Genomic DNA, 216,872 nt, shown 5'->3' with positions numbered 1-216,872 from the left:
TGGCTTCCTGTGAGCTGAAACCAGAGTACATAATGATGTTGGAGATTGTAGTCTGGAGTGAAATTGACATTCTAACTTATCCTAAAGATGTTCTGTTTGGTTCAGGTCGGAACTCTGTGGAGACCAATCTATTTCATGAACATCATTGTCCAAAAACCTTTGCTTACAGATGCTTCTTTATAATAGAGTGCATTACTATGCAGCCATTGTCCCCGTATTGCTCCTCTACAGCAGTGTTCTTTCAACCTGTAGGTCGTGACCCCCTGGGAGGTCGCAAAGCCTTGCTCAGCGCGTCGCGGTCGCAGGAAAAAAAAAACCTTGTCCATTTTATGCTCCCTCAGAGCGAAGACAGTAATCACATCTGTACTCGCTGGTGTACTTGGACAACTGATTGTAGTGACTGAAAATGCGCGACTATGCTCCGTCTGACCTCTTCTCACCCTCACGCCTCTACCGCGGCAAACAATATAATTATATCTGTACCCACAGAACACTGCGACCTGTTTTCAGATTGCACTTGCTTTCTTGATCAGTATAGTATCAATATAAAGAAAATTAAATACGTTGGCTTTGAAATCACTGACATACTTCTATTATGGTTCTGGCGTTTGCCAGAATATTTTTACTTGGAAACTACAAAGTATTTAGTTTTTTCTTAAGGGGACCATAATCTAACACGGAAAAACACCCTTATACTACATAATCACCCCCTCTGGACTGCACTGTTGGCACTACACATGATGGCAGGTACTGCGCTGACATTCGCTAAACCCAAACCATTGCACTGGATTTCCACAGTGTATGGTGTGATTTATCCCGTTTCCAGCCATCCACTATTGAGTGTCGTCGCTCTTTACACCACCTCAAGTGTCGCTTAGCATCAATTACAGAAATGTGTGGCTTTTGAGGAGCTGCTCGACCATCGTAATCTATTCTTTAACTCCCTAGGAACAGTCATTGTGCACTTTGGAACTCATGAGTGGTTCCTTCCGCTGGTTTCGTGCAATTTTTTACAACTATCCTTCGCAGTGCTCCATGGTCCTGACTGTCTGCCTAGTCTTGATTTAGCTACGGTTGTTCAGTCATGTTTCCACTTCACAAACAGTCAACTCGGGCATTCTTAGAAGATTCGAGATGTCCCCGATCGATGCGTTATTCAGGTGACAGCCAGTGACTAGTCCACATTTGAAGTCACTTAGCTCTCCTGATGGACCCATTCTGTTGTTACTGCAGAAGACTCACCACCTCTTTTTATACTGGCAGGTCTGCTGCTCATGAGATCTAGTGATCAGTTCTGCATTATATAGGGGTGTCCGCCTACTTTTTATCAGATAGTGTATTGACATAAAAGTATAGGAATCCCTAGGTTCCTGAAGAGGTTTGTACAGGATGTTTATCAACTTTTCACAGAATTCTTATTGCATGGTCCTGAAGAATATGTATTAGGTGCAGTGCGCCGGAAGATTATGCCACACAGCAGAACTAAGTGAAAGTAACTAGCAATCCTTTCTGCAGGCTGAAACAGTGAGACAGATTTCTGCATGCAAAGCAGGCAGAACTAGCTTTTGGTTAATGTAGTCACGTACATCAACTTTTATTTATGAAGATGCCCAGGAACTTTACAATGTAGCCTCTTATGTGTATGGCCATTGATTATGTGGTTCATGTGAGCCATATTTAGCACCAACTCAAAAAAAAATCCACACAAGAATTGGGTTGGTGCACAAGTTTGTAGCTTTTTTCCGTAAGTTTAATAAACACATCAGATACATGTAATAGAAAATTTAGTCATCACTAGTACATTCTCCTTCGCGATTTACAACATTCTACCAGTGCTGCGGTAACTTTTCAATTCTATGACTGTAGAAATGTAGTTTTGAGGCAAAGTACTTGTGCCCTGGTTGGAGCACATTTTCACCCAGAAAAGAAATTCCTTGAAGGTCATTCAATAAAGAGTAGAAAAGATGAAAATCTTGAGGGCGCAAGATCAGGTGTACAAGGTGTGTGCGGAATGGCTTCCCAACCCAGCTCCTGAATAGTGGTTTTTGCCAGTCTAGCAATATGCGTGCGGGTGTTATTGCGGAGTAGCATCACTCCGTGTAGACTTTCTGGTTGTTGTTCTTGGATTGCATCTGAAAAATGTCGTGGTTGTTGACAATTATTGTCAGCAGTGATGGTTACACCTCGGGGAAGCAATTCATAGTATATCACACTGTCACTGTTCTACCAGATGCATAACATCATTTTTCGTAGATGCGCATCAGTCTACAGGACGTTGCTGCTTTGTTCGGGCTCAACCATTCCTTTCTTTCCCTTATTTTTGCATAAAGACACCATTTCTCCTCACCAGTAACAATATTGGATAGCAATGGTTAGTGTTGTTCATGAGCCAACTGATGAGGAGTACACAGAGATGCACATAGGGTCACCTGCAGATTTTTGCAAGTTTGGCTGAGAACATGGGGTACCCATACATCAGATTTTTGAACCTGCATTCAAATGTCGCACAATGGTGGAATGATCACAGTTCACTACAAATTTGCCAGTTCTTGAGTACACTGTCTCATTGTGGATTTATGCATTTAAATGATCATCAAACCCCGAAGGTCTTCCTGAACATGGAGAGTCATTAATGTCAAAACAATCCTCCTTAAAATGAGAAAACCGTTTTCTTGCTGTGCACTGTCCAGTGGCATTATCCCCATACATGAGGCAATGTTTCTGGCTGCCTCCCCTGCCATCACCCCTCTACTGAACTCAAACAGAAGAATATGTTGGTAATGTTCTGATCTCTCTATTTGGCACTCCATTTTCTAGTGTCCACAGCTCCACTCGCTATCTCTAAATGACAATATATAAACTCAAATAGAAAGGGTGAATTACAAATAAAAAATGACAGTTGATAAATAAACCCATAGCAACCAAAATGCCAACAAGCAAAACAAAAATGCTATGAACTTATGCATCAACCTAATAAAAGCAATCACCTCAACATCACATAGCAAAATTCAAAGTCCTGAGCCCCTGCATATGAGTAGCATTTCAGTATTCCCTAGATATTTTCCAGGCTCTAAAACACTAGGTAAATTATTTATCCTTCTCCACATTTTGGAACAAAATTAAAATTATATAGGTGCAACTGTCACCTTGATGAACAGACCTATTACCAATCGAGTCGCTCGCCCCCTTATGCTCTCTAGTCTCATTCAACATCCAAAGGATTCTTACAAAGTAAATTCACAATGGTCTCTCACACAGTAACAGTTAACACTGTTTCCATACCAAATGTTAAACACTATTGGACTGGATACACAACTTTTAGCTTTAAAATATTAGATATTGTAAATTTAACATAAGTGGGTTGATAAAAAAATCTTCTCATTAAGCAGTGACAGAAGCAAATTTACAAAATTTAAGGAAATGTGTAAGTTATTGAGCCAGTGGTTGCTCCTCTTGGCAAAAAGGTTGAAGAGCAAGGAATAGGGATGAAGGAAAAGGCTGGTGACATCTAAGTGGAGAGAGTCACGGAAAAGTTGCCCAGGGTCACCGGAGACTTACTGGACGGCAGGAGCAGGAGAGACTGAGTGTTCAGTGCCAAATGGTAAGTTGCTTGTGTGGAAAAATGATCTTGAACTGACCCTGGGTGAGGGAAGATTGTATGATGCTACCTGTGAGACTATGTATGGACAGGATGGTGGACTGCTAAGTGCTGCATCAGGAGGCTGTGCTGTGGGAAGGAGAGAAGCAGTGAAGGTAAGAGGACTGTGTAAGTGTGCTTTGGGAGGGGAAGGGGGTGAGGGAGGGACTGACAGCACGTTTAAGGCTAAAGTGGAAGCAAGGGGAAGGAGAGGAGAGAAGAAGCAGCAGAGATTGAAAACGGGGTTGTGTAGGCACATTTGGCCAATAGAAGGTATCGGGAGGCTGGAATGGGAGCAAGGAGGGACCAACAAAGGTTGTGGTCCTTAAGGATTATGAGATCGAAGGATATGTTGCAGGCAGAGTTCAGAAAAACCTAAGCAGTTCAGAAAAGCTGGTGTTAGTAACAAGACTCTAGATGGTACAGGTTGTGAAGCAAGGATTTAAAGTCAACCAAATGGTGGTAGCATGATCGGCAACTCAATGGGTCAACTCTCTCTTGGCCACAGTTTAGTGATGGCATTTTACGCAGATTGACAGTTGGCAGCCAAATGCACAGCATATGTCGCACATTGGTTGCAGGTTAGTCGGTAGACAACATGACTCTGCCTTTGACAGGTTAGGAGATGACTGATGAGACTGGAGTAGGTGGTAGTGAGAGGACGTGTGGAACAGGTCATGCATCTAAGTCTATTACAGAGGTGGGGCAATGGGTTGGGAGCAAGTACAGAGTAGAAATGGGTGAGGGTACTGTGTAGGTTGGATGGACTGCGGACTACCGTTGTGGGATGGGTGCGAAGAATATTTGTCGCTTCAGGACAAGGCGAACTGTAGTTGAAACCCTGGCAGGGAACAAGATTCAGTTGCTCCAACCCTAGCTGATGTGGAGTACTGAGGGGGAACACACCATTGTGGTCGGTCAGGGGGTATATGACCCTCGGCGTATTTAGAGGACGACAACTTCTTGTCAACAAACACAGGTGGTTAATCTGTATGAAAGAGACTTCTTGGCGGGGAATGGATGGTAGCTGTTGAAATGGAGGTATTGTTGATGTGGATGGAGATTCTGATGAAGCCATCTAGTCAATTGGAGGTAGTCATAAAGGAAGGTGGCTTGCTGGACTGAGGACTGGGTGAAGGGAGCAGAAGGTATTCGAGGTTTTCAAGAAATGTGAATAGGGTATCTAACCCTCTGCAAAACGGGAAGATATCAGTCAATCGCAAACAAGTGAGGAGTTTAGGATTCTGGGTTGTTAGAAAGATCACCTGTAGACCAGTAATTCCAAACTTTTCTGTAATGCGACCCACTAATTTTTTGGAAATATTTTTGCAATCCGGTATATACATATGTATACTCTACCACTACAGTCACTACACAGTAGTTAATGGTAATATAAAAATTATATATAGTTTGAAACTGAACTTCGTATTGTATCAAAAAATGTTTTGCTGAGTAATTTTGAAAATGGTGAAGGGAACATAATTAAAGAAAAAAAACAATATTTTCGCACATAAGAATTGTATTTTATGCAAATTCAATGGTGAACTTAATGAGATTTGTGGTATTGCTTAGTCTTGGTGTTAATGAGACTTTGTATATCTGGATTGAAGCTTGTTTGTTTTAGTTGTAAATTGTTTTCCATGCAAAGCTTGTTTCTATATTTGTTTTGTATATTTTTTTTATTTTTTAAAGTAAGCTAGAAAAAGCATATTCACATAAGTAAGTAGTTGTGAATCCCATTAGTTCCTTCATAGCTATGTTTGGAAGCACTCTATACTCTCCCTTTAATGCTGTGACGCATTGCGTCCACTACAGTGGACAGCTGTTGATGGTCGCTTCTTTGGCATTTTCTATCAGTCCTGAGGCTGCAAATGCACACAGTTCACTGCAGTGGGCACTCCCTACTAGTGTTGTGTCCTGCATGCATTTGCAGCCTCATGACTGAATGAAAACACCAGAGAATTGACCATTAAAAGTTGTCCATTGCAGTGAAATTCATGCGCCACAGGGTTAATTTGATTCAAAATGGGATTTGGCTTAATTCTTGAAATAAAGTTTTCACAGAAGAATCACATGATTGTTCTATCAGGGAGTCTTCTACAGATGCCAACAGTTTTAACTTTTTAAGATTGTCCTCTTGAAATGGATTTCTTATCCATAGCAGTTCATCAGGAATTCTTGGAAAGTAATACCTATATCAAGAAATCAATATTAAGTAACACTCTTGAATAAGCAAACAATTATCAGTGGGATTAATGTGAAATTATCAGATTCTTTTGAGTTCACTACGTGGGGACGTTCTAAAACTATCATTTTGAAGATGGAGGTGGTTGAACTTAATTGTTACTTTTCTGTACTGGGTGAAAAACAATAACATAAAATTATAAACATGTTTAATAAGGAATACTTCAAATCTAAGTGATTACTAGTAAAATTATTTCAGAATAAGTACCTGAAAGTAGAGGCCAGTGCTTCAAGATGTTCCGTCATAGCAGCTGCTACTTTCTCATTAACTTTAATTCCATATGTTTCTAAGAAATGAATGAGGATAGAGAATGCATCAAAACAACTCTCTTTCACTTTACTGGACCATCTTTAAAGTTTTTTAATGGTTGCTTTTATTTTATCTTGAACATTGAACTTGTGCACATCCTTCACTTGCAGTGATAAATTGAGTCTATTAAGAGCACTGAACATGTCCCCCAAATATGAAAGACCTACTAGCCAGTTTTCGTCATGTAACATGTCCAAGAAACTGCTCACAGATTTCACATCACTTTTGTGTCCTAATAGGAAGATTCTCAGCGCATCTCGAAGCTCGAATAATCTAGATAGCTCTTTCCCTCTTGACAACCAGTCTACTTCACAGTGCAGGAGAAGTGTGTTGTGTTCTCATCGCACAGTATGGCAAACAATCTTGAATTTTTAGGTCTAGATTTAATAAAATTCACAATTTTCACTGCATCATTAATGATTTTCTTTAGGCTTTCAGGCAGACCTTTACATACAAGGGCCTCTCAGTGCAGGCTACAGTGAGTCCACTGAACAGAAGTGGCAACTGCCTCAACTTTGGCAATCGAACTTGAGTTAAACGCCAGACATAGCACAGGCACCATCAGTCGTTAGCGAAAAACATTTTATGCACACTCGTTCATTTTCTACCATAAAGCCATCAAGACATTTTAAAATTTCTTCCCTTGTTGTTGTCATTAGCAAACATTTACAAAAGCACAGTGCCCCATCTATACTCTCATCAAACGTAAACCTAACAAAAGCTAAAATAATAGCTTCGCCGGCTGTATCTGTGCATCAAGCTCAAGTGAGAAGTAGTCACTTTGCTTGGAAACTGTGATCATGGACTGTTTTACAAACTCTGACACTTCATCAATCCTTTCCTTTACCATTGTGTTTGATAGGAGTATTTCGTCAATTAGTCTTGTGTGCTTTTGGCTAAATAAAGCATAGGATATTATTTTGGCTGCTGGTAAAATTATATCCTCTCCTGCATTGTGAGCTGCCCCTTTTTGGCTATCAATAATGACAGTCGATATGAAGTGATTGTAGCTTGCTTATTTTGTTCCCCAGCAGCAGATTTTGTCATTACTGATTTTCACATTAAAAATTTTCGTTTTTTGTTTTGGAAAAAATCGATTGACTTACTTAGGTATTCTGGATGTTTCTTTGATAAATGTCTTTTCAGGAAGTGGCTCTTGATCTTTGCCAGAAAACACAAATCCATATTTCAAATAATCATCATTGTATTTACGAAAGCAAAATTTTGCCTTCTTCTGGAAGGAGTTCAGTTCACTAACACAGCCACCTTTAGGTGTATTACATGATGCACTGGTACCAATTGTGGCGGGTTTGTCATAATTACATGAAGTCACTCTTTTATGGCACGATCCTGTTTTAATCCACAGGTCCATAGTGACATAAAATGAAACAAGCCGCCACAATAAACATGCATGCACACACTATACCAAAAAAACAAACAAAGCACGCTCTCACAGTCATGAGTCACATTGTCACAAGCGGTGTTACATTATTGCAAATACCGATGAGTCGTGCACCTGCACTGTTCTCATTTCGCCCAGAGCTCGTTATTAAGCCAGAATGATTTTGTATATAACCTTTCAGATTATACAACTTTCCTCTTGAAATAAGATTTCATATTTTCAGTCGGTAAGATATTTTACTTAGTTATTTTAAAAATTGTTCGGTGACCTACCTGAATAAATCTTGCGAGTCACGCCCCACAGTTTGGGAAGCACTGCTCTAGATGACCCACGGATAGGTTCGCAGAAAACAGTGCCAAGTGGGTGCCCATTGCAGTACTGCAGATTTATTTGATGGTGATCCTACAAAAGAGAAGTAATTGTGAGTGAGGATGAAGTTGGTCACAGTGACTGTGAAGGTTGTTGTAAGTTTGGGTCAGTCAGGCATTAGGAAAGTAGTCTTCAATGGAGGCAAGGCCATGGGCATTGGAGATGTTAGTGTAGAGGAAAGTGTCATTGATAGTGATGAGATGACCACCAGGGGGTTGGACAGCGTAAAAAGATAAGATCAAGATACAGTTTGCTATGCTATACGCTCTACATTAGCTATCAGGTGCTAAAAAGGAATCAAGTGTAATCACCTAAAAGTGTGTTGATAGTATACTGACTCATTGTTACGTAGTTCTTGTAATCATCAGGTTTTGGATCTCTGAGACTCTGAATCAACCCATATGGCTGGAATGTTGCCTTTTGGCAATCCATTTTTTTTCGCCCATTTTGTGTGCTTTTTCCTTCAAGAAGTACATCAATACACACAGTGCGGTCTAAGGCACTGCTTTCTGGGCGGGAAGGCGTGCTGATCCCCAGCACGAATCCGCCTGGCGGGATTAGTGTTGAGGTCCGGTGTGCCGGCCAGTCTGTGGATGGTTTTTAAGGTGGTTTTCCATCTGCCTCAGCGAATATGGGCTGGTTCCCCTTATTCCACCTCAGTTACACTATGTTGTTGATTGCCGTGCAAACACTTTCTCCACGTATGCGTACACCATAATTACCCTACCATACAAACATTGGGGTTCCACTCGTCTGGTGTGAGACGTTCCCGGGAGGTCCACTGGGAGCCGAACTGCACAATAACCCTGGGTTCGGTGTGGAGCGGCGTTGTGGTGAGTGGACTGTTGTAGGGTTGTGTTCCACTGCAGGCTACAGCGGGGATGAAGCCTCTCTGTTGTTCCTAGGTCCCCAGTTCCATACAATACAATACAATACACAACATTCAAACTGCCGGTGACCGCGTCTAGTTGGGTTCCTGGCAGCGAGTACATTAACAGCAAAACTTGCAGCACCTAAACAACACAGCTGCCTAAAGTGGAAGTGACGACGTGGAAGCTCCCCTGTAGTATAACATTGTCTTTGCAATCCTTACGGGAGTGAGGTGGTTGTGCTATCAGGTTCGTGGTGCCCATCTTAAAGTCTCCAACAGTTCAGGTTTATCAGCATTTCTCTGATACTCTTCCATAGCATGGTATGGGGCCCACACATTTGAGCAATATTCTAGAACAGGTCACAAGAGTGTTTTGTAAGCAATCTCCTTTGTATACTGGTTGCATTTTCCCGTGTCCTACCAATGAACTGAAGTCAGCCACCTGTTTCACTTAGGACAGAGCCTAAGAGCCCAGTCAACAAAGACCAAAAAATGTCAGCTGGGGAAAAATTCATGTAGACAGTGGTAAAGTGTGAGTGTCATGGGCAACATAGCAAAAATCCTGACCAGAGGGTTGTGAGCATAAGGACAGTGGGGTATGTAAAAAGACTTTTCAAAGTTTTTCTTGAATATCTCAAAAACTGTGGCTTCTATTGAAAATGTTACAAGTACAGAATATAACTACATTAACTTTGTTCAAAAAAAAGGTCCCATTCAATATAACTCTGTGAAACACCCTACAGATGCCTTTTGTGACATAGTGTGGTAGAGACAACGCTGAAGTGCCTGCTCTCTCATCATTTTGCAGACCTCTGAAGGAGGGAATGGCATGACCACAATCCAGCAACCTACCTTGACTTTGCACTTCTAACCACCACCACCACCACCACCACCTTTCTACACGGTTACACCCCTTAACACAATTTATCCCTTAATACAGTTCTACTGCACTTAGATGTGGTACACACCTTTAATATCTGTTCTTAACCCTCATTATTTAACAGTATACATTAATTTTATATCATTAAAACACTATCAATAATATGTGATGTTTCCATCCCATGCAATCCGGAAACTGCTACTGTGTATCACAAAGTTATACCAACCTTTCCACAGTTCGAATTCTGAGTCATTAACTCCACAGTTTGCAGACATGTCCGGGGTTGTTTATCGTCCACAAAGTTTGTTGACTGGAGCATGGTATCAATTATTAATAACACTAATGAAAGAAACACATCTGAACAGAATCTATGTAAATCCCTGCACATTGTTCTACACTGCTAGAAGGGAAGCGAGTCTTAGACATCCTATATGGCAGCAATAATGTTCTTCTGGTAAAAGCAACGTCCCCCATCACAAGTGTTGCATGCTTTTCAGCTTACAGACATACTGTACCTCCCCAACAGTTCCTATCCATTTCTCTCATGTGAGTAGATAAAATAACTTCACTGAGTGTGTGTTTATTAGTGGAGTTATTTTCAATTTATTAAGTCAACACCTATTTGCAGTTGTTAATCGAGATTTTATGTAAAATATGTTCCCATAAACAATGACTGAGAAGCACTTAATTTGTGCAATGTTGTCAGTGAAGTATGTAATGTTTGAGGGAAAGGGACTAAGTTGGTAAATGTGGCATCCTTATGCTGTCTGTTGTAGACAGCATATTGTAAAGCCATGTAACCATGCTGTAGTCACTTGGTGGTGAATTAATTAATGACCAGAAAGTTACTGCACTTTTCTCATCATTAATTGTGTTACTGATAGACTGCATAAATCTCTTCCATTCAGGAATTGCTGACACTTGTAGAGTGGGCTACAATGAGTGTAATCACTTACCACACATCCACAGCATATCTTCCAAGGTGGGTGTCAATACATTTCATGGAATGAGACTGATTATGTTTAAAGGTAGAATAGTAATGTGCTGTATGCACTGCCTTATGTGTGTTGAAATATCTGAGGTCTAGTAACATCAAGGTGACCTACTCTTGCTACAAGGGCAGCCCCTATTTAAGCCTGTGGGCCTCTTAAGATGATGGGTGATACAATTGATACATTCCGACTATGAAAAGTATTCTAGCCACTGATAGTGGAGACAGCGAAATGTACATTTTCGTAGAAATATTGACAGCATGTAACAGTATTGTGAAAAGGAAGTTGCTACTCACCGTATAGCGGAGATAGTCACATACAGGCACAACAAAACTACTATCACAAATATAGCTTTCAGCCAGTAAGGCCTTCGAGACACGCATACACACTCATGCAAACCAAATCTCTCACATGACTGGAGTCTCAGGCCACTGTTAGAGGGGAATCACGGATTTTCCATTGTTTGAAATATTGGCAGCATGTCACACTTGGGACCGGCTGTTCAGTGTGTAAGACAGTTGACAGCTCCAGCTGTTAAGCTTTTTTTTTTACGTAATACATCATTTAACAACTGAAAATAAATATTTAATAAACTGAAAATAACTCCACTATATTTGCACAAGCTCACTGAAGTTATTTTGTCTACTCACATGGGAGAGACGGACAGGAAATCTTTGGGAGGTGTAGTATGTTTGCAAATTGAAAAGCAGCACCAATCATGATAATGGAAGTTGCCTTTAACAGAAGAACGCTACAACTGCCATACAGGATTACTAAGAATTAGTTTCCCACTAGTGGTGCAGAACAGTGTGCAGAGGTTTACATAGATTCAGTCTACATGCTTTTCTTACATTAGTGTTGTCACCAGTGATTCAGAAGGCAAGCTGTGGAAGAGTCAGTACAACTTTGTGAAACATCCTATAGTTAGTTGCTTTTTGTGACAGTGCAGTACAGAGAATAGGGGAATTGATTGCTCATTCTTCATTCTGTTGACACATAAAGGAAGGAAGCGGTTGACGACAATCTAGCGACCTGTCGTTTTACACTTCTAACCTTTACACCCTCAGAACACAATTTATCCCTTAATACTGTTCTACTGCACTTATATGTGGTACAAAGATTTAATAATTGTCCTTAACCCATTTTACTTAATAATACAAACTAATTCCACACCATTAAAATACTATTTTTAATAATCTGGAATTTTTTTCCATACCCTGCAACATGTAAACTGTTAGTGCTGGATAAAAAATGGATAGAAACTATTTTTGTAGTAAGTTTAATATAGTTTAATTTTGTACTGAGAAACATTTTTGCTACAAGCTATAGTTTTTAAGATGATAAAAAATGACCTTTAAACATCCCTGATCACCCCAACCCAATCCCCGTGCTCACACCCACACCCCAATGACCAGGATTTTTAGTTTCTTTCCCTCACCCCACCATTGTACAAAAATTTGTGACTACACAAAATACTTTTGTCCTTAGTTACCCTTTGTTGAGTGACTATTAGTGATTCAACTGCAGGTCCTTAAAAACCCATGTATGAGTGGATCCACACAATAGTGTGTTGTATGTTGCTCAACTGTCTGATGTTCAAAGCATAAATAAATACTATGTGCTTCAAGAACTAAAACCAAAAGTCAAGCCAAAACTGATTTTTTAAGTGGATTTTCAAGCACAGATGGTTGTGAATTATTTTTACAGGACTTGTGTTCAATGGTGAAGTCACATCTAATTTAAGCAGGCATAGTTTTATATTTTCCTTCAGTGTATATTTGCATGCTGTCATGGAGCTTGAAAAAAATTCTGCAATGGAATTAATTTTCTGTGATAACTGGTGAGGTCATCCTGGGTACAGATTTACAGTTTACACCTATCTTAATATGGTTACACAGCATTCTCGCTATTTACAAAGAGAGTTACCTAAATTAATTTACATGTCAGGACATTACTCCTCCAGAATGACATATTGCACATACATGATTATCTCAAAAACAGGATTTCTGAGCTTTACTTGGCATAAAGAATTGATGGTATGCTTGTGATGACCTCACTGGTTCTGTGGACGAATGAAACTGGGCAACTATTCGTTCTTTAGCAGCCCAGGCAGAGTCAAGAAAACTGCCTCTTATAGCTGAAGAACATCAGAAAAGTGCTTAGTGTATCTTGTACAGGGTATAAAAAGGAAGTTTTGGAGTGCTGTTGATACTGCTCGTCAGTATTTTATGAAGTTTTAATCTTCAGTTACTTATTTTAAAGTCTATTTGAGTTAATATTCACTGTAAAAGTAACTTATTAGTGGATTTTCATTAATCTCAGTCTTTCTTCCTATGTTACTGACTCAAGTGGTCCGTTATTCTCGAGGGTGCTTATGTCGTTCGATAAGCCTCATGCCTCGGTAGTGTGTTTACATTTTGCGGTGTGCAGTGCAGCTGTAGAGGTTATAAAGTTAAGTACTTACAAATTTATTTGTGCACTGTTATACAGTTATTAAATTTAATAGTTTTCAGCGGTGTTTCGTGCTGTTTGTGCCGAAATAACGATTTAATAAACTTTTGGAAATGTTCGCTTGCTGTAGTTTTTAGGGTTTTCTGTGCGATGAAGTCGTTTAGTAAATTTTGTGTTTTAGTTTTCAGCTGATGTTTCTTATTGTTTCTAGTGAAATATTTCAGTAAAATTTTCATTCAGTGTTTTAACTTCGTCGAGTGTTCCAGTGGCCTTTTGAATTTTTGGTTTTAACTAATAATTTTGTGAAATATTGTTGGTATTGGTATTAGCTGTGGTGTAGTAGTATTAATACAAGTAGTGGCTTCCTTAGTACATAGAGAATTTCGAGACCACTATTGTTAGTTCTATAAATAGTTCTACTGGTGCAAATGAACTCTGGTAACATTAGAAGTCTTTTTTTTCCCAGTAGCTGTAAAATTTTACCATGAGTGAGAAGTGTGGGCTCTGTTGTAGGTTTGGGAGTAGTGGGTTACAGTGTAGGATTTGTTCAAAGAATTTTTATTGTGGGGAATGCAGTGGGGAAGCCAGTGGGCATTCTAGCAAGTCTCCTGGGAACGCAGAATCTGTGTTCACGTGCAGTTACAACGCGCAAAGGAGGAACTAGATAGGTTGAGGAGGGTGAAGGGTGGTAGGGAATAGGAACTGGCAGTTGGCAAGAAGGCAGCTAGGAAGAGGAGGTATTCAGACAGCTATACTTTGCATATATGCAATAAATTTGACCAACTGTCAGTGTTGAGTGGAGAGGAGCCTCATGTAGCTGTAGATGTAGGGAACATGCAGCAGTCCTCAGCAGTTAGGAGGCCTAGGTCAGTAGCAATGTCTAACAGAAGGAAGAAGGTTCTGCCGCTAGGTAGTTCGCACGGTAGAAGTGTGGGCCAGCAGTTTTAGGAAGTGTTGGGAATGAGTACCAGGTCACCAGCATTGTGAAGCCTAGTGTAGGGTTGGCTCAAAGTGACTGACAGCATAGGGTAGTTATGTAGGAATTTCACGAAGGAGGGTCAGGTAGTGAAAGTGAGTGGAGCAGGGAACAGTCTTGATAGGGACCTGGTAAAGATGGTTACTCAAACTGGTGGCACTAATGTGCAACTGTTTTAGCGTCATGATCGGCCTCATCTTAATGCGGCTGTTAGGCACATTCACATGGGGAGTGGTGCCAGTTGGGTCTATCAGTAGATCGGGATTCACCAGGCATGAACTGCACCTCAATGGGTATGGGAAGGGGAGGCTGGCAAAGCTTATAGGTGACAGTGTAGTGGGTGCTGGTGGTGGGATCACTCGTGGAAAAGTACCTGTAGTAGTTGGTGTTAGCTGCACCTTTTTTAGATTGAAGTCAGCTGATAGGTATACCTGCTTAAAGAAGTCCCTCTAACTAAGGGCTCACCTTCAGAGGATGTAATGTTTCCAAGTAGCAAAGGGTGGGTTTGATGTGGACGGATGTCCAAGCTTCACACATCCGTCCACATCAAACCCACCAACAAGCAACAGTACCTCCATTATGACAGCTGCCACCCATTCCATATCAAACGGTCCCTTCCCTACAGCCTAGGCCTTCGTGGCAAACGAATCTGCTCCAGTCCTGAATCCCTGAACCATTACACCAACAACCTGAAAACAGCTTTCGTATCCCGCAACTACTCTCCCGACCTGGTACAGAAGCAAATAACCAGAGCCACTTCCTCATCCTCTCAAACCCAGAACCTCTCACAGAAGAACCCCAAAAGTGCCCCACTTATGACAGGATACTTTCCGGGACTGGATCAGACTCTGAATGTGGCTCTCCAGCAGGGATACGACTTCCTCAAATCCTGCCCCGAAATGAGATCCATCCTTCATGAAATCCTCCCCACTTCACCAAGAGTGTCTTTCCGCCGTACACCTAACCTTCGTAACCTCTTGGTTCATCCCTATGAAATCCCCAAACCACCTTCCCTACCCTTTGGCTCCTACCCTTGTAACCGCCCCCGGTGCAAAACCTGTCCCATGCACCCTCCCACGACCACCTACTCCAGTCCTGTAACCCAGAAGGTGTACACGATCAAGGGCAGAGCCACGTGTGAAAGCACCCACGTGATTTACCAACTGACCTGCCTACACTGTGATGCTTTCTATGTTGGAATGACCAGCAACACACTGTCCATTCGCATGAATGGACACAGGCAGACAGAGTTTGTTGGTAATGAGGATCACCCTGTGGCTAAACATGCCTTGGTGCATGGCCAGCACATCTTGGCACAGTGTTACACCGTCCGGGTTATCTGGATACTTCCTGCTAACACCAACCTATCCGAACTCCGGAAATGGGTACTTGCTCTTCAATATATCCTCTCTTCCCGTTATCCACCAGGCCTCAATCTCCGCTAATTTCAAGTTGCCGCCACTCATACCTCACCTTTCATTCAACAACATCTTTGCCTCTGCACTTCCGCCTCGACTGACATCTCTGCCCAAACTCTTTGTCTTTAAATATGTCTGCTTGTGTCTGTATATGTGTGGATGGATATGTGTGTGTGTGTGTGTGTGTGTGTGTGTGCGCGCGAGTGTATACCTGTCCTTTTTTCCCCCTAAGGTAAGTCTTTCCGCTCCCGGGATTGGAATGACTCCTTACCCTCTCCCTTAAAACCCACATCCTTTCGTCTTTCCCTCTCCTTCCCTCTTTCCTGATGAGGCAACAGTTTGTTGCAAAAGCTTGAATTTTGTGTGATGTTTGTGTTTGTTTGTGTGTCTATCGACATGCCAGCGCTTTCGTTTGGTAAGTCACATCATCTTTGTTTTTATATAAAAACAAAGATGAGGTGACTTACCGAACAAAAGCGCTGGCAGGTCGATAGACACACAAACAAACACAAACACACACACAAAATTCAAGCTTTCGCAACAAACTGTTGCCTCATCAGGAAAGAGGGAAGGAGAGGGGAAGACGAAAGGAAGTGGGTTTTAAGGGAGAGGGTAAGGAGTCATTCCAATCCCGGGAGCGGAAAGACTTACCTTAGGGGGAAAAAAGGACAGGTATACACTCGCACACACGCACATATCCATCCACACATACAGACACAAGCAGACATATTTAAATATTTCCTAATAAGCTTAAATATGCAATACGAACACCCAACTGTAAAACTGGAGATAAGCAAATGATCTCATACCCCACTCTTTTCAAAAGTGTTTGAGGAAGTGGCATATGATAGAGCACTGACTGATTTAACTAACCAGAACTTGTTAATTGCCTCTCTGTTTGGCTTTTGTACAGGATTCTCTACAGAGGAAGCACTACAAGACATCACAAAGTCCTGAGGGAGCTAAACAAGAAGAATTATTCTACCACCTCACCAGTGCCTTTATATGTGAGGACCCCAATATACTGACTGGAAGACTAAAGTGTCATGGTATAACGACATCTCTTTTTCATGGATGGAGTATTAGCTTCATAAAAGGAGGAAGATGATCCCATTAAAAAAACTATGTCTTGGACATTAAAGTAACCATGGAGTGCCACAAGGATCAGTACAAGGCCCACTCATGTTTCAAACCTGCATAAATGATATTAAAGGGTGATTCAAAAACTATATTCTTTTCTGATGACACAGGCATACTATTCTTAGAGCCCACATTTATGTTTAGTTGACACAACTCAAATGATAGCTGAAGACACCTACAAGTGGTTCACAGCTACTGTGTTTGTCCTAATCTCATAAAGACTCATATTATGTTATTTCAACCCAGCAATAATGACTTGTTAACACCAGAAGTAGACATTGATGGACATACACTCGACAAAATGTACTGTATACAACTCCTTGAGTTTCAGCTAGCTAACAAGTTAAACTGGAATAAAAAAAATGGAATCTCCAGGCAGGAATATCAACAATGTAGAAAAAGATAGATTGCTACTTACCATAAAGATAACATATTAAGTTGTAGACAGGCACAGTTAAAAGACACACAAACTTCCTGCCACAGCCTTCATCAGAAAAAGAGAAAAATACACATTCACTCTCACAAGCAGGAACACCTCATGCACACATGACGTCCAACTCCAGCAGCTCGGGCCAGAATGCCACCAACGACACCTGCATCATCTCAACATTTGTCATCTCTTTCACACCAAAACACCCCTCCCATATAGCCTGGCCACCCACAGACCACATATCTGCAGTGACAAGGGCCCCCTTGCCCAGTATGCTGAGGGTCTCATGAAGGCCTTCACAGACCGGCACTATCCAGTCCACAAACAGATCTCCTGTGCCATTTACCCTCACACCCTCAATCCTCTCACCACCTCCAAGAATAAGCCACAAAGGAGTGGCCCCTTCGTCACTCGATACCACCCCAGACTGGAACACCTGAACCACATCCTTCGCCAGGGCTTCATTTACCTGTCGTCATTCCCTGAAATGAAGGACATCCTACCAGAGATCATTTCCACCCCTCCTAAACTGGTGGTCCATCGACCACCCAACCTCCACAAAATCTTAGTCCATCTCTGTGCCACTCCCAATCCCAACATCCACAATAATCATATCCCTGTGGAAGGTCCAGGTGCAAGAATTGACCAATCCACCTACCCAGCACTTGCTATTCCAGTTCTGTCACATGTTTATCCTACCCCATCAAGGGCCTGGACACCTGTGAAAGCAGCCATGTCATTCACCAGCTCTGCTGCAATCATTGCACAGTGTTTTTATATTGGTATGACTACCAACTAGCTGTCTGCGAGGATGAACAGTCATCACCAAACTGTGACCAAGAACAAAGTATACCACCCTGTGGCACAGCATGCAGCTGAACATAACATGCTTGAGTTCAATGGCTGTTTCACTAACTGAGCCATCTGGAACCTCCCCTCCACCACCCGCTTTTCTGAACTGCATAGATAAGCGTTATCCTTACAACACATTCTCTGCTCTCGTAATTATCTCGGTCTCAATGTATCGTAACATACTGTCCCCACATGCTCCACTCAACAGTTTCCACCCTCTCCGTCCTATCACCTCCTCCCCATTCTCATCTCCCATTCTCTTTGTTTGCTGCTCTCTTCCAATGCACCTGCCCACCTTTCCTTGCTCCTCTCCTTTTTCGCTCGTTTTCCCCACCTCCCTGCCTCATAACTGCCTGATGCTGCGCCTATTAGCAGTCTAGTCCCTGCACACTCTGCCAGACAGTGCTCCTTTCTACCCTCATTCATACACTGTTATCCCTTCCACTTCTGCGCTCCTCCAGATTGCTGCTTTCATTCCGTGTGACAATTGCATTCTGGTCCGAGCTGCCAGAGTTTGTGGTCATATGTGCATGTGGTGTGCTTGCATGTGTGAATGAATTGTGTGGCATTCTGGACCGAGCTTCCAGAGTCAGCGAACATGTGTGCATCAGGTGTGTTTGCTTGTGTTTTACTTTTTCTGACAAAATCTGTGGCTGAAAGCTTATATGTAAGTGTGTCTTAATTGTGCCTGTCTGCAACTTAGACTTAGAGTACCTAGCAATCTGTCTTTTCCTATGTTGTTAAAATGGAATGAACATATAGATAAACTAATCAATAAAATGAGTTGAGTGTGTCACACATTTACAAGCATCTCTCATTGTGTTGATCTAAAGACAAGAGTGTTGGCTTATTTTTCATATTTTCACTCCTGTTGGATTATAGAATTATGCAATGCACCTAAAATAAATAAAATGTTTATTTATCAGAAGTGAGCATAAGCATATTGTGTAAAATATATAACTGCATATATGCAGAATTTTTTTTAAGGGTCTTAGAGTTCTTACACTCACTCCAATACATTTATCAGTTAATGGTCTTTGCTGCTGATAATTAAAATCCATTTCAGCTGCCTTGTGGCTTACGCAGTCACAATACAAAACACAAAAATAATACTCATGTAGACTTTGTTGCCTTGTGCAGGGATAAAAATGTAGTTTTGCACTCTGTTGGGAAGATTTTTAACAACCTCTCATCTATCATAAAGCAAGAAATTGGTAATCCATACCAATTCAAAAGAAAATTAAAAATGTACCTCATTTGCTACTCTTTCTACAAATTATCTGAATAATTAGATTCAGTGATTGAGAAGTTACATTAGCTGTATAGCAAGCAGCAGAATTTGTTATAAACCTGTATGACAAGTACTAATACTGTAAACTGAACTCTGAAAAACAGCATTTAAATCTAATAAATCTACATCTTCCTACATACTTAGCAAGCCACCACGTGGCATGTGACAGAGGATTTCTTGTATCACTACTAGTCATTCCCTTTCCTGTTCCACGATAAATGGAGCAAGACAAAAACAATTGCCTATATGCTTTCATATGAACCCTAATTTCCTTTATCTTGTCTTCTTAGCCCTTACATGAAATGTATGTTGATGGCAGTAGAATTGATCTGCAGTCAGCTGCAAATGCCTTTCCGCTAAATTTAATGAAAAGAACTTTGTCTGCCCTCCAAGGATTCCCATTTGAGATCACAGAGCATTTCTGTAATAAGTGTTGTTCGAATCTACCAGTAACAAATCTAGCAGTACACCTGTGATTTATTTCGATGTCTTCCTTTAATCAAAACTGATAAGGATCCCAAACACCACAGCAGTGCTCAAGAAAGGGTTGCATCAGTGTTCTTAACATGGTCTCCCCTACATATGAGTTACACTGTCCTAGCATTCTCCCAATAAAACATTGTCGACTATTCGGCTTCCTTACCACCGACCTTATGTACTTGTTCCATTTCATATAACTTTGAAACATTACACCTAGCCGTTTAATCAATGTCACTGTGTGAAGCAGCACAACACTAATACTGGATTTGAACATTACAGAATTGTTTTTCCTACTTATTCACATTAACTTACATTTTTACACTTTTGGTGCAAGCTGCCAACCATCATACCAAATAGAAATTCTGTCATCCAGTATCCCCCTTCAGTCACTTAGTGACAACAATTTCCCATACACTGAAGCATCATCAGCAAACAGTTGCATATTGCTGCTCACCCTATCCCCCAAATTTGCTTATGTATATAAAGAACAAGAATGATACTGCCACACTTCCCTGTAGCCACTCCTGACAAGACCTGTATCTCTGATGAACACTTGCTGCCCAGAACAACATACTGGTTTCTATTATTCAACAAGTCCTCTAGTCACTTCCATATCCGAGAACCCATTCTGTATGCTCAGGTCTTCATTAACAGTCTGCAGTGGGGCACTGTATCAAACACTTTCTGCAAATCTAGGAATACGGAATTTGGCTGTTGCCCTTCATCCCTGGTTTGTCAGATATTGCATGAAAAAAGAGCAAGCTGATTTTTGCTTTCTAAATCCAGGCTGATCTGTGAACAGAAGTTCTCCTTTCTCAAGGAAATTTTTTATATTCAAACTTAAGATTATGCTCAAGAAGTCTGCAACAACCCAATTTTAATGATATTGCTCTGTAATTAGGTGGATCTGTTCTTTTACCTTTCTTACATATGTGTCACTTAGGCTTTTTTCCAGTCACTTGGGACTTTCTGCTGGGTGAGAGATTCACGATAAATTCAAGCTAAGTAAGGGGCCAGTACAAAAAGTACTCTCTGTAAAACCAAATTGGAATTCTGTCCAGACCTGCCAACTCATTTGTTTTCAACTCTTTCAGTTGCTGGGGATGGCTATTGCTATGTCCTCCATACATGAATCTGTGTGATGGTCAAATGATTCTATGTCTGTGCAATCCAATGATATTTTAAATGCAAAATTTAAAGCTTCAGGTTTCCTGTGCTGCCTTTTATTGTCACACCAGACTGGCTGACAAATGACTGACTAGAAGACTTCGACCTCGTTAGTGATTTTATGCAGGACCAGAATCTTCTCAGGTTATTGGCAAGATCTTTCACTAACATATGACAGCAAATAGTTGCATGCTTTGTGCATATGTCTTTATATAGGTGCATGAATTTCTACTAACTTTTGCCTGTCAACATTTGCACATTCTTTTTTGAACAATGAGTGCAACAATCTCTGTGTCCTCAGCATTTTCCGAATTTTGTTATTAAACCGCGATGTGTCTCCCCCATCCTTAATCTACTGATTTGGCACATACTTCTCTAGAATGTGATTTACAATAACAAGGGCCTTCTCCCCCCCCCCCTCCCCCCTCGCCAACAAGCTATAAATAAGACAAGTTCATAGAAAACAGTTATTTTTTATTTTATAACCAAAAGTTTTGTTCACTTATGGTTACTTTTCAACATAATCACCAAAAAGATTGAGACATTTATTGTATTTGTGGACAAGCTTTGCAATACCCCCTTCAAAAAATGTTGCCACCAATGATTGCAAATGAGCATTGCCGTTGTTTGAAGATCTTCGTTGGTTTGAAAGTGCTGCCCTCCTTGCCATGTCTTCAGGAAAAAGGTGAAAGCCGCTGGGTGCCAGGTCAGGACTGTACGGTGGATGATGAGAAACATCCTGCTGAAATTGTTCAAGGAGGTGTGGGGTTGTGCCAGCAGTGTGTGGACGAGCATTGTCATGGATCAACACAATTCCTGAAATCAGCATTCCTCTTCATTTGTTTTAAATGGCTCTCTGCAAACGACGTAAAGTTTCACAATAAGCAGTTGCATTGATAGTGGTTCTGGGCTGTGTAAACTCTACAAGCAACACACCTTTTTGGTCCCAAAACACAGTAGCCATAGTGAATTTGGATGCATCCATTCTTTTGATTGCCGTTTTGTTTCTGTTGTGTTGTATTGGATCCAAATTTCATCTCCAGTAACAATTGATTTCAAAAAGTTCTCTCCTTCATCGCGATAATGATCAAGGAAATTCAAAGCCTGATGCCATTGTGTGACTTTTGTGGGCGTCCGTCAACATTTTTGGAACCCATGAGAACAAAGTTTTTTGTAGCCTAAATGTTCAGTAATGATAGTGTGTATGACAGATCTTGAAACTTGCAGACAAAGCAGGTATGGTGAACCTATGACTTTCTCTAACCATTCTGTCAACTCGTTCAACAAGGTCAGCTGTAATGACAGACTTGCGTCCTTGGCCCTCCTTCATTGTGCATGTCATTTTGGCCATCTTTAAGCTTTCGGCACCATTCATGCACAACACTGTTCGTGATATTATCACCATACACTCGGCTCATTCTCTGATGAATTTCTGCTGCACTATTCCCTCCTGCTTGCAGAAACCGAATTACACCTCGTAATTCACACTTATTGGGAGCAACAATGATGGCAGCCATGTCTTCGTGGCTGTAGTGCAACACAGACTGTTGCCTTGAGGTCGGCAGTGGCGGAGTGTATAGTCCACTTTCTGCCGCTCACGTAGCTTCTATACTAAGCGATCGGAGGTTGAAAAACAAAAACAAAAAAATGTTCCTTGTAGTCTAAACTTTGCACGCAACTCCCCTACATTCATCATACTGGAACTAAATGACGTCCATTAAATGTTCAAGTAGAATACTAACAACTGCTTTCTGCTCTTTACAGCATAAATATTCTTCTATCCTTTTTGACATATTTACTAACTTCAGTAACCGTCGTCGTTATGATGAAACTGTGGTCACTAATCCCTGTCTCTATATTGGCACTGTTGATAAGATTAGCCCTATTTGTGTAGCTACAAGGTCTAAAATATTTCCAATGCATGTGAGTTGTCATGCTAGTCACTCAAAAGAATTTTTGGCAAATGTGCCCAGAACTACTTCACAAGACTATCTGTCCATACCACCTGCTATTAATCCACAGACTTCCTGGTCTATAGTTGTTAGATTAAAGTCGCCTCAGACAAATATTCCATGATTGAGGTACTTTGCACTACTGAGTGTAGACTTTCATTGAATGTTTCTACAATTGTTATGGTGGAATCAGGTGGCTTGTAAAAACATCTGGTGATTAACTTGAGTTACGTAGGCCAGTTACTTGTGTCTAGATAACGCCCCAGCCAGGCTTAATTTTGACCTCGTCTTCATATTTAAAAGGTAATGTTCTGACTGACTGACTTACTGACTCATCATTGCCTAGCCCAAACCACTAAGTGCAGAAATTTGGAGAAGGTGTGGGTCTTACACTGTAGGCATAGTTTAAGAAAGGATTTTTTGAACTTCCAACCCTAAGGGGGTGAAATAGGGATGAACGGTTTTTTTGGAAAATGTTGCTATTAAGGCAATTTTGAAGCGAGACCTACGAAAATTACTATTTGGTTTCTCAGTCAGCAATTAAGAAATATGTGTTTCAGTATTTTTGGAAATTTAACCCTACGGAGTGAAATAGTGGGTGAAAGTATTTTTTGAAAATATATTATTATTATTGAAGAACTACTAAAATATTTTCAAAGGTACTTCTATGAATACTGGTATTTGACTTCACAGTTACAAATAAAAAAAAAATGTGTTCCACTGTTTTTGGAAATTCAACCTCTATGGTGGAGAAATGGGAGACAAAAGTTTTTATAGAAATATTTCATTGTGTACACATTTTTGGTGCTAAATCTATGAAAATTTATTATTTGCTTCTCTGTTAGGAGTTAAACATATGAATGTCACTGTTTTTGGAAATTCAACCCATAAGGGGGTGAAATGTTTTATGAAAATATTTAATTGTGAAAGCGTTTTTAAAGCTAAATCTACGAAAATTGGCGTTTGGCTTCTCAAATAGAGAAAAATACATGTTTCACTGTTTTTGGAAATTCAGTCCCTAAGGGGGTGAAATAGAGTGACACTGATTCACTGACTCTTTTGTGGAGGTTGTGGATCTTATACTGTAGACACCATTTAAGAAGGGATTGTCTGAAATCCCACTCTTAAGGGAATGAAATACGGGATAAAAGGCTTTTTCAAAGTATGTTTCTGTTAAGGGAATTCTGAAGCTAGAATTATGAAAATGGTATTTGGTTTCTCAGTTAGAAAATGAAAAAAAAAAAAAAAAACATGTTTCTGCATTTTTGGAAATTTAACCACGAAGGAGGCAAAATAGTGCATGAAAGGTTTTTTGAAAATAATAATTACTAAAAAACTCTTAAAGAATTTTTAAGGCCACATCTGTGACAACTGGTATTTGAATTCTCGATTAGAAATAAAAAAAATACATGTTTCAGTCTTTCAGGAAATTCAACACCTAAGGGGGTACAAAAGGGGATGAAAATTTTAAAGTAAATATTTCGTTACATTAAAAAAATTTAAAGCTAAATTTATGAAAATTGTTAGTTCCCTTCTCAGTTAGATATAATGAAATATTTGTTATGGGATGAAAGTTGCTATGGAAGTACCTCCACAAGACCACAAAAGGCATGATTAACAGAAAGTTTGGACTCCAGCTACCAGCGTCATTTTTTGGTCAGAAGCACATTTTGAGAAGAATTTGCATATATACCCTCAATTAGCATGAAAAGCTTAGAAGGCTTTGATTTAAAAAAAAATAAATAAATAAAATAAAAATAATCTCTGTAGGCCATACTGAATAATTTTCTTTGATTTCCTTGTCTTTTGCTAATGTATACTTTGTCCTGTTTTACATCTCCAAAGGTTTTCCTTGATAGGATATGTGAAATACAATGAATGAATGAATGAATGAAATGAATTAATGCTCTTCATATGTGTGGTGCTACTGCGAGTAGATACTATGTGTCAGGTGGTGTGTACTGATGTGGTACAAAATACAGTTTTTTTTCTGTGTTCTACCAGTACTTTGTCTCAGACTGTAACAGAAATTTTGTTTCATGTTTTAACGTTTCTGGTGATGGCTTCTGGCTGAAACTGTTTTCATTTATTGTAGGAAACAAAACCAATTCTGATTTAGACTTAAGAATGTAACAAAAGCATAATGTATGAGTTTCCTAAAAATACACTGGGAATGGCATAAATTACACTTACTCTGCAGCATGACAACAGCTCCCAATATCCTTTAGCAATACGATATTATAACCCTGATATTATCTTCACGAGTGAGCAAATCAGCCAACAAACAATGAAGACTGTTGGACAGGCCATTCCTACTAGTCAGCACCACTCAGTCTTATGCCAATTAAATACAGAAATTCAATGACAGATCATTCCCTTTCACTGTAGATATAATATTAAAAAAGCTAATTGGTAATAATTTACCTTATCCCTAGATGATTTTGTTGTCCATGCGAGACCTGTACCAAATTCATATGATGAGTTTGTGGAAATTGTGAAATACTGTTTGTGTATTGCAAGTTCCCGAGGATGCAGAACATAATATATAAAAGGCTTATCATCAGGCTTGAAATGGACACACTTTTAAAACCTTTAGGTCATTTAAGCAGGTCGGTCAGGAAACACTGTTCCTTTGATGAGTGTTGCTGAACCTTCTCTTGAGATACTAAATTAATAAACATTACTTTTATTACAATAAAGCTTTCATTCCTTGGTACTTAAGATACACATTAGTAAAACTTCAGCTCAATAACAACATTCATTTAAAGGAAACACAGTGGACCAAATCCCAGTAATATTAACAATGATGTAAAAGGCAATAAAATACAGGACAATTTTGTTTAACTGCACATACATCAAACCACATAAGACATCTTAACATTAACATCTGGTTTGGAGCCGAGTGAAAGGCTTTAACCAGAGGCTCAGACGATTCTGCCGAGATCTGGGTTGCAAATTTCTCGACCTCCACTATTGGGTGGAGAAATGTAGGGTCACCCTGAATAGGTCAGGTGTGCACTACAAGCACGAAGCAGCTACAAGGGTAGCGAAGTACGTGTGGAGTGCACATGTTGGTTTTTTAGGTTAGAGAATTCCCTCCCTAGGCCCGACAAGACGCCTCCTGAGATGCAATAAGGTAGCAGTAGGCAAAACGCAACAGGGAGTGACAATATTAATGTGGTAATAGTAAACTGCGGGAGCATCTATAGAAATGTCCCAGAACTGCTCTCATTAATAAACATTCACAATGCCCACATAGTACTAGGGACGGAGAGTTGGCTGAAACCAGATGTAAACAGTAATGAAATTCTAAACTCAGATTGGAATGTATACCGCAGAGACAGGCAGGACAGTGAAGGGGAAAGCGTGCTTATAGCAATAAAAAGTGCAATAGTATCAAAGGAAATTGATGGAGATCCCAAATGTGAAATAATTTGGGTGAAGGTCACGGTTAAAGCAGGCTCAAACATGGTAATTGGGTGTCTCTATAGGCCCCCTGGCTCAGCAGCTGTTGTGGCAGAACACCTGAAGGAAAGTTTGGAAAATATTTCGAGTAGATTTCCCAACCATGTTATAGTTTTGGATGGAGATTTTAATTTACCAGATACAGACTGGGAGACTCAAACGTTTGTAACGGGTGGCAGGGACAAAGAATCCAGTGAAATTTTTTTAAGTACATTATCTGAAAACTACATTGAGCAGTTTAACAGAGAATTGACTCGTGGCGATAACATATGAGACCTTTTGGTGACAAACAGACCCAAACTATTTGAAACAGTTAATGCAGAACAGGGAATCAGCTATCATAAAGTGGTTACAGCATTGGTGATTTCAGCAAAAGTGACAAAAAGCAGATTTCAGAGTACTTGACAGCTCAGCACAAAAGTTTTATCTCAAGTACAGATAGTATTGAGGATCAGTGGACAGAGTTCAAAACCATCGTACAATATGTATTAGATGGGTATATGCCAAGCAGGATCATAAGAGATGGAAAAGAACCACTGTGGTACAACAACTGAGCTAGAAAACTGCTACGGAAGCAAAGGGAACTTAACAGCAAACATAAACATAGCCAAAGTCTTGCAGACCAACAAAAATTACACGAAGCGAAATGTAGTGTGAGGAGGGCTATGTGAGAGGCGTTCAACGAATTTGAAAATAAAGTTCTATGAACTGATTGGCAGAAAATCCTAAGAAATTTTGGTCTTATGTCAAAGTGGTAGGTGGATCAAAACAAAATGTCCGGACACTCTGTGACCAAAATGGTAGTGAAACAGAGGATGACAGACTAAAGGCAGAAATACTAAATGTCTTTTTCCAAAGCTGTTTCACAGAGGAAAACTGCACTGTAGTTCCTTCTCTAGATTGTCGCACAGATGACAAAATGGTAGACATCAAAATAGATGACAGAGGGACAGAAAAACAATTAAAATCGCTCAAAAGAGGAAAGGCCACAGGCCCTGATGGGATACCAGTTTGATTTTACACAAAGTACACTAAGGAATTTGCCCCCTTCTTGCAGTGGTGTACCATAGGTCTCTAGAAGAGTGTAGCGTTCCAAAAGATTGGAAAAGGGCACAGGTCATCCACATTTTCAAGAAGGGATTTCGGACAGATGTGCAGAACTATAGACCTATATCTATAACGTCGATCAGTTGTTGAATTTTGGAACATGTATTACGTTCGAGTATAATGACTTTTCTGGAGACTAGAAATCTACTCTGCAGGAATCAGCATGGGTTTAGAAAAAGACGATCGTGTGAAACCCAGCTCGTGCTATTTGTCCACGAGACTCAGAGGGCCATAGACACAGGTTCCCAGGTAGATGCCATGTGTCTTGACTTCCGCAAGGTATTTGATACAGTTCCCCACAGTCATTTAATGAACAAAATAAGAGCACATGGACTATCAGACCAATTGTGTGATTGGATTGAAGAGTTCCTAGATAACAGAATACAGCATGTCATTCTCAATGGAGAGAAGTCTTCCGAAGTAAGAGTGATGTCAGGTGTGCTGCAGGGGAGTGTCGTAGGACCATTGCTATTCACAATATATATATAAATGATCTTGTGGTTAGCACCAGAAGTTCACTGAGGTTCTTTGCAGATGGTGCTGTAGTATATTGAGAGGTTGCAACAGCTGTAGTATATTGAGAGGTTGTAACAATGGAAAATTGTACTGAAATGCAGGAGGATCTGCAACGAATTGACGCATGGTGCAGGGAATGGCTATTGAATCTCAATGAAGACAAGTGTAATGTGCTGCGAATACATAGAAAGAAAAATCCTTTATCATTTAGCTACAATATTGCAGGTCAGCAACTGGAAGCAGTTAATTCCATACATTATCTGGGAGTACGCATTAGGAGTGATTTAAAATGGAATGACCATATAAAATTAATCATCCATAAAGCAGATGCCACACTGAGATTCATTGGAAGAATCCTAAGGAAATGCAGTCCGAAAACAAATGAACTAGGTTACAGTACACTTGTTCCCCCACTGCTTGAATACTGCTCACTGGTGGGGGATCCGCACCAGATAGGGTTGATAGAAGAGAGAGAGAAGATCCAACAGAGAGCAGCCCGCTTCATTACAGGATCATTTAGCAATCGCAAAAGCGTTACAGAGATGATACATAAACTCCAGTGAAAGTCTCTGCAAGAGAGATGCTCAGTAGCTCAGTACGGGCTTTTGTTGAAGTTTTGAGAACATACCTTCACCGAGGAGTCAAGCAGTATTTTGTTCCCTCCTACATACATCTCGCGAAGAGACCATGAGGATAAAATCAGAGAGATTAGAACCGACACAGAGCCATACCGAAAATCTTTCTTTCCACGAACAATACGAGATTGGAATAGAAGGGAGAACCGATAGAGGTACTCAAGGTACCCTCCGCCACACACTGTCAGGTGGCTTGCGAAGTATGGATGTAGATGCAGATTAAACAACTTTTTTGGGGCCCCTAAACGTAATATGAAATTACTGCCAGAAATTCAAGCCACTGACCCAAAATTTTTGCTGTCAACAAACATCTACAGACCACCTTGAGAGATACACAGAAGATCCAAAGAAATTGGTACACCTGCCTAATATCGTGTAGGTCTCCTTCAAGCACACAAAAGTGCCGCAACACGGGGGGCATGTGGCATGGACACGGCTAATGTCTGAAGTAGTGTTGGAGGGAATTGACACCACGAATCCTGCAGGGCTGTTCATAAATCCATAAGAGTACAAGGGGGTGGGGCTCTCTTCTGAACAGCACATTGCAAGGCATCCCGAATATGCTCAATAATGTTCATATCTGGGGAGTTTGGTGGCCAGCAGAAGTGTTTAAACTCAGAAGAGTGTTTCTGGAGCCACCCTGTAACAATTCTGAATGTATGGGGTTTCGCATTGTCCTGCTGGAGTTGCCGAAGTGTGTCGGAATGCACAATGGACATGAATGGATGAATGTGATCAAACACGATGCTTATGTATATGTCACCTGTCAGAGTCATATGTAGATGTATCAGGGGTCCCATATCACTCCTACTGCACATTCTCCCCCCCCCCCCCTTTCCACCACCACCACCACCACCACCATTACAGAGCCTCCACCAGCTTGAACAGTCCCCTGCTGACATGCAGGATCCATGGATTCATGAGGTTGTCTCCGTACCCGTACATGTTCATCCACTTGATACAATTTGAAATGACACACGTCCGACCAGGCAACATCTTTCCAATCATCAACAGTCACCCAGGCGAGGCATAAAGCTTTGTGCCATGCTGTCAACAAGGGTATGCGAATGGGCCTTCAGCTCCAAAAATCCATATCGACAATGTTTTGTTGTTGCACTTCTGTCACGTTGAACAATTCTCTTCAGTTGTCATTGGTCCCATTCTTGCAGGATCTTTTTCTGGCCACAGCAGTGTCATAGAATTGATGTCTTACCGGAATCCTGATATTCATGGTACACTTATGAAATGGCCGTACGGGAAAATCCCCACTTTATTGCTACCTCGGAGAGGCTGTGTCCCATTGCTCGTGTGCTGACTATAACACCATTTTCAAACTCAAATCTTGATAACCTGCCATTGTACTAGCAGTAATGGATCTATTAACTGTGCCAGACACTTTCTGCCGTATAGAGACATTGCTAACCACAGCACTGTGTTCTGCCTGTTTACATGTCTCTGTATTTGAATACGCGTGCCTATACCAGTTTGTTTGGCATTTCAGTGTATGCAGCTGTCATCTTTTAACTAATACCTAACATTAGAGTTTAGAAAACACATAAATAGCAATCTAAGAATTATATACTGGCATAATCATTGACAAATAGTTCGAATGACATTAAAGAAATACAAAGAAGAAAAGAAAAATCTTTCGAGAAATTTTAACCTAGGGAAATTCAGGTACCAGCATTACAGAACTGCACCATTCTGTCATCTGGACAAGTGTGGTCAAACCTGCCCCAAGCCGCTTGCAATTACAAATAATCCTGTGCAAGTGCAGAAACCAATGCATAGAGTATAATCAGGCTTCTACAACAAAAAGAAAAGTGAAATTAGTTAACTGAAATGACATACACTTCCATATATGCACTTATTATCAGCAGCGGTGTTCCCATTGAACAGTAACACAGGGAATCAGAACAGTGAAACTTGGCTAAATTTGTCCATGCTGCCACATCAGCTTCTTTGTGAATTTCAAAACTTTGCAAAAAAATGCACCCATGATGACTTGAACCAGCCATAATGTGAAATTAACATTGTTAATTAGATCCTTGGAATTTCAAGGACACAAATTCAAAATTCAATGGCAGCAGCAAACGCACTGTGTAACATTCATAATGAGTCACAACCCCAGCACAGCCCCCATAGTTTAATGCTCCATCTCATCATATTAACTGTCGTCCAAAGCTGCTATAGAATGCCCCACACCTCACAAGGGTGTCTTTACACTCTGTCTCACCAAAAGAAGGTGTCTCGCCTGGCCCACAATGCTTGCTTAGTGGCTGTATGTCGCACTTACTCCGCACTGCTAAAGAGTACTCCGCACTGGTGAAGAGGCACTGCTGGCACCAAAATCTCCCACACTACCTTGTGTGTCATTTGGCAACTTCTCCCACTCTCTATGTAGCATTTTGCTCAAGAACTGGTCCATCACGGGGCATGTGTCCACAAGTCACCTACTAGTGATGTTTGGAATTGATTGTGGTTGAGCAAAAGCGATTGGGATGCATCAACCTTTGACATTCTCCCCCCCTCCTAAAGTGAAGCCCTCCTGTGGGGTTTACCAACCCAATATCTTTTTGTTACCATCACTTCAACACCTCACCCATCCAATTTTGAGCTGGCTCAAGTCGAGCCATATTTTCCTTTGTGTTTGCAACTCTCTAGCCAAGAAAGTAACTGGTGCAAGGGCTTTAACCACCTCACGCAGACCAACATACCTTGGCAAAATTTTACCAGTTAACCCATTTTTTGCCTCCGCTCTGCCCCCACGCATTTTTCACATTGATCCAGTCACCCACCACAATCGACACCACATGCCATCCCTTGCTATAAGCTCAAGCTTCCCATTGGTGTGCCAGAACGGTCTTCTTGGTGGCTTCCCATCTAGCCTTCAAATTTCTGGGATCTACATGCTCTGGCAACAGGTCATTAAAAGACCAGAGATTACTTATTGGGGTATTTACTGCATAACCGAACATTAACCTCGCAGGAGGGGTTTTGTGGGTTTTGTGGCAAGCAGTATTAAACACAAGACTTAACCAGTTCAATGAACGGTCCCACTTCCATTGGGAACCTGAGCGAAATTATCAGGGCTGACTTAAGATTGCACATAATCTACTCTGCAAATGAAGGTTGGAGATAATATGGTGAGGTCATAAAGTGCTTTATTCCATGCCAAAAGCAAAACTTGCGGAACTCGTACGAAGCTAAGCAAACCTGGTAAAAGTGTCTACCGTGACAAAGATGAATCAATTTCCATCTTTAGTGTGTGTGAGCGGTCCCCATAATTCACAAATAGCTTGTCCAAAGGGTGAAACTCCCCAGTGGATTGCAAAAGTTCTTTCCATTACCAGTATTCGGTTTCCTGTGTTCACAATCTTGGGAGTTACTGTCACACCTTTTCAAGTAAAATACTCACTTATTTTCGCCTGCATTTTCTGGGCACCCAAATGATCACTCACACAGAGGCTGGTGATAGTACTCGAGAGGGACTGGCACACTAGGCTTCCAGGCAGGCAAGTTGTAGCTTTCTGATCACATCGCTCTTGATACCAAAGCACCCCTTTCTCTAATGAGTACCCCTCCAAAGTGTGTCCCTCGTTTAAGGGGCTCCGGAAAGGCTCAAAATCATGAGAAGTTCAATTTTTACTTTTTTGCGTTTTCTGAATCTGCAGACTATTACCTTTTAATAGATATATAATTTATTCAATTCCGAAGACTACAACTATTTTTAAATTTTTTTTGAAATGTGTTCTACATGGGCGTGACCCACTGTGGCGCTGTTAAACTGCTGTCAAATGGTGTTATTATTAACGTCCATGTTCATCAGGTACATTTTAGTGGTGTGAGATAAGGTATGTGTTGTGGCTAACCTGTGATGGTTCAATATATATCACTGGTGTGATTGTCGATTGTTTCGTGTTTATTTACTCTGTCGTTATCTCGAAAATATTCGTAATTAATTCTGTTTCTTGAGTCTCTGTTTTGTTGAAGTATAATAATGAGTAAAAGTAAAGTTATTAGAAATCCTCTGAAGGCTTTTAAGAAAAGGAGAAATGTTGGAAAGCCAAAGGTATGTGTTATTACTGTAAACAATAAAGACGATAACCAAGTGAGTGAACCTAACCTCTCAAGTACACCTGCCCATAGCAGTCAAAGTGGGAAAGAAAATACTTCACAGAAGAAGCTTGGTTCAATGAGTGAAAACTATGAATGTTTTATGGGCGAATCGGATGTGAATGAAATATTTGATATGTCGGTTCTCAAAGGAATTTTTTCAAACTGTGTAAGATGTATTCATTGTAGTGAAGTTGGTCTGGAACTCTCCATAATAAAGCACGTAGGACTTGCTAGTGAAATACAACTGAAATGTGATAAGTGTTCATACATGACCACCTTTTGGAACAGTGTTGCAGTAACTGCAACTGAAGAAAATGGTAGCAAAATCTACGAACACAACAATGAGCGATGCTTGCTTTAGACAAGGAACGCCTTCGGGCTGCAGACAGGGCTGTAAAGAGTCTAGAAATACAAGCAAGAGTAAACAGGAGGAGGAACAAGAGGAAGCTGGGGGAGGTGTTTGCAGAGGATGAAGATAATCCATCCTATGGACCTGGAATGCACTAAAAAGTTAATCCAATCTTTGTCGCTCGATTCCCAAAACTTTTATTTTCTCATACTAATTACACGTTTTCTAAGGATCTTCCAAACATATTTGTTTCAAACTTTCAGTAAATGTTACACAGTACCTTCTGCATAATTTAACACAGCCTTTTTCCAAAAAACTGTATATTTTTGAATATATAAATAAAAAATTGCAAAAAAAATGTTGTGAATTTTCATTACAATTGAAAAAAAATCATCTTTAATAACTGAACTAAAATTTTGTAAAATCCCTGTTAGGTTGTAGCCAATATTCCAATAAATAATCTGTAAAAAGTTCAACTTCCTACCTCAAATACTTTGTGAGGAAAGATGTAATTTATAAGCGTTATTTTAACATTGCAAGTATAGGGCGTTCCGGAGCCCCTTAATCCCCTGTGAACGGCAAAAAGTTGACAAGCCTTCTCTAGTTCTTCCTTCAGACCACTAAACAAAGCCAGGATAACCATAAGAATGGCAGAAAGTACTTTGGGTCCAGGTGCCTCCACAATCTCAGCAGATGACAGTGCTTGCAGGCCCTCTCTCTCTCTCTCTGCCTTCCTCTTCCTGTTCAAATACGTGGCTGACCACATCAGCAGTCTGAGTTTGTGAACCACGGATGTGAACCACATTGAACTGGAATGCCGAGATCCCCACTGGACTAATTCTTCCCATTCTTCATGGTCAGCTGACACCCAATTAAGCACTTGATTGTCCGTTTCAAGCTAAAACTGCCGATGTACCAGACAAAACTTAAACCCAAGGCAAATAGCACCACTAATGCTTCTAGCTCATGAACAGAATAATGCTATTCAGGATTTGCGAGTGCCCTCGAAGCATAATCCAATTGACACCATTCACCTTTCTGCTCTTGCAGCAGGACTGCCATGATGCCCACTATGAGATAATTTCCATTCACCCCTACGTCCCAAACCCTACGCGTTGCTATCGGTGCCAGCGGTTCAATCACACCAGTGAGTTCTGTTCCAACCCGGCCAAATGTGTTACGTGTGGCAAGGATGCCCATGAGGGTGCTTGTCCACCTCCATCCCCTCGTTGCATTAACTGTGTGGGTGACCACGCTGCTTCCTCTCGAGATTGCCCCATTTTTAAAGACGAAAAGCTCATTCAGGAAATCAGAGTGAAGTAAAAGGTGTTGGTCGACCTTTGCTGCTCGAAAATTATTCTCAAGTCAATAGCCCACTGTGCCTCAGACAGGAAAATACAGCACTGTCCTTGCCTCTCCTCGGCCAACAAAGGAGGCGGCCACGCAGACTTGTGATCTCACCTTTAGTGACACGGTCATCAGATCGGCCAGCGTAAAGATCGCCCGTTCAACCTCCCCACTTTTGCCTGCTCAATCTATGGCTCACCCTTCATTGGGTTCTGCTAAATCTCGATCCCATAAGTCAGACACCCGGACTTCCGAAAAAGAGCATACTCATGAAGATTTGTTACGTACCCCAACTTCACAACCATCAGTTCCTCCTTCATCTAAACATCATGTTTCCAAGACAGCTAATAAGAAACCCAGTTCCTCTCCTTCTCCGCCACGGCATGTCTCATCTACAGCACCACCTGGCGGTAACCGCCCTCGGCCGTCTTCTGTGTCGCCGAGGCGCACTGCTGGCGGCCGATCAACCGGCCGATAGCTGGTGGCAGGAGCTGCTCCTGAACAACTTATGGATCATGATCTTTTGCCTTTGGCTGAGTGCCGTTCCACGCTGTCGGTCGCAAGCTCTGAGCAGTTGTTGAGTTGACGGCAACCTTGGTCACATTCTTCCATTTTCTCTCCACCCTATGTCCATTATCCATTGGAATATCTGCAGCATTCTAGCCAGTCAGGATGAATTGATGATCCTCCTACAATCCTACTCGCCGGTCATCTTCTGTCTTCAGGAAACAAAGCTGCGTCCCCACGACCGCTTTGTCTTCCCCCATGTTCGGTCAGTCCGATTTGATCTCCCCTCTGTTGAAGGCACTCCAGCACATGGAGGACTCATGATTCTTCTCCATAATACTCTCCATTATCACCCAATCCCCTTAAACACTTCCTTTCAAGCAGTTGCTGTCCGTCTTTCCCTTTCTGGATACACCTTCTCTCTTTGTACTGTATATATTCCATCATCCACATCAATGGCACAAGCTGATCTTCTTCTTCTTGGTCAGCTTCCAGCCCCCTATTTGCCGGTTGGGGACTTCAATGCCCACCACCCGCTTTGGGGATCTCCACATCCATGTCCGAGTGGCTCACTATTGTTAGACGTCTTCCACCAAGCGGATCTTGTTTGCCTCAACACTGGGGACCCTACATTTTTGTCTGCCTCCACGACAAATTTCTCTCATTTGGACCTTTCGGTCGGTACTGTTCCGCTAGCTCGGCGCTTCGAATGGTTCACCCTTGCTGATACACACTCGAGTGACCACTTTCCATGTGTCCTTCGATTGCAGCCACAACTGCCATATATGCGCCCGAGATGCTGGAAGTTTGCACAAGCCGATTGGACACTTTTTTCGTCTCTAGCGACATTCGATGACCGTCACTTTCCTAGCGTCGACGATGAGGTCACTCATATTACAGACGTTATTCTTACAGCTGCAGAATGTTCAGTACCACGCACCTCCGAATTGCCCCGGCGCCCCCCAGTTCCTTGGTGGAACGAGGCATGCCGTGACGCAATACGTGAGCGGCGACGTGCTCTTTGCGTTTTCCGCCACCATCCTACTTTGGCCAACTGTATCCGCTATAAGCAGTCCCGTGCGCGATGCCATCGCGTCATCTGCGATAGCAAGAAGGCCAGCTAGCTCATTTAACACCTTCACTCCCTCCTCGGAAGTTTGGAGTCGGATTCGACAGTTATCTGGCGCGCCTAGTTTCTCCCCGGTCTCTGGGCTCACTGTCGCGCATGATACGTTAGTGGACCCCGCCGCAATTTCTAACTCATTGGGTCAACACTTTGCTGAGATTTCGAGCTATTCAAATTACCCGCCAGCGTTTCTCCTGAAGAAACGTGCAGCGAAAGTGCAACCTCTTGCTTTCTCCTCTCAAAATCGCGAAAGCTATAATACTGTTTTCTCCATGCGGGAACTCCAACATGCACTCTCTTCTTCTCGCTCCTCCAGCCCAGGACCGGATGGTATCCACATCCAAATGTTGCTGCATTTATCAACCCATAGTCTGCGTTTCCTCGTTCGCCTTTATAATCGAATATGGACCGACAGTACTTTTCCCAGACGATGGCGGGAAGCTATCGTCGTTCCTGTTCCGAAACCTAGAAAGGACAGACATCTCCCCTCTAGCTATCGCCCCATTTCTCTCACGAGTAGTGTATGTAAGGTTTTGGAGCGTATGGTGAATTACCGTTTAGCGTGGTGGCTGGAATCCCGCTGTCTTCTGACACCTGCCCAATGTGGTTTCCGAAAGCATCGTTCTGCAGTTGACCATCTTGTTGCTCTCTCCACTTATATCATGAACAATTTTCTCCGGAAACACCAAACAGTAGCAATATTTTTTGATCTGGAGAGAGCATACAATACCTGTTGGAGGACAGGCATCCTCCGCACACTGTTCTCTTGGGGTTTTCGAGGTCGGCTGCCACTTTTTCTTCGCGAATTTATGGCAGAGCGCACATTTAGGGTGCGGGTGAACACTACTCTCTCCCGTACTTTCTCCCAAGAAAACGGGGTACCCCAGGGGTCCGTGCTAAGTGTTGTACTGTTTGCCATTGCCATAAATCCAATTATGGACTGTCTCCTTCCCGATGTCTCAGGCTCCCTCTTTGTGGATGATTTTGCGATCGACTACAGCTCTCAATGGATCAGCCTTCTTGAACGACATCTTCAAGGATGTCTCGATCGCCTCCACTCTTGGAGCACCGAAACTGGCTTCCACTTTTTTCCCAGTAAGACTGTTTGTGTTATTTTTGGCGTCATCAGGAGTTTCTTCCACCCTCCTTACATCTAGGACCTGTCAACCTTCCGTTTTCGGATGTCGCTAAATTCTTGGGTCTTATGTTTGACAGAAAACTGTGCTGGTCCTCCCACGTTTCCTATCTCTTGGCTCGCTGTCTGCGATCCCTCAACACCCTCCGTGTCCTGAATGGTACCTCCTGGGGAGCGGACCGAGTGGTCCTTCTCCACCTCTATTGCACCTTAGTGTGCTCGAAATTGGACTATGGAAGCATAGTTTACTCCTCTGCTCGGCCTTCTATTCTTTGGCGTCTCGACTCTATCCAGCACCGTGGATTACGTTTAGTGTCTGGAACTTTTTACACCAGCCCTGTGGAAAGTGTTTATGCTGAGACTGCTGAACATCCGCTGTCCAATCGGCGAGCAGTCCTTCTGAGTCGTTATGCTAGCCATCTGTCTTCCATGCCTGCTAATCTGGCCCATGACATTTTTTTCGATGCCTCCTTGGATGTAGGGTATGCAGGCCGCCCTTCCTCCCTACTACCACTGGGAGTCCGCTTCCGTCAACTGCTCCAATCTCTTTCCTTCCGCTTTCCTAAAACTTTCTTGACAACTAGGGGTACAGCATCGCCTTGGCTCCGTCCCCGGATCTGCCTGCTCCGTGACCTTTGTCAATTTCCCAAGGATGGTACCCCTTCACTTGTTTATCCTCAGGCATTTGCTGCTCTATGTGCACAAATGAAGGAAGCCACATTTATTTACACTGATGGCTCGAAAACATCGTCAGGTGTAGGGGGTGCCTATATTGTTGGCGACACCCCAAATCGATTTCGGCTTCCTGACCAGTGTTCGGTTTATACTGCGGAGCTTTACGCTGTTCTCCAGGCTGTCCAATACATCCGCCGCCATCAGCGGATACAGTATGTTATCTGTTCAGATTCTCTCAGCTCTCTCCTCAGTCTCCAAGCTCTCTATCCTGTCCACCCTCTGGTCCACCAGATTCAGGACTGCCTGCGCTTGCTCCACCCGGGGGGCGTCTCAGTGGCGTTCCTCTGGCTCCCAGGACACGTTGGTATCTGTGGAAATGAGGCGGCCGATATAGCGGCCAAGGCTGCAGTCTCTCTTCTTCGGCCAGCTATTCGATTGATTCCCTTTGCCGATCTACGGAGTTTTTTATGTCGTTGTGTTGTTCTTTTATGGCATGCACATTGGTCGACACTTCCCCATAATAAATTGTGGGACGTGAAAGCTCTTCCCTGTGCTTGGACCTCTTCCTCCTGAACGCGTCGTCGGGAGGAGGTAATTTTAACTAGACTCCGGATAGGGCACTGTCTCTTTAGCCATCGACATCTTTTAAGCGGCGATCCTCCCCCACTCTGTCCCCACTGCTCTCAGCTGTGGACAGTAAGACACCTTTTAATTGAGTGCCCCTATTTTACTCCGTTACGCGACAGTCTACAGCTGTCCCCTGATATATCGTCCATTTTAGCAGATGACATGCACTCAGCCGATCGCATTCTCGAGTTTATTAGTGCCAGTGAGATGACGTCAGTCATTTGAAGCTCTTTTTGGGGACAACCAACCCCTTTCTGCAGTGGATTTTTAATCTTTCCTTCTGCTTTTAGTTTCTCCAATTTTTTGAGTTTCGTTCCCATTGCTGCTGGTTTCCATTTTCGTTTTTTACCGATTCCTAAGTCACAGATCGGGCGCTAATGACCATAGCAGTTTTGTGCCCCAAAACCAAAACAAACAAAACTAAAACAAACAAACATGATGCCCATACTTGAAGCATCAGTTTGCACAAAAAGGGCAGGTTAAAATCTGGAATTCCCAGTACCAGAGCATTACTGCCCCCTTCAATGTCTCAAAGGTGGCCTGTAACTATCACACCAGTTAAATTTTTCATACTTCTGTCTCAGCTGGTTGAGAGGAGCTGCAATCCTGGCAAAGTTACACACAAATTTGTGAAAAACTGCACAATCTGATGAACTGGGGAACCTCTTTCTTATAACAAGTCACCGGTAATTTATGGTGTGCACTGGTCCAAGAATGATAGATTCTTACTCCTTTCTCTGACACAATGTGCCCTAAAAATGAAATTTCATTCTTAGCCAGAGTTACCTTGCCTTGCCTGGTTTGATAAAATGCCTAATATATTCAACGTGTTCTTCAAAGTTTTTACTATAAATCACCACATCATCTAGGTAATTATACGCGAGTTTGAATTCTCCCAAAACACAATCTAACAGGCAGAACAACACTGCGTCCCGGTTGAAAATTTGAAGAGCACATGATTAAATTCACATAAGTTATAGTCCGTACAGAAAGCTGTCAATGGTTTAGATTCCTTGGTAAACAGGATTTGGTAGGATGCCAGGTTTAGTCCCAATGCTGAGAAAATATGTGCACCAGCAAACCATACAAAACAGTTGTGCAAGTCAGGCAGGGGAACAGATTATAAAGTGACCTTTTGGTTAAGGAACCAGAAATTGACTACCTGCCTATAACCAGCACTGTTTGGTTTTGGTAGCAGAAAAATCAGAGCATAGGGAGATACCAACGGTCTAATAACACCATCTTCCAAAACCCGCCTGAGATTTTACGCAATTCTTTCATTTTTGGAGGGGAAAGCCAATAAGGCAATTGACTGGCCAGTGTATGATCAGTCAGCCTGATTTGTGTGTTGCTCGAAATTTCTCTGAAAAAAGTCCGGGAACTAATAACGGGCTTCCAATAATTGTTTAGACTCTGTGACGGTCTTGGCTGCAGATTTCTAGACTTGCGCTATTGGGTGGGGAATTGTAGGATGCCCCTAGATAGGTCAGGGGTGCACTACACAAAGGAAGCGGCTACTCGGGAGCAGAGTACTTGTGGCGTGCACATGGGGTATTTTTAGGCTAGGCAGTAGGGCGAGGTGTCCTGATGAACACTCACCAGTCGACGTGCAGGCAGGGAAATCAGGTCGCACTCAGTGTAAAGGCACTTCAGCTGTCAAGATATTAGCAGTAAATATTCAGAGTGTTCTGAATAAAGTTCCTGAATTTACTGCCCTCCAGGAACCGTGTGGCGCACAAATTATTCTCGGGACTGAGACCTGGCTGAACCCTGATATAGGAAGTTCTGAAATATCTAGTGAGGGTTGGAACGTGTATCTGAAAGACAGATTAGACACCGTAGGAGGTGGTGTCTTGATTGCAGTTGACAAAAATATTGTGTCTACTGAGGTCGAAGAAGAGCGTGTTTGTGAAGTTATCTGGACACGTTTAACAGGGCTAGGGGAAATAAAGTTAATTGTGGGGAGTTATTACCAGCCACCAGGTTCCACCGTGACAGTTCTAGAATCATTCAAAGGGAGTCTACATTCTCTATCGCAGGCGATTTCAACCTACCTAGTATAGACTGGGATGTCTATGGATTCATTACAGCCGTCGCGTGAATTACTTTTGAACACATTATCTGAAAACTGTCTTAAACAACTAAATCAACAGCCAACACGTAACGGAAATATTTTAGATCTGGTAGCCACGAACAGACCAGATCTCATCGACGGTGTCAGTGTTGAGACAGGGATTAGTGATCATGAAGTTGTCATTACGACTATGGTTATGAAAGTTAAAAAGTCGGTCAAGACGGCTAGGAGAGTATTCTTACTAGAAAGAGCAGATAAGCAGTTGTTAGCATCCCACTTAGTAAATGAATCGACTTCATTTACTTCCGGTATGATGGACGTGGAAGAATTATGGGCAAATTTTAAACACACTGTAAATCACGCATTGGAAAAGTATGTGCCGAAAAAGTGGGTTACGGACAGAAAAGGCCCACCGTGGTTTAACAGCGCAATTCGGAGAATGCTCAGGAAGCAAAGGCAGTTGCACTCGCGGTACAAGAAAGATCAGGAGAATGAGGACAGGCAAAAGTTAGTAGAGATTTGTGCTGCTGTAAAAAGAGCAATGCGCGAAGCATTCAACCACTACCACCGTCATGCCTTAGCAAAAGATCTTGCTGAAAACCCAAAGAAATTCTGGTCTTACGTAAAATCGGGAAGCGGGTCGAAGGCTTCCATCCAGTCACTCTGTGCGCAGTCTGGCCTGCAACGAAAGACAGCAAAACGAAAACTGAAATTTTAAATTTAGCATTTGAGAAATCTTTCACGCAGGAGGATTGTACAAACATACTGCCATTTGAGTCTCGTACAGATTTCCGTATGGATTACATAGTGATAGACATCCCTGGGGTAGTGAAGCAGCTGAATGGGTTGAAAATAAATAAATCGCCAGGTCCTGATGGGATTCCAATTCGGTTTTACAGAGAGTACTCTACTGCATTGGCTCCTTACTTAGCTTGCTTTTATCATGAGTCTCTTGCCCAACGTAAAGTCCCAAGCGACTGGAAAAAAGCGCAGGTGACGCCTGTATATAAGAAGGGCAGAAGAACGGATCCTCAAAATTACAGACCAATATCCTTAACATTGGTTTGTAGCAGGATTCTTGAACATGTTCTCAGTTCGAATATAATGAATTTCCTTGAGACAGAGAAGTTGCTGTCCATGCATCAGCATGGCTTTAGAAAGCATCGCTCCTGCGAAACGCAACTCGCCCTTTTTTCACAACTTCTTGCGAACCATGGATGAAGGGTATCAGATGGATGCCATATTCCTTGACTTCTGCAAAGCATTTGACTCGCTGCCCCACTGCAGACTCCTAACTAAGGTACGAGCATATGGGATCGGTTCCCAAGTATGTGAGTGGCTCGAAGACTTCTTGAGTAATAGAACCCAGTATGTTGTGCTCGATGGTGAGCGTTCATTGGAGGTGAGGGTATAATCTGGAGTGCCCCAGGGAAGTGTGGTACGTCCGCTGTTGTTTTCTGTCTACGTAAATGATCTTTTGGATAGGGTGGATAGGAATGTGCAGCTGTTTGCTGATGATGCCGTGGTGTATGAGAAGGTGTCATCGTTGAGTGACTGTAGGAGGATACAAGATGACTTGGACAGGATTTGTGATTGGTGTAAAGAATGGCAGCTAACTCTAAATATAGATAAATGTAAATTAATGCAGATGAATAGGAAAAAGATTCCTGTAATGTTTGAATACTCCATTAGTAGTGTAGCGCTTGACACAGTCACGTCGATTAAATATTTGGGCATAACATTGCATAGCGATATGAAGTGGGGCAAGCATGTAATGGCAGTTGTGGGGAAGGCAGATAGTCGTCTTCAGTTCATTGGTAGAATTTTGGGAATATGTGGTTCATCTGTAAAGGAGACCACTTATAAAACACTAATATGACCTATTCTTGAGTACTGCTCAAGCGTGTGGGATCCCTATAGGTTGTATTGAGGGAGGACATAGAAGCAATTCAGAGGCGGGCTGCTAGATTTGTTACTGGTAGGGTTGACCATCAAGCGACTGTACGGAAATGCTTCAGGAACTCGGGTGGGAGTCTCTAGAGGAAAGGAGGTGTTCTTTTCGTGAATCGCTACTGAGGAAATTTAGAGAACCGGCATTTGAGGCAGACTGCAGTACAATTTTACTGCCGCCAACTTACACTTTGCGGAAAGACCACAAAGATAAGATAAGAGAGATTAGGGCTCGTACAGAGGCATATAGGCAGTCATTTTTTCCTCGTTCTGTTTGGGAGTGGAACAGGGAGAGAAGATGCTAGTTGTGGTACGAGGTAACCTCCACCATGCACCATATGGTGGATTGTGGAGTATGTACGTAGATGTAGATTGAGGGTCTGGTAGATGTCTAACATCAAACCCGGAGCCACCTCCCTGGACTTGGCACACTGTCTAAGTGAGATGCTAACAACTGAATATGTGCTGTTTCTAGCAAAAACACTCTCCTCTCCTTCTTAACTTATTTATTAGCTTTATTAACCATAGCTGCTATAACAACATCATGATTGCTAATCCCCATTTCCATATCGATGTTGTCAATAAGGTCCAGCCAATTTGTAGCTATAAGATCTAAGATATTAGGGTGAACCTTATCAACAACATCAGTATAGAAATGGGGATTAGCAATCATGATGTTAAGGGTTAATAAAATTAATAAATAAGTTAAGAAGGATAGGAGCGTGTGTTTGCTGGAAAGAGCAGCAGTTGTTAGTATCTCATTAAGACAGTGAATTGACATTCTTAGTTCCATTGAGATGAACATAGAGGAATTACGGGCAAAGTTTAAGCAGATTGTAAATTATGGTGTGGGGAATTATGTACCTAATAAATCGATTAAGGACAGATAATAACCACCATGGTTTAACATTGATATTCAGAAAGTGCTGAGGAAACAGAAGCTGTTGCACTCTCAGTTGAAAAGAAAGTGAGCAAACAACAAGAAGCAAAGTTTGGTAGAGATTTGTGTGTCTGTGAACAGATCTATGTGTGAAGCTTACAACTACTACCACTCTCATGCCTTAGCAAAAGATCTGGTACAGAAACGAGAACATTCTGGTCCTATATAAAATTGCTATGTGGGTCTAAGTCTTCCATCCAGTCACTTGTTGACCAGTCTGGTGTGGCAGTTGAAGACAGCAAAACAAAAGCCAAAGTTTTAAATTTTACAGTCAAGAAATTATTCAACAGGAGAATCATTCAAACATACCATTGTTTGACCATTGCACAGACATAGTAATAATCATTCCCGGTATAGAGAAACAAACAAGTCACCAAGTCCGGATGGAATCCCAATTTGGTTTTTCAACGAGTACTTTACGGCATTGGTCCCTTACTTAGCTTGCATTTAACATGAATCTGTGACCAGTGAAATGTACCAAGCAACACAAAAAAGCACAGGTGACTCCTGTGTATAAGAAGGACAAAAGAACGTACCTGAAAAGTTATAGACAAATGTCCTTAACATTGATTTGCTGCAGAATTCTTGAACAAATTCTCAGTTCAAATATCATAAATTTTCTCAAGACCAAGAAGCTTGTGTCCATGAATCAGCATGAATTTAGAAAGCATTGCTTGTACAAAACTCAGCTTCCCCTTTTCTCACATGATATACTGCAAACTATGGATGAAGGGCAACAGGCAAATTCCACGTTTTTAGATTTACAGAAAGTGTTTGACACAGTGCCCCTCTGCAGGCTATTAAATAAGATATGAGCGTGTGGGATAGGTTCACAGACATGTGAATGGCCTGATGACTTCTTAAGTTATAGAACCCAATATGTTGTTCTCGATGGCAAGTATTCATCAGGGACAAGGGTATTGTCAAGAGTGCTCCATGGAAGTGTGACAGGACTGCTGTTATTCTCTCTATATATAAATGATTTGGTGAACAGGATGGGCAGCAATCTCTGTTTGTTTGCCGTTGATAGTTTGGTGTGCAGTAAGGTGTCAAAACTGATTACTGTGGGAGGATAACTTAGACAAAATTTCTAGTTGGTGTGATGAATTGCAGGTAGCTCTAAATGTAGAAAAGTGTAAGTTACTGTGAATGAGAATGAAAAACATACCTGTACTGTTCTGATACAGCATTAGTAGTATGCTGCTTGACCAATCACATTGTTTAACCATCTTCGCATGACACTGCAAAGCAATATGAAATGGAAAGAGCATGTGAGGATTGTGGTAGGAAAGGCAAATGGTCGACTTCAGTTTATTGGTAGAATTCTAGGGAAGTGTAAAGGAGACTGCAACCTATTCTTGAGTATTGCTCGAGTGTTTGGGATCTGTACAGGTCGAATTAAAACACATCAAAGCAGTTCAGAGGCAGGTTGGTAGATTTGTTACTGTTAGGTTCAAACAACATACAAGTGTTACAGAGATGCTTCAGGAACTCAGATGGGAATCCCTGAAGGGAATGTGACATTCTTTTCAAGGAACACTATTAAGAAAATTTAGAGAACTGGCACTTGAAGCCGATTGCGAATGATGCTGTTGTCTCCAAGATACATTGCACGTAAGGACCATGAAGATAAGATATGAGAAATTAGGGCTCATAAAAAGGCATATAGACAGTTGTTTTTCCCCCTTATTCTGTTTGCAGGTGGAACAGGAAAGAAAATGACTAGTAGTGGAACAGGGTACCCTCTGCCACATACTATAAGGTGGATTGTGGATTACTAATGTAGTTGTCATTAATCTTTACCCAACAATTACAAAATTTACATTTTTCCTCAGGTCAAAACTTAAAATAAAATTCTCTCTGATCATAGTCCAAGATGTAACAGGTGCACACAAGAAAGTTGTACACCAGCAGCATAGGTACCGATAGATCCCTAATAACTGAAAACCATCACGGCCAAGTTAATGTGCCTATCTCATGTTTACAACAGACCAAACCAACAACATCCAAACTTTCATCAGCAACAGACTGACAATCCTTGTTAGCTGACTGTAACCATGATAAACCTTTATTATTAACATAGAAATCATAATCCAATAATGACTCACTACTTCCAGAATCAAGCAGACCGCACACAGGTTCATTGCCTACAGAAGTGCACATGAATGCAACCGAGATGTCAATTGCACACACCTTGTGACAACCTTGCGGTGGTACATCAGCACCCCTCCCCTGAATTTTCTTATCGCATCAGCCATCTGTAGAGCGTCCCCGTGGTTCAGTGGAGTCATGTGCAAAATGGAATTTGCTGCCACATCTGAAACACCCCAGACTTCCTCTTTGATGCTGTTTAGAGTTATCATTCAATGTAGCATCTTTGTAGCTCTCCTTAGGCAGTCCTTCCTCTTTCTATTTCTCATCACAATACCGCACATATTCTACACTCACAGCCAAATGTTCCAACATGGAAAACAAACAAGGTCTAGCCAGAAACATCATCCATGATCGATCCTGTGTGTGCACACCTTTCATGGTGCTAACCACAGCTTCTCTTTCAGGTATATTAACACATAAGGGATGGGTAGATCACATAACTAATGAGGAGGTATTGAATAGAATTGGAGAGAAGAGGAGTTTGTGGCACAACTTGACAAGAAGAAGCGACCGGTTGGTAGGACATGTTCTCAGGTATCAAAGGATCACAAATTTAGCATTGGAGGGCAGTGTGGAGGGTAAAAATCATAGAGGAAGACCAAGAGATGAATACACTAAGCAGATTCAGAAGGACGTAGGTTGCAGTAAGTACTGGAAGATGAAGAAGCTTGCACAGGATAGAGTAGCATGGAGAGCTGCATCAAACCAGTCTCAGGACTGAAGACCACAACAACAACAACAACACATAAGACATTTTTAGTCATCTTTACCTTCTCTACATAATCCAACATCTCATTACCAGTTTGAACTTGATAAAAGCAAGCATCATTAACATCTTTGTGCCTGCACACACCCAAACATTCCCTTAAAAATTTCTTTTGGAGTATGTTTGAAGAATCACTCCCACTTAACAAGTCAGTTATCATCCCCCTCAGCTGTCTCTCTGACAAAGGGAAGAGAATTTGACATATCAACTCATTGGAAATTTTCATAACTCATGTCTAATTAACCATAAAACTTCTTTAATGTGATAAACATCTTTAAAAGATAAAATGTGCACTTTCTGAAGTATTGGAAGCAGTAGATTCAGAAGCTTACTAAATTGCTACCACAGACATGCTGCCCTATTTGCACCTACATCTTGTGCAACATCTAAGCTGTCCTTCCCTTCACCTTCCTATCATTTGAGAAGAGAAAGAAGCCTCCGTACGGAAATAATTGCCTGCTCTAGTGCTTGAATATCCAGCAAATATTTAGTTTCTGTATAAACAACCTGAATATCATTTACACAGCAACTGTGCTTGGGAAGAAGAGGAACCTTCTATAAGATCAACACCCTCTTTAACAACACTGAGCAAGGAAAGACATGTGACACATGCGGTACTCACCTCCCCAACCACATTCACTGTGATGTGAACTGGCTTGTCTAACACGTCCTGCAAATGCTGGCCTTGGTCCATTTCATCTCTGATGCATAACACATACTGTAATAGATCCTTCCTCAAATATTTCAGCTCCAATATTGTTCTAGATACTATGGCAAGGTAGCTGCAGATACAAAGAGTAATTAGACAATGACCAAAAAATTTTACCTTTAATAACTAAATCACCTTAACTAATCAGCTCCAAGGAATGCAGTGTTGCCAAAGAAACCACACTCTTTGCTACCATTATGAAACAGGCGCTCTGTTAAAACCTTTAGGCCACTTGAGCAGATTAGTCAGGAAACAGTGTTCTTTTGGTGAATGCTGCTGAGCCTTCTCTTGATATAGTAGATTTATTGACATGATCTTTATTACAATAAAGCTTTCATTTCTTACCTCACTGTCAATATTACTGGGATTTAGTCCACTGTGTTTCCTTTAAATGAATGTTGTTATTGAGCTGAAGTTTTACTAATTTATTGTCCATGCACACTCTGCACTGCCACAGAGCCACTGCCGGTACCACAGTCTCCCTGCCCACCTTGTGCCTCATTTGGCAACATCTCCTGCTCTCTCTGGAGTGCACTGCTTAAGAAAAAGTCTACAAGTCACCTACCAGCAATGCTGTTAGAATGGATTGTGGTTAAGCAAAATTGATTGGGACTAACTCAAGCAAAATTGATTGGGACTAACTCATCCACTGTAATGGAAACCTTTTCAGGGATGAAACACTGAAAGCTGGTGAAGAACTTCTAACAGGAAGATGCTAGGATAATGTTAATGGAGGAAATGGATCTGAGCAAGAAAAGCCAGAAAACCCGGTGACATCTTAAGAGAGTCATAGGGCATACTACTGTCAACCAGTTGGTCCATCAGATTCCCATCAGTGGAAAACCTGGAAATAATATAATAGTTTCACACTGTAAAATAAATCAGACTTCAGGACATGAAACTAATGCATTCATTTAGTATAGCTGAGCTGAACATTACCACTGACAGTCTCCAGAATGATTATGAAGCAGGTATAGATGACATGGAAACTGAACAGATAGAACATTTTGGGAAGAAAGTGAGAATGACTGCTTTAACTCTATAACAACTGTCTCAAAGCATGTGATATCCTTAAATCTGGAGGAAGTCATGTGTAATGTCCATTCTAAAGCCAAGTAAACTATCAACAGGTGCTAAAAACAGTAGACCAATATCACTATTGTGTAACCTCTATAAAATCTTTGAAATAATGCTTCTGAGTCTCTTACAGCACATGATGGAGCCAGCATTTATTCTTCAACAAGCTGATTTCAGACCAGGAAAGAATTGTATACCTCAAATTCTTAATCTAACCTAATACACACAGGATGGATTCGAAACACATAACATTACAGGTGTAGCTTTTATCTATCTGTCAGCTGTTTATGATAGATGTCTGAAATATGGGTTACCACAAGGATGTGTGTTGGCCCCTGCTCTTTCTAACACCTACTTCAAGAGCATATGACCTGGCTTTGGAAACTCAGGCTAAGTCCTTTGTAGAAATGGACGTTCACCTGACAAATGCTTTAAAAATGATATGATCTTTATTACAAAAACAATCAACTTCCCCCAAATCCAGTTAATACGTGGGTTGGAACTTAAATAGTGGCAACTATTTATTCACAACATACAGACGAGTTACATGTTTGCACCTGTTACTGTCCTTCAGAGTAGACACCAGCGTAGTGTAGAACCCATTGCCAGTGATGTGGAAGGCGTAGTATACCGTTATCAGAACCTGTTCTGTTGATGGTGCGAATGGAGCGGTCTAAAGTTACGGTAATCCTCATGTACGACTGTGATGGTGTTATCCTAATGCATTACATTCCTCCACAGCAGACCGTCAGTGCACAGTATTACTGTTCGTTTTTGGAACATCACCTGCGACCAGCTTTGCGAAAGAAGTGGTGACACTTTCTGCGCAACCCACTCATCATTTTGCATGACAATGCACGAATGCATACAGTGCAAGCTGTGGCTGCTCTGTTCGGTCGATGGGACTGAGAAGTACTGTACCATCCACCATATTCCCCGGACTTAAGTCCTTGTGACTTTGATTTGTTTCCGAAGATGAAGGAACTGGCATTCGCTTCAGAACTGTTCCAGAGATTTGACAGGCAGTAGACTGCTCCATTCACACCATCAATAGAACAGTCTCTGCTAATGGCATACTACACCTTCCACATCACTGGCAACAGGTTCTACACAATGCTGGTGACTACTTTGAAGGACAGTAACAGGTGAAAACATGTAACTCTTTTTTATCAGTTGTGAATAAATAGTCATCACTATTTAAGTTCCAACCCTCGAACTTAGATGCACGTTTTCCATCTTAAACACAGACAGATACGTTGGTAACTCAATGTATCATGATACAGAATACCGTTGAATATTATGCCATATTCAAAATACTTATGTGCCACTCTTGATTGCACCTTGACTTTACAAGCAGCACTGCCATAACTTGAGGCTAAAGTGGAAGCCAGAAAAAACAGCATCCCAGAAATAGAACTGAAAGTACATGGGGCTCTCAGGCAGAAACATTAAGAACAGCAGTATTACCAGTCTGCTTTTCTGCGACAGACCGTGCATGTCCTCACAGGTGCAGATACACCCATGCCAAAGAGGCCAATAAGGCACTAAATCTGTATCTACAGTCTGCTGACTACTGTGCGGTGCATAGCGGAGGGTACTTCCCATTGTACCAGGTATGAAGGCTTTTCTCATTCTATTCATGTGCTGTGTGGCGAAAATGATTGCTTGAATGCCTGCGTGTGTGCTGTAATGTAAGTGGTTTAATTTTGTCTTTGTGATCCCTATTAGAGTGATATGAAGGGGGCTGTAGTATATTCCTAGATTCATCACTAATACTTGGTTCTAAAAACTATCCAAGTCGACTTTCAAGAGATGGTTTACACCTGTCTTCAGTCATCTGCATGTTCAGTATCTTCAGCATCTCTGTGCCACTCTCTCATAGGTCACATTAACCTTTGGCTGTCCATGCTGCTCTTCTTTACAGTATCCCTTGTTAGTCCCACACACTTCACAAATGTTCTAGGATGGATCACAAAGTGTTACATATGCAATCTACTTTGCAGACTGAGTGCATTTTCCTAGTATTCCACCACAGTCTGCCATCTGGTTTATCTACAACTGAGCCTATGTGACTATGTGATCTCTACAAATTGTTACATCTAGGTATTTGTATGAGATGAATAATTCCAGCAGTGACTCATTGATATTGTAGCACAATTTTACGTTTCATTTCTCTACAGATTTTTACATTGTTACATCTACATGCCTGTATGAATGGACCAACTCCAGCTGATATGGTAGTAGTAGGATACTGATATAGTACTTTAGAACTTTTAGGTTACTACCTCCTCTCTCTCTCTCTCTCTCTCTCTCTCTCTCTCTCTCTCTCTCTCTCTCTCTCTCCCTCTCTCTTACTTTTCTGAAAATTTAAAGCACATTGCTAATATTTACAACACATTGAAATCTTATAAGATCTCAATGAATATTTGTGCAACTTCTTTCAGGCAGAATTTCATTATAAATAAATGCGTCATCTGTGAAAAGTCTGAGGTTACTATTAATATTGTACTTAAGGTCATTAAATACAATATGAACAGCAAGGGTCATAACACACTTCTCTAGGGAGCACCTCAAGTTGCTTCTACATCTGTGATTGTCTCTCCAATCGAGATCACATGCCATGTCTTCCCCTTCATGAAATCCTCAGTCCAATTGGAAATCTCGCTTGATACCACATGAAATTGTACTTTTGGTAATAAGCATGTGTGTGCTACTGAATCAAATGCCCTCAGAAGTCAAGAAACATTGCATATACATGAGTGCCTTGATCCATGGCTTTTGGCATCTCATGTGAGGAAAGCACAAATTGGGTTTCACATGATTGATGTTTTCAGAATCTGTGCTGGTCAGCATGGAGGAGGTCGTCCTGTTTAAGATACCTAATTATGTTTGAGCTCAGAATTTGTTCAATATTCTATAACAATTGGATGTCAAGGATATGGATATTAGTTTTGTGGATCACTTCTACTGACCTTCTTATAGACGGGTGTGGCCTCTGCTTTCTCCCAAGAATGAGACCCAGTGTTTTCTTCAAGAGATATGTTTAATAGATCGCTAACTCAGTCATGAGTTCAACACGGAATCTGACAGAGATTCCTTTGGGCCCTAGAGTTTTAACAATTTCAGCTGCTTCTCAATGTCATTGATACTAATATCTATTTCACTTATATTTGCAGTGGTATGAGAATTAAATTGAGGCAGTACTACTGGTTTTCCTCTGTAAATAACATTTCAAAACAGAGTTAAGCATTTCTGTTTTTGTTTTGCTGTCTACAATCTCAGTTCCTGTCTGATCCATGAATGTCTGGACACTAACTTTGATGCCACAACAGCCCTTACATGTGACAAGAATTTCTTTAGATTTAGTGAGAGATCCTTCAATAATATTCTGATATAGTGGCCATGGAAGGCTCCATGTATTGCCCTTTTGCCAACCAAATGTGTTTCATTCAACATCTCTCTATCTATAGCCCGATCTTTTATTGTACAGCTATTATGCAGTACTCTCTTTTTTCAGAAGTTTCTTTATAGTGAGTGTATACCATATAGGGTCCCCCCCCCCCCCCCCATCATGAAATATTTTTCTAGGAACATATATATCCGGAGCATGGTCAACTATTCTATTAAACTTGAGCCATAGTTCCTCTACACACTCTGTCCAGAGCTAAAAGTTAAGCATCCAGCTTTATTGCTAGATATGTGAGGTCTACACCACTTGTTACTGATCCCCCAGCTTAACTGTCCATTGTTTGGCTATGTGCTAATCAACCAGTAACTGAAATCCAAGAAAAGCTTCATGAAAACCACCATCCAAAGCAAGAATAGAAATATGGAAAGCCAAGTTGTAAATGATTCACAGTGGCCTCAGCAATTTGAAAAGCTTCCTCATGCCCATCAAGAGGAGTGAACTACATAAGTGTGCTCTCAATCACCTATGTTCTGTAGACAGAAGATCAAGACATAATCTCCAACAAGGGGATTTGCAGTCACCAGTACCAGCTGTGACTGTGGAAAAGTGCAAACCAGCTCTCTTCCACATCCCACACCGAGGATGGTCTAGTTCACACAGCTTCATTTGGTCTTGTGGTTGCCCATTTTTGGTCACCCATAGTGACATGTTTCCTTTAATTCTCTTTTTTAGATAATCTATAATTTCTTTTCAAACATGGGATAAATGTAGTAGTTCTTTGGGAATATTTATCTTAATGTGAAATTCAACTTGAACTTTTCTCACATGACAACCTGCAAGGCCATGGATCAAGATGATCTGGTACATGCAGTTTTGCTTGCATTCAGAAACACCCTTTGATTCATTACTCGTGCATGTATTCATTCAGTTATCATGTTATGTAGTGTGAACCATCAGGGATGTGAAATGAGTCAAGATACACATTAACAAAAGACAAGAAAATCATAGAAACTTACTCTGTACAATGTACGAGTATAAACAATGAAGTATCACACTACCTCTTAATGCTGTACACACTTATACCATCTAAATTTAATCAAGTAAAGAAAAACAGATACTTTGGAAAAATGCGCTGCTGTATCAATTGCAGCATAGAGCTGCTGTTTATTTGCTTAGCTGCTATTTACTTTGCTACAATGATATTTTTCAAAGAAAAAAGTACTTGCAACTGTAAATACTGACTCGCCATCCAGGTTTGCAATGAACACTGCTGTTTGCCATGTGGCTAACAGAACTTTTCAATCCCTGAATGTAATGAATGTAATTATTCAGATAATTTGTAGAAAGAGTGACTAATGCGGTGTGCTATTAATTTTCTTTTGAATTAGTAGGGATTCTCAACTTCTTACTTTATATTGGACGGGAGCAGGATTAATATCTTCCCTCCAGAGTACAGAATTAATTTCAAGATTCTTAAAAGGCTTCTGTATGATGTACCATGATCTACTTTACGCAAAATTCTTACTGCTCGCTTCTGCTGAATAAACGCCCAGAGATGTTTATCAAGAAATCTAAAAACACAAGGAAAAATATCATTAATTGAAAGTACAATACTACTACAAACTTTCAGAATCTAGTGCCGCCTCACATTTTTAGTTGCAGTGGGAAAGGTTTGGTTCCTGTTGATGGTATTGGTAGGTGGGACTTCACAAAACATGACCTACATCTCAATAGGAAAGGGAAGGGTAAACTATCTGGGGTGATAGCAAAATATTTGGGGAGGGGGGGGGGGGGCACTGAAACACATAGGGAGTACATTTTTAGGCTAAGATCAGTATCCAATTATCCTACATTGATTGAAATTAAGCTTAATGAGATGTTTAGACAGGCAGGTACTAGAGATATGAAAATATCACAAGGTTCTTATAACAGTACAGTGAAAAATAATGTTAATGTATTGCATCAGAATATCAGGGGATTAAGAAACAAAGTAGATGAGCTTCTTGTTTGTTTAGAAGATTTAGAAACAGAGGGTGGAATAGATGTACTATGCCTGTCTGAACATCATACTGTCACAGGTATGGAAATGGTAAATGTAGGTGAATATAAGCTTTCAGCACATGTAAATAGAGGCACTATGGAGAGAGGAGGAGTTGCCATATATGTTAAAATCTGTCACAGTGTGAAAAATTTGGAAACTAAAAATTTTTGAATAGAGCAACATATAGAAACATGTGCATGTGAACTTAAACTAAATAATGGCACTTTTATAATTGTAGCTGTGTAAAAGTCCCCATTGGGAAATTTTCAACTATTTTTGAAAAACTTGGATTCTTTGTTGTGCTATCTGTCAGACAGAGGAAATCAAATTATTGCTTGTGGGGATTTCAATGTAGATTTTCTGAAAGAGTCAGTTATTGATTTTCCTGCTCAGGTGGTACAGGACAGCAGCACACTGATAGATAATGTTTTTAAAGACCAAGATAAAAATTAATCAAATAAAAACTTTTCCTGTTAAGAATGGCTTGTCTGATCATGATGCACAGCTAGTTACAGTATATGATATAGCTCCATACAGTAATGCAAAACAGTCCTCCAAAATAGTGCATTCAATTTATGATTTAACAATTCAAAATTTTAGGAAAAGCTTGCAACAGTTAGACTGGAATGAGATGTTCAGGGAACATGATGCTAATTTAAAATTTAACTTATTCATTATACCTTTGTGAGTATATTTGAGAACAGTTTCCCTAAGAAAACAGTGAAATATAATTGTAAGAAACCGTGTAAAAAGCCACGGCTTACTAAAGGATAAAAATATCTTGTAAACAGAAAAAGGAAATGTATCTTATAGCTAGAAGGAGTAATGATTCCGAAACAGTGAAACATTATAAAAACTACTGCACTGTATTAAAGAAAGTTATTAAAAGTCCAGAAGTATGTGCATTATGTCTGAGATTAGCACATCTGAAAATAAAATTAAAACAATTTGGATATTATTAAAAGGGAAACAAGGCAACCAAGAGCACAGGAAGACTGCATTTCTATCAAACACAATGAAGAGTTTGTTAACAAGAAGTCAGAAGTAGAAAAAATTTTAATAATGATTTTTTAAGTGTTGGAGAGAAAATACGATCCAGCTATTCATTAGAAAATGCAAGGCAGTATATGGAAGAGGCAGTACCTATGCAATTTGATAAAACTGAAATTCCAACCACCCCTCCTACTGAAATTAGGAAAATAATAAATTCACTCAAAAGTAAAAGCTCACATGGAATTGATGGCATTTCCAACAGAATACTAAAAGCTTACTTCCAACAAATAAGTATGATTCTCAGCCACATATATAGTAGCTCATTGAACCAGGGCATTTTTCCAGATAGACTGAAATACACTATTGTTAAACCATTGCAAAAAAAACCTTGCCTTTCGCGGGCAAGTGGTCTACCAACACGCGAAAGGCAAAGGTCCCGAGTTCGAGTCTCGGTCGGGCACACAGTTTTAATCTGCCAGGAAGTTTCATATCAGCGCACACTCGGCTGCAGAGTGAAAATCTCATTCTGGAAACATCCCCCAGGCTGTGGCTAAGCCATGTCTCCGCAATATCCTTTCTTTCAGGAGTGCTAGTTCTGCAGGTTCGCAGGAGAGCTTCTGTAAAGTTTGGAAGGTAGGAGACGAGGTACTGGCAGAAGTAAAGCTGTGAGTATCGGGCGTGAGTCGTGCTTCGGTAGCTCAGTTGGTAGAGCACTTGCCCGCGAAAGGCAAAGGTCCCGAGTTCGAGTCTCGGTCGGGCACACAGTTTTAATCTGCCAGGAAGTTTCATATCAGCGCACACTCCGCTGCAGAGTGAAAATCTCATTCTGCAAATAATGTCTTTAGGAAAATTATTAAGTGGTTCTCTGCAAACGGACTCTCACTAAATTGTGAGAAAACACGGTTTATACAATCCTGCACAGTAAATGGCATAACACCATTGATAAATATAGACTACGAACAGAAGTCTGTTGCTAAGGCAGAATATTCAAAACTTCTGGGTGTGTGCATTGATGAGAAATTGAATTGGAAGAAACACATCAATGATCTGCTAAAACGATTAGGTTCAATGAAATTTGTCATTAATAACTCATCCAAATTAAAAAATAACAGTGAAGTGCATAGCTACAACACTAGAAGAAAGAATGATCTTCACCATTCTGGATTAAATCTCACTTTGGCACAGAAACGGGTGAATTATTCTGCCACAAAAATCTGACAGATAGCCAACCAACATTCAAAAGCAAATTAAAGGAATTTCTGAATGACAACTTCTTCTACTCAATTGATGAATTCTTAGATATGAAGTAGTAACTGGAGCCACTAAATGTAAACTTAGGTCTTTCGGATCACAATACACTATTAACATACATAAATTACTCTATCCCCAAGGCAGTAAAATATAAGTGGGGATACAAAAGGCACTTCTATACAGAAAAAGTAAATACTTTCATCCAGTTGTTAGCTAATGAAACCTGGGAAGATGTCTTTGCACAAACAACAACCGAGGAATCTTTCAATGCTTTTTCTAGTACATTCATGTCCCTATTTGAGATGTGTTTCCCAAAAAAGCTCACAAAGATCATTGTCATGCCTAGGAACACAAGCCAGTGGATAACACCTGCTATTAGAGTATCTAGTCAAACACTAAAACATATCAGTCAACTCAAAAAAGATAACAAAGATGAACACTTCACAGATTATGTTAAGACATACAAGAAAATTTACAGGAAGGTGATCAAAAAAGCCAAGACAATGCACAATGACAGTGTAATTGCTGGGTCAGCAAACAAATTGAAAGCTATATGGAATGTAGTAAAAAAAGAAACAGGCCCAAGCAAAAATGTTATAAATCCAGATGACTTTGTTTTAAAAGATGATCAAGGTGTGCTAGTCAGAAATCTTACTTTAGCAAATTACATTATTGACTACTTCATAAATAGTCCAATCAATCTGAGTAAAAATTGTTCTAAGATTAGTAGAACATCAATCCCAGAAGAACAAAGTGTTAATTCATTATTGCTACCTCCCACGAACAAATTGGAAGTTAATCGAATAATAAAAACAATGAAGAATAAAATGTCCTCAGGGATTGATGAGACACCTTGCTCAGTCATGATGAGATGTGCTAGTGTCATATCAGACCCACTCTCACACATCATAAACATATCATTTTCAGAAGGTGTCTTTCCACAATGATTAAAAATTCCAAAAGTAAAACCATTGTATAAAAAGGGCAATATACATGAAGTGGGAAACTATAGACCAATAGCTTTATTATCGGTATTTTCAAAAGTAATAGAGACAGTCATGAAAAACAGAATTACAAATTACCTTGAGAAAGTCAATCTATTGTCTGTAAACCAACACGGTTTTCGCAAAGGAATGAGTACAGAGTCAGCCATCACCCAATTCATTGAAAATATTGTAACGGGGCTAGATAAGAACAACAGTACAATAGGAATAAATTTGGACCTCTCAAAGGCATTTGATACTGTCCAACATGATATCCTGCTAGACAGATTAGAATATGTCGGTATACGAGGAGTAGCTAAAAAGTGGTTTCAGTCATATCTCCATAATAGGAAACAGGTAGTAGAAATTGCAACAACAAACAGTAAAAACCAAAGTATTGTTTACAGATTGGATATTCAGACTGTGCCAATTGGGGTACCGCAGGGGAGTGTTCTAGGACCTCTCCTATTTCTTCTTTACATAAATGATATCAAGATTCCACTAAATGGTACTCATATAACCCTGTTTGCGGATGACACAAACATTGTAGTAACTGACATAAACCGGGTATTGCCAACATCTGCAACCAGAGTTATAGAATATTTGCAAAATTGGTTTGAAGTGAACAAATTAACCATAAATATCTCTAAAACTAATTATATCCATTACAAGAAATTGTGAGAGTTGCTACCACAAAATTCTTAGGTGTACATATGGATGAAAATTTAGATTGGAAATCCCATATCCTGTATCTCTCGCATAAGTTAAGCTCTGCTTGCTTTGCTTTACGCGTTATTAGCTTTGTATGTAGTAGGGAATGTAGCAGGGCTGTTTACTTTGCTTATATACATTCTGCTATTACCTATGGCCTCATCTTCTGGGGTCATAGTAAGAAAAATCTCAAAACCATCTTCACTCTACAAAAACGAGCTGTTAGAATAATTACCAACAGTTCAAGGCTAACTCCTTCAAAGCAATTATTTAAACAGCTGAATATTCTACCCCTACCATGCCTCTATATACAGAAAAGTGTAATTAATGTAAAACGAAATATTAACAATTTCCAATCCAACTCGGGTCTACATACTTACAACACAAGAAAGTGCAATGACATTCATATAAAAAGAGTTAACAAGGCTTTGGCGCAGAAACTAACAAACATACAAGGAAGCAGATTGTATAACAAACTACCGGTAAAGATAAAAGAAATAAAAAAATTGTCTTCATTTAAAGAAGCAGTATTCAAATTTTTAATGACCAACTGCTATTATAGTGTAAAAGAATACCTGGAATAGCTTCATACTAAACAATTATATTTATGTACTCTGTGGCAATAGTAATTTTTATCTGACTGTTGCTATGATCTAAATAAATATTATGTACAAAAGTGCTAGAATTGTATGTGTTATATCTAAATATCAACTGTGTATTCCATGTAAAAAGTCTTTCTCATACATCAATGTAAATAATCAAAGTTGTACATGCTATTTCAATGTGGTCTGATGTTATGTAGTCTACTATGCACATCTGTATTTTGTATAGTATTGTTCACCCTATATGTGTGTATATATATATACACTCCTGGAAATTGAAATAAGAACACCGTGAATTCATTGTCCCAGGAAGGGGAAACTTTATTGCCACATTCCTGGGGTCAGATACATCACATGATCACACTGACAGAACCACAGGCACATAGACACAGGCAACAGAGCATGCACAATGTCGGCACTAATACAGTGTATATCCACCTTTCGCAGCAATGCAGGCTGCTATTCTCCCATGGAGACGATCGTAGAGATGCTGGATGTAGTCCTGTGGAACGCCTTGCCATGCCATTTCCACCTGGCTCCTTAGTTGGACCAGCGTTCGTGCTGGACGTGCAGACCACGTGAGACGACGCTTCATCCAGTCCCAAACATGCTCAATGGGGGACAGATCCGGAGATCTTGCTGGCCAGGGTAGTTGACTTACACCTTCTAGAGCACGTTGGGTGGCACGGGATACATGCGGACGTGCATTGTCCTGTTGGAACAGCAAGTTCCCTTGCCGGTCTAGGAATGGTGGAACGATGGGTTCGATGACGGTTTGGATGTACCGTGCACTATTCAGTGTCCCCTCCACGATCACCAGTGGTGTACGGCCAGTGTAGGAGATCGCTCCCCTCACCATGATGCCGGGTGTTGGCCCTGTGTGCCTCGGTCGTATGCAGTCCTGATTGTGGCGCTCACCTTCACGTCGCCAAACACGCATACGACCATCATTGGCACCAAGGCAGAAGCGACTCTCATCGCTGAAGACGACACGTCTCCATTCGTCCCTCCATTCACGCCTGTCGCGACACCACTGGAGGCGGGCTGCACGATGTTGGGGCGTGAGCGGAAGACGGCCTAACGGTGCGCGGGACCGTAGCCCAGCTTCATGGAGACAGTTGCGAATGGTCCTCGCCAATACCCCAGGAGCAACAGTGTCCCTAATTTGCTGGGAAGTGGCGGTGCGGTCCCCTACGGCACTGCGTAGGATCCTACGGTCTTGGCGTGCATCCATGCGTCGCTGCGGTCCGGTCCCAGGTCGACGGGCACGTGCACCTTCCGCCGACCACTGGCGACAACATCGATGTACTGTGGAGACCTCATGCCCCACGTGTTGAGCAATTCGGCGGTACGTCCACCCGGCCTCCCGCATGCCCACTATACGCCCTCGCTCAAAGTCCGTCAACTGCACATACGGTTCACGTCCACACTGTCGCGGCATGCTAACAGTGTTAAAGACTGCGATGGAGCTCCGTATGCCACGGCAAACTGGCTGACACTGACGGCGGCGATGCACAAATGCTGCGCAGCTAGCGCCATTTGACGGCCAACACCGCGGTTCCTGGTGTGTCCGCTGTGCCGTGCGTGTGATCATTGCTTGTACAGCCCTCTCGCAGTGTCCGGAGCAAGTATGGTGGGTCTGACACACCGGTGTCAATGTGTTCTTTTTTCCATTTCCAGGAGTGTATATACTATACCTAAAAACAAAGATGATGTGACTTACCAAACGAAAGCGCTGGCACGTAGATAGACACACAAACAAACACAAACATACACACAAAATTCAAGCTTTCGCAACAAACTGTTGCCTCATCAGGAAAGAGGGAAGGAGAGGGAAAGACGAAAGGATGTGGGTTTTCAGGGAGAGGGTAAGGAGTCATTCCAATCCCAGGAGCAGAAAGACTTACCTTAGGGGGAAAAAAGGACAGGTATACACTCGCACACACACTCATATCCATCCGCACATACACAGACACAAGCAGACATTTGTAAAGGCCAGGCCTTTACAAATGTCTGCTTGTGTCTGTGTATGTGCGGATGGATATGAGTGAGTGTGTGTGCGAGTGTATACCTGTCCTTTTTTCCCCCTAAGGTAAGGCCTTTACAAATGTCTGCTTGTGTCTGTGTATGTGCGGATGGATATGAGTGAGTGTGTGTGCGAGTGTATACCTGTCCTTTTTTCCCCCTAAGGTAAGTCTTTCCACTCCCGGGATTGGAATGACTCCTTACCCTCTCCCTGAAAACCCACATCCTTTCGTCTTTCCCTCTCCTTCCCTCTTTCCTGATGAGGCAACAGTTTGTTGCGAAAGCTTGAATTATGTGTGTATGTTTGTGTTTGTTTGTGTGTCTATCGACGTGCCAGCGCTTTCGTTTGGTAAGTCACATCATCTTTGTTTTTAGGTATATTTTTCCCATGTGGAATGTTTCCCTCTATTAATATATATATATACTATGTATTTTTTGACAAAATCCATGCAATGAAAATTTTCTCTGGATGAATAAACTACTACTACTACTCTCTGTGTTAAGTACATTGTAGGTAATAGGTATCTATTATTAAATGGTCGAACAACAGAAACTTACCAAGTGTAAATAAATTATCTTGATGAAAGTTGACAAGTACTTAGAGGGGACAAAATAATGCAATACAACTTTTTTTTGTTTCCCGTTTCGTATAAAAGTTGAAATGTCATTATACTTCTTGAACTCTATATAATCAGTTATTGTAACACTCTGCAATTTTGTGAAATACCTCATCACTGTTAATTAATTTTGTAAAATAAAAACATTTGTTACAACAGAAACTAAAGAAGCCTTCACACCACATCCACCCATTTGTAATAAAGCTGGCTTCTGAAATGCCTTTTGTGGAAAATAGGTTATACACAGTGTTCTGCTGGAGTATTTTCAAGATACTTACTTAAAATGTCTAAATGCTCATTATTATTCTAATTACTTGTTTTACTTATTTTTGTTTTAAGTTTCAAAAGCTTTTGTGTTTGTTTTTCAGTTTACCATTTCACAAATGTGTGTTTTGTTAACTGAAAATAATCAGTAACTCAGTATTATGATACAAACCCATTATAATAACGATAATCTGAAAAGAAATGCTTAAAACATAAAAGTTTTCTTACACCATGCACATAAAACAAACAAAATTTCTTCATATAGTACACACAGTGGACAACACAATATAAAACAAAATTCAGCAGGATTTTCAAATTGCAGTGGGCTATCCACTAAATATCCTAATTTTTGCCAACCTCACATCGGTACATTGGAAAACCTTGGCAAAGGGAACTGATTATGTACTAATGATTGCAGCTTGATTATATTGTTTCTCAAGTGGAGATTTGTCAGCATAATCATTCAGCAGAACTATAACTGAAAAATCTTCTAATGAAGTTTGTACAACATCAAAAGCTGTCTACGTCCAATGGCTGTATCCGTCTCATCAATCCTTTTGGGATCACCAGATGAATAAGTTCATTGCGCACAGATGCAATGCTCGAAATGATTCTTTTACCCTGAGTGCCCCAAAAATCTGGGCATTCAGGAGACAAAGATCCCACGGTCATCAGGAAATACATGCTACCACCTCTCCTCCCCATGTGACCAAATACAAGTCATGACAATTTCATCCTCAGCTATGATTTGGATTGACTTCCTTTTGAGTCAAGCACCATTGCATATACACTGATAAGCCAAAATATTATGACCACTGCCCACTCCATCACTAGATCCTGCCAGATGGCATTGCGGGCATGTGACGCGGTAATATAAATGTGTAAGCAAAGCAGACGTGGATGGGGGATCATCCTAGCAGAGACATGGGCTGCAAATGAGGAAATCCATTGAGATAAGCAACTTCAACAAAGGGCAGATTATTATTATTATTATTATACAGAACCTGTGAATGAGTACCTTGAAAACAGGAAAGGTGGTCGAATGTTCATGTGCTACTGCCATGAGCATCTACGGAAAGAGGTAGAAGGACAGTGAAACTACCACAAGGCACTAAATGGTTGAACATCCATGAATCTTCACAGAACTTATGGTTCAGAAGCCTATCTGCTCTGTAAAGTAGGATAGATGGTGATCTGTGGCATCTCTGCTGAAAAAGCACAATGTTGGTGTATGCGTAAGTGTTTTAGAGCACAGTGTTCATCGTATACTGTTGAACATGGAGCACCACAGCAGACCACCCCTACATGTTCACATGTTGACCCAACATCATCAGTTAAGATTGCAGTGGGCATGGGATCACCAGGATTCAACCACTGATCAATGGAAACGTGTCGTGTCTTCGGGTAGATCACATTTTTGCTACATTAGGACGATGGTCGTCAACACAAACACTGTCACTGGTGTGAATGACAACTCAAAACACACAGCACGCCACAGATGCAGGCTGGTGGTAGCAGTATTATGCTATGGAAGATATTCTCCTGTGTTTGATTGAGAACTGTGGCAGTAATTGAAGACACGGTGGCAGCTGTGAACCACCATGCAAACCTTCATGCTTGATGTCTTCCCCGGTGGCGATGTCATTTTTCAGCAGGATAATTGTCCATTTCTCAGAGCCAGAAACATGCTACAGTGGTTTGAGGAGCATTGTATGAATTCATGTTGATATCTCAGCAACCAAATTTGTCTGATGTAAACCCTAAGGAACCGATCTGGGTCATTATCAGGCGCCATCGCTGCATACAAAAAACAGTGGTCCATTATTTACATGACAAGTACATAGACATCTAATGCCACGTACCTCCAAAAATCTACTGACAAACTGTCTGATCCCTGATATGCAGAATCAGTGGTGCATTTCATTCCAAAGGCAGACAAACAAGCTATTAAGCAGGGGGTAATCATGTTTTGGCTCATCAGTATATATTGCATTAGCAACCGTGGCCATGAATGCATGCTATAAATTGCTAGTATTAAATTAATTAACAGACACAGTTTTTCAATAGTTTTGAATCTGATTTTTAAGAGATTGTGTTTTGTTTCCTCCAATTCTTCAATTGTTCCACATTCTATTACACTAATATGAGTCACCCCCGCCCCCCTGCCAAGCTTACATCTGGATACAAGGCTACATGTTATAGTTTCCATTCAAGTTTATCAAGAGAGTGAATAGTTCAGAACTAAGGAAGGAGTTATGCAACATGACTTTTTTCAGCAAATCTATTTTACACAAATCAGAAAGGGCTTTTAAAACATTAAACTGGGATGAATAATAAATAAGCATAAATGGATCTTACCTGAACAACCTCTGATCTGCAGGTGACATTGTTTTGTTTGCTTTGGATCCCAAACTAATTCAGCAAAATATAGAGGCTCATTGTCTAGTATGCTGATAAAATTGCTCCATTTTTAGCAAACACTCACAACTGCTCACTCGGCGAAAGATCTGTACCTATACACTGGAAAGTTCACAGGACATGCTAATAAAAGAGAAAGGAAATAGAAGTGATCTGCTGAAATATAGACCCACATCACTAACATCAATTTGAATTAGGATTTTGGAACATATACTGTGTTCCAAAATTATGAACTACCTCAAAGGAAACAATCTATTGACACACAGCCAGAACAGTTTCAGAAAATACCAGTATTGTGAAAAATGACTAGCTCTTTATTTACATGAAGCAATGAGTGCAGTAAACAAGGGATCTCAAACCGATGCTATGTTTCTTGAGTTCCAGAAGGCTTTTGACATTGTTCCTCACAAGAACCTTCTAATCAAATTGTGCACCTTTGGAGTATCGTCTCAGCTGGTTGACTGGGTTTGTGATTTACTGTCAGAAAGATCATAGTAGTAATTGATGGGAAGTCATTCAGTGAAACCATGGTTGTATCTGAGATTCTCTGAGGAAGATTTATAGGACCTACGCTCTTTTAATCTATATAAATAATTTAGAAGACAATCTGAGCAGCCCTCTTAAATTGCAGATGATGCTGTTATTTACTGTCTAGTAAAGTCATCAGATGATCAAAATTAACTATAAAATTTGTTAGAAAAGATACCTGCACAGTGTGAAATGTGGCAGTTGACCTGAATAATAAAAAGTCTCTGACTACATACCTAGGAATACAAACAACTTATATTGCAACCATCACATAGAAAAAGTCATGGAAAAGGTGAAAAAAGACTGTATTTTACTGGTAGAACATTTCTAAGATGAAACAGATCTACTAAATAGTCTGCCTACACTACGCTACACTTGTCTCTTCTGAAGTACTGCTGTGCAATATGGGATCCTTACTAGACAGGATGATGGAGGACACCAATGATGGAGGACACCAGCAGAGTTCAAAGGATAGTAACTTGGTTTGCACAAAATAGGGAAGAGAGTGTCATGGACATGAATTGGTGTGGCAATATTAGAAACAGACACTTCTTCATTGCTATGAGAGCTTTTCATGAAATGAATCAATAACTCTTCTCTGACTGTGAGAATATGTTGTTGACTCCCACCTGCATAGTAAGAAATGGCCATTGTGGCAAAATAGGAGAAATCAGAGTTTGCATAGGAAGAGTTAATGTTCATTTTTCTCACATTCTAGTCAAGAGCGGAATGGTAGAGAAACAGTCTAACAGTGGTTTACGAACCCTATGCCAAACACTTAAGTGTAAACTGCAGAGTATAATGTAGCTGAACAGAGCAAGTATGACAGTAGGCCTGAAGATTACTAATAGTCAGTTGTTGTTGTTGTTGTGGTCTTCAGTCCTGAGACTGGTTTGATGCAGCTCTCCATGCTACTCTATCTATCCTGTGCAAGCTTCTTCATCTCCCAGTACCTACTGCAACCTACATCCTTCTGAATCTGCTTAGTGTATTCATCTCTTGGTCTCCCTCTACGATTTTTACCTTCCACGCAGCCCTCCAATGCTAAATTTGTGATCCCTTGATGCCTCAAAACATGTCCTACCAACCGATCCCTTCTTCTAGTCAAGTTGTGCCACAAACTTCTCTTCTCCCCAATCCTATTCAATACCTCCTCATTAGTTACGCAATCTACCCACCTTACCTTCAGCATTCTTCTGTAGCACCACATTTCGAAAGCTTCTATTCTCTTCTTGTCCAAACTAGTTATCGTCTATGTTTCACTTCCATACATGGCTACACTCCATACAAATACTTTCAGAAACGACTTCCTGACACTTAAATCTATACTCGATGTTAACAAATTTCTGTTCTTCAGAAACGATTTCCTTGCCATTGCCAGTCTACATTTTATTTCCTCTCTACTTCGACCATCGTCAGTTATTTTACTCCCTAAATAGCAAAACTCCTTTACTACTTTAAGTGTCTCATTTCCTAATCTAATTCCCTCAGCATCACCCGTTTTAATTTGACTACATTCCATTATCCTTGTTTTGCTTTTGTTGATGTCCATCTTATATCCTCCTTTCAAGACACTGTTCATTCCTTTCAACTGCTCTTCCAAGTCCTTTGCTGTCTCTGACAGAATTACAATGTCATCGGCGAACCTCAAAGTTTTTACTTCTTCTCCATGAATTTTAATACCTACTCCGAATTTTTCTTTTGTTTCCTTTACTGCTTGCTCAATATACAGATTGAATAACATCGGGGACAGGCTACAACCCTGTCTCACTCCTTTCCCAACCACTGCTTCCCTTTCATGCCCCTCGACTCTTATAACTGCCATCTGGTTTCTGTACAAATTGTAAATAGCCTTTCGCTCCCTGTATTTTACCCCTGCCACCTTCAGAATTTGAAAGAGAGTATTCCAGTTAACATTGTCAAAAGCTTTCTCTAAGTCTACAAATGCTAGAAACGTAGGTTTGCCTTTTCTTAATCTTTCTTCTAAGATAAGTCGTAAGGTTAGTATTGCCTAATGGAAAGCTGCATGTTATCAACAACAGGAAGTAGAGTAAAACAAACAAGTGGATAAGAAAAAATAGAGCAATTGGGGACATGACACTGCCAGCTACGAAACTTACATGGTGATAGGATGTGAATGTAATGAGACAAATAGGACATAGGTGGTGAAACAAAAAGATTGGATGTGGAAAGCCGAAGATGGTAACTCATGGAGAAGTCTGGAAGGGGCCTGCATATGCAGTGGATGGCAAATGGTTAGTGCTGATGATGACAGTAATTTGTAAACTGGTTCTGCAGAGGCATATAGCTACAAGCCTTCTTTGTGGAAACCTGTTTTGTCGGGTGTTAAAAGGAGGCAAATCCAAAGGGGTAGGGATTGGATCAGTCCAGTGACTGGCAAAGAAGGCTGAGAAGGCCAGCCTTGGGTATGGAGTTTCAACAGATCTCTCATTTTGCAGCATTGTCCCAGAAATTATCGTGGCACCTTGGTTCTATGTCAAGTGGAAGGACCGCACCAGAGACTTCAGAGGTTTTGTGATGAGTTAGGCTGTGACTTTCAGGACTTGTAGCATATTGTTGAGAATTATAGGGTCCCCTTAAATGGGTCAGGCTGCTACCCAGGTAGCTGACTGTGTGGGAGGGGGGGCACACAAGGGGTTTGTAGATTAGCCAACTCTCCATCGAATCCAGATAACGATAGCTGTCAGAAACCCAGAAGTATCAGTGTAAGATTGAAACAAATGCCTCTCATAGGGGAGAGTATTAACATCCTAGTGGTTAACCTGCCAAAACATTCACAATAAAGGGCCTGAGTTGGAAGTGCTACTGAAAGCAGCAAAGCTCACATAATACTCGATACAGAGTGCTAGTTGAAACCTGAAATTGATAGCAGTGAGATTTTTTGGTAACACTGAAGTGTATATAGAAAGGATAGGCTAATGGGAAATGGAGGTGGTGCATTTCTCACAGTAGACGAAAAACTCAAATCCACAAATATAGAAATTAAGCTGTATGTGAGATGTTTGGGCAAGACTCAACATCAGGGGGGGGAATAAATTGGCAATTGGATTGTTCTATTGTCTACCAGACTAATCTCCTGATGTAACCAAAAGCTTCAGAGAAAGCCTTAGTTCACTTGTACGAAAGTTTCCCAGCCATACTGTAATCATTGGTGGAGACTTAAATCATCCAAGAATCAATTGGGAAAATTACAGTTTTGTTAGTGGTGGCCATGATAAGACATACTATGAAACATTACTAAATGCCTTCTCTGGAAACTACCTAGAATAGTTAGTTGAGAAGCCCACTCGTGATGGAAATATATTGTATCTAACGGCAACAAATATACCTCACGTCTTTGAGGATGTCCACATAGAAACTGATATCAGTGACCACAACATGGTTGTGGCAGCTATGATTACCAAAGTACAAAGGACAACTAATACAGGCAGAAAGATACATATGTTCAGTAAACTAGATGAAAAATCAGTATTGTTGTGTGTTAATGAGAAACTTGGAAACTTTCAGCACAGGGCAGTAGTATGGAAGGAACTATGGCTCAAGTCCAAAAATTAGTTGACCATGCATTGGATAGATATGTACCCAGTAGAACAGTTCATAATGGGAGAGACCCTCCATGGTATACAGTCACTGCAAAGAAAGTACTAAGAAACAAGAGACCACTGCATAATAGATGTAAAACAAAGCCTAGGACTATGGATAGAGAGATGCTGAATAAAACACATTTGGCTGCCAAGAAAGTAATGCATGAAGCCTTCAATCATTCTATAGCAGAATAATGTCAAATGATCTTTCACAAAACCCTAAGAACTTCTTGTCACATGTAAAGGTTGTTAGCGGCACCAAAGTTACTGTCCAGTCCCAAGTGAATGAGTCATGAGCTGAAATTGAGGGTAGCAAAGCAAAAACTGAAACGCTAAGATCCATTTTCAAATGTTCCTTTACAATGGAAAACTCCAATTTAATCCTCATACCACTGTAAAGATGAGTGAAATAAGTATTAGTGTCAGTGGTGTTGAGAAACAGCTGAAATCATTAAAACTGAACAAAGCCACAGGGCCCAATGGCATCCCTATCAGATTCTATACTGAATTTTCAGGTGAGTTATCCCCTCTTCTAACTACAATCTATCATAGATCTCTCAAACACAAAACCACACCCAGTAGTTGGAGGAAAAGTGTAGGGTCACAACTGTCTTCAACAAGAATAGTAGAAGTAATCTACAAAATTGCCGTAAAATATCCTTGGCATCAATGTGTCGTAAAATCTTAGAACATATTCTGAGTTCAAAAATAATAAAGTATCTCAAACTGAATGACCTCCTACATGCCAACCAGCATGGATTCCAAAAGCACTGATCACGTGATATCCAACTCACACTTCTCATATGATGCACTGAAGGCTTTGGATCAAGGCAGTCAGGTAGATACTGCATTTCTTGATTTCTGTAAAGCAGTTGACTCATTACCACACCTATACTTATTGCCAAAAGTATGGTCATATGGTGTACCAAGCTAAATTTGTGACTGGACTGAGGACTTTTTGGTAAGGAAGGATGCAGCACGTTGTCTTGAATGGAGAATCATTGTCAAAGTAGGAGTAACTTCAGATGAGGCCGAAGGAAGTATGGTGGGGCCCTTGCTGTTCATGTTGCATTTTAGTGACCCTGCGGATAATATTAATAGTAATGTCAGACTTTTTTGCAGATGTTGCAGTTTTCTATAATGAAGTATTGTCTTAAAGAAGCTGTGTATATATTCACTCATAACTTGATAAGATTTCAAAGTGGTGCAAAGATTTGCAACTTTCTTTACGTGTTCAGAAAGGTAAACTTGCGCACTTCACAAAATTAAAAAAACATAGTATCCTACAACTATAATGTCAGTGAGTCACTGATGGAATCAGCCAACTCAAACAAATACCTGGTTGTAACATGTTGTTGGGAAAGGAAAAGGAGTGATCACATACCTTCAGTCGTACAGGTGAAGTGGGTGGTAGAGTTTGGTTTATTGGTAGAATACTGGGGAAGTGCAATCAATCTACAAAGGAGATTGCTTACAAAACACTTGTGTGGTCAGTTCTAGAATACGGCTCAAGTGTGTGGGACCCATACCAGATAGGACTACCAGGAGATATTGAACATATACAGCGAAAGGCAGCATGTATGGTCACAGGTTTGTTTGAGCCGTGGGAGACTGTCACAGAGATGCTAAAGAGATTGAACTGGCATGTTCCTGAAGATGGACATAAACTATCTCGAGAAACTGTAATAACAAAGTTTCCAGACAGACATGTAATAATGATGCCTTTTGTAAATGTAAAAAATAATAATACTACATTTATTACACTTACAAAATATGTTACCATTATGGTTGTTGCAACTTATATATTTTTTATACATTTATTGCTTTACAGCTGATATGCTCCTGGTTGACATCACAAGCAGTGTCTTAAAATTCACTTAATGAACATAAACATTTTCCTCTCAGAAAAGATGTCCTTCAAATCAGGTAATAAAGCATACACAATTATCAACGCACATGCACCTACAAATGACCATAACAGAAAGAAGCCACAAGAAATTGAAGACTTCTGGGAAGACATGGAGGAAGTAACTAACAACGTACCAGAAAGACATGTGAAAATTCTAATGGGTGATTTCAATGCGCAGCTTGGTAAGGAGAGAAAATTCAGAGAAATAACAGGCCCATACTCAGCGCATATTCGCACGAACAGAAATGGGGAACACCTCATAAAATATTGTCAAAACTTTAACCTCAAAATCATGTCAACACAATTTCAAAAACCAAGACGAAAACTTACAACATGGAAAGCACCCAACACAGTGTGGCGAGAATTTCAGATTGATCATGTGGCCATATCCAAGAAAAATTCGCGGGAAATTCTAAATGTCAGAACACGTAAAGGAGTCTTCGAGTCTGATCATTATTTGCTACAAGTTAAGATTAGGCCAATCCCAAGACTGAAACAGACAGCGCAAAACAAAATAGTCAAACCTGATCCGGAATACTTGAAGATAAACAGGGATAAAATCGTTGAAGAAATTAATAGGCACTCAATAGACACATGGACAGATCTGGCGAAGGCAGTTCAGAAGACTATGTGCTGGGGACAACGCCTAGAAAACACAAACATAGGTGGTGGAACGCAAAGTGTGATGAAGCCATTGAGAGAAGAAAGCAAGCATGGGACAAGTTCAGTAGCTACAGAAATTCAGAAACATGGAAAGAATTTCACGAAGTTCAGAAACTAGCATCGAAGGAAATCAGAAGGGAAAAACGAGCATATGACAATAACAGACTAAAAGAAATTGAGGAAGATTTCAAAAGAAATAACACAAGAAATTTTTACAGAACTTTCAAAGAAAATATTAAGGGCTATCAACCCCCTAGCCTCTGCTTCCGAAGAACAGATGGATCCCTGGAAAACAAACACAAAAGAAAACTGTAAAATTCTCAAACATTACTTTGATAAACTTCTTAATTGCAAAAAACCTACAGGAAAATTAACATTCCAAAAGACCACATCTAATGCCGATTCTGATCCACCCACAATAGAAGAGATAGAGGAAATCATAAAACAAATGAAAAATAACAGAGCTGCCGGAGAAGATGGTATTATCGCCGAGATCTGGAAACTCCAAGATGAAAACATCACCAAAAAAATCCATAAGATTATCTCCGAAATTTGGATCACAGAGAAAGTGCCAGAGGAATGGAAATGTGCATTGATCCATCCGTTACATAAAAAGGGTGATAAGTCAGATCCAAACAATTACAGAGGCATTTCGCTAGTACCAGTTACATACAAAATTTTCTCTAAGGTGCTATTAAACAGACTAGAACCACAAGCAGATCTGCAAATTAGGGAATACCAGGCAGGCTTCAGAAAAGGGAGACCATGCATCGAACAGATCTGGAACTTGAGAACACTTTTGAAAGTCAGACAGGCAAGAAACACTGTAGTTACCTTTGTGGACTTTGAAAAAGCATATGATTCCATAGACAGACAGACACTCTTTGACGTACTGGAAGAATATGGTATCGACAGAAAAACCTGGGCACTTATACAACAGACGCTTACAGACACTACCTCCAAGATTAAGTTCATGGGAGAAATTTCGGAACCCTTCCACATACACACAGGTGTCCGACAAGGAGACGGGCTCTCACCAATCCTGTTCAACATGGTGTTAGACAAAATTATCAAGCAGTGGGAGGAACAAGTTAAAGGAATACAGCTGGGAAGAACACGTGAAACCAAAACAATCATAAAATGTCTGGCATTTGCAGATGATATAGCCATACTCAGCAATAATACACAGGAGGCAAAGGAAGCACTGGAATGCTTGCACGAAATAGCTGCCAAAACAGGTCTGCAGGTATCTTACGAGAAGACACAATATATGGAACGACAGACCAACAATGTACACACCATGCATACGGTATATGGATCCGTAGAAAGAGTCGAAAAATTTAAGTATTTAGGGGAGTACATACAAATGGGAGGATCAAACAAGGCGGCTAACATGGAACAAACGAAGAAACTCCAGAAGGCATACAAACTCACATGGTCACATTATAATAAGAAAAGCATATCGAGGCAGGCCAAATTTAGGCACTACAAAACAGTTGTATTACCAGAAGCATTGTACGCGTCAGAAACAACCACAATTGGAGCATCAGGCATCATAGACACAGAAAAAATAGAATGCAAAATTCTCAGAAAAATATTTGGACCAATTCACAGAGATGGCATATGGATGAAGCGACCTACCAAAGAGCTGTACCAGCACACTGACAGACTAACAGACGCGATCAGAAAATGCAGATTAACTTTCTATGGGCACATACAGAGAATGGACAACAACCGACTTACAAAGAAAATTTTTGATGTAGTAAACAGCTCAAGCAAGAAAACAAATTGGTATCATGAAATAGACGAAGACTTAAGGCAGATAGGGATCAACAGGCAAATGATAGGAGACAGGAAATACTTCAGAAACAAAGTTAGGAATGCAAAATTTATTGTAAAGGAGAGAAAGAAGAAAGGAACATTATGGACAGAGCAAAGGAAACAGGAGCACAGCCAAAGGATGAAGAGATTTTGGGAAGAGAAGAGGAAGAAAGGAAAGAAGTGAAAATTGTGTCATCATGTGATTTTCGAGTTCAAACACTGTCCATAAGGGCAACAATGAAATATATATATATATATATATATATATATATATATTATTCCAGTGTTAGTAAGTTACTAATTAGAAATGTTGGAAACAAATCATTTCGCGGAAGGCAATTTTGAGCTGTTATCAGTTTAATTCTATCAAATGTGGAGGCACTAGTGAAATAAATGATAATAAGAACAACGCTGTGGTAACCAATCTGGATATCACATCAGCGGAGTGGCAAGTTTCATTCGCCAAGGTAACACCTTAGAGGCGAATAGAAAATTCCACTTAAAAATTGCTAGAAGACGTACTTGCCCAATTCATCGACTAAAGGTATTACTGAATCATCGCGGTGGATAATTTATGAGTAAAATTATTATTTATAAATTCATTCATTGGCTATCAGTACCGTGCAGTTGCACTATAAATAAGATGAAAACCCGCAATTCAAGAAACAGAAAAGTTCATGCACATGGAACATATTCTTTCAGTTAATGTGCATTTTACTTCTACATTTGCCTTTTCCACCGTGAATCTGCCAATTCTAAAATACAAGCAACCGAAAAGGACGATCTACAAGTCATGTATAACACGACTTTGTGGGATTCGGAAACGACGCAATTCTTTTCTTCGTGTTACATCCATGACGCTTTTATTTGAAGTATACACATGTATTAACTTTTTTACACAAGATCGCTAAAAAAAAAAAAAAAATGCATCACAAGGTCTTTTGGCCATTGACGAGCTTCGCACACTCAGCCTGCACATTGTTGCATTCATATACGTTTGTATGCAATTCCAGTTAAGGTATATTTTTATCTGTGTCTAGTGAATTTTTCGAAGCGGGCAAAACCACTCGATGAATCAACAGGTGAGACGCTAAACACTAGAACGGGAGCAGTAAATATATAGTCCCAACTAACAGTTATAAATCTTCGTTGTCAATCTATCGCGAAATGCAGAATGCAGATGCGAAATTGTTTCAGTGATGCTATTTGTGCATTTATTTCTCCGAAATGAGGTCTCCGCGCATGCGTGTTGAACAGAAGAAGACGGCTGCAAACGCAGAATCTCGCGAGCGTTGAACTTTTGCAAGTTTTGCGTGTATTCCATTAAAACGTTTAGCATCTTGTTTTTGTCTAAGATTAAAATATAGCTGGAAGTGAGGAAGCTGTTACAGTACCGCGGGAAAGTCTTTCGACTGAACAAGCGGAAAGAGAAATGTAAATAGGTAATGCAATAATACATCGCATTTCTAAAACTTCAACAAAATAATTGATTTTCATCAAAAATTTTTGCATTGGTTTTATTTTGTATAACTCCTGACCCTGAAGTTGTCGAAAATTTTTGAATGTAATAAAATTTCTTTATTAACATATTTGCCCGGCCCTAAGAACTGAATCATTTTCATTCGTCTAAAACGCGCAAGTTTGCAAGGGTACCCAATAGGCTAGTTGCAATGTGGTTTTACATCTCATATTTTTGGTATGATGTGACAACAAACGTATGCTAACCTAATTGTACTATGTGTCCGTTACCAAAATTTGTAATTGAATTACAGGTATAAAATATTCATTTTTCGCATGATTATTCTTGTACTAGCAATGTTGCTAAAAGCGTCTTTTACCATTTGTGCATTTACTGAACAGTATCTCGCATTTGCTTCCATGAATTCATAGCCACAAGAATCAGTCAGTGGAGTTGTCACACAACTTCCCATTAGTGTTGAGTACATGTTGTTTTGTAAGGGTTCTGTTTGAGTTTCAGAACTACTTCGCTGCTAAAAAGTATTTTTAAAGTTACATTTTGTGTCGGATGAAAAAAAATACATTTTGTTGCATAAAGTAGTTACACCATAGCAATTTCATCATCTTGTATATATTGCAGAGGTGTAGGACATAGAAATCTTGTTAATATGATGCTGACAGTATTGATTTGTTGATTTCAGTGGTTCTTTTTTACTTGCAAGTAATTTTTAAAGTAACAGCTGTCAGTGGCTTAATGTTCACATTCTGTTTAAGATTCCGTTTGTATGTTAAGCTGTGGTCTACAGTTTTACATTCTGCGCAGTTTTGGGAAGCGTGTCATTTTATGTAATTAAGTATATGGTTTTGTTTGCTGTAGAATAACATTTACTAGTGCCACTCATAATGGTGTCGGCAGCAAATGTTTTTTGATGCCAAACAAACCTTTTGGTTTTGCTGTCACAGGCTTTCATCAACCATCTTAATAAATAAAATTCAGGGCAAGCCTATTTCTAAAAGTGAATCAAATTTGTCGCATGTGCAGAATAGTATCAAACCAGTTTTGCAGCATTAATATGATATTGGAAAATCTTGAATGGAACACAAATTATGGAATGAAAATGATAACTAGTCTCAGTGTAATTCAGGTATTGACCAATGGATACACACATCAGTAAGTGATTTAGAAATTGGTGTGTTAATTCAAAACAGTAGCATACCAAGTATACACAACAATGAAAATATTTGTTTCAGTATCACAAATATGTAATACATATGCAAAAATGTAACATGATAACAACTGGTAGAACACCATAGTTGTACATCATAAAATGTTAGCTGTAGTGTCTCAAAATTGTCTAAAACGAGTGGTAACTTGCATCTAAAATAAGCTGATCAGCCCCACATTTATAGAGTTTTAATGCTTTTCTTTCAGTTTTTTATTTAGGCCTACTTTATGTTATGGATGAGTTAAGGTAATTCATATCAAAAATGATGGAAATTTGAACACAGCATAGCACAAATAATTTAGCCTATATTACTTTAAGTCAGCTTGTACACACCAAACATTTTTTAAAAAAATTCTGCTTAAAGAGTCTTGAAATCATATTTATTGCGTTTGTTGACAAGTCTGCAAGGTTGCCTTCGGTCATGAAGGTACTTATGCATTGACCGTCATGACACTGTAAAAGTAAAAGTGAACTGATGGTGGCAATGTCTTTTCCACTGTGTGCTGCCCATGTTAACAGCTTGCATGATGAATCATTGGAAGTTGACTCGACAAATCGTTTGAGATCTAGATACCCAATGAGATTCACATTTGTACATAAAGTTACGTAGCTTTTTACATACAAAATCTGAATTTAATTACAATCAGAAATTTTTCAAAATCAGAAATAAGACATACAGGTAGGTTATTGCAGTGATGGATGTACATTATCGGATTGCATTACACATCAGTCTATAATGGTGTTCTTATTTTTGTGTTGTGGCTATCCCATATATTATCACCTGAGCTATGGCCTCTACCAACTGAGCTGTCCATGCACAACAAACAACTTGTTCTCACAGCTTTACTTGTGCCAGTACCGGATCTGGTATGATTGGTAGAGCACTTGCCGTGAAAGGTAAAGGTCCTGAGTTCAAGTCTCAGTCTGACACACAGTTTTAATCTGCTAACTTTTAAGAAATTGCAAGAAGTTGAAAGATTCGTTCAGGACTTAATTTCACTGCAAATTCTATCCCATGAGCTGTAAAGATTTTGATGCACCAAACATATGTCATTTTTACATCTCCCCTGGTTTTCGACATGTGTTTAGAACAAGACATCTTAATTATGTCTCATTAAAAGCTTTATATGTGTCCTTTCCAATTTGAGACATCACTCATTGTCCTATCATAAAACTTTTGTGGTTTAATATAACAATAAAAACAATCGATTTTTGACAAAATAATGTAATTGGATTTATAAAAAATCTACTCACCAAGCAGTGGCAGAACACGCACATAAAAGTAGGTTACTATTACACAAGCTTTTGGAGCCAGTGGCTCCTCCTTCAGTCAGAAGGGTGGAAGGGGAGGTAAGAGGGTTGAAGGCCAAGGATAGCAGAGGTCTAGAGAAAGGGGTAGATTTTGGAAAAGTCACCCAGAACTGTGGTTCAGGAGAGAGTTACTGCACAGGACGCTACGGAAAGGTCGATGGTTGAGGATTGCATCGGACGAGATTTGAAAACCTGTGAGCTTAAAGGTGGAAGACAAGGTATATGCAAGACAGAGATTACTGCTTAAACATCGTACATGTGTTAATAAGAGTGAGAAGCTAAGTGCATTGTACGTAAGAAAGGGGGGGGGGGGTGGGGGGATTGAAAAATAGGTGGGTAAGACAATGAAAAATATAGGATACTAAAACGGAATGAAGGAAAGAGTAGTCACAGTGAAGAAATGCTGAGACCGAAGAAATTTATGTAAATTAAGGCCAGATGGGTGGCAAGAATCCAGGACATGTTGTAGTGCTGGTTCCCACCTACGGAGTTCTGAGAAACTGGGGAAAGAATCCAGACGGTGCATGTGGTGAAACAGGCACCAAGGTCACAATTGTCATGTTGTAGTGAAACAGGATATGGCATGTTGCCAGAATACACCCTCTGCCTATGCACATTCCTCCTAATTGATGATTTGGTGGTAGTCACAGTGATGTAAATGGCCGAACAGTGTTTACATAATAGCTGGTGTATGAGGTGTTATTTCATGGGTGGCTCTCCCTCTGATAGTATATGTTTTTCCAGATCAGGGCTGCTACAAGTGGTGGTAGGAGGGTGCATAGGGCAAGTCTTACAGCGGGGGTAGGAGTCATAGCATAGGGCAATGGGTGCAGAAGGAGCATAGTGTCTGACGAGAATATTTCGGGGATTGGAAGGGCGATGAGAAGCTATTCAGGTGTGGTAATATCAGACAGAATGGATCTCAATTCATGCTCTGTTTTCTACATCTTTCATTGTCTTGCCCATATATTTTTGACTCCCCCCCTCCCCCATCTCCCAAGCAACCTCTGTTATGTACAGTGCACTTAGCTTTTCACTCTTATTAACACATGTAGATGTTCAAGCAATAATCTGTCTTGCATATTACCCTATTTTCCACCTTCAAGCTCTCAGGTTTTCGAATATTGTCCAATGCTGTCCCCAACAATCAGTCTTTCCTTCTCATCCCATGCAGTAAGTCTCCCGTGACCCAGGGTTCTGTGTGACTTTCTCGAAATCTGTCCCTTTTCCTAGACCTCTCCAGTCCTTTTTCTTCACCTCTTTTCCCTCCCCTTCAACCCTTCTGCCTGAAGGAGGAGCCACTGGCTCCGAGAGCTTGCATAATAATAACCTTCTTTTATGTGTGTGTTCTGCCACCACTTGGTGAGTGGGTCTTTTACCCGTCCAATTAAATTAGTTTTGTGGTTTGTACTGTTTCTGCTTTAACCAACCATTACTATATTTAAGGCATCATTCTGGTTAATTTTTCAAAATTACTACCACTGCTAGTCATTTTCTTTCCTGTACCACTTGCATACAGAGCGAGGGAAAACTGACCGTTTGTATGCCTCCCTATGAGTGCTAATTTCATGTATCTTATCTTTGTGGACCTATGCAAAAAGTATGTTGATAGCAGTTGGTTCATTCTGCAGTCAGCTTCAAATGCTCGTTCTCTAAATTTTCTCAATAGTGTTTGCAAAGAATGTCCCTTTGCCACCAGGCATTTCCTTTAGAGTTCCCAAAGCATTTCTGTAACACTTGTGTGTTGTTCGAACGTATTGGTAACAAATCTAGCAGTCTGCCTCTGAACTTCTTCGATGTATTCCTTTGGCCAACCTGGTGCAGATCCCAAACACTTCAGCAGTACTCAAGAATAGGTTGCACAAGTGTCCTGTATGCAGTCTCCTTTACAAGTGAGCCAAACTTTCATAAAATTCTCTCAATAAACTGAAGTCGACCATTTGCCTTCCCTACTATAATCCTCATGTGCTTGTTTCTATCTCATATCACATTGCTATGTTATGCCCAGATATTTAATCCATGTAGATATAGCCAGCACAGTATCTGTAGGAGGTACTGGTGTATGTGCTCCTAACATGATGCTGTTCCAGATGTGAGTACTGTTACTAATGTACTGGCCCCATTTTGTGATATTGACAGAGTGGTAACGTGTTCCAGTGGTGTGCCAGATGGGGAGTGGTGTGAATTAGTCTTCAGGGTAAACCATGGCTCATCAGTGAATAAAACACTACTACTCTGTTCCTGGGTCCATTCATGGCGTAGAAGACACCTTGTGTAGTATGCCATATAGTGCAAGGTTATGCATCAGCTCGCGTAGCATACAGAAGCCAATGATACAGTGTCTGAAAGGGGAGATGTGACTTTGATATGCCACTGCAAGGTTTCTGATGAGAACATGCGCCATGCTAGGTGTACATCTTTGCAACAGTTAAGGGAAGAAAATAATTTTGATGCTTAGTTACAGGAAGTGGTTGATCTTACCCATATTACTGGTGAATGTTTCCCCTTCTGGAATCATCAGAGATATGAAATCATAGCGATAGGCAACATTTAAGTCCTAGAACACCTCGTGCTGACTGGCTAACTTCTTAATTGTCCAGTAATATGGCCATACATGATGTAATCCACATGTTCTTGCTGCACCGTTTTGCTTCCCTAAGTTTCTGATAGTGTGTGCCAGATGCAAGCAAAACATTGTCAGAGTCACTGTACTCAAGATCTCTGACCACAGAGCCCCTTCAAAAGAAACTTTGCTGTGTTTCCTAACATAACAAAAAATAAATAAAATAAAAAATATTGAAAACTGTGAGGTAAATGAAAGTGGCAGAACACAAATTATTACATCTACAGCCATGGGATTACACAGAGAGAGCAATCTCTTTAGAGAAGCTGGTCAGAGAAAGCTGACTCAAATGGCATGCCAAGTGTGATATATTGCAACACTGCTGCTGGAAATAATAGCACAAATAAACCATCCCATTGAGTATGGCTACATCTGCAACCGCGCTACTGTTTACAGCTCTTTGTTGTTGGGGTGTTGGTTGCATACGTTGCATTCAGCTCAGTTAATAAATGAAAACTGCACCTGAAATTCCTGCAAATGGTTGGATAAGAAAGTAAATAGTGAAGTGGCAAGCTACTGTGAATTACGCGGGATGATCAATAGGGGATGCAACACAGTCTCTTTGTTGCCTATCTGCAACTTAGCATCTCTGCTATACACGTTTTTTTCTGAAAGCAGGTTGGTTTTATTCAGGATCCCACAACATCATGTTATTCCTCTCTCTTTTGGCTACAAAGCTCTATTTTTCAAAATAATCTCCGTTCCATGTGATGGCTTTATGTCACTGTGCTTGGAGGATCAATACCACTCTACTGATTGATGTCGGAGCCAACATCTTGCTGCATTAATGACCTCCCCGTCATTCTTGTACTGCTTTCTGTGGAGTGAATCCTTCATTTGGCCAAACAGATGGAAGTTGGAAGGTGAGAGACCCTGGCAGTAGGGTGGATGAGGAAGAGCAATCCAGCGAAGTTTTGTGAGTTCCTCTTGGGTGCACAGACATATATGAGGTCTTGCATTGTCATGGAGAAGGACAAATTCATTTGCATTTTTGTGGCAATGAACACACTGAAGTTGGTTGTCTTCAATTTCCGGAGGGTAGCAGACTACACTTCAGAGTTGATCGTTGCACCATGAGGGAGAATAACCCCTTCAGAGTCCCAGAAGACTGTTGTCATGAGTTTACTGCCTGAAAGTGTGGCTTTGAACATTTTCTTCAAAGGAAAAGTAGCGTGGCGCCATTCCATGGATTGCCATTTTGTTTTCGGTTCAAAGTAATGAACCTATGTTTCATTACCTGTGACAATGTTTGGGGGAAAAAAAAGAAAACTGTCATGATAAGCCGTGAAACGTGCAAGCAGTTCTGCACTAATGGTCCTGCTTTTCTCTTTATGGTCTTTTGTTAGGTGGCAAGGAACCAGCGAGTACACAACTTAGAGTACCCTACCTGATGGACAAGGTGTCAGCATTACCAGAAGAGACATCCAGTTGTGCAGCAATGTGTTTGATTGTGATCCTTCGACCATCGCAAATGAGTGTGTCCACATGTTCCAACATTCCATGACTCACAGCTGTGTGTGTGGTCAGCTGGAATGCGAGAGATCTGGCAGGTTTGCACAACCTTGCTGCAATATGACAGATGACTTGCCCAATGACCCACTGTGCTTTTGTTCACTGCTGGGTCTCCATAGACATTCTGCAAGTGCCTATGAATATCTCTGATGCTCTGGTTTTCCATCGGAAGAAACTCAATGACAGCTTAGACTGCACCTTCGTTACAGATGCCATTTTGAAGGCTGCATATAGCGCTGCCACCTATTAGTACTGCATGAAACTATAGTGGGTGAAGCAGGATTATTCCACGATGTCTCACAGCAAATTCTGAGTTTTTTTCAAGTGAAATTGGCTGAGGAAAAGAAGTATTGCATTACTTATTAACATGCTTCATACTATAGCTGAGACAAGTTTTTTGTTTAAAAACAGCTGAAAGTTTGTAATTCCATAAACACTGTTCAGTGGTGCCTATTGAGAGCCTGAACTGCTATTAACCATAAGTCTTGCACGAAGTGTGTTTAAAACAAAATAAAGTCTAGAATGACTAATGAGCCCCATACAGTATTGATATTACTTTAAAATTCCTAATTTTTGAGTGATGGTTCTTGAAGTAAATAACTGTCCAGCAAATTGAGAATAAATACAAGTCTCGATTATTCATTGCTCAACAAACATAAATATATGTCCCAACTATGGCCAACACAAACAATTAACAAGCAATAATACTTACATTTTCACAGTTAGCATCCTTTCCACATCAAATGCTCCCTCTTGAGCACTCTTGGCATTCAAGGCAAATATATTTTTTTAGATGTAGACTCGTTACAGCAGTATTGTTCTAATCCCACAACAGAACACCACATGATGACTGATACAACAAACTTAATTAAGTCTAGAAAACAGTTTATTCTAATGAGTACACTAGCCATGGAGTGGCTCACAACAATAATCTGATAACACATTTGCAGAGATAAACGTGTAATTGAGGTAGAGCTGGCCGGACCTGTCTCTAAAGCTGTTGGGTGGCTGGCAGACCACACAGACAAGAAGCTACCTGCTCATCCACGAGTGGCAGCCTCCGACAGATCTGCTGATGACTTCTGTAGCCTGCCTCAAGTCTGCGCCACGGATCTTAGGTGTGGCTTTATGTGGGTCAATTTATGTGGGTCACTACACCCCTCCTCCCTCCTTGGGAGTGGGGGGGAGGGGGGGGGGGGGCAGAGCATTGCTGATCCCCAGGGTGAGTTGCGGAAGACTGCAATCTGGAGATAGTGTCCATGTCCATGGAGGCCAGAGGGCTGAGCAACCCCTGGTTGCTAGAGACCTAGGGATAAGGGCAGAAGTAGCTGGCACAAGGAGAACCCCCTCTGAGTCGTCTGCATTACGATGGGCAAGAAGCGCCCCCACGCCATGATGTGTAGCATCCATAGCCAAAAACAGTGGTTTGTTGGGATCAAAGTTAGGTAGACATGGTGCTGACTAGAGGTGTTTGTTCAGCGTAGTGAATGCCTGGTTGCGTGCAAGGGGCAAGCAAAAGGAGCACATTTGCGTAGAAGGGGATGCGGTGGGTGCGTGATGAAAGATGTCCTGCGAATGAACCGATGATGATAGGCAATTTTACCTAAAAAAAGCTTGCAGTTCGTGCAGTGACAAGGGATGCAGCAGGTCCATATTGGTTCTGACTAGACTCTCTACGTGTCAAACCCCCGTGCCTCAAGGTGCTTAGGTACCCAAGAGACAGTTGGAAAAAATTGGACTTCTGCAGATTGCAGTGGGGGACCCTGTAGATTGCAGGGGGGGGGGGGGGGGACCCATGGCCCGGGGTTTTTGGAAGAGGACCCAGAGGCTGTGCGGGTGGTCACTCATAGTATGTCCTGTAATGATCCAGTCATGAAGATAATTAAAGCAGTGTAGACTAATGGACGTGACCTGTTCCAAATAGCGTTGAAAAATAGCAGGGGCACGTGCTACCCCAAATGTCAATGGTATTGATAAAGGCCAAATGACTTGTTAGTGACCATGATATACTCGGGCTGATCATCCAGGATAATTGGTGATATGCCTTTTGGCACGAAAAAATCTAGGATGAGCTGACTACGTCAAGGTAGTGAGCACTTGAAAGTCTGTGGCACACCCAAGGCCCTGCACAAAGATATCCTGAAATTCTGTGCACAAGAGATTCCAAAGACTGATAGGGAACCTCAGCAACTACTAACTGTATGGAGTTTGTGACCGAAAAACCTGAGGCTTGGAAGGCATCAAACCCAAAAAAGTTTGCTGAACTAGTGTCATGGACAACAATAAAGGTAACAGGTCGAGTCACTGATTCAAGATGACTTCCACTATGAATTGGCCAAGGAGGCACTCGGTGGTTATTATATTATCCCTGAGGTGCGGATTTACCAGCGACAACTGCGGAGAGCCGAGGTCTGAATATGTTTGGATATTAAGCAGGGAAACTGTTGCGCCAGTGTCTACCTGCAGGAACAGCTGTCTTGAGAGAACCAAAATTTTGATAAGAAGCTTATTGGCATCATGATCAAGGACCAGCCCTGACAATGACACTTATCTGAGTATCCATATCCATGGTCTGTGATGCTGCATTCTGTGCAGTTGAGTGGCAGATTACCACAATGTGGCCTTTTACCTGACACTTGTGACAGACAGTCCAATGCTGGGGACACACTTGTCTATCATATTTGGTGTAACACATTGCACATGATGGCAACAGGGAGCAGAGGCTGAAATGCTGCGTATGTGCTGTACGGTAACTGCCGGAGCAGCCGACTTGCACTGCTGTGATTTCATCCTCGAATGTAGGGGATGCAACTGAGCCACCTCGTTCTGCCACAATATTGCACCAGACTTCCTTGCTGACCAGCGACTTGTGACACCTCATACGACTGGGAAATTGATAAAATCTCGTTGAGGGAGGGCTTCTCTAACTGGAGGGCCCGTTGCTGAACTTCCTTATCAGGGGCGGAGTTGTTGATAACATTGTGAACCGTGACATCCACATATGACACTTTTGTCTTGTCCTTGACAAAATGGCACTTGTGACTAAGGCCGTGGAGGGTCGTGACCCAGGCTTGATAAGACTGGTAGGACTTTTTCTGGCATTGTAAAATTCGACCCTAATGACCATGACACATGTGCAGCAGTGATAATAGGAAGACAACAGTGGATATATGGCATCAAACGACATTGAAGAAGGTTCCTGCAATGGGGTCAACTACTGCAACGCCTGATACGAGGTGGGAGAAATCCAGGACAAAAACAGTGCCTGACATACCTCCAAATCAGTAATGTGAAAGGCATGAAAATACTGTCATTGTATGGTGTTTGTACTCCTTCCAGTCTTCTGATGACTTGTCAAACAGTGGGAACTGAGGAGGAAAAGGAGCCGGAGAACCACACCAGCAAAGCCTGTTGCATGACGCTTGGCAAGGTCCTTCTGTTGCTGTACCAATGTTTGTATCAGAGACTCCATGTGACAACAAAATGTGAATACCAACTGCATTACAAAAAACACATGTAGGTATGACCCTACTCATCACCAATGTATTCTAATCCCATTGGAGAACACCTCGTGATGACTGACACAACAATCTTTATTATATCTAGAAAACAACTTACTGTAATGGGTACACTAGCCATGGAGTGACTCACAGTAACTATCTGATAACACACGTGCAGAGTAAACATGTAACTGAGTTAGAGGTGGCCTTGCCTGTCTGTAAAGCCATGAGCCAGGTGGTAGATTGCACAGAAGAGACGCTGCACAGGCATTCACGAGTGGCGGCGTCTGACTGTTGTCGAACTTCTTGCTTCGCCTGCCATCTGCTGTGGCACACCTTACGACTGCATGCCCAGATCTCAGGTAGGGATCGATACATCATCATTCTCACCTCAGCCTTCACTGGACGTAATTACCGCATCAGCGTATTTTAAAAGCATATTTCCCAGGCCATCTCATCCAATCCTGGTACTGCTGATCTCTCCAAACAACAACTTAGGAGTTCATCTCAATACCATCTGGTCTTGAGTGTATCAGCTATTTTGTTAAAGTTGTGGCTTCTTGAAATCAAACCCTGGAATGTCGATTCTGTCTGGCATCAGACCCTACACTTCTTCTGCACCCATTTCCCTGCCCCTGTGACCACCCTCCGCTGTGAGACTTGCCCTATGCACCCTCTTACCACCACCTATACCAGCCCTTTTATTTTCTGACCTGTCTACCCTCCCACCCCCCTCCCCCGCCCCCACTTCCCCCTCCATCGCACATGTCTACCACATATAATGCACTTAGCTTTCCACTCTTATTAACTGTTGCCCGATGTTTTATCAGCAATTGCTCTTGCTTGTCACCCTATCTTCCCCCTTTATACTCTCAGGTTTTCAAATCTTGTCCAGTGCAGTCTCCAACAATCAGTCTTTCCTTCTCATCCCATCTGGTAAGCCTCCCCTGACCTGGTGTTCTGAGCGACTTTTCCATAACTCTCCCGATTTCCTAAATCTCACCAGCCTTTTCCTTCATCTCTCTTCCTTTCCTTCAACCCTTCTACCAGGAGGAGGAGCCACTGGCCACGGAAGCTTGCACATTTCCTTAACCTTAAAGGGTATTTTCTCCGGCTGCGACTTCGTGAGTAGATTTTGTATCTGTCCAGTTGTATTTCAAGAATTGATTAATTTTATTGATATATACAGAGTGGTCAGAAACAGTCTGAAATGCTTGTTAGGTTGTTGCATTGTAAGTTGTGCTGAGAAATAATTGTTAAGGAAAAAAGTCAATACATAACACAATTTCTGTGTTAATTAGCCTAGAAGTTATCCATCAGGCTGGTGCACACAAACAAGTGAACCACTATATAGATTTAGTGTCAGTTGTTTTCATAGTATAGATGATAGCGCACGAGACTGCGCAGTCTTTGGCTCGGGTTTGATCATTACTACCGTCCCATGTCAAATTTTTGTATCACTCTCTTGTTTGGTTTTAGGAAACTAAACGAAGAACACGGTTGGTGACACTGTCTGTGGTGGACTGCTTGAATTTGCTCATGCAAAGGTGTGATTGGATAACTTCAATGCTAATTAACTCAGAAATGGCCCAATGTATCGAATTTTTTCTTAACAATTATTTCTCAGTGCAACCTATCCTGCAATGCCCTTATAAGCTTTTCAGGCTGTTTCTGGCCACCTTAAAAGTAACATTGCTTGCAAAGCCCCAAACAAAATTAAATTAACCACAAAACAGCATTATATTAAAGCACTTCATGCTGGGCTGAAGCTAGCCAATATCCTTCCTAAAAATCTCACAGCTCTTCGTGTTACCAAATTGCAAGCCCATCTTAAAAGACTTTCAACTTAAAATCCATTTCCTCTGCTAGATATGTTCTTTGTCGTCATGAAAAGTGAACTGCTTTCTAAGTTGCTGATAGGCACAACAAAAAGACTGTCACAAGTAAAGCTTTTGGTCATTAAGGACACACGCACGCACATGCGCCCGAACGCAACTCACACACATGGCCACAGTCTCAGGCAACTGAAACCACAGTTGCCGAAGACTGCCCCCCCACACACACACAGGTGTACGCACTTGCGCGCGAATGCAGCTCACACAACACAAATGACTGCAGTGTGCGCGTGTCTATGTCTATTGTTGACGAAGGCCTTAATGGCCGAAAGCTTTATTTGTGACAGTCTTTTTGTTGTGCCTACCTGTGACTCAGCATCTCCGCTATATGGTGAGTGACAACTTTCCTTTTCATAATATTGTTATATTCCATCCTGGATTTTCCATTGTTTGGTTGTTGTACTACTTCCTAAATATCTCAGGATCGTAGTATTAGGTAATTCACACGTAATCTAATGATAGTAAAAAAGTGTTACACAGTTTCTTATATATCGACAAATGTAAAGCATACTAAAATGTAAAATTTATTATTAAACTCAAAACTGTAGTTTATAAATTGTAAACTTCAATGTTCATACTTGATCTACTCAGAAGAACAAACTGCATCATGGCATGTAAAACTGATGATTACTTGATGTCAAGTAAAAATTATTACTGTTATTTACTGGACTAAAACTGTGAATTTAAAGTTTACATGATTATTTGATGATTGTTTAGTATCACTTTATCTGTTGCAGTATGGCTGCTGATCAGTTTTGTCTCCGGTGGAATAACTTCCAAATTAACATAACCTCAGCTTTGGAAAGCTTGAAGAGTGATGAGGATCTGGTGGATGTGACACTAACATGTGATGGACAGAATGTCAAGGCTCATAAAGTTATACTCTCAGCCTGTAGTCCTTACTTCAGGAATGTTTTCAAGGTAACAGGGATACACGAATACTTTCTGTGTGTGCGTGATAAAGAGGAAGAGCATATATTACGCACCTGTGACAAATTTTTAATTCTTTGTTCCACGTGGATTTCCGTAAAACATACTTTTCCTGCTGCATGAGAGCAGCAGTGCATCAAGAGCACAGCGAGTGGGATCCGGGAGTAGAGCCTATGGCTGGAAACTGAAAGGTCATGGGATCGAATCCTGGCTGAGTCACTTTTCTCACTGTGCCTTTTAACCTAGCATTAATTTCAGACGGACAGTCTGCTTCTCTCATAATAGCAATCACAATTCCCATTCTTAATTCACTGCAGTTTCTTCGAACAGTGGTCTGTGAGTTACTTAGTTTTGAAATATTGTAATAAATAAGACAAATAACGAAAAGATAACCACCTCATCAACAGGCTGTGATGTGATACTTAAAATTTCAAATGATCAAATATTTTAAACCAATAGTTTCCTTGCAATCATTTGAAAACAACAGTGTAGCAAAAAAGCTTGTGAATCCAAAATATGCTGTGTTTTATTCTTTATGCTACAAGTGAAACGTTTTTCAAAAAACTACTTCAGCAACTTTGCTTCATTTACATACAGTACATTCTTCTAGCAACATAGCAGATGATTCAGCTTTCAGCTATCTGCTTTCCTTAAATCAAATCCAGATGTGGTCACGATTCTTTGGTGGCATGGCGAAGACATCTGCCATAAAGAATAGATGACAAAGAATTGCGACAGTGAATCTCAACAGTGCATTACAATGCATACTAAGCTTCATAAGAGGAGTGCTCTAACCAAGCTATAAATCTGTATTGTGTGTTTCTCCATATTTTTTTATGTATTACTCTAGTGTACAGTATATTCAATCTCTCACACACACACACACACACACACACACACACACACGTACACACATGATTGGCATACAATATGTACACTGGTTGCAAACGTATTGCTTACATTAAGATGTGCTTCCATCATTTCTGTGTGATGTCACTCCAAAAGCCAATTCAATATGGAACACCCAACATTCATGACTCAGACAATTTCCCTGCTGTACACTGCTTACATCATGTAAGTTGTGTGAAATTGAAGATATTGAGTTACTTAACACTGTTCTCTGAAATTTATTTGTAAATCTATGCGTGCCGTAGCCCCGAACAAAGTATGCAACTCCACACGAGTTGTCTGGCCATAGGTACTTAATTCTATCCGTGCGAAGCTGGGCCAATTCGCTACTACACTGTATGAATGTAATTATTTATATAGACAATTAATGCATTCCGGGAATCAAGAATCTTTATAATTTTTGCTGTTATCCATATTGACACTAGCAGAATATCGGTCCCAGGGATTCCAAGATTTTCGAGAATGTTTTAATTTCAGTAATATAAATGCGACATAAAGTTGTGCAGGAGACAGGTGACCATTATTAAAATAATCAGTAATTCTCCATTCAGGCTGACTGGATCACAATTGTAAAAGTCAAACATCAAGCAAGGAATGATTTTATTGCTCATTTAATGTGTTTCGGAATTTATCCATCATCAGATATCCAGGAGCAGTTACTGCATGTAGATATGGCGATCCAAGTTGTATGTGAAACAAACATTCACATACTAGTCTTTGAATGTTTGTATACAAACAATTTGAATCGCCGTATCTAAGTGCATTAATCACTCCTGAATTTCCAATGATGGATAAATTCTGAAACACATTAAATGAGCAGTAAAGTCATTCCTTGCCTGATGTTTGACTTTTACCAATATGATCCAGCCAGCCTGAATGCAGAACTACTGATCATTTTAATTTCAAGTTTGATAACAAATGAAAAAAGAAATATATTTTTCATGTGATATAATTACAAATTAACAATTTTTTCCTTTATTTGTTCTGTGAAAATGTACTTTTTGCCAAATTTCATCATTGTAGATAAACGGGAATCACCCTATAGGTTTTGATGAGTGAGTTTGCATCAAAATATGTGACATAAGTTTCCGTACCTTTTGATTGCATTGACGTAGAAGTTTCATTTTTTTACACTGCCAAGGGACCATATACCTCATATATGACACAAATTTCAACTTGATACAGCTACCCATTCCTGAGAAAAGGGGCTGTTAACAGCTGACAGACAAGCAGAAAGATGGACAACAAAGCGATCTTATAAGAGTTGACGGCCTCAGTGGCCGTGCGGTTAAAGGCGCTGCAGTCTGGAACCGCAAGACCGCTACGGTCGCAGGTTCGAATCCTGCCTCGGGCATGGATGTGTGTGATGTCCTTAGGTTAGTTAGGTTTAACTAGTTCTAAGTTCTAGGGGACTAATGACCTCAGCAGTTGAGTCCCATAGTGCTCAGAGCCATTTGAACCATTTTATAAGAGTTCTGTTTTTCCCAGTTGAGACACAGAACTGTAAAAGAAATCAAGGAATAAGAGGAATGCAGTGAGTGTTCATTGGTTATAACTACTGTAATTTGATGATGGTAATATTAAGATACTGTTGAGTTAGAGTGGCATCTGTTGTGCAGCCACCGGGAGAGTTCCTGCAGTGGTAAAGGAACTACATTCACCTTCAGGAGGATGGCAGTTCTAATCCCTGTCTGGCTGTCGAGATTTAGGTTTTCTGTGCTTTTCCCTTAAGGCATGTACCAAGGTAGTTTCTTTGAAAAGGACATGGACAATTTCCTTCCACATACCTCCCAAGTCCAACCTCGTGCTCTGTTTCTAACAATCTGATGATAGGACTTTAAACACTAACCTGCCTTCCTTTACTTTTTCATGCAACTGTCCAACAAAAATTGCTGCTTGCCAAGCTGATAAACATAAATTTAAGTGTTTAAATCTCACTGAACAGATAATCTGTAGAAATAGTAAATTGATACACTTTGAACACTGGACATAGACAATTTGTAGGAGTGGTAAATTGATACACTTTGAACATTAGACAAGGCGTACCTGGAACGTGATATAAGATTTATCAGTTTAACCAAACATACATTATGTTAGGGGTATAAGGGCAGATATTTCAATTGATGACTGAGGAGAGTGTACTGAACAACATTACATCACTATTCTCTTAATTTGCAGACTAATAATTATAGCCATTACAAGTAGTATGTTTTTACTCCTAACACCCTGTTACAACATGCAATACCTCAAAATTATTCTCATGTGCACTTTCCCCTTGCGGGCCTGGGGGCTAGAATAGGCCCAAGGTATTCCTGCCTGTTGTAAGAGGTGACTGGAAGGGGTCTCACACCTTTCGGCCTTTATGTGATGGTTCCCTGTAGGGTTTGACCTCCATTTTTAAAAATTTTCCCGAAGAGCGAGCCAATTGGGGAAGGGCACCTTACATGGTGCATCGTGCCTATCGTGCATTGAGATCTTCAGCCCGCTTTCTCGTCGTCGCATTGCCGTCCCACTCATCCTCCATCTCTTGGACGAGGACACCTTCCTGGGTTCCTCCACCCCCTACGCAGTATCATTTTCTGCGCTGACAATGACCATGGAATTCTTTGCACCTCATATCCAGCACAATAGTCAGTCGTTGTGGTGGGTCGCCATGTACCCTATTGGTTGTAGCCCCCACGACTACGCAGGGGTCGCTATGCTGATGCCTGTGCCGTTAACGCCCCACATATGCCAAGGAGTAGATGCCCATCACCCTGGGGAATCGTGACTCCTGGCAATGGCCATCCTGCCAGGTGGCCTTTGCTGCGGCTGGGTGGCACCCATGGGGAGGGCCCCTGGTCGGAGTAGGTGGCATCAGGGCGGATGACGCGTGATGAGGCAGACCACATCATCCCTTGCTGCTGATCAAATGCCAGCAGTCTCTAACTGTTCTAAGTTTCAGTACAGTGCAAGGAAGTATGATCCTAAATTGTTCCCATCCCTGGCCACACCATGGGAACACCAGGCTAAGGATGGCAGTGAATCTTATTTGCCCCGGTACCTCATATATATGAGAGTTGATGGGGACTCCTTTGTCTCAATGACGCCTCCGTTTCTTGTAGAGCATTTAGAGGACAAGTTTGGGGAGATGGAGGGCTTGTCCCAAGTGCAGTCAGGGAGATTCTGGCATGCACTTCCAGCTGTTGGTATAGTGTTACTAAGGAAATAGTTGAATTTAAATTAGCAAGTGACCTTATAAGTAGAGATGGAGGTTTTTGCTTAAATTCCGTGTGGACTCCTGCTCTCCCCCTTGCCAAAAAACAGAAGGACAAAGGTTATATTACCTCACCTGTCAGCTATTAATATTCACTGTCGATAACTTTTGATGTCAGTCATCTTTGATTGTGTGGCGGTGCTAGTGTTTACGGCATGTGGCTTTCGTGCCTCTGTGTGTGTGTGTGGTCTTTTTTTCCTGGATATATGCTGCAGACAGAGGCTATAAATTTCCTTCCTTGCACGGTGCTTTCTGGCTACTTTTGAACCTTGAAAGTGACAAGGTGTGCATTTTTCAAAATTTTGGCAGTTGTTGAAGATGTCACCCCACTGCGTTCCTGGAAGTTATTTGAAACTTTTATGCATCAGGAGAAACTCAAGTTTCTCAACTGTGAGTTTGTTCGTAAACCAACACTTCTAGCAATTTTTCTCATTGTTCATTTTTAGTGAATTGCAAGTAAGTAAATTAAACAATCTTTCAAAAGAATCTATATCCATATCTGAGTGCATTTGCTTTCATTCAGTTGTAAAACACTTTAATTTTGTTATAATTTGTTTTTATGTCAGCAAAATTTCTGATTGACTCTATCCCATTTTTACATAATGCTTTGTTCTGAGGTTGCCATTAAGTGTTTATAGCACATAACTCACATTTGGCACCATCCTCCTCCTTCTCCTCAAAATTACTTCCTCTCTGACCCTCCAAATATTGATGGATTTTGAAATCTGTATGCATGCAACAGCATGTGCTACCAATATGTTCCAAAATGCTGTGCATAAAAATGGGATTTTTCTGCAGCTCATACCTCGAATTCTGTTGGTGATTGAAAGGTAGGATCAAATGTTTTGAATAGCCCTCGGGACAGGGATCATTCGTATATCCAACAGAAGGATTGTGTTGCTGTAGGTATCCTATGGTATAGGGTCAATTTTGAAATATTGCACACTTCCTCCAGCTTAGGCAAATGGAGCAAATTGGATCGTTCTATTTGCATTAGATGTGGTGTACAATGCACCGTAAGGGCCATTTAGTCCTTGAGCAGTTTCTGGGGGAAAAACAGTCACAATTTTTTGCTGTTGACAGCAGATATCTAAATAATTAATAACAAAATTATCATCATTGGGTTGGCTGCCTTGCGGCAGGTTTTGACTGCATAGCTGTCTGTGCTTCTCTGTCTTCTGCGTTCCTGTTCATTCTTTGATACCCTCCTTGTGGCCTGCTGACATCATCCAGCATATGGAACCTTCCTCTGCCCTTCCCTCTCTTTCCCAGAACAAAACCCTCAATTGCCTCTACTCTTAGAAGGCAATCTCTTCTTAAATTGTGGTCCATCCAGTTTAGTTTCCTGTTCTTCACTGTTAGCGGCATCCTCCGTTCTTCTCCAGATCTCCTCATTACTACTTCATTCCTGACTATCAGTCCAGCTGATCTTCTCCATTCCACGCCATATCCTCATTTCACAAGTTTCAATTCTGTTCTCATCCTGCTTTCTCAAAGTCCACGTTTCTGCTCCATACAAGGCCACTCTCCCTATTAAGCACGTTGCCTCCCTAATTCCTTGTTTAAACAACTAGTTAGGAGTCTTCTCTGCATTTGAAATGCTTCTTTCGACAGAACCTTTCTCACTTTGATATCTTGTTGGCAATCCATGTCTTCTTTAAACCAACTTCCCAAATACTTAAATGCTCTTACATATCTATGATTTCTAATAATCCCATTAAGTGTGAAGACCACGGGACATTCTACCTAGTATCACAGGCATCAAAATTAGTTCTTCGAATTCTGAATGGGAGGCTACATCGAATGCTGGAAGAAGCACTTGGTGAACAATATGGTTTCATAAGGGGAGAGGGAACACGAGATGCCATTGGACTTCTAAGAACCATCAGCGAAAGATACATAGAAAAGGGCAAAGAAGTGTATGCTGCCTTCAGAGACCTTGAACAGGCCTTTGATAGAGTGCAGTGGGATTAGCTGTTAGATATCATGAAAAAGAGGGAGTGAAGTGGAAGGAGAGAAGATTGATTGCAAATCTGTACCTGAATCAGAAAGCTTGGGTACGAATAGGTAATGAGATCTCTGAAGACAGCACGACTGGGAGAGGTGTTAGACAGGGCTGTTGTCTCTCGCCGATCCTGTTTAACATCTCTCTGGAGGAAGTACTGGAAAGCTGTTTGGGTGGGACAAGAGTCATCAGGATAGGTGGGTGGAAAATTGAACGTATAAGATTTGCAGATGACATGGCGATCCTCGCAGAAAATCAAGAGACGCTGACCCAAATGCTAAATGAACTGAATGAAGCCTGTGCAGTATATGGTATGAAAATTAATAAAAAGAAAACCAAAAGCATGGTCACAGGCTTAAAGAAAAGAAATAACGAAGTGCTCAAATTTTATCGGAACATTCTCTAGGCATTTATGTAGAATTGCCATCTTCCCATTTTAAAATTTTTTTATCTGTTATTGAGAAACACCCCAAAACAATTGTGTTTGGGTACCAGAACGGAGACGTGAATTCCAAGATGGCTATGCAGAGCAAATGGTTTTAATTTTTATGATACATTCCTAAGATCCCAATTTCCAACAACCTGGAAACTTTTTTTGATATCTTTATCTGTTTCCAAGATACAGAGGCTTTAAGCTATCCTACCCACACGCATAAAATCCATTGCCGCGTGAAAACATAGGCTATGGAGTCACATAGCATGAAGAAATGCACTCAGTTATCATTAGGAGAGTTCTAGGAATCCCACATTGAGGCACTGAGGCACATACAAAATGTTTATGCGTGTAAAATCTGGTCTGAGGTGTAAAATTGGTTTTGCGCTATTTCAATTTCAAATAAGAAAACTATCAAAATTTTACTCGCCCATAAACTTCATTTCATGTGATTGACATGCCCTGCTGGACCAGAGAAAAGGAAGGGTACGAGCAGAAAAATGCTCCTATCGGAGCACAAAAAAGCTGAATATGCTCCTGTTTAGAAGACTCTGACTGAAAAGTGGGGTTGAGTAAAAGAGACGGGCACAGTGATAGTGGATCATAGTTGACAGTGACAGAACAGTGCTAGGAAAAGAGTGAAGGAGACAGTGCCAGTAGGGCAGAAGCAAAGAGATGGATAAAGTGGAAGTGAGTGAGAGCCAGTGATAATGAGAGACAGTATATGACAATGACAACAAGGAAGACTGAGATAGTGGCAATGAGAAGACAGCAGCAGTGGGAGGGAGTGAATAGCATCAGCAAGAGAGAGCAATAGGAAAAAGGTGCTGCAGAAGATAGAATGAGGCAGCTGGTATCCCACTTTCCAGTCAGAGTCTTTTAACCACGAGGATATTTACCTTTTTTGTGCTCTGATAGGAGCATCTTTCTGTTGGTCTTAAACTTCCCAATTTTTCGCTTATGTAATTAAAATTGAATTGCATATAAACCTTCTCGTTTCATTAAAATTACGTTGTATTTCCAAAAAAATGATTATTTTTGTTGATACGTTTTCTCATTTTATTGGATTGAAAATTTCACCAACAACATTAGTACAGTATCAATATTGGCAGCATGGCTTACTGTCTCTTTTTTAGGAAAATGACTAACAATGTTTCAATTCTAGGAGCCACAGTCTTGTGAGCACAGAGTATTTACAGGGTGTGGCAGTCAAACCTGCGTTTATTATTAGTGCGCAGAAGTGTTGGAAGTAGTGGGGGCGAGTAACCGAGCTCACCACTGCGTTCCCCGACACAAAGCATTTCAATAGCTATGGAGCAGTGGACTAAACAACAACGGTCATGTGCAGTGAAAGCGTTCTACCAAAGCAGTAGCTATGTAGCCACTCAGCGTCTTTTCTGGGCACATTTTCAAATTAATTTTAATAGGCCAGTGCCTTCGGTTGACTCAATAAAAACTTGGGTCGAAAACTTTGAAAACATCAGTGAAACAACAAGGAAAAGAGGTGGCAGAGGGCAGAGTGAAGACAGTGCATACTCCCAAGAGTGTGGAACGTGTGGGAAGAAACCTCTGGGGATCAGCGCGCAGACAGTGTTTTGCGCTTGGAATTTGTGACAGGACTGTCAGAAGGATTTTGAGGCTAGACTTAAATCACCACCCATACAAAATCCAAGTGGTTAATGCTTTGAATAAAAACAGCTTCGTGGTCTGACAGTATTTCTGTGAAAGTCTTTTGCAAATGATTGAAGAAAATGAGGAGCTTGTTCACAACCTCTGGATGAGTGATGAGGCAGATTTTCAGCTCAATGGATATGTGAACAAACAGAACAGTGATCAGAACCCTCACCAATTCCGTGAAAGATCCATGTACTCAACCAAGGTAACAGTTTGGCATGCAGTGTCCTCATCAGGAATAATAGGCCCTAATTTTGTTGAGAATGAAAGCAGGCAATCTGTTACCGTGAATGCTAAGCGCTATTCAACAATGCTAAGGAAATTCTACATACCTCATCTTCGTCAATATGCAGTGAATGATGAAACATTATTTCAGCAAGATGGAGCAACCAGTCGCACAGCCCGCGTGAGCATTAATTTTCTCAATGAAGTTTTTCTTAACTGGGTGATTTTCAAGAATGGAGCAATTGCTTACGTCCCCCCACCCCCCCAATCATATGACCTTACAACTTTTGATTTTTTTTTCTTGTGAGGTTGCCTTAAGAGCAAAGTGTACGAAGAAATACCTCATGATGTTGGTGATCTCAAAACAAGAATCGGGCTGGAAATCAAGACAATCACCCAGGGCATGCTTCGCCATGTGATGGACTGCTTTGTTAATTGCCTGCGAGAATGCCACGATCGAGAAGGATGCCATCTTGCTGATGTTATTTTCAAACAATGAAAAAAAAAGTGTTGATGATTCTTAAATGCTTTTTAACATAGAATGTGATTGTATGAATAAAATTTTGATATCTGCATCTATGTGTATTTTACACTCATTTAAAAAATGCAGGTTTGACTGCCGGACCCTGTAGTATTTTATTATGAACTACTAAAGGGTTATTATTTTTTTAATATAAGTAGAATTGCCATTATTGCAGGAGAATCCGTGCCAGCATCCAGTGGTAATACTTAAAGATGTCCGATATGAAGATGTACAGGCACTTCTGAGCTTCATGTATCAAGGTGAAGTTTACATTTCACAAGATAGGCTGGCACCATTCCTTCACACAGCAGAATTGCTGCAAGTACGAGGTCTTGCAGGTGCTGCTAATCCATTCAGAGAAACAGTAAGTAGGGCAGTAAAAATTATCAAACCAAGTTTTTTCATTTATTTGCTTGTTTTTGTATGTTTTATGTGTAAGGCTGTTCTCATAATAAATAATAAGGTTTCTGGGATTCATATCACATGCTATTGTAAACACTGCACAATATTTTTATGAAGCAGCTAATTGTTGTCTCCAGGTTCTGATTCAACTTGAGAGAACTGCTGCAATAACCCTATTTATGTGGTAGCTAGTTTGAAATGCTCAAGTACACAGAGGTGGTGAGGGGCAGTAACATGACTGCAGTGAAAGTTGCATCTGGAGTGCTGAATGTGAGAAACAAACTATGGAACCTGTGCTGTTTGGCTACACAGAAAGGCTTCTCCTTCCCAGGACCCATAAATGTATCATATGTGTCTGTTTCTGTTCATCCTCTCCTCAAGGCCCATCAATGTGTTCTTGTCAGATCCATTATTCTGCAACTGATGAAGTATTAACCATTGCCTATGGGAAGGATTTCCACACTTTACAAAGCTGATAGTTTATATATCCCTGTTTATTGGTTTCTTCACTTTAAATACTTCAATTGCTCATTTAATGATGAAGTTCCAATACTCTGATATGACCAAGATTACCTTGGTTTCTTCCTACTTCACATGGTGTCATTTTATCTACCCAGTGGTCATCAAAGCCAATCAGGTACCTGTTTCTTCCTATTGTTCATTTTTTTCTATAAAAAAATTGAGGTATCTTTTATCAGTAAGGCAATTTATGGTTTATGTTAAAATTTGTTTTAGAAAATCCTCTTGGGACTTCTGTTCAGAATAGAGGGTCATCCTGGAAGCAGGGCTGTCATACAGTTGGACAAATATAGTATGTTGGTGTGAGGATGGAAATGGGAGGATAATTTGATTAGGAAGATGCATAAGGGTGCATTAGATGAAAGTCTTAGCTTGTATCATAGACCCCAGAAATAGTAGACTATTGTGAAGAAATAAAAATTGTTTCTACAGCATCTGATTCACCTTGAGTTGGATGTACTTAAATGTAGATTCTTTTCATTGATACAAGGGTGATAAAAAAATTTCTGTGATGAAATTTTTATGATGTCATGTAGTTTGGAGTGAAGCAATGAAATTCATATTAGCAGTTTTTTAGTTTTTACTTAAAGTATACAAAATACAAATTTCAGGATCCTGTTTCAATGAGCAAGGAGAAATTATATTTACTATACCTCTCTCTACAGTTGTCTTGATAGCTACATCTATGTGTGAAATGTTGATATTAGTAGACTTTTCATCACTGTGTCAAAACCACCCAGTATTTCTTTGTCAAGTATGGACAAAAATAACATGTGAGATTAATTTATTGTCTCTTTTGTTGAGTGATGGATAATGTAGCATATTCATCCATCTATTTGACAACCATCATTTTCAAGGTTATGCTGCTCTTGATCCAACATAACCGCTGCTATTTGGCGCCAGGTATATGGGTCTGCAAGACCCAACACTTGAAGAGCATCAAGAATATGAGTGGATTTGTCAAATAAAACACTTTCACACAACAGATTTCAAACTTTTATTTTATTTGGCTACTAGTTCTGGCAATTTATTACGCAATCTTCAGGCCACCTGACCGATGGGTAGGAAGACTCCAAATTCGGTTCTGGTCAAAATAGGGGCCAGCATTCAAAGACCGATACCTGTAAATTTGTGCTCGATACAGCGATCACTTCAGATGAGGTTTCAAATCAGACAGCTGAAAGGTGTTTGATTTGACATTCTGTACTGAACAGCTGAGTCCCACAACCATCTCTGAGAAGGGGGACATACAGAGATGAGTGGATTTTGTTGGCCACAGGTGTGCATAGGACCAGCCCCATGGCCAGTCTCTCCGCTGAGGTTTGTGATCTGCCACTATACAGCTGTTGGCAACTTCTTGTTGTAAATCATCTGTGCAGGTTCTTGTCACATCTATAGTCACCTGCCATCTGTGTTCCATGTGACAAAATGTCCACATGCTGAAACTCATTCACAATTTATACTCTTGTTGTTATCTAAATGTCAGTCCTTACCCAGAGGTGGAGCCAGCTGCCACCCTGATTAATTACAAATCCCACAGTTATTTTAAATAATGAAAAGTGTGAAGGTAACCACTCATTGTATAGTTGAAACACATAAACAACACTGGAAATGTTGCTTAGCTTTCAGAAAATGTTCTCATTCAGAACTTTCTTTATTCTGGCACTGCAGCCAGTCAGTATTAGGTTAGTCCAACTGATCTGCAGCACCAGTACACTGTCATTGGCTGGCATAATGTAACTCTCTCTCTCTCTCTGTCTGTCCGTGTGTGTGTGTGTGTGTGTGTGTGTGTGTGTGTGTGTGTGTGTGTTTAATTTGATGTACCATCCTTTTTTTATTGATTTGTTTCTGCTTTCTTTGCACAATTGCAGCAGCAGCAGCAGCAGCAGCAGCAGTCACCTGCACCACCACCACCACCGCCACCACCAACAGCACTGCAACCTCAGGTGACCACATCTCATTCAAAGCAACGCAAACCAGTCTCCTTACCTTCAGTCCCACCCCCTGTTTCTCCACACCTCCACACACATACTCGCCCAAGTTTACCAGCATCACCAGCCTTCATCACATCTGAGCAGCCAGCTACAGTATCACCAGAGTTACCAGTTCCTGTGAGTGTTTCACCTACTCTCTCTCAGCCATCAAGCCCTCAGCATGATGATACTCCTGTACCACTGTCCAAAAGGCGCAAAGCATTCCCACGCCGCTTTGCAGTTACACCCATACCACCACAGTTGTCCTCTCAGGAGGAATTCTCTGCTCCTCCACATCAGACTGCTTCACAGGGTCCTGCAGTTCCAGACAGCCCACTGCATGACCTGCCTGTCACAATAAAAAAGGAACCAATATGTCAGGATGAGGGGGATATACAGGAGGAACAGACTGTCAGGGGAATGGATGGGAACGGCAGCCCGTCAGCTTCTGGTGCATCAGAAGATACAGACTGCTTTGGAAGCAATTTGGGTGATGAGGATTCTCGTGGAGTGCCACTGAAGGAAGAAAGTAGAGGCTCATCTCCTCCAGCCTCTCAGCAACAGAGCATGCTCATGCGGTCATTGTCTGGGGCACCACCACAGCATACTGCTGTGCATGAAGGTGAGCTATAATTGTCTAATGTATTGTAGAATATTGTAAAAATTTGAAGCTCAGCTACAACAACACTTCTTGCCTGCCTACAGCATGTACCTGCAAGTAACTTCAACATAATAGCTCCTCAACATTGATGTTATAGTGCCAATCATTTTTATTTATGATGTATAATAAATATTTTGTCCCTGTCAGGAAGTTTTAATTATATTATTTCATTTGAATGTTGTCACAAGGAAAAATTAATTAATAGGAGCCAAATAACAAACAACAAAAAGTAAATTCTTATATATTATTTTAGTGTAATGTTGTTGTTGCATCAATAGTTTCTTCTGCATCTCATAATAAATTTCAAAGTTTCTATGGCCTCTAATAAGAGCCATGAATGGGGTAATTAGAGAAAAACCCCCATAAATGGTGAAGGGAATGAATCAGACAGTAAGTCAAAAAAATTTCCTTCAGAAGAAACAGCCTGTAATGTTCTTCCCTATTTGTTAAAAATGTCATAGTCTCAAAAAAGTTCCCAGGAGTTTCCATCATCAATGAAGTTCGCATGAAATGAATTACATAAACTCTGCATTCTTCCCAGTGCTCTGTTGCCTTACAAAGATGAAAAGAATGTTATGTCTTACAAGCTACTGTAACTCTGAAGGTTATAGAAGGACAGTGGAATAAAATAGTAATTGAGATCCTGTTTGTGCTGACATGTCATCTTCGTCTATACGCAGAAAGCCACATTGTGGTGGTTGGGTGGGAGTACTTTGTGTATTATTGCCATTTTCACGTTTGTTACGAATGATGCATGAGAACTACTACTTTGAGTAAGCCTCCATGTTGTTGTTGTTATTGTGGTCTACAGCCCAGAGACTGGTTTGATGCAGCTCTCCAAGAACATATGCTCTTGAAATTCTAATACCACCATCTTGTACAATGCCGATCTGGTAGCATATGCCCCTGGATGTTGATGAGCAACTTTGAGTTGCTTTCACACTTGCTAAACAAACCCAGGATGAGACATGCTACTCTTTTTTGGCACTTTACTATTTCCTATATCAGTTATACTAGGTAAAGGGAGTAATAATGTAGTAGTAGTAGTACAGCAAGGGTATCTGTAAGCTGTCTCCTTCATATGTGGATGAAGTATCCTGAAGATTCTTTCAGTAAATCCCAGTCTGGCATCTGCCTTTCCTTTGATTGAGTCTGTGTAAGATGATAGCAGCACTGACGCCAGCTTTCAACTGCAAAGCACAAATGGGTTCAAGTAAAAGCAATAGACTGTGAGGTGTCGCCATAGTCACATTTAAAAAATGACGATATGTGACTGGTTGAGGTATGCACGTGAAGCTGCCATGCCAAACCCACTGAAAATGGCAGGGATCAACGTGCACGGACTTGACTATAGTTTTATATTGGTGTTTCACTTGAAGTGACTGCATACGCATTCTCCCAGAGGTTTAATAGATGTGACTATTTTCAGTGATTATTTGGCAAACAAGTAATCAAACTATAATGAGTCTTATTGCCTATTTATGTGCAACATGCCACATTTTTAATGTTCAAGGTCAGCTGCCAATTATTCACCCAACATTAATCTTATAGAGGTCTTCTTGCATTTTACTACAATTTTCTAGTGTTGTGACTTATCTGTATTCAGCAGCATCATCCACAAACGGCCTTATGTTCCACTTTATCCACTTGGTATTTGATATATGTTGTGATCAGTAATTGTCCTAAAACATTCTCTTAAGGAATGCCTGAAACTGCTTTTACATCTCAACGTTTTTATTCATAAGAACAACATACTGTGTTCTATCTGCTAGGAACTCCCCTGTCCAATCAAGAAGCTAGGCTGAGATTTCATGCGCCTGTATTTTGTTCATTAGGTAACAGGGCATAACTCTATCAAAGGCTTTCAAAGGCAAGATACATGATAACAGTTTTGGTCCCAGTAACTACAGCCATATGGTTCCTAGGGGAAACAGAGTGAACTGAGTTTCACATACTGTTTGCAAAATCAGTGTTGATTCTTACAGAGCTGTTTGTGGGCAAACTACACTCCTGGAAATTGAAATAAGAACACCGTGAATTCATTGTCCCAGGAAGGGGAAACTTTATTGACACATTCCTGGGGTCAGATACATCACATGATCACACTGACAGAACCACAGGCACATAGACACAGGCAACAGAGCATGCACAATGTCGGCACTAGTACAGTGTATATCCACCTTTCGCAGCAATGCAGGCTGCAATTCTCCCATGGAGACGATCGTAGAGATGCTGGATGTAGTCCTGTGGAACGGCTTGCCATGCCATTTCCACCTGGCGCCTCAGTTGGACCAGCGTTCGTGCTGGACGTGCAGACCGCGTGAGACGAGCTTCATCCAGTCCCAAACATGCTCAATGGGGGACAGATCCGGAGATCTTGCTGGCCAGGGTAGTTGACTTACACCTTCTAGAGCACGTTGGGTGGCACGAGATACATGAGGACGTGCATTGTCCTGTTGGAACAGCAAGTTCCCTTGCCGGTCTAGGAATGGTAGAACGATGGGTTCGATGACGGTTTGGATGTACCGTGCACTATTCAGTGTCCCCTCCACGATCACCAGTGGTGTACGGCCAGTGTAGGAGATCGCTCCCCACACCATGATGCCGGGTGTTGGCCCTGTGTGCCTCGGTCGTATGCAGTCCTGATTGTGGCGCTCACCTTCACGTCGCCAAACACGCATACGACCATCATTGGCACCAAGGCAGAAGCGACTCTCATCGCTGAAGACGACACGTCTCCATTCGTCCCTCCATTCACGCCTGTCGCGACACCGCTGGAGGCGGGCTGCACGATGTTGGGGCGTGAGTGGAAGACGGCCTAACGGTGTGCGGGACCGTAGCCCAGCTTCATGGAGACGGTTGCGAATGGTCCTCGCCGATACCCCAGGAGCAACAGTGTCCCTAATTTGGTGGGAAGTGGCGGTGCGGTCCCCTACGGCACTGCGTAGGATCCTACGGTCTTGGCGTGCATCCGTGCGTCGCTGCGGTCCGGTCCCAGGTCGACGGGCACATGCACCTTCCGCCGACCACTGGCGACAACATCGATGTGCTGTGGAGACCTCACGCCCCACGTGTTGAGCAATTCGGCAGTACATCCACCCGGCCCCCCGCATGCCCACTATACGCCCTCGCTCAAAGTCCGTCAACTGCACATACGGTTCACGTCCACGCTGTCGCGGCATGCTACCAGTGTTAGAGACTGCGATGGAGCTCCGTATGCCACGGCAAACTGGCTGACACTGACGGCGGCGGTGCACAAATGCTGCGCAGCTAGCGCCATTCGACGGCCACCACCGCGGTTCCTGGTGTGTCCGCTGTGCCGTGCGTGTGATCATTGCTTGTACAGCCCTCTCGCAGTGTCCGGAGCAAGTATGGTGGGTCTGACACACCGGTGTCAATGTGTTCTTTTTTCCATTTCCAGGAGTGTACTTAATGTAGGCTCAAGTGTAATATATAATTTTATTCAGATTTTTAGTGCACTTCTGATGACATATCTGTCTTTAAGACTGGATTATTGTATAAAAAGTTGTGAATGAGGCTGGTGATTGCTCAGAATCATTAAGTGATGTAGATACTTGGAATTGCATCTTTCTTAAGATGAGAATGACATGTGCATTTTTCAAAACACTTTGAACGGTTTGTTCCTCCAATGACTTAAGATGGACTTCTCCCAGAAGGGAACAAATGCTTTCACATACCCTATGTAGAATTGTATAGTCTAGTTTCCTTTCCTCTAGAGCAATTTTAGTTGCTTTGTGAAACAAATCTTTTCGCATCCAAGTGTTTGTTCAAAATCGAATGTACTACACTCTTTTGATATGTCGATCCGCTTTGATTGTGCGGCACACAGCATCAGTGTTTTTGGATCAGCAACTGATTTTGGTAGACCTTAGTGAAATTTATTGGTGATGGAGGCACAGCCACAAGGAAATTCTTCATGACCATGATGAAACACTTCAAATCAATTGTAAACTGTCTGTTCTGAAGGTGATTTATTAAAAAAAAAAAATTGACCAGAACGATTCAAGGCATTTCTGTTGAGTTAGGTTTTAACAAAATTGTAAAAAATTATCCAACGAAAACTTCCACATGAAATACCCATTGTTTCATAGCACTGTTTCTCTAAACATTGACTGTTAAGTTACCTGGTAGCCAATTTCTGAACTGCCAAAATGAAAAATTTTAAAACAGTGGTAATGTCACCTCTGATGAACTCCATCTAGTGCTTGTAAAAATTTAAAATGGTAACACTTGTACCTGTCATCCTTCAAGGCTGGATTGCCATTTGTTGTCTCATGAGTTCAGATTACTGTCCTGCTGAAATGTATCATGTGGAATTGTCTAGAGGAGGCTCGGCACTTTAGCCTTCATACTGATGTAGCAGTTGCTGTTAGTTGGTCTTATTATGTATGATTAGAGATTGCCTGTTACATCTATTGGCACCACAAACCACCACAGTTGGCATTTGTCCTCTTATCGTGTTCAAATGCTTGCTGGAGATTGTAAGCTCTACAGTATCTATAGAACAGCTTAAAGAAGGACTTGTCTAAAAACACTACAATTTGGTACTCATCATATCAGCAGCAGCATCTGATGTTTCTGGAAGGTGGAAGCGTGCATGCTATCAGTCCAGCATACTCTTTTTCTCTTTGCTCATTAATATTCAGACTAATTATTAAAATGTGTAGTGTTAACTCACAACCAGTCAGTGCAAACCTTTTTTGTTTACTCTGTGCAGTCATTTAAATATTCTGGCTCAAAAGTGACTGCGTAATGCTGAGAATACTATTCTGTCCCATTTCTTCTGTTGCCAGGTTATACCAGCTACACAATGACTCCACTTTCCATCTAATTTCTTCCCGTCAGAGTTAAGTGTGCTTTAATGTCGAAACCATGTATTTGGTCACTTATGTACTACACATGCTCCTTTCCATGAGAATTCAACAAGCTTTTATTTGTCGTCATACTAATTTTGAATTGGCATGTTCAATAATCCTTCTTACTGATATAACTGTTCAATAAATCTGCAGTTTGTAAAACCTCAGTAGCAAATAAACCCTATTATGACACAAATATGTATACTGTAAAACTTTTATTATGTAGTGATTGACACTATTTTGTACATTTCCAGTTTGGCCTATGTACACCAAATACTGACATTGTATTCCCAGGACAGAACCTTACAACTTCCTAGAGGGATAAATCACAGTACTGATCACACACATATTGCCACTAGAAAGCTGAATCTCCAATACAATGCCATTACTGCAAGACTTGGACAGCTTGATTACATATTAAATGCAGAACAAAGAAAAGTTATATCTATTTGTCACAGTGGCGGGTTTCTAATTGTCTGTGTAAAATTTATTTAGATTTCTAAGTTTGTTTCTTACTGAGTTGTATAATTAATTATTCATCAACAAATCAACATATTAAGTAAAAGAATCTTAATGAAATACTTCAGTGTTGTACTTAGTTAAAATACCAAAAGAAAAAATGACATTCATTACTTCGCATTAAGGTTGCTTTAACACATAAAAAGGTGCACAATGCTGTCACCAAAACATTTGCTACCTTACCTAAAGATACAAAATGTCTGACTGACAGAAAAAATACCTGAAGAATTTTCCCCTAGATAACTTCTTCTCTTCCACAGAAGAGTCCTATTTTTCAAATGAGTGGTGGGTAGGAATTACTAACGTATGTATTTTTTTTTTTTTTAACTACCTTATTACAATTAATTATACAGATTGTGGTTGTACTGAGTTAGTCGTCATCCCCGATCTGTCATCTAGCCTGAGGTATGTGGAACTGAATACTCATGAGTGTAAACTGTCTTTTCATTATGTTCATTAAGTACTGTAATTCCTTGCCAGAAATAATAATAAATATCTTGGTGGCACACAGTTTACTCAAAGATAAAACACATCCTTCAACTTGAAACTCTTTTATGGTAGTTAGGAAAGAATAAATAACAGAACATACATCTCAATATAAAAACTCCGTGATGGCTCGGAGTGATTCCCTTTGATGTCATCACTCCTGGTGGCTGGCATGGAAAACCATGTGACAGCTGCATTGTAACGGTAATTAACACATGTGTACACATTATACAAGCAACACGGCACTGCGCTGCAATGAGAGAGAAGGGCAGCTCAGGCACCGTTGCTGGCTGGATGGCAACTGGTGGTCTACGGATGCACTGTGCCACAGAACTTTGTTATTAGGGAGAAGAGGTCTGATTCGAATTGGGGGCTGTGATCTGTCATGTGAAGCGGCCAGCCAAAATGAGAAATCCATCGTGCTGTGAAGGTGGGTGCCAGAGTTTCTGAGATATGTTATCCACCAGTGTTGCTTTGGGGCAGTGTGTAAAATGTTCAGCCATGGTAAGGAGGTATTGTTGTATTGTTGCCTGTTGGAAGAAGGTAATGGTCCCATGACTTTGGCGTGAAAGTGTGCAAATCATGTGTTAGTGATTGGAAAGGTCCCCCTTTGAGTGTGTTTGTGACAGTTGGTCTTGCTCCTGTGGAATTTGACCCACATGCAAGTCCATTCCCAACTTTTTTTTTTCTTCCACCAAGCCGTCAGCAACACAAATCAGTGAGAGAGCAGGCAAACTGTTGACCTGACATCTGGATGACCCAAGTTGTGTAGGATGTCAAAGGTGGGCTTGTGAAATGCTACATGTAAGAATGGCCTTCATTTACTGGTCAAGACATCACATATTTTTGGCATTGGAACTGGGCAGTTCTATTAATCCCAACTTCAATGTTGTTGATGGATCGTTGAGATAGTGTCAGAGCTCTTGGTGAGATTTATGTGCCTCATTCAGTCAGGTGAAATTCGTGGTGCTGGAGCTGCTTGAAATGCCATAGACGTGAGAGAGACATTTGGCCACCATGTTCTCAGTACCTGATAAATTTGTGATGCCCACGTGGAATTGTGCTATGAGAAAGCTTTGGTTGTGTTGGCTAGTTGAGCAGTTGTTGTTCTGCTGAAATGCTTCCATCAGTGGCTTATGGTCTGTAGAAAATGTGAACTGCCTTGCTTCCAATTGCGGGCAGAAGTATCTTGGACTGGTGAAGTTTCCTTGATTTTTGAGTCGGCAAGTGCTGTGGTAAAAGATTCTTGTAGTGCTGCTCAGTGTAGCAAATGTTGGTGGTAGAAATTTAACATTCCGTGAAAATGCTGTAACTCCTGAGCGTGTATGGGCATGCAATCTGAAAAATGCTCCTGCCTTTTTAGGCAGAGGAAGCGAGCCTTCGGATGATATTAGGTATCCTAAAAAGTCGATATGTGGCTGTCCAAAAGCACTCTCGGCTGCATTTAGCATTATGCTGTATTAAATAGCCGTTCCAAAACTTGCATTAAGTGTTTCCCATGTTGTTCAAGCTATCATCTAAATATGCAGGACAGAAGGGTAGCCCTTGCAGTACTGCATCTACAAACCGCTGCCAAGTTTGTGCGGCATTTCATAATCCAGATGTCATATTCAGACACTCAAATGAACCAAATGGAGTAACAGTTGTGGTTTTTTTAATGTCTTCCTCAGATACTGGTATATTAGGATATGCCTTAGCTCAGTACAGCACACTAAAAATTGTCTTGCTACGTAACGCATAGTTGTAATCTTGCTGTGGTTGAATGGAATACCAATCCGACACTGTCCATGTATTTAGGGCATGGTAATCTCCACATGAATGCCACAAGGAAATGTAAAGGGGACGGTCATGAACTACTGGATAGATGCATAATTCCGTCTCTCTGCAGGGCGGAAAATTCTGCTTTTCCGACTGCTAAGTTACCTGGATTCAGACCCCATGGTTGGCAGGAAACTGGTTGGCAATTCATAGTCTTGATGTTAGAAACAGTATCATGACATACCTCTTTTGGTGCTCCTGGAAGTTGTGTCAAGGTTGGGAACCATTGTTGTAGTCACACATAATCCCCCCCCCCCCCCCCCCCCCCCCCTTCCCGCCAGCATCTGCCTGAACAATGTTGGGTGCTGCTGTGCGGTGGAAGCCAGATGTCGCCAGGCTAGTTATGCCGTCAACCGGTTGTGTGTTCGCCACTTCTGGTAGTAGGTGATAGTATGCTAACAGATCAGCACCAATGATGGGCTGGGTGACATCCGTAACTGTGAAATCTCATATGGGTGCACGGCACAGCCCTAGGTCTAGTTCCATCCATTGGGTGCCGTAGGTATGTATTGAAGAGTTGTTCGTGTCAGACAAGCAGAAGAGAGTTGCTGGTGTACAACATAGCAGTCATTGGGGAAAGATGCACAAGTCTGATGTGGTATCCATCAGATATTTGCAGCTTGACTTGGGTCACAGACAAAGAGGCGCTGGAATTTCACTTGGTAGTCAGAGGCAGCGCCTATGTCCGATTGCCACTGGCATTTGGGCATGCACACTGTGATGTGTACTTGTGTACATGGCCCCGGAATGCTCTATGGTACCAGCAGATGGTGAGCTGTTGTTGTCCAGCTGTCAGCAAAGTAGCAGAATATGGACTACTCAAACTCCTTTGGTACCTGCTTCTGTCGTCGCTGCTGTCTCACCAGTATAGTATCTTGTCAGTCCTCTTCATAAGGATCTCGACTTTAGCCACTAGATTGTCATAATCTGCCCTTGTGACCATTGCTGATGCTAGGCTAAGACATGTTGAAATTGGTGTGCCAGTCTAGATGGAGTACATCATCAAAGGAAGTGGATTACTCAGCATCATTGACATGCCCTTGCATACAGTGACCTATCCCCTAACTGGGGCAGGAGCTATAGTGTCCACAATTCTGTCGGTGAGGTTTGCGTTGTGGTCCAAAGACGTCGTCTGCTAACATTATTATGGCTTTTGCTTGTGGTGACTGATGACTACTCCACAGCCACCAGGTTATTCGGCGATGTCCCAGTGTCCACCTTACTGCGCAAATGCCGTAAATATTGGGAAGGTTTCCGGTCCCATATATCTTCCTGGGTTAACACATGCCGGAGACTATCGACCTGTGATGCAGAAACCCATTGGATCAAGTCTGCTTTTAGTTTTTCATACGCATTGGCCACAGGCAATGCAGTAATTATGTCTTCCGTATCAGCAGTGTAATGGTGCTCCAGCAGCCTAACAACCAACGTGGATTCAGTGGTGTCGGCCATAGTACCCATATAGAGGAAACTGGGTTCCACTTGCGCAAACCAAAGCATTGGGTTGTGCATCTAGAATGGGGGTAGACACAGTGCAGGCTGAGAAATGGACAGAATTATCGCCTCCGATGATACCATTGTATCGAATCTGATTCAGTCACACCTCTTGTTGTTTCACAGGCTAGATCAGATTGGGCTCACCACTGTGGTCCTACTGAGTTAATGGTCGTCAGCTGATCTCTCACATAGCCTGAGGTGCGTAGAATTGAATATTCACCCGTGTGCACTGTCATTTTGTTATGTTCCTTAAAGACTGGAATTCGTTGCCAGAAACTAGAGTAAATAGCTTGGCGACATGCAGTCTACCTAAGGATAAGATGTATCCTTTAACTTGAAACTCTTTAATGGTAGGTAGGAAAGAATACACAGCAGATTACATATCCCAGTATAAAAACTTCATGATGGCTGAGAATAATTCCCCTTGATGTCAGTGCATCTGATGGCTTGCGCGGTAAGCCGTTTGACAGCTGCATTGTAATTGTAGTTAACATGTGCGCACACAACACAACCAACACTTCACTACACTACACGGAGAGAGAAATGCGGCTCAGTCACTGCACAGATAACCTATAGAATGTGAAACTATCTAACTAATCTCAATAGTTTGCTGAAAGACATTTGAGCCTGCATAGTTAATTACAGATGAACAATTTTAACTGTGTCCCAAAATTAGGGTAACTGGTTTAATAAACACTCTTGTTACAGAATGTTGTCATACATGTAAATCACATACAAAATACGACTGTAAAAATTGTTATTATGGTGAACTGAATAGAGAAAGAAAATTCTGCTTGTAATTCATGTTAATATTTATTGCAAACCTTCCAAACTTTTGGTTAATGACTGCTCAGTGTTGCACTTATTCAACTCTGTTCACTGTTATTAATATACATTGGATTGGGATAGCTGCCAAAGAAGAGTTTTGGATGACATAGACAACGTGCAATGTATGGATCAGCTGTACACTCAGCTTAGGCATTGAAATTGAGATCTCCCATCTGATTTTATTAATGTCAAGGAGGTCCCAAGCTGTAACTCAAGAGGAGGTGCTACCATTTACTTAGCCGAAAGAGTACTGACAAGAGACAGTGGTTTTATGAACTTCACACTTCCATGGTCGTTTCTTTACAGTTCTCATACTGCATTATTTAGTCTGAAAATATTGTTGAAAATTGTTAGAAAGTTATGAAATAATAAGAACGTGTGATAAGTTACATGTATATGATACATATATATCATAAAACAAAGATGATTATAGAATCAAAGATGAGGTGACTTACCGAACGAAAGCGCTGGCAGGTCGATAGACACACAATATAATTTTTCCCACGTGGAATGTTTCCTTCTATTATATTAATAAAACAAAGATGATGAGACTTACCAAACAAAAGCGCTGGCAGGTCGATAGACACACAAACATACACACAAAATTCAAGCTATCGCAACAAACGGTTGCTTCATCAGGAAAGAGGGAAGGAGAGGGAAAGACGAAAGGATGTGGGTTTTAAGGTAGAGGGTAAGGAGTCATTCCAATCCCGGGAGCGGAAAGACTTACCTTAGGGGGAAAAGAGGACAGGTATACACTCGTGCGCACACACACACATATCCATCCGCACATACACAGACACAAGCAGACATTTGTTTTACATTTGCTTTACAAATGTCTGCTTGTGTTTGTGTGTGTGCAGATGGATATGTGTGTGTGTGCGAGTGTATACCTGTCCTTTTTTCCCCCTAAGTTAAGTCTTTGCGCTCCCGGGATTGGAATGACTCCTTACCCTCTCCCTTAAAACCCACATCCTTTCGTCTTTCCCTCTCCTTCCCTCTTTCCTGATGAAGCGACCGTTTGTTGCGAAAGCTTGAATTTTGTGTGTATGTTTGTGTTTGTTTGTGTGTCTATCGACCTGCCAGCACTTTCGTTTGGTAAGTCACATCATCTTTGTTTTTAGATATATTTTTCCCACGTGGAATGTTTCCCTCTATTATATACATATATATCAAATAGATCTCCAATGGTTTTTCATTAAGAGCAAAATAGTTTCTTCCGAGACAATTTTGATGTGTGTATTTTCTCTATAGAATAGAAAAACTCACATATCGAAGTTTCTGGTATGAACATAGGTACTGAAGTTTTATAACCTCTCTTTTCACCATAATTGTCTTTCATTTGTTACACAACACTTCTGTTGTTAACTCAGTTCTGATTTCCAATATGAAGAACACATTGTTTTGTACTTCTCTTCTGCATTTTTGCATTAATCAGATATGTCATTCAATTTCATCTGTTCTGTTACATACTCCACTAAAAAAAAAAAAAGGCTCCTAAATGACTACTAAAATGTTTTCAATGTGTTGAGCCACAATCATGCAATACTTAGTAAAAGAGTAAACTGCCAGTTGACTGTTTATTATTCTATTTGTCTTCTGTACTACCTAGATTTCAGCTTTTATGCGATTACCAAATACAATTCTAAAAGTTGTTTGATAATTATTGTGTCATATTTGTTAAGCCAATTCAAAGCAGCTGCCTTTAAAGATATGACATAATAATGGTCTAACAACCTCCGTCCATATCAAACAACGAGCAATATCGCTACATCGACAGATGCCACCAGAGTCCTTATATACAGCCTAGCCAGCCGTGGCCATCACATCCGTAGTGATGAGCAGTCCCTCTTGAAATGTACCAAGAGCCTCACTGAGACCTTCACAGAGTGTCATTACCCTCCCAACCTAGTACAGAAACTGGTTTCCCATGTCTTATCTCTCCAGTCATCCCCCACCTCCCAAAGTCCCACCACCGGGCCACAAAGGAGCATTACCCTCGTGACTCAGTACCACCCAGGACTGGAGCAACCAAATTGCATTCTCCTCTGCTGTTTCGACTGCTTCTTGTCACGTTATAAAATTAGGAATGTCCTACCCGCTACCCACTATCCTCCCCACCCCTCCCACAGTGGTATTCCGCTGTGCACTGAACCTACACAATATCCTCATCCATGCCTACACAACCCCTGCCCCCAACCCCTTGCCTGATTGCTGAGATCGATGTAATAGACCTAGATGCAAGACCTGTCCCTTGCGTCTCCCCACCACCACCTGCTCCATTCCAGTCACAAGCATCACCTATGCCATCAGAGGCAGGGCTACCTGCGAAACCACTCGTGTGATTTCAAGCTAAGCTGCAACTGCTGTGCTGCGTTGTAATGGAAATGACAACCAACAAGCTGTCTGCCTGCATGAATGACGCCTGACAAATTGTGGCCAAGAAAAGCTAGACCACCCAATTGGTGAGCACAGTGCCCAACACTAAGTTCTTCATTTCGCCTATGCCATCTGGATCCTTCCTACCAACACCAGTTCTTCTGAATTGCGCAGGTGGGAACTCTCCCTGCAGTATATCCTACATTCCCGTAACCCTCCTGGCCTCATCCTTCGTTAGTCATTGTCCTATACCCACCCATACCATTTCCTGTTCCCACTCCAGTACTACACAGCCATCATTCCACCAACATGCCCACAGTCTTTTTACTTCTCTCCTTTTTTACTGCCCTCCTCACCACACTAACCTTCTGACTGCACCTAGGTGCCCTACCCTCTTTCCATTTTGTCCCTGCATGCCCCCACAAGCGACACTTTACCGTCCCTCACCCCTATCCTGCTATCCCTCACCCTCCCCGCCCCAGCCTCATACTTCCCCCACCACCCAGATTGCTTCTCCCATCATGCTCTACTGCTCACACTCTTCTCTCGGCGGACAGAAATTGTGGTCATTGTGTGTGTGTGTGTGTGTGTGTGTGTGTGTGTGTGTGTGTGTTTGTTTGTGGAATTCCAGTGAAGGATTTTTTTGGCTGAAAGTTACTTGTTTGACAGTCTTTTTGTTGTGCCTATCTATGACATAACATCTCCATTATATGGTGGGTAGCAATCTAGCCTTTCCATAATATTGTCATTATTCCATCCTGGATTTTCCTTTAGAAGATAAGTGTAGTAAAACACAGTCAAATGACAGTTTACTCTTTTAAAAAATATATGACAACTGTGTCCTTTTTAATGCACGTCACACCTTTCTCACTGGCCTCTCCAACTTCAGCTATCTCTTTGGCTTCCAGATACATCTTGGATATTAATTTGAACAATTAATTTCCTTTGGATGTGGGTCGTTATCTTCTTAACAAGGAATTTTAACATTTCATACAACATAAAAACTTATGAATATAATTTACATAAATGTATTAAAAACAAAGATTCCATGACTTACCAAACGGGAAAGTGCTGGTAGATAGACACAATAAAAAAACACACAAACAGTGTGTGTGTGTTTTTGTATTGTGTCTATCTACCAGCACTTTCCCGTTTGGTAAGTCATGGAATCTTTGTTTTTAATATATTTTTCCCATGTGGAATGTTGCTTTCTATTTTATTTAATTTACATAAATGGTTATACATAGCAAAATTGTGTGAATTCCTTTATACAGTCTGCATCCAGTAGTATAAATAAAGACATGTCTACACTAGTTGTAGGGACTGTGGGCAATATGACGGTCAACTCGTGTTCTACGGCATTGCGGAGTTCAGTACTCAAATCTTTGGTGCATATGTCTCTTCTTCTATCTGCCACTTGCACAGGTTATTTAATGTTGTTGTTATTCTGTTATACACAATGTCCAGGTTTGTATTCATTTCAGGCACCTGTCTTTGGTTTTGCGATTTGGAAAAATACAAGGTGTCCAGGTGAAGCATATAATAATGTAAAATGCAATAACTTGAGAAGTGGTTAAGATATTTAGTAATGGTATGTTTCTACAAGTATGGTAACTCAATTTTTTTTTAATTGATTTATTTTTTTACACACCTAATACACCTTGATATGCGCACTATTAGTAGTGCAACAGATATCTGACCTGTATTGTTCCTCTCTCCAAGTGTTTTGCAACGTTGCAGATGTAACATTTGTGATACCTGCACAAATGCAATGGCACAGATTTGGTATATCACAAACCCTTGATTCTTGATAAACCACAAAAAAAGAAACACCCTAGCAGCATCATGTCTGGGCTTCTAGAGGACCAAGCGATTAATGGACTACCTCTCCCAACCCAGCGATCTGGAAACTCATGATCCAAAGAGTCTCTCACATTGCTCACAAAATGACATGGTGCACCATCTTGTTGAAAGGTCATGTAATGAGGAAGTGGCATAGCTGCAACATGTATACACAGCTTCTGCTGTGGAGTCCACATGGCTACTGACATGCATTTACATGAACAAAGCAGTTTCATGCACACTCAGTACAAGCTGCAAAAAGCATACACACACAAAAATTTTGAGTTACAATATTTTTAGAAGAAAACCACCAATTAAAAGCTCAATTATGTCCCAAGTTATTACATTTTATATTTTTAACCTGGACACCTTTTATTAGCTTATCACTGATGGCCCTAAATTCTTTAGCAGCTGTGAATTAACAATGTGATTCTGACATAATATGTATGTCTTGCTTACTACCCTAAGTACAGTAATATTATTGTTTCCATCACATTTTCCCAAAATCACAGAACTTGATGCACTTATGAATCTGAGAAAAACAATCTTGTCAAAATACACTCCATAGAGTACACTAGATCAAATGTTTCAAAAGTAATTATGTTAATAAGGTTGCATGTAACCATTCAGATATTACCACCTTTGTAGTACTGTTCAGATAGAAGCGTTATGGGTAGAAATCTGCATTCCACAGGCCACACTAGAGGGTGTGTTGGAGGGTACTTCTAGGCATCTTATTAAATCTTTGCAGAACTGCTCTTGCCTTAGCGTTGTCACACAGCAACGCGCGCGCATGTCTCCGAGCGCATGTGCGCGTCTCGACATTTCCACTACGCGGTGAGTTGCAATGTACCCTTTTCATCATTCGTAACTTGAACATATCGTTTTTAACATGTAATAAAGATGTTATGTTTAGGAGTGAGGCACATTGGTCATGTTATACAATGGACTGCAACAAACTCATTGCCATTATTGTTCTCTCTCTAAATCTCCAATGTGCCTTACCGGTTGCTTTTGTGTGTGTGTGTTTCTGGAGTGTAAATTTTTTGAGTTCACTGACACCATTGTGTGTTGTGGTGAGATGAGGGGCAATGTAAGAAACGCTGGTATGTATGAGCATTGGTCTCTTAACAGGACACACACATGCCACAGCAGTAACTACACAACACTTTATTGTCACCTTTGTGTAAGGAACTTTAGTCCTAAACGTATTGTCAGGATGGAGAGTGTGATGTGAGAACAATTGTGTGGATACTCTGACAAACAGGTTTAGTTGTGCACCAGTATTGTGTAGTAGTGTATTAGGAGAGGGTAATAGGATTTAAATGTGATTTGAGACTTTCTCGGCGTATTCCATTCGTGAAATCTTCTCGGGTGATCAGACGACGCCTTTACTCGGCTGATCACCCGAGAAGATTTCACGAATAGGATTTAAGCTTAATATTTACCACCTTCAAAAGTTATAAGAAGTGGGACCGCCTGATATTGCCTCTCATATGGAATTTGTACTCTGGTTTCTTCAAAATGCCAATGAGACTGCTTTTTATGTTCACGCGTATAATACACAGATGTGTATTTGAATATTTTCCTCTACAGTTATGATAACCGATATACTATTTTTGTTAGTTCTCGTGAATAAAGTTTTTCAGTGAACGTTCTGGATTGAGTGATTGGTCATCAGCTTTCATGTAATTTACTTCTACCACCATACTTAACTGCAGCAATTTAGTATTATGTGTTAGAATTAGTTTTTGCAAAGCAAACAAGTGCAGCTGCTAGACACATTACTGTTTATTGAGTACGACAACCCCTCATTCCAACTCATTGGAGCTGCAGCACTTGAAGTGAAGATGCTGAGCCCACCTAGTAGTTGTCTTTTGGGAACATCGGATAGTTTGTGCAGAACATATTGTGTGAATAGTGGATTAATGTGGTTTAATGTGCCTTGAATTTTCCTTTGGGAGTATGTTGGTAGCGGTTTGTGTCCACATTACCCCGGTTACTACCAGCATTGAGCTGATGGCCTGAGTCAATCTTGCATTCATTCATCTGCTGAAGCAGAATTCTGCCAAGCTCGATAGAGCCAAATAGTCATTGCTGTGAAGGGATCAAGCCTGTGATGAGGCTCTTAGCAAACGGAACGCTTTCTGTATATTTGATCTAAATGTGCGTTTCATAAAATGTAATTTGTGTACAATTGTTGAAAGGTTACTAAATTTTACAGAAGCCGCCAACACATATCTCATAAATGATGGGAAGATTTATGTTACCTAACAAAAACCTTCCTTCTGTGTTATATGTTATTCCAAATATTTGTCAGTGAAATTATGAAGTACTCTAGTTTACACTACACTGATTGAGGAGCTCTTGGTGTTGTTACTTTTTAGATGTTTCTTACATGAACTTCTTTCTGGACAATTTCAGTGTACAAGAACAATTAGAGAGAAATTTAAACTATTGTCCACCTAAAACACTTTAAGCAAATGCTTCATTAGTCCCTTGATTGAAGACCCTAATGATCGCCAAATTTCACTAGTGATACATCTCCAACTATTGACAGAAATTTAAATTATAACCTTCCTTCCTTTTCTCCTCATGGTTGTTTTTACTTATTTATCTTCCTACCACAAGGCGGTGTCAGATCCGACACGTCTTGTTTGTTTTCGTTTGCACAGGAAACGGCATTAGTGTGTGTTATGTGCATAAATCAAATGAACCTGATTTATAAAGGGAAAATCAATTTTCTAGCTACGTGTCACATACAACATGGCCTTGTGACGTGCCCTGGCATTTCACCTTTCAGCAAAAAGGTTAATAATTATTGGGTGATTCCATTGGTGTGGGTGATGCTGTTGCACTACATTTTTCAAAAGTCAAAAGCTGGTATATTTGTTTATTTGAAGCCCAGAAATTTTTTACTACATAACCACAAAGATGTTAAATACATTTTCACATATTACATTTCCAAAGAACAGCAGATGTTTATTATTGGCAGCAATAACCAACATATATCTTAAGCAGCTAAACTCATTAAAATATATATGAAAATTCAAGACACTTATTGTGCCAAATACAATTGTGCCTACAATAACAGGAGTGGTAAGACTCGGTGTCTACTTTAACATAGTGAAATGTAGAATATACGTGGTAATAGCTGAATAGACCATGTCACATAAGAGTACAAGCTTATTATTTCTTTATAGGTCTGTGAAACAGTGACAAATAGAAATTCTGCCGTAATCAGGAGACAAGCATAAAAAACAATTATCAGCACTGTTGAGCACGTTGTGGGAGGGGGTAAGGTCAAATAGTTGATGCATGTTTGCCTCCAGGTTTTCATCAACAGAATAAAAACTATGTTTCATTAGCAAATCCTTAACTTTCTTGCTGAAAGTATTGCTTTTGTGTGTAATTGATACAGCTAGTTTGTTGAATGGCCCATATGTCTCGACCCATTGTGACTTCTACGCAATCTTTGTATCCCCAGATGAACGTCATGACTGTGGCTTTTTCCACCATTTGTTGTAAAGAGATCAGGTCTCTCTCTCTCTCTCTCTCTCTCTCTCTCTCTCTCTCTCCTGCCAAATAAACTGTCTCTAGAATATAAGTACAAGGCACTGGCAATATTTTAAGCTTTTTGATAATGGGTTTGGTGGCAGATCACATAGATATTCTTTTCATTTCTTTTATTATTCTTTTTGTGCATAACCCCCCACCCCCAGAAAGAAATGCCATATGCTAGTACTGAGTGCATAAGCCTATGACAAACAGTTTTTAGTGTGTTTGTCACATGATTGCCCAATAATTCTGAAAGCATATCAGGGACTACCAAGCTTGTTTAACAGTTTTGCCCTGTGGTGGTCCCACAGGAGTAAACTGTCATTCCAGATTCTCAAAAACTTTGTGCCCGTTACTAGTTCAATTTCTTTGCCATGAATCTGTAAGGGTTTTGGAATGGGTAGAAGAGCATATGAGCTGTCTTGCTTTAACAGTAATTTGTTGTAGTAGAGCCGTGAATGGAGTCCTTCAGTTGTGTCATTAATTTTAAGCTTCAGTTGCAAAGCTGAGATGGACTGGAAGTGCAAGCTTGTGTCAGTTGGCTAGTTAGTTGCTTGTTCCATAGATCATTTGAATGATTCTTTTATCAAAATGATGTGAAATGAGTCAGTTTACAGGATATTTATGCGTGATTAGTGTTAACATTAATTAACACATTGTCATTTTATTCCTATTCATGCAACTACACATAAAAAAAGTTTGTTTTCACTGGCTGCCAGTTTTTAAGTAGCAGTTGTCAAAGCAATGGAAAGAATTATCCAGGAGAAATAATTTTAAATTAGATTTAAAACTTAGTTCACTATCTGTCAGACATTATATGTTATTGGTCACATGATCAAAAATGTTTATTGCTGCATATTTAACTCCTCTCTGAGTCACTGACAACTTTAACAGTGGGTAATAAAGGTCATTTTTCCCTCCAGTATTGTAGTTATGTACATCACTGTTCTTGTCAAATTGTGATGAACTATTTATGATGAATTTCATTGGTAAAAATATATATTGTGATGCGGCAATTAAAGTGTGTAGCTCCTTGAAGAGGTACTCGTGTGACATCTGTGGCTGAACACCACATATTATTATTATTACTGCTTGCTCTTGTACAATCAATACTTTCTTTGTCAGTGATGAGTTATCCCAGAAAATTATTCCATACCACATTATCAAGTGGAAATACACAAACTATGTGAGGAGGTTGATATGTTTGTTTCCAAGATTAGCAATTATACGAAGAGAAAAAGCAGCTGAATTTAAGGTTTGAGAAGCTCAGTAATATGCTTCTTCCAATTCAAGTTCTCATTAGAATATACACCCATAAGTTTGGGGCATTTTGCCTTGCTTACTGACTCCTGCTCATATGCTACATCAATAGTTGGTGTGACCCTGTTGTACAGTCTGAATGTAGTGTGTTTTTTCAAAATGTAGCGAGAGTCCATTCTCAGAGAACCACTTAACAAAAGTCTCAGAGAACCACTTAACAAAAGCTGTCAAAAAATAACCTTACAAGATAATGCAAATAAAAGTAAATGTATAAATAATGTGATCATATCATAACAAAGACAACTGACATTTATACTCCGAGATGCCATGTAGACCATGTCATACCAGCTAATACCCAAACCTCCAGATGTCAGTCAGTCAGATTGGTAGCAGACATCATATTTCGACAGAGTGCCAACCAGAACTCCGATATGGTTAGTGGTATGTGCTGTTGGCCAGGACCAAGTACATAAACAGTAAGTAATGCCCAACACATGACCCACAGAGCACGGGAAAAGCATACCGTATTTACTTGAATCTAAGCCGCACCTGAAAAATGAGACTCGAAATCAAGGAAAAAATATTTTCCCGAATCTGAGCCGCACCTGAAATTTGAGACTTGAAATTCAAGGAGAGAAAAAAATTATAGGCCGCATCTCCAAATCAAAACAAAGTTGGTCCATTGTAATATGAGACACAATTTAGGTCGAATGAATGGCGATACAGCTACAGTAGTTTGGTTCGAGTCGTAAGCTTAGTAGTTAAGCTTTACCAGGTAGCCATTGCTATGCGTCAGGCGCTCCGTCCGTATTTATACGGGTATCCTTCCTTTTCCACGTGCTTTGTCTGGTTTGAATTGATTGCTTATTTTTCTTTGATCTGATAAGTGCAGTTTTCTTTGTTATAGGTGTTTACGTCACTCTAAGTTGAAAATGCATTACTGTACTGTGTCATGCATTGTTTGTTGCATTCTGATAGTGCGTGTGTACGGCCTGTCGCCGCTTGCGGCATGGCTTGCTTTTGTGCGCGCTACTGCCTCTTACAAAAAAAAAGAGAGAGAGAGAGAGAGAGAGAGGGAGGGAGGGAGGAATAGTCTCATTAGCGAAACAATGGCAAGAAACTGCTATTTGTTGTTACTTACATTGCTGCTTTCTTTGATAATGATCAACAAGAACCAAATAATAGACTGCGTATGATAGAAGATGTTCTGAACGAGAGTTTAGCGAAAATTTTTCTCCATTTGAAAATCTTTGCAGACGCCTCTTTAGTACATTACATTCTACACAGAAATTAGAGTCATCTTAGATTTAAAAATCTAGTGAATTGCTGTGCTTCATTTCTGACTGTATCACTATTAAACATAAGAATAATACGAATATAAACATGACATGATATGTATATTCTTCCGCGTTTGCTGTTGTCTCACTTTAGTTTCGTAGTTTATTAGGCAGGCGGATTTAAATGAGATAGCAGCAAACATGAAACAATACATGGCAAAATGTTTATATGCGTATTACTCTTACGGTGACGAGAATACTGCATGTGATTCACAATTTATAAAAGTTCCTATTAGCAACCATCTCTTCTCACAGATAGGAAAAAATTCAGAACGTAGAGCTGGCCATATTGACAAACATCCCAAACAGTCTTGTCAGTCGGATTTTCGTAGTACACTGAAATGCTGCTACATTCGAAGATGAACAATACGGAATTTGTATTTACAGCGTTGGATAATGTATGAAAATGCAGTGGTCGAAACTCGGGGCGGAGAAAAAAGCTCGTCTTCCACCTTTTTTTTTTTAATTTATTTACTGACACAGAGGTTTTGGCGCCAGTATTTATCTTTGTGCCTTCAAAGCATGCCTGTGTAGCGCTACATATATTCGACGACAGAAGTAAGTTGTGGCGGCAGCCACCAACTTTTTTCAGAATTTCCGCTTGCTTTGCACTCGATTCTAAGCCACAGGTGGTTTTTTGGATTACAAAAACCAGAAAAAAAGTGCGGCTTAGATTCGAGTAAATACGGTAACTTGGGAGTGTCTCTTTTGTGAAGCTCCCCTGTGGAAGTCTGTAGAACATCAGTTTGATGCACTAGGGGTCCTGGGTCCGAGCCCTGTTTGTGCTAGTTCTTGTACTGCAATACGTGTGAAGCTGTTATAGGGGACAATATGTTCCTGAAATGTGAAAGGACTGTATGACGTTCATAGCAATCTTCTGTTGGCAGTCCACTTTTGCTTCATTTATTTTACAGTAGCAGAGCTATAGAGTACATTTCAGTTTCACAGAATAAATGCAAACAATTGGAACAGAAGACTAAAGAAACATTGCATCACACATGCCAAAGTATTAATAGTAATAATTATAACAATAATAAGAGTAACTATTATTAATAATAATAGCAGTTATCATTATTATCATTACTATTGACACTTCAACATGAGTGATGCAATTGTTTCTTTATTCCTCTGTTCCCATTGTTTATGTTTATTCTGTTAAAAAGAAAAAAAAAAAGTACTCTGTAGATTTGCTTCTTTCAAATAAATAAAGTGAAAGCAGATTGCCAACAGAATATTGCTGTGAACTCCAAACAGTCCTTTTACATGTCAGAAACATAATACCCCATTAGAGTTTCACACATACTATAGAACAAAAGCTAGCATGACTAGTAGGGACTGACGACCTTAGCAGTTAAGTCCCATAAGATTTCACACACATTTGAACATTTAGCATGACTAGGGCTCAAACCCAGGACTTCACACTTTACCTGAGCTCCATGGGTCAGGTGTTACTTATTAATCGTCGTTTGTGCACATTCTCCTGGGTGACAGCACGTAGCACAAACAATATAGGAGTTTTGGTTGATACTCTGTCGATATACAACATTTGGTAAAGATCTGACACTCTGACGTCTGAAGGTTCGCGCGTAAGACCTACACCTGACAATGGCAAATCACTGAAACGAGTGTGTCATGTAAGTTGCATCAGTATGTGCAGATAAACAAATAGTGCAGCAAAAAACTTGTACTTAAAATAAAATATGTCATTCTTCGACCTTATACAAGCTGCGGGCCTGCTGGAAAGGAAATTGTTTAATGCTTAATAATTCTATATAAAATATCATTTACTAACTCCTCTGCTGCTTTCTCTCTAATCCGCAAACAATGCAGGAAAAATATTGTGGAGATTTAGAGGAAGGTCCTAGATAAGGAGGAGAAAGAGGAGAAGACCCAATATTGAGCCTTTTGCGTCTCCACAGCTTATCTGGGCTTTGTCAGAATAGATTTTCTTGATTCAGAGCTATTTGTTTTTGGTTGGTGAGATAGATTTTAAACTATATATTTGCTGTTCCTCTGAAGCCAAATGACACAATATTAGCTTCTGAAGCAACAGTAAAGTTAATGAGATCAAAAGCTTTAGTAAGGTCAGTGAAAAGTCCAGAAGTAAATTCCTTTTGATTGATGGCTTTAATAATTTGGTCAATAAAACCGAAGTGTGCATTATTAACAGTCTTGCTTTTCCTGAGTCCATGTTCACATTCATTCAGCGATTCTATTTCTTTTAGAAATGCTGTGATCCTATTGTAAATGACTTTCTCCAGTATCTGAGATATAGCTGGTATTATGGAAAATAGGACAATAATAGTTTACATATCAACTTTCACCCTTTCTGAGGATTGGGATTACCTATGAGGTCTTATATTCTTCTGGGAAACATCCTCTACTTCTTGAGCTGTTGATCACATTACTTAGCTGTGTGCCAATTTGTGCAGGTATATTCTTTCATATGAATGTTTTGTTGTCCTTTTGATCTCTAATACTCTTGTTTGGTTACTTCAGGAAGATTGATCTGTCTGGTACTAGGAATATAGTCTTGTGTGATACTGCTGGCATAGTGATTCATGACACTAAATTGTCAGCGATCATTGAAAACACGTGTTAAAATGTTCACTAATCTGTTTTGCATCAGAGATTTTTGTTTCATTTAGCTGGAGATATTCAGACGAGACCAGTCTGGCTGTGGTTTGCTATGGTACCATTGACACCTTCCAAAAATGCTTTACTCAGGTTACTTGAATTAATAATAAACTGACAGTTAGAGATCTGTTTTGCATTAGTTATGACTTTCTTGAGGACTTTTTTTATATTTCTTAAGTTTTTTTCCTTGGTTGCACAGGAGGTAATTATACCCCTGGCAATCCATCCTTTGCAGTCATTGCATCTCAGTTTTTTGTTTATGAGGGGCAAGGAAGTTTTAAAATAATGGAACAGATTATCGACAAATCTAACAAGAAATATAAATAGAAATAAGTTAAAGATTGTTTATTTTTAGTTGTTTTACCTCTCCTTTAAACATCAGTGTCAGAAGTTTACATACATCACATTTAAAACTGCACAGGTCTCCCTCTCCTCCCTACTGGCCATGCTACTGGTAATAAACAAAACAGAAGTTGTGAAAGAATAAGTCTACAACCATCACTAAATAAAATGTGACAGAAGTATCACCAAATGTAGTTGTACCATCTATAACTGTCTAGCTGTTATGAGCATACAGCCCTCACAAAAAGAAATGTTACACGAGTTCGTATTGTAATCTAATCTAATCCTAATATGTAATCATTACACTAGTCGAACAAACAATGGATGACATACAATATAACCACTTATGTAATTCCAGATGAGTGGCAACAATTTGAAATAAAATATTACAATTTTTTCCTTTATTTTATATTAAAAACCATAATGGTACAATATGAGAAATGTATAACAACTCTGCTTGAAGTAGATGCACAAGGATGTCCAAAAATGTCTTAGCATTTGTGATTGAGCATTTAAAGTTAGGATCACTTGTTGACAAAAAACTGAAGATTAGGCAGTCATAATGCCAAAATAGTGGCCATAATATTTTGGAATTAATGGATTCCATTTGAACTTACGCGGAATGCATTGTGAACGTGTATAACACTGTGGAATTGTAGAGCTATATGTAACAAAATAAGCTCGTTGAATTTCTAGCAAATCCCAAGCATTCATCTTTCGTAAGATTAACCACAATGTAATATACATAGAATGTAATTATATTTGATAAAAGAAGTTAAATTTACTGTGCTCATAATGTGGAACGCATGGTGAGGTAGCATGCACATGTTGTGATAAAATTTCAAAGTAAGTCAACTGATTAACATGAAGTACTAAATTATTGAAATGCAAAGTACTGATGATCTATGCCTCATCTGTAATTAAAGGAGCTACACAGTGAGACAGGTACAAGCTGGTGGTAGCATGTGAGAACAGTGGCTCCATCTTTTGAATGAATCTATAGAGGAAGCCTGGCAAGACAGCCACATCAGATCAGCCAATGAAAATGGTGGCACTATCTAATAGGGTGGAAGGTACTAACATATATTCAGCTATAATAGTTGTGTCATATCTAGCTCACGAATTCTAGATGATTATGACTTATCTAAACAACCTTAGAGCAAATGGGTCAAATCCGAGATACATTTTGTATAGAGTCTTAAATTAAATCATATCATCATTATGTAGATTACGTATTACTTTGTATGAAGGCTGTGATGATGACATTTCTAATTTATGTGCCCATTTCAGTTCTACGTGCCCTAATATTAAACTCGCTTTCAAAGTGGAAGTGAATGATTCACTAAATTATTTGGATCTGTTTAGTACTAAGAAAGACAATGATCTTGTTTTAAGTGTATTTTGTAAAACCACTTGCACTGATGTTATAATTAATAAAGATTTATGTCATCCAAGCATGTACAAATGGATGTATTTTCTCACCATGATACACAGATTTTTGAGGTTGGGTGTAAATCAGGAGGCAAGGAGTGAGGAATTGCAGATCATTATTCTAGTGGGTGTAGCAAATGGGTATAGAGCTAAAAGTATTTGTAAATTGTTTTAGTCTATACAAAAGAAGAAATCCAAGGTAGTCAAAAAAGAGGATATAAAAGGTCGTATTGTTAGTCTAACCTGCAATGACCCCCCTCCCAATTTGACAAAATTGCAAAAGTTTTGAACAAAGCTAATACCAATATCCCATTTAAACCAAGAGATAATTTTCACCTGCGATTAAGGCATGACTTAGTACAGAAACCAAGAATTATTTTTAGTGAACTAGGTGTATATAAGATACGACATGGAGATTGCGAGAATTTCTGTATTGGTAAAATGGGGAGAGATTTTTGTACTCGATACAGAGAGCACTCATATTCTAGTGCTTTGGGACAGCATTTGAAAACAAAGAAGCGTGGCTTCTTGCTGATAGCATGCCGCCCCTCATTGTTGTCTGTTACACATTTTGTAAGAATTTGAAATACATACAGGGAGCAAAAGGCTATGTACAATTTGTACTGAAACCAGATGACGGTTATGAGTGAACGCGCGTGAAAGGGAAGCAGTGGTTGGGAAGGGAGTGAGACAGGGTTGTAGCCTATCCCCGATGTTATTCAATCTGTATATTGAGCAAGTTGTAAAGAAAACAAAAGAAAAATTTGGAGTAGGAATTAAAATCCATGGAGAAGAAATAAAAACTTTGAGGTTTGCTGCTGATATTGTAATTCTGTCAGAGACAGCAAAGGACTTGGAAGAGCAGTTGAACGGAATGGACGGTGTCTTGAAAGGAGGGTATAAGATGAACATCAACAGAAGCGAAACGAGGAGAATGGAATGTAGTCGAAATGAATCAGGTGATGCTGAGGAAATTAGGTTAGGAAATGTGACACTTAAAGTAGTAGATGCGTTTTGCTATTTGGGGAGCAAAATAACTGATGATGATCAAAGTAGAGAGGATATAAAATGTAGACTGGCAACGGCAAGGGAAACGTTTCTGAAGAAGAGAAGTTTGTTAAATGTCAGGAATTCTTTTCTGAAAGTATTTGTATGGAGTGTAGCCATGTATGGAAGTGAAACATGGATGATAAATAGTATGGACAAGAAGAGACTAGAAGGTTTCGAAATTTGGTGCTACAGAAGAATGCCAAAGATTAGATGGGTAGATCACATAACTAATGAGGAGGTACTGAATAGAATTGGGGAGAAGAGGAATTTGTGGCACAACTTGACTAGAAGAAGGGATTGGTTGGTTAGTATCTTCTGCACTGATAGATAATGCCACCATTTTTGTGGGTGATCTGATGTTCCAGGCTTACTCTATAGATTACTCAACTGCAAGAGATGTATCCACTGTTCTCGTAGGCTACCACCGGGTTGTACCTGCCTCGCTGTGTAGCTCCTTCAATTGCAGATGATGCATAGTGCATCAGTACTTTTCATTTCGCCAATATTAGTACTTCATGTTATTCATTTGACTTACTTTACAATTTTATCACAACTTGTGCATGTTACCTCGCCATGCATTCCACATTATGGGCACCATAAATTTAACTGCTTGTATTGAATACAATTATATTACATGTGTACTACATTGTAGTTAACCTTACAAAATATCAACATTTGGGTTTCACTAGCAGTTCAATGAGCTTATTTTGTTATATGTAGCTCTACAATTCCATACTGTTAGACATGTTCGCAGTGCATTCCATATAAGTTCAAATGGAATCCATTAACTCTGAAATAGTATGACCACTATTTTAGCATTACGATTGCCTAGGTAACAGTTTTTTGTCAATCAATGATCCTTACTGTACTGTACTGTATGCTAAGGCGTTTTTGGACGTCTTCCCATACCTACTTCCAACTGAGTTGTTATACATTTCTGATTTTATACTTTTACATTTTTTAATATAAAATAAAGGTAAAAATTGTAATGTTTGACTTCAAACTGAGTTGTTATACATTTCTGATATTATACTTTTACATTTTTTGATGAAAAATAAAGGTAAAATTGTAATATTTTATTTCAAATTGTTGCCACTCATCTAGGCTTACCGAAGTGGTTATATTGTATGTCATCCATTGTTTATTCGCCTAGTGTAATGATTACAGTATTAGGATTAGATTAGATTAAATTATAGCAGGAACTCGTGTAACGTTTCTTTTTGTGATGGCTGTAAAATGAAAACAGCTGGACAGTTATATGATCTAACATTAAGCTAAAAATTAAAAAAAAAAGTCCCCTTTTATTGTATAATAGTTCTTTTTGTTTTAAGTTGTTCCCACCAATCCGGGAAATACCTAAATGATTGTTATTTAGTACATGTTCATCTGTTATGGTACGACTACATTTAGTGATACTTATGTCACCTTTTGTTTAGTGATGGTTGGAAACTTCTTTCTTCAAAACTTATATTTTATTTATTACCTATATTGGTTTTACGATTATATTGTACGACACAAGTTAATGGTTGAAACTGTCTTCTGTTCTGATTATTGACTAAGACTATCTCTGTAAAGTTGATCATGTTGTTACGTAATGACATTCATTTCATGATGTTTGTATATGAGTTTCTCCTCCATAAAAGTAGCATAAATGTACTTTTGTCAAGTTGTCCACAAGGTTCTGACACATACTTAATTGCAGTGCATAGAAATTTGTAAAGCTGTTCTTTCATTTGCTTTCTGCAGTTAATACTATCACCATCTACTGACGTTTGTTTACTTCTTTGATAGCTTAGTCACCACACTCAGCCTGGCACTGATTCTATTCGAATGGACATCGGCACTGCAAAATATGCGTACACAAGATGAGATTTGTATAGTATTCAGGCTATTTGTTCACTTTCGTGAGCTTTGCGCTAAAGTTTGATTTTAGTGTAAGTACAGTACTAATTGATGTTTCTGTATATTGGAATACTTTGATGTGTACTTACGTACATATTTGCTATCATTAATTTTCTTCTACACTTCTCAGATGACTCCATAAATATGTCTGTTCATATTAGGCATACTAACCACCAACAGTACCTCCACTATGACAGCTGTCACCCGTTCCATATCAATAGTCTCACCACTCGTGGATGCCACATCTGAGGTGGAAAGCAGCAGTTATCAAGATAACCGATAACCTTACCGGAGCCTTTATTGACAGACAACATCCTATCCAGCTCAACCATAAAGAAATCTCCCATGCCATCTCCTTACCTGACTCCAGTAAACCTGTTAATCATCCATCTATCAACACTCCTCTGATCACCCATTGTCACCCTGTCCTTAACGCTTTGAGACACAGAACAAAAAACCACTGAGTTTCAGGTGGAACCTGATTAAATTAAATCAAATACACAATAAGGAAATGAAAATGACAATTTATTAATTTTTTCATACATTTGCATACCAGTTAGGGCATGACTCCATTTGAAGTTACTGTGGCAAATTTTAGTAACACACACAATACATAAAAACACACAGCTTACCTTGAATAGACTAACTAATTATGGAAGGGAATGAAACAATTCCTGTCAGATAATGAGCATCAGCCCGCACAACATTTTGGAGGCTCATACTATGGCATATGTTTTGCTTCCAGCTTTCTTGTTTCCATGTACACTTTTGGTTTGAATCTCTTAGGGAGTGGTGTACTACATGATGAACCTGGTGGACCTGTCATATGTCTAATACCTACTAAACCAGTTACAATATTCTTTCTAAATTCTTTGAGTCATAAACACTTACCAGTGTTGCACAGAGTGTACAAAATAAATGAATTTACAACTGAATCATGTATAAAATACCAAAACAATCTTAACCAGGACCTTATTGCTTTTCTGTTAATTGTATAGAATGATTGTAACATGTCGGCTTTGCTAGTGCATCCGGTATTCCCATGATATGCCTTAGCAATGCTAGGACAGACAATTTGCTTTATGCTACCATCAGCCGGCTTACAACAAAAGCATCATCTGGAGAATTGATAGGAGATTAAAACATTACAGTGCATTTGACATTTAATTTTATACAGACTATTCCATCATTTCTTACTGACCAGTCAGATTCCCCTCTACTGAGTTCTTTAACATGCTTTAGTTCTGGCAAACCTTTGTGATAACACCTGACAGTACCACAACGAGGCATCCCACTTATTTTATCTTTTCAGCAAATGGCAAACTTGTGAAGTGGCTATAAAAAAAAAATGGTAACATTTTCCTTTCAGACACTAGCACAAATCAAGTACAACTCTTTGTCCTAAATTAACTTCAGCTGTATTTTTTTCCCACTGTACACTTGAAAATCACAAACAAATCCTAAGTTATCAGTTCAAAGCCATACTTTATATCTTTTGATGGATTTCTTGGGCATGTATTGTTATAAGTAATACTATCTTTGAATTTCACCATGTATTCATCAACTGCTTGCATTTTATGAAGGGCAAAATTCTCTTTGAATTTTTTATTCAGTATGTCAAGCAATCTTATCTGATAAGGCTTACTGTAATTTGGAGTATTCCTTCTTGGCATCATGTTGTTTTCATTCAAATGAATGTGTGATAGTAGCCATCCAGATCTATTTAGGGGCATAAGTGAACTTAACATAATTGTCGGTCAACGCTTCATGGCAAACCCAACAGTCACGGTAACTGTAAGGTCATTTTATTCTCATGGGAATATTTATTGCTAGAAAAACTAGCATTTCATCTTTGTGTATAGGTTTGAATGGTTTGGTATTTTGAGTGGCGTATAAGTTAGTTTGGAATATTAAATGTTCAGTGAGATCACCATAGAAAATAACTGGTGGTGCCATGTTGTTACCATCATCTTTTGATTTGCCCTTTACACCAACATGCTCCTTGAAGTCAGGACACTTGTACTACCACAATAAATTTTGCTCTACTTATTAGGGGCAATAGAAGATAAAGGCACATTGTCATTGCTGCTAAAACTATCACCACCACCACTTTCACTCTCAGGAATTATTAGACCTCCCAGGATATTGAGTGTTGGCTTCTCAATGCCACTTTCTTCAGCGTACAGGATCAGGATTGATATCAAGGTCACTTTCATCATTTCCTAATTTGGGCTCGGATGGAACATGTCCAAAATTTCCAATATTTCTTTCTCAGAGAGCATTTTCCTAGATATTGGGTTCTGGGAGGAAAAAATATAGGTTAAGTTTGGACAGACATGATTAAACATGATGGCCCCATATGAAGCCACCCTATTGTTGCACATATTGTGGTAACTGTGTATTTTGTTTCATATATTAACATATTACTCATTAATCTACAACATTTTCAAACATAAACATCTAGGGACCTACCTTATATATGCGCGAGAAATGTTTGCTGGGCTAAATTGAACAGCAGCCATCATAACTGAAGTAGACACCAGTATTAGAAACTTTCTTAAGGCAACAAAACACTGTGGTTCTGTTTACAAAAATTTCTGCAGATGGCAGCACTGTACAGCAATGAGAGCAGGAGGATTCTGTCAGTTGGCTGAGAAAAAATAAAAAGCTGGGCAGATTCAAATGAAGCCACTATGTCTCAAATCGTTAAAAAACTCAACCACATCCTTCACCAGGACTTTGACTACCTTTTGTCAGGCCCTGACATAAGGGATACCCTACTCAAAATCCTACCCACATCACCCAAAATAATGTGCCACCACCCACCCACCTACAAAATATCCTTCTCCATCCTACTTCCAATCCTGCTCCCAGTCCTACAGCCCATGGGGCATTCCCGTGTATTCAGTCTAGGTGCAAGACCTGTCCCATACACCCATCCACCACCTGCTACTGCAGTCTAGTCAGAGGCATTTCCTGCTCAGTTAAAGACAGGGCCAGGTGTGAAAGCAGCCATGTTATGTATTAGCTTTGCTGCATTATTGTACGGCTTTTCTTTGTGGCCATGACAATTAAATGTAACTGTCTCTTCACATCAGTGGCCACCGCCAAAGTGTTGAAGCCATTTGGTTACTTTCTTCCAGCACAAGTTTCTCTGCACGGGTGGGGATTGTCTCTCCAGCCTAACCTGCACTCTCACATTCTTGCTGGTCTAAACCTTCACAAACCTGTTTCCCATTCTCTCACCTTATCTTTTCCCTTCTCCCTTCTGTTCACACTATTCTTTTCCCATCCAGATTGTGTGCTGCTCCCTCCCACCACCTGCCTCTCCCTCACCCCACCCCCATACGTGCGTTTCTCTCTCTCTCTCTCTCTCTCTCTCTCTCTCTCTCTCTCTCTCTCTCCCCCTCTCTCTCTCCCCCCCCCCCCCCCTCCCTCCTCCTCCTCCTCCTCCCACCTATTTTCCCTTGTTCACCCATTTCCCACTCCCCCTCCTGTTTCCACTTTTCCACCCATTTCCCTCTCCCCCCTCCCTTGCTCTGTGCAACCTTCAGAAAAAATTATAACCAAAGTCAAGTATGGAAGCTCTTGTTTGAGTTTATTTTTAATTGTTTTCTAACAAGCATGGATATGGATCGTGACCACAATTTACTAGTTACGATCTGTAGATTAAAACTGAAGAAATTGCAAAACGGTAGGAAATTTAGGAGATGGGACCTGGATAAGTTGCACAAACCAGAGGTTACTGAGAGTTTCAGGGGTAGCAGTAAGCAGTGGTTGACGAGAACAGGCGAAAGAAATACAGTAGAAGACGGATGGTAGGTAGAAAGACAAAACATAGTAGAAACCCATGGTTAACACAGGAGATATCACATTTAATCAATGAAAGAAGAAAATATAACAGGACAGCAAATGAAGTAGGTGAAAGGGAATACAAATCTAAAAAATGAGATTAACAGGAAGCGGAAAGTGAGTAAGCAGGAATGACTAGAGGACAAACGTAAGGCCTTAGAAGCCTATTTCATGAGGAGAAAGATAGGTACCACCTACAGGAAAATTAAAGGGGCTTTTAGAGAAAGAGAAGCAACTGTATGAATATCATGAGCTCAAATGAAAAACTTGTCCAAAGCAAAGAACAGAAAGCTGAAATGTGGAAGGAATATCTAGAGGGTCTGTACAATGTAGATGAATTTCAAGGCAATATTATAAGAATGCTAGATGATGTAGAGGAAGATGAGATGGTAAAATAGATTCTGCGAGAACTTGACTGAGCACTGAAAAACCAGAGTTGAAGCAAGGCCCCGGGAGTAGATGACACTCTTGCCAGAACTGCTGACAGCCTTGGGAGAGCCAGTCATGACGAAACTTCCCTGTGGTCTGCAAGATGTATGAGACATGTGAAATACCCTCTGACTTCAAGGAGACTGTTACAGTTCCAGTTCCAAAGAAAGCAGTTGCTTACAGGTTTGAAAATTACTGAACTATCAGCTTAATAAGTCATGGTTGCGAAATATTAACACACATTGTCTACAGAAGAATAGAAAAACTGATAAAATCCAACCTCTGGGAAGATCACAGTTATAAGAGTCGAGGGGAGAAGGCTGTTAGTTGCAATAGTTATTCGGAGATGAAAAGGCTTGCACAAGGCAGAATAGCATGGAGAGCTGCAACAAACCTGCCTTCAGATTGAAGACCACACCACCACCATCACCACCAACAACAACAACAAGCATAAACTGAATACTTGTTGGTACACAGTTCATCACTCACAACTGCAAATGTTGTCATTCTGTTTGGAGCCAAGCACATACAGTGATCACTGTAATCTGTATACGGCTCCAGTGAGCCTTTGTATGTTATCTTGTGGCAGTACTACTTTTTTTTTTTTTAATCTATCCCCAAGTAATTTTGTTACTTATGCATCAAGTGAGGTGGCATAGTAGTTAGTACACTGGACTCGCATTCGGGAGGACGACAGTTCAAACCCACATCCGGCCATCCTGATTTAGGTTTTCCATGATTTCCCTAAATCACTTCAGGCAAATGCCTGGATGGTTCCTCTGAAAGGACACGGACGACTTCCTTCCCCATCCTTCCTTAATCCTATGGGATCGATGGCCTCTCTGTTTGGTCCCCTCCCCCAAATCAGTCAACCAACCAACTCATGCTTTCACATTCCTGAAACCAGCAGATTGCATCCCTTTGACAAAAAAGTACTCTTTTAATTTCTCGAGTTTAGACTGAAGCTCGATGATAGCTTCATCAATAGTTCCATTAGGAGTAATCCGTTTAGGGTGACATTCATGTCTGATCCATTGTTTCTAAGAAATTGTTTCACATTAATCCAATTTTCCATCAGTTAACTTGTCCAAATTCCTGATGGCTCCTTACATTCGTGTGTCACAGATGTTTCTCTTTCTAGATCACAGAAAACAAGACTCGTAAGGTCATGGTAACTGCCTATTCTTTTGTGATTGATCTCAGTGAAGAAATCCACTCTCATATATAGTGTTTCAGGGACTTGAAAGACATTTTGAGGCCACAAGTAGTAAAAGTTTGAAATCTTTATGTCAATATTTGCATTTTCTTATTTGAGAAGAAAAAAGAGCTTCCTTTACTGTCATGTTCATGTGAGACATTTCTAGAAGCAAACTCTTTCTCCCAATTGCTGGGCTTGCAATAGACTAGACATCCTTTATACCAGTTGTTTACCTGCTGATTTCATCAATTGTTAAAAAATCTTGTATTGTTATCTATAAGCTTATGAGATGCAGTTTTCTCGTGTATTGAGAAAATATGCTTTGCTATCTTTTTAGTCAGGCTCTCATAGACCAGTTTTTTTTATGACTGCTGATATTTTAGCAGCTAGAAGGAAGCTTCTTCCTTACCTGAGAAGCAGCTTTGCCAAGGGACTGTGATGACATTTATACAATCCTAACTGGGAGGCACAGGTCTCAAGCTTATCTTCATTCGGAACAGATTTTAGTTTAACCCTGTCCTTTCTTTTTATTTGAGTTACCTTCTTGAAACGTTCAATTAAAGATTGTTCGCAATTGGATGCTTATCTTTGTATTTGCCCATCTTCTTCTATTCCGTTCTCTTTCTTTTTCTTTATAGGTGTTGTACTTGTTGACATATTCCTTCAGCTTTTCTTGGAGTCTTCTCATACATTCAGCTTATGTTGTTTTATCCAGTCTCTGAAAAAGTAATAATTCTGTGTTAATGTAAATTATTAAAGCAGTTTTTATACCACCCAACAAAATAATGACAAAAAGTGTTGAATGATTTAGATTTTAGTAACAACCCAAAAAACTATCCAGGATGGGACAAAATTACTTTTACTAGTGTCTTCATCTGTTAATTCTGCAACTATTTGTTTATTAATTAATAACCGTTAAAGCTACTGTTGACACAATGTTATTGGGCACATAATATTTTTGAATCCGTGTGACTCATCACGTGGATGTAGCTTCTGTACAGCATAATTTTTCATAACCACTTGAAAATGCCAGACACTTATACTGGACTAATGGAAGTATTCCGTATCAGGTGACAGGGAATGTCTCAGTAACGGAGTTGAAGGGGTTAGTTACCTGTTATTCGCAAACCACGATGCAGTAACATTCCACATTGTATTGTAGCTGAGAATGCACTGAAGCCTTTGACTTGTCCACAGATGTTCCTCTCCTCACTTGCCAATGATGCATGTTACCATCAATATCCCCACAGAGACCCCCTGTCATAGTGTGGAACACTGAAGGGAAGATGTGAACTGTGTTGTCGTTTGGCTAGACTGGTGTGCACAGGTGTGCTGTGTCATGTCTTATAGCTGGCTTTCTGCAGGGCACAGTTGGACCGATTCTCAAAATCGTGTCATGTACGGTGCTGGTGTTCGTGTGGGAGCAAGCGGTGCAGAAGGCACCTGGTGTGCCTGAACTGGGACTCTAGCAGGGCATCTGGGGCGAAGGGGGGGGGGGGGGATGAGAGGAGTGGCCGTGGTGTGATCGCCTGCCGGAGTGGCCATGCGGTTCTAGATTCTAGCCGCTACAGTCTGGAGCCGAGCAACCGCTACGGTCGCAGGTTCAAATCCTGCCTCGGGCATGGATGTGTGTGATGTCCTTAGGTTAGTTAGGTTTAATTAGTTCTAAGTCCTAGGCAACTGATGACCTCAGAAGTTAAGTCACATAGTTCTCAGAGCCATTTGAACCATTTTTTTGTGATTGCCTCTGCAGCAGGATCCACCCCAGCCTGAGAGAGGGCGTAGATGGGGAATCGTAGCAGGCAGATGACTGTGAGGACACCATATGTTGAAAGGTGGTATGATATGGAGGCACGGTTGATGTCACTAGGTGGGGTGTACTCATGGTCAAGGCATCGGATGCGTGCAAAGTCGCCTGCCTGAGCATCTTTGTTGCAAGCTATGAGGCAAAGATCATTATTAATCAGTTTGATGGTGATGTTGTCAGTGTTGAAGTCTCTGAGACAGCCTAGTGATGGCAGGTAGAGCTGTTTTGGGTTGGTTTCCTCACGCTGTTTAGAGGATGGTGGTTGTCATCACTGTTCGTAGCATCCGAGGCGATGTAGTCCTGGAGAACCCATCCTGGTTTCAGGCAGTTAATCAAAATGGTCATTAGTTTGTCATTAATCAGAATGTCAAATGCAAGTGTGTCTCTCTAAGAACTTGATGGGCCCTCTTGTACAGTGGCTGTAGTGCTGGTCAGACCAAGTCTTCCCATAACAATATGTGTTCACAGTTGGAGAGAGCTTTATGTAAAAACACCGGGGCCACCTAATGCGGAGCGGGAATGGACATGAATGTATCTGATGTGGTGTGGTGTTTCATTCATTGAACTAATGCCAGGAGGTCCGTATGCTTGGAATCTTGCATAGGCCGAATGAAATTGCAGAAAGCGCCAATAATTCCTCGTATAATATTTTGGCCAGGGATGCTTGTAGTTCCTCCTTAAAGGTGGTTTAGATGCTGTGTAGTATTCACTGCAAAGCTTCAGTCCACAATCTGCCGTGGCACATAAAGATGGCTTTGAGAGTCCTGTGCCACTGTTTGACTAACCTGCTCCCTGGGGACGATAGGCTGTAGTGCAGTTACGCTTGATTCCACAGATGTTACACTGGGTACCAAAGAGTTCAGACTCGCACTGGTGGCCTTGACTGGTAGTTATCATGTCCGGCATTCTGAAATGCACCATCCACATCATCCATATTTATACAATGGCACAGGTGATGGACTCTGCCATGATGTCCTTGAGGGAACGGGGCTGCTCTCACCCACCGGGAAGCTCTGTCTGTCATTGACAGTGAATACTTGAATCCCTCTGACTCTGGTAGAGGGCTGATGAGATTGATGTGTACATGGTGGTGTTCTGTAATGAGATGGATTCTGGTTCTGATGCCTTGGTGGCACAGGCTGTTGAGTTGGTGGAAAATTGCACAGGGTATTGTTTATGGCACTAATGACCGAATACTGTTGTAGGGTATATTGTAGACGATCAGCATTTCAGTCCTTGGGACAGTGCTTTGTTCGGTTCGTTGTCGGTATTGTGGTTGCACATCAACTCTGCAGTGCTTGTGTCGTTGTGCTGGTTGGTGGCTAGTTTCTCATATCTAGTTGGAGGGAGATGACATTGACTTGTGAGAAGCAGACTGTGATGATAAGTGGGCAGTGATGCTGCTGTCAATTCCGTGCAGGTGTTGTATATCTGTAGTATACAGAGCGACAAGGCCCAGGTGTCGGTAGTATCAGAGACTGACGTTCTTCAATGGATGCTGTATGGCATCAACTGTAAACACTATAACATGATGCTCTTTGATACCTTCACGAACATATGTCATTGCTTCTTTCTCAGTCAAAGGCCAATCATTTGCTTTGAGAGGACGTGAGTTTCCGTGAGAAGAACTGGAGGGTCTGAACCTCCCTGGCCACTAGTTGTTGCAGAATGGTGCTAATCATGGTGTCACTTGTGTCCATGGTATCTGTGAGCTGTTTGTGGCAGGAAGGGCGGGGGGGGGGGGGGGGGGGGGGGGGGGGGGGGGAGCTAGTGTGATTTTGTGTGCGACACGGTCCTTAATGAGGTCAGAAGCATCCTTCATCTTTGCAGTCCACTCAACCTTCTCTTCCTTTGCTTGTTAGATCCTGTTAGCGTGTCTGTGAGGAATATTTGCAGAGCCATGGCTTGTGACAGGTGCTGCTGGTACAAGTTAAAAATTCGTAAGAATTGACAGAGCTTGGTCCAATGTTGGTCTGATCAACACACTTATGTCATTTATGGTGGTGAAACTTGTTCAAGGTGTTGGCCATGTTCTTCAGAGGTAGCTGAAAAAATAAGGATTCATCCACATAGGCATATTCAGAGGTACTGAACGATGTTATAATTGCGATTTTTGTAATGTTGTCTTTGTGAATGGGGATTTGTAGGTAAGCTTTTTTACAGTCAGTCACAATGAATAGTGTTGTGCCTGCTAGCAAGTGCGTGAAATCTTGTTTATTGGGTACTAGGTAGCTGTCATGCATTGTACTGGTGTTAAGAAATCTGTAGTTGCCACAGAGTCTTAGAGTAATGTGCTTTTTCAGCAATAATTTGATTGGTGACGCCGACGAACTGTCTGATTGGTGAACTATGCCTGCCTGCTAACAGTTCTTCAGTCACCATCTTAGTGCCACATATCTTGGCCAAAGTCAGTCAGTGCACCTTGTGACAAACTGGCAACCTGGAAATTGTTGGGATTCGACAAACGCTGCCATTACTTATTGCACAAACTTACACCTTTGCCACATGCTCAGGCTTGCTGGCCATAGAGGTGCTGGTTGTGACGGCAAGACCATGCACACATCCCTGTATTTGTTGGAGTGGCAGATGCATGAGATGATCTTGAGGTGCTAGTGTGAGTGCAGTGGATGTGTCCTCAATGCATTGTAGGAGAGACACGTTCTCAATGTGGAGTGTGTCGGAAGCTTTGCAACAGCCATTGTAATGCTGATGTGCCAACAATAGTTTTCCTGCTGTCATGCCACACTCCCTGAGTCTGTTGACGTATGCAAAATCATTGTCCTACTGCCTGGATGTGCATCGTGCTGTGTCCTATGGGAATGAAGTTGTCAAACTGAATAGCCGTGGCATGCAGTGCCCTGTATTGTGGTGCAGGAGTGAAACATGTCATATGTCCAGTGAATGATGGAGGTGATACAGGATATTGATCCCACTACCGGAACTGTGTCATAAAAGATGCATGTGACAGTTATAAGACGTATGTATTAGATCTGTGCACTGTGATCTTCAAATTATTAGCCACACAAAGTTTAGAGCTGATGTTTTGTCAAAAGTTGGTGTGTTCTCCAGCCTATTGAGCTAATGTCGGATCCAGTGTCCACCAAAAAATGCTACCTGGAATTGAGGTCAGAGACCTCTCCCAGGTGTGCAGTCAAGGGACATGTGTTTGAGTCACATATAGTGACTGTCAACAACTTGACCTGTCTGGGTGAGCCGATGTGCTTATGGTGGCCCGCATTCCCGAATTTTGAATTCGGAAACCTGCAGGGAGAATGGGAGTTGCATGTGTGGAGTTGTCACCAAAGCCAGAACAGTGTTCGGTATTCCAAATATTCGTCATATATAGCCTGTTTTAATTGTTGCTTAGGTGTCAGAGATAGCTGTTGTAGCAGTGCTGATTTGACTAAGTCATACTTGTTCTATGTAGGAGAAGCTACAATGACATTACTGGTTAATTCAGTGTGTTTGGCCAGATGACAAATCAGGGTGTCAAATCAAGTATTATTGTCTAGAATGCTTAATGTCTCAAATACACACTCCGCAGTTGCAGAACATAAAGTGGGTTTTTCAGGTTGACGTGGTGGCGATTTAGTCTGGGATCTGAATGTGTCAGGTAGATAATGGACACGTTGCGGCGCAGTTACATTCGATCATGCCTGTATTGGCGACGAGGGAACTTGTTGAAATCACTGTATGGTAAGAAACATTACTCACGGTACATTGTAGTAGCCAACCGCCTGTGTAGGTATGTGCGAAAGGGGAGATGTTCGGTCACATTACGCAGTGCAGGCATCGCGATCGACTTGTGTGGCATATCGCAGTTTGAAATAAAGTCCACATTCTGATTGTGTGTGCACTGTTGTGAGTTAGTGGTAGATTCCTGTTTGAAATCCAAGGGTGAGTTGTCTCTGTTGCCTGCCATTGTCGTGGCTTCGTAGGAGTTGTGTTGGTCAATAACATACCACTCGTAGCCCCAGTATACTCATATTTATCACAGGATCTGTACAATGATTGCACTTCACACGCATTAATTCCAGATGTATTGTTCTGTGGAGCTGGTAGAGCTGTATTTACAACAAAAAATGGCTGCATCATTAATGTTCAGTAAGACGCGACAACAAACATGATGTGTTTCGCATTTGCCGAGGGGTCACCACTGTGGAAGTATTCCCTACTGAGTGACCGCGTGTGTCCCAATAACGGAGTCAAAGCAGTTAGTTGTACATATATTTTATTTAAGAAGTGCAATACAGTAGCCTCTCTGCAACATGTCATCGCTCAGAACTCATTGAAAAAAAAGGGGGGGGGGAAATGAGCGTACGGCATTGTGGGCCGGGAGTCCCCGATTTGGGGAAGTTCGGCTGCCGAGGGCAAGTATTTATTGCATTCAACGCCACATTGGGCGACTTGCACATCGGAGATGGGCTGAAATGATGATGACGGCAACACAAAACCCAGTCCCTGAGCGGAGAAAATCTCCTGCCCCAGCTGGGAATCGAAACCGGTCCTCTTGGCATGGCATTCCGTCACGCTGACCACTCAGCTAACGGGGTGGACAGAACTCACTGAAATCATTGACTTGTCCACCAATGTTCCTCTCCTCGCTTGCCAGCGATGTGTGTCACAGTTGATGTCCTCACAGACTCAGTTAAGTTCTCAGCAGCAACTGGAGCAGTTATTCATTAATTAACAATTACTTTTAATGTTTCTACATGGTTATTTGCAAATTAAACACTGCCTTATGGGCTCTGGGTGTTTTTATTGTTCTTTTTTCCCCTTATTCCTAACCTAACATAAACTGAGTTGCTGTAGTTACTGAGTTAGAGAGTAAATGTGTGTGTGTGTGTGTGTGTGTGTGTGTGTGTGTGTGTGGGTGCGCGCGCCTGTGCATATGTGTGTGTGTCACTAAATGCAAAGTTATTTTTCTGAATTAGCTGCATGATTGATACTTACCTTTCTTTAAAAATTGAAATTTATCTAAAATATATGGTTCTGCCCTTGAACATTAATGACAACAGTTGATGCAACCCAAATTTATTTAAATACCTACCAACATAAAAAGCAAACCTATTGACCTCGTTCCTCATCTTCAGAAGTACCAACTTTAACTATGTTTCCTAAAGTAATTTTGTTACTTTGATAATTTTTTTCAGTGCAGTAAGATTGAACTTCTGTAGATTCAGAAAACTGTGACATAATTTAAAAATAAATCTCAAGCTCAGTTTGATATGAAATCACAGTATTGCTGTCATCTCAACAGTGACATACTTTTATTCTGTTGTGACTTTTTTTTATGAGAATGAATTTTTTATCTTGAACTAAAAAACTAAAAATCCTAATCGTGAACCACACTAACAGAATTTTTTGCATTAATGCTGCTGATATATCACAGATATTGTATATGTAATATAGAACTGTAGTATATTTTTGGTTCACTGAGAGAGAAAAAATTGTGTTGCTTTTGAGTGAACATCTGCATAGTTAATGGTAGTGACCATGGAAGCCGTAGTGCAAAATTCGGGTACCTGTAAGGGAGTCATATGTTGTAATGTTGTTTCACAAGTAGGGGTTTAATCATTAATGAAGAGTACAGAACTGATTAAATACATATTTTTCCCCATTTTATGTGTTCCTTTACACTGCTTTGGATAGTGAAAGGAAGGCAACTTCGTGATGTACACCTTTTCGATGGGCAGTGAGCAGAACCCTTCCCCCACCTGTTACTGTTGCAGATGTCATTAGACGTCAGAAGAGAAGATCGCAGTGCAGCAGGCAGCCACGCCCGTGCCACCTGTGCCATAGGATGTTCAGTAACTCAGGCAACCTGAAGCAACACATTCAAAATGTGCACCTACCAGCCCAATTCATCACATGTCCTTGTTGTCCGAAGTTACTTAAGAACAAACACTACCTTCGTAAGCACCTCGTCCTTTACCATGGAGCGCCATTGAGGCGCATCCACACTCATGCTGGCCGTATTGTGTGTGTGTAATATTGAAAGTACTGTGGCAAATAAGTGGAAGTGCAACTCGGTACCTGTTGCGTGCATTCTTATGAAGTGCTGTATCTCAGTGGCTAGTTGTTCACTAAGACTGATTCATACACATTGAAGTGAACTGTAGTTAGTTGACAATCCAACTGACATATTTGATTGGTGATTTATGGTGCCATTAGCATGATGTTCATTGAAATTTAGTTTAATATCTTAGAGACTCTTATGAGGCATGTGAACCATTACATGATATAACCTGTGTTACATAACAGCATTTTTTGAGGTAAAATATGATTTTGTGAACTCAGAAGATACGAATCTAAGTTAAATTTCATTTCTTAGCAATAGGACTGTGCTGGAGGAGTCATATTGGCCATATAAACAAGTTTTAATATCCACGCAGTTTTTGTTTTTTGAAGTTGTCAAAGATGGTGCTCATTTATACAAATATGGATTGCTATGGTATAATTCACACACTCAGAGTTTCAATAAACCTTTTGGTCAAAATGTGTGTCATTTCTTGGAAAAAATATAATCATATTTTTGTAGCTGAATGCATGTAATTCTATGAAGATTTAGGCCTAATTATCGTGCCACTGATCACAAAATAAATTAACAGAAGGAACTGTTGTGCTGGGGTATGTGTGCAATAAAGAAAATTCTGTGTGTTTGTTTATTGGTTAGAAGGTGGCATAGCTCTTTGAGGGCCAATTGTAACCTTAACTAATCACGGTCGCAGACACCTTGAAAGGGTGGTGGTCACATTGGCTAACCACATGTTTTTCTCAGTTCACACCTCCTAAGTGGTAGCTCGTTAAACCAACCACACATAATTCAACTAGGTGACAGAAAAATTGTTGTGTAGCACTTTTGCTGCGTATGTACAAGTTGAGCTGATATTTTATACTAAGCATTGTTGTTATTAGGAGTATCACATATTTTTTATAGTTCTCCAGTATGCAACTTTTTTTGTAATAATCATTTATATTCGTATGTGTATCTTCCATAAATATTAATAGGAATTTTTTTTTTTTTATTCAGACAGAATTTTTGATACTTCAGGTGCCTTTCTGCATGATTTGTGGTGCTAATCACTGCCAATTCCTTGCGTCCACAACGTCGGGGGGATTGGAGGTCTGTTCCTCAACTGAATGTTAATTGACGAACTTCCTTCTAGTGATAACACTATTGGTAGTAATGATGACTGGCATTTACTACCGATAGTACCTGGTTTACACTCATGTGCCAAGCATAGTTATTCTGAACGTAACAGTGACAATGATGTGACAGGTGGAAACAATGAGGTGCTCTTCATTGCTCCATCAACAGTCAGTAAACTTGAGCCATGGAACAAATGGTCATGAAATGCCATTAGCTACTGGACAAGATAATGTGGTTGCAAATATGAGGAACATAGTGAAACTAAAGCCAATTCACTCATTTTGAGTTTTTGATGAGACGCTTAATAAAAGATATAATATTTCATACCAAGTGGTATGCAACTTAGACAGACAGAAATGCAACTTAGACAGACAGACACTTTTCCATACCAACAAACATGAAATAAAAGCTGCCATTGGATAATTTGTGAATGTGAATCGCTTAAATATCCAGCTACAGAGGTTACTAGGGCACAGGTGTAGACCCTGATGAAAGTTAGTGTCATGTTCCATGGATCATTTTGCACTATAGATTGTAATGATGTGGAATGAGTCATTTTACATTCTCCTGGCAAATTAATTTGTACATATGGTTACATTCTGAACATTTGTAAGGTTTTTCCCCCCAAAGCTAATGCTAGTAAAAAGCTTTAGTAAGTTATTGAGTAATTTGGAGCCAAATTACAGTTATGTAACAGAATTATGACAAACTACAGATTTCATTGATTGGCAGGTCATTTAAATAAAAAATTCCCAAGAATCCCCTTCAGAAGCTCACAATTGATAAAGTAGTGGTTAAGTTTAAAGGCAGTACATGAGAGACACTCAAAGAAAGGGTAAAAAGTATGGATGTTATATGACTAAAGTGTGGTGTAAATTGAAATTTGATATGTATACTGGAAAAGTTTTACATGCTCCAGTTGTAGGGCTAGAATCAAAAGTGATTCAAAATTTAATTCATTAACCTTCACAAAAACAATTGTATTATTTTTATGGATTTTTTTTTTTACTACATACGATCTGTTTAAGATCTTGAAGTCCAGTGGTTTATATGCTTGTGAAACTACATGAGGTGTGTACAAAAAGCAACAATAATTTTGTAGTTTCACATTTTGTATTAAGCCAATTCATGTGAATTTCTCGTTATTATGTTGGTAAACATATCTGAAAAGTATCTGTATGTTGTTAGTCATGTTGTATATTTAGTCTTGTCAGTTGTCAAATAGGTTACATGTGCTTATTTTGTATAAACATTGATCAGAGTGTTTATATTACATTTTGCTGTAAGCATAAACTAGTGTGTAGCAAAGTTTTATAAATTACAGTTGTGAACTGGCTGTTACTCAGCAACCGTATACTAGTTTCAACATAGGATTTAACAGTTTTATAAATGGTAAATATAGCTTTTTGCGAGTCTGCCATGAGTAAAACAAAATTTTATGAGTGGTATAAACATTTTGAGAAGGCCGTGTAGACGTTGTAGATGATGAGTACTCTGAATGCCCCCACCTTGACTAGTTTGAAGCGGCCCGCCCCAAATTCCTCCTCTGTGCCAACTCCTTCATCTCAGAATAGCACTTACAACCTACATCCTCAAATCTCTGCCTTCCCCTACAGCTTTTATCCTCGACAGCTCCCTCTAGTACCATGGAAGTTATTCTATGATGTCTTCAACAGATGTCCTACCATCATGTCCCATCTTCTTGTCACTATTTTTCATACAAAATCCCCTCATTCCTTACTTTATGTCTTCTGTAGCACCACGTCTCAAGTGCTTTGATTCTTTTCTAGTCCAGTTTTCCCACATTCCATGTTTCACTATGATACAATTCTGTGCTCCAAACTTACATTCTCAGAAATGTCTTCCTCAAATTAAAGCCTATTTTTCATACTAGTAGACTTATCTTGTCCAGGAATGCCCTTTTTGCCTGTGCTAGTCTGCTTTTGATGTCCTCATTACTCATCCACCATTTGTTATTTTGCTGCCTAGGTAGCAGAATTCCTTAACTTCATCTACTTTGTGACCATCAGTCCTGATATTAGGTTTTTCGCTGTGTTCATTTCTGCTACTTCTCATTACTTTTGCCTTTCTTCAATTTATTCTCAATCCATATTCCATTTAGCAGATCATGTAATTCTTCATCACTTTTACTCAGAATAGCAATGTCACCAGTGAACCGTATCATTGATATTCTTTCGCAATGAATTTTAGTTCCACTCCTGAACTTTTATTTCCATCTTGCTTCTCTGATGTACAGATTGAACAGTAGGGGTGAAAGACTACATCGCTGCCTTATAACCTTTCTAATCCGAGCACTTGGTTCGTGGTCGTCAACTCTTATTATTCCCTCTTGGCTCTTGTACATATTGTATATTGCCTGTCTTTCCCTATCCTTACCATTATTTTATTCAGAATTTTGAACATCTTGCACCATTTTACATTGTTAAACGATTTTTCCAGGTCAACAAATCCTATGAACGTGTCTTGTTGTTTGTTTAGTCTTGCTTCCATTATCACCGCAATGTCAGAACTGCCCGTCTGGTGCTTTTACTTTTCCTAAGGCAAAACTGATCATCATTTTTCTTTTCCATTCTCCTGTATATTATTCTTCTCAGCAACTTGGATGCATGAGCTGTTTAGCTGGTTGTGCAATAATTTGTGCACTTGTCAACTCTCGTGGTCTTCGGAATTGTGTGGATGATATCCTTCCGAAAGTCAGATGGTATGTCACCAGACTTATACATTCTGCACACCGACATGAATAGTCATTATGTTGTCACTTCCCCAAATGATTTTAGAAATGGAATGTTGTCTGTCCCTTCTGCCTTATTTGTTCTTAAGTCCTCCAAAGTTCTCTTAAATTCTGATTCTAATAATGGATCCCATTCTCTTAAATCGACTCCTGCTTCTATCACATCAGACAAATCTTTCTCCTCATAGAGTCCTTCAGTGAATTCTTTCCACCTTTCTGCTCTCTCCTTTGCATTTAACAGTGGAATTCCCATTGTGCTCTTAATGTAACCACCCTTGCTTTTAATTTCACCGAAGGATGTTTTGACTTTCATATAGGCTGAGTCAGTCCTTTCGACAAACATTTCTTTTTTGATTTCTTCACATTTTTCATGCAGCCACTTTGTCTTAGCTTCTCCGCACTCGCTATTTATTTCCTTCCTCAGCGACTTGTGTTTCAGTATTCCTGAATTTCCCTGAATATTTTTGAACTTCCTTCTTTCATCGATCAGCTGAAGTATTTCTTTTGCTACCGATGGATTCTTCACAGTTACCTTCCTTGTGCCTATGTTTTTCTTCCAAACTTATGTGATTGCCTGTTTTAAAGATGTCCATTCCTCAATGCTGTATCTATAGCTTTAGAGAACTTCAAGCATGTCTTGTCATTCCTTAATATGTCTGTATCTCACTTCTTTGCATATTGATTCTTCCTCAGTAATGTCTTAAACTTCAACCTACTCTTCATCACTACTAAATTGTGCTCCAAGTCTATATTTGCTATTGGGTACACCTTACAATCCCGTATCTGATTTTCTAATCTCTGTCTATGATGTAATCTAACTGAAATCCTCCCATGTCACCCAGCCTTTTCCAAGTATACCTACTCCTCTTGTAATTCTTGAACAGAGTATTCACTGTTATGAGCTGAGATTTATTACAGAAGTCAATTAGTTTTTCTCCTCTCCATTTCTTGTCCCAAGCCCATATTCTCCTGTAACCTTTTCTTCTACTTCTTCCCCTACAACTGCATTCCAGTCCCTCATGACTATTAGATTTTTATCTCCCTTTACATACTGTATTACCCTTTCAACATCCTCATATTTTTTATCTATTCTGCATCTCCAGCTTGCAACGTCGGCATGTATACCTGAACTATCATTGTCGGCGTATGCCTGCTGTCGATTCTGATAACAACAGCCATATCACTCAACTGTTTACAGTAACTCATTCTCTGCCCCACCTTCCTATTCATAATTAATCCTACTTCCATCATTCTGTTTTCTGCTGCTGTTGATATTACTCTATGCCCATCTGACCAGAGATCTTTGTCTTCTTTCCATTTCACTTCACTGATCCCTACCGTATCTAGATTGAGCCTTTGCATGTCCCTTTTCAGATTTTCTATCTTCCCTACTATCTTCAGGCTTCTGACATTTGATGCCCAGACTCGTAGAAAGTTATACTTTTGCTGTTTATTCAATCTTTTTCCATGGTCACCTCCCCCACATCAGTCCCCTACCGGAGATCCTAATGGGGGACTATTCCAGAATCTTTTGCCAGTGGAGAGATCATCATGATGCTTTTTCAATTTCAGGCCACGTGTCCTGTGGATACATGTTATGCATTTGTGGGGCGGGGGGGATTCATGATGTTTTGAACACACTTTATAAATCCCAGAAACTCGGAGAGGAAAACAAACTTGAGAGAAGGGAGTAGAACTATTGGATAAACAGTGATGGGCTTGATATCTGCAGATGGAAGGATAATGGTACAGTTAATATGATTTCCACATATCATGCTCCCTCAGAAGTGTCCTTAATAGGCCGCAAAATGGAAGATGGAACGATAATCAGTATCGAGTGCTCAGTTCCATTGAAAGATTGTAATTTTAATATGAATTTTATCAGTAATTGTTATGTCAGACTATATTACAAACAGAAAAAAAGAGATGTTGGTGAAGTTTTTTTTCTTCACTGTATTGACCTCTGTGTCAAAAAAGTGTTTGTTATGCACAAGGAATGCCAAATGGAACAGCTCACCAGCAAACACATTTGTTGCAAGGTCTGCAGAAATTGGTTAGCTCCAAAAATTGTTTCAGTGGCTGTGTGTTTGCAAAAATAATTTCAAACCAAGCCTACAGACATATGTAGACAAAAGTATTCATCATGATAGCAGCAAACATCAGCCCATTCACACAACATATCAAAGATGTGCAGTTTGCAGTTTAGGAAAAACCTTAATCCAAACTTTGTGGATGTGTTCAGAGCAAAAGTACCTTTGTGTCTGAGAATGGGCAAGGAGTGTTTCAAAAGATTCAGTCACGATGACAACCAATCAAAAATTCCACCCAATTTCAGCCTTTGGCTGAACCTAATTTTTTTATGTTTTTGTCAGTGCACTCGCAGAATGTACTGAAAAAAGTAATAGTTCCACTTTCTGCCCTCAGTTGAAAATACTGCACTGTAAGGAGTTAGAATGTGTAGTATTGTCTGTTTTGACGTCAGTATGCTGTTTGTCGCTTGGTGACGTGTTGTTTTCTGTTGTGAAGTGACTGTTGTTGAAAAGGAGTTGGGAAGGTTGAAGTTTTCCATAAAAAGAACAATGGCTATTGAGAAGAGACTGTGGACTGCCAGTAAAGTTGTTTTATCAGAGCGGCAGCCGTAGCAGTGCCGCATTGCAGGAGTATCGGCAATGGAAACAGCTGCAAGGAGACGACATGTCAATAAATGAGCCAAAGAATAAGGCCAAGAAATTTGAAGAAACAGGTGAATTAGGTGGTCCAATAGGGAGCGGAAGACAGCCCATTCGTATGGTAGTTGTTGAAGTTGGCTGTAGCTGTATCCAGCCATGCAGCACATGCCTCAAATTCTAAAGCCAGTGCTCCAGCTGTGACGCAGGAATTGACTCTCCCCAGGTCAGCAGTTCAAAAGATTTTGGGGTGCATTTGGTACTTGTATCCCTATAAGATTCAAAATGTGCACAAAATGAAGCCCCAAGCTAGGTTACAAGGTTCTGACTTTGCCCTTCATTTTTTTGCATGCATGAAAATGAATTACTTGTTGCCGGCAAATATTCTTAGGATAGTTGAAGCACATTTTACTCTGCACGGTGTCGTGAATGCACAGAACTCTCACACATGGGGCTCTACTGCACCACATGTTGTGCAGGAACATCCTCTGCACACAGCTTATGTGACTGTAGTGTAGCTTCACAAGCTCCTTCATTCTCAGTCTATTTTTCTTCAAGGAGGTGACACCTCATGGGGCTGTTGGATTTACAGTGACATGTGCATGTTATGAGGAGTGCCTTGTGCAGCACGTGATTCCAGCTTTGCAAGACTGCAGCTGTGTCCACAGCACTATTTTGATGCAAGACGGAGCAACACCATATGCCGCCTGCTGGGTGAAAGATTTGCTTTGAGAAACCTTCAGTGGTGAGCACATCATCTTTTGGCAATTTCAAGTGTGCGGCGTTCCAGGGTGGTCATTAAGTGAGCCATATAACGTATTGTGAAATGAGAGATGAAATAACCAGTCCATGCACAAAATACTTCACAATTTAACTGACTGTTTCAGCTCTCATTGAAATTAATGGAATCAAAAAATAATTACAGCAACTCATGTTGTTGCTCTAATTTGAGTCACGTCCTTGGTGATGTATGTAGTGTATTACTGGCGTAAGGAATTTTCCCGGAGAGATTAAAATACAATTACCTGATCAAAAGTATCTGGACATCAATGTGGAGTGTGCCCACTGTTTGCCTTTATCATGGTGTGAAATATGCTGGGCACACTTCCAGTGAGGTGTCTTGAATGTCTGTGGAGGAATGGCAGCCCATTCTTCTTCAAGAGTCAAAATCAGAGAAGGTAGTGGTGGTGGACACTGGGTCTGAAGTGAAGTCGATGTTCTAAAACGTCAGGACGATGGCCAGGTCAGTCCGTTTCTCAAACCATTGTCTCACAGTTGCTGCTTTATGATGGGGTGCATTGTCATGGTGATACAAACAGTCATTCTCTCCAAACTGTTCCTGTACGGTACACAGTACACATTGCTGTAAAATGTATTCGTATCCTTTCGCATTTTACATTTTATTATGCACCATAAGGCGACCGTGCACTAACTACGAATAACTCCCCATACTGTAACACCAAGTCCTCTGTACTTCTTTGTTGGCACTACACAATGGCAGGTAGCATTCTACAGGCATTTGCCAAACTCAAACCCTTCCATCAGATTGCCACAGGGTATAACATGATTCATCACTCCAAATCACTCATTTCCAGTCATTTGCTATTCTGAGGCACCAATCTCTAACCGTCTTGAGTGTCATATGGCATAGAGTGACCAGAATTTTTATAGAAGAAAAGGGACATTTCTGAAAAATAGGAATGAGACAGGACAAAACAGGATACTACTTACAAAGAAATATACTTCATATATGTCAGCACTGCTTTAATGAGGCAAATGAAAACTAATGTTTGTACACAGTTCCTCAGCTGATACAGTAGCATAAATTTTGGTGTTTTCCAATGTTTGGATTGAATTTGAAAACATTTTCAGCTGGCTTTGTGTGAAGTGAAACCAAAGAAGTGTCTGTGGGCGCTCAGAAAACTGTTTTCACAATGTAGGACACCTACACTGAGACATGAAATGAGACTTATGAGGTTCATGCTTATCAATAAGTCTTGTAATTCTAGCAGCATTGACAACCTTCTAATTTTAACACTACCTAGAACCTGCTTATTTTCAGTAGCAACAAAGTCACAAAATGATATCAATTCTTCCACACGTTACAGTGTACATATGAAAATATTGAAATATTATATTTATTACAGTTTCTATATCACTAGGCAGAATGTGTGCACTTCTTTGTACACCACTGTGTACCAAATGGGCTATAGAACCAATGCCTTGGATGTTCATTTTGAGCACACTGTTCAATTTGGAATAAACATTGTGTGTTCTGGCCCTCTTGTAGGCACCAAAATTAGTGTTACAGTTATCTGTACAAACATTCGGGAGGACGACGGTTCAATCCCGCGTCCGGCCATCCTGATTTAGGTTTTCCGTGATTTCCCTAAGTCGCTCCAGGCAAATGCCGGGATGGTTCCTTTCAAAGGGCACGGCCGACTTCCTTCCCCGTCCTTCCCTAATCTGATGAGACCGATGACCTCGCTGTCTGGTCTCCTTCCCCGGAACAACCAACCTTATCTGTACAAAACATGATGATCTTGTCAGATACTCTGGACTTAACCAGCTAATAATTCTGTTGTTTTGTCACCAATGTTCTGAAAAGAGATTATTTTACATTGAATGCCTTGACAGGAAGGAAATATGTAACTATAATTGAGACTAATTTTAAGCTTTTGTGATTTGATGCATCAACTATCCTAGACACGTACTTAGTGTCTTTAATTTCTGATTACACTTCATGCATTGCTTACAGTGCATGGAACGCGTGAATTTCCTCTCAAAATGTTCTCTGATGATAATAGCTATACAGTCCATTGAACAGAGTGGATAGTTGTGTTTTGCAGTGTGAAATGCAAATAACTCTTCTTCAGCTGCGATGCATGTATCTTGCTCAATTTGTAGTCGATTCATATTTACAAAGTAAGTTACGCTAGTGGAAGTTCTCCTGGAAACAGCCAACATGCGCTGCTGCTTCTTAATGTGTTGTATTATATCAAAGTGTCCTCCATGTTCAGTGGAGAAAACTGAGTGATATAAAGTACATTTTGTGTTCGTAGATGTTACGTTTTACTTCAAGGAAGGAAACTTTATGAGTTTAGAATAAGTATGTTTCCTTTTCCCCGTATTAACATGCCTGTGTCTCAAACAAAGCGAACAACAAACAGTAGAATGCGGTGGCGCAAGCACATCACGTCCCCATTGTTAAAAGTTATTCTCTACGTTTTACTGATACTTTCTGGTAGAACTGGAAGACCAAGCTGCTTGCAGCTACTGCCAGTCTATGAGATGTAATAGCGTGTAGCTAATTCATATTCATTATTACAGATAAGCATGACATTTTAAAATTAATGTCTCTATAACAAGCTTTCACGAAATCCTGTTACTCCTGTGTGTTATTTTTACCGTAAAAAATTGATCGGTGCGCAGTTCGTGCCAGAGTTACCAGCACTGAGCAAGTAGTGGAAAGTATTCTCACTGTACCTCTGCTGTCAGTGTGTATTTTTGCTCTCTGCTCTCATTACGGCCCAAGGGCCAAGAAAACTTAATACTTGAAACACGACAGGTAGCAATCGTGTTCCCTTGAACATTAGAGTTGCACCTTGATCTCAGTAAAAAAGTATGGAAAACATATGAAATAAAAGTGATGCATAAAACAAATAAAAACCCAGAGAGAACAAAATGAAAAAGTTAAAGTTATTGGCAGTTTATGGCGTCCAGAAAAATGGGGCATTTGGCGTCCCCTTAAAAATTTGTCAGGACAGTGGGACACAAAACAGAAAAAAATGACAATTCCATTAAAATAATAAGCTGTGATTCCTTCTAGTGATTTCATGCAATTTTTTTTAAAAAACAGCCCTCTGTGAAGCTCGATGGTCTCCACCTGTCAGTACGTGAGGTCTGCCTGATCTTGGTTTAGCCTTGGTTGTTGCTTCCAGTTTCCACTTCATAATCACATCGCCAGCTGTCAGCTCGGGCAGTTTTAGACGAGGAAATGTCCCTGATGTACTTGTTAATGTGGTGACTTCCAGTGACTAGTCCATGTTCGAGGTCAATTGGCTCTCATGACTGACCCATTCTACTGTTGCTGCTTCTGTACTGGCAACACAAAACAACACTTCCTGCCTCCTTTTGTACTGGTGGGTCTGCCTCTCATGACTTCTAGTCGTCAATTCCACCCTACATAGGGGTGTTTGGATACTTGTGATCAGATAGTGTATGTCATTTTTAACCCTCTTTACAAGGAAAGTTACAGGAAAGATCCAAATAATTATTATGCAGTTTCCTTATTGATATATAAGCATGTGTTTCAAAATACCTGAGAAAGTAATATACTCAAGACGTTTCAAAATATCTCAAAATATCTGAGAAAGTAATATACTCAAGAGTAGCTTCACACTTTAGTAGAAACAATTTACCTTCAGCAGTTATAGTTTCCACTCCAAAAAGGTTACTAAACTGGGAATGCCATTCATATTTTCCTGAACCAAATATTACGATCCTTAAATAACAAAATATCTCTAGTTGGTAATTTTTGTTGTTTGTCCAAGGTGTTTGATTATGTGGATTTTGATACCATCTATGAAGAGCTAAATTTTATGGAACTGATGGTTTTGTGAACTAATTGTTCAAATTGTACATAACACAAATAATGCAAAAAACCGTGCTGAATAATTCAGACAGTGCTGGAAGGAGAAAAATATCTGCTAATTTGCAAGAGCCGTTGCAAGCGGTATATATTGAGCACATTACTATCATGGCACCAGAGATTGATTTTGTTTACCGTTTGGACAATGATGATGACAGAAGATGAATGTCTTCAAGTGATGTTCTTAAATGTAATTTAACTTACTCATCATCCACATCTTCAGCCAGGAGCAATCATTTTTTGCTGTAGCTGGGATACACTCTAGCTGTAACTTTCAGAAAAAATGGGAGTGTCTCTTGTTTTTACCACCTCAATTCATCCCAGTCGTATGACACACTTCACAACAAAAACCATAGTAATCACAAACAGTACAGGATTTACATAAAGTCTGGGAACACTTTCAGTTATTTATTGCACAAGAATCAAACAGTGTACAGATATTATACATATGTCATTTTGAAGAGAAGCCCTGAAACTTTCTTTTTTTTTCATGTATACTGCCACAGCTTAGTTTGGTAATTTGCTGATAGTCAGCGCTAGTAGCAAACATGGAGAGTTCAGGTGCGGAGTGAGCTTTCTGTGTGTTGGAGTTCTACAAAAATAAGTGTGCTGTAGCTGTTGAACGGAAGTACGGTAAGAAGCTACCAACAAGGAAAGCCATTTACCACTGGCACAACAAGTTCGTTAAGACAGGTTTCTTGTGCCCAGCAAAGAGAAGTTGATGTCCCAGTGTGAGTGAGTGAATGTGAAGTGAGTATGAGAGACATTCATAAGGAGTCCAAAGAAATCGGTGCATCATGCATCGTGTGAACTTGAAATGACTCCAATGACAGTGTGGAAGGTCCTGCAACAGAAGCTATCTCTGAAACCATTCAAATTGGAGACAGTGCAGAAGCTCAGTGATGCTGACAAAACCAAGTGTTTTGAGTTTATTTTGCAGGTGCAACAATTGAATGAGGACGGGGATGGCATTGTTGATCACTTAATTTTTAGTGACGAAGCCACTTTTCACACTAATAGGCAAGTGAACAGGCATAATTGTCAAATCTGGGGTACAAAGCATCCACACAAATGCATTGAATTTGAGCATGATTCCCCAAGTTAAACATTTTTTGTGCCTTGTCACCTTGAAAACTGTACGGGACATTCTTCTTCGCTGAGAGCACTGTCAATAGATATTCATAATTTGACATGTTGCAGCAGTGGCTGATGCCTCAAATGCAATCGGACTCTCCGTTCGTACTTCAGCAGGATGGGGCTCCACCCCATTTTCATCGTGAAGTCCGTGGGTACACGAACAAGGAGCTGCCGCATTGATGGATCGGCCGTGCTACAGAAGGGGACAGCTGTTTCATGAAATGGCCTCCCCGATTACCAGATCTCACTCCGTGTGACTTTTTTCTGTGGGGACACATTAAAGATTTGGCGTATGTACCGCCTCTACCACGTGATCTAGCAGAGCTCTGAGAGAGAATACGGGAAGCGACTGTCACAGTCGAGAATGCCGTGCTGGGACGGGTATGGCAAGAATTTGATTACTCTATTGACATCTGCCAGGTCACTCATGGTTCACATATCGAATGTTTGTAAAAAAAAAACTTTCAGAGTTTCTCTTCAAAATGACATATGTATGACATCTGTACAATGTTTAGTTCTTGTGTAATAAATAATTGAAAATGTTCCCGGACTTTATGTACACCCTGTATTTGTAGATAATCAAGTTTCTGAAGCAGTGGTTTCTAACATACATTCTTTAACCCAGCAAGACACTAGATGCTGTATTGTTAATTTACATCTATTGAACCACTCTTTTGCAACATTTCGTTCAACATAATTGGAGTGAGAAGTCAGCATTGGTGCTTTTGTGCCTAGTTTCACAAACGTCTCCCAATGATAACGTATCACAATCCTGGAAGTAACTCCCTCATGGTAAGAATAGTGCAAGTCAACACTGTGTTGGCTCCACTCATTTTGAGAATACTACTGACATTGAAGATATGATCTTGTTAGAGAGAAAGCGACAGAAGAAATTATTAACAATATTTTTCAAAGAATCATTGAGTGATTGTATGAAATTGGACTCTCCCTTAATTTTAAATAAAACATAGTGTGCTCAGTTCTATTCAACAAATAGAACAACACCAACAGTTATGTACCATGTGAGCATGAGTCTGTAAATACAGTAGAATGTTTCTTATTGTTTGTTGTACATATTGGTGGAAACTTGAACTGAAGGGAACATATTACTGAGCTGTTCAACAACCAAGCTGAGCAGCTTTCCGTCTTTGTATAATTGCATGTTTTGGAAATTAATTAATCAACATGTTAACATATTTAGCATATTTTCACTCAGTACTGTCTTAAGGCATAAACTTAGTTACACCCAGAGCTTTGTGATTGAGAGAGGAATACTGATGATTCTTGTCTGTAGATAGATTGTTGCCTGACTGTGTGGGTAATAAGCACATATCAAGTCCAAGGTCTGATCCTCAATCAGTCCTAGGACTTTTTGTCACATATCACTTCTCTCAACTTTGACACTGATTTAAAATGTGAAAAATGCCCCATTACATCGTGCAACAGTATTGTGAAAACGAAAGTTGCTACTCACCATATTACGGAGATGCTGAGTTGTGATGGCCACAGCAAAAAAATCATCACAAATAAGCTTTTGGCCAACAAGGCCTTTGTCTAAAATAGACGACAGATAAACACGCATACACACACTCATACAAATGGATTCACACACACATGGCCACAGTGCCTGGTAGCTGAAGCCGTACTGTGAGCAGCAGCAGCAGCAGCAGCAGCTGTTCGTGATGGAGAGGCAAATGGGTGGGGTTAAGGAGGAGGCTGGGGCAGGGAGGAGGAGGGATAGTGGGTTAGGATTTGGGGACGGTGAAAGGATAGTGAAGTGCTGCTGGGGGAGCACACAGACACAAGGTGGAGAGAGGATAGGGCAGCTAGGTGGAGTCGGGAGGTTAGGAAAAGAAGAGAAGTAAAAAGACTGGGTGCATTGGTAGAATGCATTGGTAGATGTGTAGCACTGGAATGGGAACAGCGAAGGGGCAGGATGGGTGAGGACAATGACTGAAGGAAGGTTGAGGCCAGGAGAGTTATGGGAACATAGGATATATTGCAGGGAGAGTTCCCATTTACGCAATTTAGAAAAGCTGGTGTTAGTGGGAAGGATCTGTATGGCACAGGCTGTGAAGCAGTCATTGAATTGAAGGATCTTGTGTTGGGCAGCATGCTCAGCAGCAAGGTTGTCCACTTGTTTTTTGGCCGCAGTTTGTCGGTGGCCATTCATGTTGTAGACAGCTTGTTGATTGTCATGCCCACATACAATGCAGCACAATGGTTACAGCTTAGCTCGTAGATCACACGACTGATTTCACAGGTAGCACTGCCTTTGATGGGATAGATGATGTTTGTGACCAGACTGGAGTAGGTGGTGGTGGGAGGATGTATGGGACATGTCTTGCATCTAGGTCTATTTCAGGGATATAAACCATTAGGTAAGGAGTTGAGAGCAAGGCTTGTGTAAGGATGGATGAGTATGTTGTGTAGGTTCGGTGGACAGTGGAATACCACGGGGGGGGGGGGGGGGGGGGGGGGGGGGTTGGGAGGATGATGATGGGCAGGACATTACTCGTTTCATGGCACAACGAGAGGTAGTCGAAATCCTGGCGGAGAATGTAGTACAGTTGCTCCAGTCCTGGTTGGTACTGAATTATTAGGGGAATGCTCCTTTGTGGCCGGATGGTGAGACTTTGGGAAGTGGTGGGAGGCCATAAAGGTAAAGCATGGGAGATTTGTTTTTGTGCAAGGTTGGGAGGATAATTGCAGTCTGTGAAGGCTTCAGTGAGACATTCGGTATGTTTCAAGAGGGACTCCTCTTCACTGCAGATGCAACAACCATGGGTAGCTAGACCATGTGAATGGGACTTCTTGGTATGGAATGGGTGGCAGCTGTCGAAGTGGAGGTATTGTTAGTGATTAGTACGTTTTATATGGACAGAGATACGGATGTATCCATCTTTGAGGTGGAGGTCAACATCTAGGAAGGTGACTTGTTGGGTTGAGTAGGGCCATGTGAAGCAAATGGGAGAGATGCTGTTGAGGTTCTGGAGGAATGTGGATAGGCAGCATCAGTACAGATCACAAAGATGTCATCAGTGAATCTGAAACAGGCGAGGGGTTTAGGATTCTGGGTGTGTAGGAAGGACTCCTTTAGATGGTCCTTAAATATGTTGGCCTAGGATGGTACCATGTGCTTGCCCATAGCAGAACCCCAGATTTTTTTGTAGGTGATGCCTTCAAAGGAGAAGTAATTGTGGGTGAGGATATAGTTGGTCATGGCGACTAGGAAGGAGGCTGTTGGTTTGGAATCCATCGGGCGTTTAGAAAGGTAGTGTTCAATAGTGGTAAGGCTGTGGGCAGGGTTGAAGGTGTTGGTCTATGAGAGCAGAGGTTCACTCAGTGGGGTCACAGTAACTAGCCACAATGGGGCATCCTGGGTGGTTAGGTTTATGGACTTTAGGAAGCAAATAGATGGTATGGGTGTGGGGAGTGGTAGGGGTGAGCAGAAAGATGGACTCCTGGCAGAGGTTCTGGGATGGGCTTAAGGATTTGAGGAATGACTGTAGAACCTGCTGGATTTCTGGAATGGGGTCATTGTGGCAAGGTTTGTAGGTGGATGTATTTGACAGCTGGCAGAGTCCTTCTGCCAGGTAATCCTTCCTGTTCAAAACAACAGTGGTGGAGCCTTTGTCCACAGATAGTATAATTAGGTCGGGATCAGTTTTAAGATGGTGGACTGCAGTTCTTTCTGGAGGTGTAAGGTTAGTTTGCATGTTGAGAGATTTGGGGAATGATGGTGAGGCAAGTTTCATGGTTGAGAAATTCTGGGAAGTTTACAGGGGGGTGATTTGGGAGCAGTGAGATAGATCACAGTTGTATGGAGGAGTGAACTGGGTTAGGCAGGGTTCAGTATTGGTCTTTGGTTGAGTCTGATTGGTAGGGTTGGTGTTGAGAAAGTGTTTTCACTGTAGGGGCCGGGAGAAGGAGAGAAGGTCTTTAACAAGTCCTGCGTGATTAAATTTGGGAGTGGGACAAAATGTGTGGCCTTTGGAGAGGACTGATATTTCTATGGGGCTAATGCTTCTGGAGGTAAGGTTCATGACTGTGTTTCTGGTCTGTTGAGGTTCTGGATTGTGTGTGGTTGTGGGAGGGAGTTTTGAATTGTGGGGTAAATGTAGTACGTCCAATAACCACAGTAATTTTTTTTTATCTCATTGTGACTTCACGCCATTTTAGTGAGTTTCACCTTTTGCAGTCATCAACTCCCTTAGATTTCATCTTGTTTCCTCCCTTTTCATCCTTCTCCTCATTTTTCTCACATATTTGAGTGTATTTTTGTGAATGGATTTTGTATGTAATTCTACGTTATTTACACAATTTTTTGCATTTTTTTCCACCACCATGGATCCTTGTTCCTTCCATCTATGTCAGTATAGAAACGTTTTCTTATCTCTAGCCAGAGCCCAGTCCCACACACTGTTCCTGCATTGTCGTTTGGCTCATGGAATCCCCCAAATGGCCTCACCATCAAATTACCCATCTCCGGCTGCCACACCTCCGTTCACAATGACCTCCATCTGTTCAGATCCTGCCAGTCCTTAGCTCTCATCAAAGCCCTATCAACCAAGCCCAAACCTCCTTGCAGTACCTTCTCTCCATCTGCACAATTATCCTGCTATGCAATCCCAAATTCCTGGAAACCATTACACATATTGAAACTCTAGCACTCCAGAAACTAGAACAACATGCATGACGCCACCTCAAAAAACTCTCCACCGTGCTCACTTCCTACTCCCACTTTGGAGTATCACTGTCCACAGCATCTACAACAACCTCCAAATTTCCCCACGTCCCCTCATAGCTGACAAACTGCCCCCACCACCACACACAATCCAGAAGCTAAACAGACCAGAAACACAGTCATGAACCTTACCTCCAGAAGCCTTAGCCCCACAGAAATGTCAATCCTTTCGAAAGGCCTCACATTTTGTCCCACTCCCAAATTTAATCATGCAGGACTTGTTAAAGACCTTCCCTTCTTCTCCCGATCCCTACAATGGAAACACTTTATCGCCACCAACACTACCAATCAGACTCGATCAAAGACTAATATCGAACCCTGCCTAACTCAGTTCACTCCTCCAGCCAACCGTGATCCACCCCCACTGCCCCCAAAATCACCTCTTGTTAACTTTCCAGAATTTCTTAGCCTCGAACCTTGCCTCACCATCTTTCCCCAAATCCCTCAACATGCAAGCTAACCTTAGATCTGCAGAAAGAACTGCAGTCCACCACCATAAAACAGATCCCAACCTAATTATCCTACCCGTGGACAAAGGCTCCACCACTGTTGTCTTGAACATCAAAGATTACTTGGCAGAAGGACTCTGCCAACTGTCAGATACAGCTACCTACAACCCTTGCCACAATGACCCCACTCCAGAAATCCAGCAGGATCTCCAGTCACTCCTGAAGTCCTTATGCCCACCGCAGAACCTTTCCCAGGAGTCCATCTCTCTGCTCACCTCTACCACTCCTCACACCCCGAACTCCTACACGCATTCTAAAGTCCATAAACCCAACCACCCAGGATGCCCTGTTGTGACTGGTTACTGTGCCCTACTGAGAGAATCTCTGCTGCTCTGCTGCCATAGACAAACACCTTCAACCTATTACTCGGAAACTGCCCTCCTATATATAATACCAACCATTCCTCCGCCTACTCTCCACAGTTCCTCTCCCTTTACCACACAGTGCCCTGCTCATCACTATTGATGCCACCTCCATTTACACTAAACCATTAATGCCCACAGCCTTACCACTATTGAACACTACTTTTCCCAATGCTTGACAGATTCCAAACCTTCAACCTCCTTCCTAGTCGCCATGACCAACTATATCCTCACCCACAATTACTTCTCCTTTGAAGGCATTACCTGCAAACAAATCTGGGCTATGACTATGGGCAACCACATGGTACCATCTTATGACAACCTATTCAAGGACCATCTCGAGGAATCCTTCCTAAACACCCAGAATCCCAAACCCCTCACCTGATTCAAATTCATTGATGACATCTTCTTGATCTGTATCGATGGTGATGACACCCTGTCCACATTCCTCTAGAATCTCAACAGCTTCTCCCCCATTTGTTTCACCTGGTCCTACTCAACCCAACAAGCCTCTTTGCTAGATGTTGACTTCCACCTCAAAGATGGCTACATAAGTACCTCTGTCCATATGTAACCTACGAACTACTAGCAATACCTCCTCTTCGGCAGTTGCCACCCGTTCCATACCGAGAAGTGCCTTCCACATGGCCTAGCCACTTGTGGTTGTCGTATCTGCAGTGACAAGCAGCCCCTCTCGTAACATATCAAAGGTCTCACTGAAGACTTGACAGGCTGTAATTATCCTCCCAACCTTGTACAAAAATAAATCTCTCATGCCTTATCATACCACTCTCCCACCACCTACCAGAGTCTCACTCTCCGACCACAGAGGAGCATTCTCCTCGTAATTCAGTGCCACCCAGGATTGGAGCAACTGAATTACACTCTCCACCAGGGTTTCCACTACCACTCGTCATGCCCTGAAATGAGAAATGTCCTGCCCACTATTCTTCTCACCCCCCCCCCCCCCCCCCCACCCCCCATAGTGGTATTCCGCCGTCCACCAAACCTACACAATATACTCATCCATCCTTAAACAAGCCCTGCTCCCAACCCCTTACCTCATGGCTCATACCCCTGTAATAGACCTAGATGCGAGACCTGTCCCATACGTCCTCCCACAACCACCTACTCTAGTCTGGTCACAAACATCACCTATCCGATCAAAGGCAGAGCTACCTGTGAAACCAGTCATGTGATCTACAAGCTAAGCTGTAACCACATTGCTGCATTCTGTGTGGAAATGACAACCAACAAGCTGTATGTCAGCATGTATGGCCACTGTCAAACTGTAGTCAAGAAACAAGAGGACCACCCTGTCACAGAGCATGCTGCCTGACACAGTATCCTTCATTTCAATGACTGCTTCACAGACTGTGCTATATGGATCCTTCCCACCAACACCAGCTTTTCAGAACTGATGGAACTCTCCCTGCAATATAATCCTATGTTCCCATAACCCTCATGATCTCAACCTTCATCCTCACCCATCCAGCCCCTTCCCTTTTCCCATTCCAGCACTACAGATCCCTCATTCCACCAACGAACCCAGTCTTCTTAATTCTCTCCTTTTCTGCTAAGCCCCCACCGCTCCCCTGCCTCCATCTAACCTCCTGACTGCATCTAGCTGCCCTGTCCTCTCTCCACTGTGACCCTGTGTGACCCCCAGCAGCACTTCACTGTCCCCCACCCCTACCATACTTTCTTTTCCCCTCCCCTCCCCAGTCTCCTCTTTACCCCATCCAGTTGCCACTCTCATTATGCACTGCTGCTGCTGCTTGCAGTGTGTGTGAGTGCACGTGCGAGAGAGAGAGAGAGAGAGAGAGAGAGAGAGAGAGAGAGAGAGTGCGTGCGTGCGTGCGTGGGTGTTGTCTATTTTAGTCAAAGGCCTTGTTGGCCGAAAGCGTATTTGTGACAGTCTTTTCGTTATGCCTATTGCGACTCAGGATCTCCACTATATGGTGAGTAGCAACTTTCCTTTTTATAATACTGTTACATTCCAAGCATACATCATGGTTTGAAGTATGCATGAAACTGCATTTCCCTCTATAAATGGCTGACACAGTCTGTGTCACCTGACCACCAAGAGCTGTTGCAGGACGGTTAGATTCACGGATCCAGTTATATGGCTCCTTCCGTGTATAGCAATTTTATGACTATGACGAGTGGGGCCTGAAGATGGCATCAATGTAATGCCGAAACTGGTAGCACATAGAAGTTCATAAAATAAAATAAATTTCTACAGTACATACGGCTGTTGGTAAATTATTGCATCAAGAAGTTCATGCCAGCCGTCGTCCCACAATCCATAATGGATCAACAAAGACCAAAAAATTTTCGTCGTACGTAAAATCTGTGAATACTAGAAATAATTCAATACCTTTTCTTGCCGACAGTAGGGTTATGTAATGGATGATGATAAACAGAAGGCCAAAATTCTGAACCTAGCATTCAGAAACTCATTTACGGTAGAGGACTGCTGCACCATTCCCCCTTTCAATTATCGAACAAATGAAAGGGTGGCCGACATAGTGTTTAGTGTATCTGGGATTGTAAAAGAGTTAAGGTCCTTAGACACCAGGAAGGCATCTGGCCCAGACGGTATCCCCGTAAGATTTTATGTTGACTATACTAAAAATAAAGCACCATTCTTATCCATTATCTATGAGAGGTCATTGGAACAGTAGAAAGTTCCACGGGACTGGAAGAAGGCCCAGGTCATAGCAATCCATGAAAAGGGTAGAAAATCAGATGCACATAATTACTGTTCAATTTTATTGACATCTATTTGTTGTAGAATCATGGAACATATTTTGTGTTCAGACATAATGACCTTTCGAGACTGAGAATCTCATCTGCAGAAACCAGCACAGTTTCAGGAAACAGCGGTCATGCGAGACACAACTGGCCCTCTTTGTGCTTGATATACAACAGGCTCTAGATACCGGCTCCCAGGTTGATGCCACATTCCTTGAGTTCCGCACTATCACTTGCTCCAAAAAGTGCGTGCTTATGGTCTGTCTGATGACATATGTGATTGGATAGAAAGTTTTCTAACAGACAGAGAGCAGTGTGTCATCCTGAATGGGGAGACTTCAACAGAAACAAGCATAACATCAGGTGTGCCCCAGGGCACCGTAATAGGTCCGCTGCTTTGTATGATTTACATAAATGATCTGGTTGATGGTATTGACAGTGGCATTAGACCGTTTGCTGATGATGCTGTAGCCTACAGGAAAGTAGTATCACACAAAAGTTGTGAACAAATCAATGAGGATTTGCAGAAAATAAACGTGTGTTGTAATGACTGGCAGTTATCTCTCAATATTAGTAAGTGTAACTACTGCATATAACAAAGTGAAAATCCCCATTAATGTACGAGCACAAAATTAATGCCCAGTCTTTGGAAGTGGTAACATCCATCAAGTATCTGGCTGTGACTATTCAAAATGATCTGAAATGGAACGATCAGATTACACAAGTAACGGGTAAGGCGAACTCTAGATTGCGGTTTATTGGTAGAATCCTGAAGCGATGCAGTCCTTCAACAAAGGAAATTGCTTACAGTACTTCAGTTCGTCTGGTCTTAGAGTATTGTTTGTCTGTATCTGTCCCTTACTGGTTGGATCTGATTCAAGAGATTCAGAACGTCCAAAGAAAAGCGGCAAGATTCGGAGTGGAACAGGGGAGGAAATTTTGACTTTGGCACAAATAGTGCCCTCCGCCACACACCGCCTGGTGGCTAGCGGAGTATATATGTAGATGTAAATGTTCCATACAAAGTCCATGTACATAGCTAAGTTGAGTCCAGACAAGTAAAAAGGCATCTCAAGAGCAGAGTCAAGCTAGCATATGAATGAACCATAACAGAATGAGAAAGAGAACCCTCCACTCTGGGATTATAATAGATAGGTTGTTAGTCCAACTCCTGAGGTGGTGTTGTCTGTTGCCTGTGCACATCGGCCACTGTTGCTGTTTTGGTCATGTTGCCACCTGGCGGCTAAACTCATGCTGCCAGGTACCAGCACGGGTGAGTTGAATCGTAAAGAGCTGAGCCAGTGCCTTGTGTTTTGTTATGTTCGTGGTCAACTAGGGATCAGTGCTGTAGCTGTGGTAACAGGGGGTTAACACACATACTATCATGCTGTTCAGAGACCGTAATTCAGGTTGTGGAGTCGGTCACCTACCTCACCTTTAGTCGCCCTTTTTTTATGTTGTCACCTTTTAAATTTTTGTTATCTTTTCAATGTTTTTGGCTTTTTAGGAAAGAAAAACGTTATTTTCTTTTGTTTCAAAGTTTCTATGTTCGTGTTTGTTCATTTAACTTTTTGCAATGCTCCAGTGATTAAGGTAGATAAGCTCTAACTTGAAATTTGAGGTAGATTGTCCCATTTTGAGTTTTTGTGTTTTTTTTTTAATATTTTGTGCAACTGTTATTAGGATACACTATTCCTCAATAAGGATTGTTTCAATTTTTGATTCAGATTGTAATTTTGCCATACTAACAAAACTGTTGCTGTGGTACACTGTTATTCAAGGTGTGAACATGTAAATCCTGTGGTTACTGGCCTGAAAAGACAGATAGTTTGAAAAGTAAAGTGTCTGCATGGGGGGGGGGGGGGGAGGAGTTAGTGAAAGTGAGCTTTTTTGCAAAGTGTGTTCTTTCTCTGTTAATTTTGAGATGAAAGATTTTCTGGCAATTTTTAACCTCTCACTTCTAGCAAAACATAAGTGTAAATTTCAAATTAAATGTGGATCATATCAGTTATATTTAGATCTTCCAAATCAGACATAGCCTTAAAGATTGATATTTCTGCCAACAATACGGATGTTAAGTACCATGTATAGTTCCTCCATCACTGAATTGATTTTGGCAACAAAATCAGTGATTTCCAATTACTTTGTGGAGTCTTCAGATTATACTTGTAACGTTTTTAAGATGATGATCTCTGATATTGTTCCTGCACATTTTTCACTTTCATCCAAGAAAATGAGATACCTTATACCTGATGGACTGGCACGGTATTCCCGGGGACATATGTTAGAAGAAGCATGTTCATTGTCATATGTTGTTTCGCCAAGACTACCAGTGTTAAAGAAAAAAAAAATGTGAAACAGCTGTTACACGGTTACATGTTGATCAGAGAATAAGTGTTGCATAACAGTGTGTTATCTAAGAGCTTTCTTTATTGTCAAAGCATGTTGTGAAATACTACATCATAAATAATGTGAAGCACTTTCTGAAGCCATCTTGTCCCTAAATAAGTGTCTTATGCTGGTATCAGATGAACCTAACAGCATTAAAAAAGTGTTTAGGCTTTTAGATAGTGATGTCTAAGAGACCTCATTCAGATGATTCATAAGCATTGGAATTTACAACATTCATGCAGTGGATTTTGCCTGTGTAAAGGCTTGGGGGTGTTTAGGTGAAGAATTGTCTTAATTTCAGGTAGATATTTATAATTGTTTTGATAGTTGGCCAGTTCCCTGGGAAGGATTAGAATGAATTCGGTCTAACATTCCACATCACAAGTGTTTGAGGCATAGAACCACAAGGTGGCTTGCTTTAGGACCTTCAGCCAACAAGATTTTTGAACAGGGGGATGGTATTTAACACTAATTTCTTAAGTATGTACCTCTATAAAGAACTTCTGCTACTTTCATATAAATCTTAATGTGCTATTGTGAATGCTTAAAAAAACCTTCCATGAAAAGATAACTTCATTTCATAATTTTATCTGCAGAGCTATTCAGTAAGTTCACACATTTGATTCACGAGTTGCATACAGAAATGGAAAACATGCTTAAAATATTTTTTTGTTTTGGTTGTGTTTTGAAGATTTCTGCTTTGAGAGTATTTAGGATGTTCTTCATAATAAGCTCTTTACATTGGACGATCTGCTTCCTCATAAACAACTAGTTACTGGCAGGCAAGTAACCGAAGAGCTTAGTAAACTGGAAGAACATGATAACTTGTGGTTTCTCAAGAATCCCCAAAAACATTACATTGCAGTTTGCAAACAAGTGATTATCAAGTGCACCACTGAAAAGTTACAGGTTTTTTAGACCCCAAAGAAAGAACAAAGAGCAGAAGCTGCAGTGACATGTTAAAGGTTGTGAAAATGCTGTTCAGTATCCAGCAAGATTACTTATTAAAGGAGGGGGAGGTTCTACAGCTTGAGAGAGATGACCCACATTTAGATAACAATGGTACTGGCAATTACTAGCAGCAGTGCATCTCAAAAAGAGACTCATCATCCATAGAGTTAACATATCCAAAATGTTTCAGGACTTGTTAAGGCGTCTCTTACATTGTCCCATGGAAATGTTGACATTTCGACACACACATTGGGAGAAGGTAAAATCAGTGATGGCCAAAAGATTTTTAAACAGGGTTTTAATTGTGGGTGATGCTTCCGGACAAGAAATTCGTTTTCCTTTCTACGCCCGTTGACTCACAGCTTATTAGGTACGAGCAGCAAGCACATCCAAATTATACTGTTTTTTAAGAAAGAATCTAAGAGGAAAAGGAAACTTGAATTAAAAGAAAAGCGAAGGAGGAAGAAAACAAAGGTATCTTGAAGAGAAGATTAAAAAATAAAAATATGAAAAAAAATCAATTTAGAGGCAGCAAAATTAGTCTAGAGTACATTTGAGTGTGCACAATTTATGAAAGTAGAAGAAAGAGTGAAAACCATTCAGAAAAAGTTCGAGGAAAAAATCTAGTGTGATTACTTAATTTTTTTTGTGAAGAATTCCCAAGAAACAGGAATTCAAAAATGTTTTGTTTATCTTTTTCCACTATTGAAGTGTAGAATGTCATTAGTTGTAAAAAAATGTGATGTAAATTTTGTTTGTGAAGTACGATTACCAATATCAAATTACCGGAACTGAATTACCAATGTACCTCCATTTATAACAAATTGATAAGAAGGAAAAAAATGACCATACCTCGTTCAGGATCATAATAGAGAAATTTATTATGGGCTTAACCGGCCTTTTTGGTATGGGAGTATCTGTTTATTGAAATAACTTTTCACCTTTTAACCACTTGTTTAAAAATATTTTATCACCTTTTAATCACCATCTTCAAATATTTTGTCACCTTACTCCCTTTTTCAAGTGCCACCATGGCTCCTCATCTTCGTAATTCAACTTCAAGCTGTGGAGTCTTTTGTTTTTAATAGACTAAACATTTTGATGAAGAATAGATACTTCTGAGCAAATGTCTGTGGTGTTTACGCACTCCAGTGTGGTACATTCTATCATTCTACCTTTCATGTGCACATTGAGGAAATCTTTAAACTGTTTGAGATACTTTTAAGGGGGGAGAGGGAGGGGGGGCAGTCTGTCCTGATTTATCCTAAGAAAGGCTTAGTCCTCCTGCCCTTGGTAACATGTATTTGAACCTGTGTGCCCTCACACTTGTCTGCTATACTCTCAGTAATTATCTCCACCAGTCTCATTTCCCTGGCCTGTTAAGGTGCAGACCCTGCCTAATCACCGTCAATGGAATGTGAACCTTGTCAGCAGTCATCAGAACCATCTCCAGCTCTGCATTGATTTGCTGTAAAACGCTGCTGAGACAGCCAAGCACATACTGGTGTCACCAGTTTCGGGAAGCTATGTTTCTCGGGTCACACTATCAGTATCATGATCATCTTTCATGAAATCCATGCACAAAGCCCCCAAACCCTCAGTCACCTGTGTCAGCTCACAATTCTACTTGAAAATGCTGGCGGCCTGATTCTCTCCTGCTTTAATGTTAATCTGAGCTCACTAGTTGACATGCATGTCCTTCTGTCTGACTACCTATGTCTACTTTTTTATCATGTTGTACCATTTCATAATTGATATGTTAGTAAATGGAGTCACATTAAATTTGGTCATAACTGTGTCTTAGCACTTTATTAAATACCAGCCATCTCATTGGCAGAAGAATGCCACTGTGAATAGCAGTACCCTTGTGTCTGCAACAGTGGCTGTAAGAATGACACAATATTTTCTAAGTTTTTAATGCATACTAATAAAAAGAAGTAATTTTTGTGGTGCTGTAGTTTTATTCACATATTCATAGAGGTAATATAGTGGGGCAAAGTAAAATCCTTCTTTGCATTGTGATAACTCTCAGAAAAAAATTGTTGTAAGTGCAATAAAATTCCTGTCATGTTGCTGTTTTATACCTGGACACAATAACAGATTGAATGGCAATTGAGTGTGGAAAGTGTTGATCATGTTGGGCCACCATTCCCTGCACGTCCAGTATGACTGTGGCAGAAAAAGCTGTGTAATTCCACAGTGAATATGCCCTCCTGTTACCTGTTAATACGCAGTATTAAATTTGGTTTGCAGGATCATAATAGCTTTATCATTTTCTCCATACTTTTGCTGTTAGCTTCAGGCATTATGCTACATTAAACAGACACACAACACAGAGAAACAAAGCATACAACAAACGTGAACCACAGCAGCTACATTACTGGCTGCAACTGTCTTCTGCAATTGACTGATATGAGTGCAGATGGGTATGACAGTAGTGAACAGAACATGAAGCATGAGCAAACCCATTCTCTTACAAGATTATTTTATGTTAGCTATCTTGTAAACAAGCAGCTGTCAAAGACTTTGTTATTCTAATCCAAGTACTCTGTTGCAGTCAACATTCAAGTTACACACCTCCATTCACATTAAAATAACCTTAATTTTGAAAAATCTTCTGTAGGTATTTGATCTTTGTCTTCACCTGTAGTGTGCAGGAAAAGCATACATCTGTGCTGCTTCAGGCAGAAATGAGCCTTATCCAAATAGCTGCACCTTGGTTGTTTCTCCTTAATACAGGATCTGTTCAAAAAAATTCTGGAACATTTGTAATTTTGCGCCAGTGGTGTGCTGGAGCGAAATGTGGTTGGCATTCCTGCACACGCCTGTGTTTGATATGTAACTGCCCGAAGTTTCATTGTTGTGTGTCTGTTAGTCATCATTCAGTGCTGTATTGGGTAAAAAGTTGTGTGACAAAGTTTGTGAATTTTGAGATGGTAGAGTTAGAGGAGCAACACGTCTGCATTAAATGTTGTGTGAAACTCAAGAAAATCTTTACAGAGACAAACCTAATAATGCAAGAAGTCTATGTTGCTGAGTGCTTAGGCCATACTTGGTGTTACGAATGGTTCGCACAGTTTAAAAATGGCCAGGTGGAAGATAAAGATGATCACCGTTCAAGACGTCCTTCTACAATACTTATGTCAGGAACGTCAATGAGATTTTGCGTGCCAATCAAGGACTCATTGTGTGAGAGATTGCAGAAGAATGTAACATTTCAGTTGGATCATGTCATGAAATCCTGACATAGCTTCTTGGAATGCATCGTGTTGCCACCAAGTTTGTCTCACAGCTCGTGAGTCAAGACCAGAAGGAGCTTCGCCTCACAATCTGTGAAGAACTTTTGGGTCGTGCAAGTGAGAAAGAGCAGGTCAGCTCAAATGTCAAAGCCATGCTGATAGTTTTCTTTGACTTTGAAGGGTTAGTTCATCACGAATTCATGCCACAGGGACAAAATGTTAATCGATGGTACTATCAGGACATGTTGCAATGGCTGCGAGGAAATGCGAGAAGGAAATGGTCTGAAACGTGGCGGGACAGTTCATGGCTCATGCATCATGATAACACATCTGCACATTCAGCCCTGTTGGTACGTGACTATTGCACAAAAAATAAAATCACTATGCTACAGTATCTTCCTTACTCTCCAGACATGGCCTCTGTTGATTTTTTTCCCCCAAGGTTGAAAACCCCATTGAAAGATGAGATAAAAGAAAATTTGCATATGTCACTTAGTGCGATCCAGCAAGGAGCATACCAAGACTGGTTACGGAAGTGGAAATGGTGTTGGGAGCAGTGTATCAGCTGTGGAGGAGAGTATTTTGAAGAAGACAATGCACACTAAATAAAAGATAAGCATAGAAAAATTTTGTGGACAAAGTTTCAAAATTTTTTGAGCAGATGTTGTATTCAGGTTTTAAAGTTTTATGAAAGTAGTAGATGCAATGCTTGAAACTGCTACCTAATAGCGAAAATGTTTAAAAAATAGTGGCAGACAAAATAATTTCTCACTTAATCTACAGTGCAAAATGTAGTAATATGATTCAGTAGCTTCATTATAATAGCAAGTTGGAAGCAAGAACATATAAGAAGTGAGATTAATTAATATGTTCACCATCTGCAAACACTGTTCCCTGATTTTAAAATTTTAAGTAGGTAGCCGTTGTTGCTGTTGTCGCCTCCAGTTTGAAAAGTGGTTTGATGCAAACATCGAAACTTATATCCATTTGAACCTGCTTATTACATTCAAGCATTGATCTCCCTCTACAATTTTTATACTCCATACTTCTCTCCATTACCAAACTGGCAATTTATTGGTGTGTTGTGTATTATAACAAGATATATATTCCCAAGATTTAATGGACGTTTTGCGCCGAAAAATGTGAGTGAGTGATATCTCTGGATGCACATAGCAACCAAGGAAAAAACAAAGAACAAAACAACATTAGTGGGCGTGCTGACAGTGAACAACATGCGTTACACATCTCTGACTTGGAACACTTTTTATCATGATTATTTTCACTTTGTGCATTGTTGCTACACATTGTCAATGTAAGCGAAACAGAATTCAAAATCACAAGTCACTTCCTCCATAAATCTTTGAAAAGTTTGTGCAGCATTGTATAGGCAAAATGGCATCCTGGTGAATTCAGAAAACTGGAATGGTGTAGCTGGAATGGTGTGCACACGGCTGTTTTGGGGACGTCTTCGGGTAGATCGGTGCTTGGTAGTATGCATGTACTAGATCAGTTTTAGAGAAAGATACTTTTACTTTTTTATCTTGGGCATTATGTGTGAAGTCCTCAATGTTTGGCATAGTGTATTGGTCGGGTATGATCTTACTGTTGAATTGAATTTTTTTCCCCCCCATCCATTACATAGAATGGCAAAGCCCAGCAGCTACGAAATGGTCGGCAGATTTCCTGCACCGGCATTAAGGCAAACTCTAGTTTCACTGTTTTGAACTTTTCGGGTTTCAAACGTCATGGTCATGCATGTATCAGCTGGCCTGGCATTATCAGTATGATGTGCGCTAAAGTATTTTGCACTGACGCGAGTGTGGGTAACTGTTGCAAAATTTCTGGAAACTGCCTAAGAAGTGTAATATGTGGTGAATCTCCTGTTATCGTTTGTACTCTAGCACAGTCATTGTGATGAAATTGACCCTGGCTTCTTGGCTAGTTGTCATGTCCAGAAGAAAGTGGTGCCGAAGATCTGGAAGCAGCCTGAAAAATGACAAGAAGTATCAAGTGCACCAAATTGGTGACTATGAACTTCCATTCAGATCTACACCAGAGATGCAGCTTGAAGGCTAATGTTACCCACCCATAGGTCCAAATGGTGGAGCCATTGGCAGTTAACAGATAGTAATCATCATGGCTATGGCGAGGCCAGTGGGTGTCTGGGTTAACCAACACATCTGCTACTGCGTCCACCAAGAATGGTTGTATCATGTATCATTCGGTGACAAAATACTAATGGCTGTTATCCAGAGAGTCAGTCACCATCATTACCGACTTCTCATCACATTTCCCATTTTGCATGGTGGATCACTCTTACGTGTCTCTGTACTGAACCGTCTATGGTACCAGCATAATTTTGTAGCTGAAGGCGAGTGACTGCGATTCCTTGTCGAGTGATAGCATCGCTGTCGACTGGTACTCATCTGCAAAGCTGTGACTTGTGTAGTAAGTTCCACCAGCTGTGCTTGAAGGGATGCAGCTTCATGGTGGTATTATCTGGTTGCGGCTGGACAGGTGCCACACTTGGAGATATATACAATTCAACAGTGTTGGCAGGTGTCTATGCCAGCACATACATTCCTCCTGTGCACACTGTGAGTAATTTTTGTGCGCCTGATGTAGAGCGACAACCGAATGTTTCTCCGAATGTCATTGCCAACTGGTCTTTTCTCCAATGTTTGCAGATGGATGTAGCAACTGGGACTGTATGTGATCACCTAGTTTTTTCCATCAACAGCAGCTTCTCTAATCTCTTAGCTTCAGACTGTGACATACACTCAGTCATTGCATTTTTAAACATCGTGTACTGCTCTGCAGCTGGTGGTGCAGTTAGAATGTCGTGCACTTCAGTGGCCACCTCTTTGTTTCATGCTGTGATGACAGGAGTAACATGTGCAAGTACAAACTAGCTCTCCAACTGCATGAACAAAAGCACTGGATTTTGTTGCCAGATTGGAGGTGGCTTCACTGTAGTACAGCTGACTATCGTGCTCACTGCCACCTCATCTGTGGAAGTTGGTGCTGCCATTGGTAAATACTAGTATGTTATGTAAATCGTGTAGGAAATATACGACGTGGGTACCATATGTTCAATTTGGTGCAATTGAATTTTGATCACGTTGCACGGTACGGTTTTTCCTTACTGCCCATATTGTATCTGGCGCGTTTATCATACGATCGTGGTGAGGTCGCCAGTAAATGTTGAGTCTCGTAACAACATTTGTTTCCAACATTTAATGTACATAGCATACAGAGAAACGTGAGTGGGTGATATCTCTGGATACACGTAGCAATCAAGGAAAAACAGAGAGTATACAACATTAATGGTCACGCTAACACTGAATAACATCCATTACACATCTCTGACTTGAAACACTTTGTATAATGATAATTTTCACCATATGCACTGTTACTAAAGATTTTTCAAGATCTGGCCTATCAACAGATCCCTTCTTTTAGCCAACTACCAGTAGTGTTAAATTTCTTTTTTCCATAGTTTGATTCAGTACCTCCTAAAAGTTATCCAATATAGCAATCTAATCTTCAGCATTCTTCTGTTGCATCACACTTCAAAAGATTCGCTTGTCTTCTTGTCTGAACTATTTATTGTCCAGATGCTACGTACATACAATGCTATACTCCAGATAAATACATTCAGAAAAGGCTTCCTAACATTTAAATTTATATTCAGTGTTAGCAGATTACTTCAGCCATTGTCAGTTATTTTGCTCCCCACATCTACTACCTGTAGTGTGTCATTTCCTAACCTACTTCCCTTTACCTAACTGGACTTAATTTGACATTTCACTGTTCTGCTTTTGTGGCATATAATAATGATTTTTCATGACACTATCCATTCCATTCAGATAATTTTCCAAGTCCTTAACTGTCTCTGACAAAATTTCAATGTCATCAGCAAACTTCAAATTTTTAATTCTCTTCCCCTAAACTTAAATTCCCTTTACTAAGTTCTCCTCGGTTTCCTTCGCAGCATTCACAGTGTACATATTGAATAAAATTGAGGATAGGATGCAACCCTGTCTCACTTCCTCTCTTCTCAACTACTTCTATCCTTTCATGTCCTTCAACTCTTATATTTGTGGTCTGGTTTCTGTGTAAGTTGGAGACAATCTTTTAACTATCTGTGTTTTATCCGTGTTGCCTTCAGAATTTCAGTGAGAGTATTTCTGACCATCATTGTCAAATCCATTCTCTAAATATACAAATGCTATAAACTTAGCTTTGCCTTTCTTCGGTCAATCTTCTAAGATAAGTTGTAGGATAAATATCACCTTACATATTCCTACAGTTCTCTGGCACACAAACAAGTATTCTCCTAGGTCTGCTTCAACAGTATTGCCATTACTGTAAATGATTATCAGTATTTGTCAACCATGACTTATTAAACTGAAAGTCCAGTAATAGTCTCACCTGTCACCACCTGCCTTCCCTGGAATGGAAATTATTAAATTCTTCATGAAGTCTGGGAGTATTTCCCCATTCTTATAAATCTTACCTATCAGATGGAACATTTTTGTAGGGTACATTCTCCTAAGGATCTTAATAATCCTGAGGGAATATCATCTACTCCAGGTGCCTCATTTTAACTGTCCATTTCATCTTGCGAAATTACGTATGCCACCTCATCTTTGTCTGCTTTGTCTTCCCTTTCCGTAACATTGTTTTCAAGTTTGTTGCCTCTGCATAGCCCATCTATATATTCCTTCATCCTTTATGCCTCCCCTTCTTTACTTAGTACTGGCTGCTATATCAGCTCATAATATTCATTCAAGTTCTCTCTTTTTATCAAATACCTTTAATTTCTTATAAGTGGCAGCTTTCTTTCCTGCAGTTATGCATACTTTACAGCTAGCCATTGCTGCTTTATTTTTTCTGTCAGTCTCGTTATTTAGATATCTGTGCTCCTTTTTGCCTGCTTTATTTTATGAAATTTTAAATGTTTCCTTCTGTCTGTTGAATTCAAAATATCATTTATTATCAAACAAATTCTGCAGGACTGTGTGTATGTGCCTGTTTGATTGTCTGGTGCCTTCACAGTCCCATCTCTCAAATCTTCAAATTCATCTTCTGTTGTATTCCTGTCCACTGTTTCAGTCAACTGCTCGCTTTGAAATTGACAGTCTTTAGGTTGTTCCATCTCTATAATTTCCTGGCCATCTGCCATTTGTTCGGTTTTAATATGCAGTTCATAACCAATAAATTATGATACAGGTCCTTATCTGCTCCTTGAAATATTTTGCAGTTTAAAATCTAGTTTCGACAGTGTCTCCAGGTCTCTTCCATGTATACAGTCTTCTTTTATGCTTCTTAAATCAGGATTTAGCAATGACGAAACTCGTGCTCTGTTCAAAATTTTAGCAGCGGCTTCCCCTTTCATTCATTTCCCTCAGTTTATGTTCTATTATTTTTCTGTCTCTTTCTTTTCCTACTATCAAATTACTCTCCTCCTAAAACAATCACAATCTTAATTAAATCTTTGAATCCATTAATGATTTGCATAATTTTTTTATCTTGTTTTACATTCTTTCAATCTCTTTGTCTGTGAAGCAAATAGTATATAAACTTGTGCTGCTGTGTGTTGGCTCGTGGTTGTGAATCTGTCTTAGCTATGATAATGTGTTCACTGTGCTGTTCATTGTAGCTCACCTGCATTTCCTATTTTCTAATTCATCATTAGATCTACTCCGGCAGTACCTTTATTTGATGTTGCATTGACAACTCTGTACACATCTGACCAGAAGCTCTGTACTTTTTGTTACAAGGCTTTACTAATATTTACTGTATCTAACTTCAACCTTTTTTCTTCTGAAATTCTCTAACCTGTATACCTGATTAAAGAATCTAGCGCTCCACACTCTGATCCCTAGAATGTTAGACTTTTTTTACCTCTTAACAACATCCTCCTGAGTAGTCCTCACCTAGATATCCAAATGAGGGACCATTTTACCCTAGGCATATTTTACACAATAAAATATCATTATCATTCAACAATACAGTGGAGCCGAAGGCTGCTTCCCTGCATGTTAGACTGCACTGTCCACAGTTACCCCTCCAATGTGGTGCAAGCTACCCCACCACAGTAAGTTCCAAATGGTTCTGAGTGGGGAGGGGTAGATTTATAATATGAACATTCTAAAGCAACATGTTGTGTGGTATGTGGTAGAGTAAATATTATTTGCAGAACTGTGCTTTCAATACCTAATATGGCTAATGAATCGAAACTTTCCAGTCCCGTGAATAGCTTAAATCATAAGACATTTTATCACTGATAATTATGTGTCACATGGTTAATTTATTGCAGTGTCGTACTGCATGAATCTGTTATTGGTAAATGCATTCCTTTGTGTTGCAGGAGGAATGAGACTGAACAAAATAGAAATACACCAAGTGTACTGAAGCGAAAATACAGTTCCACTGCATCGGAGTGTAGGGATTTTATGTAGCATTTGTCAGTAAAAACTAAATTTGGTGCCAATGAAAGTACAATTTGCGTACAAAGTATAATGCACAACAGAAAAAATCAGAGACTGAAAAATTGGATCTAATTTAAATTGCCAAATTATTCCCATGACATACATTATATGCATAGTTTGTGTGAGATTCCACTGCACACTAGAGGAGTGTGTTTAGTGTAGAGGAGAAGTCACTATGAAGCAGAGGATCACTCCATTGAATGTGCACATAAAGTGCCACATAAAAAATATTTTATTTGTCATGATAAACAAATCGGTGTTTTCCAGTGCGTGGGGTGTTGAAAAAAATGATGCAACAATATTTCTTCGGGCAGACTGTATCTGCACGTAGCAAAAATTGCAAAGCTCTTCCAAGCACCAAAGAAAATTGGTTGAATGCTCGTAGAAGAAACATCTGGCATATAAACAGTAAGATTTGCTTATAGCAAGAACTAGTGGGAAGTGAGGTTCAGGCAAACAACAAGGGTACATCCCAGTGTCTAATCCAGATGTTCACACCATAAGGTAACCATGTCAATGGACAACTTTCTGAGGAACATGAATTGGAGAGCAGCAGTGTGACAACCAATAGAAATACTGAACAATCACAATAAATAATAGGATTCTCCAATAATGTAAGAAATAAATAATTGTTTTGTATCAATATGTGGCAATATGTCCCATATAGAAGCTAGTTTTGCCCAGAAGTATTTATCTGCTACTTGCATATTCAACTCAGCCAGACAATCCATGTTTCTATTAAAGGTATTTGCTGGACATTCCAATTGATGTTCACAAGATGAATATGCTAATTTCTTATATTTGCCCAGATGAGCAGATGCATTTATAAGGGTTGCCTGAGAATGTGAGAGATTAGTGGAAGCATTCCTGAAACTGTGAAGTGGTTGCCAGCTTTTCCTTTCCCATCTTGCTTTCCTGTTTTGTGTGAAATGTTACAAGGATATTATGGTGAAAGATATTGTCGAAAGCTATAGAGAATGGTTCAACCATCCGACGAACACTGGTGATTGTGTTAATAAGAGATGGATAAAATTGTGAAATACGTATATAACATGTTAAATTAGTTTCACTTTTCTTGTTAGGGTAAGTGTTGCCACAGGTGTGGGTGTGTGTGTGTGTGTGAGAGAGAGAGAGAGAGAGAGAGAGAGAGAGAGAGAGAGAGAGAGAGAGAGAGAGAGCCAGCCTTATACAATTTGTAAATGCTGGTACTGCCAGTCCTTGGATGATTTGACATCTTTTAGTTCAAAATAGACTGATGCATGGGAGTGGATTTGGGATGTGGACAGTGCTAGAAGAAGTGGAGGCTGAGAGACAAGCGTATATTGGTGCTGTGCTTGCAGGCGGCAGTGGTGGGAAGTCAGGAGTTGGAGGTGGCATGGCCACAGCAACAGGTGCAGTTGCAGTTGCTGCCGGAGCACCCCATGTTCCACAGGGAGGCACATGCCCACACTGTGGCCAGTCCTACTCGAACCAGTCCTCCCTCAAGTATCATGTGAGGCTGGTGCACACTGACATGACCAACCGTCACTGCTGCCATCTCTGCCCACGGTCCTTCGCCCTGCGTGATGTCTTCAAGGAGCACATGTGGTCCAAGCACAAGCAGAAGTGCTAGCACACTGACAAGTAAGGATCATTTCTGTCTTCAGCTTGCACAAGTTCCTGAGTACTTAGGGTTCTCATTTGGTACTTGTAAATACTTCATAAAAAAAAGCTGCCAGTCCTTTGTCCTGCATCTGAGATGAGCATAAATCCATTGTGCTTTTTAGTAGGTGCTGAATGAGACATCTCACAGTATGATTTTTTCATAGCTCTTTTTGAAAAATTAAACAGCTGAACCATATTAATTCTTCAGAGAATATTCGTGATTGCACTGTAAATAACTCATTTGTGTTAAAAGGAGTCAAGGTCTTTGACCATTATTTTAACAATTGCTTATTTATGTGATTCTCTTCATAATGCATATCACTTGCTTTATATACATATATTGGGTATCTTTTCTAAGAGTCATCAGGTGTATTTTGTCTGGTGTTTTGGCAGTTATTTGCAATTTCATTTTTTGTTGTATAGATGGAATTGGCCCAAGGAACTATAGCTCACTATTGTGTTTCATGTAACTCCCAGTGTAAATGGAAATTGTCCATTTCCTATTATGAAACAAATGCTCTTAAAGTGGAATTGTATGTGCCTATTCAATAGGGCAGTCCCAAATTAGTTTAATGGATGATACATAACAGGGATAGCAAATCATGAAGAATAACAAGTATTTTCAATTGTGACTAACTAGTGTTATTACATGGCAGTGGCAGACAGTGCAGGATGAGCCAGTACATGAAACTGTGTCATGTCGCATCATTACTCAGTTACTGCAGCAGTACCAATTATTCTTTGTCTTTTGCTGTCCCTGTTAGTATATATCATTAAACCAGACTTCACTCTGTCAAATGGGCACATTTGTTTGTTATGAGAAAGATTAAGAAAATATTGAAGAAATTATGAACAGAGAAAAAAATATACGTCTGCATCATTGTAAAGAGGTTTTTGTATACACTGGCAGGAGAGGGAAAACAAGGGGGATTGGTTGGGAGATCTGGATTGGGAAATAGGGATGACAAGGGGTGATTGGTTAGTTCATTTCTGCAGAGAGTATTCTCTTGTGATTGGAAACATGTTATTTGAACATCACAGAAGACAAAGATGTATGTGGATATCTAGGTTGAATTGATTACATCATAATTCACAATAGGCACAAAAACTGCTTAACGAATGCCAGAGCACACCTTGGAGCAGACACAGATTCTGACCACAACTTTGTGGTGGCAGACTTGCAAATAATTTAATTGGATAGATATATTTTGTCAAAAATTTGATTGTTTTTGGTGTGACATTAGACACAAATAAGATTGAAAAGAATGAGGAGGAAAACCAAGACAGAGATTTGACCTAGAAAGACTAAAGGAAGAAGGTAAGGTTGCTGAGTTCGAAAACACATTTATGTCAAAATGGGACAGAGTGCCCAGTGAAGAGAGTGCAATTGAGAAATAGAAGAGGATGAAATAGAATCTTACGAATCTGCAGAAGAAATTGTAGAGGTAAGGAAGTTCGAAAGAGAGAGGAAAGAATGTGTAACAGAGACAATACTGGGTAGGATGGAAGAAATAGGGATATGGAAGACAAAAGGCACTGAGAGAGGCAAAATAATGTACAGAAAGCTGAATAATGAATTAAGGAGAGAAACAGGACAGGCAAGGAAGACCTGGATGAGAGAGAGATGTAAAGAAGTAAAGAAACTAGAAAAGGAAGGAAAATATGAAATGATGTATAGATTAGATGCTGACCTAGTCTTTGAAGCAAAGAAAATCAGAACAGTTATGGAAATAGAAAGAAGTGATGGCACAGTGACTCGTAAACTGGAGGAAGTGTTGGAATGGTGGCAGGAATATGTTGAGTGCCTGTATGAGGCTGATCAAAAACCAAATGCTACTGCATTAGGTGAGGAGACAAGAGGTATAGAAAAGGGCAAAGGATACTGCATCTTGGAAGGAGAAATAGAAAGGGTTTTAAGAGAGATGAAGAAACATAAAGCAAATGGAACTGATGGATCACCAGCAGAGTTGTTAGTTAGTTAGTTACGTGTTCCATTGATCAATAGCATGGAAAAACCGTTATGATGTGGAACGTGTCAAATGCACAAGAAATGCGCACAGGAAACAAGTTTTTTTCTTTTTTGTTTACATTATAGTGTTATACCTAAATATTTCTATTATCTACCCCACTCCCTTAAATGGCACAAAATGCATATATTATCAATCTCCAGATTTATTTACTCATATTCAAGAATTCATCCATGGTATAGACAGAGCTGTCTAGGAGGTATGATTTCAATTTGTTTTTGAAACTATTACTTCTGTCTGTCAGACATTTTATTCCATCTGGTAATTTATTAAAAATGTTTTATAGCAGCATACATTACCTCTTTCTGTGCCAAAGATAGGTTAAGTAAAGGATTGTATAGGTCTTTCTTTTTTCTGGTATTGTAATCATGAATGTCACTGTTGATTTTAAACTGGTCCATGTTGTTGAGAAAAAATTTCATTACTGAGTAGATGTACTGTGAAGCAGTTTTAAGAATTCCTAACCTTTTAAACAGATGCCTACAAGATGTGCGACTATGAACCCCACATAATATTCTAACCACTTTCTTTTGAGCAGTGAATACCTTTTGCCTAAATGTTGAGTTGCCCCAGAATATTATTCCGTATGACATCAGAGAGTGGAAGTATGCAAAGTATGTTATCTTACTAATTTTTACATCCTCAAAATTGGCAATTATTCTGGTTGCAATAGTTGCTGAACCTAGTTGCTTTAGGAGATCCAAAATATGAATTTTCCAATTAAGATTCTCATCTATATGTTCACCCAAAAACTTAGTATGCTCTACCCTGGCTACTGACTTCTTTTGATGTGTTATGTTTATTTAAGGAATTGTACTTTTTGCAGCAGAAAATAGAATGTACTGTGTTTTTTCAAAGTTCTGAGCAAGCCCATTTGCAGAAAACCAATTAATAACTTTTCCAAAGACCTTATTTGTATCATTTCTATTGGACTTTCTTTTACTGGATTAATAATTATGCTTGTATCATCAGCAAACAGTGTCATTTCAGCATCTTGTTTCACATAGGAAGGGAGGTCATATGCTTCCTGTTCTGTAGGTATGACTTAAACCACTCATGTGCTGTTCCATTTATACCATGGAATTGTAATTTCTCTAACATACTGTCATGGTTCATGCAATCAAATGCTTTGGACAAGTCACAGAATATTCCTACTGGTGACATTTTACTATTTAAAGACTCTATTATGTGGACAGTGAAATTGTATATTGTTGTCTCAGTGGAACAGCATTTCTGAAATCCGAACCGTGATTTACTAAGTATCCCATTCCTGTTGAGGTGGCTAACCACTCTTGAGTGCATTACTCTCTCAAAGATTTTTGAAAATGCTGTAAGCAAGGATACTGACCTGTAATTATTGACATCTGTGGTTTCCCCCTTTTTGTAGAGAGGCCTGACACTGGCATATTTTAACCTGTCTGGAAAAGCACCCTGAGTCAGTGATGCTTTACATATATGACTCAAAACATCAGCTGTAATTGCTCCACATTGTTTTAATAACTTGTTAGAGATGTCATCTACTCCAACAGAACATTTATTTTTCAAAGATTTAATAATTTTTCTTATTTCACAAGAGGTTGCTAGATGAAACTTAATCTGACTAAAATTTTTCAAAACTGACTCTTCCATGTACTGCCTGCCTTTTTCTTTTGAACTGTTCTCACCAACTTTTTCTCTTACACTTAAGAAGTGATTGTTAAATACATTGGCTACCTGTTTATTGTTGGTTAAGATGGTCCGGTAATACTACCTCCCCCAGTGGTTACTTTTCCTGTCTCCCTTCTAACAACATTCCATATTGATTTGATTTTATTGCTAGAGTTGTTAATTTCTTCTCTAACATACATATTTCTTGATGTGAGTCGAAAGAGTTAACTTATCCGTGTAATAAGAGATATGAAAAAGATGAATGACCAGATGACTTTCTGTCAGCAGTAATGCTACCAATTGAGAAGAAAAACAGTGCCAATAAATGTGAGGATTTTAGAACAATAAGTTTGATTTCTCAAGCAGCAAAAGTTCTGTTAAGAGTGATAAGTAGAAACTTCATGGAAGGCTGGAAAAAAGTGTTGCAGAGCAACATTATGGATTTAGAAGAGGAAAATGTACAAGAAATGCAGTTGGACTATTGAGAAATATAGGTGAAAGATACATTGAAAGAGGAAGAGAAATTCATACTGTTTTCATTAACTTGGTGAAATCCTTTGATAGATACTGTGGAATAAATTAATGGACTTTCTAAGGAAGAATTGAGTCAGCTGGAGGGATAGAAGGCTAATTAAGAATCTGTACCTACAACAGATAATATGAAAACAGATTCAGAATTAGATGACACAGGAAAGCACAAGGGGAGTGAGGCAAGGCTGCTGTCTTTCCCCAAAGCTGTTTAACATATATTTGGAACATATGGTTCAGAAATATTTGAAATGAAAAATAGGAGTGCAGGTTGGTGGTAGGAGGATAGGATGCATTCAATTTGCGGATGATGTAGTGTTATTGGCAGGGAGTGATAGAGCTGTGATTGAAATTTTAAAAGAATTAAATAGGACCTGTGAGAAATTCAGAATGAAAATTAATAAGGAAAAGACAAAAATGTATGGTGATAAGTGCAATGAAAATAAAAGCACCAGTAAAGTTAGTGCTTTCAGGTGTCTGGGAAGCATAATTACAGAAGAATTGAGATGCAATAAGGAGGTGAAAATGCATATAGCAATTGCCAAGGGGGCATTTAATAAGAAGAGGAGTCTTCTATATGGGTGCATGGACAGAGACCTGAGGAAGAAATTTGGCAAAGTGCTTGATATTGAGCATGACATTATATGGAACTGAGACGTGGACACTGAGGAAAGAGGAAGGAAGAAGAATAAAAACATTGAGATGCGGATTTGGAGGAGGATGGAAGGGATAAAATCGGTAGACAAAGTGACAAATGAGGTGGTGTTGAGAAGAGTGGGGGAAGAGAGAGAAATTTTAAAGGTAATCAGGAAGAGGAAACACAGTTGGTGTGAACACTGGTTGAGAAGAGATTGTTTGTTGATGGATGCTCTAAAGGAATGGTGAATAGAGGGTGAAGAAGAAGGTGCAGACGACACCAGAGGTGACTAATATAAGGGAAGCCCTTACTTAAATGTTTTTGAAGTATCAAGGAAACAGCAGGAATAAGTCCCAGTATCCAACCCAAACATTCATTCCCTACAATTGTTAGTACCCATAAGGTAGACATCTTTGTGAGGAAGAAATGTGGATGAACTGCTCACCAAGCAAGCCTGCAGGCAGCATGATGTGTCATTGTCTGCCAGGTTGACTGATTGCAAAATGACAGTATTAACTTGACAGCTCTACTGGCTTATGATCAGCATGTCATGTTGATTCTAAAGTATGAGACTTAGAAGTAACCCTAACTGGGCTGAGATTATCAAAACTAGACATGATTGTCTTAATGGGATTTCCACGATCGTTCATTAAATAAAAATATGGAATTTCAGTCTTTGATCACTATTTTTTATTTTCAGTGACCGTTTTCGGGCTAGCTGCCCATCTTCAGATCATATATTGCAGTTACAGAGTAACTAGTCAGTACTTGTCTGTACTGACAAGAAGTACGTGTCTGTACTGAAAAGTTACTCTGTAACTGCAATATATGATCTGAAGATGGGCAGCTAGCCCGAAACCAGTCATTGAAAATAAAAAAAATAGCGATCAAAGACTGAAAGTCCATATTTTTATTTATGAGCTGAGGTTGCTGTGAGCATTGCTCTGCCAATAGTTAATATTGATCACTTGTCTTGGTAAACTCTTTGGATCATGGCAACCTAACATACTGTGGGTAGGATTGTTGGCGAACCGACTGCAACATAAGAGCTGTTTGGATGCTGGTATTCTGGGCCAGATGAAAAATTTTGGGATTAGTGGTCTGAAGAGAGAGAGTCGCAGATAACTACATCTGCACCTTGCTAAGTAATGTTAAAGAAACAAAAATGTGGGCACTTAGAAACCCAACTGGTAGTACCACATTTTGTGAAGAGCAGTAAATTGCAGAACTTTAGAGCTGAATATAGGTTGGCACAGTTGTAAGAGGAGTTTAACATAGAGTGGGGTATAGTAAGGTTCTCAGAAGTGTGATGGGGTTGGGGGTGGGCGGGAGCCAAGAAGAATTAAAATTCAGATGTATGTTTCTTTATAAAGGAACATATCGGGGATGAAACTTGGGTGTAGTTTTTATTGTAAACAAGAAAATTAAAAACCATATAGATGGAATCTTGACTAGAAATAACAAACTATCTTTTGTGGAAAAAAGTCTATTCTATGCACCAGTGTTTTCATATTGTAATGAGGAGGTAGAAGACCTCTAAGATATGTTTTAGGAACAACAAATGATTACAGTTCCCTCTGAAAGATGATGATGAGGGATTTTCGTGCAAAAATAGGACAAAACAGAAGAACAGTTCTTCAGTGAGAATGTGGGGCATGTTGTCAGAAATGAGAGAGGTCATATATATTAGGAGAATTAAAGACATTTGGACAGAAGGAATCTTATCCAGTGACTGGAAACAAGCATTGATCCACCCTCTCCATAAAAAAGGAGATAAAACAGACACCAACAACTACAGGGGCATATCCTTGTTACCAGTGACATACAAAATACTTTCTAAAGCACTTTTAAATAGAATAGAGGAACAAGCAGGACCTAATATAGGAGACTATCAAGCAGGATTTAGAAAAGGTAGATCATGTGCAGAACAGATTCTTAATTTAAAAACAATTTTGAGAGTGAGAGCTATACAAAATAAAAATACAGTAGTTACTTTCGTGGACTTCAAGAAGGCCTACGACTCAGTTGACAGACAAACACTATTCCAGATACTTTATGAATCAGGGATAGATGAAAACACCAGAAGACTTGTTGAACAAACGCTCACAGATACATCATCAAGAATTAAGTTTCAAGGCGAAATTTCTGAACCATTCAAAATCAAAACAGGAGTTTGACAAGGTGACGGACTGTCCCCAATTCTCTTTAACTTGGTTTTAGATAAAGTGGTAAAAACATGGGAAAACACATTAAAAAACAGAGGCACAAAGGGTATAAGCATGGGCCAAGGAAAGAACAAATTTGAAGTAAAATGTTTAGCCTTTGCGGATGATATGGCATTGATAACTGAAAACCGAACAGACGCAACAGTTATGCTTGATATGTTACACGAGATTGCTGAAAAGACTGGGCTAAAAATATCCTACGAAAAAACCGAGTATATAGAACACAAACATAATACAGTAAAGTTTATGGAAACAAAGTATGGAAAAATTAAAAGAGTTGATAGATTCAAATACCTTGGGGAGTGGATCCAAGCCAATGGACTGGATAACACAACAAATAAAGAAAGAATAAAAAAGTTGGAATTTGCATATAAATTAACACAAAACTACTACAATAAGAAATCAATATCCATACAAGCAAAGATTAAACATTATAATTCAGTTATTAGGACACAAGCAACATATGGATCAGAGTGCCTAACATTGAATAAGAAAGGCGAATTAAGAGAACTAGAAAAAAGAGAGAGAAAAATATTAAGAAAAATTCTAGGTCCTTAGAAAAACAAGGAAAATAGGTGGATTAAAAGGAGAAATGAAGACCTATACAAAAATACAGAAAAGATCACAGATACAATGAGGAAGAGACGGCAAAAATTTTATGGACATTTAAAAAGAATGGAAGAAACACGGATTACAAAGAAAATTTTTAATTACATTAGTAAGCTGAAAAACACTGTAGGATGGATAGAAGCAGTAAAGAAAGACGCCAACAAAATAGGTGTTACAGAAGAAATAATACATGACAGGAATAACTTTAGGCTACTTATAGAAAACGCAAACTATGAAGAAGATGCGCCAAAACCTCGACCCAAGAGAGTGTGGACAGATGAGCAGAGACGAGCAGTTGGCGAGAAAATGAAGAAGTACTGAGAAGAACGGAAGAAAAAGAAACACCATAAGTCTTAAGCTGTATGCGGTCCATAGCTGGCCAAATTCATAATTTAAAAAAAAAAAAAAAAAAAATATTAGGAGAATGTGCTGAGAAAACTGGTGTGTTTATCCATAACACATTCTTCCAAAGAAAACAAATAGAAAATCATGGTGGTTAGGCTCAGTTGAAACTAACAAAAAAAGAAAAGAAAGTATATTGTATCAAGCAATAAGGAATTAATCAGGACATGATGATCGTGAAAGCACTTTGGAATTTTGAATGATAGCAGGCTCAGAAGATACAGAGTAAAAATAGACAGAGACAATAGAAAGAAAGAAAGAAACTGAATCAGGCAGGATGTCAGAAGCATGGTTTATGGTAGTTTATGTTAGAATAGAGAGGTATACCAGATTAACTTAGCAAGAATTGCAGCATCTGGGAAAACGAAGTATGTACAAATATAAATGAAAGGGACAATGCTATAACAGAGGTTGTTAAGCAAACAGCTACATTTGTTGTTGATACAAGGAAGCTAAAAGAAAAGAAAATCTCAAATTGAATAAGGCTTCTTTTAAAAAGATGAGTGTTTCAAATAATCGGTAATAGAAACATGGTAGCATTGGCTGAATTAAACCAAACTGTTGGAAATATCTTCAAGAAAATGAGAGGATATAATGAAAATTTGATTTGAGAAAAGATTGAAAACGGAAGTATATTAAGAAGACAAAACAGAAACTAGTGATTGCAATAACCAACAACACAGGGAATATGGTTTTTAAAGCCATTTGCACCACTGACATCAGCACAAAATTAACACAGAAGTTTCATGCTATTTGCACAGCCTCTATAAAGTGCAATATTAGGATGTGCTCTTCATTTTAATAATATAATTATAAGACTTTTTAGCAGAGGCAACAGTTTACATGTGCACTGTAAGATATGACTACCTGAAAAGTCTTGTAGTAATTGCAGGTGAATTAATGTGTGACATCACTGACTGTTGGGATAGGAATACGTGTGGCAGAAGAAGAATAGGTTGTGTGGGACGGGTTTTTGTGTTGGAGGGGATGACATCAAGCCCTGAGAATTCTTATGGGTGAGAAAACTGGAGTGAGTGAGGATTGGGGGGGGGGGGGGGAGATTGTAGAAGACTAGAAGACACTTCACCCAATTTAGCTAGATGACTGAGAAAAGGATTCATGCTCAGTTTTGCTATGGGACACACCGTCAGGTGGCTTGCGGAGTATGGATGTAGATGTAGATGTAGATGCAGATGTAGATTAACATGTTTCAGGCAAGAGAAAGAACTCACTGTAGAGGAAAACTGGATGTATAATACAACTTAATCCAATCTTTATCACCAGCATATCGTATTTTATAAGAGGCCAGGCTCTGAAAGCAGTAAGTGGCATAGCAACTGTCGTCCAAATATGGCATGTGGGCATGGACTACCAGTGAAATGTACAAACAGTTCTGAGTAAACTGGCTTAATATCTATTCATTCTAAATGGTTTCCTGGAATTTGACAATTATGGACAACATTACTCACAACTAACTTAGGTTTCACAGTTGTGCAGACAAAGCTGTTAAGTGGTTCAGTAATAAAACATTTTGGAAAATTGCAGGTGTATACTATCCTTAGTACTGCGAAGTGGTTGAATAATTTCAGTTTTTTCTCCTTTGTATTGGACTCCTAAGTTCCAACTTTGTTTGTTCATTGAGAGCGATCCAGATTTGGATTCTCATTTTTTGAAAACTACAGGTCCAACAATAGATAGATAAAAGGTAATATATTCTTTTAAAAGTTAGTTTCCTTTCCATTGTTTCTAATACTCTGCTTCATTTTTAGATTAATTTTCCTGTGGTTGGTTAGCTTTTTTTTTTTAATCTGTGAAATATTTAAAATTGCCAGTGTCTGTATCCAGATATTTCTGCACTTGTGTGTGATGTTTTAGTTTTCTGTCACTGTTTTCACACAGAGTTAGCAAAAGTGGGATCTAATGTAGTCTGTGTAACACTGATTTGCAAACAGTCCATGATCTTCCATCACATATATTCATTGTCTACATACAGGTACATATTACTTAAAATGTTCATTGTTCATTTTGACGTACAAATGTTTGCTGATTCGTATTTTCAAAATATTTTTGATTGGATATTATCATTAGAGCTGTAAATGCTCTGCAGTAGGCTGTTCCAACAGCTAGGCACCCAAATGCCATGGGCGGGTAACCTATACAAGTTGCTTATGCCCATGAGAGAGCCGATGGGCACTCCCTAGCACCCATACCACATGAGGCAGCATTGGAAGAGCCTATTCTACAGTATGCTTGACAGACAACCTTAACACAGTTGCTTGTTTGCACTTGTCATGGAATGTGACCTTTTAAAGTTCTGAGACATCAGCAGTAAATTAGGTTTACTTTTAAAGGTTTCTTTTAAAAATAATAAACAAATCCGTGCCAACACATTGATTTCAAAAGAAGTTTCTTGTGGAGAACAAACTACGGTGGCAGTGATAAATCATCCTGGTAAGAAGACACACTCTGTATGTTACTTCTCTACTAACTGTATGCCATCAACTTGATTTAAAGTTGAGAAAATATACAGCAGTCAGTCGCTAATAATCTGTTTATTGCAGATCTAGATTTCAACCACTCTATGACTATCATGCTGATGATAGTCTCACAATGCTTGAAATCTAGATATGCAATAAACAGATAATTAGTGACTGATTGCTCTACATTTTCTCTACTTTAAGTAAACACAGTCACTGAGCACACATGTTCCATATTGATACAAATGTGGTAAAACTGATTTAAGATACCTCTAGATTTGCACTGAAGATTTTATCAGGTAATCTCTATAAAACTTCCCTGTCAGATTGCATGATAATTCAGGAATAGCTTTGCGGAAATCTTCAGGTGGCTCCTAATTAGATGAGATTATGGATTGAGATGTTGAGACAGATGCTGTAATACATTTTCCTTTTCTCCTCATCCTCCTCCTCCTCCTCCTCCTCCTCCTCCTCCTCTCCCCACTACTGTTATATGGGAGCTGTGGAGAGCCAGTGAGTTTATTGGACATACCGGGTGATCAAAGAGTCAGTATAAATTTGAAAACTTAATAAACCACGGAATAATGTAGATAGAGGGGTAAAAATTGACACACATGCTTAGAATGATATGGGGTTTTATTAGAACAAAAAAAAAAACACCACCCCATATTGCTAGACGCGTGAAAGATCTCTTGTGCGCATCGTTTGGTGATGATCGTGTGCTCAGCCGCCACTTTCGTCATGCTTGGCCTCCCAGGTCCCCGGACCTCAGTCCGTGCGATTATTGACTTTGGGGTTACCTGAAGTCGCAAGTGTATCGTTGTCGACCGACATCTCTAGGGATGCTGAAAGACAACATCTGACGCCAATGCCTCACCTAACTCCAGACATGCTTTACAGTGCTGTTCACAACATTATTCCTCAACTACAGCTATTGTTGAGGAATGATGGTGGACATATTGAGCATTTCCTGTAAAGAACATCATCTTTGCTTTGTCTTACTTTGTTATGCTAGTTATTGCTATTCTGATCAGATGAAGCGCCATCTGTCGGACATTTTTTGAACGTTTGTAATTTTTTTTGGTTCTAATAAAACCCCATGTCATTCCGAGCATGTGTGTCAATTTGCACTTCTCTATCTTCATTATTCCGTGATTTATTCAGTTTTCAAATTTATACTGACTTTTTGATCACCCGGTATATCACTCTGCCACTGCTGGGCTCTTATCTTACCTTACATCATGTCATCAGTACTTCAAACACTGAATCCCACATCTTGCAGAGACAAAAATCTGTCTTCCTTCTGATTTAAATTCTATGACATCTTTGAACTCTCAGTCAGGTGGAAAATGGAGACATGAAGGCACGAAACAGTGTGTGCAAGTTTTCTATACACACTGAGTTCAACTTAGATCTAGTTGTGCTATCAATGAACAAATATTTGGCCTATTAGACTGGTTTATTTATTTTATTTATTTATTTATTTATATACTTGTTCCATAGATCTGTACATGTGAGCAAGTCACTCAGATGTGGAACGTGTCAATATACATAATATAATACACAGAATAAAGACATTAATATAATGGAAGGAAACATTCCACATGGGAAAAATTATATATGATAAATATATATAAAAACAAAGATGAGGTGACTTACCGAACAAAAGCGCTGGCAGGTCGATAGACACACAAACTGTTGCCTCATCAGGAATATATAATATGTCTGCTTGTGTCTGTATGTGTGGATGGATATGTGTGTGTGTGCGAGTGTATACCTGTCCTTTTTTCCCCCTAAGGTAAGTCTTTCCGCTCCCGGGATTGGAATGACTCCTTACCCCTCCTTTAAAACCCACTTCCTTTCGTCTTCCCCTCTCCTTCCCTCTTTACTGATGAGGCAACAGTTTGTTGCGAAAGCTTGAATTTTGTGTGTATGTTTGTGTTTATTTGTGTGTCTATCGACCTGCCAGCGCTTTTGTTCGGTAAGTCACCTCATCTTTGTTTTTATATATAATGAATAAAGACATTGTTATAGTATTAATAACAGTGCACAAAAGTCATACTTATTAGCTTAAAAACTAGTCAACATAAATGTGAAGGTAGCAGTTTCATATTTAGGGCATTATTGCATTTATTTTAACCTTGAACAGTAATCAAAACTTCCCACTTTGGGTTTAAAAGTGACCCAAAAATGGAAATGAGGAAAACAGGAATTTTTACATTAGGGCATTATTACATTAGTTTAACAGTAAACAGTGTCAAAAAATTTTAAAAAATCTTTCCAATCTGGGTTTTACTTATTTCTCTGAAAGATTTCCTCTAGTGAATAAAGTGAGGTCTCAAGTAAATAATTTTTCAGGCTACGTTTAAATACTGATGTACTACTCCTTATACTTTTGATGCTGTTGGGTAGGGAATTGAAAATTTTTGTTCCAGCTTACTTTACCCCTTTCTGAATAAGTGTCAAGTTCTTTAATTCACAGTGGAAATCCTCTTTTCTTCTGGTGTTATGTTCATGATGTAGGCAATTCGTTTCATACAGAGTGGGGTTATTTATTATGAAGCACATCAGTGAATGTACGTACTGAGATGAGATGTTGCTGTCAGTATTTCAAGTCGTTTAAAAAGATTTCGACATGAGGTTCGTGGGGGTACACCACAAATGATTCTTATTGCTCTTTTTTGTGCTGTGAGGATTTTCTTTGCGGCAGGTGTATTGCCCCAGAAGATGATGCCATAACACATGACTGAATGAAAATAGCCAAAGTAAGCTGACTTTGAGATGGTAATGTCATTGAAGCGTGACAAAATTCGTAAAGCAAATGTTGCTGACGTCAGCCGTCTTAGTATTTGTAGAACGTGATGTTCCCAGTTCAGCCTACTGTCCACGTATACGCCTAGGAATTTTGATAAGTACACTTGCTTTATCATCTGATCATTCTGTGTGATAACTATTTCTTTTGGGTTTTTGTGGGTTGTCTGGAACTGGATAAAATTGGTTTTTTTTTTTTTTTTTTCAGCTTTATTGAAAGGGAGTTAATACTAAACCAACCCAGAACTTCTTTAAGGATATCATTGACCTCGGATTCTAAGTCAGTAGTTGACACATTATCCACCACAATGCTCGTATCATTAGCGAACATTGTAAATTTACACTGCTTATTGATGGATAAAGGCAGGTCATTAACATATATGAGGAACAGCAAGGGCCCAAGCACTGATCCCTGTGGCACTCCATGCTGCACAATTCCCCACTCAGAGTCCACTATATATTGTGATACACTATCTGAAACATCTAGAATAATCTTCTGCTTCCTATTTTCGAGGTACGATTTTAACCAGTTCCCTACAGGTCCTGTAATTCCATAATGACAGGCCTTCTTGAAGAGTATCTGGTGATCTACACAGTCGAACGCCTTTGATAGGTCGCATAAGACACCAATTGGCAGCCTCTTGCTGTTTATAGACTCTAGAACATCATTTGTGAATGAGAAAATTGCGTTATCTATTGAAACTCCCTTTTGAAAACCAAACTGCTGACTGTTAATGATGTTCAGGTCACCAAGGTGTGCCACAATCCTGTTGTACAGAGCTTTTTCTAGGACTTTTGAAAATGTTGTTAATAGAGAGATAGGGCGATAGTTTGACACATTTGTAGCATCCCCTGCTTTGTACAGGGGCCTGACAACAGAGTATTTCATTCTGTCTGGAAACACTCCTTGTTGCATGGATGTGTTGCAGATGTGAGACAAAACTTCGGCCACTTCACTACAGCAAGCCTTCAACAGCTTGCTTGAAATATCGTCGATACCAGCAGAATGTTTATTTTTCAAAGACTGTATGATTTTTTTGATTTCATTGGCAGTAATAGGAAGCACACTTATTTGACTGAAAGGTTCTGGAAAATTATTTTTCATTATAGAGGCAGCTTTATCTACAGAACCATGGCAACCTATCTGTGTTGGGACAGTTAAAAAATGTTGGTTGAAGATTTCAGCAATTTCCTCACTATTAGTTATCTCTGAGTTGTCAACAGTTAAAACAATATTTTTGTCTTTGGTGTAGTTTACAGTCCCTGTTTCTCTCTTTATCACATTCCAGATTGTTTTAATTTTATTTTCAGAATTAGTAATTTCAGATGCTATGCACATACTCTTAGAGTTTCTAATTACTTTGGCAAGAATTTTACAGTAGAGTTTATAATGTTTTAGCTGAGTAGGGTTGTTAGAAGTCTTTGATGCTATGTAGGGTTGTCTTTTTCTCTGACAGGAAGCTATGATGCCCTTAGTGAGCCATAGTTCTTTTGCAGACCTAGCAGGTTGGACTCTGTATTACTTTTTTGGAAATACACTTTCAAAGGTACCTGCTATCTCATTTGTGAATAAATTGTATTTTGAATTAGCAGTTTCTGCTAGATAAACAGGTGTCCAGTCAGTATGCTGAAGAGATGATCTTAACGTTTGAATAGCTTCCTCACTTATTTTCCTTTCTGTTTTCCATCTAAGTGAGGTGTCACTCAGAGGAATTCCCAAGCTGTTGAAAGCAACTCGTTGCCCGTCATGGTCTGACAGACCATTTATAACCATTTCAATATTAATATGGTTAACTTTACTCTGATCAACAAAAGCGTTATCAATGAGAGTACTGGAAGAGGTTGTGGTTCTGGTGGGCGAGCTAACCACGGGAACAAGGTTGTGCGTGCACATGAGGTTTTCAAACTCCACCTTGCAGGGAGAATTAACCAAGAAATCTATGTTAAAATCCCAAACAACTACCATGCCCCTATTTTTTTCTACTTAAGTACAACAAAAGAGTATCTAATTGTTTAACAAACACTTTAAAATTACCAGATGGTGCCCTGTAAACTGCCACAACTGTTAATCTGGAGACAGTGTCTGACACCTCTATAGCACATACTTCAAAATGTAGCTCAAAGCAGAATCTTTGTACATCTATTGCCTTGGTAAACAATATGTTGGGATGAAGTGAATTTGGATATGCTAAGAACTACTCTAAACTTTCACCCTTATATGGCCACTTGATAAATATGTCATCCATATAATTATAGAATTATGCTAGTTTCTGAATGACTTACTCCAAGACCTTCACCTTCAAACCCTACAGCCATAATAGCATTATCACATTTGATATAGGGCATTCCATTGTATCATCGTGTTTCTGTTTGTTATATTTGCTATTAGAGCGTTAACCAAAGTGAGCACGAATTCAAATAATCTTGACAATGTCGTGAATTTCTCTCTGATAAGCTTCATGGGCTCATCCAGTGGTACATAAGTACCTCATCATATTCACCATTAGTCCGTTTTCACAAAGACAATGATCTTGACTGTATCACACAAAATATCCAGAATTTAGTATGTGCTGTTATAATAAACGGGCTGGCATTTTATCAGGTTGTAGCTATTTGAAGTGAAGTGTCAGCATTTGAAAGTTGCTTACAATGTGGACAAGTAGTATGTACCCTTTATACTTATTTCTGCCTATCCAAACAATCACCTTTTTCTTCTTTTTGGGAAATAACCAGAAGGAGTTGGAGGTTTCTTTCTTTTAAGTTAGCTCTGTAGGTCTTCTGGTCTCTGTAAGGCACATCATTGAGCATTTCTTAGACTTTCTGTTTCTATTCTCAGAGTAGGAGGGTCATGGCTCTGCTTTTATCAGGCAGCCAAATTATTCTTGCTGAGTGAACTTCTGTCTCTGGGAAGACCACTGTTCCTGTTCGTCAGATGTTTTTCTTCAGTGTCGAGAAGGGGTTTAGTGTATGATGCTAATGGTGTTTGTGGTTGGTATGGAAGTTGGAGAGAAAGTGGAGTTACCATTGGCCTAAAGTATTATGGCATGTCAGTTGTTCTCTCATCTTGGCCACTCTGCTGGTTGTTTATATTTTTCGCTGGGATGATCATATTTTGAGGTTTGTTTACCTGTAGTTTTTGTCATGAACTACCAGATACCTGTGATGACCAATCCCTTTAAGTTGTGAAGTAACAAATCCGTAGTGAATCGCCAGACCTTCTCTTGGCATTGTGTCCATCAGCTAAGTACTTGCCAGGTTTGCTCTCAGGTAAGTGCAAGGCTTTGTCATTTTACACTGTGAGTGCCTGTTGATGGCTTTATGTGTAGAATGGTTTGATAAACAACAATATGATAGGATCATTACAGAAGGTCCCCAAACACTATAAGAAGTGAGGGAAATCGTCTGGCAGACCATAAATCTGCTATAGGCTATGCATGATGAGTAAATCTGGCATGGTGAACTAGTTAAATCTTTTAATTCTAAGGAAGTTCTTATAGCACTTTGGGCTTGGTGTGTTATACTAGGGAACAAACTTCTATTTTTCTGTAGTATGCAAATCAAAATGATGAAGTTTGAGGGTGAGACCAAAAAAACCTTGTGATACTGAACTTACCATAGATCAGTGCAATTGCTAGATTACTTAAGAAAGTCTTTTGAATAAGTCTTGTCTTACCCTTCAGCTAACAGTCTCCTTAAGTGAAATGCCTAAAAAGTAAGGATAATACACATCACTTTTAAATCCCTGTCACTTTACAATGGTATTTGAAGAGAAATATGTTCGAACTGTAAGTGTAATTACATGCATAAAGAAAAGTACCAATAAAATGAAACTACAGTAAGATAAATGTAAAAAAAAGAAAAATATGCAATTTGTGAGTCAGCAGTAGATATACACACAAACAAAGGTGGAAAATTGTAACATCCAGATTGTAATGATTGAATATAGGTTATTGACACTGATATGCACTTACGTTTTGTTAATTTTACGTTCTTACATTAATTTCTACGTTTTTTGCTCTTCAGTAGCACATTTTCTTTCCAGAAATTTGGTGTTTACTGAACAAATCTACGTTTTTATTTTGTGATATCACTTAAAAATTGCTGAAAAAAGTGTACTGACATTATATCACAATATTTTGTAAATGAATATTACATTAAGGATCCACATTCTTCTCTATGTTATGAACAGGAACTCAGAGCAGCTGGAGTACAGAGCCAAGTTGGTCAACACCACAACCGACCACCTTAACTCCTCGTCAGTTGGCAATTCGCATCGCAAATCGCAATATGTATCAACGTCGTAAGCACATCTGGCAATCCCGCCGGCCTGTCAACTGCCCTAACTGCCACAAGGTCATTTCAATGGCATACAATCTCAAATCACATATGATCACTTGTCTTCGAAAAACTTCTAATCTTAGCTCAAAAACTGAGGTTGCAACTCATGACAGGGGTTGGACAACAATATAACTCACATTTAAATGTGTGTTAACGTACTTAACTGTCTTTAAAATTTTTGCCAATATTGATCGCCAGTCTATAGTTGAAAATGATGATTTGGGTGGAAGAATGATGCACCTCTAAAATTGTTATTTTAGTTTAGAAAGTAATGATATATAATAAAATTTTGCTGAACATTAGGAAAGTATTTCCTATTGAATACTGTTGTCATGTTCTGCCAGGCACCAATGGAAAATTCAGTTATACAGTATATAAAAATCAGATCCTGGCAATGTCATATTTAATGACAAATTTCATTATGGTTGTAAAATTTACTTACAAAGTATTGAACTGATGTACTGTTTATTGTTTTGGCATTAGTCGTTATTCTATGTCTTGTGTCTTCCTCCCCAAGATATTAACATGAAAAAAGTGTGCAAATTAATATGTATGTTCAAGAGTAACTCTTTTTCAGAAACAATGTGTAATATATGTGAAGAAAACTGCAACACTGCAGCAGCTACAAGTGTGAAAGTGTTACAGTGGTAAAGAAAATTAAATGTGTTATGATCTCATTGTGGCAAGGTTTCTTCAATGATTTCCAGCTGAGTGTGTTCATCAAAAAGGCTTGATGTTCCAATGAGTGTCACTCTCAGCATTTTTGGGTGAAGTGTCAAAATTGCGTATTGGTAGTCTTCATGTAGGAGATGGAGCATGGCATGCCAGCTCGTCCCCTTCCCGCAGTGTGTACGGAAGGGTGGGCTTGAATCAGGGTCTTGGAGTAGTCAGTCAGCCTCCACCACATTTGCAGTCTGGATATATCTCGCCTTGGAGCATTCACACTGTACTGTAATCAGAAATGGGTCCAAGCATAATTGGTAGCCACCATCTGTGTTTATGAGACCATCATTACACATAATTTTGATGGTCTACTGTATTTCACTGTCGCAAAATCAAGTGGCCCTGCACACCATTCTCATCTGTTCAAAATCAAATATAAGGCACTCTTCCTAGGTGCGCTCTGTGACCAAAGATTTGCCTTTCTGCCCCAAGTGAATGCACCTGATATGCTTGAAGCAGGTATGCAGAATGCAGTGTTGTACCTGCCCAATATACTGCAACCCGCATTCTCATTGACTGCTGTAGATGCTGGGTGTGCACAGTACCACTAGATCCAAATCAACTAGATCTTTAATCTTCTTCAGTGATCAGAAGATTTTTTTTAACAGCGAATTTCTTTAGGATCCTTGTAATCCTGACTGCTGGTATTCCCACATATAGCAGGAAGGCCACTCACTCTCCCTCTTCCTTTTTTATTTCGCATTGTCTTCATAATTTGTGTATCATGTAGCCATTCCCCTGGATGACTTCTCTCAGATGTTGCAAATTGTTAGGCAGGAATTCGTGGTTACTTATGGTCAGAAACATTTGAACAAGTGTTCTCAGAACTATTCTGCATTGGGTTGGATGGTACTTAACTGAATTGACAACTGTGTTTGCATTGCTTTCTAGGGTTATATCATAATTTCTTCCCCTTTTTTAAAGCTGAAGAAACATGAGAGATTTTTAATGATCTCATTTTAATTTATAGTTCAATATGCAAAATAAAGGAAGGGCAACCACTTATCCATAGATGACTGATGTACGGCACACAGAAACTGCAAAGAAAGCTGTTTATAATATCTTTTAAGGTCTTACTCTTTGCTAACAGGGGTACATACACACACAACCACACAGACACCCAGACACACGTCCATGGCCATAGCAAGCCATATAAGATGATGATGATGATGATGATTACAATTACTAAATAACTGTGTAAGGTAGACACACCAATCTTTGATGATATGGTGTGGAGATTTATATATTTTCTATAAGGTTCTCAACCCATTGCTTAAAAATGTAATGTTTTATAATCTAGAGCTCCATTTGCATTTTACTGAATACTCTGAGTAAATTTTCACTTAAAATTTGTTTAAAAAATAGTTTTTGTAAGCTACATCAGTAGCATCGGTTATTGACATGCAAGACTTTCATGAGAACTGGCCATTGACACTGTTGTAACAGTCACTGACAGTTGGCAAAACATAGATTTAAAGTATTCTAAATCATTCTATGGTAATTAGGATGTGAATAAGTGTGTAAAATAGAATGTCAGAGTAATAGTACTCTTTTATTGATGTCATGTGAAGTGATTGGAATGATGCAGTAAAGAATCATGAACAGAAAAATAATGGGAATCGGACATCAGCTTATTAAAGCCACGGTGAATATTTTTCAAGACTGGAACAGCCTTTTCCATTATATCCAGGGCTTGGGAAATTAGTATTGGAGTCTTGCTCCTGTATACAGGAGAACAGGAGCTGATAACTTCCCAGTGATGGAGTTTTGATTCACTACGCTAACAACTTCTTTATCCATTCTAAAGATTTTTTTTGTCATCACCAACGCATTTCACTGAAAATAATTCCATCTTACTGTCATCTGAAAGTACTTGCTGCACTACAAATGCTTGGGGCCACAGAATTTTTCCAACACAAAGTCCCCGAACATTAGGCTATGTTTTTCGCAATTTGTGATTTAACACATTTCCTCCTCTGATTCTTCATTTAACCCTGTGATGCATGAATTATTAAGAAGTGAGAAACATTTTTTGAAATGGGGTATATACAGTAAAGATCAGTGCCTATTATCACAAAATAGAAAGTTTTATTCAATTTACTATTTATCAAAAAAAATACCGAGATGTCCACTGGAGTGGCACTATACACTTTAAGAACTCCTGAGTCTTCCTCTGTTAATTATTTCTTTTTGTATGGAAACTCTCAAAGGAATTTGTGGACATAAAATGTACTTGGTTTTCCTTTTGCACAATTGATCATGATATCTGTTTGAATTTTTTATGTTCAAAAGTTTTTACCAATGATTCCCTAGATGGAATCTCACCTCATCTGCTGCTCTACAATCTGGTCTCTTTTCTGGGATCTTGGAGTAGAAACAGGTCTTCCTCTCCTTCCTGGCGACTGTTCGTGTTTTCCCAGATTTATGAGGGATTGTTCCACCAACACCTTGAAATCAAGGAGACAGATGTCATGTCATGGCTGACTGTATAGCAACCAAGAGTTCACAATAGCCACATCAATAAAATGAAAAAAGACACGCAGGTACCACCGCTTGTTTTGTCAACAATGTGGATATTGTGCTACGCACTGTTCCATTATGTCTACACCTCCCATATGACAATTGTAACATGTGACGCTGAATGATTGATGTAAACTGATGGTCTTGTTTTCCTTCTTGTTCCAGTGCTGAACTTGTGATATGTGCTGTGCACCAGCACACTTAGAAGCAATATGCACACACTTATTGTCAAACCATTTTGTGATGGTTACGCCCTCTTTACACATGACAGATGCTCAGTCCCCTCGTTGCCCTTTCTCATCTCTTTGTCTGAAGGAAGCAATGACTCAGCACCTCGAAGCCAGTTTACTTGGCATGTCCCAGTGCCCCAAAAGCCATTTTTTTAAGCACTCCTGGAGTAGTGGGACACTTGTAAATAAGGTGTTGAAAAATGCTTTGTGGTTCTTGTGCTTGATATCATCACAAAGTCGTAGAACCACATCAGCACAAGCTCCAAACTCACTAACTGGCACATCCCATCAGATCCACCTCGGCATACTTCTAAATGGTAGACTTAACCAGAAGAACCAGCTCTCAACCAGATTTCCAGTCCCCATTTCTTTGATTTGTTAGCAACATAGTGTTTGATATTGCTACGACCCTTGACAGGTATGATCTGCTCATCAATACACTTATGCTCCTCAGCTTTTGCAGCATAAAGAAAGCGTTTTTGCAGACACTCGAGAAATGGATGGATTTTGTACAGACGATCTGTATTGCTTTGATCCACTGCACTATTATGCACAAAATGAAGAAAACGCAGCATGTTATCATACCGACTGACTGGTAAAGAGTTGGCTACTAAACCCATCCTTAGTCCTTTATGTGATGACCAGTATGATCGGATACGAGGGGACTTGATGTATGTCATCACTATGTTCACTCCTAGAAATGTTTTCATTTCAGGAACTGTCAGTCCAAGATTTAATTTTCCATTCTGAAGAGCATACAGATTAGTTTGAAACACAATGTGTTCCAAATTTTGGCAGAAATTATTTCTGTGAAGAAATCAATAGGACTCTCTCCAGTTATATTTATTTTTTCCACACTTGTAAATTTTGGTAGTGGTACAGAATTACTGTTGATCCGTTGCCACTCGGAGTTTGACAGCCGTGTTCTTTTCACTGGTTGGGAACTTGTAGCATCACACAGAATTTCACTCTCACTATCCTCAGAATCAGAACCATTGTCATCAGAGCTGGAACTTGTTTCCACAAATACGTTTCTCAATGACTGTGGTTCCCCGACTTCATCGTCAGTTTCGTCTGCCAGTGTGCATTCTGAATCAGATGGCAACTCTTTGATTACTTCCTGAAATTCAAAATTTTGGAACTAATTATAGGATTTTGTGTGCCATAAGTTATAAGATCTATGCTAAACTAAGAAACTATACTAAAAACTGGAAAATAAGAAACAAACTAAATGTTTCAGTGTGCTGAGTTACTACGTCATGTTGTAAGACAGCTCACGACCAATGCCATTATTGTGTGATGTCCACTGCAGTGGACAGATACTTTATGCTTCATATTGTTTGTAAAAATATGTTTTGGCGATCTTTGATTATTTAGAAATGGAGCAGTATGTTTCTAGGTTCATTGAGAATTTTCTTACCCTGCATCTTGAATGTCCATAAAAGTCTTTCACTGAAATAGTACGTGCTGGTGCACGGTCACCCTTCAAAGACGCCATCTTGATTACTTGTGATGTTTGTATGCAAACAGATGCTCTAACAGTTCCGCTACGCCCTACAGATCGCACCACCATGTGGAGGGTGACCACTGGAGTGGACTGCATGTATTGGAGACTTAAAAAAACACTGTCACAGTGAAGGTAAAAGTGACCAATAACACCCATCCACTGCAGTGGACACGATGTGTCACATGGTTAATTCAGTAGCATCTATACTTCTGCACTGCCCTCATATTCTGAACTTCAGAGTTTTTGTATTCACATCTTGTATTTTTTAACAGTTTTCTTTCCTTTTCTTCTTTATAATTCTATTTTTAGCTTTCCTTTGTTTTTTTTTTTTTTTTTTTTTTTTTTTTTTTTTTTTTATAATTTTCCATGTTTTTTCATCATCTTCTTATGGTATACTTGCCATTGCTCAGATGTTATTACTGATAGAATTTTTATCTTTACACCTTCTCAGTTTAGTCGTTACCTCAGGCCAGAAGAGACCCCTCTTGAACAGTGAAAATACATCCCGAAGAGCATTTCTCATTATCAGTGGACTAAAACTACAATTTATTTTGAACTAAAACTACAATTTATCTGGATTAGTCTGTCCTGAGCATAAAGCCATATTTTTTGTATAGTATCAAACATGTTATATGACAAGGAAGAAGTCACTGAAATTTCAATCAATTTATTGTCTTTAGTTTGAAGACCTTGTCTTACTGTGATTGGAGTGGCATTTCTCATTTCTTCTTGGTTTAATTTTAACACAAACTCCATGTACCAAACCTTCATTTTCTTCAATAAATTGTTTTTCTTTGCTATTATTGGTCTGTTGGGCTGTCACTGAACAGTTTTCCGAGTTTTTTCCTTCATCAAGAAAAGTGGGATGACTTCTTTTTTACCATCTCAGTTTCCAGGCTGAAACATTGGACTCCAGAAACTGTAAAATATCGTAAAGTTATCCTGCTTTGTTTATCAGTCTGCAGATAACACAAGGCAAACTGTTGATACTTCTCAAATTCTTTGCAGCAATTGTGTTGAAGTTTACATTTTCAACACTGAACAGAAAAGCCAGAAGTTCTAAAACTACTCTGTATTGTTTGTTAAGTAAAGTGCTGCTTCATTGGCACAAGTCCTAAATTTTCTTTTTATAAACTGAGTTTTCCATTGTTTAAATGGATGAAATACACATAATTGGCTGCAAAATGTATGTCAATTTAGGGAACAATAGAATAAGCACTATCCCAAGTTGAGTACTGAACTCAACTGACTCCAGATCATCCATCACTGTAAGTGGTTCCCTAAGTACAGTGTCAACCATAATGACAATGTTACTAAATGTAACTTTTCAATATCCAGAGGCTGTCCAAGCCACTGTTAGAGTATAAGAGATCCTACAAATTAGGTGAGATGTCTATTAGTGAAAAAACATTATAGTCCATTGTATTTCTTGTTCAGTTATCCAAGGCAGGAACACCACTTCCAGACTGTCCAGTCCTCCAGGTTTGTGGTTAGGCATTATGCTAGGAATTCTCTTGTATGGGGGAGGGGGGGGGGGGGGGAGTCATAGGACAACGCAGCTTACCAGCAGCATTTGCTGTTACAAATACAGACAGATTGATTTCTCTTCATTTTGAATACTGAATAAAACTTTGTTCCCCTTACATGTGATCACTTTTCCCCCTTTGGCTGCAGGGGGAGGGGGGGGGGGGGGAGATCCCTTTTTTTCTTCTGAATTGAAAACGCTGTTTGGATTAGTAGCTGTTTCCAAATGCTATTCTATACATGCAAAACTGTTATGAATTTGTTGCTCAGGGATGCTTGCAGGATTTCTTTTGTTACTGGATGACAGTAGCCACTGGACTAGAGTATTTTCTTCATGCTCAGTCAGTATGGTGGAAGGATTAAGCTTAAGTGATTTTGGACTTTCAGCACTTACTTAGCAGCACAGTGTCATCTTTGGTACACCAAACTCTTTGCTTGCAGTGGCCACTAGGGTGCCTCACTGGACAGCTTCTATAGACCTGGAAAAGATGTTCCAGTTATTGACAGCCAGTTTTTCCAGTGATTGATACCATATCAAAGACTGGAGACAAGATACATGTGTATAAAATTCCAAAAGAGGGCTTCACAACATATTTAATTTTGCTCACTGTTATGTTTTGAACTCAGTCTAAAAATATACCATTGTACCTCAGTGCACGATCTTATTTTTAACATGTTGCTTTAGTTCCTATAGTATCATGGATCAGTCCAATATAATACTATTACCTTGTAAATGTTACACACCACACCTTAAAGAAAAGCCTTACCATATTGTTTATCTTTGCAAAAAACGGTTCAAATTCGCCTCTGGACATCAGCTGCCATTTCTCAATTTATTTTCCTTCTAAAGCAACTGAGTGTTCGGGATCTGCTACTTTAGACTGTTTTCATATACTAAGACATAAAATTTCTAATAATCATACCAAAAACAATTAATATAATTTTACTATCATCATTATTAATATCATTTACATTTTATGGCCTTCATTGGACCACTCTAACCAACTTTATACAAAGAATTTTTCAGTTTTCTGTCAGCCCAGTACTTCTTCATTCTCTCGGATCTCATCCTTCTTTCTTCATCAGAAACCACCCTTCCTGTTGTCTGTTTGTTGATTCTCGTTTGCAGTGTGGTTCGTTTGTCTGTGAGTTTCCTGATTTTGTCAGTTTTGTTTCTTAGGTCTTCCAATGTAATCTGTAGCTCATGCATATCTTCCTTGATTTCTGTAATCCACTTAATGTTGCACCTACTATTCCACAATTTTTCCATTATTCTCCTGATGATCCTGTTCTCTGGTGTTCTGATTAGATGTCCGAAAAATGAAATATAATTAACAAAACTGTGATAAGTGTAAAAGACAAGAGTATTGTCACAGACTTGTGCCTCTACCTTAACACAATAACTAAAGTTATGCAATTCTTTCATCAATTTTCTCTTTTCATAATCCACATTAAGTTTTGCAGCCAACAGAATCCACTACAGCATCTGAGGTGGTTCTGTTGTGATTTTGTTTCTTCGTATTTGTAAATTCTTAGTAGAGGATATGAAATAAAACACAGCAATATCCTGTGAATCACCAAAATTTTTCAGCTGTTTTGCATATTCTGTGTTTGCAGCAGACATTTTTTTGATTTAACATTTCAGATGAACCGTCATCTGATATTTTGCACATACCATCACGAGACTTTACCTTATTTTTTGGTACGTAGTATGATATTAGTCAGGGAGGCAGTAGTGTGATAGTTCACAGTTAAGCAGTTTGTAATACTCAGTTAGCACTTCTTCCTGAAGATCTGTGGTTGCCTTCCCCCAGGTCCTAATTGGCTACCTACCTTTATTACAGCTGAGTAAGGTCACACAGTGATTAAGACAGTGAAATCTGTTTTGGAAGGATGAATTGATAATCCAACCATTGTTTTTATGTGTTCTGTAGTTCCTCTAAATTGTTTAAGGCAATGCCAGGATGGTTTGTTTGGAAAGGTCATACCTGATTCTCAGTCTGAGATTGTGCTCCATTTGTAAGTGGGACATTAAATACCAGTCGTACTTCATTTCTTCTTCTTCTACTACTACTACTACTACTACTACAACTATATGTATCTCTTTGAAGCAGAATGATGCGCTAGAGATCAAATTTGTCTGTGAGAAGTGTCATTACTACCATAGTCTTTATTTATGATTTCATAATATTTTAATTATATATATAAGAAATTTAGTTCAATATGTTTGGCTAAAGTTTTTTTTTAAAGAAACCAAATTCCCTTGATAATTTTCCATAACTGTAGGTGTGTCTGAAAATCTCATGTCTTTCCCAGTTCTTACCCCATACCCGTGATGTTTCATTATTTTTGAGACATATCCATAAACAAATGGTGTAGGTTAGACTGACCAACTAAACAGTAGTAGAGTATTCACTTCACTGGTGTCACTACCTTTTATTGAAAAGTTGCATTAAAAATTTAGAAATTGAGGAAATCAACATTGCTTCACAACTACTCAGTATTTTTTTCTTTTTTCCCCCACAGCTGGAACAGAAGAGCGCATATGTTGTGAATTTTCTGTAAACTTGTAATTTCTGAAGGGCCATTATATGTTTAATGCTCTCATAGCAGAATACAACTAACACACATTCACTCATTCTATGAGTGTCATCTACATTAATTTACTGTAACAATGAATTACTCCTTAAAACAATAAATTACTAGTTCTGTCATGCAGTTCATGAGGCAAGCTTAGTAAAGCTACCATTTTACAACAAAGTATATCAAGGATAGTTGGAAATGCTTTGCACGTACTTTGTCAGAAATATTAATTCTAACAAATGGGTGGATTCGTGATGTCGGTCCACGCTTCAGTTAGACACAATTGTGTTCTGTTTTCAGTAAGACTGATGTAGTTAATATCAATGTAATGTAATCAAATACCACATATCATATGAAGGCAGTGATTTTCATTTCAGTGAGTTACCCTCCCAACACTTAGAAATAATAGCTGAATACTTTTTATGATAACTGTCGGTGTAAAAGGGGACTCCCACGACAGTTGCTGGGAAAAACAATCATTTGAAAGCATTGTGTAGATTTGTTTTTCATGTATCACTATAAAATCTATATAAACTAATATTAACTTCAGCTTTTAGATTATGGGCTCCTTCCCTAGGAAACAAGAAAAACAATATGTGAATATTCAAAATCAAAAGTATTTATAATTATATGCAAATTACGAGGTTGAAAGAATTTGGTTGGAGGAGGACATGTGAAGTGCAATACTTGATCACATACAAGACACTATTATGACCAGTTCTAGAGTACTGATGTAGTAGTGTTTGGAGTCCATATAAATGTAGGTGTACCGACAGAGATCGAACAAATTCAAAGAAACACTCGATTCTGCGACAGATGGATGCAGTCCACAAGAAAGTTTAACAGAGACATCTCAGATAATGTAAGTGAGAGTCTGTGGAAGAAATGTGGTTTTGTTGTCAGAAAACCCTGTCGTGTAAATTTAGAGGAACTGTACATTTTTCCTTTGCTCAGTAGATACATGGAATAGGATTGAAAGTCACTAACATTGGTACAAGGTACACTCTTGTCATGCACTCTACAGTGGTTTATGGTGTACATTTGTAGGTGTAAATATTTTGATATGTTTCATGTGACTACAACACACATTTAAACAAACGGCTTTTCTAGTGTGTTCTTACTTAAATTTTCTACTTTCTGTCAGCTATACAGTGCACATCAGTTTTTAAATTCCTGTCTGATGTTGAAAAAAGTGAAGCAGGTGTATTAAATGTAGATTTTGGATATGTGAACTGAAATTGCTGACTGTAATGGGACATCGATAAAAAAATCTACTCACCAAGCAGCAGCATGAGCTTTTGGAGCCAGTGGCTGTTTCTTCTGGCAGAAGGATTGAATGAAAAGGAAGAGGGGTAAAGGAAAAGGACTGGCGGGTCCTAGGAAAATGGAAAAGTTACAGAAAAGTCGCTCAGAACCTGAGTCAAAGGGAGTCTTACTGTACAGGATGAGAAGGAAAGCCTGCAGTTCCTGATAATGAACCATTTTTATTTTCCTTGGTATTATTGAATAAAATGGTGAGTGACCTCATACATACGAAATTGGAGAGTTTAAGTAGTTGATAAGTTATTTTACACACCTCCCTTACTTCAAAAGCCTTTAATTGAAACTGCCCAATGACATTTTCACATAGTGATCAGGTGCTTCTATCAACTGTCTATTGAGAAGTTCGGTCTCCAGCTCGATCTTCACTGTTTTCTATAATACCCCCTAAGGTTTGTTCTTACCTTTCAAGATTACAGCTGGAATCATCTGGGAACAGGGTACCAAATTTAGTAATGGTGGTGAACAAATGGCTTTCAACACAATGTTTACTTCCTTGTTGCTGGCTTCAATTCAAGTGATGGTGGCTAGACTGAAATGTGTAAAGTGAAATGATAGTTCACAGGACATAAGAAAATATTGCTTATTATGAATAAGGTTACCACTCAAGCAGAGACCATGGTCCAACTTCTCAAAAGGTTCTGGAACAGTTATGACACAATATTGGCCATGTTTCGTTCCAAAAGTACATCATCTTTCAACCTGCAGATAGTTGACAATATACCAGTAATTATGTATTGGCCATGAGTATGAGTCATTAAAATACATTACTGGTGTATCTCATTATTCATCTAATTGCATGTTTATACTCCCCAAATGCAGGTAGTAATTTTTGTTAATTTTTTAATTATGGCAGTTTTCTTCTTAGAATGAGAATGTCGGACAGTGTGTCATATTTTTGACTGGTGACATTAACAGTGGATATATTCTCTGTTAAGACTCTCGGAATCTGCATTAATTAACAGTTGTGCCATACATTTTTATGTTTGACTTATCACAGACATGTAAATTTATTATTTCTCATCTTCATTTATTTCTGTGGTCAAACATATATTAATATCTTTTGTGTGGAAACTAGTGAAGTTTGTGGATGTAAATTATGTACATTGTAATATATCTGCAGATTGTGTAGAAACTAGCATTGTTACGAATGTTAGTAATTGAAGGATGTTATTCTTGAATTTTTTTTATTGTGTGTACCAGATTTGTGGAAAATAGTGATATGCAGCATGTAAAGCAGCAAAGATAGAATGCAGTCTCGTCTTCCTTATGTTTGTCTTCATGACAGACAGCACCACTGTCTTTCATGTTGTTTATTCATTAAAGACTGCTATATATTTGCACTTCTTCTGTGCTTATTGTGAACAAGACTTCATTGTAGACTGTTTTATATATACATATATAGGCCGTATATCTGATAGTGATTACATATAGCTTTATTCCCGACTGACTACTGTACTTCTGTCATATTGTGATCATTATAATTATTTAAGATTATAATACAAGTGAATTATTAATGTAGTTGAACAAATGACTGGTGACAGAGGTCCATAGTAATATATTTTTAATTAATTTCTGCTTTTTTTTTTTTTACACTGTTTGCAAGCTAAGGTCCATATTAGTTTCTTCTGCAAAACATATTTATTTAGAAACTTTTAGTGATTATTAACATTCAGATCTGTTATGAAAATTAAGATAACTTACTTTTAATTTAGTTTGAAATCACTTTCAGAGCTGTGGTGAACAGATTGAAATGAAAGAACTGTGATTGTAGAGTTATTGAATCATGTATTTGGCACTAGTAGACTAGTTATGGCAGTTTCATGTTGCTGGCATTGAATGAAGATAATTTTTAATAATGGCATTCCAGTGCCATTTGTATAAGGTGGACATATTATGTAAGTACGTCTCAGACGAATGTTCAATTTAGCTGGCTCACTTTCACTGTGTGTTAGTACTGTCCAATTCATATCTGTATTTTTACTGCTGTCTTGAAATTACTTTATGATAGTTGCTTCAGGAGAGGTGTGAATTGATGAATGCATGATAAAGTAGCAACATAATTATTTGGGCTTCTCTTGTTTTACATTTCCTGTACAGTATTTTTATTATTACTGTATGGCTTTTTGAACTCGCAAATTCAGTTGAGGAGTAAGCGTTAATAGTCATATTACCTAAAGTTGTCAAATGATAAATTGCCAACCCACTACAACTACATCTTTTTGTTTGGTGCTTTGAAGCAGTTTGAAATGGTGGTTTGTATTGTTTTTATCTGAGTTATATCAATTAATTGGAATTCAGCTTGTACACATTATGATGGTATGTTTTAGTGTCATTTCATATCTTTTATCCACATATAACTACAGAAATAGCTTTTTATTGCAAACAAATGTTTGTGTGGTGAGTAGCAATAGGATCTTGGTGCACTTTCCTCCACATTCTTGCATAGAACAGTATATACACTGAATAAATGGAGTATTTCATTTGGGTGCATGTTTCCACAGTAATCCAAATAATGGTGATGGTAAGACTTAAAAGGAACTGACTGTGATATTTTTCAAGAAAGAAATGGTTTTCTCAAATAATTTTGGTAAGAATTCAGAACAGAACATCAAAAATGTGTTTTGAATGTTAGATAGTACAGTGAATGCAACTTGTTCTTTAGTAACTGGTATTCCCAACACTGCAGCTGTTTGATTTATAGACTTCTATTTTTAATTTTATATTTACTGTTTGCATGTATATAGGTTATTAGATATGTAAAAAGTAATGTGGACTCTGGATACTGAATGTACAGAAGACTTTGGCTGTTGAATCTCTTGGAAGATTGATCCATAAGCCTGTCTGTAAGGACTGAGGCAGTGATGCTCATAATGACTGATGTAATAGTATTTATTAATATTTTCTTGCCATTTGATACTTTTAATTTATGTATGTGTGTTTTGTATTGAAATAAATTACCTGTTTATGAAACTCTCCGTCTATGTTCTGTAATGAGTCAACCCTTGTTTTCTTATTTTAGTTGTTTTATGGCTTTAAGTTGTTTTCCAGTGTTTAAGGTTCAGTATATGCTAGACTGCATTGTTCTGTGGAATGTTTGATTACAATGGAAGTTTCAAGAGGGAAAGGAGAAACAAAACGAAAAAAATCAGTCTCTGACCTGCATGTGATTGTAGACAGGGTGTCGCAGGTAGAGTTGTCAATATTCAGGGATATGGTAGGAATGATCACTCAAAGCAAAAACGGTCCAGTGAACACAGGCTCTAAAGTGCATACCTTAAGAGCTGTGAGCAGTTCTTCAATGCTGTGAAACACATCTTCAGCAGAAGAGATGTGTTTCACAGTAGTGAAGATGAACGAGTGCTCATAGTTCTTAAGGTATGCACTTTAGAGCCCATGTTCACTCAACTTTTTTTCTTATTTGGGTCCATACTACCACCTCTCAAAATATGGAAAGCAAACAGCTTGCAAGAGAAGAGATTTGTTTCACAGTATCTCTCTCTCTCTCTCTCTCTCTCTCTCTCTCTCTCTCTCTCTCTCTCTCTCTCTCTCTATGATTGACACTATGACAGAAAGAAATTAAATACAACCTATTCCCCACTCCACCATTCTTGTGATTTTGATGCTCCCCTTATGAGCGATTGTGAAGGGTATTCACAGAGGGAAAAGGTTTGAAACGCGGGAGTGCTGAGATGCATAGATGGAGGATTGCGAAGTTTGAGAGGGAAGACAAGTGGTTGTCAGTGGCAGTGTCAAATTGAAGATTAGTTATGATAACAGTCATAAAACTAATGGTGTGGAAAATGATTGGGAGAAATAAGCTGAGAAACAGAAATGTTAGGGAAATTGAGTTCAGTGTCAAGAATTGGGTGAAGAAGGGGCCGCAAGATTGTGGCAGGGCAGTGAGCAAGGACTATAATTGAGTTTTGGGTCAGACAGATTGTGGGAACTGAGGTTAGTCGGAAGACATTTCCCTATCACACAGGTGGGTGACAGGCAGATACAAATTGTACAGCACATGCACAGTGAAGCAGCTGTTGAAGTCGGTATTGTGATGTACAGCTTGTTCTGCAACCAGGTTGTTGGGAGTGTGCTTAGTCATACTTTTGCAGTGGCCATTCGTGTTGATAGACATCTGGTCAGAGTGATACCCATGTGATATGACACACAGTAACGGCATTGTGGTATGCAAATGACATGGCTGTGGCTGCTTTTATGTGTTATCTTGCCTTTAATTGCACAGGAAATATCTGTAGCTGGATTGCAGTAGACAGTAGGTGAGTGTATGAAATTGTTTTGAAATTAGATTTTTAATTGGAGAGATACATGTGGGGTGCAGTTTTGCATGCAAGGGGTGAGGGAGGTGAACCAGAATGTTTCATAGGCCCCAATCTGTACTTCAATTTTGCTGACTGAATATAAATTTCATGTGTTTTTAGCGTTAGGAATGAAAGGTATATCATTCAATTCGGAATGGATTGCCGACTCAGTAAGACATTGCGAGGTAACTTCTTTCTTATTTGATGGGGATGCATTTAAAAAGAAAATCGCGTAACAGAAGGGACACATTCTGACAAAGACAATACTGGGTGCGGTGCTTAAATGTGGATAAATGAAACTTTTTTAAAGCTAATTTATTGAAACAAAATACAAATAAAAACGAAAATACTTTTGCATACGAGTACTGGTATCTTTCAAGAGTAACATTACTCAGGGTAACCCCCTTCGGCTGCAATGACCACCTCCGATCTTCTTCTGAAGCGATCACAGGTACTCCTTAAAACAGCTCTGTCCGTATTCGCGAATGCTGCTTCGGTAATGGTGCGTAGAGCTGCGACATTAGGGTGCCATGTTTTATTGGTAACTCCTTTGACTACACTCCAAACACAGTAGTCGAGCTGGTTCAAATTCGGGGGTCAGGACTCCTTTGACCAGAATACGTCAACATTATCTGAGAGCCAGTTTTGGACTAAATGGCTCGTATGAGATCTTCCTCCGCATTCTTCACTCGCTGGCATTCAATACTGACGCCAATTTCCGCAGCAGTCACCCCAAGTCATCCGAAATCAGGGCCTGAGCCTTTCCGATGACTGCTGTAGTACGTGACATGTTTCCTCGAATGAGGTTTCCTCAGTGGGCTAGCGGAACCTTCCCCAGACTCCTCCAAAGACTGAAGTGCCGAAGAAACTGATATAGGTATGCATATTCAAATACAGAGATATGTAAACAGGCAGGATACGGCGCTGCGTTCGGCAACGCCTATATAAGAAAATATAACTAGCACAATCGTTAGCTCTGTTACTGCTCCTACAATGGCAGGTTATCAAGATTTATGTGAGTTTGAACGTGATGTTATAGTTGGCGTACGAGTGATTGGGTATAGCATCTCCGAGGTAGCGATGAAGTGGGGATCTTCCTATACGACAACTTCACGAGTGTACTGTGAATATCAGGAATCCGGTAAAAATTCTAATCTCTGACATCCCTGTGGCTGAAAAAAGATCCTACTAGAACAGGACCAATGACGACTGAAGAGAATCCTTCAACGTGACAGAAGGACAACTCTTCCGCAAATTGCTGCAGATTTCAATGCCGAGCCATCAACAAGTGTCAACGTGCGAACCTTCGACGAGACATCATCGATACAGGCTTTTGAAGCCGAAGGCCCACCCAAAGCATTAGGCCTCACCTTGCCCCTTCAACACCGACATCGGACTGTTGACGACTAGAAACATGTTGCCCTGTCGGACGAGTCTCGTTTCAAATTGTATAGAGCGGATGGATATGTATGGGTATGAATACAACCTCATGAATCTATGGAGCCCGCATGTCAGCAGGGGACTGTTCAAACTGGTGGAAGCTCTGCAATGGTGTGGGGCTTAAGCAGTTGGTGTGATATGGGACCCCTAATACGTCAAGATACGACTCTTGACAGTTGACACGTACGTAAGCATCCTGTCTGAACACCCCCATCCATTCATGTCCATTGTGCATTCCGACGGACTTGGGCAGTTCCAGCAGGACAGTGCAACACCACACAAGTCCCGAATTTCTGTATAGTGGCTCCAGCAACACTCTACTGTGTTTAAACACTTCCGCTGGTCACCAAACTCCCCAGACATGAACATTATTGAACATATCTTGGATGTCTTGAACCATGCGGTTCAGAAGAGATCTCCACCCCCTCATACTCTTACGGATTTATGGACAGCCCTCCAGCACTACTTCCGACATTAGTCGAGTGCATGTCACGTCGTGTTGCGGCACTTATGTGTGCTCGCCGGAGCCCTACACGATATTAAGCAGGTGTACCAGTTTCTTTGGCTCTCCAGTGTACTTGGCCACAATATCGTAAACAGTTGGCTTGGGTATCCGAAGAATCGAACTATTTCAGTGGACGAACGCCCAGCGTGCAGATATTCGATAATCACGGCTCTTTGGTTGTACTCCGCATTTGTCCGTAACATCTCGGCCATTTTGAGGTTCTAGCTGTTTAATAGATGCCTATGGGTTTTCAATAACGCCATTCGCGACCTCCGGCGGAGCTACAATATGGCAGGAGGTTCAAATTAAGTTTTCTCCGGATTTAAGCGCCGCATCCTGTACACTTCCCTGAGCTCACTGCCGTTAAAGAAAGCAAGAGATTTGAAGAACTCATTGTGGTCATGAAAGAATTACAAGGATAGTTTTATAAATATTTTGAGGACAGTGTCAATCTTACGTCTATTTCTGAGCTGTGTTTGAGACGGTTTACTGTTTCAGTTGAAAGCGTTCCTGTGTACGTGGAGATGTAACTGATTGACATGCAGAATAATTCTAGTTGTAATGATAAATCTTTTTACGTTAAAACTGTCCAGTACGTCTACATTGCTTTCCTCAGATAGTTCTCAGGTTTCCATAATGAGGTTGAAGAAAAAAAATGGCTCTGAGCACTATGGGACTTAACATCTGAGGTCATCAGTCCCCTAAAACTTAGAACTACTTAAACCGAACTAACGTAAGGACATCACACACATCCATACCCGAGGCAGGATTCGGACCTGCGACCGTAGCAGCCGCTTGGTTCCGGACTGAAGCGCCTAGAACCGCTTGACCACAGCGGCCGGCTAGTTGAAGAACTGCTATGGTATTTCGATTGATGTATATTTGTTTGAAAGACTTTTTTCGATTTTGAAACTAAATAAGTTCACGATTACGTGGCAACTAGAGTGCAAAACTATGTGAAATTGTCTGCTTCTATCCTCATGCCGACAGTTTGTACCAGATAATAATTATATTATGTCTTCAGTGAGCCACAAATAATTAAATAATGAATTTGATTTTGTTTGTGACCTATGTTGTGAGAAATTCGAAATAAGAAACCGCTTTATGCAGTACGAGTGTCATTTAAATGCGAAGCCCCCTGACAAGGTGGCGTGGCGGTGGGGGAAACGAAAAGCTTGGCACTTAACGCCTGGGCACGGCCCACGAACCGAAATCTTGGCCTCCCCTGGTCTAGTTTATAGTATACTAAACTGGGAGACAATATATTTACGTAAAAACAAAAAAAATCTGCGCAACAATCATCTTCAAATTTATTTAGTTTAATCCAACCGTGCGGACCTAAAATGCGAGATTTACAGCTTCAAAAATCAGACCTCTAGACAAGAAGAACTGGAGTCACCTCAACGTGACAAACTAAGCAAACTTGAAAATTTATTGTGATCTTCACTCCTCACAAATCTTTAATGTGGACAATAGATGGAAGTAGGAAGGAAGGTGTAGATTATAAACGTAACACTAAATCGATTGCAAATAAAATAAGACCTCGAGAGCGAATGCTTCATTCTGCAGCGGAGTGCGTGTTGATACGAAACTTCCTGGGAGATCAAAACTGTTTGTGGTAATGGGTTTTGAACCCAGAATCTTTGCCATCTACGGGCAAGTGCTTTACAAACTGGGCTACCAAAGCACAACTCGTGACCCATTCTGGCAATTTACTTCCTCCAATACCTCATCCCCTACCATCTAAACTTTACGGACTTCAGTTTCAGAAGAAACGATTTGCGGAGACGTGCCACAGCCACAGCCTGGGGGATGTTTCTGGAATGAGTTTTTCACTCTCAGTAGCCGAGTGTGCCCTGATAAAAAACTTCCTTTCGCAGGGGAACTTGTGTGAAGTTTGGAAGGTAGGAGATGAGGTATTAGCTAAAGTAAAGCAGTTGAAGTCGTCCTAGTACAATGAAAAAATCGACATGAATCTCTCCATTGCTCGCTGGGTAATCAATCGTCATTTTTGAATGAATATCACGTTTGTAGCCCATGTCTGACTACCATAAATGAAAACTTGTAACACACACTGACTGAAGACTTTACTTTTCAAACATTTTGGATGCTTGGTTTGAAAACACTGCTTATTTTACCAAAACAGTTGAAATCCATTTTTATGATTGTGTTTGTTTCTGGCTGAAAGGCAAAATTAACAGAAGTATGCAAAGTAAACAACATTGAGTCATTAAATCGAGTATTTACAAAGGGTTTTTGTAGTGGTTAATGTACTACTAATTCTTTCAAAAGGCTGACTTGCCTCTGCAGCCACAGCTCTCTTCAGCAGTCCACTTCATCTCCGTATATGAAGAACAGCCCATCTCACCGATCATGTTTTTAAAAAGAGTATTCTCGGTCGTCATCTCTTGTCTTCCGTACGATCTTGCCTTCGATAATATTTTGTACTGTAATATCAAGTCTAATTAAGTGTCCAGTGCGTTTTCCTTTGTGATGGCTTAGAACTTTAAGTAGCCCTTTCTTTTCTCCTATTTCCTGTAGAACCATATCTTTGGTTTCTCGCCAATCCAGCTAGTTCTTGTAATTATCCTCCAGTACCACGTTTCCGTAGCTTAGAAGTGAGAGTTCTCCTGCTTTGCTAAAGGTCAGGTTTTACATCTATGTATCAGGACATGGTGCAAAAAAGGGCAGCTCGTTTTGTATTATCACGTAATAGGGGAGAGAGTGTGGCAGATATGATACGCGAGTTGGGATGGATGTCATTAAAGCAACGACGTTTTTCGTCGCGGTGAGATCTACACTCCTGGAAATTGAAATAAGAACACCATGAATTCATTGTCCCAGGAAGGGGAAACTTTATTGACACATTCCTGGGGTCAGATACATCACATGATCACACTGACAGAACCACAGGCACATAGACACAGGCAACAGAGCATGCACAATGTCGGCACTAGTACAGTGTATATCCACCTTTCGCAGCAATGCAGGCTGCTATTCTCCCATGGAGACGATCGTAGATATGCTGGATGTAGTCCTGTGGAACGGCTTGCCATGCTATTTCCACCTGGCGCCTCAGTTGGACCGGCGTTCGTGCTGGACGTGCAGACCGCGTGAGACGACGCTTCATCCAGTCCCAAACATGCTCAATGGGGGACAGATCCGGAGATTTTGCTGGCCAGGGTAGTTGACTCACACCTTCTAGAGCACGTTGGGTACACGGGATACATGCGGACGTGCATTGTCCTGTTGGAACAGCAAGTTCCCTTGCCGGTCTAGGAATGGTAGAACGATGGGTTCGATGACGGTTTGGATGTACCGTGCACTATTCAGTGTCCCCTCGACGATCACCAGTGGTGTACGGCCAGTGTAGGAGATCGCTCCCCACACCATGATGCCGGGTGTTGGCCCTGTGTGCCTCGGTCGTATGCAGTCCTGATTGTGGCGCTCACCTGCACGGCGCCAAACACGCATACGACCATCATTGGCACCAAGGCAGAAGCGACTCTCATCGCTGAAGACGACACGTCTCCATTCGTCCCTCCATTCACGCCTGTCGCGACACCACTGGAGGCGGGCTGCACGATGTTGGGGCGTGAGCGGAAGACGGCCTAACGGTGTGCGGGACCGTAGCCCAGCTTCATGGAGACGGTTGCGAATGGTCCTCGCCGATACCCCAGGAGCAACAGTGTCCCTAATTTGCTGGGAAGTGGCGGTGCGGTCCCCTACGGCACTGCGTAGGATCCTACGGTCTTGGCGTGCATCCGTGCGTCGCTGCGGTCCGGTCCCAGGTCGACGGGCACGTGCACCTTCCGCCGACCACTGGCGACAACATCGATGTACTGTGGAGACCTCACGCCCCACGTGTTGAGCAATTCGGCGGTACGTCCACCCGGCCTCCCGCATGCCCACTATACGCCCTCGCTCAAAGTCCGTCAACTGCACATTCGGTTCACGTCCACGCTGTCGCGGCATGCTACCAGTGTTAAAGACTGCGATGGAGCTCCGTATGCCGCGGCAAACTGGCTGACACTGACGGCGGCGGTGCACAAATGCTGCGCAGCTAGCGCCATTCGACGGCCAACACCGCGGTTCCTGGTGTGTCCGCTGTGCCGTGCGTGTGATCATTGCTTGTACAGCCCTCTCGCAGTGTCCGGAGCAAGTATGGTGGGTCTGACACACCGGTGTCAATGTGTTCTTTTTTCCATTTCCAGGAGTGTATTTACGAAATTTCAGTCACCTACTTTCTCTTCCGAATGTGAAAATATTTTGTTGAGCCCGACCTACATAGGTAGGAATGATCATCAAAATAAAATAAGAGAAATCAGAGCTCGAACAGAAAGGTTTAGGTGTTCGTTTTTCACGCGCGCTGTTCGGGAGTGGAATGGTAGAGAGATAGTATGATTGTGGTTCGATGAACCGTCTGCCAAGCACTTAAATGTGAATTGCAGAGTAATCATGTAGATGTAGGTGTAGACATTCCGTGCAAAGGTATTTACAAATTTGAAACTTGATAATGAAGAAATCTGTATGAATTTCTTCATTCACATCAGCGCACACTCCACTGCAGAGTGAAAATCTCTTTCTGGAAATATTTACAAATTTCTTTCTTATTATGTAAAAGCTGATGTTCCTGTTCAGTAGAAAGATCTTTTTTTGGAAGGCAGTATTGGTCAGTGGTATTCTTCTTTTGATTTTCTTGAGACGTACATTGTTTTCTTTCATAGTGCTACCTAGATATTTAAATTCGGTTAGTTCCTCGAGTTGCTCATTGCGTGTTTTTATGTCGGTCATACCTTCAGCGCCTTTCTTTTCTATAACCATGACTTTTGTGTTCTTGGTTTTTATTTTTAGTTTTGTTATCCTTTGATTTAAGACCTTAAATATTTTATTTAGTGCTTTCTCTGAGTCTACCATTATGCCATGTCATCAGCAAATCTGATGCAATGAATGAGAATACTATTAATTTTTATTCCAGAACTCTTTTGTTTCATTATGTTATTGTATCCTCGATGAACACGTTATATAACTAAAGAGATAGAGGGCACACCTGTCTTACTCTGCTTCTGATTTTTGCTTCTTTCTTTTGTATACACTCAAAATTATGTCAGATCTTACTTTGTGCCTTGTTTTGAACAATAAATTCCAAAGAATATATCAAATGCTTTTTCGAGGTCAATAAATGCTATATATGTTTTTCTTTTGATTTTTGTCTTCTTTCCACAATTTGACGTAGGGCCAATAATACATCTCTCCTTCCTTTCCCCGTTCTGAAGCGGAGTTGATCATTGGCTAACTTCCAATTTATTTTCTTTTTATCCCCTCGTTAACTAATACGATAGTTAATATAGAAAAAAAAGTTTCCGATTATGTTGAGCCACGGTCATGCAATACTGTTCAAAAGGTTAAACAGCTATTGGACTGCGTATTACTATATTTATTTTTTGTGCTGTATAGATTTTGGCTTTTATGTCATTGTCAAGTGCAATGCTAAAAGTCATTACAACATTATTATCTCATATCTGTTAGATCAGTGCAGATTGCCTTAACGGATACCACTTAATAATGGTCGAACAACTTTTAGCATTGTACTTGATGAGGGCATAAAAGCCGAAATCTATGCAGTACAAAAGATAAATATAGTAATACACAGTCGAAGGGCGGTTTAATCTTTTAAACAGTTAACATACAACTTGCCGAAATTTTATTTCATTCTCACTGTAAAAGTGAAGTATATTTTGGGCTTAAGGCCCTAATGTGATATCAGTGACACGCCTCAAGAAATTTTTATATTTATATTTGTAGTTGTTGTATTTAAATATCTTAATCGAAAGTGCACAGAGTATTAAGAACATCATGATATCATCTGGGTAGTTAAAATTACGAGGAGTTAATATTCAGAAGATAGAGAATAATAAGAAACTGGTTTGACAAAGTAGGAAACTATTGGAAAAAACTAAACAAGATTAATTTAGCAAGCAAGCACTATGAACATCTACAACAAGAAGAATCTTTCGCCAAAGGAAATTAAGGCCTGACCAGACAGTGATCCGACCGGAAGCTTCGTATACAGCAGAAAGTCTGATCCTCGCAAAAAAAAAGTATTATTTACAAGGCTAAAAATTGTGGAATGAAGGGTTCTTTGTAGGTACTGAGACTTCGAAGACAGGAAAGGGTTTATGCAGAGGACGAGCAAACCTATAACTAAATAATCGGGTAGAAAGAAGAAGTACGTGATTTGGACAAATCTGTAAATGTAGATCGGTTGATTTGACCAGGGGAAATTGACACAACCTATACCGGCACTGAAGTTTCTTGTAAGCAAGAAAACCAAAGTGCGTTTGCTGTAAAAGGAGCAAAGAAATGGGAATACAGGGAACAAAGATTTACAGCGCGAGGGCGACGTTCAAATAAAAGCTGCCACAGGTTTCCAGAATATAGGCCTCGGGCGAAACCATCATGGAGCGAAGGAGGTTTTAAAGTGTAAGACTGGAGGATAACTGGACAAGTATAGTGACGGAAAGAAAAGAAGTTGATTCGAATTAACGTATTCAACAAGAACATGAAGAAAGTTTAGCAGGTCTAAGAGTTTTTTTGTTCCGTAATTGGAAACGATGTCCTTCTCATCAGGGGCTGAATGAGGTTGCTACTTACTGTAGGGCAGAGAGCTTACGTAACCCATTGACGCGCGGTCAGCTGACTCGACTTTCTGCTGAGGTGGCTGGCGCAGTCAGCACGCGTCGGCCTCTCCCGCGGCCTATTGCGGCGCCTCTGCGACTCTCCCTCGTCAGCAGCACTGGGCGGCTGTGCCGATGTAGTCCGAAGTGGGCCACGTAGGCCGTTTATCGCAACTTAGGAACCAGAGTAAAAGCTGTACGACATTCTAGTTAACACAGGCACCACGCTAACAATAAGAGTGATCGTAAATACTGCAAAGCTTTGATGACCTCCTGTATTTTAGGCATCGACCTTTCCTTTTA

The 216,872-nt window shown here is 40.1% G+C and overlaps 2 protein-coding genes across 9 annotated transcripts; one reads left to right on the top strand and one right to left on the bottom strand.

The window, feature by feature from the left end:
- Positions 1 to 5,186: 5,186 nt before the first annotated feature.
- On the bottom strand, positions 5,187 to 72,920 carry LOC124545293. Its single transcript, XM_047124186.1, has 6 exons — positions 72,601 to 72,920; positions 63,395 to 63,556; positions 52,959 to 53,120; positions 46,977 to 47,136; positions 7,866 to 7,995; positions 5,187 to 5,829 (listed from the first exon to the last, which is right to left on the bottom strand). The coding sequence occupies exons 2-6, from the start codon at positions 63,421 to 63,423 to the stop codon at positions 5,789 to 5,791; spliced, it is 522 nt and encodes a 173-aa protein (XP_046980142.1). The 5' UTR covers positions 63,424 to 63,556; positions 72,601 to 72,920; the 3' UTR covers positions 5,187 to 5,788.
- Positions 72,921 to 72,929: 9 nt separating this feature from the next.
- Positions 72,930 to 140,978, top strand: LOC124545291 (protein bric-a-brac 1-like). Of its 8 annotated transcripts, none has more exons than XM_047124179.1 (5): positions 72,930 to 73,062; positions 86,243 to 86,426; positions 95,636 to 95,824; positions 98,253 to 98,976; positions 139,797 to 140,978. In XM_047124179.1, exons 2-5 carry the CDS (start codon positions 86,244 to 86,246, stop codon positions 140,054 to 140,056), a joined length of 1,356 nt encoding a protein of 451 aa, XP_046980135.1. In that variant the 5' UTR covers positions 72,930 to 73,062; position 86,243; the 3' UTR covers positions 140,057 to 140,978. The 8 variants fall into 8 exon arrangements, with proteins under 8 accessions (XP_046980135.1, XP_046980141.1, XP_046980136.1 ...); XM_047124185.1 differs by lacking the exons at positions 72,930 to 73,062; positions 139,797 to 140,978 and adding exons at positions 73,097 to 73,422; positions 104,147 to 104,365; XM_047124180.1 differs by lacking the exon at positions 72,930 to 73,062 and adding an exon at positions 73,100 to 73,414.
- Positions 140,979 to 216,872: the final 75,894 nt, after the last annotated feature.

The sequence above is a fragment of the Schistocerca americana genome, chromosome 8, assembly GCF_021461395.2.
Source record: "Schistocerca americana isolate TAMUIC-IGC-003095 chromosome 8, iqSchAmer2.1, whole genome shotgun sequence".
NCBI classification, from domain to species: Eukaryota; Metazoa; Arthropoda; class Insecta; order Orthoptera; family Acrididae; genus Schistocerca; species Schistocerca americana.
This window is presented reverse-complemented; position numbering and strand designations above follow the sequence as displayed.

What these genes read in the sequence shown, in the direction of transcription:
- LOC124545293 (XM_047124186.1), bottom strand. Translation starts at nt 63,423, where the DNA reads ATGTCACCTGCAGATCAGAGGTTGTTCAG. An exon ending in CTGCTCCCGTCCAATATAAA is followed by an intron (nt 47,137 to 52,958) that starts GTAAGAAGTTGA and finishes TTGTATCTGCAG; the next exon opens with CTACCTTGCCATAGTATCTA. An exon ending in CAGTGAATGTGGTTGGGGAG is followed by an intron (nt 7,996 to 46,976) that starts GTGAGTACCGCA and finishes TCTCTTTTGTAG; the next exon opens with GATCACCATCAAATAAATCT.
- LOC124545291 (XM_047124179.1), top strand. Translation starts at nt 86,244, where the DNA reads ATGGCTGCTGATCAGTTTTGTCTCCGGTGGAATAACTTCCAAATTAAC. An exon ending in CTAATCCATTCAGAGAAACA is followed by an intron (nt 95,825 to 98,252) that starts GTAAGTAGGGCA and finishes GCACAATTGCAG; the next exon opens with CAGCAGCAGCAGCAGCAGCA. An exon ending in GCATACTGCTGTGCATGAAG is followed by an intron (nt 98,977 to 139,796) that starts GTGAGCTATAAT and finishes TTACTGTTGCAG; the next exon opens with ATGTCATTAGACGTCAGAAG.